Source organism: Bos taurus, chromosome 3 (genome assembly GCF_002263795.3).
Source record: "Bos taurus isolate L1 Dominette 01449 registration number 42190680 breed Hereford chromosome 3, ARS-UCD2.0, whole genome shotgun sequence".
NCBI lineage: Eukaryota > Metazoa > Chordata > Mammalia > Artiodactyla > Bovidae > Bos > Bos taurus.
Genome location: NC_037330.1, coordinates 69,938,337 through 70,182,129, shown reverse-complemented (window position 1 = coordinate 70,182,129; position 243,793 = coordinate 69,938,337). Strand labels below are relative to the sequence as shown.

At 39.3% G+C, this 243,793-nt stretch overlaps 3 protein-coding genes across 12 annotated transcripts; 1 reads left to right on the top strand and 2 right to left on the bottom strand.

Annotated features, from left to right (window-relative positions):
• Positions 1-1,198: 1,198 nt before the first annotated feature.
• ERICH3 (glutamate rich 3) lies at positions 1,199-120,903 on the bottom strand. 7 transcript variants are annotated; one of them, XM_024990109.2, is made up of 15 exons: positions 120,478-120,903; positions 89,487-89,580; positions 86,775-86,900; positions 82,185-82,256; positions 80,448-80,576; positions 75,064-75,222; positions 68,398-68,616; positions 54,700-54,880; positions 47,977-48,163; positions 38,885-39,186; positions 32,440-32,676; positions 22,002-22,445; positions 10,394-10,516; positions 4,049-6,423; positions 1,199-3,445 (listed from the first exon to the last, which is right to left on the bottom strand). In XM_024990109.2, the coding sequence occupies exons 1-14, from the start codon at positions 120,498-120,500 to the stop codon at positions 4,067-4,069; spliced, it is 4,653 nt and encodes a 1,550-aa protein (XP_024845877.1). In that variant the 5' UTR covers positions 120,501-120,903; the 3' UTR covers positions 1,199-3,445; positions 4,049-4,066. The 7 variants fall into 7 exon arrangements, with proteins under 7 accessions (XP_024845877.1, XP_059741092.1, XP_059741093.1 ...); XM_059885109.1 differs by lacking the exon at positions 120,478-120,903 and adding an exon at positions 95,368-95,466; XM_059885110.1 differs by lacking the exons at positions 80,448-80,576; positions 120,478-120,903 and adding an exon at positions 95,368-95,465.
• A 41,878-nt stretch (positions 120,904-162,781) lies between these two features.
• Positions 162,782-191,412, bottom strand: CRYZ (crystallin zeta). 4 transcript variants are annotated; one of them, XM_010803365.4, is made up of 10 exons: positions 191,349-191,412; positions 190,670-190,813; positions 186,113-186,236; positions 184,367-184,519; positions 180,629-180,792; positions 174,178-174,229; positions 168,267-168,416; positions 164,633-164,734; positions 164,438-164,533; positions 162,782-164,022 (listed from the first exon to the last, which is right to left on the bottom strand). In XM_010803365.4, the coding sequence occupies exons 3-10, from the start codon at positions 186,221-186,223 to the stop codon at positions 163,858-163,860; spliced, it is 993 nt and encodes a 330-aa protein (XP_010801667.1). In that variant the 5' UTR covers positions 186,224-186,236; positions 190,670-190,813; positions 191,349-191,412; the 3' UTR covers positions 162,782-163,857.
• A 135-nt stretch (positions 191,413-191,547) lies between these two features.
• On the top strand, positions 191,548-214,018 carry TYW3 (tRNA-yW synthesizing protein 3 homolog). Its single transcript, NM_001015620.1, is given in 6 exon segments — positions 191,548-191,759; positions 195,709-195,789; positions 198,630-198,728; positions 198,947-199,018; positions 201,741-201,874; positions 213,543-214,018. Coding segments are annotated over 6 exon segments (777 nt in total). The 5' UTR covers positions 191,548-191,585; the 3' UTR covers positions 213,760-214,018.
• Positions 214,019-243,793: the final 29,775 nt, after the last annotated feature.

Here is a 243,793-nt window from a genome sequence, read left to right as displayed (position 1 = left end):
GGGCTGATCTCCTTCAGAATGGACTGGTTGGATCTCCTTGCAGTCCAAGGGACTCTCAAGAGTCTTCTCCAACACCACAGTTCAAAAGCATCAATTCTTTGGCGCTCAGCCTTCTTCACAGTCCAACTCTCACATCCATACATGACCACAGGAAAAACCATAGCCTTGACTAGACAGACCTTTGTTGGCAAAGTAATGTCTCTGCTTTTGAATATGCTATCTAGGTTGGACATAACTTTCCTTCCAAGGAGTAAGCATCTTTAAATTCCATGGCTGCAGTCACCATCTGCAGTGATTTTGGAGCCCAAAAAAATAAAGTCTGACACTGTTTCCACTGTTTTCCCATCTATTTCCCATGAAGTGATGGGACCAGATGCCATGATCTTCGTTTTCTGAATGTTGAGCTTTAAGCCAACTTTTTCACTCTCCACTTTCACTTTCATCAAGAGGCTTTTTAGTTCCTCTTCACTTTCTGCCATTAGTATCTATTTAATATTCCTCTTCGGAGAAGGCAATGGCACCCCACTCCAGTACTCTTGCCTGGAAAATCCCATGGACGGAGGAGCCTGGTAGGCTGCAGTCCATGGGGTCGCTAGGAGTCGGACACGACTGAACGACTTCACTTTCACTTTTCACTTCTATGCATTGGAGAAGGAAATGGCAACCCACTCCAGTGTTCTTGCCTGGAGAATCCCAGGGATGGGGGAACCTCGTGGGCTGCTGTCTTTGGGGTCACACAGAGTCAGACATGACTGAAGCGACTTAGCAGCAGCAGCAGCAATATTCTTCTTCCTAGAAGGAAGTGTATGTGATTTTTTAAAAAGTCAGAGTTTGGACTGAGAAGACTTGAGACTGATTATGATTTTAGACAAGCCACTTAATTGAACTTCTTTTTGCTTATCTATGAAATAGTGATAACAATTTTCCTCTCTGACATTATTACATATATGTGAAAGACATATGTGAATGTAGAGTGAATGTAAATACATATACTCAAAAATACAGACCAATGAAAATAATTCTCTCTGCTCTACTTTGTGGAGTTTAAATTTTAAGGAAATGACAAAGAAGATTTTAGAAGTCTAGTCTTACTTATAAAGGATCATTTATGTCATATATATACATATGGTTTATTTATGCTTTTAATAATGAAACTGTTTATTTATGCTTTTAATAATGAAACTAGGGAAAAAATCAGTTCAGTTGAACACATAAATAATTTTATCAACATAGTATTTTCAGAGAAAGAATTCACTTCATTGAACTATCACAACACTGAATTTCACAGTTAAACCCACATGCAGATTGTAGGATAATTTTACAGAAAGTGTTTTGATGGAATGTGTTAAATATAAAATAATCCAATGCAATTTCCATTTAGCACATTGTACAAAATGAATTCTTCAATGGAATTAACAAGTTCATAATCTCTCCCATAAGGTGCTATGTATTCAAAGTGCTCTGTAGCAATGAGGTTGAGATCAGAGAAAAAATACTGTAGAACTCCACACAAACGCAGCTTAGCAATAAATGAAATTGGATATAATGGAGAGGAAACCTATTTTATAATGTAAGACAGTGGAGATCTATGATGTGCCATGAGTGATGTTCATCCTTAAAAGGGGGTGGGGCTGAAGGATTTCACATATATATCATTACAGTCATAATAAAAATGAGTTTAAAGTTGAGGTCATCACTTTTATAGTGACCATCATTTCCTCAAGTGAAAAGAGAGAAGACACAGAGGGTAGAAGAGACAGAAAGAGACAAAGTTCACAATACCTCTGCAATCCATTTTCCAACTGAGACTAATCTTCAATACAATCAATAGTCCGTGACAGCAGTTTTCAGACTATAGTGTACATCAGAATTACCCAGAGGGCTTGTTAAAACACCAATTGCTCTGCCCCACCCACAGAGTTTCCAATTTAATAGGTATGAGACGAAGGCAGGAATTTGTATTTGGAACAGTTCTGGGTAATGCTGATATCCTGATCAAGGCCGCATTTTGCAAACCACTGGTCCATTATATTAATACCTTTGATCACTGAATGACTCCTTTATTAAAATGAAACACACCTCTAAAGATAAAAAAAAATAAAGATAATATGCCTGATTTTTAGGGACATAGGGCAACCAGTGTGGACTGTATAATGATTAGGGAAGCAATTCTCAACTTTTTCTACATAGTAAAATCAACTGAAAAATTAAAACAACAAAACAAAAAACTAATGCCTACACCTATCTAAAACTAATTAGATCTGAATCCTTGGGGTAGGATCAAGGATTGATTCATTCATGAAAGTGCCCCATGAAAGTCTAATGTGTAGTGTAACTGGAGAATCACTGCTTTAGGACATCTTCTTTCACCTCCTTACGTAATGAAAAGATAGCCAAACATATGCACCCTTCGGGACACCGGTGTATGAACAGAGATGTCACGGGGAAATTGAAATCCCCAAGAGACACAGCTACACAACTATTTCTAGTGATACGGGGGGCAGGGGTAATTTAGAAAGCAGTCATGACCGTTGATTTGCAGTGCACTGCAGGGTTAGTTTCACAGGTTTGAAATAACAGAACCTGGGAAGGTGAGCAGCATGCTAATTTAATTCAAGTTTCTTTTCCACTGAATGATACCAACCAGTCTAGAGTCTAGAATGTTGGCATACAGGCTGATGTGCAATGTTTACCTGCTATAATGATTGTTACTCATTTTACTCGGCTAAATTATTTACTACATTAATTTAATTTGAGTGGCCCTATAAATAAGTCCCTCAAGGATAAAATGCTGCAAGCATTTACCTGTTCACCTCAGAAAGCAAGACTATAGAAACATGCAAAAAGAAAGGGCATTTTGAAATAAGATTTAGACATTAAATTACTGATCTGGCATAAATAGAAATATACTATTCTACTATGGCATAATAGACTATTTATAAGTAAATAAACATGCCATGGAACCCTTTTCTGGAAGGACTTACAGGTCTGGAACAATCTTTAGCACTGAAGGTACCTGGAAGAACATTTAGAGCTCATTTTCACAGACAAAGCCAAAGATTTTAAATCAAATGCTCATGTATGAAGCTGGGACTAATATGTGATTTTAAATAAATAGGAATTTAAAGAAACCCCAGATATCAGGACTGGGCCTTTCGGGTAATCTTTGGTAAGAGTCAAGCTTTTGAAAATGATGTTTGATTTGAATATAGACATGTTAACTGTGTAGAATTAGGTAAGAGCCTTCCAGTCCTCCATCAGAAACCAGCACTCTAGGAAGGAGCTGAGCACCTCTTCTCAAGGTGCATGAGGTGCTACAGACCAGCTGGCAGATTGGGAATCGCTCAGACAAGCACAGGGATTAAAAAAAAAAAGTCCTGGTGAGATATTCAGGTGAATCCTTCTCCTCCACTCCAAGTCTTCTGGAAGACGTCTTGAAAATATCCTGAAAGACAATAAAAAGGGTAGAACTATGAATATAATCACTCAGAATAGTAGAAACCAGGCATTAAGTACACATCATGCAAATAGTAGAAACACAAGGAAATGCTAGAAATAATTTTGGTCTTTAGTTACATCATCAGTATTTTACAGATATATTTTTTTAACAGGCTTCAAATATTTTAATATATTTTACTAATTTATGCTATATATATTTATTAAACTTCACAGAACTTCAGAAATGAAGACAGAGAGCCCATATAAAGGCAAAGTAAGCCTTTTTCCTTTTGTCCCCATGGCACACGCTCTCCTCTGTATCCATCTTCCCAGCCCTGTAAGGGAGAGGAGGAGGATCTCACTGCTTGAGAGCTGTACTTGCAAAGGCAGAGGCTGGGATTTAGAGTTGTACAGGGGGTAGAAATGCGTCCCTGTATGCCTCTGGTTTGCCTGTCCATCTCACCCAGCCCCTATCCTGATGGGCTCAGCAGCCCCTGGAACTGAAGCCTGTGTGTGCAGGCACTGATAAAGGGATGAGACAGCCCACAGGAGAAGAGACCCCAGGTGGGATATCTGTGTAATCCTACAAACAGGTTGAGCTTAAACTCACCATCAGCCATGAAGTCTCTTAGGCCTTCCCCAGACTCAAGGAAACATCCAGGTCCTCACTTCCTCTTTGCACAGAAAGCTCTTGCTTCTCTTGGATTTCCCTGCAGTTGGGCTTTTCAGAAAGTGTTTCTGCATCCTGTGGACTCTCTCTCCTGGCCTCTGACCCGCTCTCTTGGGATAATTCTAGTCTAAATTCTTCAGCTTCCCCTGACTCCTGCTCCCCATCAGGACTCCCCTTCCCTGCCTCCTCCCCCACCAACTCAGACTCAGCCCCTAGGGTTGTTTCAGCCTTCTCTGCCTCCCCAGCTGGCCCTGGCTTTGGAACCTTCCCTTCCAGGTTAAAAGGTTCCTCTGGAGCCTCAACCTCAGCCTCCAATGCCGAAATCGCAGTCATCTCCTCTGCCACTGGTACATCCTCCCCGCTCAGCACTATCCCCTCTACAGCCACCTTCTCTGCAGCTGCTCTTTCTCCTGGCATCTCATCCACTGTGTGCCAAGCTTCCTCCCCAGCAACATCTGAAAAGGAGGAGACTTTATTTGCTTCTATTTTCCCCTCAGCAGAATCGTCCTCCCTCTCTGCAACTTCTTCTGAGGCTCCTCCTCCTTGATGGGGATCTTCCACAGTCATAACCACGCCATGCACGCTCCCGTCCCCCTTAGGGGCCCCGTTCTTCGGCACTCCTGTCCCCAGCGTGCACTCTTTATCCACCTCCTCCTCTGCAATCTCATCCATCACTTCACTGAGTTTTCCTGCCATCATGGAATCTCCCTCAGGAACATCTTGGGTCAAGGCTGTGACGGCTACTCCCTCTGGCCCCTGTAAAGGCCCGTCTTTATTCCTCCCCTCCTGGTTGGTGACCACGTGTTGATCTTTGGTTGCAGACCCCTGGGCCTCACCTGCACCCCTGGGAGTCTGTGCTTTCCCTGTGGACTTGGTTTCAGGGGCTCCTGACACCCTCTCTCCTGCAGGGGTAGACTCCTCTTCCTGCTCTTCGTGGGCCACATTCTCACTAAAGAGCAGCTCTGTTGAGCCTCTGTGCTCTGTGGTTCCGGCATCTCTCAGTCTTTCCCCTCCTTCCCCTTTCCCCCAGACCGTTGTGTTTTCTAGGGAATTTTCAAATCCAGGGGCCGCTTCAAACATGTCTACCTCCTGGTCTCTCAGTGAGTCCTCTCCTTGTTGCCCTGCGTCTTCAGTCACCTCAGATGCCACCACGGCTGCTTCACCCTCGGCATCACACTCCGTTTCATTTGGGGAGGCTTGTGTCTCTTCCTCTGGTCTTTCTTCCTGCACAGGTTCCCCTGCTTTCCCTTTATGATTTTGTTCCTCTTCTGAAGTGTCTTCATCCTGAAGCACCTTTGCCCTTGTCACCTCTTCTCTCTCAGATTCAGTTTCCCCCAGAGGTGTTTTTGAACTCTCAGCTTTCCTCTTGTCTCTCGTTTCTGAGTCTAATTCCTCAGGTAACATTTCTTTCCTATCATCATCTGTATTAGACTCTGACTCCATCACCATCCCCTCCTTTTCCACCTGGTCCTTACGAAGTCCTTCCAGGCTGTCCACTGAACTCCCCATCTGAGTAGCCTCAACCTTCTCAGAAGTGGAGGAGCTCAAAGGTGTCTCCATTCCTGTGACTGCCTCTCTCTCTTTGGTCGGCTCGTCTCGCCCCAGCATTGCCTCTTCTAAACCCTCCTCTCTGTCAGATGTAGCGTCTTCCATGGGCCCCCTGTCCTCTAGGTCTGTACATGCTTCCTCTTCACTGTCCTCCATGCCCAGCTTTGCAGACCCAACTGCACTCACAGCCGCGCTCTCAGACTTTCCCTTCTCTGGCCTCACTGCCTCTCTTAGAGCCGCTGTCTCCTGAGCACACCCTGAGTTCAGAGCTGCTGCCTGGCTTGCCAGCACTGCCCTCTCTGAAGCCTGCCCACCTTCAGAAGCTGCCTGCTCCGTCTCCAGCACTGTTTGCATCAGGGCCGGTGCCTCAGCAGCCTCACCTTCATTCAGACCTCCAGAGTCTTTTGCTGCTTCTCCTTCTCTGGCACCTAACCCTTCTTTATCCTGCCTTCTATCCCCTTCTGCTTCTGCCTCTGCCTCAACTGCTCTGCCCTGAGAGAGCTCTCTTTGCTCCGTAAACTGTCCTACTAATGCCAGCTGTTCTACTTTTGGCTTCCCCTGCCCCGAGGGAACCTCATTAACCCCGGCTTTTCCCTGCCGTGCTGTATCCCCTTTTCCTTCTGTGTCAGCATTCCTGTGTTGAGGACTTTCACCTTCCTCCACGGCTTCTTTCGTCTCCAGGGTATGCTCTTCTGATGCAACTTGCTTGGATTTCTTGTTTGAGCTGAGTACAGTCCTTTCCTCCACCACCAGATTCCTATCCAGTGCTATAAAATAAGGTTAGAAATCAAGGTTACTTTAATCAAAGTGCAGGAGTAGACATTACATATAATTTTCTATATATAAGAGATATTTATGTATAATATCAAGGGGCTACTGATATTATATTTCATTTCCTCAACTCTAGGATTCCATCAGCTGTAACATGTACCATGATTTAATAATGGCTTTTCGTGATGAAAAAAGAAAAAAAAAAGAGCTATCAAATTTAATGGACACACATTGATATTAAAGGAAATTGAACATCAGAACTGTTGAAAACAAACAAACAAAAAAATCCATGCCTTAGAATAATAAAATCTCTCTCCCTCCCTCTCTTTCTTATACACACACACACACCCCATACACACATACATATATCCCACTTTCAAATGAAATATTAGGACTTGCAGAAAAAATTATGCAACAAGGAAAATAGTGAGGATTTCATTTTAGCAATCATTGTTCCCTACAGGACCATAATATGCTTGTTCTCAGCCTAGGTTTCTTGTACTCATGTGAGCATTTAGCAACAGAATCATAATACAATATGAACTGATCATTATCCCATACATTGCTCCCATTAAAGCTGCTGCTGCTGCTAAGTCACTTCAGTCGTGTCCGACTCTGTGCGACCCCATAGACGGCAGCCCACCAGACTCCCCCATCCCTGGGATTCTCCAGGCAAGAACACTGGAGTGGGTTGCCATTTCCTTCTCCAATGCATGAAAGTAAAAAGTCAAAGTGAAGTCCCTCAGTCGTATCCGACCCTCAGCGACCCCATGGACTGCAGCCATCCAGGCTCCACCGTCCATGAGATTTTCCAGGCAAGAGTACTTGAGTGGGGTACCATTGCCTTCTCTGCCCATTAAAGCTACTATATCTAAATTTAGTCATCAAATAACTTCGTAGCTCAAGGTAAGACTTTTTACTATAGATACAAATTTGTGTTGTAGGTCAAAATACCTCCCCTCTACCTTCAGAATTTGATTTGCCTTTGGCAAAAGAGGATCACAGAGCAAGACAGGACTTTGTAGTCTGGGACAATTTTCAACATAAATAACCTACTTGAAGCATTTCATAAGTTTCTCATCCATACTTTCCTGCAAATCTGGGTGTGTTAGCTATCATACTTCAATAAATATAAGTTCAGTGTGTTTCTTAAAAGGCTCCAGATAGATTTCTTATCCTTTAGCAAATATGTGCATTTCTGTTACAGTGATCCACGCAAAATAAATAAAAGCATTCCAGACCAAAGGCCAAATCATTTAAAATTTTCAACTGCAGAATAATACTTAGGGAGATTAGAGCTTCTCAAATAGTCCTCTCAATGCTTTCTATCAATCTAATCTTCTTTGTTTGTAGAGAACACTGGAATAGATTCTACAAAATAAGTTATAATGCCAGGATGCCGACTTCCAAATGGTATAAATGTATAATGTAGGCAAGTGTGTCTTCCTCATGGTTTTCTCTTGCTTGCCCTTTTGGCTAACCATCTCACCCCTACCCCATCACCAACAATCTCCCAGAAACTGAAAGCCCTGATCTTACTCACTTCATCCTTACTCTGTTACTCCATCTGGGACTGTCCTATAACTGCAGTTCCTCTCCTAACACCACACATGGCTGTCCTTTGTTCCTCCTCTTGGCCTCTTACCAGCTATTAAAACAAGCCATTATGAAGTTAGACAATAACAGCTGATATTAAATTTCCCTTTAAAAATGTATTTGGAAGGTAACTTTTGATATATTCATTCAAAGGAGTAACAGAAACTTCTCCAGGAGAAGGGATAAGCTAAACCCACTCCAGTTTTGGGGGGCTTCCCTGGTGGCTCAGTCAGTAAACAAGCCCACTTGCAATGCAGGAGACCTGGGTTGGGGAGATCCCCTGGAGGAGGGCATGGCAACCCACTCAGTATTCTTGCGTGGAGAATCCCCATGGACAGAGGAGCCCGGGGGGCTGCAGTCCTTGGGGTCGCAAAGAGTCAGACGCAACTAAGCACACAGCACAACAGAAACCTCAGGTCTATAAGTAGGGTGCTGTTAACTTTTATAGGAGGTCCTCAGCATACCACAGCAGCTATTTATTATATTAAATGTAGAGCCAAATGGGCTTCCATGGAGCCAGTTCACCTGAAAGAATATGGTTTGTTTTATTTCCTTACAGATTACTAGATTTAAAACAAAATTAAATGAAAGCCATGAGAAACAACATACCAAGTCTCTTTAATAGTATATCTATTACTATTCAAATTCCTGCATGAAAGTATACTTCAATAGTCAGTTATAAAAAACATTTAAGGAAAGTCCTCTGTTTTGCTAAGTTGACCTCTAAATTTATGGATTAATTAAAGCACATTCAGGAATACAGCAGGGTAATAAAATTGCCTAGCCACTATGTAATAATATATTGTGCCTAAATTCTCAGAGAAAAAGTGCTAGTGGCATCTAGCTGAGTTATTACACACACACACACACACACACACACACTCATAGGGCAGTCAGACATGACATTCCTGAAGCAAGGGAGAAAGCGTAATTGAAGCCCTTCTAAGAAATATCAATACAAAAACATGATGTGTTTTTGCTAGTAACCTCATGGGCTTTTGAAAAAAAAAATGAATATAAGAAACCAAGCAATATTCAAAAACAGGGGCAATTTGATTTAGTGACTGAGTATGTACTTGGGAGTCAGACAGATCTCGGCGAGAATACACACATAATTGTGTGAACTTGGGAAACATATCTCTAAGCCTTCATTCTCTTATCCATAAAGTGATAATAGCAATCCTTAACTCACAGAATCTTTGTAAGAACAAACCATAAAATGCTTGGCACAGTGCCTGGCACACAGAGAGCCCTAACAAATCTTCCTTCCATATTCCCCTCTCACTGCATACAATATGTGATATTTTCTTGCTTGAATCAGATTTAATAGACAACAACTACTCTGCCTGCATTGTTGAGGAGGTATGTTAGAACTCCTTTGGTTGAATGTCCACTATGAAAGACTTGGGTTCTTGAAGCCCAGAGTCCTTCTGCAACTCAGTCCACTCAAGTTCAGGTGTCACCTGGCCCTCTCCACGTTCCCTGGGGGAACTTGAGCTCAGGGAGCCAGCCTAAGTGCAAATCATCTGGCTGCTACTATTTGCCTTGAGTAACAAAGTCCTTTTTCTCTGAGCCAGGAATCTTGTATCTTCTAATGCATCTGTGAAACTGGCTAATTTGTCTGCTTGAAAATAGAGTAAAATCTCAAATACCTTAGAGGGCTTGATGCCCATCATTAAAAATTGGATGTGGGGGGTAATGTGACCACATGATGAACACAATGAAGCCCCCTCTCCCTCCCCCTACTTCCACACACACATACATGTATTTAAATAGGGCTATTTTTAAAAAATTATTTACTAAATACAGGGAAACCTGATTTCAAGGACACAGGCTGTGTGACTAGATATATATGTGTCATGGTCTGTTGAGTCACTCTAATAGGCACTCCTGCAGCTGGAATACTCATCATCAAAAGCCAGGTCATTTGCTGATGGCAATGAATTCTTGCCTAATTTTAAAAAATAAGGAGTTCAAATAAATCATCATGAAATGTGTCTGGGCTCTTCAAGTCTCCAATGGGTCAGTTAGGCACATCTACCTAACTGGGAGACATGCTAAGAAATAATATTGGTCTGAAAATCCCTACCAATATTTTCTGTTATTTGCAGTCCTTTTTTATTACCTGAAATCCTTTTTTAAAAAACAAACTCTAGGCACCAATGTTTTCAAAAAAAGAATGATAACTTTCATATCTGATGTCAGCTCCAAAGCTCCCCTTAATGCCGCTCAACCACCTCCTGCCATCACATTCACTGGTCAAAAAGAAAATAAAGACGGAAAGAAGGATAAGAAGATGAAAGATGGAAATGGCACTGCCTTTTGCAGAGGCTTTCTGAAGATCTTTCCTAGGTAATGATGCACCCTTACCTGCACCTGTGTCAGTCTCCAGCTTCCTTGAGAGTTCCTCTCCTTCTGTGCTGCTAACACCAGCCTTGGAGTCATAGTGGCAGTGGAGGCTAGAGTCCACAGCTTCAGCTACTACCTGTTCAACTGATTGGAGACCACATAAAATACCAAAAGGTATTAAAAACAGGTCAAGGAAACATTGTAAATGAAACAGCAGCAAGTGGGGTTAATTTAAAAGCATTCACATTAAGATTCTGTTTTTAAAATGTCAGGATTAAACAATGCTCAAGCTATGATTTCAAAATGAAAACAAATAGGAAATCATGAAGAAATCCATGCAAAGAGATACTTACATTAAAAAAAAAAAAAAAAAAGGCAACAGCCAGAAGCAGTGACAGATTTGCCAAAGGCACATGCAATGAAATGACTGTAAAGGAATTTAGTTGCCTTTTCCTTTTTAGAAACGTGTTATGGCTTTTATAATCCCAATCATCACTATTCTTTTAGATCTCTAAAACTACCAGGACTGACTATACTATAAGCATTTCGTCCGTTAGTAGATATTTCAGTGATGTGACTCCAACACTCCATGTGGACAGAACAGAAAAGATATTGCATAATTCCTATAAATTTGACAGTAAAAGCTGCTGTAGACATTTCTGTTTACCTGCACTGATTACTAGCACTGAGCTTTAGGAATGCAAAGACCTAAAGAGTTCAAGTTCCACACTAACTGTGTCACCTTGAGTAAGTTCTTTGGCCTAAGGCTCAGCCTCAACTTCAGTATACTCATCTGTCAAAAAGAGATATCTTAGTGATTATATTGGGAGCATTAAATGAAATAATACCTGTAGAACATGTTTATATTTAACTTATTAACAAGTGCCTAAGCACCTAATGGGGCTTCCTTGGAGGCTCAGTTGGTAAAGAATCTGCCTACAATGAGGGAGACCTGGGTTTGATCCCTGGGTTGGGAAGATCCCCTGGAGAAGAGCATGGCAACCCACTCCAGTATTCTTGCCTGGAGAATCCCCATGGACAGAAGAGCCTGGCGGGTTACAGTCTGTGGGGTTGCAAAGAGTCGGACATGACTGAGTGACCAAGCACAAGCACCTAATACATAATAATAGATGAAATGATGAGTATGTTTATTGCAAGTATTATCTCCCACTTTCATATAATTCTAGGCAACCTGTAATATCCGTTAAGTTTGTCTTTAGTTTCTGGCACAACCCTGTCTACATCCCTTGCTTATCATCTGATGACCTGTGTCTCTAAATCTCTGACAGCTATCATTACACCACTTCCTGGTTAACAAAAGCTCACAAAAGAATACTAGACCTAGATTATCCCTTTTATATAAAAACATAGTTTCTCCAAAATATCCTCCCTCTCTATCTTTCTCTCCCTTTCTTTCCTTGCCTCCCTTTTCTCTTACTTCCTTGCTTTCTGTCCTCTCAGAGAGGCTGATGCAGTTGATCCAAAGATTGTACTTCAAAAAAAGCAGAACTAGAATGTGATCCCTTGCTCAATATAAGGTGAGTTGCTAAGAGGCAGTTAGTTACTTACTCATCCCTCTGTGTTTGGAAACAAATAGTGAGATATCTGATTCACATGGCTTTCAGGGAAAAAATGGAATGACTTAACTACATTAAGAGAAAAAATATGGAAGACTTCTGTAAGAAGTCTTTGAGCATCAGTTTTCCTCACTCATCCAATCCACCAAATACAAAAAGGTTGTTTTTTTTTTTTTTTATAACAATATAGTTTAGAGATGACATCAACTCATGACAATTAGGTTATCATTGTTTTTTTTAAACCAAGTCAATCTTTATTTTAGTAACTTTATAACATAGTATATATAAGTTAGATATCATCTTTCCCACTACACTAATGCTGGCACTGTTTAACTAGAGAGTCTAGATAAACAGTGTTTTAGGTCTTTGTGTATAAATCTGCTTGATCCACTAAGCAACAGGTTGGCAGGACAGGAGGGTGGGGGGGAATCTGATTTGGTATCAATTACTGAAGCTCTGTTTCATCAGAGCCAACAGGACATCTAGGCTTTTCCCCAAGTAGTCCACAAGCTATAAAGAAATATGGTTTACTATAGTTACAGAATCGTTATGTTGTGTATCTGAAGTTAATATAATGTCGTGTGTCAATACTACCTTAATAAAATATTTTATATGATTTACAATAATAACTAAAATAAACAATTAGCAGCTATTGAACCAAAAGACTATTCTAAGAAGCCAAACAGTACTAGCATAATCTATAAATTACAGACTCACTCAGAATTTCCTGAAGCTTGTAGTCCTTCTCTCTCAGGACTGTAATCACCACTTGCCCACGTCAGCTAGCTTCCCCCAGGAGGGTTAGGCTTTGGAAGTTGATGAGAGCCTGTACAGTTAGGTGCTGCCTGATTCAGGTTTAGCAAAAATGGGACACTGGCCTGAGCATCAAGGATTTATTAGGTGTAAGATCAGAAAAGGCCTCACTTGGTCACTTTTTTCTCAGATGTTCTTCTGAAACTGAAACTTAAAAAGCAAGACCTCAGCCAGCGTCTAACCTTGACCATTTCCCACCTACTGTAAGGGAGGACCATGCATGCTGAGACTCCCATGTCAGCAGTGTGACACATCGCCCTGTTTCCTCTATCTATTTAGCCCTTCATCCCTCAAGGCTCTGCTCCTTCACCTTGCTATAAAGATGACCATTAAAAGCAAAGAGAACTGTCAGTTCCCATAGCATCTGCAGCAAAATGGAAGAGGCTCATACAGAGAATTTCATAGGAAAACATCTTTTCCACTCAAATGTTATAAGATATTTTGAGATATTTTTAAAATACCAAAATATTATTACATTACAGTATTAGCTTTCTACTATGAAAACAAACATTTTAAAAATAATATATGTTATTTTCCCCAAGTATGAAAAGAGTACATATTCACTACTTGAAGCTTGAAATAATAACGATAAAAAAATACAGAGACAATACAACTAAATACAACAATATCCTAGTTTCACCATTCAGAAACAACTAGTAGTCAACATTTTGGCAGGTTTCTAAGTATTTTTTTTCACTTTACTACATCTATAGATAACATTTTGTATCCCATTTTTTTCATTTAGCAAAATATTGTGACCGTTTCCATGTATCACTTAATAAGAACTATTCTTCAATAACTGCACAGAATATTCTAATAAAGTTTTACTAAAATGTGGTTGACCAATTGCCTGGTGTTAAATGTTGAATTGTTTCCATTTTTTGTGATTATAAAGCTAATTCAAATACAGATCATAATTTATTATTTCTGACTATTGCCTCAGTATAAATTCCTGGAATTGGAATGATTGGGTCAAAGAGCATGATAACTTTTAGATGCTTTTGATATATGTTTCTCTATGTTCTTCAAAAAAGGAGGTCAATTAATAATTTCACCTCTAATGATAAGGGGTCTTATGTCCCTGTACTATTGCTGACAGCTTCTCAGTTTCCACCAATTCCTTCTAAAGTTGATAATTTAGTCATTGAAAAGTGGTGGCAAGGATATGGTTTTCAACATTAGTAGGCAAGCTTTCTAAATTCATTCCCTTTCCTCTGCTTCTTTTGAAGCTAAACAAACCAGCAGTTCTGTATCAGAAGAAAGTTTTGCCAAGAATTGTTTATCTGAATTTTAAGAGCCTAAGAAGGCCATAAAAACAGAGTAAATATATATCCAGGTTTATTCCAAGTTCCCAGTCACTTTGAAAACTATGACTGTTCTTTGATCATTTTTTGTGTCACCAATCAATTATCTTCCCGGCAACTCCCCGTGACAAAATTCATAACTAACATCATCTACCTACACAGTGAAGATGTTCACATGTTACCTTTGGCATTGAAACATGGCTTACAAAAACCCAGGATTAATTACAACTCAAGACCACACCTGTTCAAAGATAACAGATTCAGAAAGCTAAGGTCTATCCTCTACACAGTGGTGAGAATAATCTTTTCAAAACTTTCCACTCATGTCATTTGTATGCTCTGATTTTTCCAGTGACTTCCTATCACAGAATAAAATCCTCCTAATGGCATAAAAGTTTTTTTCCCTCTGGCCTCATCGTCTCCCACTCTCAGCTTGTCCATTCTGCTCCTGTCACAATGACCTCCTTCCAAATTCTTCACTCAAAAACTATGCTCCCAATTTAGACTCTGCATTTGCTGGGCTCTCTGCTTCTTGTGCTTCTTCTTCAAATGACAGAGTGACTGACCCCTGCACCTCATTTCCCTCTCTGCTCAAATGTCCCCTCACAGAGAGGCCAGCCCTAAAAAATACTACCCCTTCCTCAAACCATCACTCTATCTCCTTACCTTGATTTTCTTTTCTGCTAGCACTTAGCCCATATGCTCCATTACATGTTTGTTTTTCACTTGTTGGGCATATCTCTTCCCAGAATATAAACTTCAATATAGGCAAGCACTTTGTTACGGTCACACTGAGAACAGTGTGGCATAAACAGATACCTAACAAATATTTCAGAAGGAATCTATGAAAACAAATAGCTATATGCTTTCACAATTCACTCAGAATAAAAATAAAATATAAAAACAAACAAACAAAAAACAACAAAAAAGAAATTGTATTTAGAACTGCAACTCTTAATGCATGATTTTCTTGTTCTTTCATCAAGACCATTCTATCCTGCCTCAGATCAGATCAGATCAGTCGCTCAGTCGTGTCCGACTCTTTGCGACCCCATGAATCACAGCACGCCAGGCCTCCCTGTCCATCACCAACTCCCGGAGTTCACTCAGACTCACGTCCATGATGATAAAAATTGCATTTTATTTAAATCCTACTATTTATGTTTATATTACTTGGCCAAGCACTATGACTTCTTCTGATTCAAATATGAAAGTATAAAATGCCTACTTCTATATACATTTTACATTATATAAAACTTTATTAATATTTTATTTATATTCATAATGTATAAATTATATTAACTTCACAAATTAAGGCACATAAATTATTCCACCATGAGAATACAATGTGTCAAAATGCATTAAGACAGTTTAAACTAAAAATAACAGAGAAAACTAAACACATTTAAATAACACTATGCTCTATAATACTGAATTAACTCCCAAGGACACCATCTCATTGTAGCTAGCAACTATAATCTTTTACTTTACCCACTTCACTGCATATGACTTATCTTTTCTATAAATTCACCTGATTTTTTGGTGGACTGGACAAAACCTAATTAAGTGTGACATATTATAAAATACTTAGAAGGAAGCTATCACTTTATGTTATCAACATGAAAGGTATGAAGGCATTAAATGCAGTACTTTACAAATTTATCCATTGCTATAAGTGAAAACAATTCAGATTAAGTTATATTAAGTTAGACACAACAAAACATCATTAATTGTGTGTGACTTTTTGGCACAGAGACGTTCTTAACATAATCACAATTTTTATTTGAAGTCTAGTGGAAAATGATTAATTCAGTGCTATGCAAAATGAGATAGAATCTTTTACACATTATCTCAGCCCCCATTTCATTTCAACCTAAGGTTCTAATCAGGGAGCTAAGTAAAATATTAAAATATACACATTTCAGTCTTCACTAGCTTCTGGTTTAATTTATATAAGCTATGTTTTGCAGCAGAGTCACCTAAATGACCTTCATTTCAAGCACATAACTTTGGTTCCATCCCTTTCTCCCTTAGCCACCTAACTGAAGATTTAATTAAGGAGAAGGAACCACCATAACCTCTCTGCTTGGTATCAATATAACACATGATGCATTCAAGACCTGGTTTATTTTATCTGAAATTTTCTTAGGAATGTTTACTCATATAAAGACTTTGAGAATAGCTGTCATTACCTATTATTTTAAATATTTACAAATTTATTGCATCATTTCCTGGAGTTTATTTTAAAAACATCAGTACTCAACTGTCATTAATCTACTAATCCTTAGGGGTTTTGATGCCATAATTCTTTTACATTATCCTGAGTATTTTACAAGGTCCTTGTGCTATTTTGCTTATAAATGTCTCATTTTCCACTGTCCTTTAATCTCTCTGCCTTTAGGTCTCTCTAACCCAGAAATTTTATTCCTTTGTGGAAAATAGGCCATAAAACAAATCTACCAATTCTTACACAGAAAGCAATATTTAAGAAAAGTTGCAAAGTTATAAGATACTAAGGCAATACAATGGCATAAAATGTACAGTAAATAAGAATAAAAGTACAGTTATATATGCAGATATGAAAAGATATTCAAGATATAGTGTTAAGTGAAAAACAACAACTTGTAAAACAAATGTGTTTCTATCTGCATATAAAAATGACATCTGTATATATAATATATAATATGATGCATTTAGATATGTTTATATAGAGAGAAACTTTTCTGAAATCATGCACACAAAAAAATACTTATCCACAGTTTTTGCTCAGGAAATAGAAAAAAGGCCAGGCAAGGAAAACCCTAGCTTTCATCTTATTCTCATCTATTCTGTGTTACGAAAACTTTTCAACCAATCTTTTATAAGAAAAATTTTTTTTTCAAAAACTTTAAAATGTCTATTACCTTTGATCCAGAAATTAAACTTCTTGGAAACTAGCCTAAGAAAATAATTGTTAATTTTAAATTATCTTAGGTAATAAGATATTAGGGTATGATTAACAGTAGTGAAAATAGGGAAAAACTTATGGAAATGGTAAAACTATGAAAAAAACACAGGATAGAATAATACACAGACATTAAACATATTCATGAAGATTACATAATAACATAAAAATGTTTATGGTATAAAGTTAGGAATAAAAAGCAAAATACAACATTTTATAGAATTTATGACAACATAGATTTGTAAACTCTAACTTTAGAAATAAAAAGCCTGACCAAATGTTGAAAGTGATTTTTGTGTGTGATAAATCCACAGATATTTTGAAGACCATTTTTCACAATCTCCTAAACGTTATTTTGTAAACTATTAATGAAAAATAAACACCAAAAGAGGTCTGGTACATACATACAGTTCAGTTCAGTCACTCGGTCGTATCCGACTCTTTGCGACCCCATGGACTGGAACATGCCAGGCTCCCTGTCCATCACTAACTCCTGGAGCTTGCTCAAACTCATGTCCATTGACTCGGTGATGCCATACAACCATCTAATCCTCTGTCTTACCCTTCTCCTCCAGCCTTCAATCTTTCCCAGCATGGGGGTCTTTTCCAATGACTCAGTTCTTTGCATCAGGTGGCCAAAGTATTGGAGTTTCAGCTTCAGCATCAGGATCTTCCCAATAAATACTCAGGACTGATTTCCTTTAGGATAGACTGGTTGGATCTCTTTGCAGTTCAAGGGACTCTCAAGAGTCTTCTCCAACACCACAGTTCAAAAGCATCAATTCTTCGGTGCTCAGCTTTCTTTATAGTCCAACTCTCACATCCATACATGACCACTGGAAAAACCATAGCTTTGACTAGATGGATCTTTTTTGGCAAGCAATATCTCTGCTTTTTAATATGCTGTCTAGATTTATCATAGCTTACCTTCCAAGGAGCAAGTGTCTTTTAATTTTATGGCTGCAGTCACCATCTGCACTGATTTTGGAGCCCCCCAAAATAAAGTCTCTCACTGTTTCCATTGTTTCCCCATCTGTCATGAAGTGATGGGACCGGATGCCATGATCTTCATTTTCTGAATGTTGAGTTTTAAGCCAACTTTTTACTCTCCTCTTTCACTTTCATCAAGAGGCTCTTTAGCTCTTCACTTTCTGCCATATGGGTGGTGTCATCTGCATATCTGAGGTTATTGATATTTCTCCCAGTAATCTTGATTTCACCCTGTGCTTCATCCAGCCCAGCTTTCACATGATGTACTCTGCATAGAAGTTAAATAAGCAGGGTGACAATATACAGACTTGACATACTCCTTTCCCGATTTAGAACCAGTCTGTTGTTCCATGTCCAGTTCTAACTGTCTCTTCTTGACCTGCAAACAGATTTCTCAGGAGGCAGGTCAGGTGGTCTGGTATTCCCATCTCTTGAAGAATTTTCCACAGTTTGTTGTGATCCACATAGTCAAAGGCTTTGGCGTAGTCAATAAAGCAGATGTTTTTCTGTAACTCTCTTGCTTTTTCTATGATCCATGGATATTGGCAAATTGATCTCTGGTTCCTCTGCCTTTTCTAAAACCAGCTTGAACATCTGGAACATTCACAATTCAGATACTGTCGAAGCCTGGCTTGGAGAATTTTGAGCATTACTTTACTAGCATGTGAGATGATTGCAATTGTGTGGTAGTTTGAACATTCTTTGACATTGCCTTTGTTTGGGATTGGAATGAAAACTGACCTTTTCCAGTCCTGTGGCCACTGCTGAGTTTTCCAAATTTGCTGGCATATTGAGTAGCCAGCAAATTTTGTAGCACTTTCACAGCATTATCTTTTAGGATTTGAAATAGCTCAACTGGAATTCCATCACCTCCACTAGCTTTGTTTTAGTGATGCTTCCTAAGGTCCACTTGACTTCAGACTCCAGGATGTCTGGCTCTAGGTGAGTGATCACACCATTGTGGTTATCTGGGTCATGAAGATCTTTTTTGAATAGTTCTTCTGTTCTTGCCACCTCTTCTTTATATCTTCTGCTTCTGTTAGGTTCATATAATTTCTATTGTGCCCATATTTGCATGAAATGTTCCCTTGGTATCTTTAATTTTCTTGAAGAGATCTCTAGTCTTTCCCATTCTATTGTTTTCCTCTATTTCTTTGCACTGATTCCTGAGGAAGGCTTTCTTATCTCTCCTTGCTATTCTTTGGAACTCTGCATTCAAATGGGTATATCTTTCCTTTTCTCCTTTACCTTTAGCTTCTCTTCTTTTCTCAGCTATTTGTAAGACCTCGTCAGACAAACTTTTTGCCTTTTTTGCATTTCTTTTTCTTGGGCGTGGTCTTGATCACTGCCTCCTGTAATATGTCACTAACCTCCAGCCATAGTTCTTCATACATTAGATCATAAGAAAGTCATAAACCTTGCCATCTAATGTTGAACCCATTTGAATGAAAAGATAACAAAATGTTTTAAAATTATAGATCTGATCAAGTCAAGAACACAGATTTCCCATAATAGTTGAGAAAAACAATAAACCTGTACACTTTTCATTTCACAAATCCAGAGGGAAAACCCACTTTTTTCCAAGTGACATGATTCTAGTTGAATGCTTCTATTAGTCCATGTATCACCTAATTAGAGCCCATATTATGTGCAGATTATTTTACAGAAAGCTGTCTACTTTCATAAATCCAAGTAAACAATCTAGTTTTCTGATGTGGAAATAAATGAAATAATAATGTCAATGTTGCTACTGAACTTTAACATTCTACCTTTTGGGTCAGCAGTTTGCTAAATTGTACAAATATTCTAGATTATATTCCATGTACCAGAATTGAACAATGAAATCCAAGATCAAACTTTTGAATTATTTTATTAAAGAGCTTCAAATGTATTTTAATAGGAGTCCTAACTCACATATGTTAAAATCATTTTGAAAATGTAGGGGGTCTTAATGTTATAATTCTAGGGCAGAGGTTGGCAAACTTTTTCTGTGAAGGGCCAGACAGTGAATCCTGAGGGCTTCGTGGGTCATAAAGTCTCTGTTGCAGCTACTTAACTCTGTTCTTGCAGAGCAAAAGCTGCAACTGAGAATATGTAAATAAATAAGCATGACTCTTTTCAATGAAACTTTATTTTCTGGAACTGTAATATGAATTTAATATAATTTTCATGAGTTATCATATATTCCTTTGATTTTTTTCCAATCATTTAAAAACAAAAAAAATATTATCTCACAGGCAATACAAAAAGAAAAGTGGTAGACCAGATTCAGCCTGTGGGCTGAAGTTTGTCAAACTGTTCATCAGAGTTTTTAACTTATTCTAAGCTAATATCCCTTGCTACTTCCCCATATTCAGCATGCTTTTATCCTCCTCCATCCCACCTTCAAAATCCTATCTAACCTTTAAAGTCCTCAAATATGTCCTTCATGAAAACTTTCTAAGTGTTCTTTATCAAATGGGCCTTCTCTTCCTTTGAAACTTTCATTTGTACTTTCTCTAGTTTTTATACATGACTACTGACCTTGTCCAGTTATGTATATGCCAAGCCTTCCTCTTAACATTTTGTGGATGAAACCCACTCCAGTTCAGTTCAGTTCAGTCACTCAGTCATGTCCGGCTCTTTGCAACCCCATGGACTGCAGCACGCCAGGCCTCCTTGTCCGTCACCAAGTCCCAGAGTTTACTCAAACACATGTCCATTGAGTCAATGATGCCATCCAACCATCTCATCCTCTGTCGTTCCTATTCTCTCCTGCCTTCAGTTCTGTCCCAGAATCAGGATCTTTTGAAATTAAACCGTCTCTTACACATTTCTTGTTGATCATGGTGCATGGCAGAAGGTTAATGATGATGGTTGAATGGAAAGATAACTATTTGACATCAGTTCCTGGATATGGGCCCCAGTGGTTTAATAACAGCTTTTAAGTTTCTAAAAAAATATTATAGACATTAAAAGTATTCATAAGATTTAAAACATGGACGGATTTTAGCAATATTAAAATGTGACAACAAATTTTACGTCGGAGTCAAAAAGAATGCCCACCATGTTGGTAGAGAAGATAGATGGAGAGATGGGAGAGATATAAGGCATGGGGTGCTATGTGAGAGCCAACTATCCACAGGACACAACTTAGTCCTTTAACTGTCCTCCTAGAGTTGAAAAAAGTATCAGACCTTCCACTGCCTGTGGTATCAGGGCCTGATTATCCTGGGACACGTCTTAAGACTTTCAATGTCACATTGAACTTCTTATACACCCAGGAAACCCCTGGATCAGAAAGTTACTCAGCTTCAGACAACTCAAAATGAAGTTCGGAGATTTCTACGAAATCTTTAAATTTTCATTTAACTTTAAATTCCTACTGCACAGATGCAATAGGAAATGTTCAGAAACTGGAGCCACTCTCCCTAAATTCACATTCTAGGAATGTTTCTTATTATCTGTGTGATCCTTGACATCTTACTTAACCTCTCCAAACCACAATTTTGTCATCTGTTAAAAAAAGAGACAATGACAAGAGAACCTAACTCGTGGGGATTTGGAGCATTGTGAGGATTAGGCAAGTTTCTCTGTCTAAGTACTTAGCACTATCACATAGAAATCATCTATCAGTGTTAGCTATATATACAGATGACTGCATATTTAGAAAAGAACAAATAGCATTGCTAATATTAAATAACCTCTAAGAAGCCACGCATACCCTTGCCTTCAGACATGTATTTTATTTGATTTTTGAGATAGAACTGCCATAGGAAGGAATTACAGAAAATAGGAGACAAGTTATATAAGAATTATCAAGTAATTTTTTAAATGCAGTAGAAGGAAAACAGCAAGCTGAAAATACATGTATGGTTATGTGACATAGAGAGAAATAGGAAAAAATTGAATCCTTCCGGCATTATCACAACAGTATTTCCCAAGCTTTGGCAGAATGCAGTGATCAAGATCAGGTTCCATGCACAGGGACAATGGCAGGTCAACTCAAAGGCCGTACTTACCACCTTTATCCACCCTATGGGGACCTGCCTTTTTGTCCTTCACCTTAGCAGTGCTTTCTTCCCAAAGCTTACTCTTCCTCTTTTCCTTTTCTTCCTTGGAAACATGTTCCCTGGACTTCTCAAATAAGCTCTCTGCAATCATTCCAGTTCCTTTCTCTGCTTCTTGTTCAAGAACATTCTCCAAATTTTCCTCTATCAGCAGAGGCTTGGTCTCCACATCTGTTTTTATTATTTCTTGTTCTTCAATTTCTGGAGAATCCTCAGTTGGAAGGTGGGTTTTTCCTGGCTTATCATTTTCACTCAACTCTTGAGAAGATGGACTTCTGACACTTTCATCTGGACTGTTTTCAGCGTTGGTCTCCTGGTCCCCCACTGCAGATTCATCTTCACTAGAACTAGAATATGGGTGACTTCTGGATGAGGTTGATGAAGCAGTTTTTCCATCTATGAAAAATAAAAGTGATGATATCACTGTATTTTCATAAGGGGAAATTTAATAATTATTGTGGGAATTACGTTCATAATTAATCATATTGACATTTTAAATATAGTTTAGTAGATTTGATTCCCTTTTCCCATATATTCCACATACTTATCATGATAAAGAAAAATCTATGTAATCTGTGAGTCTGTAAAAATTTTTAGTAGAAAGTCACATTTGAAAACAAATAGTGTTTATTTTTTGAGAGCCATATCATTGGAAAAAAACTATCTGTTTTGTTATAGAAGAAATGGAATAATCTTTTACTTGTTCAGCAGAAGCATTTATTTCATTATCATCTTGGGTAGCCACAGTATTCTCTGTACATAAAGTTTATATTTTTATCTATTGCAACACCCACCATACTAGTATAGTCTGGTAGCTGAGTATAGTAAAAATATCCATCGTTGTTGTTGTTCAGTCACGCAGATGTATCTGACTCTTTGTGACCCCATGGAGTGCAGCATTCCATGCTTTCCTATCCTTCACCATTTCCTGGAGTTTGCTCAGATTCATGTCCACTGAGTCAGTGATGCCATCCAACCATTTCATCCTCTGTCACCCCCTTCTCCTCCTGCCCTCAATCTTTCCCAGCATCAGTTATCTTTGTATTTGCATAATACCTAGATACTTAATAAATATTTTGAAATAATGCTCATGTGTGTGTGTGCACGCGCATGCGTGTGTGTAGAAGGAAATGTCTTTTTTCGGGTTCCCCAGAAGCAGATGCTGATGAGGATGCACAGGCAAGTGATGAAATGAGAATATGCTCCAGGAGAAGTTCTTCCAGCGTGGGGGAAGCAGGGAAGGGAAGGGAAGAAGTCAATCAAGGGAGCTATTTCAAGCAACATCTCAGCCTCAGCCCAAACTCAGGGGAAACTCTGAAGTCTAAATTATATTAAAATTTTTCCTCCCTGGAGGACTCTGGGCTCACACACTCTGCTCCAGTTAGACATGGCTACAGGCCACCCTGGGGGGACATAAACTCCTTGGCACTTTCAAGCTCTTTGTGCCTCAGGGTGAAGCCAATCCGGTAGCACAGGGCTGTCCTCTGAAGAAGACAGAGGATGCAGAGCTGGAAATGGGCACACAGAATCAATAAAAGAGATTCTAGGAGATTTATGAAGTATGCTGATGTGATGCTACAGATACCCAGTCTAGAAACTTACCACAGCCAAAAATGGTTCAGCATTTGCTACCTGCAAACACTTCAAAGTATCTCCAAGACAGTCACACACACATTGACTCTATAAGGAAGATGTGCTGCCTCAATGTCACGGCATACACTGCCATGGGCCAGAAAAATACAAACTTGCCTTTGATTTTTTTAACCAAATAGATCCACGTTATAATTGTTTTTTACAAAATACTTTTTTTTATTTTCCAAATGAAAGAGCCCACACTTACAAGCTGCTTAGCTTTCTTGTTTTCTCTTCTCTGTGTGCTCTGGACTCTTTTTGTCTGTTTCTTTCTTTTCTGCTTGGCAGCTACCCAGATGGCTATAGCAGCTGAGGCAGAGTTTAAGGGAAGAAATACCTGTCTTTACTCTTATCCTCTTTCCTCCAGCCCCAACGGCTCTCCATGACAAGATTTAGCATTTTAAGTGTAGTCATTGAGACATATCAGAGTCTCCACAAAGATTTCAGAGATGCTACCCAGCAGTAAAAAACAAACTCCAAAAAGCCTTTAAGCAACAGAACCCCTTAAGTACAATTCCATTTGTTCTTATCACTCAACTACCTTGACAGGCACCAGATGACCACTGTTTCTCAAAGGAGTCACATACTTCAGCGGCTCATTTTTTATCTCTGTTGTATAAGATCTAGATGTGCTGTTTCTCGGTAGGGAATGTACCGATCAAGGACAGACGTTCTCTATCTTATTTGTACTAGTTGAGAAACTTCAGGGACTATGATCTCCCCTCTCTTCAGTGTGTCTCACATTTGTTTTTTTTAAGAAAAGAAAAACAACTCCTGTTTGCTAGTGGTTTGATCAGTGGTTTTCATTAACTGCACAATTAGCTAGGACACAATGTTATATTGATACTTGTTATACATCCAAAAATATCCATATCTATCGTCTGAATGTTGACATGAAGATGCTCATTTTTGGCTCTGCTGCTGCTGCTGCTAAGTCATTTCAGTCGTGTCCGACTCTGTGCGACCCCACAGACGGCAGCCCACCAGGGTCCCCCGTCCCTGGGATTCTCCAGGCATGAACACTGGAGTGGGTTGCCATTTCCTTTAGCTCTGAGTGTTGTTCATATAATTTAAAAAATGAAGGCTCCTCTTTCTTTAGCAGCTTCTATTAATTATTTTATTTCAAAGGCTGAAACGAGCTATGGTTCATTTTTGAGTCAGTCCTTAAGAGAAGAAAGATCAGCAGAGTGAATGGCGAGGCTATCTGACCTCCCTTATAAACTCATTTCAGTTTTCAAATTTCTCTCCAACCTCCTTGCATAATCTTGTTTCACTCTCATTTCTTATTTTCATCTTCATACAGATGCTGGGGCGAGGCTTTGCCTACAAAAAAGCTCAAGGTGCTTTAGGGCCACGGAATGGGATTTTCAACACTAATTTTATTTATTCTCTTAGAAATAAAGTTTTTATGTAAAAATTTTTATATAAAGGAAGTTTGAGAGCAGACATGTAAATTGTAATTTTTTTCATCAGGAGGGAAAAAATTTGTCTTGGAGGCATGTTAGGAGACTTCACTGTCTCCTACCTGGAGTAGGAAATGGCAACCCACTCCAGGATTCTTACCTGGAAAATTCCATGGACAGAGGAGCCTGGTGGGCTACACAGTCCATGGGATCTCAAAGAGTCAGACACAACTGAGCAACTGAGCATGCACTGCCTCCTACCAAAATTCCATTAGTCTCTTCAACGCTCCTTTAGGTACTGATGCTAAGAATTTACCCTTGGTCTCCATGGTAGCGACCTGACTTGCACGCATTCCCTAAGTCCTCTGCCAAAACCATCATGTTTGGTGCCACAGCTCTACCTCCTAAGAAGGATCCCTAACTTGTCTCTCTCCACATTCAATCAACCCCAAATCCCTTCACTATCTTTTCTCTTCATGCAATCAAAACTACACAGTGATAATAATTTCTTCTTTTACATCACTATTTCGCACATAAGATTGAGAGAAAACACTATGTTTTTCTGTAAAACAACCCTAGGTGCTCCAATCATGACTAAGCTACTCATTACCTACGACTTTGGTTATGCTACTTCTCTAAGCCTCTGTTTTCTTGGCTGTAAATTCTACCTATTGTTCTCAATAAATAATTACAGAAATTACATGATAAAATTAATCTCACCAAATCAAATAATAATTTCTTTATGATTTTCAGTCTTCTTCCCTAATATTATACATGATAGTCAGTTCAGTTGCTCAGTCAGGTCCGACTCTTTGCAAGCCCATGAACCGGAACACACCAGGCCTCCCTGTCCATTACCCACTCCGAGAGTTTACCCAAACCCACATGCACTGAGTCGGTGATGCCATCCAGTCATCTCATCCTCTCTCATCCCCTTCTCCTCCTGCCCTCAATCTTTTCCAGCATCAGGGTGTTTTCAAATGAGTCAGCTCTTCACATCAGGTGGCCAAAGTATTGGAGTTTCAGCTTCAACATCAGTCCTTCCAATGAACACCCAGGACTGATCTCCTTTAGGATGGATTGGTTGGATCTCCTTACAGTCTAAGGGACTCTCAAGGGTCTTCTCCAACACCGCAGTTCAAAAGCATCAATTTTTAAGTGCTCAGCCTTCTTTATAGTCCAACTCTCACATCCATACATGACCACTGGAAAAACAAAAGCCTTGACTAGACCAACCTTTGTTGGCAAAGTAATGTCTCTGCCTTTTAATATGCTGTCTAGGTTGGTCATAACTTTCCTTCCAAGGAGTAAGTGTCTTTTAATTTCATAGCTGCAATCACCATCTGCAGTGATTTTGGAGCCCAAAAAATAAAGTCAGCCACTGTTTCCCCATCTATTTGCCATGAAGTCATGGGACCGGATGCCATGATCTTAGTTTTCTGAATGTTGGGCTTTTTCACTCTCCTCTTTTACTTTCATCAAGAGGCTTTTTAGTTCCTCTTCACTTTCTGCCAAAAGGGTGGTGTCATCTGTATATCTGAGGTGATTGATATTTCTCCTGGCAATCTTGACTCCAGCTTGTGCTTCTTCCAGCCCCGCATTTCTCATGATGTACTCTGCATATAAGTTAAATGAGCAGGGTGACAATATACAGCCTTGACGTACTCCTTTTCCCATTTGGAACCAGTCTGTTGTTCCATGTCCAGTTCTAACTGTTGCTTCCTGAGCTGCATACAGGTTTCTCAAGAGGCAGGTCAGGTGGTCGAGGTTTCCCACCTCTTTCAGAATTTTCCAGTTTATTGTGATCCACACAGTCAAAGGTTTTGGCATAGTCAATAAAGCAAAAATAGATGTTTTTCTTGCTTTTTTGATGATCCAGTGGATGTTGACAATTTGATCTCTGGTTCCTCTGCCTTCTCTAAAACCAGCTTGAACATCTGGAAGTTCACAGTTCATGTATTGCTGAAGCCTGGCTTGGAGAATTTTGAGCATTACTTTACTAGCGTGTGAGATGAGTGCAATTGTGTGGTACACTTTGAGCATTCTGTGGCATTGCTTTTCTTTGGGATTGGAATGAAAACTGACCTTTTCCAGTCCTGTGGCCACTGCTGAGTTTTCCAAATTTGCTGATATATTGAGTGTAGCACTTTCACATTATTATTATTTGAAATAGCTCAACTGGAATTCCATCACCTCCACTAGCTTTGTTCGTAGTGATGCTTCCTAAGGCATGATAAGTAACATTCTAATAAATCTTTCTTGTGATTTCACCCTGTACATTATATTATGAATAGTAGTCACAGTCACCATTTAATGAGTAAAATAAGACAAAACTTGATCATGATTATGCACCTACTCTACACCAAGCAATGAGGTAAGCACTTTACAAGCAATTCATTTAATCCCAAGGAATACTTATCTTCTTTTTCTTGATTTAGAAGGTAAAAACTACAGAAGTTAAATAATATCCACTGTCCATTAGCTATAAAGGAACAACTTTTGTAAAATACTGCTTTTGTAATGAGATGTTTCCCCCCGAGTTCAATCCCTGGGTGTGGAAGATTCCCTGGAGAAGGGAATGGATACCCACACAAGTATTCTCACCTAAAGAAGTCCATGGACAGAGGAGCTTGGTGGGCTACAGTCCATGGGGTTGCAAAGAGTTGGACACAAGTGAGCAACTAACACTTTCACATTTTCAATGACATGTTTGTATTTGGTGTAAGGGAGAACATATGTCCTCTCTTGATAATGAAATGAGCTCATTATCAGTGCATCAGTAAGATAAATATATACATTACTTTGTAAGGGTAAACATCTAAAATAAATTCAGATGTAGCAGGAGGAGAAGAAGCAAGCTTAAAAGTTCCTCCATATTTAACTTTAATTGGGTTTTCTAAACATTAATATGAATACTTAAAATACTGAGAATATAATCAAATCATGTATCACACTGTGCTGCTTAAGTCTTTTTCAATTTATCCATTAATGTAGTCCACCAGCCATGCATTTCACAAGATTTTATTGAGTGTCTCAATAATATCACTGCCATGTACAAGGCAGATTCAAAACTATAGAGAAGCACCTCATAGATAAGTAATTTATGGGAACTAAAAGATGATGCTGCATTTAAGTATCCATCTGAAAGCCATCCTACTTCAGTGATCCAAAAGTGAAGATAAAATGAGCAATTCTTACAGTTAAGAAAAATTAAAATGTGACTAACCATGCAAAAAAATGCAGATTTCTGACCAAAAGCTGCCTACAATCTTCCCCTAACCCTCTGTTGTCTAAGGATTACTGAAGTCCATAGAGTGTGGTTTCAGAGCATATGCAATTTCAACATAGAAGGAGCATCATTCCCTCATATCCATCTCTTCAAGCCCATAGTCAGACCCAGAAAGGAAGAGTGAGATATCTGAAGTATGTCAGGTAAAGAGAATATTTTTGTGACACTGAGATTTTTAAAGTATTTAAGGCCGACTGCTTCAATAGAGTGAAAAATAGCACAAGTGAAATATTATCTTTTTTACTAGAAAAAAATTGCTTTAATTCTTGTTCCTTTCTTTGTGTTATGGGAACAGATGCCGCCTCTCTCTCTCCCTCCGCTTCCCCCCGTTCTCTTTCTCATAAGGAGCTACTTAGTCTTTACCTCTTACTCATAGGTACTATCAGCCAAACTGTCCACAAAAGTCTGTTCTCAGCAACATGACACTTTCCCCCTCAACCTTATAACATTTATCTATGACAATGTATTTTCAAGTCGTGAATTAGCTCCCAGGGTTGTCAACACAAACGCAGAGAAAAGGAAGCTGTCATTCTTTTTAAATGAAGGGAAGTCTCACACATCATTCTCAAAGTAGGGTCTTCTCTTAGTGGGTGCTCAGTCCCTGGCACTCCATCACTTGTGAGCCGCTCAGCACAGGGTATTTATCAAGGCAGGCCGATACAATTGTTTGCTGGCAGTTTAAATGGGGCCGACTTGTCACGGGAGTGACAGCCTGGGCAATTGTTTGCCCTCTGGGAACAGGTGCAGGCAGGTTCAAATGAAACGCATCCAAACACTAACAGCAAGATTCTTAATCATGTCAATAAAAAGGATGTACCAGTGTCTAGGATGCAGTGGTCACAATATGCCTCTTAGACTTTTGAAGATGAAATGCTGTCTGGCTTTTCAATAGAGCGTACCAAGGAATCTATTATGTCATTATCATTTTTAATACACATTTCTTGTTTGCTGGATGAAATCTCTAATTCTGATACTCTGCATGCTAAAAAGAATATTTTTGAATAACACAGGGTCAGGTTATCAAAATAATGGGATGGAAAATAAAAGAGCCTGTAGGTGGAAGAAAGAAATGGTAATAAGCAATGAGATTTTTACTTCAGAATAATGGCAAAGATTAAATGTAAATCTCAGGAATGCAAAGGAGCTCTTAAAAAGGATTGTTAAAAAATGTCATTACTGAAAGAAAAATAGTTAACCAGTTTAACTTGGGGCTTTTAAATGTCCCAACATTGTGGACTAGATTCTACATGTTCTGATAGTTTTCGTTACATAACTATTTAAAATATTATGTATTCTATACCTACCTTATGCAGCTAACTCTACACAATGTTTTGAATAAAATTCTAATAATAATCACATAGTGTAAATGTAACTAGATAGCATGGCACTGACAAAAGTATTTTGGGACTCTTGGTGTTAATCAAGTAATTCTTAATATTCACAAAATATCCTTTAGGAAATTGCCTCTGTGAGAAATAACAAAAACAACACTGTCTTAGCTTTTGTAGTATAATTAATCTGTGTGTTATTAATTTGGGTGATTAATTTTAAAGGCAAAATTTAACACACATGGAACTGTAAGTGGAAAATGAATTATGGCATGATAAAGTTTCATAAAATAAAGAGCTCAGTGAAGGCTGTGGAAGTAGGAGAGTCTCATGGAAGAGGAGGGCAATGAACTGGAAATGAGCAACAGGCCAGGGAGTGGATCAATGGAAGAGAAAGGTAAATTTAGGTAAAATTAAAATTTTTCCATTTTATTTTCTTCTGTTTAAAAGCAAAACAAAATCACAAAACAGAAGTTAAAAAATAGAATAAGATGAAGAGCTCAAGATAAATGCCTCTTTAAAATATACGTTCTTAAGGAAACAAAATCCTTTTATTAGAGGCATTTGCATTAATTTTAGACAAGTAGATGTTGACTGATTTGGAGAAACGTTACATTGTTTTTCTCCAAAATCCAGGCTCTGAATTTTGCGTCTTGGCTCCACCACTTTCCAGCTGTGTGAGTTACTTAATCTCATTATTTCCAAGTTTCTTTACTTGTAAAATGGAGGCAAAAAGTACCTGCTTTTTTAAAAGTTGTTTGAGGTAAGTCAGATAATTCATGTGAAATAGTTAATATGAGCTCGGCACAAAATCGAGTCTTATAAACAATACCTATAGGATTCTTTCCTAAACATGGGATTCCAGTTATTTAACTGCAAGCAGTATTCAGTGTTAAAGCTTACCATCATTGTCAGCTATTCAATAATCACAGGTCTAAATGATTAAAGCTTTCCCTCCAAGTAAAATTCAAGTACTGCATATATCTTTGTCTGCTTGAACATTAAAAAATTATTCGATCTTGGAAGAAATTCATTTGATCCCAGGAAGGAAGTTGATAACACAGCACAAAAATAATCCTCAGATGACCATATATTGAAATAATGTACTGACTCTTGACAAAATCAATAGATGACAATTCCCTACCATCATTGAAGAGATAAAAAATTGAGTTCCTCTTTGTTTTGACTAGATTATATTTATACACAAACACATTTTCAAACTGTTTTCCCGGTTCAAGTATAGTTTCTTTAAAATAGGATTCAGGTGACATCACTTTTCCATACAATTCTTTTAACTTTTTCTATATCATATAGGAATATGAATTAAATTCAACATTTACATTCAAGATGAGAAAAGAAACATATATTAGGCATGCCTAGAAATATAAAATGTTAAGTACTGAGAAATTTAAAAGGCTTAATTTAAGACTTTACTAAAAATTTTCAGTGCCTGACTATTAATATACAGTAGCTCTTTCAACTGTAATTGAAATGGCAGCAAATCTTTTCAAATGTATTGAAAGTTAAAGTCATTCTAGTTTTTCACATTGTGTTTTTTACAATGTGTTGTCACATTGTGCTTTTCACATCGCTTCACTCTTTGCTTTGACTATCAGGAAGTTCAGGATTATTTTAACTCAAGGGTAGTCATGATCCCCTATGCAGCTCCTAGCAAAATTATCTTCTCTCTTACTCTAAATAATTTCTGTTCTTTATTTTATTGCCCTGTGTATGTCTGCATGAAATTTTAGGATAGGTTTTCTTAAATTCTTTCTTGAAGAGGACAAAGTGACAAACTATTTGTTCTTGTGATTACTTCATTACTTAATTTACTCTTATTTTGTATAATTCAAATATATCCCTTGAATTCAAACTTTTGATATTTTTATACAGGAAAAAATTTGAGAAGTGAAAAATGGAGAAAATGGACAGCAATTCAAAAACTCATCATAATGTGACCTCATTTCTCTAGTTTAAAGCAAACTGCATAGACATACACACACTTAAATATAAGAGGCTATTATTATCACTGATAAAATGCCCAGAATGTACCAGGGAAGATATATCATTTATTTACTAAGACCTACATAGCCTTGGCCAAACATTTTCAAGGGACAAAGCCAGAAATGGATTCCTTCTTTGGATATTATCTTAGTAACTTGACATGTTTTTAAAAATCTTAAAAATTCAAGATATGCCACATATAATGAGGGTTTTTTTATCTACCTGAAATATTATGTATTTTCCCTATGAAATTCAGAATCATTTTAGGCTTGAATATTGTACAGGGGAAATTTTATCAATCTTTCCATAAACTGATATACCAGCATCTTGTGTTCAAAGTAAATTAAAAAAAAATGAGCATAAATAAGGGAGAAATTTTCAACTTTCCTTTAATTGAATAGGAACCACTTTTCATTTTCCAAAGCCAAAAGAGATGGTCTATATGTGTGTGCACATAAGAGAACACTGAAAAAAAATTTTTTAATGAGGTAACTTTCTAAGTAAACAGGAGATGTGTCACTACAAGTTTTACCTGACGCCTTGCTGGAAAATCCCAGCAAATTAAAGAGAAAGGATTCCATAATGGGTATCTATGGAAGATGGGGTGACCAGCACCTTCTGGTAAGGGTACCACGTTCTAAACAGTCTTAAAGGAGGCTTATCTCATTAAATATAAGGGAAAGTAGCGACACTTGCTAAACAGCCTATGCCGCATGATAAGCTAAACAACTTGCCTTGTTTATCATCTTCCAATTCACTCTCCGAGCATCCATCACCCTCATCTTTCACATTGTCATCAGCATCTGGTGCCTTCCACAAAGAGGTTTCACTTTCCCTTTCAGGGTCTAAATGATCTTTTTCATCCTCCGAGGGTGACTTCGACATTTCATTCATTTGATCATCAGCCTGTCCTTCTTCATTAGCTTTCCCATCTTGTTTCTCTTCGTCTGCTTCAAAATCTTCTTCATATTCTGAGAAAAGAAAATCTCCACTATGAGAATGAAAATAGAATCCCTAATACTGAGCCCATTTCACTTAATGAGGACTTTGACTCCATTATCCTCTGCTCTCTGGGCCTTTCTGCACTTCTTTTTCACACAATTAGTGAACATGGAAAACTAATAGCAAATGATCAAAGATAGCAATCAGTTACATATACAAGAGCACTAAAGAAACGAAGCTCCAAATGACGAGCCTGAAACCTAATAAAAGCTCATTTACAAATGGACATCGTCATCTACAATAACCAAAATGGACAAGAGAAGGACTCGATAGAAAACAATAAATTAGAAATAAATTAAAAATGAAGAGAACAGGATTATAATAATGAAAGTTAATTTGGAGACCCAGTGAGGTCATATTTTATAGGAAGAATGTTCAAAATATTTGGATATCAAGTTAATGAATAGTGAAGTAGAAAAATTCAATTAATCAAGCCCAAAGGCCCTGAGAAGTAACACTGTGAATAGTAAATTCTTTGAGAGTACCAAATGGACATCAAAAATGCATTATGAAGGATTCTATACCTGGGCTAGAACTGAAATCATATGCATTATTCATTCCTACAATCAATAAAATAATTACATTCCAAGGATAAAAATTCTTATAAAATAGAATATGCTTGTCACAATCATGAATTTGCTTCATTCCCTACAGAAGTGTAACACATCTGCAGCAGGAAAAGGAATCTGTCACATCAGATAAACGCCATCTGTCCCTTGTGGTTATAATTTTTCACCTTTCATATTTAATTATTCCCCTTTTTCTTCCACCAAGAACTAAAAATCTTGAAGTGACAACATGCCAAGGATAGACAGCAAAAGGATTTCATGCAGAACCAATTAAGCAAATAAACAATTATCTTTAAAATAAAGATTACAGGGAAAATAAAGGTTTCCCTTTTTCTGTGTTTTAGTTATTAGATAGTCTGGTTTCTTCTCCAGTGGTGGGGGCCTCTTGGGTAATTACTTGAGAGTAGTCCACTTTGCCACAATGAGAGAAACTTAATTCAGAAATGCATGCCCTGTGCATAAGTAGAAAGCTCTTTCAATGCAGAGAAGGTACGAGGGTCATGTTAGAAGAAAAGTGAAATCAAAAACTGTAACAAAAAAGCAAACAAAGAGAACTCATGAGAATATTTTCATGAAAGAGAGTTAATACGTAAAAAGAGAAATGCAAATTATCGTAGGACAAAATTATAAAATAAGCAAGAAGATGAAAAATTTGGTTTCTATTGCATAATACAAACAGAAAGTACTAATGAAAACAAATACCTTGATTCAAATATTTCAGGCCAAGTAAGAGGATAACTCCTCACTTGGTCCAGTAAGGTTCTCTTTATTGAGAACTTCCCATGTGGAAGAGGATAAAATCGCAAGATTAAAGACGTTACAGTAATACAGCCCCTGCCTATCAATGGATATCCAATTTTTGTAGAGGAAATAAGACATAGATACACAAGAAATACTGTACTCATGTTTGAATAGTTTTTATACATGACCCTCAGTAAGTCTAGTTCTAACACTATTGGGCTTGATTGCTGTAGATTTTTATATAGGACTCTTGATTAATAATGTGAAATAATGTCAAACAAGTGGAATAGAGTCAAATTGAAGAGAGAAAAGTCATTCAGAGATTTTGGAAGACTTCCTAGGGAGTAGCTGAAGTTAGCCACAGAACATACACACATAGAGAAACACATCAGAAACAGGTATTTGCTGCTGGTCATAGGATAAGCAGAGACAGATAGTACATGAATAAATTGCTTCAATTTCATGAACTATTACAGAGTGGTGAAGTATGAGGGTTTTGGAGTCACACTGTCATGTGTCCAGGTACCAAACACAGCTGTGTGATCTCAATTTGCTGAACATCTTTAAGTTTCAGTTTCTTCATTTATGGTATGAGTGGTACCTGCCTCACAAAACTGGGGAATATTAAAAGCAACAATGCTTAAAATGTGCTCAGTATAGTGCCAAGGAAAGTAGGTACCTAACAAATATTGTTTTGTTGTTTTAGTTGCTAAGTGGTGTCTGATTCTTTTGTGACCCCATGGACTGGAGCCTGCCAGGCTCCTCTGTCCATGGGATTTCCCAGGCAAAAATGTTGGAGTGAGTTGTCATCTCCTTCTCCAGGGGATCTTGCCCACCCAGGGATCAAACCCTGGTCTCCTGCACTGTCATGTGGATTCTTTACCACTGAGCCCTCAGGGAAACCCAAATAAATATTAGAGATCAGTAGTAATTGTGATTGACTGGGGAGTGGAGGGAGTTGGTAGTAGCACAGGAGAAATCACACACAATACGTGCTATGTTGACAGCAATACACTCTAACGGTGGCACCTGATTAAAATGAGAGAAGTACAGTGTCCACAATTAGGACACAATTGCAGTCATATTATTGAAGCAGAGGAAAAATCCCTGCATCCTTTTTGGCAGGAGCTTCAGTGCTTTCTCTCAAATAGGAAATTCAAAGCTGCCCCAGCTTTGTTCTATCATCACAGTTAAATACTAGTCTTCTATTAACCAGGAGCTCTGCATTAGCATCAGAGCTCAAAACAACTCCTTCATCTATCTACTCATGTTTTTAGTATGAATGAACTAGTGGCATGCTTTCTGGATCCCTTTTCATAATTTCTTCTGTTTCTCCATTTCATCTTTATTCTCCCTGAGAATGTAATTAGGTTGTTGTTTACCATCCCCACTAATGAGGAAGCAAGTCAGTGCAAGGTCAACATCAATCCAGCCGCAACTCTGCCTGGCTGACCTCCACACAGGCTTCTTGCTGCCCTGACCATCAGTGACTGTTTTACAGAGAGCTGAAGACTTTATCAGCTTTTTCTCCTTTCTTTTAAATGGAAATGGGCATTTAAAATCCATTAGAAAGACCTTGAGAAAAGCTGTATTACAGGCATAAAGTATGCTACTCATAGCACCATTTTGGTTTAAGAAAAAAAGTACAGAAATTGAACATGGCCCAAATAAACATACCTATATGTCCTGAAATAGATGGGGGAAAAGTGGAAACAGTGACAGACTTTATTTTCTTGGGCTCCAAAATCAGTGCAGACATTGACTGCACTATGAAATTAAAAGACACTTGCTCCTTGGAAGAAAAGCTATGACAAACCTAGACAGTGTGTTAAAAAAGCAGAGACATCACCTTGCCAACAAAGGTCCATATAGTCAAAGCTATCGTTTTTCCAGTAGTCATGTACTGATGTGAGAGTTGGACCATAAAGAAGACTGAGCTCTAAAGAATTGATGCTTTTGAACTGTGGTGCTGGAGAAGACTCTTGAGAGTCCCTTGGACTGCAAGGAGATCAAGCCAGTCAATCCTAAAGGAAATCAACCCTGAATATTCATTGGAGTTGACTTACTGGGTATTAAAGGTAGCAGAGTATGCCACCACACACTATGCCACTTGGGCATAAGGATTATATTGAGCTGAAGGCAACTGAGAAGTTGTAAATAGAAGAGCTCTCAGCCCTCATCGTATTTCCCTAAAAGCAAGGCATAAATTTTTCTCTTAATTAATTAATTTTTTTAACCGTGCTGGGTCTTCCTGGCTGTGAGAGGGCTTTCCCTGGCTGCCGAGAGCGGGGGCTACTCTCTACTTGTGGTGCCCAGACTTCTCATTGCGGTAGCATCTCTTATTGTAGAGCAAGGGCTCTAGAGTACATGGCTTCAGTAGTTGGGATGCACAGGCTTAGCTGCCCCTGATAGCATTTGGGATCTTCCTGGACCAGGGATCAAACCATGTACCCTACATTGGAAAGTGGCTTCTTAACAACTGGACCACCAGGGAATCCCAGGATATAAATTTTTGAAGGTGTCTCCCCTTTCCTCTCTCCCAGGAAGGACAGAAGTTAATCATAGGAGGCAACTCTGATCCTTAACAGCCCAGAGCTGGCACCAAAGAAATCAACATAAATTTCACTGAAACTAGCCCTTATATAATGTTAAATGTTAGTTTCCACATAATATTTGCTTTCCCACAATTTGCTGTCCCTGAAAGCTCAAAGTTCTTTTCCTTTGCCTTGTCGCTTCTTGAAAAAATGTATGATTCTTCTATTAGATGCCATATAAGCCCAAGTTCTAACCACCACTTTGAGTTACTCAGCTTTGGGTGCTCCCGTCCATATGCACAACACACCTGCTAACACGCTTCTGTTTGCCCTTTTTGATCTCCTATTGGTTTTATTTACATGGACACAGCTAATGAACCTGAGATGGGTAGAGGGAAAGCCATTTTTCCTTTCCTACAGTATGAATCCTAGCTCTGCTACTTTCTCTCTGTATGTCTGAGCCTTATTTTCTTAAAATGGAGAGAGTAATAATATCTACTACATCAAAGGAAAGCTATGACAAACCTAGAGAGTGTATTAAAAAGCAGAGACATTACTTTGTAGCAAAGGTAATGTAGTCCATATAGTCAAAGGTCCATATAGTCAAAGCTTTGGTTTTTCTCATAGTCATGTACAGATATGAGAGTTAGACCATAAGGAAGTCTGAAATGTCTTAGAATTGCTTTTGAACTGTGGCACTGGAGAAGACTCTTGAGAGTCCCTTGGACAGCAAGGAGATCCAACCAGTCAAGCCTAAAGTAAATCAACCATGAATATTTATTGGAAGGACTGATGCTGAAGTTGAAGCGCCAATACTTTGGCCACCTGATGGAAAAGACCCTGATACTGGGAACGATGGAGGACAAGAGGAGACAAGAGTGACAGAAAATGAGATGGTTGGATGGCATCACTGACTCAATGGGCACAAGTTTGAGCAAATTCTGGGAGATAGTGAGGGCAGGAAAGCTTAGCATGCTGCAGTTAATGAGGTTGCAAAGAGTTGGACATGACTTAGTGACTGAACAACAGCAACAACATCAAAAGATGAGGATGTGTGTATATACATATAAGGTAAAGAGATATATATATACACACACATACATATGTGTGTGTGTTTATGTTTAAAGGGGAAAGAAGGGAGGAGAAGGAGGCAGAAGAGGAGGATTAGAAGGAAGAAGATGCAGAGGAAGGAGGAGAGGAGGGAAGGGGAGGGGAGGAGAGGGAAGGCAAGAGAAGAAAAAAATAAAAAAACAAGAAATGCAGACAGGCTCCAGGACCCCAGGCCTATATTTTCAAATGTTTTCAGTTATGGAATATTCTTTCATTGTATAATCATACAGGCTGTGCCTTCCTGATGCCAAAGTATCAATTTCATCAGAGCAAATACATCAGTTCAGTTCAGTTCAGTTTAGTTTCTCAGTCATGTCCAACTCTTTGTGACCCCATGGACTGCAGCACACCAGACCTCCCTGTCCATTGCCAGCTCCCAGAATTTACTCAAACACATGTCCATTGAGCCTGTGATGTCATCCAACCATCTCATCCTCTGTCGTCCCTTTCTCCTCCTGCCTTCAATCTCTCCCAGCATCAGGGTCTTTTCAAATAAGTCAGTTCTTCTCATCAGGTGGCCAAAGTATTAGAGTTTCAGCTTTAGCATCAGTCCTTCCAGTGAATATTCAGGACTGATTTCCTTTAGGATGGACTGGTTGGATCTCCAGTCCAAGGGACTCTCAAGAGTTTTCTCCAACACCACAGTTCAAATACATCAGATACTGAAAAAAATAGGTAAAATTCTGGTCTGTTCCTGCAGAAGTGAACAGAGCCTCTGCCCACACAGATACAAACTCTTCCCTGACTCCCCTAAAAGCACCTCCAACCTCCTGGAGTTAGGCAGCCCTCCTCTAAGACAACTTACACAGAGTGAAAGTGAAAAGTCGCTGAGTCGTGTCCAACTCTTTGCGACCCCATGGACTGTACAGTCCATGGAATTCTTTAGGCCAGAATACTGGAGTGGGTAACCTTTCCCTTCTCCAGGGGATCTTCCCACCCAGGGATAGAACACAGGTCTCCCACATTGCAGGTGGATTCTTTACCAGCAGAGCCCAACTCAACAAAGGGAGCCCAACTCAACAAGAGGAGCCCAACTCACATAGAACTCCTCACAAAACAGTGGAGGAAGGTGATCAGGGAGAGTCCTCCTTGCAACAGAGTTGCCTGAGGATCAAAACTGAGTAACAACATTTAATGGATATTTTTGCAAATTTTCATAATTACATTCTAAAGACTTCAACAAAAGAACAGCAACAACAAAAGAAAACCGTGTCATGCATTACCGTATTTAAATATGTTTTCTTGGTCATCTTCCCAGACATCTTGCCCTGGTTTTTCTTTACATTCCATTTCTTCCACAGCGGTTCTCACTTCACTGAGCCCTGCGTGTAGTTCTTGAGCTGAAACAATGGCTGAAGCTGAGGCTTTGCTCCCCTCCATCTCTCTCCTTCTTGGTATCAGGTACTCTCTATCCTTTCTCAGTTTCCCCTCACCCTTCTTCTGTCCCTCTTTTTTCTCAGCGTTCTTTTCTTTCCTGGGTTTTGGAGAAGTTGTTTTTTTGTCAAGGCCCATTGCAATAATGCACCTAGGAAAAACATTAACATAAAGAGTGATTAATCTTTATGCACAGCAGAACCGCAAAGATCTTTAAACTACTTCTCTTACCCCAGTAAGAAATGTTACAAGAAACATATTTATCATAGTGTACATAATTACAAATTAACTACTTTTTCCTTATTAATATAACAATCTTGTAAGTAAACACAAAAAAATTCTTAGTTTTACCTACAATAATAAAAAAGAAAAGGAAGCAACTTAATAACTATGAATTATAGTCTCAAACTAAGCTTTGTGCCTTAAAGTATATTTTTGGCTCTATAATAGAGTCAGGTAGAGAGATAGAAATTTAAGTCTTTAAATTAGAATTATGTGATAAATGGACATTCAGGTTTATCAGCAAAAGGAAGCTGAGATAATAGTTATCAGAAGACGTCATTCAGTCTTTGATAATGTATTATTCCAACATCACAATCAAAAAAAAGACATATATAAAGTTGAATCTAAATAATTGGCTTTTTTTTAAGAAACACAGTCAAATATTTTCACACCCTTTAAACAAATACTTCAGGAGCCTGAACGCTTATTGTAATAGAATTGTCATCATTACTTTTAGAATGGTCTTTTGAAGCCTGTGGGCTTCCCTGATGGCTCAGACAATAAAGAATCTGCCTGCAAAGCAGGAGACCTGAGTTCCAATCCCTGGGTCAGGAAGATCCTCTGGAGAAGGGAATGGTAACCCACTCCAGTATTCTTGCCTACAGAATTCCATGGACAGAGGAGCCTGGTAGGCTACAGTCCATGGGGTTGCAAAGAGACACAACTGAGCAACTAATACATAACAACTTTGAAACTTGTACCACAATCTTTTGTTGATTTTTGTTTGCAATAAGTTTTTGTGCTTTTAAAATGGCAGTGATCTCTAGAGGTCATATGGTCATTCAAATTCAAATCTGGTGAGCCAGCAGATGATATGAATGTATTAAGACATTAAAAAATATTTTTAAAAATCAGTTATAAAAAAGATAAGATCAATAAATTCTTCTATAGTTTTTTCCTGTTTCTCAAGATAATATAAAAATAGGAATTGTAATTATGATAATACACATTAATAAATATAGTGACTATGATAACAATAAAAGTATCAAGTGCTCCTTCTGTGCCAGTCTCTTCGCTAGGTACTTTGTATACATGATCTTATAGGATACATTCCCCTACAGACCAATTAAGAATTATCATCATCACTCTACAAACGAGGAAACTGAGGCTTTAAGGGTTCCATGACTTGCCCAGTTTTACCCAGCAGGTCAGTGATGAAACTGGATTTCAGCTCATGACTATTAGACTCCATCACCTCACAGTCTTCTCAGATGACTGCTTACACAGACAAATGTCACACGGCCGGGCTTACCACCAGGGCAAGTACTCACACTCTCACCAGAGACTAACACAAAGTGAGAAGTTTTTACCAAGGCCTAGAGACAATCTGTAACCCCAAACAGGTTCCTGGTAGTTACTGGTCTCCCTACTCCTCCTCTAGAACTTTGCCCAGTTATTTCTCTCCATGTCACACAACTCATGGTGAACAGAGCCAATTAGAGTGGGATTAGAATGTAGTCAAGACTTGTCAGTCCAGGAAGAATCAAAACAATATGTAAAAATCTGAAAACCGTCTCAGTGTGAATCAAAACTAATGGCAATCTCTTCAAATGAAGATCGTGCTAAATTTCAGCCATCCCTAGGCTAGCAGTAGCAAATATGAGGGCTTAGTTAATCACTTATCCTTTCACTATCTCCCCATAAAATAAGGCTAAATGGATAGGCACTCAAAGTAACTATCAGGGGCCGTGAAAAATGGGATAATGAGAACACACTTACCTCACCCATATTAGCATGATAAAGTATTTCTCAACTATAATGATGATATACTTAGCACATTGCTTTCCTTGGGATAAAGGTGTCATGAATCTTCAAAGACTATGATTACTAGCATTGCCTTCTGTTCAAGCTGTTCTTCCCTTATCAATGGCAACACCAAATCCATTGATTTGGAGCCTCTGATATGCTGTTACTTTTAGTTTATGTTGTGACTGTGTAGAGGCTTTGATGCCTCCCTACTGCCTGTGCAGACGTTTTATGGCCCATCTGCTTAAGGGAATTAGACAAACAAAGTGGGTAACATCTGTGCTCTCCTCGTCACTGACTACCTATTTGACTTCTGAGTATAATTTGAGGTGTTGATTCTGATTACTGAAGCTCAAAGCAGTATGCGTTCTACTTGGTTAGGCAATTTTTCTTCCTGTGTTTCACTTTAGCAACTGAAAATAACTACCATGCCTCTTCAAAGAGGTCCCATGATTGAGGGATGAGTACCAGTGTGGAACCTCCATACTTTGGTAATGAACACTGCTGAACTTTTCTTGTTTTCTAAGGACCTCAAAACAGGTAATTCCAAATCACTTTTTAAAAATAGAACTCCCTATTGTTTTAGTTGCCCTTCTTCTCATAATAAAAGTTCAAGGAACCAGTATGTTTTAAATGAATTAAAATGAACTTCATTTTTAACAAACTGGGAGAAGGAAAGCACATCTCTCAAAATAACTAAAGAAAGGTATTATTATGGGTGTGACAAAAGTTACAGAATATTATAAGTGATATCAGTCTCCTGAGGGATAGTTTTAACTTTTACCGGAGTTCTGCAGTGTTGGTGCTTCTGGAATAAACAAAGTCATCTCAAGTAGAGTAGAACCAAACAAGCAAGGCTGTAGCCCTCACTGGTCCATCCACGCCCCATTTAAACCAATCTGCATTGAATTGACTTTCACCTGAGCTGCAGCAGGGACACATCAAATGACACCACATGTTCTACTTGGGACATTCACAGATTTCATTTGGAGAAATTATTATGAAGCTAACAAAACGCTGGAAACCAATGTCCTATGACAACTGTGCATTTTAGTTGAGGGTCAAGAGTTATCTGGAGTAACAGGCAAATTCAGTCTTGGAGTACAAAACAAAGCAGGTCAAAGGCTAACAGAGTTTTGCTGAAAGAAAGCACTGGTCATAGCAAACACCCTCTTCCAACAACACAAGAGAAGACTATACACATGGACATCACCAGATGGTCAATACTGAAATCAGAATGATTATATTCTTTGCAGCCAAAGATGGAGAAGCTCTATACAGTCAGCAAAAACAAGACTGGGAGCTAACTGTGGCTCAGATCATGAACTCCTTATTGCCAAATTCAGACTTAAATTGAAGAAAGTGGGGAAAACCACTAGACCATTCAGGTATGACCTAAATCAAATCCCTTACAATTATACAGTGGAAGTGAGAAATAGATTCAAGGGATTAGATCTGAGAGACAGAGTGCCTGAAGAACTATGGATGGAGGTTTGTGACATTGTACAAGAGGCAGTGATCAAAACCATCCCCAAGAAAAAGAAATGCAAAAAGGCAAAATGGTTGTCTGACAAGGCCTTACAAATACCTGAGAAAAGAAGACACAAAAGGCAAAGGATAAAAGGAAAGATATACCCATTTGAATGCAGAGTTCCAAAGAATACCAAGGAGAGATAAGAAAGCCTTCCTCAGGAATCAGTGCAAAGGAATAGAGGAAAGCAATAGAATGGGAAAGCCTAGAGATCTCTTCAAGAAAATTAGAGATATTAGAGATATCAAGGGAACATTTAATGTAAATATGGGCACAATAAAGGACAGAAATCTTATGGACCTAACAGAAGCAGAAGATATAAAGTAGAGGTAGCAAGAACACACAAGAACTATGCAAAAAAGATCTTCAACCCAGATAACCATGATGGTGTGATCACTCACCTAGAGCCAGACATCTTGGAGTCTGAAGTCAAGTGGACCTTAGGAAGCATCACTATGAACAAAGTTAGTGGAGGTGACAGAGTTCCATTTGAGCTACTTCAAATCCTAAAAGATGATGCTGTGAAAGTGCTGCACTCACTATACCAGCAAATTTGGAAAACTCAGCAGTGGCCACAGGGCTGGAAAAGGTCTGTTTTCATTCCACTCCCAAAGACAATGCCAAAGAATGCTCAAACTACTGCACAATTGCACTCATCTCACACGCTAGCAAAGTAATGCTCAAAATTCTCCAAGACAGGCTTCAACAGTGTGTGAACCGTGAATGTTCCAGATGTTCAAGCTGGGTTTAGAAAAGGCAGAGGAACCAGAGATCAAATTGCCAACATCATGGAAAAAGCAAGAGAGTTCCAGAAAAACATCTATGTCTGCTTTACTGACTATGCCAAAGCCTTTGGCTGTGTAGATCACAACAAACTGTGAAAAATTCTTCAAGAGATGGGAATACTAGACCACCTGGCCTACCTCCTGAGAAATCTGTATGCAGGTCAAGGAGCAACAGTTGGAACTGGACATGGAACAACATACTTTTCCAAATCGGGAAAGGAGTACATTAAGGTTGTATACTGTCACCCTGCTTATTTAACTTATATGCAAAGTACATCATAAGAAATGCTGGGCTGGATGAAGTGCAAGCTGGAATCAGATTGCAGGAAGAAATATCAGTAACCTCGGATATGCAGATGACAACACCCCTATGGCAGAAAGCGAAGAAGAATTAAAGGGCCTCTTGATGAAAGTGAAACAGGAGAGTAAAAAAGTTGGCTTAAAACTCAACATTCAGAAAACTAAGATCATGGAATCTGGTCCCATCACTTCATGGCAAATAGATGCATCAACATGGAAACAGTGAAAGACTTTATTTTTTGGTCTCCAAAATCTGCAGATGGTGACTGCAGCCATGAAATTAAAAGACGCTTGCTCTTTGGAAGAAAAGCTATCACCAATCTAGACATATTAAAAAGCAGAGACATTTCTTCACCAACAAAGGTCATCTAGCCAAGCCGTGGTTTTTCCAGTAGTCATGTATGGATGTGCGAGTTAAAGAAAGCTGAGCACCAAAGAATTGATCCTTTTGAACTGTGGTGTTGGAGAAGACTCTTGAGAGTCCCTTGGACAGCTAGTAGATCCAACCAGTCCATCCTAAAGGAATCAGCCCTGAATAATCATTGGAAGGACTGATGCTGAAGCTGAAACTCCAATACTTTGGCCACCTGATAACGAAGAACTGACTCATTTGAAAAGACCCTGATGCTGGGAAAGATTGAAAGTGGGAGGAGAAGGGGACAAGAGAGGATGAGATGGTTGAATGGCATCACTGACACAATGGACATGAATTTGACTAGGCTCTGGGAGTTGGTGATGAACAGGGAAGCCTAACATGCTGCAGTCCACGGGATCACAGAGTCGGACACAACTGAGTGACTGAACTGACTGACTGAATACACTTTACTCTTAAATATCAAAACCATTATATTTGTTGATGTTGTTCAGTCTCTAAATTGTTTCTGACTCTTTGAGACCTGATGGACTGCAGCATGCCAGGCTCCTCTATTCTTCAGTATCTCCCAGAGTTTGCTCAGATTCATGTCCATTGAGTCATGTTTTCATTGACTCCACTGAATCATGTTTTCATCAGACTCCATTGAGTCTGATGTTTTCTAACCATTTTTTCCTCTGCATGCCCTTCTCCTTTTGCCTTCAATCTTTTCCAGCTTGAACATTTCAAAGAAAGAAGCTAGAGGAAACCAAGTAAAATCATATAAAGAATTGTACAGATACTCCTAAGAATTGAATAGGAGAGTAGATGCCATCAATCAGATTTTGGTACTGATTATTAAACCTCCATAGAAAGTGTTTAGGACCAAACATTTTAGAGCTTGGATTTATACAGCAATTCCCAGTGAGTGCTATGTGTTCACACATGCGTGATTGTATGAGAATTCATTAGCTTTCCTGCGAGTTAAACAGAAATGTGTTAAATGACTTGCCCACAAATATGGAGAATGCGTATTTGACTTGGAACAGAAAAGCAACTGCAGGCATGGCCTAAGTACACCTCAGCATTCCTACTACTTGTCCTAGACCATTCACTGTGCCACTTGTACCTCTTCTCTCACCTATAATTTCCAGATTCTTCCTCCCTTAGCCTTAACCTCAGCTGACAAATTCTTGTTTGACCAGAAAATAGAGACAATCAGCAGAGAACTTCCAGGTGGTCCAAAAACATCCACCAGTTTACATCTCTTTCTGCCCTATAGCCATCTTTCTTCTTGTTACTTCATCTAAGGCTAATACCTCCATTTGAGCCCCAGGTCCCATCTCTTCTCATCTACTCAAGCACTAAATATCTCCCTCTATATCATGCCTGATCAATGCTTTTCTTCCTCAGGTATTAATCCTATCTATCAGCTTTTAACCATATTATAATATCTCCAATCTTAAAAAATAATAAGCCCCTCTTGGGTCCCTGCATCCTCCCTCCTGGCTGCCACCCAATTTCCATCCTTCAGAGCAAAACTCTTTAATAAGAGCTGTCTATAATCTCTGGCCTCAGCTCTTCTCCAATTGTGTATTAAACCCACTCCAATCAAACGTGCATTCCTACCACTCCCTTATAGCAACTTGTGTCAAGATCACCAATAACCAACACATTACCAAACCATGCTCAATCCAGAGTCTTCACTTTGCTTCACCTAGCCACACCTTGGACCCAGTTGATCGTGCCTAATTCTTTAAACATTTTGTACATTTCCAGGACATTGCTTTCTCTAGGTTCTCTGTCTAATCATTGGCCTTCCTTCCCTAGGCTTTTTTCCTGGTTCCTCTTTATCTTCCTTCCCTTTGAATGAAAGTGACAAGAGCTCATTACTCAGACATATTCTCTTTCTGCCTTCCATTCTTAAGCAGATTTATCCCATCTTATGACTTTAAAAGCCATCCATATGTAAACCATTCTCAAATTTATATCTCCAGCCTGGACATCTCACCAGACAACAGATTAACTGATCCAACTACTTATTCAACATTTCTACTTGACTCCAACTCAATGTATCTAAAACCAAAATGCCTTCCTTCCACTCCCAAACCTACATCTTCCAGTCTTTCCTGTGTTAACTGGGCACCCTTCGAGTTGTTTAGACTAAAAACTTTTCAATCACTCTGACTCAGCTCTTTATCTCATGCCCTGCATCCAATCCATCAATAAATCCTATAAACCCTACCTTCAAAATTCATCTAGAACCTAATTTCTTATAACTCTTTCCACTATTGTCTTGCCTCTAGATTAAAGTAGTTTCCACCATTTCCCCACCCTCCCTAGTTTATTTTTTCCATAAGAGCTACTGTCAGATCATGACAGGCCATTGCTCAAAACCTACCTTAGAGGCTTCCCATCCCCCTCAGAATAAAAGTCAAAGTCTTTGCAGTGACCATAGGACTCTGCATGACTTGACCCCACTGTCTCTCTGACCTCATCTTCTATCACTGTCCAATTCCTCATTTGTGCTCTGACCACACAAGCTTACATACACCAAGCATAATCCTGTCTCACACACTTTGTCTATGCTTTTCCTCTACCTGAAAACCTATTTAAAAAGGGGAACATTTTTTCTGGTTTCTGCTTGAAAGACATCAGAGAGGCCTTTGTTATCCATCCTACATAATAGAATACTGCCTTCTGACCCTTTTACCCCTTGCCATTCCTTTTATCTCCCTTACCTTATCTTGTGTTTATGTTTATTACCATCTCATATATATTAAAAGAAGACAGAGCACCAAAGAATTGCTGCCTTCGAAGAACTGTGGTGCTGGAGAAGACACCTGAGAGCTCCTTGGACAGCAAGGAGATCAAACCAGCTGATCTTAAAGGAAATGAACCTTGAATATTCTTGAAATCAGTCCTTGAAAGGACGGATGCTGAAGCTGAAGTTCCACTATTTTGGTCACCTGATACAAACAGCTGACTCATTGGAAAAGTCCTGATTCAGGGAAAGATTGAGGGCAGAAGGAGAAGTGGGCATCAGAGGATGAGATGACTGGATGGCATCACCAATGCAATGGACATGGACTTGGGCAAACTCCAGGAGATGGTGAGGGACAGAGAGTCCTGGCACGCTGCAGTCCATGGTGTTACAGAGAGTCAGACATGACTGGATGACTGAATAACATACATTAATTGGTTGGTGTACTATTGGTATATTGGCATTGATTTATTGGTATATTACTTGCACTTCCCCAATCAGAAGACGCTCCATGGGTCAGATTCTTTGATTGGCTTACTCCCATGTTCTATCTTGGCACAGAATCAATTAATTTTCCATGAGTACTTTCAGGAGAAAGTTAAACAAAGCCTACAAGAAAATGTACTGATCTCAAATAGAATGTCCAATATGAAAACTGATAAATAGTAGTCAGAACTGACCTGTTTACATGTATTTTTTTACACCTGAGATTGAAATTAATGGCATGAAAATGATCGTTGGGCTACACAATAATGCAGGCATAACTCTAATACACATAACCTATAATATCCAATTGTATAAGCTGGATGCTTGACACATGCTCTGGAGCTCAACCCAAAATCAATTACTACAAGGAATGAGGTGGGAAAAAAGCCTCCCTCTTTCCCTTTAGAAACAGAACTTAAGCATCATGAGGAAAGGGAGGGGTAGAAAAGAAATAGAATTTGAAACACCACCAGCTTTTATCCCCACTATATAATACAACTGAAAATCTACTTTTCATCTTATAATTTTAAATACAACACACAGGATTGTGATAAACAACCTTAACCCTAGATATTTTAGGCTCATCTACATTAATATGATTCTTAACAAATTGTGCTGAGAAATACATCAGTAAAAGCATACAAAGGAGCATGTAGCAAAACCTGCCCTCTCCCAAAGGACATTTGTTTCCATACTTGTAACAAGGTGATGATCTCTCGACACACACAAACCCGAAGTAGCCTCGTTTGCCTCCAAGTCTGGAACCTTTTCGATGCTTATATTCACAGCAGGAGCTTAACCTGTTCACCTGTATCCCGTTCAGGAAAAAGGTGAGGCTGAACGGGAAACCTTGGTGCCTTTTGGAAATAAACTGAAAGGTCTCTGGAATTTAAAAAGGAAATACATTAGTGAAAGCAACTGACCTTGAACTAACGTGTTCTAAATCACATTTTTCTGGTAGATAAATACAATATTATTTTCTAGATTTCCTTTTTTTTTTTACTTGAGGACAATTTTTAATCACAAAAACACATTCTTTTACATATATATAGTATAACAAATACTCCAAGGTATTATAAAACTCTTTGACTTGTAATAAAATAATAAAACCTAAAATTATATGAACACTTAATATGGCCAGACATTACGCTTGATTACTTTGGATGTATTATTTCTAGACAACCATATGAAGTGTAGATACTACCATCATCAGTTTCTATAATGCAGAAATTTAAGTTTAGATGGATTCAGTAATTTAGCCAAGATCATACAGTAGGAGAGTCAGTGTTTGAATCCAAACATCTCTCTGGACTCCACACCTCTATGTTGCTATGCTATCTACCAATAAAGCACGTAATGAAAGGTGACTATGAGCTCAGTGATGCTTCTATATGACTATCTTTTAATTCAGTAGTGTTTTTAAATACATTTATTTTTTAGTGGTGACTCAAAACATCCTGATACATATATGGATGAGGCAGAATCATTCTATCCTTAGTCCATTCTCAGTTCTGCCTAGATTTGAGATCCTTTCTTGATCCCCTACCCACCCAAAAGTCTCACCAATAAATTAAGAACCACTGCTTGTAATTAACAGGTTTTAATCATTCCATGTCTCTATAGTGCTCTTTGAAGAAGTCTCACCCTAGACATTCCAAAACCCAATTCTCCAGGTAAGAATACCAGAGTGGGATGCCATTTCCTCCTCCAGGGGATTTTCCCAACCCAGGGATCAAACCCACATTTCTTGTGTCTCCTCCATTGGCAGGTAGATTCTTTACCATTAGAACTACCTGGAAGTCCTCTAGCAGGGAAGAACATGCCATAAGTAAACTGCAGTTTCACGGTCAGTGGAGGATGACTTGATTTGGAAAAAAAAAAAAACTAAAAAACTTTGGTCAGTGGCATTATGAGTAATAATCTACAATCTTAGAAGCAAATTAACAGGGAAGGTCAGAGGTTCTTCTAACCATGAGATTGTAGTTCTAATTAGAGGAAGCAACAGGTCAGCAGACTAGCCAGAAATTTAACAGGGAGATACAGGCAATAAGGCAGTCACAGACACATTCAATAAACTTTCCACACATCCCCAGCTAACTGGAAGCAGCATGGATTGAAGTAGGCCCAGCCTATTTACACATCCCTGTCCTACTGGGAGCTTGCACCTGTGTACAAAGGAAATATGAGAGCCTGGTGGAAAATAAAAGTTGAAACATACCTGAAAACTGTCTGAACTTTGAATGTACTCCTGAACCCACTATAGTGGGTTGAATATTGCCCTCCAAAAATTCATGAATACTCAGAACTTCAGAATGTGACCTTATTCTGAGATAGGGTCTTTGTAGATATAATCAGGGAAGGCTCAAGATGAGATTATCCAGAATTTGTTTTGTCCTAAATCCAATGACTGATGTCCTTATAAGAAGAGAAGAGGATACACACACACAGATACGCAGAGAAGAATGACACGTGAGGACAGAAGCACAGGTTGAAGTGATGGAGCTGCATGCCATAAAACACAAAGGATTTTGCTAAGGATCACCAGATGTTGGAAGAGGCAAGGAAAGATTCTCCCCTTAAGCTTTTAGAGGGAGCATGACCCTGCTAAGACCTTAATTTTAGACTTCTGGCCTCCAGAACCACAAGATGATAAATTTCTATTGTTTTAAGCCACCAAATTTAGGAGCATTTTCTATGTCAGCCCCAGGAAACTAATAAACATACAGAGAGATTCATTGGCAGAAGACAGAGGGTATATTGGCTCAAAGTGTTTACTCTGACAAATCACTGGATGATCACTAAACTATGAAAATACAGAGACAAGCCTAAGAGATTAGCCTAAAAAATATAAACAAAATTAAAAATAATCAGAGCAGAGACATTAATAGCTATATACCAATGAAAGAGGGCATGAACTTCAGATTTGTTCTAGATAAGCTACTAAACAACAACAAAACCAAGAATAACTTTTCAGAGGGAAAGTGGAATTCAGAATCCACAGCTGCTGTAATACATGATCTAAAATGTCAAGTTTTCAACAACAGCAAAAAAAAAAAACTTAAAAAGAAACTGGAGAGGGTGTGACCCATTCTCAGGAAGTGAAAGCCAACAAACCCACTCCTAGGATGTAGCTCAAGAGAAATGGTAACTGATGTTTACACAGAAATCTTGTCTTTGTAAATCATTGCAGCATGATTTATAATAGTCCCAAACTGGGAAAAGTGCAAGTGAAGTGAACTCACTCAGTCATATCTCTTTCTGACCCCATGGACTATAGCCAACCCATGGTATTTTCCAGGCAAGAATACCGGAATGTGTTGCCATTTCCTTCTCCAGAAGATCTTCCCAACCCAGGGATCGAACCCAGGTCTCCTGCATTGCAGGCAGACTCTTTACTTTCTGAGCCACCAGGGAAGCCCACCAGGGAAACAATACAAATGTCCACCAATTGGGTAAATGAATAAAATGTGGTAGATCCACAAAATAGAATATATTCAGTGCTATGAGAAGAGAGCAACTATTGATAAATGCTACAATGGATGACTCTCAAAAATACTATACCTATGGCTGATTCATGTTGATGTATGGCAGAAACCAACACAATATTGTAAAGCAATTATCCTCCAGCTTCCCAGGTGTCTCAATGGTAAAGAATCCACCAGCCAATCAAAGAGACACAGGTTTGATCCCTGGGTCAGGAAGATCCCCTGGAGAAGGAAATGGCAACCCACTCCAGTATTCTTGCTGGGAAATCCCATGGACAGAGGAGCCTGGTGGGCTACAGTCTATGGGGTTGCAAAGAGTCAGACACAACTTAGTAACTAAACAACAACAAAAAATAAATTAATTAAATTTTTAAAAATTATATATAATAAGTTTTAAAACTCCATATGCTAACTGAAAGAAGCAAGATACAAAATCCTACCTATTGTATGATTTCATTTTCAAAAGGTCCAGATAAAGCAGACCTGTAGAAACTAAAAGCAGATCAGTGCTACCCTGGGGCTGCCTATGAGAGTGAGGATTCATTGTCAAAGCGTGGGCACAAAGGAAAACAGAGATAATGACTGCACAGCCCTATAAAATTCCTAAATATCAGTGAATTGTCCACTTAACAGTGGATGAACTTTATGGAATGCAAGCTACACCTATTTTTAAATTTAAAAAAAAAATCAATATATAATAGCAAGAAAAAAAAAAAAAAACAGTTAACATAAGTCAAGGTACAATAAGATACTTCAGTTTTAGGTACAAAGAACCATGACCAATCAAGAGAGAGGGATAAAACAGAATAGAAGTCAGCTGAGAAAACTTCACAACCTTAATCTGAATCTTAAAAGATGGGTAAGATTTGAATTTAAAATACAGTTTTGATTTTAAAATTCTTTGTCCTGTTACAAAGAAAAGAGCACAGGAAAAGATCAGATAACAGTGTGTGGTGGGGATGGGAGGAGGAGGCAGGAGGACCAGAGAAGCAGCTCCTGTGCTTGTGAAGATGTAGTGAACGATGCACAAATAGTTACAACAGGATCAGGTTATGGAAATACAAGAAAATGGGGCAGAAAGGGATTATAAGAGAGCCAGAAAAAAGGTACTTTGTTCTTGATATCTACATGAACCCAGGAGGCCAATGGTAAATAAAACTGCTGTGAAGAACTGTACTCTTTACAAGTAGCAAAAATATTCTGTGACTTCACAGGTGTACATAATACACAATCAATCTATGGCCTGATGTCTAAAATCAAACTGCAAGACATCATGAATCACTATGATAATGAAAGATGCACTTGCTATGTTCCTAAATAATTAATTGTATTGTTATGCTCATTCAAAAGCAAGACAAATTAACAAATGCCACATTTTTAATGAGTTTACTGCTCCAAGCATAATGCTAAAGGCCCTTTTTCTTAAAGCACAAATCTAAAAACCTATTCACATTTCACTGAATCACACACAGCTTTGATTTGTAAAAGGGCAGATGGGCAGATTCTTTTCAGTCCAGTTAAATTGCTAAGATTGCTGAACTACAAGTCAACTTGAAGCCACCCAACTTTTTCAGGTTTGAACTTTCCTAGCAATCAAGGGCAAGCTGAGATAAAATTATTGTGTGGACAGGATTCAATTATTTAAGTCCCCATTCCATCCTATTATTTAAGATTGTCCAATGATATAACATAAAGTCAGTCCTAGGATCAATATGCACGCAAAATAACAGTCAGCTGAGTAACACTCTCCAGTAGCCTTTTGCAATCTTATCACACAGTGTATATCATCTCCCAGAAAATCCTTCAGCCGTCTTGTTCTTTTTTCAATTGTATATACATTTTCCAACAGTCAAAAAGCCATTCGATATGAATTCTGTTGAATAAAGCATGATCCAAGACCCAGGAAAATTTTCATTATGTTAATTCCAATTTGAGGCTATAGCTAATTTTAGAAATTCTAAATTAATAGTTGAAAATGACACTTTCAAAAAATAAGTGCAATCATTTATCATTAGGGGTTTCATAGCCCTCATATTATAAAAATATTTGAAACCCTTTGCTACTGAGAATAGCTAACTGGGGCCAGATAGTATTTAATACTAAACAAGGGCCCTGCACGTAGCGGCGGGGAGGGCTGGAATCAGCTCTCAACCCCGGTCAGAGCTGGGAGTGTGACCTCGGGGAGGTCGGTACCTCTGAGGCCTCTCCTTTTTCTCATCTACACAATAAAAGGAACAAATTCTCAAATGCTATGACAAAATAAAACAAAGTAAATTCTATTTCTGGCAAGTACACAAAATGGGAAAAATAATTTCTAGCATTATTTTTTAAAAGAAACTTTTTACACTTTTATAAAGAAAAATTTTTTTCATTATAAAACTATATAGTTCATTATATAATTTGATATGTATATAATTAATTATAATATATAATATTTTCCTCTAAGTTAAAACCAACATTCAAATGTTTATCCTTTCTTATGTTGGAAAGTTTTCAATATTTTATCCCTAAATATGTATAGTTTTTTTTAAGTTCTAGAACTTTTTTAAGTTAATAGTCACTGTTTTTGATTGATGAGGGAAATCAGAAAGTCAAAAGTAAAAACACCATGCTTACTTCCAACTCCTCCTTTCAATCTCTAAGTCTATATCTAGATTACCCAAATATAAATATTTCTTTTAATCAGTAAAAACTCTATCACTTTCTAAAGAGTTTCTTAAGCAAGGAAATAACAAATACAGTCCTATAAAAACACTTCCTTTTAATTGCAGTTCCACAGAACTAAATATTGACCAAAAAACACTGTGGTATAATATGTGAAATCCTATGCAGCCATGAAATTAAAAGACGCTTACTCCTTGGAAGGAAAGTTATGACCAACCTAGAGAGCATATTCAAAAGCAGAGACATTACTTTGCCAACAAAGGTCCATCTAGTCAAGACTATGGTTTTTCCAGTGGTCATGTATGGATGTGAGAGTTGGACTGTGAAGAAAGCTGAGCACCAAAGAATTGATGCTTTCAAACTGTGGTGTTGGAGAAGACTCTTGAGAGTCCCTTGGACTGCAAGGAGATCCAACCAGTCCATTCCGAAGGAGATCAGCCCTGGGATTTCTTTGGAAGGAATGATGCTAAAGCTGAAACTCCAGTACTTTGGCCACCTCATGCAAAGAGTTGACTCATTGGAAAAGACTCTGATGCTGGGAGGGATTGAGGGCAGGAGGAGAAGGGGACAACAGAGGATGAGATGGCTGGATGGCATCGCCGACGTGATGGACATGAATTTGAGGGACCTCCGAGAGTTGTTGATGGACAGGGAGGCCTGGCATGCTGCAATTCATGGGGTGGCAAAGAGTCAGACATGACCGAGTGACTGAACTGAACTGAACTGATATTGGATATAAAAATTATCTTATGCTAACAAACATGGATTTATAATCAAAGGGAAATGAAAATGTAATAAAAGCATTTAGCCAAATTTTGTACTGCATTATTTAGGTGTGGTCCATCCTGAATGTTACTGGATTTGTGATTTATCTCAGCATACTTCTAAAGAACAAATTGCCAATCTAATATTTTTCTCTTAGGATAATGTATGATATAATTCACTATGGCAAGCCAAATAGTTAACTTGTAATTTGGGGGACAGTTATTCGTGCAACATTTTAATGATCATATATCTATATCTCAAGATTAATCTGTTACTGGGTTAAATCACTCCAAATTCTTTCTTCCACAATCTGCAAGAGTAATTGCTGCTTCAGTTTCAATCATGGAGCAGTAAATCTGGATTTACTTTTAGGCAGCTGGTTTATAAGTCCCTGGATATGCATAATTTCATACAGTGATTGAAGTCATTTTGATATTATATCAACAATAGCTTATCTATAGCATCAACTGCAAGCAATTAAAAAAATTCACATTTTATGTGTACCTTTTTCAAGTAGCTTGCCTGTGTAGACACACAGGTTTTCTCCACCACAGTGCTGTTGATAAACTTTTATTTCATCCCGGAAATCTGAGTGATCATAAGCTAGGTGCACACTTTTCCCCAAATAGATCATTGTAATAGCTGCATTACTATGTAGTGGTGTTTTATGAATCCTTCTTGAATCCTAGAATAAACAAAAAGGGGGACTTATTAACTAATCTCCTTCTAATCAGAATGTGAAGACATTGTAATACAAAGAATACAAAAGGCTATTTTTAGGTACCTAGCAAAAAAAACCTTTATAACATGTCAACATATACAGTGCACAAAAAGTCAACCCCATTACAAAATAAATACTCTTAACAATTATAACATACATACACTTTGGCTTTGTATTTTTAATGTAAATTCTGGGCATCTGGACAAAGTTTGTCACCTTTTAGCTCACGTATGTGTCTTTTTTTCATGCAACAAAAACATCAATGATGTGAAGAGGAAAACTACTCTTGGTTCTTTTAGCTGGTTCCCAAATAAAAATTTAAATCAAATTAATTAAATAATATTGGTGACATAATTTTCTTCTAATCCAAATTGACGTTCACTGTGATTTAGCAATTGTTTTTATAATTGAGTGTTATCTTTTTATGTTTGTGCACTGACAAGACATCCTTCCCTGTGTTTATTCTATGTGAGAGGGAGAGGCATACATTTGATTATTCCTGCAGTCACCCTGAGGATCAGGAATAATATATGTCAGATATTTGGGATTATCCAGTTTAATAGGAGCCATTCAGTTCAATGAAAAACCAACACTATCAATATTAGCCTTAAATAGCAAACAATACATCCAACCAAAAAATATCACCTCATAAGCCTATCTGATATTCTATGGCACTGACCAATTTAAATTATGTATAAAATAAACAATAAACTCAAATGTGAGATTAAATATCCAAAGCCTTACCTCCTGGTTTATATTCTGAAGTATTTTTTCGTAGTAGTGAATAAGCACACTGTTTGCCTAACCTCTAAGAGGAAGACAGGGAAAGGGAAGTAAGAAAAGGAAGAGGAAGAAGAGGCAGTGAAATAGAATGGCTCCTTGAAAGACTTCAAGAGGTCCCAGTAAGAATATTGTAGGCTGCTAGAACTATACAGATACAAGGCATTACTTTTAATCTACTTCACTTTTCTAAAAGTCAATTTTTAGCTAAATGAAAAATGTGAAGAGACCAGCTTTCAGTGAATCCAAGGCAATGATCTGAGTTTGATTTCATTGACTTACAGATGCCTTGGAAACATGCATTTTATTGAGAATGACAAAGCTCAAAAAAAAAAAATTCTGAAGGAACTTCTATAATACTTCTATCTCTAAATCCATTTCCTTCTCCCTTGGAGTATTCTTTCTTTTTTTTCATTCACTTTTATTTCTTTGAAACAAAAACCAGAGGAGGTAAATTTGATGAAATTCTGCAAATGACAGTCTGAGATTTAAAATTTGAGTGCACTGTCTTGCCTGTGGACAGAGCTCCCAAATAGAGAGATAATCCAGGGAACTATTTCAGGGACTTCAGGAGCCATGACAGCAAATCAGCAAACTGGATAATTCTCTGCAGACTAGAAACTTCACTCTGCATCACAGTTGAAAGCATAGGTATGATGGCAGGCCCAGCTCCTAGTTGCAAAGTCATCCCATGTTTCCTCTTGCCTGAGTGACTATGGAGCTGTGACACGCACGTGTGCAGCCCAACCCACAATCACCAGCCTAAGGCAAATCCAGCTCCAAGCTCCCACTAGAGCATTTAATGATGTGGAGGATTAAATAAGAACATCCCACTTCGTTAAGCAATACTTTCTGAAGTGGCATGGATTCACAGGTAGTCCTGAGAGCTTCTAGGAGATAAGCACTACATAAATACGAGGTAATAGTGGGATTAGAGTGGAGGAAGGGCCCGCCTCATCAGTGCAAAAGGAAAACCTGGATGGAAGAATGTTTAAAAATAAAATCAAGGAAAGCTCTTCACCCTTTTCATTTACTCATATTCATATTTTTTCTGCTAAAGTATATTTCTGATAGCAACATCTCTTTTCTCTTGGGTCTGGTTGCTTCATTTCCTTTTTAAAAGATTCCCCAATCATTGCCACCAAGTAACACCTTCTGTGTTCTAATAGGAGGCCTAAGTGACAGCTCATGATTAAATACATCCACTAAGAAATGAACGATTGTTTCTTGCAGTTGACTAAAACTGCCTCTAAACTTACAATCTTCCCAGGTTATAATGAACTCAGACTGATGAAACTTTAACAAGGTTTCATGGCCCTTTCTGTGGTCCTCAAGCAAGTATCAGAAGCCTCCATGAAAATTCAGTTGCATTTCAAGAACAGGAGCAAGTCTCAAGCTTCTGTACATCTAAGGATTATCTCTCCTACTTCCTTGACCAGTTGCTTATGACTTTGCTTCTCATTTCTTTTCAGATTTCTCAAGCAAGTATAATCCGAACTGACAAAAAGCAAGCCTATTGAGTAGTGAACCAGTCAGCTACTATATATTTGTAATACTTAGCATTCAGTGGATATATTAAATTTTCACTGGCATCTCTTTATCACTGCCCAGGTATACATAACAGGTAGATTTTAAAGACTGAATAAGTGTCAAAGTTCCTGTTTTTGTTGATGTGTTGGGCAGCCCCTCCTCTCTATCTATAAGACAAGCCCTGATGAACTCTGAACATCATATCGTACCTGGACCACTGTAATTAACTTGCAGTTAGAATGCTAGAAAAAAAAGAGCATAAATTTGAGCTGTTCCAGGAAATCTGGATGTATGATTACCTTACTAATTGACCCCCACACTTTTATCCTATTGTCCTTCAAATTCTCCCTCCTCCTGGATATCAGAGTGATCTGCTGCTGCTGTTACTGCTGCTAAGTTGCTTCAGTCATGTCCGACTCTGTGCGACCCCACAGACGGCAGCCCACCAGGCTCCCCCATCCCTGGGATTCTCCAGGCAAAAACACTGGAGTGGGTTGCCATTTCCTTCTCCAATGCATGAGAGTGAAAAATGAAAGTGAAGTCAGTCAGTTGTGTCCGACTCTTCGCGACCCCATGGACTGCAGCCTACCAGGCTCCTCCGCCCATGGGATTTTCCAGGCAAGAGTACTGGAGTGGGATGCCATTGCCTTCTCCATCAGAGTGATCTACTGTCACTAAATAGATCATGTGACTCTCCTGCTTAAAGTCTTCCAATGATCCCCAATATCCATGGGATAAGGTTCAGTATTCCTCAGACAGTAAAAAAAAGTCTTATAGTCTCTAACTCCTACTATCTTTCAACTATTGCAATTTCTTGTATTACATCTAAAGGTACAGCAACTGAACTAATTGTAATGGTCCACACATGACCAACATGCTTTTAATCTCAAGGCCTATATAACTGTATGAGTCACATGGCATTGACCTGTTTCCTTGTATTCCTCTCTCTCAGTAGATAAGGACAGTATCTTACCGATCTTTATGCCCCACCCCCTATGTCTTGTCAGTGCTGACAGCTGTGCTGTGCTGTGCTTAGTTGCTCAGTCATGTCCGACTCTTTGCAACCCCATGGACTGTAGCCCACCAGGCTCCTCTATCCATGGGGATTCTCCAGGCAAATATACTGGAGGGGTCGCCATGCCCTCCCCCAGGGCATCTGCCCAACCTAGGTATCCAACCCAGGTCTCCCACATTGCAGGTGGATTCTTTACCATCTGAGCCACCAGGGAAGCCCAGGAATGCTGGAGTGAGTAGCCTATCCCTTCTCCAGGGGATCTTCCCTACCCGGGAGCCAAGCTGGGGTCTCCTGCATTGCAGGCAGATTCTTTACCAGCTGAACTACTAGGGAAGCCCACTGACACCTAGTAAAAGCCTAATAAACATTGATCTGACTGGAGACAGCCATACAACAATTAGAGATTCCACATTCTGACCTTTGCTGAGACAAAAGCAGGCTGACCCCACCCAAAATCAGAAGCTTTCTACATTTACAGGAATTCAATAGGTACTAAAGCATTAAAAGTGATTCATGGTGTCCTGTTAAACAAGACACCACCTTTGTTGATTAAGCCTGGATATTGATAAAAAGCCTGGCCATAAAGAGCGGCAGACAGTCTTCATGTTGACTCTTGATTCAGGTCTTGCGCAGTCACTAAGTCAAGCCCAACTCTGCGACCCCACGGACTGCAGCCTGCTTGGCTCCTCTGTCCAGGGGATGTCCCAGGCAAGAATATTGGAGTGGATTGCCATTTCTTTCTCCAGGGGATCTTCCCGACCCAGGGATTGAACCCATGTCTCCTGCACTGACAGGCAAATTCTTTACCACTGAGCCACCAGGGAAGCCCTATTCAAGTCTTTAGGAGAGGAAATTCTGATTTGAGCTAGAAGAGTGTTGCAATGTTCATACTCTAATGTTTCAGGAAGCCGCTGGTTGTGATGGAAACCTGTCTTCAATCTCCTCATTTAGTTCTGCTCTTTCCCTTCTCTTTCTCACTGGCTTTAACTTGTTCTCTCCTTCTCCTTCCTTTGCTTTTACTATGCATCTTCCTTGCACTTTATCCCTGCCTGTTTTTCTTATTACTGTATGACCTACATCTCATGCAAATTCCTGACCTAACCCCAAATGCCTTGGTCTTTCTGGACTTCTGGAGGAATCTGAGCTCCAGATTTTGAGGACACTAAACTGACACTGTATCCTTTACTTCCTCATCTCCCTCAACAGAATGAATTCATTAAGTCTGTTAAGACCAGAAATTATCCAGCTGGATTTTGATTTTGGTAAGAAGGCCCCCAAATCGGACCCTCTTAGTAGTGGTCTGCCCTGACTCCTAGAAGCATTTCTGGTTCTTCCTTTCTTCTAGGGTGTTGTTCCACAATGCCAGCTGCAAAGATATTTTGATTGTTGAATTGACTTTTTTAATACTGTTTTTAAGTTCTTTTTAGTTATGTAGTTACCAAACTACAGTGCTAATTTTAAGCAAAAGCATTGTTTAAAAGAAAATGTTGCCTAAAATAAATCAAGCCTGCCATGAAATATGTTGAATTACAATATATTAAAATCATGCGATGTTTTTCCTTTTTCATTCTCAAATCTTAGTCTACTGATGAGAAAAACTAAGAGTAAAAATACCAAGGTAATGCACTGGCTAGGAGAAATTTTTAAACTATTTTAAATTTTAAAAATATTACTTAAATTAAGTCAAACAAAAGAAATGCGTGATTTCCCCACAAAGCTAATATTTGTTAGGCTTTATTTGTTACTGGAGAAAAGGGATCTATACCTGAAAGGCATAATTATCATCTACAATATTTACCTAAGCTAAAAAGTATAACTAAAACTTACTCTTTGCATGGATAATAAAGCAATACCCATTTATGAACACACTGCTAATAAACATGTGACTAAATGTAAATAAAATCAAACATCTGCTCTCAACAAGCTTTATAACCTGGGAGTAGAATTAAGAATAAGGGTACATGAATATTTATGCTAAGCAGAAAATATTAAAGAACATAGGAAAAGTAAAAAAGTCCTCTTGAAGGGAAGAAGAGATGGAATCCTATTACTGTGTACAGAAATACAGTATAGATCATAAAGTCTTTGAGAAGATCAGGGAAAGATAGGTAGGGAAACACATTCTTCTTATCTGTTATGCATTCTCAGTCAATTCATAGAATATCTGGCATAAACTAATTTTTAAAAAGTATATACCTGAGATGGGGAAGTAGTAGACCAACCAGTTGAGGGTATAGAAAATAGTTCAGCTTGGCTTGGCTACGAGCAGAGAGAAAGCTGGAAAAGGGCCAAAATCAGAAGCCCTTAAATGCTAGTACACTAAGCATGCCCCTTTATTCTGATGTTTTGACATCTGGGTCCTTGCTGACTCTGGGATATAGCTCACCCAAGACTAACCAGTTCCTAGACATGGGCTTCCCTGGTGGCTCAGTTGGTAAAGAATCTGCCTGCCCAATGCAGGAGATGCAAGTGACTCTGGTTCAATACCTGAGTCAGGAAGATCCCCTAGAGAAGGAAATGGCGACCCACTCCAGTATTCTTGCCTAGGAAATCCCACGGAAAGAGGAGCATGGCAGGCTATCGTCCATGGGGTCACAAGAATTGGACACAACTTTGTGACTAAACCAATAGACATAATAAATGACTTGCCTAGGAGAACATTTATCACATATAAACCAACCAACTGAGAGCCTATATCCACCCTCCCCCAGTCTCTAACAAACTGGGCCCATATTCTGCTACCTTTACCAGGCACCAGACAACTGAGGACAGCCCAACACCGAAGCCTGCCAAAATCATTCATACCATCCTGTCCTAAACCTTCTTACCCCCCGTTGCCTGATCCTTAGAAACCACAACAGATGCTCTTTCCCACCTTTTCCTCCCACCCTCACTCCTGACAGTCCTGGTGCTTCCCTGGGTGACCCTACAAGGCCTGGTGTGATGGTTAATTTCATCTATCAACTTTGCTGAGCCACAGTGCCAGATATGTGGTCAAACAATATTCTAGATGGATGCCTGACTAAAATAAACAGGGATTTCCCTTTCTCTTGAGAACTGTAAGTGACAAACTTAAAGGCAAGAATCCTGATCTATAGGTCGCAACATAGGTGAATAATAATGTGACATTTTAAAGCAGGCAGACTACACCTCACTTTCATTAGGAAAGCAGAAGCTAGTGAAAGGTTTTAAGCAGGCAAGAAAAAAGCTGGGAGCCAGTCTACAAAGTTTAATTTTAACACCATTATATAGAATCTACTGCTACTGAGATGGACTGTGCTTACACTCCTCTCCCATTCCTGCCTTTAACTCTCTGCTTCCTGATTTTGTTTGCTAACTTCCTATCTACCTTTCAGGCATCTGTAATTGCATAGGGCTTATCTGAAGTCTGGAAGGTGGACAGGGGAACTCAGGCAAATAGGAGAAAGCCCCAGACTAGTTCAAGCCTGGAGAAACTCTTTGCCCTCTCTTTCATAAAACATATAAGAAATTAAAGCAAACTATGTTTCATTGTTTTAATTGATAAACATACTGTTTAAGTAGGTTCTTATTTGGACTTCCCTGGTGGCTCGAGTGGTAAAGAACCAGCCTGCAATGTAGAAGATATGGGTTCGATCTTTGGGGTAGGAATATCCCCTGGAGTAGGAAATGGCAACCCACTCCACTATTATTGCCTTGAGAATCCCATGGATAGAGGAGGTTGGCAGACTACAGTCCATGGGGTTGCAAAGAGTAGGACACAACTGAGGCAACTTAGAATGCATGCAATTTCTTATTTGAAAGCCTTTATTTTCACATCTATAAACACTATTCACATCTATAAACACTATATAGGACATCCACGTTTTCAGTAGGCAGCTGTGTAGAATAAAGTGATAGGCAGTCCTGAGTGGAAACACAAAAATCTGCAGATCAGTGAGGTAAAACTCAGAGTAAAATCTAACTAGTCGCAGAGATTCCATAGAAGCATTATAAGCTCTCTAGGTATTATATATTCACATTATAAAGCAACAGGGTACAGAAGCAATGTGCTGGGCTGTGAAATTTACACTATGTCATTTGGCTTCCTGGATCATGGCCTAGAGACAGAGACCAAAGAAGCCAGGGATCCTGTTCTACATATGCACAGAGGAACAGGTGATGGGCCACCAACAAGCCATATTTCTTGGGCTCTTTCTTTTACCTCTTTCTTTTAAGAGCATTTTCTTTGGGATGGTAGTCATGAAAGTATGAATTTAATGTGTAAATTAATCATGAGAGCCACCTTTCCTTAAATGAGTCTTTTCTAGATCAAATATAAAATAAATCCAAATATTTAAATGAAAATACATGATTTACCCCACTGTGCCAATTTCATTCTTAAACCCAGGACCTAGGAGCTAGTGACAAATCCCAGAGACATCTAGAAAACTACTGAAGCCATGTGAGAAGATGATCACATCTTGAATTTTGAATAGAAAGACAAGTGTCAAGGTCTAAGCCTATGGTGATGTCCAGGTTTAGGGGTGAAGATGAAAGAGATGTAGAGGAGCACGACAGTAGGTAAAAGGAGAGAGCAAAGAACCATGAAAGTAGAGTGCCACGAGGCAAGAGAGAGAAGCTTCACGGAGGCGGCAGTAATAACATAAGATACTACTATCAAAGGAAAATCATGGTAAGTAGAAAATATAAACTAAGATGGTAGAAATAATTCTAAACATACTGCAAAATAAAATAAATCAGTAATTAAACTCACTAATTAAATGGACAGATTCTCAGTTGAAATAAACAGAAAGCACACATATGCTACATAAATATATTTAAAGTCTAAAGCTTTAAAGACATTGAAGAGTGAAAGTAAAAGGAATATAAATATATATATTCATATATATATAAATAATCTTTCTGTGATTGTGGTTTTCATAGATAGGAAAAAAGTTGAAACAGTGACAGATTTTATTTTCTTGGACTCCAAAATCACTGCAGACAGTGACTGCAGCCATGAAATTAAAAGATGCTTGCTCCTTGGAAGCAAAGCTACGACAAATCCAGACAGCATATTAAAGAGCAGAGATATGACTTTGCCGACAAAGATATGCCTAGTCAAAGCTATGGTTTTTCCAGTAGTCATGTACAGATCTGAGAGTTGGACCATAAAGAAGGCTGAGTGCCAAAGAACTGATGCTTTTGAACTGTGGTGCTTGAGAAGACTCTTGAGAGTCCTTTGGACTACAAGGAGATCAAACCAGTCAATCCTAAAGGAAATAAGTCCTGAATATTCATTGGTAAGACTGATGCTAAAGCTGAAGCTCCAATACTTTGGCCACCTGATACAAGGAGCCAACTCATTGGAAAAGATCCTGATTCTGGGAAAGATTGAGTGCAGGAGGAGAAGCGGGCAACAGAGGATGAGATGGTTGGATGGCATCATTGACACAATGGACATGAGTTTGAGCAGACTCCGGGAGATAGTGAAGAACAGGGAAGCCTTGTGTATTGCAGTTCATGGGGTCTCAAAGAGTCAGACACAACTTAGCAACTGAACAACAATATATAATCTAAAGAAAATAAGGAGAAGTACTATTAGACAAATAGATTTTGAGGCCAAAAGTAATAATAAAGAGGATCTTTTTTTAATAATAAAGAATATTTTCACCAGTAAGTTAAAGTATCCTAAATCTGAGGGCATATAAGTATGAGTATTGAGGGCAAGTATTCTCAATATTTACAAGACAGAACTCAATTAACTACAGAAAGAAACAGACAAATCCACAACTACAGAGAATTAATTCTCACTAGAACTCAAGAACTAAGAGACCACATGGATAAAAAGAATAATAAGGATGTAAAATTATGAGTAACACAATTGGACATTTCTTACCTATTGGAAGAATTCTGCTCCCAACAATTAGAAAAGCACATTCTTTATAAAAACTTAGCCTATCTTAGCCCACAAAGCAAATCTCCACAAGTACCAATGGATCAAAATCATACAGAACAAGATGCTTTTTAAGAGTAGCATTCAGTGAACAAAAGGAGTTCTAGGATTTAAAATATGGCAGGAAAAGAAAAATGTCAATAACCCACAGATATAGAGAATGGGCTTGTGGTTGCGGAGGGGAAGGGGGTTGGGGAAGGAAAGGTTGAGAGCCTGGGATTAGCAGATGCAGACTATCATACACAGGACTGATAACAAGGCCCTAATGTCTAGCATGCATGTGTGCTCAGTCCTGTGCAACTCTTTGCAACCCTATGGACTATAGGCTGCCAAGCTCCTCTGTCCATGGAATTACCCAGGTAAGAATACTGGAATGGGCTGCTATTTCCTTCTCCAGAGGATCTTTCTGACCCATTGAACCCACATCTCCTGCGTCTCCTGCATTGGCAGGTGGGTTTTTTTTTTTTTTTTTCACCACTGAGCAATCTGGGAAGTCCAATATATAGCACAGGGAACAAGATGCAATATCCTGTGAAAAATCATAATGGAAAAGGATATGATAAAGGATATATAACTGAGTCACTCTGCTGTACAGTAGAAATTTAACAGAATATTCTAAATCAACTATACTTCAATAAAACTTTAAAAAAGAAAAATGTCAATAGAATGTGTGGAAGATAAAATTGAAGAAATCTCCCAGCAAGTAGAACAGAGAGGTAAAGAAGTAGAAAATATGAGAGAAAAGCTAAGAATATTAGAGCATCGGTCTAGTGGTACCAACATTCTCAAAATAAGATTTCCAAAAAGAGAGAATAGAAGTTAAAAAAAAAAAAAAAAAGACCAAGTCAGACTGAAGCCTTGTAAACTCAAGAGCTAGACACACCAAGGTCTGTCAGAGCCAGGATGCCTGCTGACAGCCGCTGTGTTCCTAACCTGAAGTAGAATGCCCAGGGGAAGCTGGCTCAGATGCTTATCTATGCTTCACTGGTCATGACCACAGGGTGGAGAAGTTGCTGCTCTCTCCTCTGTGCACAGCTACAGAAGCCCATTTGCCTGAGTATATTCTGGCTGGACATCCAGCATCTACCTCACATGAGGACTTCACTAGATGCCCTGATTCTGGTGAGCCCCATTTTTCTAAGAAAATTAAAAGACACTTGCTCCCTGGAAGAAAAGCTATGACAAACCTAGACAGCATATTAAAAAAGCAGAGACATTACTTTGTTGACAAAGGTCTATAATAGTCAATGCTATGGCTTTTCCAGTAGTCATGTATGGATGTGAGAGTTGGACTGTAAAGAAAGCTGAGTGCCAAAGAATTGATGCTTTTGAACTGCAGTGTTGGAGAAGACCCTTGAGAGTCCCTTGAACTGCAAGGAGATCAAACCAGTCAATCCTAAAGGAAATTAGTCCTGAATATTCATTGGAAGGACTGATGCTGAAGCTCTAATACTTTGGCCACCTGATGCAAAGAACTGACTCATTGGAAAAGACCCTGATGCTGGGAAAGATTGAAGGCAGGAGAAGAAGGGGATGACAAAGGATGAGATGGTTGGATGGCACCTTGGACATGAGTTTAAGCAAACTCTGGGAGTTGGTGAAGGACAGGGAAACCTGGCATGCTGAACTCCATGGGGTTGCAAAGACTTGGACACGACTGAGCGACTGAACTGAACTGATTTTTTTAGAAACACTCATGACCTGACCTCTCTTACTTCCCTGCCAGGAGCTCTTAAAACTGTAAGGAACCAAACCTAAATGGTGACCCACAGCTCTATTCAGCTTATTTTCTCCTGGAAATATTAGCCTTTCATTACGATGCTAAGTTTGAGCTTTTTTATGAAGTTTTATGCATATAAATAATAGAACGCCAAAGAAAAGCAGGGACTCAATTAACACATTTGTCAGTATACTGCTTGCTCTGAGAAGGAGTCAGGGATGTAACAAGGCAGGAAATAGGGGGCTTATCATATGACAAAAGTCTGCTACTTGTTGAGAAGTAATGGTATATACATAGATTTTTAATTGTTGTTTAACCTGAACATAAAGATTTTACATATTCTTATGGTTTATATGATATTTAAACATTTTTTAGAAAAGTAGGACTGGGTAGAGTTTATCCTAGTAATATATTTTTAACATTAGAAAATAAAATCTGCCACCAAATAAGGACAATGAAGGAGAAGGCAATGGCACCCCACTACAGTACTCTTGCCTGGAAAATCCCATGGACAGAGGAGCCTGGTAGGCTGCAGTCCATGGGGTTGCTAAGAGTCAGACACAACTGAGCAACTTGACTTTCATTTTTCACTTTCATGCATTGGAGAAGGAAATAGCAACCCACTCCAGTGTTCTTGCCTGGAGAATCCCATGGACAGAGAAGCCTGGTGGGCTGCAATCCATGGGGTCGCACAGAGTCGGACACGACTGAAGCGACATAGTAGTAGTAGTAGTAATAAGGACGATGAAGAAATTACAGTTCTTGCAAATGGAGGCCACAGCCTTTAAGACAGCATGTTTGTTGGCCTGGTGGAGACAAATGCCAGCATTCAAAGAATACATAGTAAATTTGTGGATTAGTAGATTCTAATATCATGGCTCCAAATATTCACTGCCACCTCTTTATAAGAGGATGATACCTACACTCTATGTCAGGCTTTGGTTATGGAATTCAAGTGTAAGTGACAAGTATCACTCCTGAATGGAATCTACAAAGCATTCCATGACTCTGTTTGTCCACGAGGCAAACACACCCCAGGCAGGGATGATTCATCCAGTCTGGGTCTCAGAATTGCCACTGAACACCAACTGACAATATGATAAAAAGAAGTTGCTGCTGTAATCTGAGTCATCTGGGGTTGCTTGTTAGAAGGAAGCTATAGTAAACTAGACTGCAGAGAACTCTGTAGTAGGAAAGGAGATAAGAGAAGTCCCAGGCTACAGAATATGAGTAAAGGATTTAGTTACTCTATATAAGGCGTGGGTATATAGAGAGACAGATGGATATTAGAGGAAAGAATAAACATCCAAATAGGAGAGAAGAATGACAGACAGTGCAAAGTGCCATGTAATGGGAAAAATACGCTCAAGGAACAGGGCTGGGGGAGGAAGGGGAGGGAACCTCCAGGATGAAGGATACAATGCTCTGTCAGAGACCGTTACAAAGATAGAGAATTGGTGAAAGGTAGATTGAAAGAAGGAAACCTAAGCAAGCAAGAGGAAAGTGAAAGTGAAGTCTCTCAGTCGTGTCCAACTCTTTGCAACCCCATGGACTGTAGCCCACCAGGCTCTTCAGTCCATGGGATTTTCCAGGCAAGAGTACTGGAGTGGGTTGCCATTTCCTTCTCCAGGGGATCTTCCCAACCCAGGGATCAAACCCAGGTCTCCCGCACTGCAGGCAGACGCTTTACCATCTGAGCCACCAGGGAAGCAAGAGGAAGATAGTCACAATTTTTAGAGAAGGTTATTGGTGAGGATAGCTGCTAGGAGAGAGATGTGGATGGGGGTAAATAAAGCACTTGAACTAGGCTGGTTTTGAGGAGCCAGCATGCTATCAATGTGCAGTGTTGGAACTTCACTCCCTGATTCTCCAACAGTGAAATGTTGACCCAGCCAGTTGCTAGTAACCACAAAAATTGCATATAACAGCTTATTGGCTGTGTATTTACACTATAAAGTAAGAGATTTTTGACCTTCATACTAGCCTGTATCTGTAAAAGTGTAAATGCCCTTAGAGCTACATTCTTTATCAGTATTTTGAAGAATGATTACAACAAAACAATATATTTTAAGGACATGGAAAGGAAAATATTTAGAAATATTATACGGTAATTTGCCAAAAATTATTAAAAGTGAGTTTTACTATTTTATACGGCACATTGCGGTTTTCAATATGTTACTGAATATTCACAAATTAAATGTTAAATACTTCCTGACATGACTTAATGGCAAACTGAAGGACATAAATGATTTGGAAATGGGTATAGTACAAACTAAATTTGAGTATAAGATTTACTTAATTTTTTTGTCAATTATGCTAAATTATTTAACTGTATTACTCAAATATCTGGTTTAGGATTCATTCAAGTTTACAATTACTATATTTACAAAATTATTATATTTTTTATGCAAGTCATTTGGTATCAATTTCCCTAGATTCTGTTACTGCACATCTAGAAATCTAAAAGTGCAATGTAATCGGTACTAAATTAATGAAAGAAAAGTTGATTCCATAATCACCTTAGTAAAGACAGGTTCTAAGCCATTTGGAGCAGTGGTTGGACGAAATCTTCTCCTTCTCCATGTTTCAGGTCTATTTTCTCTTGTGATTTTTCCACTGGTGGGAGGAAGTGGAGGAGGAATAGGCATAATGTAACGGTTAATGCTCGGAAATTGGTATCGATTCATTCCCTGTGAATTGTCCATGGAGTTCCTGAACTTCATCATTGCCTTCTTGCCCTATAATTAGATTTCATGACATAAGAATGATTGAAACAGATTTGGTAACCCAACATAACTCAAAATTACAGACAAGACTATGATTGACATTGCAGGCAAACACAACTGATATTAACAGGCAAACAAAGTGAAAGTGAAGTCGCTCACTCATGTCCGACTCTTTGCAACCCAATGAACCCCTGCCAGGCTCTTCCATCCATAGGATTTTCCAGGCAAGAATACTGGAATAGGTTGCTGTTTCTTTCTCCAGAGGGTCTTCCTAACCCAGGAATCAAACATGGGTATTCTGCACTGCAGGCTGACTCTTTACTCTCTGAGCCACCAGGGGAGCCCCACTTAATAGCCCTGTAGAGATATCTTCAAGAAAATTAGAGATACCAAAGATGGGCTCAATAAAGGACAGAAATGGTATGGACCTGACAGAAGCAGAAGATATTAAGAAGAGGTGGCAAGTATACACAGAAACTATACAAAAAAGATCTTCACAACCCAGATAATCACGATGGTGTGATCACTCACTAGAGCCAGACATCCTGAAATGTGAAGTCAAGTGGGCCTTAGGAAGTATCACTATGAACAAAGCTAATGGAGGTGATGGAATTCCAGTTGAGCTTTTCTAAATCCCAAAAGGTGATGTTGAGAAAGTGCTACACTCAGTATGTCAGCAAATTCGGAAAACTCAGCAGTGGCCACAGGACTGGAAAAGGTCAGTTTTCATTCCAATCCCAAAGAAAGGCAATCCCAAAGAATACTCATACTACCGCAAAATTGCACTCATCTCACACGCTAGTAAAGTAATGCTCAAAATTCTCCAAGCCAGGCTTCAACAATACGTGAACTGTGAACTTCCAGATGTTCAAGTTGGTTTTACAAAAGGCAGAGGAACCAGAGATCAAATTGCCAACATCTACTGGATCATCGAAAAAGCAAGAGAGTTCCAGAAAAACATCTATTTCTGCTTTATTGACTATGCCAAAGCCTTTGAGTGTGTGGATCACAATAAACTGTGGAAAATTCTGAAAGAGATGGGAAACAGAGACCACCTGACCTGCCTCTTGAGAAACCTGTATGCAGGTCAGGAAGCAACAGTTAGAACTGGACATGGAACAACATCTGGTTCCAAAGAGGAAAAGGAGTACGTCAAGGCTGTATAATGTCACCCTGCTTATTTAACTTATATGCAGAGTACATCATTAGAAACGCTGGGCTGGATGAAGCACAAGCTGGAATCAAGATTTCCAGGAGAAATATCAATCACCTCAGATATGCAGGTGACACCACTCTTATGGCAGAAAGTGAAGAGGAACTAAGAAGCCTCTTGATGAAAGTGAAAGAGGAGAGTGAAAAAGTTGGCTTAAAGCTCAACATTCAGAAAACTAATATCATGGCATCTGTTCCCATCACTTCATGACAAATAGATGAGGAAACAGTGGCTGACTTTATTTTTCTGGGCTCCAAAATCACTGCAGATAGTGATTGCAGCCATGAAATTAAAAGATACTTACTCCCTGGAAGGAAAGTTATGACCAACCTAGACAGCATATTAAAAAGCAGAGACATTACTTGGCCCACAAAGGTCCATCTAGTCAAGGCTATGATTTTCCCTGTAGTCATGTATAGATGTGAGAGTTGGTCTATAAAGAAAGCTGAGTGCAGAAGAATGATACTTTTTAACTGTAGTGTTGGAGAAGACTCTTGGGAGTCCGTTGGACTGCAAGGAGACCCAACCAGTCCATCCTAAAGGAGATCAGTCCTGGGTGTTCTTTGGAAGGACTGATGTTGAAACTGAAACTCCAATATTTTGGCCACCTGATGTGAAGAGCTGACTCATTTGAAAAGACCCTGATGTTGGGAAAGATTGAGGGCAGAAGGAGAAGGGGACGATAGAGGATGGTATGGTTGGATGGCATCGCTGACTCAATGGATATGGGTTTGGGTAAACTCCAGGAGCTGGTAATAGACAGGGAGGCCTGGTGTGCTCCGGTTCATGGGGTCGCAAAGAGTCAGACATGACTGAACGACCGAACTGAACTGAATCACATTTCATAACATAAGAATGCATGAAGTAGAAGTGGTAACCTAACATAATTCAAAATTACAAACTCAAAATTACAGGCATTGACATTATATGCAAACGCAACTGATATTAATAGGCAAACGTAAGACACCTCAACCTGTTGAAAAATGGCATTTTGCAGTATCCATAGCAAATCAAATTTTCATGGATTTCTAAACTTATTTAAGTATATATTTTAAACCGAACATATAATCATGGCATTTTTATAGTTCTTTGAGGATTTTACCTCAGAGATTCATTAAATCTACGAGGACCCAGTACAGTGAAACAATTTAGAATCAATAGGTTTGAAGTGTTGTACTTCAAGACAGGATTGGGTAGTCCACTCAATGATGGGATATTTGCACTTTTTCTTTTACATTGATTTCACCCATCCAGGTGTTACAACATTCCTTGATAATATGGTTTCAAGGAATCTAAAACCTTGACTCTGACCCAAAGTCTCTATTCAAGTTATTTTTACCTAGAAATTTAACTTGTAAGAACAAATTTTACCCAGTTAACTGCACAAGTACATTTATATAAGTGTGTAATAGGATATACACACACAGGTACACACACAAATATGTCTAAAAAATTTAATTGATCAGCTTGGGATTGACATGTACACACTGCAATATAAAATAAAATGTTTGTCCTTGACAAAAAGAGAAAAAAAATTTAGTTGAACTACCAAGTCCATCAGTAAAAGGATAATTAAATAAAATTTGCTTTATTATAAAAGATTCTCATCAAGCTTTAAAAAGAATATTATTAATCTATTCTTTTGGAGTCCTGACATAAAAAGCTCCATGCAGCATGGTCATACATTTCATTTAAATAATTTATATGTGGATTTTGATAAAATCAGGGATGACTGGAAGACTCTGAACACAGGGTTGCCTTTAAGGATTTGGATTATTTGTGGGAGTGGAGCATATAAATTTAGTCAACATTTAGTATCTTAATGACTAAAAAGTACCTAATGTATAATCAAAAATTTTAGTTTCACGTGTATTTGAGCCTCTGAATTTTCACATATTGATAATTTTTGTATATCTGAGGTAGTTTTCAAACTTTAGATTATCTTTAATCATTTAAATCTGTCTTATACCAATTTATTTAGTATTGTTTTAAATTTATTTTCAGCCAATTTATCTTTTATTTTGAGGTGCTTAAATTGTAAAAAGTTATTTTTAAGAAAGAGAAGTCATTCCCCAAACATTCTCATTGCTATTAAACAAAAGCAGATTAAATAAAGGCATGGGTACTTCATATTTTGATTGAAATCAACATTTTTATGAACAGAAGGTATTTAGATAGATATTCACCAAGGGGCTTAGAATTATTAGATTGCTTGATGTTGCAGGTATTATTTACGCTCTCATTTTTTTCTTACATTTTCCAATTTTTCTCTGCTGGTGTGCACTGACATTGTAATAACAAATATAAATTAAAGAAGTGAAAATAAGATAATAAAACAATAAAATCAATGAATTCAGAACTTTTTGGTCTTGGGAGGTTCTACTTTTAATTTCTAAGTAGTTATCCATCATTGGCATGCCTTATTTGGTAATGAAGTTTAGTAAATTTTTTAAAAATTAAACTTCTACTCCATACCTTTCTTTTTTTTCTAGCCCAAAGAATCTTGGACATCTCCCTATGGCAGTATAAATAACTTACCTTATTTTTAAATATTATTTAATATGCTACAACATTTTTAAACAATAAATTCTTAGGTGTCTTCCAAATGTTCACTATTGGAAATATTATAATTCTAAAGTTCCTGAATCTATTTCTCTTCACATGCATGTATGTTCCTAGGATAAATTCCAATATGCTAAAATACTTGAGCATGTTCATTTAAAATGTTGATAAATATTCCCATACTGCCTTCACAAATAGTTGTACCAATTTCTGTTCTTATCAATAGTGTATAAGAAACTCTCATTCCAAATATAATCATTTTCAGTCATGTCATTAATTTACTCAACAGCATCTCAACCAATCTGTTTTGACCAAATTGCTTTTGCCTAAATCAAAGATCCTCGCTCCTAATACTTGGAAAATTCACCTTACTTAAGTATGTCACACCTTCAAACAATTCCCCCATACATATCTTTTACTATTTAGTTGGTGCTTACTACATACTCAGCAGTCATGCAAACTATTATTCTTTAGGAATTTCTTGTCTGATTTTATATTAAGTAATTTTCATCATCAGTGCCATTGAAAGAATTACATGTCTTTCTTGGCAGTATATTTTGACTGTGTACATCACAGTATAAACTCCAAAAAGTCAGAGAACATTGTCTGCTTTGATAATTGATATATTACTAATGCCTAGAGCAGGACCCAGTCAATAGTAAATGCCCAATTAAATTCCACTGTATGAAAAATGTTAAGTTTAGCTGGTTGAAATTAACATGGAATTGATCTCAACCTTGTCAGCATGTATGAGCTACCATTTTTTAATTAATTTATTTTTTAACTGAAGGATAACTGCTTTACAGAATTTTGTTGTTTACTGTCAAACCTCAACATGAATCATAAGCTACCATTAAATGTCAATCCCTTACTCACTCACATTCCCAAACTTGGAAATGGTTAAATAAAAGGTCCTGTAAAGATTTAATTAATAAATCTACCCAGTGCCTCAGAGCAGATTTGGAAAATCACCTAAAAGAAAAATCATTTTCTAGTCAGAAGAAATTGAATATTACCTGATTGATAATGGTCACATATCTAACAGAAAGTGAGTCCGATCAAGTAGAGTTAATAGATAATAGGAATTTAGAAAAGAATATAATCACCTTGGCAAACATGGAGAGTGCCCATCTGAGTACTATCTAAGGGAGAGGAAATCCCACCCATTGGACTTTGAATATTTCCAGTCCTAAAGGCAAAGTTATCCCTGGAGGATTCAGAGGGCTTTAGCCAAAGACCTTTGAGCTTTCTGGTGCCTTTGGCAAGCCCATTCCTAAGATGAGACAGATGCATCAGGCTAAGACAGCCTGATGCCATTAACATTCCATTCTACCATATCCCCTCATTCTGGTTCCGTACTCACTAGGCAACCTTCTCATTGTTATCTGGCTTCCCATCTAGGTCTGCCTACAAGGGGAAAATGTACTGTTTCTACAAGCTTTGATTTATTTGATATCTGGTGAATTAATGGCCCCTAATTATGATTTGACTCCCTATTTTGATTTACAATAGTGATAAAAATGGGCTTGTCATGTCTTAGTTTAGTTAGCTTGAGACAATATCTCAGGACCTGACGATTCCTGGACACTAGCTTGAAATGGGAAATCTCTGGACATTTAAAGTAGAGATCAGATCCTAGAAAGTGTCAACGGAATTGGCTTATGACCCAATAACTTCTGCCCAGCTCTAAGTAGTATTCCCTAGACAAAATGCCACCACTTTTTAATTTATCCTTCTTTCCAAGAATGTACTATTAAATTAACTAAAGTAAGGTTTGTGAAAAGTGATTCACCAGCTAAAAAACATATTAGTTGGATTAAAATATTATTTATCATTTGGGGGTTATATTTATACTTTTAATGTGAAAGATAATGTATTTCAATTAATTTCTTAGTGACAAGGTCATCTGTCAGCTTTAGGTAAAAACATCTTAATTTCATATGTCTTATGTTTCCTAATAATAAATGGAACTAAATTCACCCATTTGAGCATAATTACAATTGTACTCATAACACAGGTTCTTTCTTAAGCTGGCAAATGTTTCTTCTTGGTCTTAGAAATACAAACAATAGCTTTTCTAATTACTAAATGTCCCAATTGTCCTTCCCTGTTAGAGTAACTCATGTTTGATGACTTCCCTGCCTCCTTCCTGTGCTCTGTTTAAAATAAGTGAAAATTACCTGAGACATAACCTTGAAAAAGAAGCATAGTCAAGCTTCCGAGTGTGATTAATTCAGGACTTTTTTAAGACAGACATTCTTTTCCTTCTATATCCAACCTTCTCCAGAGTCAAACTTGAAGCAATTTCATACACTGATGGTAAAGTAAGTCAGCATGCAAATGCCAACCTATTCTTGGAAATTTTCATTTTCTAGGTTTCATGCATTTTAAAATTTGGAAGCAGTCAACACTGTGTCTATTCTGTTAGAAGTCATATCTAGCCATAAAAAGATCCTCTTTGTTTTTATACTACCTTTCAAGTTTGTGAGAGATCATCTTATATTATTACAAGTCTATTCCTTACTCTTTTTCCCAATAACACAGAAATTATAGGTCTTCCAATTAAAGTAAAATATAATTAAACAGAAGTACAGAGCAAGTGTTTAATAAGTACACAATATAAATTTCATTGATCAGATTAATTGAATCTAGCATCTTAAAAACTGAGAAGAAAAAGCATTTACCCCAATGGGAAATGAAGTTTCAGTTTCCAGCAATGAGGTTTTTGATCTGGATCCCAAAGTTATCTTTGGAACAGTTCGTACTGCAGAATTACTGGGAAGAGGTTGTAATCGAAATGGAGGCTGCATATTTCCAGGAGCAGTGTATGGTCGAGGGGCTGTCTAGACAATTAGGGGAAAAAATTCCATTTAAATTAGTATCTTGACATGTTTCCAGAACCAATTAATAACTCAACAAATTGCCTAGAGTAATTAATGGTGCCTTTTTACCAAACAGATTAAACTTTAATTACGTCCTTCCATTATACATACCCTTATGACCCAATGTATTTGTTAAAACATATGGTGTGGAAGTCTTCTACATACCTAAATGCCACAATTGTAGAGTATTTTAGATAAAGATGTTCTCTGTTAGGTTCCTGTATTTTATTCATACTGTAAACTCACTGACAATGCCTAGTTAATGCTGTACATAGAATGAAAGTTTTAGTCGCTCAGTCATGTCCAACCCTTTATGACCCCATGGACTGTAGCCCACCGGGCTCTTCTGCCCATGGAATTCTCCAGGCAAGAATACTGGAGTGTGTTGCCATGCCCTTCTCCAGGGATCTTCCCAACCCAGGGATCAAACCCAGGTGTCCCACACTGCAGGCAGATTCTTTACCATTTGAGTCACCTGGGAAGCCCTTTGTTCAATTAGATGTTAAGTTGAATAATGTTCCAATTTTAAAGACCTAGGGCATATAATCAGAATGAACTCATTCCAGGTTTTAAGCCTTAAGACTAGTGCTGAAGTAAAAGCAGACAATATGATTCAAAACGAGGGAAGGCGAATGCTTACCTCTAATGCATTACCATTTATTTATTCTCTCTCTTCCTTGAACTATTAGGAAAACAAAAATGAGAACTAGTGACTGGCAACTTTGGAAAATACTACCAAAATGTAGATGTTCAGAGATGTTTTTCAAGCTAGACGGTTTCCATTTGCTCCTCTTCTCTGCCTTCTCCTTTCTGCTCTGGCTGCTGGGAGTCATTTCTTAATGGACCATATCAACTAACCTCAGGTTTCCAGTTGGATTTGGCCAGTGAAAGACACTGGCAGGAGATCAAAGACAGGAGGGAAGGAGATTGGGGTCCTAATGCTGCTGGACCCTCCTGCCAAGGTCACGATGGGCCAACTGGGTCCCTCCACCAAAGTCCACAGCTCTTCAGGAAGTCTTCTTCCAGAAACCGCCTGCTGGTTCTGGTGTCCAATACCTCCCTTTCCCCTTAGCCCTACATGATGTGGTTCCCACTGTGTTCACCCCAGCACGCTTTACATCCCCAGTTGGTTGTCCTTAACCCTGCCCACATCTTTCTAAATAGTTTCTTTATTAAACTCGTCCTAATTACCCTATTTGTGTGAGCCATCTGTTTCCTGCTGAGACCCTGACTGATGCATTTTCTAATCAAGAATGTACTGCAGAGAACACCAAAAGTGTCAGTTCAGAGCATTAGATGTGCCTGTGGGAGCACTGACAGAACATTGTAACCTTAGCCTAAAGATCAGCAATGTTTCAAAAATGGAAAAAACAAAATGTTTGGCCCAGTTGTTCTATTACAATAAAATACTGGTAAACCTGTTAAGAATAATACATGCAAATTTGGGTAAGAGGGTGTGAGAAAGATAGTATGTAAATGATTCATAAAAAAGATTTATTACATTGACTCTAGTAGTGACCACAAATATTCAACTCTGGAAAAGTGTTGTATAAATACATAAAAAATGGTGATAGGGCTGCTCCCACCACCAAAACTGGATCTTAGTACCATCTTGACAAGCATGTTATACGTTGCTAAAGCTCTGCTTTTGTTAAGTCAGCACTTACTGAATTCCAACTGTAGTCACTGTGAGGAGATGAAACAGTAATCTAATGGCAACACAAGACAATTAGTGTCAAATGAACCACACAAATACTACCAAAGAGAGAATAATAACAAAATACCTGCAAACTAACGAACATAGAACTAAAAGTTATTTGGAATAAGCCAATGAGACAAGTATTAAAAGTGAAAGTTTCACAGAAGTAGTTACATTTTATCCAAATGAATGAGCAATAAAGGATAATGTTAAATAAAAAAAAGGGATGGTGAATTTGGACATCCAAGTAAGAAGAATCAGTTGTGAACCAAACATGGGAAGGACAGCAAAAGTAATATATCCCAAGATCTGCTTTCCTTTCTTTATGTAATGTAACATTTATTAGGGAACATGTGTGCTGTGCTTAGTCGCTCGGTCGTGTCCAACTCTTTGCTACCCCATGGACTGCTATCCATGGGAATTCTCCAGGTTAAGAACACTGGAGTGGATTGCCATGCCCTCCTCCAAGGGATCTTCCCAGCCCAGGGATCAATCCCAGGTCTCCCACATTGCAGGCAAATTCTTTACTGACTGAGCCACCAAAGAAGCCCCAAAATACTGGAGTGGGTAGCCTAATCCTTCTCCAGGAGTTCTTCCCAACCTAGGAATCAAACTGGGGTCTCCTGAATTGCAGGCAGATTATTTACCAGTTGAGCTACCAAGGAAGCCCATTAGGGAACATGGCTATAACAAATAAGAACTATATTTCCCAGCATCTCTTCCAATTCTATATAGACGTATGCCTCAGTTTTGTCCAATAAGATATGAGCAGAAGTGATATATGAAACTTCCAGATCATGTTCTTAGAAAGAAAAAAAAATGTCTTCACTTTCCCCTATCCTCTTCTTTTGGGCTGAAATACCCACATGGTAATATACAGGGATGCCTGGCATGCTGCAGTCCATGGGGTCACAAAGGGTTAGACATGACTGAGCAACTGAACAACAAAAATATGCCATCGTGGCTTGAGTGGATGAAGACAACACACTAAATATGGCAGATCAGTGACACAAAAGGAGTCTGAGCTTTTTATGACTGAGAAAGTAGAGATAGCACAAGACTTGAAACTTAAGGTGGGGAGCAATCCTCACATTAAAGTCATTATTTTGGTCTCTGCACACAAACCTAGACAGGAAACAAAGTGGATTGACTAGAACAACATTTAGTTTAAAGAAATAGGATATAAGCCTCTATGAGCCAAAAGGTGCAAGGTCTTAAAACCCACAAAGAGAAATCAAACTAGATGTTTTCTGAAAAAGGGAATCAGATTATCCAAAAGAATTCTTTTGATCTCTGTGAAAGAAATATGCCTTAAGACTCACTCCTGTCTAAAAATCAAACCGAACACAGAAACACTGAATGTAGGAGTTGGAAAGCAGGTTACTATAAACTAACACATGATCTATTTGCTGCTGTGCTCTAAATGTTACTTCCCCACATTTGCATTCCCTTAGATGAATGTGGCAGTCAAATGTTTAACTGATTACATGTATCTCTAAAAAACAAATCTGTACCATTCAACTAACAGCTGTGAGCTACAAACTGTTATAGTTCACATCAGAAGCCACCTTAAATTTGCTACACTTTAAACTGTTCATAATGTATTTTCTGGGAATAAATATGGCACTGTAGCTTAACATTTTCAAAACTGTACCAGAATGTGAATTGAAATTCACTACCTGGTGATTACTCAGCATAGCTGAGCATTTCTAATTCTTCTAAGAAGATCTCTAGGGGTGAATTTTCCAAGCATGTACAAAATTACCTGAATGACTCTCCACAGTTTTAATGGCACGGTGCAGCTAAAAGCTACATGCTATTTTGAAAGTCCAGGTGCAATTAGTGATCAAGTGCAGTGACTATTCACTGTATGTTTTCCTTATTCACTCAAGAAAGTTCAAAGAGAAAAAGGGACGGCAGCATCCCCAAAGGATTATCTTCATCCCAATAGCACCTAGAGAGATCAGGAGTCAAGTTTAGAGGATATGTAAGCAAGTCAGGAAAACAAAAAAGAAGGACTTGAATTTCTGTAAAATGCAAAGTACAATTCCAAGATCACAATAGGTATCCCTTCCAGGGCAGAAGCACCGCAGGGGGTGATCAAGTGAGGGATCCTGGCTTACCAGACAGAAAGGCTGCTAAAGTGCTGGTGCAGTGTTTCCTGTAATTTTTAAATTACTTTCTCACTCCTGCCACATTAAGATCTCCTGGATGTATCATAAACTACTTATTGAGGCTGTTCAGCTGGAAAATTGAAAAGAAAGCCTTTCAAGGGTTTTTTTCTCCCTAAAACAGGTGGGAAGATAGAAAACGGAACTTGATTATTTCTTTTGTTTCACCCAGGATAAGCTTTTGGGATTCTAGTGAATCTGCCACCCAACGAAAGAATATTTATGTACATATACATTTAAATGAAGCCTGGAAATTCGGTAACAACAAAGAAAAGACAGTTGCTTTTTATAACTTGAGCTGTTCATCGGTAAATGTCAAAACATATTTACCTTTGAAAAATGTCAAAGCTTAACACTATATGTGATGAATCTACTTCAATAATCTGTGAAAGCACTGCAATACCTCTATAAATACTATGCAATCCAAAAAATGTTCATGCTAACAAGGAAATATATTAGGCCACAAAAAGCAAGAATAAAGATGTCATCAAAGCTATTTATTGAAAGCTGAAACCATCAACTGCCAGCAAATATTTTGCAAATCTCTTCCTGTATTTATATTGTTTCAAGCGACCTATTCCTTCAAGCAAATACCACCCCTAGGTTGTAAATGAATTGAACTAGAATGAAATGTAGGGGTGTGTGATTTCTTTAATAGAATTTTTGTGCATTTAATTATTTTTCTTTTAGATTATGACATATACTTCTGATAAAAGAAGCTCAGATGTAATAAGTATCTGGTTCGTGTTCTGTAGCATATTGAATTTGTGTGCATAAAAAACCTTTACAGATAAGGTAAGAGTAGAGAGAATAGCAAGAACAAGATCCAGAAGTCAGAAAATATAGAACATGTATGGAACAACCAACAGCTCAATTGTGCTGCACTACAGTCCATATGGTTGCAAAGAGTCAGACACAACTGAACTGACTTGGCACACTCGCACATAGGGTGCTAAAGGGCAATGGTGAGGAAAAATATTAAGATAGCTAAATTGATGTCATGTGGTTTGGGGTCTTAAATGTCAATTGCAAGAGTCTGGATTTCTCTATAGGCGACACAGAGCCAATGAAGGTACTTGGGCATGTAAGTAACAAATAATCTGCACTTCAAGAAAACTAATCTAGTAGTAACAAAATGGATTTGAGAGTGGTGACATTGGATGAAGGTGGGACATTCAGTAGGCACAGACTTGAATGGATATAAGACTATAAGGATGATACAACCATGTACCCCAAGAGCATTCTTGCTGAGAGTTATAAGAAATCATGAATTAATTATTGGCATGGTGCAAGTCAGCATGATTACTGTGACTCACCGGTCTTACTGGACTGGAATGCCCTTCATCGACCAGAACACTATGGCCACGGTTAGTCTTGGGGCCAACGGGGGGGCGGGGAGACAGGAGGGGTGTGTTATTTTCTATAGTCCATCTTGTGTGCTCTCCCTAGAATAAGAAAGTGATTTAACAAATCAGTGCATAACTACTCATCTAGGTTAAATTAATACCTGCCAGAGAAGAAATGTTATATGAGTAGAGAAGTTCTTTCTCGTGCTTTTCAAAAGTACTCCATCCAAGGACCATCATAATAACGAGGAGATGTTTTCACAGCTGTATTAGAGAGTTAGGTATGGTAGTGAAAGGCAAGAAACTGAGTATGCTTTACCTAAAGGAATAGCCGTGCTCATGGTAAAAGCCACAGATGCAATGTATCCTTAGTTTTAGCATAATGTTTAATTTGCTTGAAGCAGATCACTGAAGAAGCACAGTGTTCCTCACTACTCTGATCAGTAGACACTACCACAAAGTATTACATTTCTGTCTCAAAAAAAAATTAAATAATGCCATAAGCAAAAGGTTATACATGACATAAGGGGGGCCTAAAATACAAGTCTTTTGCCAAGTGCAGCTACAGGTGAAAATTGTGATGAATCAAAACCGTACAAGGAGGAAATAAAGTGCCTATCAGGAATTTCTGCCAATGTTGCAACATGCCCATGTACCTGGTTAGTGTGTCTGGCCATACAGACAAGAGTGAATACAACACTGTTTCAGAAACCATTTCCAGTTACTATTTTCTCCATCAACACTTCAGCAGATAAATTGTAGACTCTATCATTCCTTGACAGAGAACACTATTGGCAAAATTGACTTAACTACAAATCTTTCCACACCAACTTTTCTGATCCGGAGAAACTGACCTACTATCTGTTATTTAACACTTTTATAACAATAGTATGTTTTGACCAAGATAAAATAGACAGATTTGAGTCTATCAGGCAAGAGGGAAAATGACTGTTTCCTACTGCAAGTTATTCCACAGAAGCTTCACGAATATTCATCAGTTTGTGAAATGTGTCTTAAGTCCCACATTTGTAGCACTACACTGAAAATGAAGAACAACATGTGGGCTTGAATGACTCAACAAATTGAGTAAAACTGCCAATCTAAACTGAAACCTTTCAAACATGCCTAATTGAATCTCTCATCTCTTAATTTAAATTTATACATTTCCTAAGTTGACTGCAAACAAGAAATATCAAATGCAAAAGTAGAAAACAGGAATTTTTAAATGACTTCACAAAACCTCTAAATCTTATGTTTTGTTTGCTAATATAGATCTTTCCTACCATATATTTTTCAAAGGTCACATTCACATGAAAAAGCACCATTGGATAATTCTTAAAATGCTCCATTTTCGATAACATTGAGAACATCACCGTCTATTTTTATCTTCTTATGACAAACAAATCTTTTGGCCTCTATCACAAATCAATCAAGAAAATACAAAAGCAAAATTTCAAACTTGAGGACATTTTCAAGTTTTTCTTTGAATTAATTGTGCCTTATACAGTTTCTCTTGTACAGTAGCTCCTATTTTATTATGATCTTCCAAAATAACAGTGGCCAAGATTCAAGTATGGTGGAACCATTTGATGTCAGTTATGAGTTACCCCAAAATAAAGTGACTCCAAAGAGCTTCAATAATAGTACCACTGACCTTCAAAATTATGAAATAATATTATGAAGTAAAATAGTTATGGAACTCCTTACCTTAAATCTCTGAATTCGCTCCTTCCTAGCTAAGGTCTCCAGTTTCTTTTTTATTTCAAGCTGATGGTAACGCTAAATAAAGAGGAAAGAGTGAAGGAAAGCATCATATCAATTATAGTAAAGAATTTTTGAGAGGAAAATAACCCCACTAGCTAACGGTATTCTCAATTACCCCTCTTGTCACTGAGATGGAGAAGAATCATGTGCATAAGTGTGCACATGGGAATATAAATTGGTACAACTCTTTGGAAAGCCAATTCCTAATATACATTAGGCAGTTAAAAGTGCTCCTACTGATAACCCATAAATTTGACTTCTAAACCTAGGGGGAAATCTAAATAATAATTTAAAAAAATGTTTTATGCACAAAGATGCTGTCTGAAAGTTTCTTTTCCTTCAAAGCAAAAATTCAGAAGCATTATAAACCTTAAAGAGAATGGTTTAAGTTTGGGGCACATCCATATAAACGGGACAGAATGTAATTTTTAAAATAAGGTTCCAAAAGATTTGGCTTTAAAAATGGAAAATGAGTGTAATGCTGATAAAAGTACAAAGCTGAACTGCATGGAAATGCAATTTTGTTGATCGAGCTCACATCGTGTGCCTGTCCCAGTGCTGGGAGAGTGCTTCGTGAATATCATCTCTTCTTGAACAATCCCAATTGCCAAGCAGTCTCAATGGCACCCCACTCCAGTACTCTTGCCTGGAAAATCCCATGGACAGAGGAGCCTGGTAGGCTACAGTCCACGGGATTGCTAAGAGTCGGACACGACCGAACGACTTCACTTTCACTCTTCACTTTCATGCATTGGAGAAGGAAATGGCAATCCACTCCAGTGTTCTTGCCTGGAGAATCCCAGGGACAGGGGAGCCTGGTTGGGCTACTGTCTATGGGGTCGCACAGAGTCGGACACGACTGAAGCGACTTAGTAGAAGCAGCAGCTAGTTTCACAAATGAAGGAACTGAGGCAGAGGACCATGAACTTACCCCAGGTCACACATCTAGTCAGTGGTGGAAATGTAATTTGAATCCTAGTCCTGGGCTTCCCTGGTAACTCAGCTGGTAAAGAATTCACCTGCAATGCTGGAGACCTGGGTGCGATCCCCTGGAGAAGGGAAAGGCTACCCACTCCAGTATTCAGGCCTGGAGAATTCCATGGACCGTATAGTCCATGGGATTGCAAAGAGTTGGCACGACTGAGCGACTTTCACTTTCTTTCTGACATTAACTTCCTGGCTTGTCTTTTTTTTTTTTTGGAGAAACCATGTTTCTCTCACAACATGATATGGGTTTATTAATGTCTATATATGAATAGACAAAAGACAAAAAGGAAATGTGACTGTTAACAGCAGTTATCTCTGAGAGGAGAAATTATGCACAGTTCTTTTCCTTTTTTAATGCTTTCTTATGTTTTCCAAAGTTTTGGTAGTATATTAGTTATATAACTTAAAAATAAATTTCATGTAAAAATAATCTGCTTATAATTCAATTTGAAATCATTCAGACACCTTTGAGAGTGTTTGATATTCTGTCGCTTTTAAAAAATGTTTTTTAACTGCTCTTGATCCCCTCCGGCTGCCTTTAAGACCCTGCAGACTCAATCATTCCCTCTCTAAGTATCATCAATCCTCTTCTCAAAGCCTTTCTTCTCTTTCTGTTATCTCACCCACTTATCACCAAACTTCATTAGATTTACTATCAACCACTTCCACCTTCTGTTTATTCTCACCTCACTGCAGTCCCCCTCTCCCATCCTCACTCCTCTCTGTGTGTGTGTGAGAGTGCTCAGTCGCTTCAGTCCTGTCTAACTCTTTGCAACCCTGTGGCCTGTAGCCCGCCAGGCTCCTCTGTCCATGGGGTTCTCCAGGCAAGAACACTGGAGTGGGTTGCCATGCCCTCCTCCAGATCTTCCAGACCCAGGGATCAAACCAGTGTCTCCTGCATTGCAAGAGGATTCTTCACTCACTGAGCCACCCGGGAAGCCCCATTCTTTTCTACCATCTCTGAAACCACTTTTCTCCCCAGTAGTCTTCTTACAGAACCATTCTGCAGCTTGTAAGACCCTGCTGGCTTCCGGGTCAGCACTCTATCAGGTTTTCCCACCAGTTGGAGGTTCTTATCTAGTCCATGTCATTGTTCCCAATTTCCTGCAAGGCACACACCACCATGCTAGAAACCTCAGAGTGGCTCAGGTGCCTCCCTCCCTCTCCTGGTCCAGGCAGAGTCGGGCTCTCTGTTCTCTCTCCCTCTTCCAGATCCCCATGGACAGCTGCTTCTCCCTGGCACTTCCACTACTGCTGTGAGCCCACACCCTCTGGCAACAGCTTCCTAATTGACCTCCCACCTCCAATCTTTTCCAGCTCATTAATCCATCTTCCACATTTTTAGCAACATCATCTTTCTAAAGCAGCTCTGCTCATTAATTTCACTCCCCTGCTGAAAAATGTTTCATCGCCTCATCACCTACACACCTAACCTAGCTGAGAATTGAAGGCCTCAAGAAACAGGGCCCCAAACTTACTAGAGAGTGTCACTTGCTGCCACTCTTTCAGCCAACTCACAGTGCAGTCTGGCCTCAGTGAGCTTTCTTTTCCACCCACAATGTCCCCTCACACCTCTGCAACTTCACATCTGCTTTGCTTAGATCTTTTCATGTCAGGAATGCTTTGCTTAGATCTTTTCATGTCAAGTTGCATTCAGTCCTCCAGGCTCAGTTCAAATGGCAGGACCTCTGTTCAGCTTCTTCCTACTCTCACAGAGGCAAGGAATGACTTGCTTTTCGGGCTCAGTCTCTTTGTTCCTCTCGTTTAGCATGTGATCCCTTCCTACAGCATTTTTAAAAAAATTTTATCTCGCAGCTACATCATGTAACCCCATACTGGTACATGGTAAGCTTGCAGTTAACTTTTCTTGCATGAATGAATATATGAATATTAAAACAACATTAGTAAACAGTATTGGCATAAACTAAATGTGAGACAAAGGTGATAATTTAGAAATACTGAATATTTTATTTTAAATTATATTAATATATTGTGTATAATATAAAATTATATATTACACATTAACATTTATCTGAACTATTTATTTCAAACTTCAAGAATACACAAAGACTTTAATAATTGCACATTTAATAGTTATGATGTGTGCATTATATGAAACTCTAGAAAACCAAAGTTCAAGGATCAAGACTAATATAGAATTTGGTCCCTATTGATTAAGTTTGAAATTATGTATAGGTTAATTTTACACTGTACTGTTTTTTCAACATTAGTTGTAGAATTCCAACTAATAGTTTTACAAGGAAGTGAATTTGAGAGCCATAAACAATGATTCTATATAATTCATGCACATGATATAAGTCACAAAGTGACTCAGTCATGACTTAGTCACTCAGTCATGTCTGACTCTGCAACCCCACGGACTGTAGCCTGCCAGGCTCCTCTGTCCATGTAATTCTCTAGGCTATTCTTGCCTAGAGTGGGTATCCATTCCTTTCACCAGGGGATCTTCCTGACCCAGGGTTTGAACCCTGGTCTCCTACATTGCAGGCAGATTCTTTACTGCCTGAGCCACCAGAGAAGCCCATAAATCACAAAATGAATTCCTAAAAGAACAAATCATACACATCTGAAGTGAGCATAACACTTGCTCACTTTAGTAGCAGCATACTAATAAATATTTTCAGTAACACTACACCCACTCCAGTACTCTTGCCTAGGAAATCCCATGGATGAAGCAGCCTGGCAGGCTACTTCATCCATGGGGCCGCTACGAGTCAGACACGACTGAGCAACTTCACTTCACTTCACTTCACACTTAATATTGGTTTACTCTTGATTCTACAGTTGCTCGTAATTGTATGGTGCACCCACAGGTAGATGGTTTCATGAGCCAAGTTTTCTGATTTACTGCTACTTGGTCAAGCAGAGAAGTAACATGCTTTTTCACAGACATTAAAACGATGTTGATGCTTGAAACTACAAGTTCCATGGAGCAAGGCTAAAACGATTGATAAAGTTAGCTAGATATCCTTCTAAAAGTGCCATGTCAGAGTGGAAAAAAAAAGTTGCTGATGCTTGGGTTGTGAATCTATGCTGACCAATGTAGCCTAAAGTGGGAGGGACGGCAGATGTTCCAATGCCTGTTCCCTGAAATTTAGCATACGGCTGAGCTTGGGAGCCTTCAAAGAATAACAAATCTGAAATAATTCATGGCAGTTAGAATTACTGATATTTAAACAGATGTCACTTTTTTTTAGTAAATGGAAATTGAGGTACAGATGGTGAGGACTGGTATGTTGTAAAGTAACCATTATGGACTAAAAATCTACATTTGTTAAATTAAATATCACAAATTATACAACGATGTCCATGTTTTTCCCTAACTGAAGTGAAGAAATGCTTACTTTGGTGTCTTGCCTCCTTTCACTACCTAGAGAGGTATACAGTATTTCTTGTTTCATTTTCACCTTGTTTCATTCGTTTTTAACGAAATACAGGAAAAATTTCCCCTGATTCTGGGTACAGAAAGTATGAATTTTCTTACTGGAAAGTATCAGTTGTGAAGGAAATAGTTAATACTTGTACCTCCATATCAAGAACCTTATGGAAAATAGCCTGGGCTAAGCACTCCCGGATATATTTTTGGTGATCCTTCTTCATGATGTTTAGTTTGTATTCCTTTTCAGAAAGTATTCTTCCATTTCTTGTGATCTGTCAATGAATAAATAAAACATACATAGAAACACAAAGCAGAGAAATAGATGGACAGTCAGTCAATCAGAAAGAGAAATAGGCAGCATCTTTAAAGCCTACAGAGTATAGTATTATGGTTGATAAACTTTCACTTTTAATGAATGTTTCATAAGGGGAAAAAAAGCAAAAGGCAGTCTCATAAACTCATCATTGGGAAAACACATACAGGTGGTGCACTTGATGTTTAAAACAAGGTTTTCATTAGCGTAACAATTTTCCCTTGATGGAACCCAGGTGTTCTTTTCATTTCTTTTTTTGAACACATTGGGGAAGAAGGGGTGGAGTGCTACCTTGAAACAATGAATAGGAGCAGTGATCACAAGGCTGATGATCTCACAGGAAATACTTTGAAGGGCAAAACATGTAAGCTACAGAGGATCTCATCAATTTGTTTTTAAAATAATTGGTTTCATCACTTTGTTTTCACACTGCTTTTCTTCTTCTACTTTCCAGCCCAGAATGTAATTTAATTTGCTGTGATTCAGATATTTTCAGATTATACAGTACTACAGATACAAAGTATTCCAGGCAGGTTTCAAGAGACATCACTGCAAGTCCCAGGAGTGATAGTTTCTGATTTTTATTTTATTCCTTCCTATGTCCTATGGGCGTATTTGTTCTATTTTTAATATCTTCCCTAAACTGAGGATGTTATACTTCCTAGAATGTTCATCTTCTTCCTTTTCCTCTATTTAAGTACTGCTCTTCTCTTCACATCTAATTCAAGACCACATATTTCTTAACTGATAACTAGGTTTTTAGCACTGTTGTTGCAACACATTGAAGTATTGAGATCAACTAGAATTGTGCTACAAGTGATTGGTTATTGATCATCTTTTTCATGAATGCATTTTCTAATGGAAGAAAGGGGTGTAGTTATAGAAAGTGTGCTTGGAATTGTGAATAAATCAGTTACAGACCTTGAAATGTGTTGTCCATGGGATACCATATCCTGTTTATCCAATCAGGAAAAATTGTTGAGAACTTCCTGTACCGCCCCTCCCTCAGCAATTAACATTGTTATTTCTCCCCAGTTGAACTGGAAGCTCCCATAGGGCAGAAGTGCTTAAACTTGAGATGAAAATCACCTAGAAGACAAGCTGAAGACCGGTGGGCCCTCCTCCAGTTTCTGACTTAATAGATCTGGAGTGTTGTTGTTTTGTTGCTAAGTTGTGTCTGACCCTTTGTAACCCCATGGACTGTGGCCCACCAGCATCCTCTGTCCATGGGATTTCCCAGGCAAGAATACTGAAGTGGGTTGCCATTTCCTTCTCCAGGGGGTCTTCCCTGATCAAACCTGCATATCCTGCATTAGCAGGTGGATTCTTTACTATCTGAGCCATCAGGGAAGCAGATCTGGAGTGGTGCTCTAACAAGTTCCCAGATGATGCTGAACACTCCCGATTTAGGGACTGTATTTGTACAACTGCTCTAGAGAAAGGGCTGTGTCTTTGCTGTTTGAGTTGCCATGTTTATAATTGGTATTCAATAAGTGCTTGTTAATGATGTTGATAAGAAATACAAAGTCCTTCCCATTTCATAGGAAGCTCACAGACTGTTATCCAAAGAAGCAGTGTTAATAGCAACCACAGTAATTACAACAACCATTTTTTCTACATCTCTGATTGTCACAACTCTGAGTGCTGGGTATCATTATCTTCATTATCTTTCTTCAACTGAACACTTTGGAGCTGAGAAACTTAAGTGTTTTGCTGAAGATTTTGTCTTCTAAATGGCAGAGCCAGGTTTCAGCCAGGTCTATCTGATAACAAAGCCCCAGGAGACAAAAAGCAAACTCTCTGAGATCTACCCAGACAGACTGCCAAGCACATAAACAACAATTAGAAATGCGATGCATATCCTTTCAACACCATGGCAACGAGAGTTAAGGAAACTCACTGTGTTTTAAGAGAGTAAATAGCTAAAATCGTTAGTCACACTTTTTATAACCACACTCCTTACTTTGAATGGAAAACTATAGTATTTTTTAAAGGTTTTCACATTATAGACATTTAGAGAAGTGGAAATTTTCTGGAAATGATAGTTTTGGAGCTAATGAAAGACACTAATGTATCAATAAACTGTCACATGAAATGAAAGAGTTTTTAAAAATTTAGAGGAAAATTTTGAACTGTTCATATCTTCCACATCATATCCTGTGATTATTAAAAACAATATTTTTTCCTGAAGACAGTAAAGACTTCTCTATCCTAACTCCCTAATAGTTCCTGGTTTATACAATATATTCAATAAATATGTGCTGAATAAATGAGTGAATAAACAAATGAAATATGTTGTTAGAAACTTACAGGGATTTTCCTTAATAATTTATAAGTTGCCTTAGCAGCCCTCCCGACCTCTCTTCTTATCTTTTGAAAGATAGACTCAAATAGATAAATCAGAGCTTTGGAAAGGAAGTAATTATTCTAAAGTGAGGGAAGGGAAAAGATGTCATTGTTAAGCTCAAAGAGGAAACTAGGAAAGATAGGGAAATATTGGACTTAATGAAACAAGGGGGCAGGTAGAAACAAAACCAAATCTTACCAGCCCTGATCTTAAGAGATGCCGCCTTATCCTTGTATTGTTAAAATATCCAGCCAGGTGTTTATCCGTGAGACTATTATATGCAGCAAGTAATCTGGAACAGAAAAATGAAACCATTAAGGTTTTATGAAGTGTTACTTGATAACCAAGGAATTCTTGACTCTCATCCCCAAAGTGTGCATTATCTTTCATTCATCCAGCCAACCAGTCATTCATGTACGTGTTTAATAAACAGGTGTTAATCACCTATTGGGGCATCCCTCGTTGCTCAGGTGGTAAGGAATCAGCCAGCAATTTGGAAGACCTGGGTTCAATTCTTGGGTTGGGAAGATCCCCTGGAGGAGGACATGGCAGCCCACTCCAGTTGGAGAAGACTCTTGAGTCCCTAGGATAGCAAGGAGATCAAACCAGTCCATCCTAAAGGAAATCAGTCCTGAACATTCATTGGAAGGACTGATGCTGAAACTGAAGCTCCAATACTTTGGCCACCTGATGCAAAGAGCCAACTCATTAGAGAAGACCCTGATGCTGGGAAAGATTGAAGGCAGGAGGAGAAGGGGACAACAGAGGATGAGATGGTTGGATGGCATCACCAACTCAATGGACATGAGTTTGAGCAAGCTCTGGGAGATGGTGATGCACCGGGAAACCTGGTGTGCTGTAGTCCATGGGGTCACAAAAAGTCAGACACGACTGAGTGACTGAACAACAACAAGCACCTATTGTTTTCTAGGTTTGATGATAAGAACTGGGAGACAGTTTGATGCCATTTTATCCCACAGACAAGTATGGAAATCAGATGTGAACTATTAAATTGGTTGTGAAAAATCCAATAACAGAAAAATACAAAAAAAAATGGGGACACAGAGAAGGAGATCAGCAACTCCTCTTGTCAAGAAAGTCTTCTTAGAACTTCCACAGTGGTCCGGTGGTGGGGAGTCTGCCTGCCAGTGGGCCTGATCCTTGGTCCACATGGATCCACACGCCACCAGGCAACTAAGACCTTCCTTAAGAGACTTGTCTTGGGTGGTTGCAAGATGAGTATCTCTCCACACCTGCCCACCAGAATCTTAAAACCTTATATAGAGGCCTTAACTGGGTTCAGTCATGTACAGGGTCCAAGTGGTCTCAACAACACATTGCTCTCTCAAGTCTGGGGCATACATTCCATGGATGGCGAGTGGGGGGTGAGGAGCCTCTGATTACCCAGGTCCATATGCTTTCAATAACCTCATTCAATACCTCTGCTAGATTTGAAGACCAGGATGGCACAATATTTTCGTATCCTTACTGATGTTATTGATTAGATAGAGTGCCTGATGAACTATGGAATGAGGTTCGTGACATTGTACAGGAGACAGGGATCAAGACCATTCCCATAGAAAAGAAATGCAAAAAAGCAAAATGGCTGTCTGGGGAGGCCTTACAAATAGCTGTGAAAAGAAGAGAAGTGAAAAGCAAAGGAGAAAAGGAAAGATATAAACATCTGAATGCAGAGTTCCAAAGACTAGCAAGAAGAGATAAGAAAGCCTTCTTCAGCAATCAATGCAAAGAAACAGAGGAAAACAACAGAATGGGAAAGACTAGGGATCTCTTCAAGAAAATCAGAGATACCAAAGGAACATTTCATGCAAAGATGAGCTCGATAAAGGACAGAAATGGTATGGACCTAACAGAAGCAGAAGATGTTAAGAAGAGATGGCAAGAATACACAGAAGAACTGTACAAAAAAGATCTTCACGACCCAGATAATCACGACGGTGTGATCACTCACTAGAGCCAGACATCCTGGAGTGTGAAGTCAAGTGGGCCTTAGAAAGCATCACTATGAACAAAGCTAGTGGAGGTGATGGAATTTCAGTTGAGCTATTCCAAATCCTGAAAGATGATGCTGTGAAAGTGCTGCACTCAATATGCCAGCAAATTTGGAAAACTCAGCAGTGGCCACAGGACTGGAAAAGGTCAGTTTCCAATCCCAAAGAAAGGCAATGCCAAAGAATGCTCAAACTACCACACAATTGCACTCATCTCACACGCTAGTAAAGTAATGCTCAAAATTCTCCAAGCCAGGCTTCAGCAATATGTGAACCATGAATTTCCTGATGTTCAAGCTGGTTTTAGAAAAGGCAGAGGAAGCAGAGATCAAATTGCCAACATCTGCTGGATCATAGAAAAAGCAAGAGAGTTCCAGAAAAGCATCTATTTCTGCTTTATTGACTATGCCAAAGCCTTTGACTGTGTGGATCACAATAAACGGTGGAAAATTCTGAAAGAGATGGGAATACCAGACCACTTGATCTGCCTCTTGAGAAATTTGTATGCAGGTCAGGAAGCAACAGTTAGAACTGGACATGGAATAACAGACTGGTTACAAATAGGAAAAGGAGTTCGTCAAGGCTGTATATTGTCACCCTGTTTATTTAACCTATATGCAGAGTACATCATGAGAAACGCTGGACTGGAAGAAACACAAGCTGGAATCAAGATTGCCGGGAGAAATATCAATCACCTCAGATTATGCAGATGACACCACCCTTATGGCAGAAAGTGAAGAGGAACTCAAAAGCCTCTGGATGAAAGTGAAAGTGGAGAGTGAAAAAGTTAGCTTAAAGCTCAACATTCAGAAAACTAAGAGCATGGCATCCGGTCCCACCACTTCATGGGACATAGATGGGGAAACAGTGGAAACAGTGTCAGACTTTATTTTTCTGGGCTCCAAAATCACTACAGATGGTGACTGCAGCCATGAAATTAAAAGACGCTTACTCCTTGGAAGGAAAGTTATGACCAACCTAGATAGCATGTTCAAAAGCAGAGACATTACTTTGCCAACAAAGCTTCGTCTAGTCAAGGCTCTGGTTTTTCCTGTGGTCATGTACGAATGTGAGAGTTGGACTGTGAAGAAGGCTGAGCGCTGAAGAATTGATGCTTTGAACTCGGTGTTGGAGAAGACTCTTGAGAGTCCCTTGGACTGCAAGGAGATCCAACCAGTCCATTCTGAAGGAGATCAGCCCTGGGATTTCTTTGGAAGGAATGATGCTAAAGCTGAAACTCCAGTACTTTGGCCAGCTCATGCGAAGAGTGGACTCATTGGAAAAGATTCTGATGCTGGGAGGGATTTGGGGCAGGAGGAGAAAGGGACGACAGAGGATGAGATGGCTGGATGGCATCACTGACTCGATGGACGTGAGTCTGAGTGACCTCCGGGAGTTGGTGATGGACAGGGAGGCCTGGCGTGCTGCGATTCATGGGGTTGCAAAGAGTCGGACATGACTGAGCGACTGATCTGATCTGATCTGATCTGACTGATGTTATTTATTATGTATCTAAATAATGATGTGTTCAACACATGAAGATACAATTTTGTTTGTGACACATTCTTATTGGTATAAGTTTCTAACTAAAGTTCAGCAATTTAGAAATGTTAACTTCCACATATATAGCTAGACAATTTCATTAATTCCACATCCAGAACCCCAAAAAAAGAGAAATTCATAGAATTACAGTTGATTTTTAGGGTTTTTCACTTAAAAGAGAACAAATTGGTTCCCTGGTCATATGCTACACCTTGGTAGATAGTCAAAATAAGGGTATAAATCAAAGTTTGAAACTATGTTTTCTAAGTTTTAACCTATCTTTCATTAACTGTTATCTTACAAAAGCAGGTACATTATACATTATACATGTACACATATGCATGAATGTGCATACACATATATATACATACACATAAATATGACTGTGTGTATATACATAGAGAGACATAGGGAGTGAAAGAAAACACATAAGCCTAAACACAGCCCTAACATAAAGCTGTCCTAAAAAATGCATGCCCTATTACCTGCCATAAAGATTAATAATCTATATGTTTACTGAACAGCTGATCCTTAACTTAAACTTATTCTGAGACCAGAGCAGGGACACTTATTACAGAATGAAGTAAATGTCATTAGCAACAATTTTATTTAGCTATTTGCACTGCCTTAATTACATGGAGATGGTATTGGTGACCTTTTCCTATCTCTTCTCCTTAATGCCCACCTCAGGAAAGTTCCATGCTGTTGAATAGTATGGAAAGTTTAATTTCGTCCACAAAAGAGAGTGAAAAGCATTTACAAAGCTCAGAAGCCAAGGTGCCACACGAGAGTTGCAGATGCATGAACAACTGCGGAAACCATTATTTCACTGGGTTTACGTAAAAAGACAACCTGAGGGCTTCAGTAATGCACACACAAAACCGGCTCTGGGTAATGCTTTGAAATCATCTTTTAAATGAACTGTCTTGGTGTCCTATAGTTCATCAAAGGTTTCCTGTCTCCAAAAGGTCAACGTTGTATCCCTTACCCTTTCTGAATCTCAGAATACCTTTTCAGCAACTCATTTCAGAAAGGTGAGCAGGTGTCTCTCAGTCCTAACAATCATGATTCCACAGTTCACAGATTCTTAAGATAAATCATTAGACTGATATCATACATAGTCTTTTGTCTGTTTTTCAGGCTCACATTTTTAAAAATCAATAGTTTTGGAATAACTGTGAGTGCTAAAACCCTGATTAAATGCAGTAGGGTCAAAATGTTAAGATAATGTGAACCTCAACTTCCTTATTGACAGTAAAATATCCCATTCTTTTCATTTAGACTTTGAAACATTTTTAATATTTAGGTCTTAATAGGAAAGCTTAGCCAGCTTTGGCACCATCTCGTTCTAATTCTGCTCTCTCAGGCTCCTATTGAATGAGTATGTGTCTGTGAGGCCCCTCCAATCTTACTGAGAGGTGCAATAGATCTAGGCAAGTTGAAATCTTTGCACACATCCGTTTTCTCACCTTCTACTGTTTAGGAAAGACTGAGGGCCCCTGGTAGGGATGCTATGTGTAAAGCATCTCTTTCCATGACTATGAATAATAACCAGCTGGGTCCCCCTAGGCTCAGTCATTTCTTTTTCAGACAATGCCTTAATTTTTTTTTAACTGAAATTTTAGATAAATGAATTGTTTGCTAACAAGAAACTATGCTAAATTATATACAGATTTAGTAAAATGGTTGTTACGGATTGAAAGTATGTTTCCCCCCAAAATTCATAGGTTGAAGAATTCCCTGGCAGTCCAGTGGTTAGGACTCTGAGATTCCACATGCAGGGAGCATTGGTCAGGGATCTGGGATCCCACAGGCCCAGTGGTGCTGCCAAAAAAAAAAAGAAAAAAAATCACAGGTTGAAACCCTATTCCCCCATGTGATGGTATTAGGAGGGAGGGCCTTTGGGAGGTGGCTAGGTCATGAGGGTGGAGCTCTTATGAATGAGATTAACGCTGTATAAAAGAGACCCCAGAGAGCTCCCGTGTCCCTTCTACCACGTGAGGACACAGCAAAATGGCCATCCACGAACCAGGAAGCAAGTTTTCATCAGACACTAAATCAGCTAGTGCCTTGATCTTGAATTTACCAACCTTCAGAATTGTGAGAAATAAATTTCTGTGGTTTATGCTGTCATAATACCAGTTTATGGTATTCTGTACAACAGACTGAACAGAGACAGCAAATAATGCAAACATTTCCACAGTCAACATATAAATGTCACCCTCATTGTGACCATCAAGCCCCCTTCACAGGGAGAGGGTAGCAATCCCATGGCTCAGTCACAGCCATGATCTGTCTCATCCTTTCCACTGTTTCTCTTCACAGGTCTTGGTATGATTTGCAGCTTCCTTTTGCATGTATTCAATTATAAGATTTACAATTACAGCCACACTTAGATTTAGTAGAACTCTTCTGATCTTTCTGCCTTGTTCTCTCCACTCACTGCCACTGTTTCTCCTCCCCAACACACACACACACACATTGTTTCCTTGCACCCAGCACAATCCTGGACCAGATGAGGTCACCTCGCCTGGGTTGGGATTGTGCTGCATCTTGAATATTCCATTCTCTTGTAAGTTACTGTCGGCATCCATCAAAGCTGGACTTCCTGGTCACCAACATCGGCCCTGTGATCCTCTCCTGCTCCTATCCATAAGATCAACAGCTGTGTTGGTCACAGTGACCACCTGGCTACTGTGACCACATCACTCACACGCCATGCTGTTTACACAAAGGCCCATAACTAACTGGCCAAACCAACTTGTTGGCTTCTTTACATGATGGACAAGACTCTTTACCCAACCCCAGTACCCTGGGTGGGGAACGACCCACTTTCTGACTCAACGCACTGGGAAAACTGCCCCCCAGAAAACAAAGCAACTCTACGATGGTTCCTGTTTCCCCCGCTTCAGTCTGCATCTCCCCATTCCTGTGGTGCCTGAGTATTAACGAGCAGCTGCTGAGTCACAGGGAGAGCGGCCTTCCCAGCTGCAGCCTTTCAACATTTGACCCTTCAACCCTTGACTCCTGCCTCCCACCATGTAGATGATATAATAAGGGCTCTGAACTAAAAAGGTCAGTTCTTATCAATCCCTCCATCTGCCCCTTAGAGAGTCTATCCCATAGAAACCCAGACTAAAAGGAAAGTCACTATAATATGCATCACAGACCATTTACTGAGTACTGACTGTTTTCAGGGCATTCTGTACAGCCCCAGGGACCCAGAGATGGCACAGACACTGTACTCATGGAGCTCCAATGGGGGGCTATGCATGTACATAGGTGTGTGTGTTTGTGTGTGTGTGTGTGTGTGTGTGCGTGCGTGCACATGCTTGATTTCTTCCCATGTCATAGGCTAATTCTTTCACAAATAGTTACTGAGTGTCCCCATGTCAGACACCATGCCCTCAGCTGGGGAAGGAGTGTGGAATCTCTGTCCCATTGTGCAGATTATGCTTTCACATACATAGTCCCATTTGTCTGCTTCCAGGCCTCTGGAATGTGAGCAGTATCTGTTACAGCTCTTCCATCTTCCTGAAATGGAAAAGCTCCAAAACAGGATTATTGCTTAAGGTGAGTCAGTCCAAATAAAACATGATGAGAGTCAGGTATCCTGGACCACACTGATAGAGGAATCTCTTAAACCCCAATACCTACTCCCAGCATGCCAGTCCCCACAATCTCTACTTCTGTAGACAGAGGGATGTAGGGAGGGAGAGGGATGTAGTGGTGAAGACTGCAGCTTCAATCCAATCTGGTTTTACCATTACTGGGTCCACAGCTGGGAGCACATGACTTAAATTCCCCATGCCTTGATGATTCTGCCTTCCACAAAACACTCAAACAGTCACACAATTCAGTCAAGTTCTTTGCTACTTTCAACAAGGATCACCTTTCCTTCAGTTTCCGATAACATATTCCTCATTTCTGTCTGAGACTCCATCAGAATGGCCATTACCATCTGTATTTCTACCAGTGTTCTCTACTGTGATGTGTTGTGTAGGAAGGCAGATGCTTCCTCTCCTGCTCCCTTTTCTTTGAGTCCTCATGAGAATTACCTTTAAAAGCCCCTTCAGGAGAAAATATTTTCACACCATATGTATCTGATAAGGGGTTAATATCAAAATTATATAAAGAATTCATACAACTCAATAGCAAAAGCAAACAAAATAAAAAGCAAAAAAGACAGATAATCAGATTAGAAAATGGGAAAAACACCTGAATAGATATTTTTCCAAAGACTTATAAGTGGTCAACAGGAACATGAAGAGGTGCTCAGCATCATTAGCCACCAGGGAAATGCAAATCAAAAACACACTGAAATATTATCTCACACCTGTTAAAATGGTTATTATCAAAAAGACAAGAGATAACATGTTTTGCCAAGGATGTGGAGCAAAGGAAATCCGTGTGCACTATTGGTGGGAATTTAAATTGGTGCGGCCACTGTAGAAAACAGTATGGAGGCTTCTCAAAAAATTAAAAAATAGAACTCCCATATGATCCAGCATCCCATACGTGGGTACATATATAAAGGAAATAAAATCACTATCTCAAAAAGATATCTGTACCTCCATGTTCATTTGGAGCATTATTCATAATAATCAAGACATGGAAACAACTTAAGTATCCATTAATAGAAAAATGGATAAAGAAAATGTAATACATGCACACACACTTGAATATTATTCAACCATAAAAAAATGAGGAAATCCTGTCATTTATGACACAAACGGACCTTGAAGATAGTCAAGTGAAATAAGCCAGAACGTGAAAAAGAAACCCTGTATGATCTCACTTATATATGGAGTCTAAAAAATCCAAACATAGAAACACAACAGAATGGTGACTGCCAGGGACTCAGGGGTGGGAGAAATGGAAGAGACTGATTAAAGGTACACACTTCTGATTATAAGGTAAGTAAGTTCTGGGAATCTAGCACACAGCATGGTGACCTAGCAAGGTTATGCACAAAATCCTTCAAGCTAGGCTTCAGCAGTGCATTAACCAAGAAATTCCAAATGTACAAGCTGGGTTTCGAAGAGGCAGAGAAACCAGAGACCAAATTGCCAACATTTGTTGGATCATGGAGCAAGCAAGGGAGTTCCAGAAAAACATCTGCTTCATTGACTATGCTAAAGCCTCTGACTGTGTGGATCACAATAAACTGTGGAAAATTCTTAAAGAGATGGGAATATCAGATCATCTTACCTGTCTCCTGAGAAACCTGTATGTGTGCCAAGAAGAAACAGTTAGAACCAGACATGAAACAACTGGTTCAAAATTGGGAAAAGAGTATAACAATATTGTATATTGTCACCCTGCTTATTTAATTTATATGCAGAGTACATCATGCAAAATGCTGGGCTGGATGATGTGCAAGCTGGAATCAAGATTGCCAGGAGTATTTACACCACAAAAATTGGCAAACACTACAAGTCTCTTTTTTTTCTTTCTGAAAACCCAGTTTATCAGCACACCACTGACTAAATTTAAAAAAGAGTAGCAAGATATATAACATGGGATAAATAAAGTGATTAATTATATGAGCAAAAATATAGAAATATGTTTTATATACTTTTAATTCAGAAATTGATCTTTTGTATTTAATATTTGACCAAATGGCCTCATATTCCTATTCAACTTTCTCCTATCCCTAACAACAACAACAAAAAAACATAAGGACTCCAACAAATACACTGACATTTTTCAGCAGCATTTCAATCAGGAAATTTTATGCAAGATGTCTCTTTACATTGCCACAAATGGAAAGACTCAACTCATCTACCAATCTGGAAAACCTGATTACACCATTGTATGCTCAACAGAATCAAGTGAGACTTAGGTGAATGAGCACAGTTTTATTACTAAGGATGAGAAGCCTAATCAAGAAGTGCTTTGGATTTCAGAGGTCACTAAATCTGCAATTTGCAGATTTTGATGGGGTCCAAGGTGGGGGCTATATCAAATCTCTGCTGCCAAAGCAGGCTTTCAGCCAGATAAAATTTTTCCTCAACTCACATACCAAGTGCTTATACTGGGAAAGCAAGTTAAACAAACTACAGGATATTATGGCTTGATTGCCTTCACGTTACAGTTCATAGAGAATGGAGTACAGTGCACCAATCCAAACGTCTCTCTTTCTGTCCATCAGAAAAAAATTTGCAAGAATCCACTGAACTCCCACTGCATGAAGAAACTCATCACACTCAAGCCAGCCAACCAAATCAAAGATTTTGAATCACAGTGAGAGTCTTAGCAAAGAAAGTTAATAATATCTAGATGGAAACAACTTCCCCAAATGAAATATTTGAAAGCAGCACTAATAACTAGAAAAAGCTTTCTATCATTAAAACTGCAAGTTTGTTATTTAAGAGTCGGAAATTTAAGAAATATGTGACCTGACATCTTAACTCTTAAGAGGTGCAATGATTTTTCTGCAATTACTTAAAACAAATGCATCTATAACACTTCCTGCCCAAAGTAAATTTAATGAGATTTAAAAAAAGGAAAAGATTGGGAGCCAGAAGGCTTGAGGTCAAATAATAACTCTACCCCTTAAAAGATGTCTGGCCCTGGAGAATTCAATCTTCTTCCCTTTATAATTATTGTCACCATGAAGTAAAATGCTGTGACTGCTTCCTGAAGTAGATGATCTATGCTTATGGGTCTGGAAACAGATTTACCTGGAGCCCTCCCCAGGTGGTGCTAGTGGTAAAGAACCCACCTGCCAATGCAGAAGACATAAGAGACACCGGCTTGAACCCTGTGTCAGGAAGATCCTCTGGAGGAGAGTATGGCATCCCACTCCAGTATTTCTTGCCTGGAAAATCCCATGGACAGAGGAGCCTGACAGGCTATAGTCCATAGGGTTGCAAAGAGTCAGACATGACCGAAGTGACTTAGTACAGCATATTACATCAGTGGATTACAGAAATTCATATGTGCAAAGGTCTGGTCAACTCCCTCATTTTATATTCAGGAAACTGAGGTTCTAAAACTAGGCATGATTCCTTAGTATACTTAGATCCATGTCCTCACAAAGAAAATGCAGAATGTCTCAGGAGTTCCCACAAAACTGTTCCTATCCCTTTCCTACGGTCTTTGTCTTGCCTTCCACCAGAATTTCTTTCATCCATGTTTAATTACTCCATTTAGATTAACAAGATTCTTCCCTGTACACTTTTCATCTGTTGTAGTATGGAGCCAGGTCCACTGTAAATACCCATCCAAAACTGGTTGAATGAATGGTCAATCAGTTAATAGAAATCAAATATATTAGTCCAATTCATCGACGTATAACCTTTAAAAAAATCACGTGGAAGAATCATAACATTTCTTCTGCTTCAGGATAAGAACTGAAAACAGTCTACAACAAAAGAGATTGAAGAGCATGTTTTACATATTTGGACTTTTTTAAATTCAGAATGCTCAGTGTGGATGAGCACACATCGCTGACAGTGTTAGTCTTGTTGTTTGGGTTTTGTCAAATAAGTGCCTTTGTGGTGTGCTTCAAAGTTACATTAGAAGAGAAGTTCCCAGGGAGGCAAGGAAAAAAAACCTTTTGAGGAAACTTGAAGAAAGACCAGGACAGAAGAGCAATTGACATAGGGTCAATTATTTTCCAACCCTTTATAAGAAAACTCTGCCAGCTAAAATTAAACAGTGAATTTCTGCTGCCTGCCCCTTTGTAGAGGGTGATTGGACTGATATCATATAAACAATTTTGGTTACATTCTTCATTCTTTTTTATTTGCATCCAAATCTGCCATATTTCAGCAATTATGCCAAATATTGATTTACAATTTCTCTTAGTTTATTCTAATTAGGCATCCAGATGTGATCCATCAGGTTATTTTATTTATGGCCTTAATATTAATAGTGTGGTTCAGTTCAGTTCAGTCGCTCAGTCGTATCCAACTCTTTGCGACCCCACGAATCGCAGCACACCATGCCTCCCTGTCCATCACCAACTCCCGGAGTTCACCCAAACTCATGTCCATTGAGTCGGTGATGCCATCCAGCCATCTCATCCTCTGTCATCCCCTTCTCCTCCTGCCCCCAATCCCTCCCAGCATCAGGGTCTTTTCCAATGAGTCAACTCTTCACATGAGGTGGCCAAAGTATTGGAGTTTCAGCTTTAGCATCATTCCTTCCAAAGAACACCCAGGACTGATCTCCTTTAGAATGGACTGGTTGGATCTCCTTGCAGTCCAAGGGACTCTCTAGAGACTTCTTCAACACCACAGTTCAAAAGCATCAATTCTTCGGCGCTCAGCTTTCTTCACAGTCCAACTCTCACATCTATACATGATCACTGGAAAAACCATAGCCTTGACTAGACGGACCTTTGTTGGCAAAGTAATGTCTCTGCTTTTGAATATGCTATCTAGGTTGGTCATAACTTACCTTCCAAGGAGTAAGTGTCTTAATTTCATGGCTGTAGTCACCATCTGCAGTGATTTTGGAGCCCCCAAAAAATAAAGTCGGACACTGTTTCCCCATCTATTTCCCATAAAGTGATGGGAACAGATGCCATGATCTTAATTTTCTGAATGTTGAGCTTTAAGCCAACTTTTTCACTCTCCTCTTTCACTTTCATCAAGAGGCTTTTGAGTTCCTCTTCACTTTCTGCCATAAGGGTGGTGTCATCTGCATATCTGAGGTGATTGATATTTCTCCCAGAAATCTTGATTCCAGCTTGTGCTTCTTCCAGCCTAGCATTTCTCATGATGTACTCTGCATATAAGTTAAATAAGCAGGGTGACATTATATAGCCTTGACGTACTCCTTTTCCTATTTGGAACCAGTCTGTTGTTCCACGTCCAGTTCTAATTGTTGCTTCCTGACCTGCATATAGGTTTCTCAAGAGGCAGGTCAGGTGGTCCAGTGTTCCCATCTCTTTCAGAGTTTTCCACAGTTTATAGTGATCCACACAGTCAAAGGCTTTGGCATAGTCAATAAAGCAGAAATAGAGGTTTTTCTGGAACTCTCTTGCTTTTTTCATGATCCAGTGGATGTTGGCAATTTGATCTCTGGTTCCTCTGCCTTTTCTAAAACCAGCTTGAACATCTAGAAGTTCACAGTTCACGTGCTGTTTAAGCCTGGCTTGGAGAATTTTGAGCATTACTTTACTAGTGTGTGAGATGAGTGCAATTGTGTGGTAGTTTGAGCGTTCTTTGGCATTGCCTTTCTTTGGAGCTGGAATGAAAACTGACCTTTTCCAGTCCTGTGGCCACTCCTGAGTTTTCCAAATTTACTGGCATATTGAGTGCAGCACTTTCACAGCATCATCTTCCAGGATTTGAAATAGCTCAATTGGAATTCCATCACCTCCACTAGCTTTGTTCATAGTGATGCTTTCTAAGGCCCACTTGACTTCACATTCCAGGATGTCTGGCTCTAGGTCAGTGATCACACCATCGTGATTATCTTAGTCGTGAAGATCTTTTTTGTACAGTTCTTCTGTGTATTCTTGTCATCTCTTCTTAACATCTTCTGCTTCTGTTATGTCCATACCATTTCTGTCCTTATCCAGCCCATCTTTGCATGAAATGTTCCCTTGGTATCTCTAATTTTCTTGAAGAGATCTCTAGTCTTTCCCATTCTGTTGTTTTCCTCTATTTCTTTGCATTGATCGCTGAGGAAGGCTTTCTTATCTCTTCTTGCTATTCTTTGGAACTCTGCATTCAGATGCTTATATCTTTCCTTTGCTCCTTTGCTTTTCACTTCTCTTCTTTTCTCAGCTATTTATAAGGCCTCCCCAGACAGCCATTTTGCTTTTTTGCATTTCTTTTCCATGGGGATGGTCTTGATCCCTGTCTCCTGTACTATGTCACAAACCTCCGTCCACAGTTCATCAGGCACTCTATCTATCAGATCTAGTCCCTTGAATCTATTTCTCACTTCCACTGTATAATCATAAGGGATTTGATTTAGGTCATACCTGAATGGTCTAGTGGTTTTCCCCACTTTCTTCAATTTAAGTCTGAATTTGGCAATAAGGAGTTCATGATCTGAGCCACAGTCAGCTCCTGGTCTTGTTTTTGCTGACTGTATAGAGCTTCTCCATCTTTGGCTGCAAAGAATATAATCAATCTCATTTCAGTGTTGACTATCTGGTGATGTCCATGTGTAGAGTGTTCTCTACACATAGTGACTAGTAAAAACAAAGGTAGTCTCCAAACTATGCTGACTGCTGGTAAGATAGTTTTTGCAGTGTTCACAGACAAGGCAAGAGAAAAACAGGTCATGGGGAGTCAGCAGGGCTGAGACACACTAAGGTTGACTAATTGTCTATAAGAACTAACTTGAGCCACCAAGCTCCTCTCTGGAGACTTAAGAATTGTATATCTTTTAATAACAAAACAGTTCTATTCATTAATACAAGAATAATATCCAAACTAAGGGAGCGGACTAGGCTGTTTGGAGGAAAGGTGACCAACAGGAAAGTTCTAGAAACCAATAATTTTTATCACTAGTATTTATTGATCATTTCCTTTTTTGTAGTGCACAGTAAAGTCTCTATATTAGTTGTTGTTGCTTGGTCACTCTTTGTGACCCTATGGACTGTACCCTCCAGGTTCCTCTGTCCATGGGATGATCCAGGCAAGAATACTGGAGTAAGTTGCTATGTCTTCCTCCAGGGGATCTTCCAGACCCAGGGATCTAACCCACATCTCCTGTGTCTCCAGTATTGGCAGGTAAATTCTTTACCACCGAGCCATCTGGGAAGCCCACACTCTCTGTGTAACATGCACTGTATACTTTAACTCTCAAAACAATTCTGCAAAGTACTATTATCCTCCCTCTTCCTAGATGAATAAACCGATGTAGAGTAGTTTTTATAGACAATTAGCTCACAACTAGTTAAAAGGCATATTCTGAAATCAAACAAGGGGCTGTTGTGCTGTAATCACTAAACTGAACTGTGCTCAATGAGGTACAACTGCCCCACAGAGCTCAACCTGGAGAAGGAAAGGCATGTAGGGTGTCAGGTAAGTGAACAGTCATCCTGTAAAAGGTGCTAAGAAAGCAGGACTGTGACAGGTGATGAGTGAAAGTTCAGGGAGGATATATTACCTCAGTAAAAAGAAAATTGTTTAAAAATCAAAGGAAGGGCCTGTAAGATGGTGTGCCCCATGCTTCCAGGACTGGATGGTTTTGTGACAGCAGTGAAGAGTTTTAACAGGGAAACGGTACAACCAGATTACCCTAACCCTCCTTTTAACACCAAATTCCTCCTGTTGTGTCTTGAGGAGGCAGAGTGCAGTAGGTAGTTAAGAGTCTGACCTCTCTAGTCTGTTTTCCTGAGTTTGAACCTTACTAGACTAGCAATCAGAGGCAAGGGTTACAGTACAGTACAGTTCAATCCCTCAGTCGTGTCTGACTCTTTGCAACCCCATGGATTGCAGCACGCCAGGCCTCCCTGTCCATCACCCACTCCCAGAGCTTGCTCAAACTCATGTCCATCAAGTTGGTGATGCCATTCAACCATCTCATCCTCTGCCATCCCCTTCTCCTGCCTTCAATCTTCCCCAGCATCAGGGTCTTTTCTAATAAGTCAGTTCTTCACATGAGGTGGCCAAAGTATTGGAGCTTCAGCTTCAGCATCAGTCCTTCCAAAGAAATCCCAGGGCTGATCTCCTTCAGAATGGACTGGTTGGATCTCCTTGCAGTCCAAGGGACTCTCAAGAGTCTTCTCCAACACCACAGTTCAAGAGCATCAATTCTTCGGCGCTCAGCCTTCTTCACAGTCCAACTCTCACATCCATACATGACCACAGGAAAAACCAGAGCCTTGACTAGACGAACCTTTGTTGGCAAAGTAATGTCTCTGCTTTTCAATATGCTATCTAGGTTGGTCATAACTTTCCTTCTAAGGAGTAAGTGTCTTTTAATTTCATGGCTGCAGTCACCATCTATAGTGATTTTGGAGCCCAGAAAAATAAAGTCTGACACTGTTTCCACTGTTTCCCCATCTATTTCCCATGAAGTGGTGGGACCGGATGCCATGATCTTCGTTTTCTGAATGTTGAGCTTTAAGCCAACTTTTTCACTCTCCACTTTCACTTTCATCATGGTAACAAATATAGAATGAAAAATTTGAGACATTGCAAGAATTACCAAAATGTGATGCAGAGACATGTAGTAAGCAAATGCTTTTGGGGGGAAAAAAATGGTGCCAATAGACTGCACCATGAAGGGTTGCCACAAACCTTCGATTTGCAAAAAAAATGCACTATCCTTGAAATATGATAAAGTGAAACACAATAAAATGAGATATGCCTGCAATGGAAGGACAGTCTGATGTATTATAATCATAATAGCTTATCATACTTGGCATACATGATCTCATTTAATCTTCAAAGCACCCTATGTACCAGATTTTTAACCCCATTTCACAAATAAGTGAACTATGCCCACATAGGATGAGTATCCCAGGAGAACTGAAATCAAAACTGGGTCTTGAATGACAAGTCAATTGTTAAGGGAGAAAATAAATGTAAACAGGTGATGAAAAGGGCAGAAATGCTGTTCAGACTCATGTTAAGAAAGGAAAACATTATATACAAAATGTCCCAAAGAGAGAGAACACAAATCCCCAATACTCAAGTTGAAACTTGTTAAGTATTTACCATAGAATTAGTGCAATCAAAGAGAGTTGAGTTCTGCAATATTACTAAATCATCAGTTAAGTCAGTTACATATTATATTTCAATAGGCTTCAGTGGGTTGTCTTGGCTTAGAAGTCTGGTCATTGTTTATATTTGACCTTGGAATATAACTTCATATCAATGCAAAGAGCTTCTTAAAAAAATAAAATAAATAATACAAAAAAACAGCCACTAATGAGGGCAAAACCAATAAAGTTACCAAGCATGTTGGGTGGGAAAGGCTAATATAATCAACCTCTTTAAAGATTGTCTCATTCCTCTAAAATGTAACTCTTATGTGCAGTAGTGAGGTTTAAAATAGTAAGGACATCCAGTCAAAGGTTAAAGAGGTTGACTAAATCTTAAATGATCATTTTTTAAAAAGTACTTATAAAATTCACCAGTCCTTCTAGTATCTGTCAATGTTAATGTAATGATGCAGTTTTCTGAGTTTGTCCTTAGTTCTTGAATTAGATAAGAAAACTAAGTATTCTAGAGAAGTAAAAATGCTCTGGGTCAGAGTTTCCATTTTATAAAAATTCTCAGTTGTCCAGATCATGGTTTCTTTAAAAGGGTAGTTTCATTTTCAAGGTTATGAATAGGTGGGTCAGTGCTAATTTTCATTGTAAACATCCATGAATTTAAAAACAGGTTACCATTTAAAATAAATTAGTTTAACTGAACAAGAAAGTGATTTATGGACTAGAAATACATTCCTTATCTTCCCTCTCAGTTAGTTTAGTCTATTTCTACTTATTTTGAGCTGTACATTTACGTATTTTTGGTTGATGTACTTCAAGAATGAAATTTTAAGGATTTGATAATCTTATAATAATCATTTCATAATATATACATATATAAAATCATCATCATTGTTCACCTTAAAATTATACAGTGTTATTGGTCAATTATATCTCAACAGAGCTTGAAAAATTGAACTAGAGGAAAAAACAAACAGAGAAAAATACATATGCAGCATATGCTTTGCACAAAGATCAAAGTAAATACACAACAGCTGCCATTCATTGTGTCTATAACATGTGCCAACATTCCTGCAAGCGAGGTATTTATATTTACCCCATTGTTTGAAAGAGGAAAGTGAGACACAAAGGAAATTGACTTTCTTGAGTTCACATAAGGCACAACTGAGATTCAAACCTCTACCTTTCTGACTCCAAAAATGCTTATTTCCTATTTTTTAAATGAAACATTGAGTTTCTTCTTGGAATATCATTGCTTTTCATTTAGAAAAACACAAAAAAATAAGGACAATTTTCACACACTTCTAATCCTGCAGATACTTCAAACCTTTGCTTGTTTTCCCTTTGAAACATTCCAGCCTTCTGCCCACACTCCCCAGGACAATTTCTTAATGTTCTTCAGTCCCACACCCCAGCTTCCTTCTTGAGCTGCCCTGCTCCCTGTCACTTGGGATCCCTGGGACCTTGGGATCAGTTCTTCCTCCTTGCTCTTTTATTTGGCCCTGAAATCAGACTTCTTCCCTTCTGAGTCAATATCCTCACTAAGAACTGGAACCTCAAACCCCTCTCTACAGATTGTAGCCTGAGATTAGCCTCACTCACTCCTTAAACCTACTTCCAACTCTCAAAGATACCCACCAGGGTCAAAGCTCTCAGTCTCAAGTCTGATTGAGGGGGAAAGAGAGTTTTTATAAGAAAGAATTTAGCAATGATAACCTTATGTAAATTCCTATGAACTGTGGTGAAAAAGTCATTTGCTGGCAGTTAGAGACAGAGAGTCTAATTTCAAGGAGAAAAAACACTCAAACTCACTTTTTAAAAGATTTTGGAGATGAACAGAGATAAATCAGAAATTAATTTCTTACTTAGAATTGAAGGCAAAGATCTTTCAGTTAAAAAAGGAAATCCTAGTGCACACACTTGGTATCATATCCAAGGTTCTAAAACTTGAGCAAAAGAGTCTTGAAAGAGACAAAAACAAATTTGAAGTATCTCAGGTAAACCAGATTTTGCTTGGTTTTACAGCATCCTTGCCTGCTCCTAAGGGTTTGTCAACTAAATAAACAAACAATGTTGTCTTCTTTCACTTATTCAAAGTCACAACTGGCTACTCTTACCCTGGCAATGATGATTGTACTTATAATACTGATTTTAGAGAATACTTTTTACTTTTTTAAAATGTGTCCAGATATCTTTTCTCCCCTCTTTCAAAACTCTTCCCCCAAATTTAATCTCTCCAGCATACCTCGTCCAATTAATCCAAGTCTACATCTGGCTCGGAACTTGGGTATGCTTGTTCTCCTAAAGAAAGCTGGGCTTACTCACAAACGTTGCATCTAAGCTCTCAGGCACTCAGTTAGCATATTAACACTTTCTATGTGCTAGGCCCTGTGCTAAATGCTTTAAAGTATTTCATTCAATCCTCACAAAACCTACAAAGCAGACATATGTTCCACAAGGATGAAAAAAAACAAGTCAGAGACATGACAGAGAATTTACGTAGGGTCATACAGCAGCTATGTGGCAAATCTCAACTCAGACTACCCATATCCCGAGCCAGACAGCTCATTACGGAGGCTCTGCACTGGACACTGTTGACTGGCTCCTAGAAATCTTTCCCAAACCATTCTCTCTTGCCTATTGCCCACAGATGTTAGGAAAGTCAAACCTATTCTTTCCCACTGTAGTAAGTAGGCTTGTTCATTGATGCCTACGTGGCATCAATGATAATCTTGGGCAACAAGATATAAAGGAGAGTCTAATGAAAACTTCTGGAAATGTTTTCCTCCCAGATTAAAAGAAAGCCATCTTTTTCTTTACTTTCCTTTGTATTTTTAAAAATTTATTTATTTCTAATTGGAGGATAATTACTTTACAATATTGTGCAGTTTCTGTCACACATCAACAAGAGTCAGCCACAGTCAGCCCCTCCCTCTTGAAACTCCATCCCACCTCCTACCCCATTCCACCCCTCTAAGTTTTCACAGAGCACCAGTTTGAGCTCCTTGCATCATACAGCAAATTCCCACTGGCTATCTATTTTATATATGGTAATATATATGTTTCCATGCTACTCTCTCAATTCGTCCCATCCTTTCCTTCCCCTACTGTGTCCATAATCTGTTCTCTATGTCTGTATCTCCATTGCTGCCCTGCAAATAGATTCATCAGTATCATCTTTCTAGATTTCATATATACGCATTAGTATATGATATTTGTTTTCTCTTTCTGACTTACTTCACTCTGTATAATAGGCTCTAGGTTCATCCACCTCATCAGAACTGAAAAAGTCATTTTTTTCATCTGTATTTTTCCTTTCGGTTTGGAATGGTTTTATAAAGCTATTGTACATGGATCTAGGATGGTCATCTTGGTATCATAAGGAAAAGACCAAAAAAAATTTTAAATAAGGACCTTGATATGATAAAATAGAATCACCTACCTCCCAGCTACTTATGAAACAAACAGTAAGTGTTGTTACAGTTTAAGTGGAAGTGTTAGTTGCTCAGTTGTGTCCAACTCTTTGTGACCCCATGGACTGTAGCCCACCAGGCCCCTCTGTCCATGGAATTCTCCAGGCAAGAATACTGGAGTGGGTAGCCATTCCCTTCTCCAGGGGATCTTCCTGACCCAGGGATCCAACCCGGGTCTCCTGCTTTGCAGGCAGGTTCTTTACCATCTGAGCTACCAGGGAAGCCAATTTGGCTTTCTGTTACTTGCCAGTGAAAATATCCCTGTCTGATACCTACTAAATCACCCTGCTGCCCAAGGATGGCAAAATTTAAGGAAGGTCAGTGACTTTTAAATCTTTTCTTAAAAATAAAACATACTATTCTGGTCTTTTCTAGAACTCAAATGACTTTCTGGAACTAAGTGTGTGCTGAATATGATAACCATAGTAAGCACTCAGCAAATATTAATTGAATTGATGAGCAAATGTACTCTTGGAATTTACCATAAATGGTCATTAAAACAATTGACATATGTCAGCAATTCCTGAGCTAAATTCTACGGATACTGGACCAACACAAGATATAGAGAGGTGTGGTCTCTACCCTCACAGAGTTTGCAGTTTAGTTAGAAGTAGGAAGACAACTGGAACACTATGAGGGCAGTGCCCTTATGGTACTTTAAAACAGCAGAGTCTTAGAAACAGCTTTTTTAAAAAAGAGAGCTTTGATAGTATCACTTAAAAATAGGAATATTCTGCAGAAAAATGAAGAAGAAAATGACCAAAATGATTATTTATGGATGGGAGGATTTCAAGCAATTTTCATTTCCCTCTTTGAATTTTTCCACATTGAAAAATTTCAAAATATAGATAAGTATTAGAGGGAAAATAAAAAATCTATTGTGTCACTAGTACCAAGAGATTTGAGATCCTTTCTAAGTCTATTATCCGAATTTACAGCAGATTAGTTTTACTTGAATCTAAGCAACAGAAACAATATTATTGTAAATATCTTGGAGCAAGCTATGAAGAGAGAAAACTTCTTAAAATGAGAGCCACATAATATTCACAAATATGAAATATTATCATCCATGGTATATAGAGAATGCCAAATTAACTGCTACTATAAAACATTATGATTCAATTCAATTTAAAATCCTTAGCTTTTAATGCTGTTTCGTAACTACTATGTGCAATTTATATTGTCTGTTTAGTTCCCTGCTGTGTCTTCTCTTGTTTCAATATTTTGCCCTAAGAATTTTCATTAATTTATAAATGTTTATTACTATTATAAGAAAATAATAACCTTCATAGAAAAATGGATCACCAGCTTCAAATGTTCAATTTTCTATCCCAAGTAGTATCAGACACTGAGAGGTGGGGACTAATTTGATTACTAATCAGACTTAACAAAAGAGAAGCTCAACACTTACCAGTAGAGATCATTGACTTATCGCCTTAATTATTTCTCTTCACTTAGTCCTTTAATCATATTTTCTGTTTGCTTTCAATTTTATCTCCCTTTTTGAATTTCTGGCTTGCAATCTCCACTCCCTATGACCCTCATATTGTTAAATCACTTATTTTCAGTGATCCTACACGTCATAAAAACCATCTTCAGCTTTAGAAGGACCAAGTTGGGAAAAAAAAAAAGCATCAGGAATTGCAAACAGGTAGTATCATTGTGCCGCTGCTGCTGCTACTGCTGCTAAATTGCTTTAGTCGTGTCCGATTCTGTGAGACCCCACAGACAGCAGTCCACCAGGCTCCCCCGTCTCTGGGATTTTCTAGGCAAGAATACTGGAGTGGGTTGCCATTTCCTTCTCCAATGCATGAAAGTGAAAGTGAAGTCGCTCAGTCATGTCCGACTCTTAGCGACCCCCATGGACTGCAGCCCACCAGGCTCCTCGGTTCATGGGATTTTCCAGGCAAGAGTACTAGGGTTTCCATAACAAAGTGCTGCAGACTGGATGGTTTAAACAGAAATGTACTGTCTCACAGTTCTAGAGGCTGGAAGTCCAACATCAAGTTGTCAACAGGGTTGATTTTTTCTGCGGGCCACGAGGGAAGGATAAGCCCCAGCCTTTCTCTTGAGCCTACAGATGGCCATCTTCTCCCAATACCTTCTCATGGTCTTCTCTCTGTATGTACACGTCTGTGTTCTAATCTCCTCTTCTTATAGGGACCACAGTCATACTCGATTGAGGCCCACACCATTGGCCTCATTTCAGCTTAATTAACTCTTTAAAGACTTCCCTGGTGGCTCAGAGGGTAAAGCGTCTGTGTACAATGCAGGAGATCTGAGTTTGATCCCTGGGTCAGGAAGATTCCCTGGAGAAGGAAATGGCAACCCACTCCAGTACTCTTGCCTGGAAAATCCCATGGACAGAGGAGCTTGGTACAGGCTACTGTCCATGGGGTCGCAAAGAGTCGGGCACCACTGAGCGACTTCACTTTCACTTTCATTTACAAATAGAGTTATAGCTGAAGCATTGGGTGTTAGGCTTCAACATAAAAATTTGTAGGGAGGGGAAAGACAAAATTTAGCCCCAGACACAGCTATAACCAGAAAGATGATCGATTTAAGTAGGTAACATGGACTTAGACAAAGGTAACAAAGAACATGCTTCCTGGGTTCAAAGAAATGCAAGCTACTGCACTTTGACTCTGAATTATCTGTGCTGACAAACAGAAAAGATCATTGATGATCCATCAAAAGAGGAAACAGATACCTCCTGGATCCCACCACATCTGTGCAGGGAACTGGGTTGGATGACAAGAGGATAATCAAACTCTCCAAAGACAGTCCCCAGAGCATGGGGCACAAGAAGAAATGGCACCTCACGGTAATCTGCCCATAGACAAAAGAGTTTGCCTTACAAAAGGGGCAGGAGACAAGAGGAATAGTGAGAGGGGTCCCACCAGACAATGAGAAATTATTTAAAAATCCAAATCCATACACCTACACTTGAAATGTTCTTCACTTGTTAAGTACATTTCTTGTGGCTTACTATAAAAACAATTTGACAACAATTCTCAAAAAACCTTTAATCCTAATATCGACCAGAATCTCTCTAAAGCATGATTTTTCAAGCTGTGGCTACTGTACTTGTCACATCTTTTTCTCTTTTCTCTGGAAAGACATTAATCCAGAAAGGCAAGCTCCCAGGTGGATAAGTTTAATTCAAATATATTTTCTGATACAACAAGGCACAGCAATGGTCTTGTCAATGAAGGATGTGTTCCCTAACTGGGAGCCCTACAAACAGAGTGATTTGGTGCCTCTGGCTAGTGAAAGAACCAAATGGCTTCTTCTGGGCTGGAAACAAAGGTATAATGCATATTACATTTGGGTTGGGGCTTCCCTGATGGCCCAGATGGTGAAGAATTTGCCTGCAATGTAGGAGATTTGGGTTTGATCCCTGGGTCGGGAAGATCCCCTGGAGAAGAGAAGGCTACCCACTCTGGCATTCTTGCCTGGAGAATTCCATGGACAGAGGAGCCTGGTGAGCTATCATCTATGGGATCACAAAGAGTTGGACACAGCTGAGCAACTAACACATACACACACACACACACACACATATGGGTTGAATTTTTAGCCAGCACAAGATACAAATGAACTATGTAGTAAAAATTATCATTGAAATTTTAATTCATAAAGTATAATAATGGTTTTCTGTATACCATCAGTTCAGTTCAGTCGCTCAGTCGTGTCCGACTCTTTGTGACCCCATGAATCGCAGCACGCCAGGCCTCCCTGTCCATCACCAACTCCCGGAGTTCACCCAGACTCACGTCCATCGAGTCAGTGATGCCATCCAGCCATCTCATCCTCTGTCATCCCCTTCTCCTCCTGCCCCCAATCCTCCCAGCATCAGTCCTTTCCAATGCTATTCAGTAATTCTTGATATGGGTGAACCATAGGAGCTAGGGCAAAACAAGGAACTAAGAAAAAAATCAAAATGCAGTGTCCAACACTCAAATAACCTACTTTTGAGGGCACTAACCAAGTCCTGTTCAATAGCCCTTGTTGCAGTGCTGCAGTGCTTGCCCCTGAACACATCTCTCCTCCAGCAACAAAATACAAAGAAACTATATGGGATGAAAAATAACTACATGCTTGCGGCAGCTGGGTCAAATTCTGGACAAAAGATACAAAGAGACCAAAAAACCCAACTGCTGCTCTGAAGAGCCCAGAGCGACTGTGGGGTACTGCACATGCCCCTGCACACAACAGTACCTAAGGGGTGGGCAAAGTATCTAAGCCACCCCTCTGACTCAACCCCTGGATAAACCCCTACTCTCACCCCATATAAGGAACAAGCTCACCCCTAGCTCAGGGGGCAAGTAAGCAAGGGAAACTGTAAGAATACTGGACTGGGTTGCCATGCCCTCCTCCAGGAGATCTTCCCCACCCAGGAATCAAACCTGCATCTCTTATATTTCCTGCATTGGCAAGCAGGTTCTTTACCACTAGCACCACCTCAGAAGTCCACATTCATATTTATCTTATTGTAACTGAAAGCATAAATGTATGTCCTTTTTTGTAGTGTAAAAGGTTTTCCTCCAAATGCCTCAACTGATTTTCCTCTTTCCTCATCCTCTTTAAAAATATAAATCATATTCATAATGTATCGTTTGGGATTTCAAGTTTAAAGAAAAGTGACAAAAGACACTTGCAAACCAGTATGAATGCAGAAACTTAATTTTTTTTCTCTTTTTCAAAATTTTCAGTTCAGTTCAGATGCTCAGTCATGTCCGACTCTTTGCAACCCCATGAATCACAGCATGCCAGGCCTCCCTGTCCATCACCAACTCCTGGAGTTTACCCAAACTGATGTCTATTGAGTCAGTGATGCCATGCAGCCATCTCATCCTCTGTCATCCCCTTCTCCTCCTGCCCCCAATCCCTCCCAGCATCAGGGTCTTTTCCAATGAGTCAACTCTTCGCATGAGGTGGCCAAAGTACTGGAGTTTCAGCCTCAGCATCAGTCCTTCCAATGAACACCCAGGACTGATCTCCTTTAGGATGGATTGGTTGGATCTCCTTGCAGTCCAAGGGACTCTCAAGAGTCTTCTCCAACACCACAGTTCAAAAGCATCAATTCTTCAGCGTTCAGCTTCCTTCACAGTCCAACTCTCACATCCATACATGACCACTGGAAAAACCATAGCCTTGACTAGACGGACCTTTGTTGGCAAAGTAATATCTCTGCTTTTGAATATGCTATCTAGGTTGGTCATAACTTTCCTTCCAAGGAGTAAGCGTCTTTTAATTTCATGGCTGCAGTCACCATCTGCAGTGATTTTAGAACCCCAAAAGATAAAGTCTGACACTGTTTCCCCATCTATTTGCCATGAAGTGATGGGACCAGATGCCATGATCTTAGTTTTCTGAATGTTGAGCTTTAAGCCAACTTTTGCACTCTCCTCTTTCACTTTCATCAAGAGGCTTTTTATTTTCTCTTCACTTTCTGCCATAAAGGTGGTGTCATCTGCATATCTGAGGTTATGGATATTTCTCCCAGGAACCTTGATTCCAGCTTGTGCTTCCTCCAGCCCAAAGTTTCTCATGATATACTCTGCATATAAGTTAAATAAGCTGGGTCACAATATACAGCCTTGACATACTCCTTTTCCTATTTGGAACCAGTCTGTTGTTCCATGTCCAGTTCTAACTGTTGCTTTCTGACCTACATATAGGTTTCTCAAGAGGCAGGTCAGGTGGTCTGGTATTCCCATCTCTTTTAGAATTTTCCACAGTTTATAGTGATCCACACAGTCAAAGGCTTTGGCATAGTCAATAAAGCAGAAATAGATGTTTTTCTGGAACTCTCTTGCTTCTTTGATGATCCAGTGGATGTTGGCAATTTGATCTCTGGTTCCTAAGCCCACCTAATTGGACAGTTTATTTAAAATTGACAGACATTTATGGAATCATTCCAAAGAATATACGATTTTCTACTATTTGTATGGGGAACTGAGTAAGTCATAGAGGGAAAGATCCAAAGATTCCATGTGCATACTACTTCTTTTGTTTTGTACCAAAATCAGCAACTAAAGCTTAAGGATTATTTCAGTACTAAATTCTAGTTTCTGAAGTTTTCATTGAAACTGATATCTGTGGAAAGCAAAAGTCTTGAAAATACATAAACATCCCAGATCAGGATTATTCAGGTTGATTTTAGAATTGCACAATGAGTCAGTTGAACATTTAAAATGTTTTATTTTCTTGTCTCCCCAAAAATCTTTTCATAGTTATTAATAACCAAAGTAATTTGGGGGAAGTCTCTACTTCTAACAGCTTAGAGATGCCGATCTTCAATAGGGAATGAGAGAAAGAAGTGTGGATTGCTATACTGCAGCCTTCATTTGACAGCACCCTGTGTGCTAAACCAGAAGTTTGTAAACTGGGATATGTACTCCCATGGGATACCCAGAGATTTCCTAGGGGAACCCAGGCAAGGAATGTTTGAACGGAATCAATTTTTAGACCCTTAAGTTTCCTCCATATACTCTCCTAATACTGGTCTGTCTAAAAAATGCACTCCAAGCCATGTTGAGCCAGCTCCTGCCTTTCCATTTTGTAATCAACTTTCCACTTTCACAAAAGAAATGCATACGTCTCACCATATGGTGTCTTCTTAGGGTGTACTGAACTTAGAAAAACATTTGTGAGACAAAGGGACAGTTTGAAGTATTATGTAGGTGTTGACATAATAAATGGCTTTGACTGGGCAACAAATATGATTGCAAGTAGTTTCCAATGTCTGCTTCCAGGACAACTGAAGGAGGACCTAATTGAGCTGTAATTTGACAGATCATTGGAAAAAAAGGGGTAATAGATCACTATGTGATGTTTGTCATATATCTCTGAAAACTTCAAAGAACTGAGTGATGTTGTATAGCAAATAGGGCTTCCCAGGTGGTGCTAGTGGTAAAGAACCTGCCTGCCAATGCAGGAGACATAAGAGACATGGGGTTTGATCCCTGGGTCGGGAAGATTCCCTGGGGGAGGGCACGGCAACCAACTCCAGTATTCTTGCTGGAGAATCCCCATAGACCGAGGGGCTTGGTGGGCTATAGTCCACAGGGCTGCAAAGAGTCGGACACGACTGAAACAACTTAGCACGCACTCATGCAGGCATAAAACAAATAACAAATCCCTTTCCATTCCCATCTAGTTATGTGAACAGGTTTGTTAAGCAAAGGGATAAGAGATGACATCTCTTCTATAAAAAATAAGAGAACAAACTCTGTAACAAAATGATCAGAGAGGAAGCCAAGACAACTGAGCATGTTCAATTCACCTCCTTTAACCAGAAACAATTTACTCCATGAAGTCATGTTAATATTTAATGTGAGGGTAAACAGAAACTACCCAATTTGAAATCAAATATTTAATTACTTCAAGTCTGAAATTCTGTGCCACAGATAATTTTGGTGGTAGGAGTTGTGAGCAACAAAGAGACTAGAATGCTCCTACAAAGTACTACACTTGCTAGTGAGGCAAAGATACTGTAATCAGTTTCATTAACAGGCAACCCTACACATAGTTACAAATTATGTACATGTGTGATATCTTTGAAGATCTACTCCCTTAGCCACTTTCAAATTTAAAATACAGTATTATTAACTATTGTCACCATGACGTACATCACATCCACGTTTATTTATAACTGGAGGATTGTACCTTTGACCACCTTCCCCCATTTTCCAACTGCTCCCCCACCCCCGACCCCTGGCCACCACCAATCTATTCTCTGTATCTATGAGTTCATGTTGCTGTTGTTGTTGTTTTAGATTCCACATATAAGTGAGATCATTTGGTATCTGTGGTGATCATTTTGCAAAGTAGACAAATATCAAATCATTATGTTGTACACCTGCAAAGAATATAAGGTTGTATGTTAATTATATATCATTTTTTAAAAAACAGAACAAGAAATACCATGCTGGATTGATAAAAAGAAGGCAGAGACAAAATGCAATGGATATTCCATATGTAAATGAAATGTTGGTTTATAATCTTTTGGATATACATATACACTATAAACTATCTAAAAATTGATAATTTTACCCATAGCACTTTGTACTCTGCCTTTGATGAAATAGAACTGAGTGATTTGAGAGTACTAAGGATATGATCATTCTTTCTAAATCACAGTTCAGCATCTTCTGTTACTATAGAAACATATCTTCACATTAAACGGTATAAATTAGTAAGTCTAAACCAAAAAAGAAAAGTTTCAAAACCTTGGAATAATCTTTCCAAACATACATCTTCTGCATTTTTATTTTCTCATAAACTATAATGCTTCCCATTCTTCCAGTTCCTCAAAGCAAATTTACAGATGAGTGTGACTATCTCTACTCAGAGCCAAGCTTATCTTTCACACAGGGAGCCACTGCACATGGATTCAGTGATGATCCTTTGAAGGAGTCAGAAGAGCCATATCATTTTATCCTCATGCATGACTGAGGGGTATAAAATCCCCATTCCACCTCCAGGACTAGAGCACAACCCACAAACACCCACACAAACAAATAGCAACTCAGGATGAAATTGAACAAACTCGAGGGACTATCAATTGAAATTTTCCACTCTAAAACAATTTCATTAGAGATGGCATTGCCAGAAACAGTACGTTATAGTTGACTTCCCCCAAATTACAATGCAGCTCAGAAACAAAGTCTCTATTATCATCTTTGGCAGAAGTTTTTAAGACCATTTTTATTTACTCCAAACTCTATTGGAACAAAGTCAGCACCAGGCCCTTTGCAATTTTTACGTCAAGTGTTTCCTGCTGTAATTAAGGAAGCAGTGGAACTCAAAGCAAGCACCAAGAGAAAGTATCTTATTGACTGGTGGAATTTTAGGAATTTCAAATTTCTGTTTTGCTGTACAACTACATTTTATTACCACTTTAAATCTTAAAATGTAATAAATACAAATTGCTTCAGTAATGATGGAAAACTTTCTCAGCTTTAATGAAACCTTTTATTTGCTACTGGAACTTTTATTCTTTCCAAATGGTAGCATAGACAAGAAAAATAATGACTACTTATTTTGAGGGAAAACTTTAGCAATTTGAATAATTTTATTCTTGGGTGACTTTTAAGGCATTTGGAGTTTTTCTGTTTATTGTTTTCATTTATTTTTGAAGTACAAACAAAAAATATATACATATAGACACTATCACAATATTATTTTCTAATTCTATATCAAAATACTGAAAGCTATGTACCACTAACACCTGTCAGAGGTTGGTCTGATCTGATTGAGAATTTTCATGTATTTAGGGCTCCCCCACATCTCAGCTCTTGACCATGAGAGGCAGATCGTGTAAAGGTTAGTCACATAGGCTCTGCAGCTGGACTCCTTGGCTTTTTATTAGAGCCCTGACCCCCTCCTACCTGTAAAATCTCTGAAAACTTCTCAGTCCTCAGTTTTCTTATGTGTGAAAAGAAGAGTTACTAGAATCTGCCTCGTGAAGTGAGTGGGAAGATTAATGAGGTCTGTCCTGTAAAACTGTAGACTAGAGTCTGGCACATGGTAAGCACTTAATAAATATTTAGCTCTTATATGGTTTTCTTTTGTGAATCCATCCACCTCTAGACTGGATGCACTGTCAGATGATATCATTCATTCCACAAGCATCTGTTGAGCACTACTTTATATAGGAATAAGCAAAGGGGGCACAAAGATGAATGAGACACAGTGTCTACCATTTTAGTGCACGATTATTATTGCATCTTGCTATCTTTCTTGCAGAGTACCATGAAGCACACTCTTTCACTAGATCACACATTTTCCTATTTTTCCCATGTGCTTGGAACTAATCGAGCTTCAGAAAAATTTCACTTCAGCTTCTGAAATCTTAATCATGCACAATTTAGCCAGCAGCTACAGGTTTTTCCACATTGGAAAATAGATGATTAAATGGTCTAATCAGATTCTGACTTAGCCAAAAACTTGAAAAACATAGGAAGACAACCATGACTGACACATTCATTTTCCTGAATGTGGACACTACAAAAAGCAGCTGCAGAAAAATAGTGCCATTTACATCCCACTGACCCACAGCAACTAAAACTGCACAGTTCAGCATCAAACCCTTCAAGTACCTAAGTGTTAGTCGTTCAGTCGTGTCTGACTCTTTTCGACCGCATGCACTGCAGCCTGCCAGGTTCCTCTGTCCATTGATTCTTCAGTATTCTTCAGAATACTGAAATGGGTTGCCACGCCCTCATCCAGGGATCTTCCAGACGCAGGGATCAAGCCCCGGTCTCCCCCATTGCAGGCAGATTCTTTACCATCTGAGCGACCAGAGGATCCCCTCAAGTACCTAAACTGAACTCAATTTAAGATAAAATAGGAAGCTTATTTAGGCATAGTTTCATCACTTTCCAAAAAGTTCTGAAACTGACTTCCAACAGGGCACCTTATAGGCCTTTAGTTTTTTCAAACAATTTCATTTATGTCTTGCATTCAGAGAATTCATTAAAAAGCAAAATCTTTAAGTTTGACTATAAATCCTGAACCCAGCCACTAATGTGGTATTTCAGACATCACAAACTCCAAATGATCTTAAATATGTTGTCCTCTGCTAATTTGCTGCTCTTGAAAATGTGCAATAAATTCAATTAAAAAGGAAAGCATCTTCAAATTAGTTGCAAGATCAACTAGGATATTATCTGCTTACTAGATGTATCATAATAAAAAAAAAACATCTAATATGCATTACATTGTTTAATTCAAAAGGAAACTGGATATTCTCTCTTCCAATAAAAGGACCAAGATCCATTGGGGGTTGGTTTTATTTTTTTCTTTTCAACAGCCAATAATGACTGTGTTAACTTTCTAAAACAGACTGAATAATTGCCAAAATATGTCTTCCGAGGAGTCACCCTGCCCAACACAACAGGAGATCATGTGTAAACACAAAGGCACCCTTCTTGCTTCTTCCTTCTTGCCTTTCTGCATCACACCACCTCCCCTGGTCACAACTTTTTTTTTTTTTTTAAACCCCTATGATCCTTTTGAGATGGGGCAGATAAAAATCCTGAAATATGGGGTACCCTCACAGGAAACCTCCCTCAGTGCGTGGCACAACTCGTTTGAATGCAAGACGCCACAGTGAGAATTTATCTCTAAGCCTTGATTCTCCAAACGAATGCGCATGTTTTGACCTTTGCTTTTGTATTTAAACACGTATGTTCCATCAGGCAGGATCCTCTTGGTCTCAGCTAATGTCCTTGCTTAATGTATGCATTTTTCACATCCATTTTTAAATCCTTCCTGAGTGAACATTTCAAAGGGGGTAAACGTCATGGAAAGAAGTGAGGGAGGGGAGAGGGGAGATACGAAGCCTGGGATGTCTGCCATCCTCGCTGCGACCCAGAATCCGTATTCTTTTCCTCCTCTCCCCAGCCCCCTCTCCCCGCTCGCCCCTTCCCTCAGCAGCAGAAGGAACGGGCGGAGGGGCCGCTGGCTGCAGCCGCCACCTGCCGCGGCGTGGAAAAGCTCCAGTTGTCACTTACCCAGCAGGGTGAGAATGGCTCATTTTTGCAGGATCCCTTTTGGACCCGCGGCGGGCACGGAGGGTGGGTTCGGGGGACCTGTGCACGCCGGGGCCGCTACAGTCGCCTTTGCCGGGTGGTTCCGCACTGCGGTCGCCAGTGCGCGGGGCACTGGGGCTGGGCCGCCGCCCCTGGGCGCCCGGGCTGCACGCAGCCTCCCAGGGCCTCACCCGCCCGCGGTATCCACCTCCTCCGGTTGCTAAGGCGGGAAGGAAGGCAAGCGGGGAGGATTTAGAGAAGCCCAAGCGCTGCTGGAGCCGAGCCCAGGGAAGCTGGAAGTGAAGCCCAGCTTCCAGCGCTTTTACTGGGCCCAGATGTGAGAGGATACCCAGGCCCCTGCGCTGTAGCTCTAGGGCTGTCGTTCCCTAGGCACCTGCGATCTGAACACACACACCCACTATGCGGGCAGGTTCCCTAGGCACCTGCGACATGAAAACACACACATACACACACACACACACACACGCCCTGCTTATGCTGGTGTGCTTTCTGCTAGGCCCTGGGAAGGGAGGGTTAGTTCAAGCTGTGGCTTTTGATTTTGTTTCTCCAACTGCCAGAGATTGCTGTTCCTGGATTTCCTCCTTGGAAAACCCCCAACCTTGCTCCTAACTGAGGTCACTACTTCTGGCAGACAGGGCTGAGGGTTCTGATATTCAGAAAGGGGGAAAGATGCTGTTCCTCACTGAAGCATGCTGGCTCCTGGAACTTGTATTTGAATCTAGTAGGGAAAATGCAAGGCTTAGTCAGAGAAGCCTGGGTTTATTCAAGGGGGCCTTGGTGTGGAGGAAGTTGAAAGCCTAGGATTCAGATGAGCTATTCCTAGTCCTGTTTTTGCTTTGTCAGGTTCTATACTGGGTAATCTGACCTCCGGCCTCAGGTTTGCCTTGTATAAGTCAGGGTTGGACACATTCAAGGTGACTGAGTTCTCCATGGATCTCAGTTCTAGCTCAGCCACACTTACCAGCATGAAAAGCATCATCTCATTAATGGCATTCTGCTTTCCCACGCGTCCTAAAGGCCCACCAAGAACGTCAGAGTCCAGTCTGCTTCACATGACATTCAAGCCCCTTTATCATCTATCCCTAGCATCCTTTGTCAACCTCATTCTCCACTTTCTCCGCCTCTGCTACCCTAAACTCTAGCAAGACCAAATTTTCACTTTCCCTCTCATGGGAACATGCTTCTACCCTGACAACTTGACAAACTTCTATTCATCCTTCAACTCTTACCTCAAATCTTGTCTTCTTTGACATCTCCAGGTGAGTTTATGACTCCTGCCTCTGGGGTCCCACTCTGCCTGGACATATCTGTTTCACACTTACTTACTGATCTGTGGCTGCCTTTCCTACTTGAACCTGAGCTTCTCTATTTCATGGTGTATATCTACATGTATATCTATTATTTTTCAGTAGTCTCAGAGGCAAACAGCAGTGTAACAATTGTTTGGAGTATAAATGAAGGCAAAAAGAAAAATCTCTTCAAAATGGTTTCATTTTTACTGCTGCTGCTGCTACTGCCACTAAGTCGCTTCAGTCGTGTCCAACTCTGTGTGACCCCATAGACAGCAGCCCACCAGGCTCTGCCATCCCTGGGATTCTCCAGGCAAGAACACTGGAGTGGGTTGCCATTTCCTTCTCATTTTTACTGAGTACTTACTAAATGCTCTCCTTGGTCTTTTATTGAGCACTTACTAACTGTTCATTATCTCACTTAATCCTTACCTCTATTCTCTAAAGTTGGTTTTTTTCCTTCATTTCATAAGACACAGAGAAGTTATTTTTTTTGCCTGAAGTGTATAATAGCTTCTAAGTGGGAAAACCAGGATTCAAATACAACTGTGATTCCAAAACCTGGGTTTTTAACAATTACAGATTCCTTTCTCCATAACTCCTGTGCATTGCTGCAGAAGTCAAATTTTCTATACTATCAGAGTTTTCTGACCTGAAAGACCAAGAGTCATCTCTGTAGAGACAAAATAGCATTCTAGCTCAATAGCTTAGGTCCTGAGACAGAGGACTCCAAGCTGCTTTGGGGAGCAGATGGCTAGAGCAACTAGAGAGAGGCCAAGGTTGTCAAAGAAGAAATATGTGATTTGAAGTGGCATTTTATGTTTAAACGAGGAAGCCTTATAGATATATACCTAATCACTGCACAGCCATAAATGGCACTTGAACCCACCCTTCCCCCATAAGCTTACTCCTATTGATTGTCGTTTCCCTTGGATGATGTCCTTAAAGTTCACTGTAAGAAGATTTCACCTGGATAAAAACTGGGAGGGAGAGAGAAGGACTATAGAGAGACTTCATCATTTTCCTAAGTGCTACCAACCCCTAAGGATGGTGTAAATAAAATAATATTATGTAAGTACTAGTTGTTACATATTAATTCATTTGTGTAAATAGAAAATGGTATTCTCTCACTGGTGGAATGAGAAAGAAAATTAAAATCCACTATTTAGATACTCAGGGTTTGTAGGAAAGACTATCTGGCACGCAGCAGACAGTGAGGTACCCTGAGCAGCATGTAATAATTCATAAATGGGGTTTGAGTTCACTACCCCCGCAAGCTGCACAATTTCACATCCCTGATGAAAACTGCAAGGAAGCTACTAATTTTCACTTCAGAAAATGCTCACTGTGAGAATGCATTGGGAATTTAGCCAGAAGGAATTTTTATGTTAATTTCTAGTATGGAGATGGGAAAAAGGAAAAGAGAAAAAAAAAAAAAAACAGTAAATTAAACTGTTTCAGAGACCAAATAGTCACTAGAGTCATTTTCATTTTCTCACAGGGAAACAAGTCCCCATATGTCCCTGGTAGTATCATAAATACAAAGAGATTTCTGTTTTGTACAAAGACCTGTGGAATTGTGCTTTGTGGACAAGAGGTTGATAGAAGCAGGAGAGAAGAAACACAAGAACTACTCCTAGAATGATGACTGGATCTCTGCTTTGGTTGAATACTAGCTGAACCTGGAAATCACAGATCTAAACCATCAGCGACCATCTCCTAGGTCAGGGGTGGGAAATCCATGGCTCAAGGGTCAAATCTTTGCTGCTGCCTGGTTTTTTACATTCCACAAGTGTAGAATGGTTGCTACATTTGTAAATTGTTTGAAAAAGTCAAAAGAAAAATAATGTCATAGGATACATGAACATTACATGAAATTCACATTTCAGTATCCATAAGTAAAGTTTTGGAACAGAGACACACATTTGTTTATAAATCACCTATGGCTGCTTCGGTGTTACAAAGGCAGAATTGAGTAATTGTCACAATGACCTTATGGCTCACAAAGACTAGAATATTTACTATCTAGTCCTTTACAGAAAGAGTTAGTCCACCCCTGGCTTAGATTGTCACTGTAGTCCAAGAGGTAATTTACCCTCCTGGACTTTGAGAACATATACCATATCTTTTATCTTTTATCCTCAGTACCTACCACAGTGATTCTCACAAAGTATACTCAACAAGCAAATGAAGGAAAGCATAAACAGATGAGCAATAAGTTTTCCCAAGGGTTTATTTTCTCCCACAGGTAAAGATCAACTCATCAGGACTTTCTCCTCAGATGTAGCAGACGTGCATGACGATCTGATATGACCTTCTTTTAACAGCACTATATATAACTCCACTTTATTTTCTTGGGCTCCAGAATCACTTAAGATAGTGACTACAGCCATGAAATTAAAAGACACTTGCTTCTTGGAAGAAAAGCTATGACCAACCTAGACAGCATATTAAAAAGCAGAGACATTAATTTGCTGACAAAGGTCCGTATAGGCAAAACGATGGTTTTTCCAGTAGTCATGTATGGATGTGAGAGTTGGACCATAAAGAAACCTGAGCACCAAAGAATTGATGCTTTTGAACTGTGGTGTTGGAGAAGACTCTTGAGAGTCCCTTGGACAGCAAAGGACTGTCCAAGTCCCTTGCTTTTAGTGCATAAATCTGAATCCTGGGAGCAAATATTATGCTTGAAATGTATGAGTGTGATTAGCTTCCTACTTAATAATACATATTTTATTTTTAAAAATCAACATATTTTATGCAATATACACACAGAACCATGCAAAAAACTGTGTGTGGTTTTGTGCACAGTCACATCCCAAAGGGTGTCAATCCTAAAGGGAATCAGTCCTGAATATTCATTGGAAGGACTGATGCTGAAGCTGAAGCTCCAATACTTTGGCCACCTGATGTGAAGAATTGACTCACTGGAAAACATCCTGATGCTGAGAAAGATAGAAGGTCAGAGGAGAAGGGAATGACAGAGGATAAGATGGTTGGATGATATCACCAACTCGATGGACATGAGTTTGAACAAGCTCTAGGAGTTGGTGATGGACAGGGATGCCTGGTGTGCTGCAATCCACAGGGTCGCAAAGAGTTGGACATGACTGAGTGACTGAACTGAACTGATAAGACTTCAGTGAGACTTCCCTGGTAGCTCAGTGGTAAAGAACCCGCCTGCCAATGCAAGAGATGCAGGAGACATGGGTTCAACCCCTGGGTTGGGAAGGTCCTCTGGGGGAGGAAAAGACAACAGCCCGCTTCAGTATTCTTGCCTGGGAAATGCCATGGACAGGAGCCCAGAAGGCCACAGTCCATGAAGTCACAATGGAGGGTCACATGACTGAGCATAAAACTCCAGTAGAAAGTAGTGTAAGCATTTCATCAGGGCACAAGTGTAGATGGTTATGTTTATAAGAGAGCTTCCTAATACCTTGTATCCTCCAACATTAGCTTGGGTCCTTCAGAACTTCAGCATTGAGAAGTTGGAAAATAAAGAACAAATGTACACGGATTTAATTTCAAACCTGAATTGTTTTCCAGCTTTCCCTAATAATCTTCCCTAATTAGCTTAATTCCAGTGAGTCATTTGGTGAAGCATGGTATTGGATATTATATAGGAAGGGCTTGGCAGGCATATACAATGGATACAGAGACAAACTCAAGCAGACAGTCCTAATTTAGAGTTCTGAGCAACCGGGATAGGTGAGGTGTCTCCAAACCCTTCTACCCCTATTTCTGAGCTAGAAAGAATCTACAGACAGATTGGAATGGACATTCAATAAACTTATTTAGTGGCCATGGGAAATCAATAGCATTTACTGTACCTGAGGCCTCACAGACAAACAGAGTGACTGTCTGCCCTGAAGCTGAAGTATATCGGCTACATAGACACGCAGATGAAGAATGACAAAGTAAGTGCAAAGCGCAGTGATAGAAGTACGGATATGGTGCAATACAGGGGTGCCTTTTGACTAATGGCCTCATCCTACCCCATCACCATCATTTCCTGTCAGGTACTCACTCATTGTGATGATGAACACCAGTTCTCACTAATCACATTCTTATTTCAACTAGCCTTAATACCCTGATTATTCCTCACCATCTCCCAGGGATTCTATGCCAGGAGAAGGGGAAGACTGGCTACGTTGGAAGAGAAACGTAGAAGCTGTTGGGAAGGCATAACCATAAGAAATCTGAGAGTAAAGGATATTTGTGTTTTAATTACCATTATAATTCTGATATATGCATTTCCCACCCCATCCCAAAATTTCTCTAGGCAGATCAAGGAAGGACTCACAGAGGAGGCAGTGTTTAAGATGAGCCTAAAAAGATGTGTAGGAGTTGGCCAGGAAGATGGGGCTTTGGTGGGAAGAGGGTGTCTTCCCCAAGCCAGGACCTCCCCATTTAAGCCTCTCAAGCTGACAGTGGCCTCAGCCAGTCTGTAGAACCTATCCTGATTTCTACAGCCCAAACATTAATGGAGGTTGTGATTTGGAAGAGAAAAAAGGAAGAGGAGGAGAAGAAAAGGTAGGAGATGATGGTTTTATCAAGAAAATGGGAACTGAACAGAGCTCAGTCACGTTAAGCCACTGCTTTGGGGCCGCCCCCTCTTCTAAGGCTTTTTCTGCACTGCTCATGCTACATAGGCATATACTGTGTTTTGCATGCATGTCTCCTCCAACCCCAAGCTAAGTTTCTGCTCTCCACACCAGGCCAATCAAATTGCCATGAATTTAGGAAGCCCTTAATAAATATTTGTTAAGTAAGTGGTGTAAAGGGTATAATCCATGTTGTCCTAGACACTCCATTTGGAAGAGAGGATGTGAAGCAGGTGATAAGAGTCATAATAATTATTTCCCTGGCTATGGCTCTAACCATGTAGAAGTGAATTTGTTAGATGTTAACAAGCTCACCTTGTCTGTGATTATCCACCATTAGCCAAAAACTGCTTTCTAAGTCATAGGCATTGAATCTGGGGAGAGGAAATGAGCAGAGATCTCACAATGTCTGGATGCAATGGAAGACTTTCTTCCAATAGGTTTGCTTATTTGGTCCAGTGTTTCCTAAGCAGCTACAGATGGCTGACACTACTGTTTTCCATGAAAAATAGCATATCTGGAGTCCACAGAACCCCGGTCTGGCTCCTCTTGACCTAACAGCAGAGAATATCCATTGACTTTACTGTGGACCAGACGCTATGTTAGGTGCTTCACTCCTTGAGTTCTCACAACTGTAAGGTGGGTGTTATTTTTCTTTCTATTTTATAGATAAAGAAACTAAGATTCAGGTAAGTTAAATACCACCTACTGAAAGGCACAACTGGGATTCAGATTCCATTTTCTGTGATCCTAGAACCCCCAATTTTAAACGCTTTGCTCTCTTCTCTCCCACCTTAAAGAGGTAAGGAATACAGCCACACATGGGGAAGGTAATTGCTGTAAGTTCACTGACTGCAAGAAACTTGTCCTCGATTATACCAACTATTCCCCTAGCTTTCCCCATGCATCATGTCTCAATAATATGCTGGTGAAAAGAAACCGACAAGCAGGAATTTCATTTATTACCGCACATCTGTTTTCTGAGAGAGTAAATAGAATGGTCCACATCCTCTAGCCCTTAAAAGAAACGATCTCTAAAATGTTTTACAGCTTCATTTGATTTAAATGGCACTGGACTTGGCTCTTCCATGGGAGCAAACTGCACTGAACTTTAAGCATTCCAGCATCAGAAAAACTGCTGACTGAATTTTCTTTTCTCTAGCCAGAAGAAAGGGGGGAATGTATATATAGTACTCTACAATGAAATTGATTGCATAAACAAAAAGACTGCATTTCTTAAACTCAGGTTAAAAGTAGATTCATGGTGTTAAAGAGAAGACTAAGATTGTTCATATAGGAGGTGGATGATAGTGAAACTTGTGAAACAAACCATCTGAACTGTGGTATGTATTTTTAAATAAAAGCATAGCTTTACTGGGGGGCTTCCCAGGTGGCACAATGGTAAAGAACCTGCCTGCCTGCAGGAGACACAGGAGATGGGGGTTTGATCCCTGGGTTGGGAGAATCCCCTGGAGGAGGAAATGGCAACCCACTCCAGTATTCTTGCTTGGAAAATCCCATGGACAGAGGAGCCTGGTTGGCTACAGTCCATGGGGTCACAAAGAGCTGGACATGAGCATGCATGCGTGCATAGCTTTATTACCTACAAATTCATATTATAATTCAAGCTAGATTAAGGTCTTAATCCCAAAATTAAGGTAATACTTGATAAGGTCCTTGAGAAACAAATACTGACTAAAGATATTTTTTGCTAATTAACATGTTAGTTACATGTAAATAAGTACCCCTAGAGGAGTTTGAGTATGCTTTCCCTAAGAACTGCTCAGTTAACACTTTCTTCCTAAGAGCTGCTGCTAAGTCGCTTCAGTGGTATCCAACTCTGTGCAACCCCATGGACTGCAGCCTACCAGGCTCCTCCGGGCAAGAACACTGGAGTGGGTTGCCATTTCCTTCTCCAATGCATGAAAGTGGAAAGTGAAAGTGAAGTCGCTCAGTTGTGTCTGACTCTTAGCGACGCCATGGACTCCAGCCTACCAGGCTCCTCCATCCATGGGATTTTCCAGGCAACAGTACTGGAGTGGGGTGCCATTGCCTTCCTAAGAGCACGAAGGTTAAAAAAAAAAAATAGTATTGTCATTGTTAGAGTGACCACAGATTCTGAATTAATGAGACTTTCCTATCCTGATCAAAGAAATGGACCTGTGGACCAAGCAGCAAAGAACATACAAAGGGGAAAATACCATTCTGGAATGGAAGTTGAAGACTGAAATTATCCACCTGTCAGCTAGGTGAAGGAAAACGCAGAACAAGTGAAAATAAATCAATAGGTGGGCAGATTAAAACAGCAAAACCTTGAGTTCCTGAGCTCTACAGATGTATTTGGAAAGAAAAAATCTGGTGATTCTGTGAAATATGGATTATGTAACACAGCCCCCATAGCTGACCCAAAGTCAGAATTGTGGGGGTTCTCCCTTGCTCTAAGTTTTTTTTTCTTTTTTTTGAAATGAGTTTTTCTCTCATTTAATAAAGACCATTTCAGATTCCACAATTCCGTAGAGGAGGAGGCACCGCGACCACAGGGCTTATTGTCTGCATCTGTGCAGGGTTGTCACCATAGGGAGCTTTTGTCCCTGAGCTAAATGGTCAGCCCAGGTGGGGACACAGGAGAAGGGCTCTGAGGAGCCAGAGTTCCACATCACTGGACACGGGAGCAGGAAATTTCGTGGCCTCATTCCTCCGATATGTTCTATAGGCTCACACGGTAACCAAGACTATTTCCCCGCTGTAAGCCAAAGGGGAAAAAAAGAAGCTGTTAACATTAAGGTGTGCTGTGGTATGTAGATGCTTTTGGCAAGCAGGGGAACTATAGCTTTAGCGACTTAAAAGGTACTAAGTGGCAAAGAAAGAGGCAAAGTCTTAAATGGAAGGTACTTAGTTTCAATTATCCACAATCACAAAAAAGTGAAATACATAAATCCCCTTCACTTTGCTTGGTATCACGTCTTTGCACTTAGACTTAAGTGGTTATGTATATGTGACATTTAGATTGTGAGAATTTTCTTCAGATATACCAATGAGGCCATGTTATAAAGAACAGGTTTAAGAAAAGTAAGAGTTTCTAGCTCCCCTGTTTCATCCAGATTTAAATCAGAGACTGGGGTTTGAACTGGAATGCTGTCACCATGTGAGGTGACACCCATCTGCTTCTTGTCCGTTTCAGATGGGGCTCGCACATCTCTGTCACCTTGACATTAGGCACGGCCATAATTCTTGTTCTAGCTGAGGAAATACAAGTGAAAGATGACGTGTGTCACTTTGAGGTAGAATCATTTGAGGGCTCTGCAGGATTCTCCATCTTTTATCCCCTGTTGTTGTTGTTGTTTTTGAGTCTCTCAGATGTGTCTGACTCTTTTGTGATCCCATGGACGGTAGACTGCCAGGCTCCTCTGTCCATGGGATTCTCCAGGCAGGAATACTGGACTGGGTTGCCATTTCCTTCTCCAGGGAATCTTCCCAACCCAGAGATCAAACCCCCATCTCCTGCAATAGTGGGTGGATTCTTTACCACTGAGCCACAGGGAAATCCCCTTTTACCCACTGGCCCCAGCAATCAGCGACATTCCTTAGCCTATTGTTCAAGTAAGGAGAGCATGAAACGGAGTCTCCTGCAAACTCGACATGAACACAAAAAAGGAACAAACTTTCACTTTTTGAAGCCACTGAAATATGGGGGTTATTGGCTATCACAGTTTGCTGACCTAATACAGCCGTAGAGTGGCTATGAAAGCTACTGACAGGCTCCATCCCTCAATTTTCTTATCAGAAAACAAGGGCCTGGTATATGGTGAGCTTTCAAAGAATGGTAGCTTGTTCATCCCCATAATAAGAGCCACTCTTTAATAACAACTTGTATTCTGCCAGTTGATGTCTTCCCTTTCCATGCATCATCTCTCATCCTCACACCAATCTCATAGGGGAGGTGTTATTGATCTTTCTATAGATGATGAAACCAAGGTGCAAAGAAGTATACTAGCTTTATAAAAGTCTATCAGTAAGCTTATAAGTAATAGGAACCAGATCTTTCTGAGCCAGAGCTCTTACTTTTCCCACCATGCCTCCTCCCCTCAAAATAGCTCACCTCTACATAAATGAGATATTAGTAATTAAGCCTCTTGACCAACGAAGGATTAGTCTCCAAAATTTACAAATAGCTCATGCAGCTCAATACCATAAAAACAAACAGCCCAATCAGAAAATGGGCAGAAGAACCCAATAGACATTTCTCCAAAGAAAACATATAGATGGCCAAGAGGCACATGGAAAGATGTTCAATGTTGTCTTAGAGAAATAAAAATCGAAACTACAATGAGATATCGCCTCATACCAGTCAGAATGGCCATCCTCAAAAGAATCTACAAATAATAAATGCTGGAGAGGGTGTGGAGAAGAGGGAACCCTCCTACAGTGTTGGTGGGAATGTAAATTGGTACAGCCACTATGAAGGACAGTTGGAGGCTCCTTAAAAAACTAAAAACAGAGCTGCCATATGATCCAGCAATGCCACTCCTAGGCATATATCTGGAGAAAAACTTGGTTCAAAAGGATACATGTACCCCAGTGTTCACTGCAGCACTGTTTACAATAACCAAGACATGGAGACAACCAAATGTCCATCAACAGAGGAACAGATAAAGAAGATGTGGTATGTATATACAATGGAATATTACTTAGCCATTAAAAGAGTGAAATAATGCCATTTGCTGCAACATGGATGGATCTAGAGATTATCATACTAAACGAGGGTAAGTCAGACAGAGAAAGACAAATTATCATATGATATTACTTATATGTGGAATCTAAAAAAATGATACAAATGAAGATATTTAAAAAACAGAAGCAGATTCACAGACTTAGAAAATGAACTAATGGTTACCAGGGGAAAGAGTGAGGGGGAGGGATAGATTGGGAGTTTGGTATTGACAGGCACACACTGTTATGTTTAAAATAGATAACCAACAAGGACTAATTGTATAGCACAGGGAACTCTGCTCAATATTCTGTGATAACCTAAATGGGAAAAGAATTTGAAAAGGAATTTTTTAAATGATAAGCATCTTATTAAAAAACAAATGAAAATAGAATAAGTTATTTAAAGCTTTAAATCATCATCTTTTACATACATGACATCTTTCTCATTAAAACTTGGTTTTAATGATTCTAGCTAAAGCCATAACCAGCAATTCCTAATCTGAGGTTGCCAATTGCTAAAGGTTTATTAAAGTAATAATGTGGGTTTTCAAGCTATTTTCAAGATTTCCACAAGTCTAGAAGAAAATAATATAGCTTTGGCAGGTGACATGGCTAAGCTAAATTAAAAATATCACCATTTTATTTTCTATTTTCTCAAAAATTATGGATCATCTCACTGTGGCACATTTAGATTTCTCAAAGGAAGCAATATTTGTTATCATTCTTGAATAAAAATGTAGTCTTTTTCAGAACATGAGATTTATGATGATTAAAAAAATAATATACAAGGAGCTCTTGGTTATAAAAAGGTGGTCAAACTCTATTTTGGCTTCCCAGATGGTGCTAGGGTTAAAGAACCCACCTGCCAATGCAGGAGACATAAGAGAAATGGGTTTGATCCCTGGGTTGGGAAGACCCCTGGAGAAAGGCATGGCAACCCACTCCAGTCATTATTCTTGCCTGGAGAATTCCATGAACAGAGGAACCTGGCGGGTTCTGGACTATAGAGTCACAAAGAGTTAGTCAGTTAGAGTAAGTCACAAAGAGTTAGTAACTTAAGCGGCTTAGCAAACACTTTCATATCCCAAATCTCAAATTTTGACTCAAACAAGTCTAAATTTACTTTTCTCCATCTTTTTGCATATTAGCTCCTAATAACCCAGGTTGCCCGCTAGAGTCCAGAGAGGCATTGAGAAGCTGCACAGCAGGAGACATAGATGCCAGCATAGGAGGATGGCAAATACTGCAGTGTTAGTAGAGAGATCAGCAGGGGAGGGAATTCAGAGGAATCCATAAGGGGAGCAACTCCTCTGTAGTTAATTCAATAAAAGGAAGAGCTGATGGGTTGAAATGAAAGGGACAGAATAAAAGTAACCTGTCACTTTTGGGGATATGCTCATGACACCTAGAATTAGGGAGAGGATACATCTCAGAGGAATTTACAAGAGATATTTGTAGGAAATGTGAATCAGATGTGAATCAGAGATGATCAAATGGCATTCTGTAGCCATCCCTCCCCCCATCTCCCTCTGCTGGAAACCTGCTACTCACTTTCAGACTTATTAATTAGAGGTGGTCCTGGCATCCCCAGAGCAAGCACAGTAAAATGTGTTTCAAATGGACCTTTTGTTCAGGTTTCAGGAGGACAGTTTTAGCCTCATCATCAAAGCAAATAAGCAACTCAGCTATAGTTGCAGTAGCAGTACAGTAATGACAATTAAGGAAAAAGAATCACTGAATATGTGTTGAGTGCCAAGTTCTGTGCTAAACACTTTAAATGTCATGCTTCATCTTATATTCAAACACTGGTATTTCCCCCTATTAACAGAGAAAGGTGCTGAGAAGCAGGGAATTGAAGTAATTTGCTCAAGTCACAGGCTTGTAAGTGGTGACACTTTCTTAACAATGGCACTCAGCCCTTGTGTTACACTGTCCCCTGCAGGGTGACTCAGTTCAGTTCAGTTGCTCAGTCGTGTCTGACTCTTTGCGATCCCATGAATCACAGCATGCCAGGCCTCCCTGTCCATCACCAACTCCTGGAGCTCACTCAAACTCATGTCCATCGAGTCAGTGATGCCATCCAGCCATCTCATCCTCTGTTGTCCCCTTCTCCTCCTGCCCCCAGTCCGTCCTTGCATCAGGGTCTTTTCCAATGAGTCAACTCTTTGCATGAGGTGGCCAAAGTACTGGAGTTTCAGCTTCAGCATTAGTCCTTCCAATGAACACCCAGGACTGATCTCCTTTAGAATGGACTGGTTGGATCTCCTTGCAGTCCAAGGGACTCTCAAGAGTCTTCTCCAACACCACAGTTCAAAAGCATCAATTCTTCAGCACTCGGCTTTCTTCACAGTCCAACTCTCACATCCATACATGACCACTGGAAAAACCACAGCCTTGACTAGACTATGGGTGACTGGGGATGAACAAATCCACCAATGAAGGGTGTCATCAAAAAGGCAGAAGGGAACTGGTATTTATCAAACTCTTAAAATGTGCTAACCACCCTCACATACTAGCCTGTTAAACTCTCACAATTCTAGGCCAGGGGAAGGAGAGGAGGAGAACACTGAAGCTCAGGGAGATTCATGGATTGGTCAACCAGATAGACAAGGTAAGACACAAACCAAGGCAATCTAAATCCACATTTGATGCTGCTGCCTCTGTAGCAAGTTGATTCTGATTTGACCTCAAAAAAAATTATTTTTCCACGTAAAATATCATGATACATGACCCAATTGCAGTTTATATGAGAAATACCTAGATATTTGCTTGGAAACTCAATACAAAGTCATTTTGTTACATGGCAATTAAAAACATCAATGTAATACTGGTTTACATTTCAGATGGACAAGTTCTTCTGTATTATGCATTGATCTGGTCACATCTAGACCCTGTGCCCACATGATAGGGTCCTGTCTCTAGGTGCTTATGACACTGCATTCTCCAGATTCAGAGGCAAGGCCCAACCAAGCTCTCTGAGTTTTATTCTGAAATCCCTCTTCATTTGATTCAAGGTAAGGGAAAAGCATTTCCCTCTCATCCATGGTACATAGTTGTGGAATCAGGGAGAAAGCAACATGTGTATAGCTTTTTCCAATGAAATATTTACCACCAGCTTCTGCCTTCTGGCAATGAATTGTCTTCCTTCTTAAACCCTGGTAGTGAGTGAGTGATGGGTTAATGCACATCCTCTAAGTGTGATCAGCACTTCTAAGAAGTGTCTGGGACAGCCATGTAGGGTCACGAAGGTTGTGCACAGCAAGTACAGTCCCAAAGTGTGCTGTTCACAGACCATGATGTGAATGGTGCCCCCTGCAGTTGGGCAACTGGCAACCTTACTGGCACCTATTATTTTATTCTCCATCTAGGGGACCTCTGCTGAAATTAAGATACAAAAAGACCGTTTCACTTATTTCTGGGTATTACATTCAATAATCCAAAATAAAATAGTTGCATTAAAAAGGCAATAACAAGTATAAATTTATCAAAATGGTGAGTACTCTGGAAAGCATCTCATTGACAAATCCACTGAAATAACTGGTGATGTCTAAATTAAACATGACTTGTAAAGTATCAGTGTCAGTAAATATCTGAAAGGATTTCATGCAAAAGAGAGAAAAGCCTGAGAAGTTTCATGGACGATAACTAAGGAAAGAATCTATACGATAATTTTTGGTTAAGTAAAAGAAAGAACCTTCCAGAACCAAACAACAATTATAAATCCTATTGCAATGACTCTATAGGTGAGAACACATGTTATATCCATGTTATAGAGGATGTGTCCAAAAAAGCAGTAGGCAGTGTTTGATGATAAAGAGGTCATTATCTCTTCAAATAATGAAAGAGAAGAATCAGAAATGTTCTTGAGAAGATCCTCACAGAGAATTATATTGACCTAAATGGATCATTAGGCTTCTCCTAGGAAATTTTCACTTGATGAATGCATGATAATGGCAATCCCCTGTGATCCTCCAGCCCTGAAAGAAGGAAAGCCCATCACCTTCACCAACCCTTATATGCGGCAATTTAGAAGTTTCTCTTGGGTATCTAGAGGGGGTGAGGAGAGTGGGATGAATTGGGAGAGCAGTATTGACATATATCAGTTCAGTTCAGTTCAGTTGCTCAGTCATGTCCGACTCTTTGTAACCCCATGGACACCAGGCCTCCCTGTCCATCACCAACTCCCAGAGCTTGCTCAAACTCATGTCCACCAAATCAGTGATGCCATCCAACCATCTCATCCTCTGTCGTCCCCTTCTCCCCCTGCCCTCAATCTTTCCCAGCATCAGGGTCTTTTCCAATGAGTCAGTTCTTCTCATCAGGTGGCCAAAGTATTGGAGAGCTTCAGCTTCAGCTTCAGCATCAGTCCTTCTAATGAATATTCAGGACTGATTTCCTTTAGGATGGACTGGTTGGATCTCCTTGCAGTCCAAGGGACTCTCAAGAGTCTTCTCCAGTACCACAGTTCAAAAGCATCAGTTTTTCAACACTCAACTTTTTATGGTTCAACTCTCACATCCATACATGACTACTGGAAAAACCATAGCTTTGACTAGATGGACCTTTATCAGCAAAGTAATGTTTCTTCTTTTTAATCTGCTGTCTAGGTTGGTCATAGTTTTTCTTCCAAGGAGCAAGCATCTTTTAATTTCATGGCTGCAGTCACCATCTGCAGTGATTTTGGAGCCCAAGAAAATAAAGTCTTTCTCTGTTTCCATTGTTTTCCCATTTATTTGCCACAAAGTCATGGGACCAGATGCCATGATCTTAGTTTTCTGAATGTTGAGTATTAAGCCAGCTTTTTCACTCTCCTCTTTCACTTTCATCAAGAGGTTCCTTAGCTCCTCTTCGTTTTCTGCCATAAGGGTGGTGTCATCTACATAGCTGAGTTATTGATATTTCTCCCTGCAATCTTGATTTCAGCCTGTGCTTCATCCAGCATGGCATTCCACATGATACACTCTGCATATAAGTTAAATAAACACGGTGACAATATACAGCCTTGACATAATCTTTTCCCCATTTTAAACCAGTCCATTGTGCCATGTCCAGTTTTGCCTGTTGCTTCTCGACCTACATACAGATTTCTCAGGAGGCAGGTAAGGTGGTCTGGTATTCCCATCTCTTTAAGAATTTTCCACAGTTTGTTATCAACATATCAAAGGCAGAAGTAGATATTTTTTCTGAAATTCTCCTGCTTTTTCTATGACATATATAAACTGCCATATGTAAAATAGCTAGCTAGTGGGAAGCTGCTACAGAGCACAGGGAGCTCAGCTGTGCACTCTGTGATGACCTAAAGAGGTAGGATGACTTGGAAGGGAGTTCTAAGAGGGAGGGGATATATGTATACCTATAGCTGATTCAGTTCACTGTACTGCAGAAACTAACACAACATTTTAAAACAATTATATTCCAATTTAAAAAGTTTCTGTCAGGGCTTTTATAACTAAGCAAACAGCCACAGAGAGTACACGGTTTAGTGAAGCAGCTATATGTTTTCTTTTCTGAAAGATCCAAGAATCACAATTCGAAAAGGGAGTGGGAATAGAAATAAGAAACCCAACACTTCTTTGTATGTTAATGAGTTCTACTGACTCCACTGTGTCCAATCTAGGATGATTTTCTTCCTCCTTCCACCAGAAGTCAAAAACCCCAAAGAGAAAGAGAAAGTAAGACACTACGGAGCAACAGGCCTGTAGCAGATGTGGTCACATGGCCTGCCTAAAACTGGGCTCTGGAGCTCAGTTGTTTGTTACTTTCTAGAAATGCCTTGTAGAAATGCCACATCTTGTTTTTCCAAAGAAGCTAAAATGCCAGATGTTTTTGGTGAAATTTTCTGATTTTTAGAACATTATGCAAGCCAAACAAAAATTATCTGTGGTTAGAATTCTGCCCACTGACTTTCAGTTTATGACAGCAGATGAGGAGTTGACTGTCTCTGGAAAGGAAGGCTTGTCCTTCAGAGAAGGGTGGGCGGGAGGTCTGGGCAGGCAGTTACATTTCCACGTGAGCCAGCAGAATTCTGCAGGGAGGCGGAAGATAAAGCGAAGTGTGACTGGCTGTATCCGTGGGCAGATCTAAGGAAAGATCTCTCAGGGTGACTCCCCGACGTGACGCTGCACTGCAGGGTTCGATATTCTGCCCTGCACTGCCCTGCTGGAGCTTCTGGGCATTCCTCTCTCCCCTCAAGATCAAATCTGGGGAGACTGCTGGACCCTCAGGCAGTTCCAGCCTCTGTACTTGAGGACTACATTTTCCCCAAAGGGTACATGAAAATTCTCCAGGCCAAGTTTGACTCTGAGAAAGATGTTCTTAGGAAGAAACAGAGATCTTAGGGAGTTCAGCAAAGATAGAAACTGGGATGACCACCAAGAGATCTTCAAGACTGTTTTAATTCCTTGGATGTTTTTTCCTCAGACTAGGGGAAAAGTCACATTTACTGTGTAATTTTAAGTGTCTTTCCCTGACTAAGGTATAATGCTTTAGTTCATAGCACATCTGACTACAGCCCTGTTTTTAAATGTAAGGTCTTACAGCTTATTCATATGAATTTTAGTTTTGATAAAAGTTTGGTTAAACAACAAAGCATGAGAAACACCACCACCAACAAAAAAAAGTGACAGGTGTAGAATAATTCTGTTTCACTCTATAGGGGAATGTGTTTAAGAAGGATAAATGGAGAAAGAACAAAATTTGAGATACGGTTGGATTGTAAAGGTAATGGAGCTCATATACAGAGATTATAATAAGCCTCAGAGAGGCAGTCCTCAATTTTCCAGACTGAGAAGAAACATGGTAACTCCAGGGCTTATACATTGTTTTTCACTTCTTAGTGAAGCTCAACACACTCAGCTATTCAGAGAAATCCATCAGCGTGGAGAGGCAGCCACATGATAAAACGGCCAGCCAAGTCAGGCCAGATGGCGTCCAGCCTGAACCGCCCCTGCACAAAAATGGGTGTCAGACAAGGTCGTCAATAGGCCCTAAGCTATCTAGCTTCCCTGCGCAAGGATGCTCAATCATGCAACAAAAATCATGAACATCTGGGTAGAACGTGCAGCTGCGCCTCCCCAGAGCTCTCTGGTCTCATCAGATGGCTGGCCTCCACTAATGTCTTTAGGGCAGGCCAGCCCTGAATGACTGAGTGCTAATGACTATGAACTGCAGGGTCATACACCTGAGGTTGTATATCTGATTGTCAATCATTTCTCAAATTTGGCACCACTGCACAGGCTGACAATTAGCCTGAATAAAACTAAGGTGATGTTTTTAGTTGCCCCAGGCAAATCGGGCAAGCAACCAAAAATTACCATCGATGGCGTGGAGTTAAAAGTCATATTCAATTCCCACTGCCTATGTAGTCTCCTTGCTATATAGTAACAGGTCCTCTCCTCTGCTTTTCTGTGGTTCTTTGAACAGTCACCAGTAGCGGAGCTCATTATTGGAACAAGGAGTAACAACGCATTTTAATAAATCCAGCTTACTTGGGGGAACTTGACAGACAGGATTTGTGGTGATAAAGAATCTGATTACAGATAAAAACCAAAGTGCAAGACTGCCCTGCTGTCCAATCTCCTTTGTGCATGTAAAATTTAGTTCATTACTGTTACCTCCTGGAATAACATTAATTCCACTCTGCAAAAAACATCAAATGGCAGCAATGGTAACCTTGTCAAGGAATAGAGCTACTTATCAGCAATTGACATAATATTTGACCTGCCTTTTTAGGAACTGGCAATAGTTTCAGTTCAACAGTCATGGATATAATGAAGTTTTGCAGAAGTGCACAAGAAAATCTATGGAGTTATAATCCATTGCATAGACTGCTAATATTCTAACAGTGTTTGTGAAATACTGATCCAAACTTCTATAATTTTTTAAGGAAGAAAAGTTTAATTTCCTGCACTATTTGGTTTCTTTTGGCAGAAAATAACTCAAATGTAAAAGCTGAAGACAAATAAAAGGAGAGAATATTAGAATCGAATTGAGGACACAAATTGCTGTAGAAGGTTTGCTTTCTGCTGAAAGGGTTTTGCTTTCAGTTGAATTAAATCTTGAACTTTCCTTTCTCTCTTTTACTATTGTAATTTTTGCTTCTTCTTTTTCACCAAGCCCATATGAAGTAAGTTAGAATAATAATATTCTTGATACCAATGCATACAAAAGTGTGTACTTTCAAGAAAGCAAATTTGCCTGTCCAAATCCACTTATTCTGGAATGGAAAAGACAAACTACTAAACAACTTAAAATCATATGTATGTATTGAAACCAACAAACTAAGAAATATGGGTCTCCAACATTGAAAGATATAGAAACTGATCTTTATTTAGTAAATGTTTGTTGAGAGCACATTCAGGGGCAAGGTTATTCCTGTTGTCTCTCAAGGTGTCATCTTCCAAAACTGGTTTTCTCCTATAATAGAAGAGAGCTTCCAACTGAAGAAAAAAGTCTTATCTATCTACCGCTTCAGGTGTAAAAGGTATCTGCAATCTTGATCTGATGACAAATTCCTTTATATCTTTTTCCTTCAAAAGGAAGCTTCGAGCAGGAACTTATTGGCAAATACACCCAGGGCTTCCTTTACAGCACCAGGTCTAACTCCCACTGCCACAAGACTACCAATTCTGACAAAGCTCATCCTGCATAAAAATCCCTCAATGTTGAGACTGGTAGTAATATCTATAATTTCCGTATGTGAGAGATGTGTACAATAAGTCCCCTCCAACAAAACCAACTTTCGAACTTTCAAAGATACAAATATGCACAGAGAAAGGATGTAGATAGACAAAGAGAAAGAAGAAGTAACTGATGAACTGAAGAGATTCACGATGCAGGAAATGGCAAGGGGATTTTCTTTATTTGAGGAGGCACTGTTAAGTTTTTCAGGCACAGGGCCTGAACGTAGAACCCTGCACGAAGATCCAGTGCTACCATGTCATCTATGATGAGAAAAAAAGGGCTACTACTCAGACACCACTGAACCATTTTTTCAAGAGGGTAAATAGAATTGAGTCTAGCATCAGAAACAGAATCTGTACCATTAACATGGGGGTGAGTGAAACTGTGGCTTGCCCTCTGTCTCCTTTGCTGATGATCCTTCAGCTCTACCATCTCCTACCTCCTCTATCTCCTCCAGTCTGTAACTCTTCTTGCATGGTCACTCAATACCAGCCCCTGTATGCCAGCTGTTGTGCTTCTCAAGGCATTATTTTTATGTATTATTTGTGTGAAAATTATTATAATCTTGTTACAGTAATGTATAGCTGATTGTGTTACTTGGGTACCTAGGCAACCTTGTTGGACTTACAAACATGTTCTTGGAATGGAACTTGTTCATATGTAGGGACTTAACTGCACTGAAACACAGAGATGACCAGGAGTGAGTGTAGGGAATTGTGAATGCAGTTCAATGACTAGGTGAGTCTTGCCTACTGGAAGAAATCAAAGGTATTTTTATGGCAAGTGCTCCCCAGCACTTACCTGCAACAGGGTAAATGCTGAATAAATGTTAATTTCACGTTTCTCCTCCAATACTACTTTATGTTGCTATAGCATTTTAAAGAACATGAAGCGTATTTATATGCATTTTCTTATTTGACCATTACAACACAGTTTGGATATCAGCTTTATTTTACGTTTCAAAATACAGACAATCTGAGAGGACAGATCTATATGGCCTGAGGTCACCCAGTTAGTCTTAGAATTCATAACCCTGATCTTCAGATTCCAAGACTCAGTCTCTCCTCTACTGTTCCAAGCTGCAAGTATTTAGTAATGTGTATCTGGCCATTTTCTATCTTATTTTAAAAATTCTTTTCACTGTATGTCTTCACACTTCGAAGGATCATTTATCATCTCCTTTGTTTTCTTTTCTGCTTGTTTCTCTGTTTCCCTGATTCTTAGGTTGTGCAAGTATTAGACGTATAATATTCATAAGTGCATGATTAAAGGTTCTTTATGCAGGATCTTGAGTTCCTCAAAGCTAATGATACCCTACAAACAAAGCACATTTTATTCTGGGCTTTGTTTTTCCTTCGAGCCCTTTTGCTCAGATACTAAACACAATTTGCTTTTTGCTTGTGAGATGGAAAGAAACAGTTGTGTGGCTACAGCTATTATCATGCCGTTACCATTCTGAGGTGTTGATTTTGTGCTTCACATTTTTCCTGTGTTCTTAACTTGATGTCCCATCTTGAATTTTTATTTCACTCTAATCATCTTTTAAATTTGAAGTCTTCTTTTTTACTTTGGCAATTTCAGTTGGAACACTAGGTTTGGAAAAAATGTTCACAGAAAAACTGAAGGTTAAATCAGTTTTATTCTGTAAACAGTGCCTAAATTATCATCTCCTTCCCATAACAACCCAATTAATATGTGAGAGCGGAACAGAAAAGCCAAAACGTGCTCTAAAAAGATAGAGCTAGTGCGACACCTACTGGTGAAGAACAAACTGCACTTTGTCATCAGTAACAAAATGGACTTCAGTCAACGGTCCTCCCAGAGAGATTTTATTTCAACAGACCTATATTGTGCGACTGCCTGGTAGGTCTCAGGCTCTGTGACATGCACTTGAACTACTGATAGGAGAGAGATGACCCTTCCATTCAGTAATCTAGCCATGTACTGGGGAAGAAATGTCCATCTACACACCTATCTTTAGGGAGATGACAAGTATGTCAGTACTGTATTTGGGTTGGGGACACGCAAGATGTTACAGGGGTCACAGAAACAATTTACTCTCATGGATCAGGAGGGATCCACAGAGGTGGTGATGTTGAAGCCCTGAAGGATGAGTAAGTTTAAGGCAACTTTTAACTGGGGTCAGTGTAGAATCCCAGAGCTGATCTGAAAATCACGCTACTTTGGGTGTGACCTTGGGTGACTTTTCTAAGAGAAATAAGGGAGTGGAGGGTTGATTGCATTTTTTAAAAATCTAACGCAAGGTGGGGAAGTTTTTTATAATATTTTGGGTTTTTTTTTTCTATTCACATTTTCTTTTAGCCTTGAATTCTTACTAAATTTCCTCCTGATTTTAAAATCTTGCTTCTAACCTGAGAATTTGCTATCTCAGTACTTAATGCTACACTAATTTTTCCAGAGTTCAAGGTACTTTAACACCAAAACATGGTCAACAACTTGCAGCCATTCAAGCACAGTAATGAGTAGGGTGTACTGAGGGAAAGGAGCTGCAGGTTGGAAATCAGAAGTTATTTTGGTTCACTTGGAACACAGAGAGTGGGCAGAGAGATGAGCCTGGAGAAATGGAGAGGCCCCAACCCCAGGGGGCTTTGAAAGCTCAACTCAGGAGTGTGGGTTGATGGTTTAGGCTTCAGGCACCACTGGAAGATGTACACATGACAGTGATAAAATCAGATTTTCTAATTAGAAAAATTACCCTCATTGCAGTGTGGAGGGAAGCAGGAAGACTGGTGAAGGCTAGGCAGGTAAGGTTCAAAGCTGTTTAAGAGCTCAAGAGACAGGAGAGCCTGAACTGGGGCAGGAAATATGGGGATGGGCAGAGAAGAAAGTGCTTTAGGAAGGAGCATCAGCCAATATTAGAGTGTGTCTGGATGTGGACTCTGAGAAAGAAGGATTTTTAAAGACACTTTATGCTTGCTTATATGGCTAGAAAAAAAAAGAGGACATTTCTTTTCCTTAAACAAAGAATGTAAAGCAGATCTTTTTCTTTGTATCTAACATTAGGAAAGAGTTAAAATATTTCTCATCAGGTAAGAGCATAATTGTTCCACAAGCCAAGCATGCAGTTTTACAAACTAAATTTGGAAATTTTCAAAAAGTATTGATCTCACCTGAAAACATTTAATGAATGCAATTGGGAAACAAGGGCCCAGAACTGGCAATTTGTATCAACAGTGCCTTAGTACTACCATAAAAACCACACCCACGATCTCTGGGAAATTTGGATCACCATAATATCTTCCAAAAAAGTTTTAAAATTTTTCAATGAACAGCTATGATTATAAATTGAGACATCAGATATAATGTGAAAGAGACCATGGTTTCCCTTGCTGTCAAAGTAATTCTAAAGAATACATTTTGTCCATTGAGTATCAGAGTAGAGCATGCACTTATTGATACATTTATTTATTCTACAAATATTTGTTGAGTGTTTGGATGAATGAGCTGCCGAGAAAAATACAAGTTTGAAATATAAATCTCTAACCTTCCATGAATGGATAGTTCATTTATTTTTCAAAATTTCTGTATGTACATTCTACCTACACCTATATGTATGCATACATGCACACATGTATGTGTGTATGTACATATTTATCATATATATCCATTAAACAATAGTTTTAAAACTATAAAGTATGAGGAAATATTCTAGAAATAAACAATAAAAATATCTTCTTTAGTAAACCTATTTGACCTGTGACAGTTGAAGAGTGAGAAGAGATTATTTAATGCAGGTCTTATTTATATAAAAACATAATTTTACAGCTTTAAAGCACACATTACACTTTTAACCATCTGTATCATACTACCTAACAACAACTTGGTGTTGTTGTTCAGCTGCTAATTTCGTGTACGACTGTTTGCAACCCCATGGACTATAGCCCCCAGGCTTCTCTGTCCATGAGATTCTCCAGGCAAGAATACTGGAGTGGGTTACCATGTCCTCCTCCAGGGGATCTTCCTGACCTAAGAGTCAAACTAGTATCTTCTGCATTGTCAGGAAGATTCTTTACCACTGAACCACCAGAGAAGCCCAATATAATATTCCTCCTTCAATTGGGTTCATTAAATACAGCTTATAGAAACTTTAAAAAGAAAAAGTCAGGTGACTATTAAAGTTATGATTATGATTTATATATATATATATAGTTATATATAGTTACACACACTTCTTTGGGTACTACGTAGAGAAGATATGCATTTTGAAAACTGTTTCATTTAATACTTTACATGGTTCCAGAAGAATAATCATTACACACAGTATTCTCTTCAAAACAAAGTATTTATGAAGTATATTAAAAGCAGCACAAAGGAGAATAAAAACAACATAAAGTGAGTAAGGTTGTTACAACCATCACCTGGGAACATGTATCCTATAGTAGCTAAATAGGCAAACTGAATTATTTTTATCTGTAAAATTATTTGATCAAGAAATAAATATTATGTTTATTATAAGGTCTGTTTTTGAATCATCTGCTTGATATCTGCAACATGTATTTCAGATGCTAAATTAAATGTCATCAGGTAGCATTTATCCATGGTTTGGAATTTTACATTGTTCTGAGATACAAGAATTGAAAAAAGACAAACTCTAACTTTCTTATAAAAAAAAACAACAACAAAACAGCTTTGGCTACATTACCTGGATTTGTTTATCAGAATGTTTACCACATCCTGACCTATAAAGCAATGAGCCTTTATGAGGGTCAAATAAGTAAGCAATGCTGCTAAGTGTGCAAGGTGTTTGGGCCCTCCATCAGGCCTGGGAGGGAATAATTGTCCATAACCAGCTTTCTCATAGTTTTGACATGCTTTACATGTAGACAAGTGAACTCAAACTAAGGGATAAACTGATTTCTCTTTTGGTATTAAGAAATGAAAGATAACAGTTTATATCTATTGAAATCTTTGGATGTACATAACCATCATAGGCAAGATGACTTTAAGCTTTGATTCATATAGCCATACACATTTCATTCTTGGTTTTACGGAGATGTTTAGTCAGTTTTCAGTAAGATCACATGAGTACATTTCCCCAGGATTGAGCCATGCAATCTGTTTTGTGGTAAAATGCATAAACTGTTGAGTGAATGAATGACATCAGTTCAATGAGTGAGTGGACCTAGATTGTAATATTTCATCTAACACAAAATTACACCAACCACCATAGTCTCTCACTGGATCATGGTGATGGCCTCTCTTTGTATATTCTCCACATAGCAGCCAGAGTGGTCTTGTTGAAACAGTTCAGATCGTGTATTTCCTTGACGTCTTCCTGTGGTAGATAGTCTATTGGGGCCCCTTCTAGCCTGCTTTCCTGTATGCGAACGCCAGAAAGACAAATTTCATGATAAGTTCCCCCAACTACAGACACCCAAGCCACATTTGGAAGACAGGTTCATCAGATTTGGCAGACGAGTTAATCATCTTCCTGCCGTTGGGCCATTGCCCTGATAAGCAGCACCTTAGAGACCTCAGGATTTTCCGCATCTGTGCTCTCATAGCCAGTCACTCACTCTTTGGGTGGTGAGAACCAGATGTCATATTGCTGGTGGTTTTTTAGCCCTGGATTGTAGCTAACTCCCCATCTTCTTTATAGGAGCAGAGACAGCAATGCCACTTGGAAGGTGCTTTAAAGACTTGTTCTAGGAGTCTTTCCAGGAGGTCCAGCCTAGACCCCCATCCCTCTCTCCCTTCTAGTGATGTTCAAGCACTTATTCTCTATATAAACCACTTCCTGCTTCACAAAGTGCTTTTATTTCTGTATCGAAACACTAATTGGTACACTTCTGACTGAGATTAAAAATCTAAATATTTTCACTGATCTCTGATTCCATGGTAATCTCCTTGTTACTGTGCGGATGTCACCTTCTATTACTCTCCCTCTTCCTCATTCCACCTTGGTCACAGCTTCCCGATCTTGTTGAGATACACCACATGCTCCTTCCTCAGGGCTTTGCACTTGTTATTCGCGTTGCCTTGAATACTCTACGTCCAGGTATTTTATCTGCATGCCTGACTCCATTACTTCTTCTAGATCTCTTGTTCAAAGATCACCTTCGTGGGTGGCATCCTTAATCACACTACATAAAATAGCAATGGCTCCCAACACTCTCCTGCCCCTCACTCTGCTTGATTTTTCTCTATAGCTCTTATCATCACTCAACATTACGTGTACTTAGCTGTCTACTTGCTTATCACTGCCTCTTTCCACTAAAGTGCATATGCTATGAAAACAGACACTGTCACTGACCTATAACCTGCCTAGAGAACAATGCCTGTCTGAGAGCAGGTGCTTAACAAATAATCATTAAGTGAATGGTGTGTGCTAAAGTAGTTGTGAAAGTCTTTAGTCAAATGGGAGAGCTAGAGATTTTCACAATTTACCAACCAGTTACTATGTGGCAAGTACTATTCTCTACCTTACATGAGACAAAAGACCATCACCTGTCCCTGGACAAATGGTAGTGGGGGTCAGACAAGTCAAAGATAATTGTAGTCAATTATACATCAATAAAACTGGGAAGAATAGATAATTGTAATTTATTCACTCATCCAACATATATTTATTGAGCACCTACTAGAAGAGAGAGAAAATTTTCACAAGCTTTCTATGTGCCAACCATTGTGAAAAGGCACAATAAAATTTATCTAATATATTTCACAGCAACCCAATATGGTAAGTAATTGTGGTCCCTGATTTACAACCAAGAAATCTAAGGCTACCTGAGGCCCAAGGTTGCCCTATTAGTGAAAGATAAAGATTAGACCCTAGTTCTGTCTGACTCGATACTATTATTCTGCTTAAAGGGACTTGGAAAAAAGCCATCTGTTATGAGATCAGAAGAGCTTTCTGAGTAGAACACTGACTCCAAAAGTAATATGCTGAAATTAGGCAAAGATTGGAGGGTAGGGCAAGCCAGGCTGATTGAATGGCATATGTGAAATATTGTGATAGTCTACTTTGCCTGAAGAAAGAAACACAGGTTTTCTGGGTTTCTGTTTTCATTGATAAAGTATGCTAAATTTTGGCCTTCTGAATTACAAAACACACACACCACTATAAACAATGGCAAAATCAATTTAATATATGATATAAATCAATCATGCAATACAAATAATCAGCATGAAAGAATTACATATAAAAATGAGATTGAGGAAGATCTAGAATTCCAGAGTCTAACAAAAGAGATATGATTGCCTATAAACAACATTTTCCATTTATAGCATATAATTAAATAACTTACGTGACAATTAAATTACATGCCAATTAAATAGAATTGCAAGCTTTAATAAAACAAGTTAAAAACAAGTGGAAGTTATTACTGAAGCACATCAGTTGCTTTTTTTTCTGCTAAGTTGAATTGACATTCTAAAAATTAATACTGACCTACATTATGCACTTTCTGTATTTAGAATATAAGTTTAAGAACAGGCTACTAAACATTTTCAAGGTAAAAATTAAATGAGGTTAAGAGGATTAGATGCTTATTTCATCCAGAAAATAATAATAAAGGGAAATAAATGTTTTGAGGGATGGATTGGTTTTACTTTTATTTTTTGAAGAATTTCATTTTTTTTTCTGTTGACCATCCAAAGTAAGGTTTTCTTTGAAGCAAGATAACAAGAGCTAAGCTTTGATAGCACATAAGGTCAACTTTTTCATACTTGATCCAAATGTCAATTTTGTAATTTATAGTTAATGTACAAACCTGTATACATACCTCTGTGTTTTCTTCTGCGACACAATTTAAACTTCAAATTAAATATGATATACATTGTGTGTGTGTGTGTGTGTATTAGTTGAGACAGAAATTTTACAGGTAGGAAAACCTAACCCACCTTTATCCTCCTTCATTCTTCAAACATTTGAGTGCCTGCTCTTGGCTAGCACTCTGCTAGGTCTTATTCCTCACCTCAAGAAGCTTAAGTTCTAGTGCAAGAAAGTTAAAGGGAAAGATGAAAACATTCAGTCCTCCTGATCCAAAACTGCTAATCATACTAAACGTCAGTGATTCCATCTTCTTTCCAATTGTGTTTTTTAAATTTATAGAAATTCACGCCCACAAATGGTTTGAGTGACATCTGATGAATAGCTGCTCCCACATTCTACCTACCTTCCAGAAGGAAAAATGTCTTGTTCATCTTCTAAATACATGCACACAGGAATACATGCAAATCATCATAAAATTAAATGATGAGTTTCCAATTTTGTCTGGAGAAAAGGTTATAAATGGGAAATAAATGACATGGACAGGAGCAAGGGCAGGAAGAGTCTGAGTTTGAAGGGCAAGTCAGAGGGGAAGGCTGAGCAGCATATGCTACACGCAATTGGATAAACTTAAATGTAGATGAAGCAAAGTAGTGAAAATAAGGCTGGAAGTTGAAGATTGATTATAGGTTTGATCCAGGGTTAGGTTTCCTTGAGTGGCTTTTGTACGAACGTGGCTCAAGGCAGTTGAGGGTTTCTAATGACCACCCTAGGCTTGATGGAATGGGAGGTTAAGGCCAATGGACTGAGGAGAAATGAGGGGTCAAATGAATGAAGGGACTAAGTGAAGATGAAGAGCAGGAATCATTAAAAGAAGAAAAAGGATTTTAAACTACCTCTGCTCTGGAAGTTGATTTCTCCCCTCTAATCACTTTAGAAAGGAGCATTAAATTGTCCTGGTCCTCACCCTGGGGGCTGGAAGTGAGGTAAATGAGGTCACAGCCATAGTAATAACACAGATTCTATTATTTCAGTGAGTCCAGTCATGGGCTCAGGGCACCCAGCTCCCTGAAAAATCTTCCCCAAGTATTTCTGTCTAGACAGAGTCTACTTTTCAGGAACCTGAGTGCTGTTGCTTCTGTACTGCATAACCCAGTCCCCCAGTCAGCCTCTGAATACCCCTACCCTGGGGAAAATTGGGTAGAGTGCTTGGACCACCTGGTTGCAAATTCCCTATCTTTGGTGAAATCAAAGTGTTCTGAATGTTTACTTTTAAAATGCATTTTGAGTATATTTTCATGCAGAAATGAAGGTATATTCCACAAATTAGTCCATACTGAATATTTACTCACTTATTCAAGAAATACTTGGTAAGTTCCTTCCGTGTGTGAGGTACAGAGAATTCAGGAAATGAAAGACAGAGTCCCTACACTCAAGACATTTACACTACTGTAGTTATGGAAGCAGGCAAGTAAGTAGTAGATTGCAATAGCGGATGTGCTTATTTGCTTCTATGTTTGTGGGGGCTGTGTGTGTGTGTGTGTGTGTGAGTGTGTGTTTAGACCTATCTTCTTCCAAAACAGAATTTAACAGTCTAGGCAGGGTGGCAACTGTTCACATTTACTCTAGGAGTACAGAAAAGGTGCCCGACTCTGACTAGATAGAGGTGGTCAGGGAAGACTTTGTCCAGGAGGTTATCATATTGCAAGGCTTGAAATTTCATGTGCTGCCTTGACCTCTTTCAGTCTCACAGGGTCCCAAAAGCTTAGCCATTGCATTCCTCTACTCTTGCCAGATATGCCTTCACCTGGCAGGAAAGCCTCCCCACCCAGCTAGTTCCTCTGTAAGTCAGACTGGCTACAACTATCCTGTCCTCAGTTTAATGAGTTTTCCCTGGAAGCCAGCCTGTGAAACTCTTCAAACAAACAAATCACACCCCAACAGGAACCACAGCATCCTCTACCCCCTTGTTACTACAAAGCCTGCCTCTCACACTCCTTCTGGTTCATTCTGCCTCTGAATACATCCCCCTTGTGACCCCAGATGGCATTCAGTCCCTCTTCCCTGGACTGTGAGTACATGTGACTAGTATCACTTTCCAATTTCATCCAACCTGTGTTGGGTGTTGCGAGTTTGGCCGTCTCACACTGTTTAGGGCAAGAGATTGATAGCTTATGGTGAATGGTGTAGAATTCGTGACCTCCAAAGAAGATTTAGCTTCCGGATTAGGGACCAGGCTTGATCACTCAAGAGCTTTTGTGTAGCAGAGTTTTACTGAAGTGAAAAAAGGGACAGAGAAAGCTTCTGACACAGACATCAGAAGGGGGATGGAGAGCGCCCCTCTCGCTGGTGTTAGCAAGGGAGTGATATATGTATTTTAGTTAGTTATTACAATAAATCAAAAGAATGTCTCAAGGTTGTAAAGATCTTACTAGACCCACTCCCGTAATTTACATTTTAAGATAACAGGATTAGCCAGAAGGTTTTCTGGAAGGAGAAACTGTCCTCAAGCAGGACACATTGTTGTTATATAATCTGGGGCTCTCAAGGAGGAGATAGAGGTCTGGAATTCTCAAAGAGGAGGAAAGGACAAATGCCTTTTTTTCCCTCTACATTCGTTAGTCTTAGTCACGTAAAATATTTTTTTATGATTACATGACAAACAACTCAGTTTAAACTCTGAGAAGGGTGTCAGAGCAGAGAGATGAGTATGGTGTATTGTCTAAAGGAACAATGTGTTGATTAAGACCCCATGTAGTGAAGGCTGAAGCTGCAAAGGCAGGGCCCTTTGTGCAAAGCTGTGGAGCTCATGGTTCTTCCTAAAATGCATTAAGCTATTTTAATCAGACATTAAACAGAGAACATTCTGGCAGTGTGTAGCCAATGGATTTAAAGTAGGACAAGAGTAACAGTCGAGCAGCCAGTGAGAACACCAGGATAGAATTCCAAGCAGGAAGTACCAAGGGTTCCATCCAAGGCATGGGCAGTGAGTCAGATTCTATAGGTACAAAGAGAATAGAATCCATTCAACTTGGTGACCAACTGGATGCAGGACTGGGGACATAGGAAAGGGAAGAAGAGAGAATGATTGCTGGACTTGGGTCAGCAGGTTCAAAATTATATTCATGCACTGAGATAGGAAATACAAGAAGAGGAACAGGTTTGTGACTGGGAAGAATTCAGTTCTTGACATACTGATTTGGAGAGGTTCACGAAACATCCAAGTGCTTTCCAGTGGGGAAGTCCATATGGGCCTTAGAGAAGGTTGGAGATAAAAGTTGGAGAGTCATTAGCTCAAAGGTGATACCAATGCCTGGGTTCAGGATAAGGGAATGCATAGAGAAAAAGGAGTGCCAGTCAAGGGCAACATATACAGGAAAGAGTCAAACACAGTGAAGCACATTCACAGTTAAGAGGTGAATGGAAGAAGCAGTGTTTGTAAGAAAACTGAGAAGGGTCCAAGGGTACCAGGAAAATGATGTTCTGGAAGACCAGATGGGAAAGAAATTGAGGTGTTTGTATTTTAAAAGAGATAATGAAGGTACAAATTGAGGGGCTAACTGATAGACCAAAGTTCATGAAGAGGCCAGAGCAATGGGATTCAGAGAAAAGACAGAAATTATTCTTAATAAGGGATGTTATCACTTCCAGTGAAGCAGGAGATAAAGACAAAACAAAAAAAGAAGTTAAGTCGCTCAGTCATGTCCAACTTTTTGCGACCCCATGGACTGTAGCCCACCAGGCTCCTCCGTCCATTCTCCAGGCAAGAATACTGGAGTGGGTTGCCATTTCCTTCTCCAGGGGATCTTCCCGGCCCAGGGATCGAACCCAGGTCTCCCGCATTGCAGGCAGACGCTTTAACCTGAGCCACCAGGGAAGCAGGCTGCACATAAATTTGTAAGTGTGAATAGGGTTAGTGTTTTCTTCAATTAGAAAAAAATTTCAGATAAATTGCCTACCATTGGGTGGAATAACACTCTGGAAAACAGTATTCTTCATTTGGTTAACCAGCAGGCTGATGATAAAAAGGCAAAGAATTCCAGCATCTTAAAAGTTTTCATTTATGTGGAAATGTAGTTTGATAGACATAAAAGGAACAGAATCTGAGATGCACTTAGAAGTTAGTAATAGATCTATAAACAAGAATATGTGAAACCAGCTAATAAACTCAGAACCTACTCCAGGATGAAAGAAACTGCAAGACATGTAAAAACTCAAATTACATGGATAAACTGTGAAATAGAATTACAGTGTTAATTCCTAAGAAAATAATAGCTCACCGAATAATGCAAGGGTACAATTTTGTTAAAACACATTTGTCACACCTACTAAAACTGCTTTGATTAGAAGTGAGGCTTTCAGTTGGATTTCAAATGTGATGCTGCAATCAAAATAAACATCCAAAACAAATTGATGAACCCAAGTTCATCTTGGGTTTTATATTAACCATAAGTGAAGTCTGAGAGTTCATTACTGGGAATGTAAACACAAAGTTTCCTCAAGATCAGGTAGTTCTTATCACCAAAAGAATCTTTTTTAAAAGAAAATGGAATATTTTCAGAGGACAATATATTATTTCAAAAAACAAGAATAAAATAAATAAATCATTATGATCCACTTAGGACAAATTTAATACAAATACACTATAATTTTCTATGGAGCATGTCATAAGGATAAATCATAAATTATCAACACAGGTAGGAACTAATTCTGAATGTGCAGCCATACAGTTATAGAAGAGTCAAAATAAATATATGACTCTGAGATGTAATAAGTTGTTTATTTTGATATTAAACTCCTTAGATCTTTATTTTAGAAAATACTTCTCTTAAATAGAATTTAGCTACTGATTTGTCAGAAATAACATTTTGTTAAAAAATACTTGAAAATGTCAGAAAAATAAACATGTTGGGGAAAAATAGTTATAACCCCATCACTAAGATAAAACATTTTAAAAAATAACTACCAGATATCTCTTGCAATGGTCTTCCTGATGATTCAGCAGTAAAGAATCTGCCTGCAGTCAGGAGATGTGGGTTCGATCCCTGGGTCAGAAACATCCCCTGCAGGAAGAAATGGCAACCCATTCCAGTATTCTTGCCTGGAAAATCCTATTAACAGAGGAGCCTGGCAGTCTATGGTCCATAGGGTTGCAGAGAGTCAGACATGACTGAGCACGCACCCATCACTTGCAATGCTTTAAGTAAACACAGATAACAATATAGAAGTGGAATTATAATATGCATCTTCTCTATCCTTTAAACTTAATATTCTTAATACTATGTCTTGAACACTACTAATCCATATCTGTTATTGAAGTTCTTTTTTCACTTCTCCTAATTTGCTCTTTGTTTTATAATCTAAGCTTTTGAATAATAGTAGGAAGAAATTTTCACCTCTAAAGATTGTAAAAATAGTCTATCACATTTCTGTTTTATATAATTTCATTTATCACATTTTAAACGTTCTAACCATCTAAAAGTCTTTTGATACTATATGTGAAGTCAGATTGTAGTCGTTTTTCTCCAAATGGGTACCCAGTTCTCTAAGTAACTTTTCCCCTCTGAAAAGCTATTTTTATCACCTGCGAAAGTGAGAAACATTTCTAGACTGTTCCACTGCTCTATTGCTATTCTTGGATTAATATGTCTCTACTTTAGTAACTCTAATTTCATGTCTTGTGAGACTTTTTCTCTTTCGTTCTGAAGGTTTCTGCTTAGTTGCCCGCTTTTTTTTTTCTTCCCATAGACACACACACACACACAAACGCACACACAAAGAACTTCATAAACATTTTTTCAGGTTCCTCAGTTCAGTTCAGTCGCTCAGTCGTGCCCGACTCTCTGCGACCCCATGAATCACAGCACGCCATGAATCATGGAGCAGGCCAGGCCTCCCTGTCCATCACCAACTCCCGGAGCTCACTCAGACTCATGCCCATCGAGTCAGTGATGCCATCCAGCCATCTCATCCTCTGTCGTCCCCTTCTCCTCCTGCCCCCAATCCCTCCCAGCATCAGAGTCTTTTCCAATGAGTCAACTCTTCACATGAGGTGGCCAAAGTACTGGAGTTTCAGCTTTAGCATCATTCCTTCCAAAGAAATCCCAGGGCTGATCTCCTTCAGAATGGACTGGTTGGATCTCCTTGCAGTCCAAGGGACTCTCAAGAGTCTTCTCCAACACCACAGTTCAAAAGCATCAATTCTTCGGCGCTCAGCCTTCTTCACAGTCCAACTCTCACATCCACACATGACCACAGGAAAAACCATAGCCTTGACTAGACGAACCTTTGTTGGCAAAGTAATGTCTCTGCTTTTCAATATGCTATCTAGGTTGGTCATAACTTTCCTTCCAAGGAGTAAGCATCTTTTAATTTCATGGCTGCAGTCACCATCTGCAGTGATTTTGGAGCCCAAAACAATAAAGTCTGACAGTGTTTCCACTGTTTCCCCATCTATTTCCCATGAAGTGATGGGAGCAGATGCCATGATCTTTGTTTTCTGAATGTTGAGCTTTAAGCTAACTTTTTCACTCTCCTCTTTCACTTTCATCAAGAGGCTTTTGAGTTCCTCTTCACTTTCTGCCGTAAGGGTGGTGTCATCTGCATATCTGAGGTTATTGATATTTCTCCCGGCAATCTTGATTCCAGCTTGTGTTTCTTCCAGTCCAGCGTTTCTCATGATGTACTCTGCATATAAGTTAAATAAGCAGGGTGACAATATACAGCCTTGACGTACTCCTTTTCCTATTTGGAACCAGCCTGTTGATCCATGTCGAGTTCTAACTGTTGCTTCCTGACCTGCATACAGGTCTGCCTCTCAAGAGGCAGATCAGGTGGTCTGGTATTCCCAACTCTTTCAGAATTTTCCACAGTTTATTGTGATCCACACAGTCAAAGGCTTTGGCATAGTCAATAAAGCAGAAATACATGCTTTTCTGGAACTCTCTTGCTTTTTCTATGATCCAGCGGATGTTGGCAATTTGATCTCTCGTTCCTCTGCCTTTTCTAAAACCAGCTTGAACATCAGGAAGTTCACGGTTCACATATTGCTGAAGCCTGGCTTGGAGAATTTTGAGCATTACTTTACTAGCATGTGAGATAAGTGCAATTGTGCAGTAGTTTGAGCATTTTTTGGCATTGCCTTTCTTTGGGATTGGAATGAAAACTGACCTTTTCCAGTCCTGTGGCCACTGCTGAGTTTTCCAAATTTGCTGACATATTGAGTGCAGCACTTTCACAGCATCATCTTTCAGGATTTGAAAGAGCTCAACTGGAATTCCATCACCTCCTTTAGCTTTGTTCGTAGTGATGCTTTCTAAGGCCCACTTGACTTCACATTCCAGGATGTCTGGCTCTAGGTCAGTGATCACATCATCGTGATTATCTGGGTCGTGAAGATCTTTTTTGTACAGTTCTTCTGTGTATTCTTGCCATCTCTTCTTAATATCTTCTGCTTCTGTTAGGTCCATACCATTTCTGTCCTTCATCGAGCCCATCTTTGCACGAAATGTTCCCTTGGTATCTCTAATTTTCTTGAAGAGATCTCTAGTCTTTCCCATTCTGTTGTTTTCCTCTATTTCTTTGCATTGATCGCTGAAGGCTTTCTTATCTCTTCTTGCTATTTTTTGGAACTCTGCATTCAGATGCTTATATCTTTCCTTTGCTCCTTTGCTTTTCGCTTCTCTTCTTTTCACAGCTATTTGTAAGGCCTCCCCAGACAGCCATTTTGCTTTTTTGCATTTCTTTTCCACGGGGATGTTCTTGATCCCTGTCTCCTGTACAATGTCACGAACCTCATTCCATAGTTCATCAGGCACTCTATCTATCAGATTTAGGCCCTTAAATCTATTTCTCACTTCTACTGTATAATCATAAGGGATTTGATTTAGGTCATACCTGTATGGTCTAGTGGTTTTTCCCTACTTTCTTCAATTTAAGTCTGAATTTGGCAATAAGGAGTTCATGATCTGAGCCACAGTCAGCTCCTGGTCTTGTTTTTGCTGACTGTATAGAGCTTCTACATCTTTGGCTGCAAAGAATATAATCAATCTGATTTCAGTTCCTAAAAAGTCCTATTGAGATTTTAGTATGAATTACTTTGTAGAGTATGAGGGGAAGGAAAATCTTTACATAAATCTGACCTAGAAATCTTTGAGTGTTCTTCTATGTTTCCCAGGAAAGTTTTATAGTTGTTTTTTAAGATCCTATATGCTTCTTTTAGATTTGGTTAGTTATATTTCACTGTCTTTGGATTAGTAATGGTTGTACTGCCATTGTGAATAAAGTCTTTTCCCATTATATTTTCTAACTGATCAACTGACTTTTATTAATTTATAGATATTAATTTTGTATATTTCTTATGCAATTAACTACTTTCTGAACTCATTAATAGTTTTTCTGTTTGTTCTCTTGCATTGTCCAGGTTTTAAATAACAGAACTGTAAATAGTGATTCTTCTGCACACTCTCTTCAAGTATCTGATTACATAAAGTTTTAAAAATTTAAATGATATGCTTATTACTCATACTTTCCATTGATTTTGCATGGAGAAAATATATACTATCAGTGAATAAACTTAGCTCTTTTGGTTGGCTCAGTAAAGATTTCCTTAATTACTATTTTCCCCCCCTGGGTTCTTTGGAGGGAGCACACTTGTAATTCAAAGGATGCATTTAGGACTTCCCTAGTGGTACAGTGGATAAGGATCTACCTGCCAACGAAGAAGGCATGGGTTTGATCCTAGTCTGGAAAGATTCCCCATGCCACGGAGCAACTAAGCCCATACACCACAAGATGCAGGGCCCATGCACTGCAAATGCTAAAGCCTGTGCATCTAGAACCTGTGCTCCACAATAAGAGAAGCCACCACAAGGAGAAGCCTGTGCACTGCCACTAGAGAAAGCCCACGCAAGGCAAGAAGACTTGGCGCAGCCAAAAACATAGGTTGGGTTTGTATTTGTTTTTTGTTGGCTCTTACTTGTTTTCTCATCGCTTTTCTTTACATTTTTGAAGAGGGATAAAATTTACCCATATGATCAATGAAGTTTACTGTAGTCAGTAATGCTGACTCGTACCTCCTATGGGAATTTGTATTTAGGTTTCCTTTTATTTTTTGGTGTCTTTCAGGATGCTCCATCTTCATTCCTCCTTTTTCTCAACTTATTTTTTATGGTTAATAAAAATGAAAGGATGATTATTTAGACATTTTCTGCAGGACTGAAAAAAGTCAGCTTTCATTGCAATCCCAAAGAAAGGCAATGCCAAAGAACGCTCAAACCACTGCACAATTGCACTCATCTCACACACTACTAAAGTAATGCTCAAAATCCTCCAATCCTCACAGGCTTCAGCAATACGTGAACTGTGAAATTCCAGATGTTCAAGCTGGTTTTAGAAAAGGCAGAGGAACCAGAGATCAAATTGCCAACATCCACTGGATCATGGAACAAGCAAGAGAGTTCCAGAAAAACCTCTATTTCTGCTTTATTAACTATGCCAAAACCTTTGACTGTGTCGATCACAATAAACTGTGGAAAATTCTGAAGGAGATTGGAATACAAGACCACCTGACCTGCCTCTTGAAAAACCTGTATGCAGGTCAGGAAGCAACAGTTAGAACTGGACATGGAACAACAGACTGGTTCCAAATAGGAAAAGGAATATGTCAAGGCTGTATATTGCCACCCTGCTTATTTATCTTATATGCAGAGTACATCATGAGAAACGCTGGACTGGAAGAAGCACAAGCTGGAATCAAGACTGCTGGGAGAATTATCAATAACCTCAGATATGCAGATAACTCCACCCTTATGGCAGAAAGTGAAGAAGAACTGAAAAGCCTCTTGATGAAAGTGAAAGAGGAGAGTGAAAAAGTTGGCTTAAAGCTCAACATTCAGAAAACTAAGATCATGCATCCAGTCCCATCACTTCATGGCAAATAGATGGAGAAACAGTAGAAACAGTGGCTGACTTTATTTTTTTGGGTTCTGAAATCACTGCAGATGGTGATTGCAGCCATGAAATTAAAAGACGCTTATTCCTGGGAAGAAAAGTTATGACCAACCTAGACAGCATATTCAGAAGCAGAGACATTACTTTGTCCACAAAGGTCTGTCTAGTCAAGGCTATGGTTTTGCTAGTAGTCATCTATGGATGTGAGTTGGACTATAAAGGCTGAGCGCTGAAGAATTGATGCTTCTGAAGTGTGGTGTTGGAGAAGACTCTTGAGAGTCCCTTGGACTGCAAGGAGATCCAACCAGTCCATCCTAAAGGAGATCAGCCCTGGGTGTTCATTGGAAGGACTAATGTTGAAGATGAAACTCCAATACTTTGGCCACCTGATGCGAAGAGCTGACTCATATGAAAAGACCCTGATGCTGGGATATATTGAGGGCAGGGAAGAAGGGGATGACAGAGGATGAGATAGTTGGATGGCAACACCGACTCAATGGACATGGGTTTGGGTGGACTCCAGGAGTTGGTGATAGACAGGGAGGCCTGGTGTGCTACGGTTCATGGGTTGCAGAGTTGGACACGACTGAGCAACTGAACTGAACTGAACTGAACCACAGGACAGAGTGCTAATAAGTACTTTGTAGATATTATCTTCGGAGAAGGCAATGGCATCCCACTCCAGTACTCTCACATGGAAAATCCGATGGATGGAGGAGCCTGGTAGGCTGCAGTCCACGGGGTCTCTAAGAGTCGAACATGACTGAGCGACTTCACTTTGACTTTTCACTTTCATGCATTGGAGAAGGAAATGGCAACCCACTCCAGTATTCTTGCCTGGAGAATCCCAGGGATGGGGGAGCCTGGTGGGCTGCCATCTATGGGGTTGCACAGAGTCGGACACGACTGAAGCAACTTAGCAGCAGACATTATCTTGTTTAACTTGTACAAACTCTCTGAGGTAGATGTTACTACCATATTACATGTAAGGAAAACGAGACTTCAGATCACTTGGTAACTTGCCCAGGACTCTACAACTAGTCAATAGTAGAGCCAGGATTTAAAGCCAGGTCTTCTGCCTCCATAACCCACGCTCTTAACCCTACCAGAGGGCTTCATGTACCCTGGCTCTCCTCCCTGCTCATGAGGGAGCTGTTCTTCTCAGATCTATACCTGGAGTGAGGTGGCCTCTTAACTACTTGCTCAAGTAAGACATGAATGTCTTCTGCTCTGTCACCTACAAACTGGCACTTGCCATCTACCTCTACAAGGATCAAATTATGAGCTGCTGCAGCTGCTGTCTTTCAACACCCCCTGGGGTGAAAGTTCACGTGAAGATCAGCAATGAGGAACTTTGTACTCTTGGAAAACCTGGCAGAACAGGTTTCAGATAATTAGATATTTTCAGAAGATTTTATGAGCCCAATTCTTGCATCTCTTTGTATCTAGAAAAGCATTAAAGTCCTTCATGGTGACGTCTGCTCATCGTGATTAGCAGTGACCTTCACAAGACTAGCAGCAATATGCTGCAAAACCTATGTGCTTGATTGCATGTAATTCCCCTTCACCAAAATCACGTATATACTCACCATCTCCTCTACCTCTTTGGAGCAGTTTCTCAGAGCTATTTGAGACACTGTCTCCTGGGCTATAGTCCTCATTCTGCCCCTAAAACTTAACTTTAACTCGCATGTTTTATTTGTGCCTTTTCCTCCAATTGACAGCTCTTAGTCTGGCTTTTCTAAAGTCAAAGACAAATGTCTGTTACGTGACTGCTGTGTAGTCTCCAGCATTTGCTACAATCTGAGTCTGCCACTCTCCACCCATTTACAAGGCTTTCTCTGGAGTGACTGTATATCCAAGAGTACGAAGTCGCCCTTCCCTTGAACCTGAAGTTGTACCAAAAATTTAATCCTGTAGTCTATAAAAAGGAGATGAGGAATGCTGAGGCCTGGGCATATGTCTCTAGCTGGCTCAGATACTTTCTGTGTAATAAGGTTTGATACTCTAGGTGGCCTGCATTAGAGGTAGTGACTGAGTGGAGGCTTTTTCTTTTTACCTACTCTGCAGGTAATTTGGGTCAATATGTCAAATGACTGACACTGGAGTTAGTATATATTCCCAATGGACTTTGGCACAGGGTTTCCTCTTTAGTTATTAGTACTGTTGTCTCTTTGTGGATACCTTTACATGAAGCTGGGAAAAGATAAAATCAAGACTGCTAATCGGTGGCCACATTTACTTGCGTGCATTTGTGCTCAGTCACTCAGTCATGCCCAACTCTTCTGTGACCCCATAGACTGTAGCCTGCCAAGCCCCTCTGTCCATGGAATTTTCCAGGCAAGGATACTGGAGTGGGTTGCCATTCCTTTCTCAAGGGGGTCTTCCCAACCCAAGGGCTGGACCCATGTCTCCTGCACGGGCAGGTGCATTGTTTCCTATTGAGCCACCTGGAAAGCCCATCGCCACATTTAACACACGTTTAATGAGCATCTGTATCAGGCAATCAGTTGGGATCAGTGTTAGACTCCCTCTTAAAGAACATACATGGACTGTCCCCATCAACACCTATCGATCATTGACACGGTCCAAAGTGGATTTAGATTTCTTTCTATGATACATTTCCTAGACTCCTTCCTTGGCTGGAGGAAGCTCCCATAATACAAGCTATTCCTAAGCCCCATGGATTAGCAAAATTGTCCTCTGACAGTTTTAAATGACATTTAAAAAAAAATCACTGGACCAAAGGAAAAGGTAGCATTGGAAAAAGAACTAAGGATTGAGCTGAGCTGTTTTCCTGTATGTGAGACATGGTTGAAGAGGCTGAAAGAGCCAGGTCAAAGTGACCTGCTGTTCTTGAGTTATCTTGTGCAGAAAAAAAGCTTTTACGCTGTGAATTGTGGAGGCCCCTTGGCACACATAGGATTTCTTGCCTCTGTAAAGCTGAGCTAAGGACATTATAAAATGCTACCTGATTTTTCTTCCCTTTTCTGAAGCATACAAGTTATTTTGTACTTCTCTAGCCAAAGCTACTTTGGATAGCAGGAGCGAACAAATGCATTGAAATATTAAGTGTGTAGCTGGCAACCTCAAGCTACCCTAGGTGTCCCTCATTTTTGTCCCTAGGTCACCTTTTGTGATGGTCAGTTTTCTGTCAATGTGTCATGTTTCAAGTAGATTGTTTTACGTAGATTGCCCTCCATGATGCAGGTAGGCCTCATGCACTCAGTTGAAAGCCATAGGAACAAAAATTGAGGTTTCCCAGAGAAATAATTCTGCCTTAGTACTGCAATACAGAAACTCATCAGGCCCCATAATTGTATGAGAAAATTCCTTAAAATAAATCTATCTATCTATCTATCTATATATATACACACACACATTTTACTCCATGTGTTTTACTCAGCTCTCATCTCTACTCCATTCTAAGCTCAAGAATGTGGACTATGTCTTATATACCTTTGTATCCTCAAATCCCAGCACAGTGCCTTCTAAACTCAATGTATTCAATATTTTGAAATAATAGAATAATCCCTTCATAAAGGACTTGAATCAGAAGGTAAGTGACAACTGAGGCAAAGATGATTAACAGGGTCAGAACTAACAATTTTGGGCAAAATGAGGCCGGAAACCAGGCAGCCCAACACATGTTGTAGCCAGGGTTACAAGCCAGGAATGCCAAAGGCCTGGAAACTAAATGAGTTTAATTTCAGCCCACCAACATAATGTCAGCTCAGGTTTATCCTACTAATCATGTGACCACTGGCATGACAGTTCACCTTCTTAGGCTCAGGGTGGCTGATCTGTTTGATCTTTTAACCACATATTATATGATTCTAAGCAAATACTATTCTAAGGTCAAAGCAAATGGACAGAAATTCAGATGGTTAAAACATGAAATAATGCTTGTTGATTCTACAAGTTATTCTCTACTTTGTATCAGGGACAGCACTGGTGACTGGGATAGTAGCCCTGGGACTACAAGCAGCAATAGTGCTGTGAAAACAGTTTGCTGAAAACTCAGACAAGGACAGAACTAGAATGACAAGGAGATGTGTACAGGAAATATGTCCAAAGCTGCTGCTAAGTCGCTTCAGTCGTGTCTGACTCTGTGAGACCCCATAGACGACAACCCATCAGGCTCCCCTGTCCCTGGGATTCTCCAGGCAAGAGCACTGGAGTGGGTTGCCATTTCCTTCTCCAGTGCATGAAAGTGAAAAGTGAAAGTGAAGTCGCTCAGTCGTGTCCAACTCCTAGCGACCTCATGGACTGCAGCCTACCAGGCTCTTCCGTCCACGGGATTTTCCAGGCAAGAGTACTGGAGTGGGGTGCCACTGCCTTCTCTGATGCTATATAATCACAAATATGGTAGTTAATGCATAAAATTTGGCTAGTTTTTTCTTTTAAATAAACTGAACTGTATTAATGAATTGTGCAGTGTTAAGTTAGCAGTATGCTTTAGCTTATTCAATAGATGAGGCAAATGTGAAAACAGATTAAGCTGACTTTTACAAAATAATTATTCCTTTATCTTTTTGAATGGGAATAAATCTTCCATTTTGAAATGTATATAAAATGCTAGTCTCTAGATTCTTAACATTGCTTTTTAAACAACTTTTTAAAATGTTTACTCTACAAGACTAACCTGTAAAAGAAATAACAAATAAACTTGGAAAATACAAATAGTAAAAACACTTCCACATGGCATATGAGCCAGAAGCCAATGACGGCCCTGAATTATAAAAGTTAGCAGTGCTTTCTGTTCACTATGAAAGCAGGATTCCCTGTTCAAACTAGCAGTTGTTATTCAACAGAACAAATCAGGTCAAGAGAATCAACCATACAACAACAGACAGGAGGCTGTGTTCATATGAAGAAAAACAAGAACAAAAATAACAATCAAACCTCATTTCCTGAGACATAATGTTAATGGCTTCCCTAGTGGCTCAGTTGGTAAAGAATCCACCAGCAATGCAGAATGCAGGAGACCTGGGTTCGATTCCTGGTCAGGATGATCCCCTGAAGAAGTAAATGGCAACCCACTCCAATAATAATGCCTAGGAAATCCCATGGAGAGGATCCTGGTGGGCTAAGTCCATGGGTTTGCAAAGAGCTGGACATGACCGAGCGACTAACATATACATTATTGATGGCAAGATTCCCAGGTAATTATCCTTTTATTTAGTTTAGATAAAGACTTCCAACACAGAACACTGCTAGGAAGTAACCTTAGTTTGGTGCTATGTAAAACTGATATAAGGCAAGTACTACATGTAAAATAAACTAGAAAACCACCATTTTTAATTGCTTCTAGAATTTATTGCAATTACCATGTTATAATAACAAAAGCAGATCATTCTTAATGCATCTAATTTGATTATTAATTTAAATAACAATATATGATCCCAATCACACAAAGAGATAATTCTAAATTTACTTTGAAGTTGAATCAATCAATACATATCTATTTGGAACCTATGCACCCAGTATCATTATAGCAGAAAGAAAGCTGCTGTTCTCACAGAATATGTGGCTCATTAACCTAGTGAATATCATAAAATATTGGGAATATTGGGAAAATAACAAATTTCTCTGGAAACTTTTTATCTTGCCTTTCTGAGAAACTTGTAGATCTAGATGAGTTAGTTTGGGAAAGGGGTCTCATTTACTCCAGAGAATCATCAGAGTCCAATATAGTTCTGGGCTAATCAGAGATTAAAGAACCTTTTATAAGGAGAAATAGGCTTGGAAATGGAGAAGGCAATGGCACCCCACTCCAGTACTCTTGCCTGGAAAATCCCATGGATGAAGGAGCCTGGTAGGCTGTAGCCCATGGAGTCACTAAGAGATGGACACGGCTGAGCGACTTCCCTTTCACTTTTCACTTTCATGCATTGGAGAAGGAAATGGCAACCCACTCCAGTGTTCTTGCCTGGAGAATCCCAGGGACAGTGGAGCCTGGTGGGCTTCCATCTGTGGGGTCGCACAGAGTCGGACACGACTGAAGCGACTTAGCAGCAGCAGCAGGCTTGGAAATCAAGCAGTCCTATTTTGAATTAGTATGTTTTAGTCAAAGGTATGGGATTAATGATTAGTATCGGTTAGGAATTTCTGTAATGTCCTCCAATGCCAAGTGACCACTAACATCCTATTTCCTATTACAGTGATTCCTTGATGAGAAGTAGAAGGCATAAAGAAAGTTGCCAGCTATAAAATAAACAGTACTCCAATGCTTATGATCACTAAAGACAAACCTTTTTTTTTAAATGTTAAGGAACTCACTGAATCAAATGAATGCTAAGTAGAGCAAACAGTGTACATAAAACTGAGATATGAAACCTCTAATTACACAGGAAATCAATGGAAGGACTGATCAGTTTAAGAGAAGAATCATTTTTCCAGTAGCCCCACTGCTATGAATGATATTTTCATGAGCTTGGGTAGCCTTCTCCAGTAAATACTGGGGACCGATTACCGGTCTCAACCAACCAATTTCCATTCCGGCTTGAAGGGCTGCTGCAAACTGCTGAAATTCCTCCTGAGGGAAAGAAAACATCTTTTTCAGTAGAGGAACACATGACAATTTTCAGAAGCATTAACATTTTTCAGAGTCTAAGAAAGCAGTAAGAGTTTTCTCGTAAATGTGTGGCTTTTGTCAACTTGTCCAGAACTACAAAAAAGTAGTTTCCTATAGGTTAAACAACACTGCAATTTGTCTGTGGCGGTCTCAGTTTACAAAATACTTATTGTTGTGGAGTAATTAGTAATTACCAACAGTATCTCCTCTCTCCTTCGTAAGTGCCCTGGCTTGGAAAATAAATTATATTGTAACCCTAGTTACCTTCCAGGGATTAATCCTTAACCCACTTAGATAACTAACCTTAACATCGACTTAAATTTTCAGTCTGCCTGACTAGGCAAATTACAGCAATGTATCAGAATCACTTTTCTACCTTGGTGGATGAAAACAGAGTAACTCCTTTTATGCTAGATTCCTTTGTCATGGTGTCCCGTGGGTTTATTTCAATAGTGCCTCTGCTGCCAACAACCTAGTATGGAAAACAACATGTCTACAGTTAAAGATTACTGCAAAATAGTGTTAAATTACGAAAAAACTGCAAAGTGATTAAAAAAAATGAAATACTTACTATTACTCGTCCTCCGTGTGACAAAAGATTCAAATCATTACTAAGATTTACGTTAGCTAACATTTCAATAATCACATCAACTCCTTTTTCACCAACAGATTTCTATATAATATAAAAGAATGCAGAGTAGATTAGAAAAAAAAAAGATTATCATAGTGCCATATATTACAGAAATATATTTCAAATGACACAAAATGCTATATTTTAAAGAGTAATAATGCCAATTCTAAGATAATTTAATTATACAGTGATGCTGTAATTCCAACGTACCAGCCACATCTAAAATGACAGATTTGTATTAAATAAATTACTATAATGAAATAAAATTTGTCCGAAATTTTCATGTGTTTCGACTCAACTTGACTATAAAGTACTTCTTCCTTAGGTGAAAATGTTCTGTCTTCAAAATATATTTTAATAGAGGAAGAAGCAACAAATCAAAAATCAAAAACTGCATTGGTGCTCCCATTTTTATTAAAAAACAGACAACAAAAGAAAAAAAATACTGACTTTTTGGTATTGCAGTATTCTGTGTGTGTGTGCATTTAGTTGTGTTCTCGGTGGTCTACAATCAGCTTGGCACACTACTCCTTTTCTTTTGGGCTTTCTGATGTCAATTCCCAACATCTAAAACCGGCCCTTAAATAAGCTAAGCTATACATTTTCATTTTAAGAAAAAAATGAACACCTATGCCCAGCACTGTGTGAGGTATTATGAATGTCAAGATGGACATAGAGAACCCAAAATAGAGGAAAATGGAAAACACTACAATTAAAGGTGTGATGTGATGGGCTAAGTACTGCATTGAAAGTGAAAGTGAAGTCGTGTTTGACTCTTTTCGACCCCATGGACTGTAGCCTACCAGGTTCCTCCGTCCATGGGATTTTCCAGGCAAGAGTACTGGAGTGGGGTGCCATTGCCTTCTCCAGGGGATCTTCCCAACCCAGGGGTCCAACCCGAGTCTCCTGTACTGCAGAGACGCTTTACCACCTGAGCCACCAGGGAAACAAACCATAGGTTTTAGAGGGAAAGTTACAATTCTGATCACCTGTAAAGGTCAAAGGTAATTCCACAGGGATGACAACCTGGCCCTGAGGGATAAGTAGGAGTTCTTAAGAAGAACAGAAGGAATAAGGGGCAAGGAGAAGCTAGACAGGTGGCAGTCAGTCTGGACCAAAGAAACAGAAGAGCAAAGATGTAGGGATGGAGAGTAAAAGCTGGAACTGGAAAGTGGCCCAGCAGAGCTGGAGTATGCATTTGTGAAGGAGATGGGGGCGGGGGTGGGAGCGGAGAGGTAGGAGATAAGAGACTACACATTGGTTCAGACCACAAAAATACATCAAATGCCACATTAAAAGATTTGGACTTTGTGGACACAGATGTTCATTAGTTAATTCTTGTGCCAGGCACTGTTTTAGGCACTGGAAGTACAGCAAGGAACAAGAAAACAGAAATTCCTATTCTTCTGGAGCTCTCGTTTATTTCTGAGGATGTTTTTCTTTTTCTTTCTTTGAAACAGAGAACCAAATAACTCTGGAGACAGCAGAGGAGACAGAAGGGGGCATTAGCTCAGCTGTGAGTAAGAGTCAAGACTGGAAAAGATGAGGACTAAATGAAGTTACAACAGTGAAGGGGAAAGAAACAGAGACATATATGAAAGGCATGTCAGAGATGAAGCTGATAGATACCGTGACCAATTTGATGTGCAGGAGGGAGAAAGGTGATTAAACAACAGGAACAGGAAATGAAATGTGGGTGTCTATCCTGAGGGACCAGATGAATGGCCATGTCAAGCAGGCTGATGGTGTGAAGGAATGAAACAGGCCAGAGACAGTGCTGGAAACCAGCAGCCTAAGGACGTGTATGAGATGGATCAGGATGAAGGTGCAGCACCAGAGAAAGTGAGAGACCAAGAGGAAAGACCTATGGAAGACCAAGTGAAATGAAGAGGAGGGAGACTAAAAGTGAAGTTAGAGAAGTGAGAAGAGAGCCAGCTTCCAGGAGGTGTGGTCAGGGTCAAGTTCAATGAGAACTGAGCCAAGAGCAGCTGACTGGTGAGGGGATTATCAGTGCCCCTGACACGCCCCGTAAGTAGCTGGTGTGTGCATGCGGGCTAAGTCACTTCAGTAGTGTTCGACTCTTTGCGACCCCATGGTCTGTAGCCCACCAGGCTCCTCCATCCATGGAATTCTCCAGGCAAGAATATTGGGATGGGTTGCACTTCTTGAGGGTATCTTCCCGACCCAGGGATCGAACCTTGCATCTCTCACATCTCCTACACTGTCAGGCATGTTCTTTACCACTAGGGCCACCTGGAAAGCCCTGGGGTGGAAGCAAAATTGCAGTGGGAGGTAAGGAAGTAAAAGCAGTTTAAGTACTCCCTACTTTTTCAAGAAATGTGTGGTAAAGGAGGGAAGGGGAGGAGAAAAGGTTAAGAGAATGTTTTTGGAGAAAGAGAGACTTAAGCAGAAGGAAACAGTATAAGAGATAGAAGCTATAAGGTCTTGTGGTCTTAGAATTATATTGCAAAACAAAAACCTATTCTTAAAATAACTGGCCAATTTTCATCTTTGATAATGATATCAGGAGTGCATGCTCAACCAATTTTGTATTCCTCAACATATACAAAGGACAGCCTTTATTCAGTTTTTTGGCAAGATGATTTAGAGGTAATAAACAAACTCACACTCATTTTCCCCTCTTTTGTAATGACCTTGTTTACACTGTCATCAGTACCTGGGATATCCTAATTCTTTCTCAACATGAGCAAGTAGTTTAAGGTCAGCAAAGTAATCAGTGTTTAGTAAATTGTTACTATGGCAAAGATGGAGAACTCCAGAACCTGCTTGAATTCCACTGCAACAATGGAATAGATGTAACAGCAACTAAATTCTGCCTCACTATTTTTGATGAGGTAGTGGTTTCTCCTCCAAAAACATCCAATAAACAAAGAAACTTAATTCCCTAGGCCAGACAGATCCAGTTTGTAATCCATGGATAATTCAACTTTCTATGGAAAATTTACACCAATAGAAGTTATATTAAGAATACCTTTTTGATGCCAGAGGTGGGGCAAGGGGTGCGGGATGGGTGAAATGGATAAAGGTGGGATCAAAAGGCACAAATTTCCAGTTGTAAAATAAATAAATCATGAGGATGTAATGGACAGTGACTACAGTTAGGAATACTGTTATTACATGTTTGAAAGTTGCTAAGAGAATAGATCTTAAAAGTTCTCATCACAAGAAACAAAATTTTATAACTATGTATGGGGACAGATGTTAACTAAATTTACTGTGGTGATCATTTCACAATATATAAAAATACATGTTTAAAAAATGCCTTACAGCTGCAAATACAAAGCTGTGGCTTTACTTAAAATGTGATTTGCATTAAAGAGTACTGATTTTTATAACTATAAGCCTCTAGAGAGGCTATATTTTATTTAGTAAAAATAAACAAGACAGAAATGATAGTGAAGGTTTGAAAAGTAGACATCTCTACTTTTAAATTAATTAAAGCTTTAAAACACATAGGCAAAACAAACAACTTTAAGAGGGTAGTTGATAAAAAAAAATTACAAAAGAACATGAAACAAAATGTTAGTTTTATAAAATTATAGAACAATTTTACCTTAATTTTATCAATATAGTCAGCTTCTTTGTGATTAAACACTTTGTGGGCTCCATTTTCCAAAACAATCTTTTGTCCTTCCTCAGTACTAGCTGTGCCCAAAACCTTTAAGCCGTAAGCTCTTGCAATTTGGCATGCTGCTATTCCAACCTTAAAAAACAAAATACAGCCCAGGAGTTTTAGGAACTTTGCATCTCTGCAAACATTTATTAAATACATACAATTAAAATAAGGTTCTTCTAGGTTCTAGAGTATTGCTAATAAATGTTAAGGGTCTAAACAAAGAAATAAGAAACACTGTGCAAAACACTTAGCATCTGCTTTGTGCAGAAGATATAGGGTTTAAAGATGGTTCAAAATATGCTCAGTGACTTCATACTTTAACAGTACACATAAAATACTACATAACAACAGTAAGTCATCTATCACTTACGTGGAAGAGATAGGTATGTACATGGGCAAATCTATATTCATGAATATGATAAATATTTATTATTTACTACGTGCAAGACATATGATAGACGGAGTGCCTGAAAAACTATGGATGGAGGTTCGTGACATTTTACAGGAGGCAGCGATCAAGATCATCCCCAAGAAAAAGAAATTCAAAAATGCAAAATGGTTGTCTGAGGAGGCCTTACAAATAATTGTGAAAAGAAGAGAAGTGAAAGGCAAAGGAGAAAAGGAAAGATATACCTTTTTGAAGGCAGAGTTCCAAAGAATAGCAAGCAGAGATAAGAAAGTCTTCCTCAGAGATCAATGCAAAGAAATAGAGGAAAACAACAGAATGGGAAAGACTAGAGATCTCTTCAAGAAAATTAATGATACCAAGGGAATATTTCATGCAAAGATGGGCACAATAAACAACAGAAATGGTATGGACCTAACAGAAGCAGAAGATATTAAGAGGTGATAAGAATACACAGAAGAACCATACAAAAAGGATCTTCATGATCCAGATAACCATGATGGCGTGATCACTCACCTAGAGCCAGACATCCTGGAATGTGAAGTCAAGTGGGCCTTAGGAAGCATCACTACAAAGCTAATGGAGGTGATGGAATTCAGTTGAGCTATTTCAAATCCTAAAAGATGATGCTGTGAAAGTGCTGCACTCCATATGCTAGCAAATTTGGAAAACTCAGCAGTGGCCACAGGACTGGAAAAGGTCAGTTTTCAATCCAATCCTTAAGAAAGGCAATGCCAAAGAATGTTCAAACTATTGCACAACTGCACTCATCTCACATGCTAGCAAAGTAATGCTCAAAATTCTCCAAGCCAGGCTTCAACAACCAAGAACTTCCACATGTTCAAGCTGGATTTAGAAGGCAGAGGAACCAGAGATCAAATTGCCAACATCTGTTGGATCATCAAAAAAGCAAGAGAATACCAGAAAAATATCTGCTTTATTGATTACACCAAAGCCTTTATTGTGTAGATCACAACAAACTGTGGAAAATTCTTAAAGAGATGGGAATACCAGACCACCTGACCTGCCTCTTGAGAAATCTGTATGCAGGTCAAGAAGCAACAGTTAGAATTGGACACGGAACAACAGACCAGTTCCAAATAGGGAAAGGAGTATGTCAAGGCTGTATATTGTCACCCTGCTTATTTAACTTATCTGCAGAGTACATCATGTGAAATGCCAGGCTGGATGAAGCACAAATTGGAATCAAGATTGCCAGAAGAAATATCAATAACCTCAGATACGCAGATGATACCACCCTTATGGCAGAAAGCAAAGAACTACAGGGCCTCTTGATGAAAGTGAAAGAGGAGGGTGAAAAAGTTGGCTTAAAACTCAACATTCAGAAAACTAAGTTCACGGCATCTGGTCCCATCACTTCATGGCAAATAGATGAGGAAACAATGCAAACAGTTACAGACTTTATCTTTTTGGGTTCTAAAATTACTGCAGATGGTGACTGAAGCCATGAAATTAAAAGATACTTGCTCCTTTAAGAAAACCTATGACCAACCTAGACAGCATATTAAAAAGCAGAGACATTACTTTGCCAACAAAGGTCCATCTAGTCAAAGCTATGGTTTCTCAGTAGTCATGTATGAATGCAAGAGTTGGACCATAAAGAAAGCTGAGCACCGATGAATGATGCTTTTGAACTGTGGTGTTGGAGAAAACTCTTGAGAGTCCCTTGGACTGCAAGAAGATCAGAGTAGTCAATCCTAAAGGAAATCAGTCCTGAATATTCATTGGAAGGACTGATGCTGAAACTGAAGCTCCAATACTTTGGCCACCTGATGTGAAGAACTGACTCATTAGAAAAGACCCTGATGCTGGGAAAGATTGAAGGCAGGAGGAAAAGGGAATGACAGAGGATGAGATTGTTGGATGGCATCACAGACTCAATGGACATGAGTTTGAGTAAACTCTGGAGTTGGTGATTGACAGGGAAGTCTGGCATGCTGTAGTCCATGGGGTCGCAGAGTCGGATGCAAGTGAATTGACTGAACTGACGTGCAAGATGTGGTTCTTCACACATGAATGTATGTTCTTAGGAAGGGGGAGATAATAAACACGTGAAGAAATAAACAAATAAATTCAGAGAATGAAAAATACTTGAAAAAAATAGCATATTGGGTTATAAAGAGATAGAGAACCAGGCCAATTAGGTCATCAGGAAAGGCATTCTGAAGAGACCTGAATGGAGAGAGGGACAAGCACCATCTGGGACAGGTCTGGGACGACTGCTGGAGGATGCTATAGGCTGAATGGTCACGGCTATCCTGCTGAAGTGCGAATGAACTTGGGGCATTCAAACATCAGAAAGACGGTCAAGAGGCTTAAGGGCAGGACATGTGGAAGGGAGCAAAAGATGAGGCCAGAGAGGTACAGAAAGGCCAAGGCACACAAGGCCTTGAAGGTAAAGACTTTGGATTATATTTAAGAGCCATGCAGAACTACTGGAGAGTTTAAGCAGGAGAGGGATATGATCTGAATTGGGCTTTTAATAGAACATTCTAATTATATGGGTGGCAAAAAGAAGGTAGGGGGACATGGGAGCAGGAAGATAAGGACTTCATCAAAGACTGGAGGTGGGAGGTGAGGAATAGAGAAAAATCAAGAATGTCTCCTCGGTCTCAGGCCAGAATAACTGGGTAGATTGACTTGGATGAGGAAGATGAGAAAGGATCAAGTTTGTGACAGCATCAAGAATTCACTTTGAACACACTGGATTCACCCAACTATAGATGCTCAATCATTAGTTGAATATGATAATGGACTTGAAAAGAGTTCAGAATTGGACACATACATTTGAGAATCATCAGTTTATAGATAGTACTTAAAGCCACAGGATTGCATGAGATCACTAGAGCACTAGATAAATGTGCTAAGCATAAAGGAGAAATACAACTATTTTAGGAATATAGATAAAAGCAATCATTTAAATTCTAATACTAGGAAACATGTTTGACCCCATGCCAAATGAACGGTACAGATAAGGGTCAGCCCATACATTTAGAATCAGCTTTCCCACGCTTGGCACTATTGGCCCAGGTAATTCTTTGCTGTGGGGACTATGCTGTGCAATGAAGGGTGCTTAGAAGGAGCATGCCCAGTTTCTGTCCACTGGATGCCAGATCCTTTCATCCAGTTGTGACAACCAAAAATGTCCCCAGACGCCACCAAATGTCCCCAAGTGGGAGAAGAGATGGTATGAAATTACCCCTTATTGAAAACCACTGATTTAAAGGAAGATACAGTCATTATGGACTGGGCAAGATAGAAGAGAATTGAGATGAAAAAGATGATGGAAACTAATTAAAATTGTAACAGAATCACAAACTCCCAAGCCTGAAATAAGACCTTAAAGACTGTATGGCATATGGGAGTGAGGAGCCTGAACCCCGCTGGGTTATGATGAGGATTTGTTTGATTTAACCAAAACAAACACAGGGAACTCACTCTGAGTGTGAGAGACATTCAGTTCCACGAAATACCAATACACCATGGGGTTAGCATGGTTGATTTTTGCTACTTTAATTTTTCAATTAAAAAAAAGGGGGGCCTCTAATAAAACCACAATTTAACCTAAGAGATAATGTAAATATTATCTCCTTATGATCTAACTACTTCAAAGGGGCACTCAAGAGCTATTTTAAAGAGTTGCTTATTCTATTCTTGTCAACAATTATACTAACAATATTTTCAATAGATTATATACTATTATGTGTCAACTATTTTTTCTTCTATTTATTTTGCTAACAATAAAACAGAGCACTCCCCACCAACATATCAGGATGTTGGCTGTGTTCACAAATTCTACACAGTTTTAAATACACAACATAATCCCAAAGGAATGTGATTTAAATGAGGACAGAAAGTACAAATAGAAGCAAGACAAAACTCAGCACTGTTTCCCCCTGATGGGCAGAGAGGATCAGAAGCGCTTCACACACCAGGTCGCCAGCCTATCCCTGCCAGCCAAGGATTTAACAAACTCAGCCAGCATGGAGAACAGTCTGGATTTGGCTTTAAAAAAAAAATCATGATGAAGCGACCTGGCTTTTTACAAGAGGGTAAAGGGAATAAAAAGAGATTTTCTATAAACTCGTCTCTCCCCTTCCTACTGAAATCTCTCTTTTTGACACAGATCACAAGGTTAGCTCTGTGAAAGCCAAGGCAATTTAAATAAATGCATGTTGGACAGATTCTGTCCTTATTTAGCATTAAATTTATTTATTTAGGGCTAAATTTAATTTAACCCCCAAACTGCCTCTTCAGTGAGGCTAAACAACGGGAGTTTTTGACAAGGGTATGTGTCATATTTTCTCAAGCCCCAGAAAGACAATCTTGGTGTTTTTTTAAGTAAACAGTCTGTGAAATCCTTGAGTTGATCTATTGGAAGTACATAGGAAGCTGGGCTTGAAACCTCATGATACATCCACGGAAAGTAACAATTATACAGAGGTTTGAATTCTCTGTACTACCTGTCCACTTTTAGAGGTAAATGCATTTTCAGGATGCCCCTCATTATGCCGGAAACAATCTGCCATTAATAGGTTACTTCTTTCCATCTCCTCTCTGGAATACAGTGTCCTGAAAAGGTTAATCTGCTTCCTCATACATCCAGCCCCAGGCCCTGTATTTTAAAAAAGCGAAATCGTGTCTCCAAAATTTCTAAAGCCTCTACATGCAGGATAGAGGTCATGTGGATTTCTTGTTAAATTCCAACCTCAGAGCTCTAACTTTCCTCTAAGCTCCTCAGAGGCAGATTGACAGCCAGTTTCTTGAAGAGGTTTCTGACAGCTCTGTGTTGGGTGATTTCACTGCAGGGCTGGTTTGATAAGTTCTGAGCATTCCCCAACGCCCACCCCCTCACACACACCCATTAGCATTTTAAGTTGTGGGTTGTGGTGTGAAGGACACAGCTGTATACTATGCACCCTGCGAATGTCATCAAAGCGCAGCAGGCGAGCAGGAAGGGAGCTGGAAAGGATGAAGAACTCACAGTGTGGCTTTGCAGTGCTGTCTGGGGCAACAGAGGTAAAGCTTTAATGAGCCTTTATCCAAGGGGATGTGGAATTTATATTAACCTTAAAGGACTGTTTAAAATTCTAAATAAATATTCTTATAACATTCACTTCTTGAAAAGAAAAACAAAGCCCGTTTATCTTGGTCCATACCCAACACAGGTGGAAAACCGAATGCATGCATTTCTGATCGGGTAATCTGTTGAATTTATTAACCAAGAAATGCTAAACGAATATGATGGGGAATCACCTTCAGAAGACAGAATCTAAAGTCTCACTACAAAAAGAAAAAAGTCATCACCCTTGACTATATTTATAAATTTGGTTTTTAAAAGCAACTTAAAGAAATATAATGTGAAACCCACAAACATAACCTCTAAAAAAAAAGCAAAAAACTTAAAGAAGAAATACTTACTCCTCCACTAGCTCCATGAACCAGAACACTTTCTCCAGGTTTCACACAGGCACTGAAAAAGAAAGCACAGGTTCATCGCCTTACTTTGGAGCTAATTAAGCTCAGTATTTGTCATAATTCTTAAGAAAATTCTACCTTCATTTCAACCAACAGTTACCCAAAGAGGAAACTCATCCTGATAGACAACCTGAGATATTCTCCACGCTCCCCAGACTCAAACAATGGTTCTTTAGAGCCACAGATAAAAGAAAACATTCAATTCATTTATTCATTCAACAAATGTCTACTGGGAGTCAACCATGTGCCAGATATTGTTGGGGCGCCAGGATCATAATCGTGCTACCTGCTAAGAGGCTTTGTGGATGTGCCAAGGGAAATTGCTTCACCCAGAAGAACTGGAGTCTCCCATTCATTCCCATAGAAAGTGTCTCAAAAACGGTCATTACAGCTCAGTCTTTATTTCATGGTTCAGACTCACACCTGAGTAAATGCAGCAGCTACTGTCTTCCTTCTCCATGACTTTCAAAACCTGGCTCCAAGCCCTTGTTTCAGAAACCAATGCTGAGTCAGCAATGGGAAGAGAGTAAGAAATATAACAAGTCCTGTCACACAGGTTCCCCTACCACCCCCTAAAATGCCCAGAGCCTCTGGTAGAATGACATATTCTTTTGACCTCTGGTTCACCCACTCCTTTTCTATTACACTGAAAGCAAAAACATGCAGCAAGACACAGTGATGCTTTATTATTTCACATGGACAAATGCTGATGTCACAGGCCAGCAACAGCTGTGTGGTCCAGATCTGACTCTCAGTGAGGATCCCTTGTTTACCAGGACAGTAGGGGGTGGTCACCCTGTAGAGTGGAGAAGGAATGGAAACCCACTCCAATAGTTTCACCTGGAAAATCCCATGGACAGAGGAACCTGGTGGGCTATACAATCCATGGGGTCGCAAAGGGTCTGATACAACTTAGCAACTAAATCACACCACCCTGTACAGATATTCTGTTCAATCTGAGAGTGAGAACACAGTCACCCAGAGTCCTGCTCAAGGCCGTGTGCCAACAGCTGACAAATGGCAGCTGTGAGTCAGTAAATGAAGTTTCTCCAACATGCTCGCTTGGGGATGGGGGGTTGAGCACAGTGAGTTAAACTGAGGGTTTGGAGTGATAAACTGAGACAGCTATTCCAAAACACTTTGACATTTTAAAAAGTAAAATACAAATTTAAGGGAATAGGATTACTAATATTATACTCTGGGTCATGAAATACTTTCAATGATTTTTTTCCAAATCTTATAAACAAGTCTCCACACACTAAGTACATTGTCCTAAACCCCTGGGCCTGCAGCAGGTGGAGAAAAAGCAGGCAAACTGTCTACTGGGTCTCCATGGCTACCATCCTTCTAGCCTTGTGGAGTCACTGTGATGGTGAAGTTTAAGTGTCAGCTTGGCTGGGCCATGGTGCTAGATATGGGTCAAACATTCTGGATATTTCTGTGTAGGTGCTATTTTGGATGAGATTAATGTTTAAGTCAGGAGACTTTGAATAAAGCAGATTATCTTCCATAGTGTGGGTTGGCCTGGCCACTTGAAGGTCTTAACAAAACAAAGACAGACTTCTCCTAGAGCAAGAAGAAATTCTGACAGAAGACTGTCTCTAGACTTGAACAGCTACTCTTCTCAGGCTCTCCAGCCTGCTGGTCTTTCTACTGATTTTAGACTCAGCAGGACTCCATCCATCAATATACACATTCTGTTGGTTCTGCTTCTCTGGAGAACACTAATAGTCCTCCGCCCCTGGGGCCTGTAGCAGGGCTGGAGCATGTGGCCTGGCTTTCGGTGCTGCTGTGTTACCCCCTCCTAGGACCTGGCTCATAGGTTTCCTTGTTGTTCAGTCTCTAAGTCATGTCCAACTCTTTGTGACCCTATTGTCTGCGATGTGCCAGGCTTCCCTGTCCTTCACTATCTCCTGGAGTTTGCTCACACTCACATCCATTGAGTCAGTGATGATATCCAACTATCTCGTCCTCTGTTATCCCCTTCTCCTCCTGTCCTCAATCTTTCTCAGCATCAGGGTCTTTTCCAATGAGTTAGCTCTTTGCATGAGGTGGCCAAAGTACTGGAGCTTCCGATAGGTTTCTTCTTCCACCCTAAATCCAGCCCCAACCTGAGAGATTTCAGCATTTATGGGAAGAAAACTCACAATTCCTGAATTCTCCTCTATTTCTACCACTCTTCCCACACCTAGTAGTTATCCCTAACCATTCTACCTGAGGAATATCAGAAACTAATAACCAGTATTGATCTCCTGTTCCGATTCGGTAACCCCATATTCCCTCAAAACCTTTTCTTTGGCTTCACAGAGCTTGCTGTCTGCTCCTTTTCTGCCCTCTTGCTGCTCCTGCCGCACTCCCATCAGCCTGGATGCCACGGGACATTACCCCAACTTCTTTCTTTCTCTCCAGTGTTCCCATTTCCTTTGTACTCTTCAATTTGCCACTAATATTCCAGCCCTGGATTAATACTATGGGCTACTTTCCCTGGATAATGTATCCAAATGGCTAAATACCCTAAGAAAAAAAATCACATGACTATGCATTTTGGTACCACTACAGTTCTGATTCTCAAAAGGTCACTTTGCTTCCTATTTAGTTATGAAAATGAAGCAATCACATATGAGTTCCTTCAATGCCTCACCTCCCTGCCCACAAACTTTCCATTAAGTATACCAACGCTGAAAGGTTGCTATTGAACCACAAAAGACGCTGGGATTCTTGGGAATTCAATCTGGGGCTAGAGGCGAGACTTGATTGCTCAGAACTTTTGTGTAATAAAGTTTTATTAAAGTATAAAAGAGATGGAGAAAGCTTCTGACACAGACATTAGAAGGGGGCAGAAAGAGTGCCCCCTCGCTAGTGTTAGCAATGGAATTATATACTTTTTAATTAGTTATTACAATGAATCAAAAGAATGTCTGGAGGTTGTAAAGATCTTACTAGACCCACTCCCTTAATTTACATTTTAAGATAACAGGATTAGCCAGAAGGTTTTTTCCAGAAACTGTCCTCAAGCAGGACACACTGTTGTTATATAACCCTTAGTACAGAGTTTAAACTGAGTTGTTGTGTAATCATCAGTTCAAAGCTTAAAGATAAACATGACTTATGTGACTAAGACCAAGGAATGTAGAGGGAAAAAAAATTTGTCCTTTCCTCCTCCTTGAGAATTCCAGACCCCTCTCTCCTTGGAGACCCCGGGACTTCTTATCAACCGGCCCTAGGAATTGACTCTCTCACTGCCTCTTCCAGGTTCAACAGGTGAGTTCTCCTTTTGATCAGAAGCCAATCTCTCTACCTCTGTGCTAAGTTCAATCCTTGCCCAGCATAGGATCTTGTTACATCTGCTATTTTGCCCTCTTCTCCAAGCCTCCCATCTGTCTATTTCTGCTACATCCTTTCTTAGCTATAAAAATAACCAAGTCCTGTCCATCTTAAAAAAAAAAAAAACCCTTTGTTCCCACACTTTCTTCAAGTAGTTTTCCTATCTCTTTCTGCCTGTCTCTCTGCTTTTTAAGAGTAGTCTCTATTCAAGAATCGATTTCCTTTTCCTTTCTCAACCCATTCATTCAAGCTTTGCTCCATCACTGTACTGAAAATGATCTGACAAAAGCCACCACTGATCTCCTATCACTAAGCCTGGCTGTTATTTTATCCTCAAACAGTCCTCACTGCTGCACTGACAGCTAGTTTCCCTCCTTGGTAGCAACATCAACTACCACCCCTAACAACATCCACACTAACTGAGCACTTGTTCTGTACTATTCGCGTACTAACAGCTTTATATATGCAGGTCAGGAAGCAACAGTTAGAACTAGACGTGGAACAACAGACTGGTTCGTCAAGGCTGTATACTGTCACCCTGCTTATTTAACTTCTATGGAGAGTACATCATGATAAACACTGGGCTGGAGGAAGCACAAGATGGAATCAAGATTGCTGGGAGAAATATCAGTAATCTCAGATATGCAGATGACACCACACTTATGGCAGAAAGTGAAGAGGAACTAAAAAGCCTCTTGATGAAAGTGAAAGAGCAGAGTGAAAAAGTTGGCTTAAAGCTCAACATTCAGAAAACTAAGATCATGGCATCCGGTCCCATCACTTCATGGGAAATAGATGGGGAAACAGTGGAAACAGTGTCAGACTATTTTTTTGGGCACCAAAAATCACTGCAGATGGTGATTGCAGCCATGAAATTAAAAGATGCTTACTCCTTGGAAGGAAAGCTATGACCAACCTGGATAGCATATTCAAAAGCAGAGACATTACTTTGCCAACAAAGGTCCATCTAGTCAAGGCTATAGTTTTTCCAGTGGTCATGTATGAATGTGAGAGTTGGACTGTGAAGAAAGCTGAGCGCCAAAGAATTGATGCTTTTGAACTGTGGTGTTGGAGAAGACTCTTGAGAGTCCCTTGGACTGCGAGGAGATCCAACCAGTCTATCCTAAAGTAGATCAGTCCTGGGTGTTCATTGGAAGGAATGACGCTAAAAGCTGAAACTCCAAAACTTTGGCCACCTCACATGAACAGTTGACTCATTGGAAAAGACCCTAATGCTGGGAAAGATTGGGGGCAGGAGGAGAAGGGGACGACAGAGGATGAGATGGCTGGATGGCATCACCAATTTGATGGACATGGGTTTGGGTAGACTCTCAGAGTTGGTGATGGACAGGGAGGCCTGGCGTGCTGCGATTCATGGGGTCACAAAGGCTCAGACACGACTGAATGACTGAACTGAACAGCTTTATAAGCATTACCTCATCTAATTCCACCACACCCCAAGGTGCTTGCTATTATTATCTGTATTTTTCAAGTCAATAAACTACAGTTGAGACAGGAAAGCAACTTGACTAGTAGTAGGTGGAGACAGTACTAAAACTGAGGCCTTCCTGGCTTCCACACCTACAAGCTTAACGGATGTTTAACAGACTCAGTGACCTCTAGACTCTCTTGGCCTTGGGTTACACGCCCTTTGCCTCTCTCAGGACTGTCCCCTACCTCTGATCACATTCTAAATGTTAATGCTCAGTACAGTTTCAGTCTCTCTCCACTGTTGTTCTCACTCCCTGAGGAATTTCATTTCGTCAGCTCTTACCACATGCTGACAGCCCCAAATTTAAAGCTCCAGCCTTTGAGTTTCAGACTCTTTCATCTGACAGGCTGCTGGACTTCTCCATGATGATGTCTGTCTCAGTTTTATGTCCAAAACTGAACTCAGTTTCCTTTTGAAACTTTTCCCTCCTTCTCTTTGTCAAGTCAAACATTACCCGTTATAAAGCTGTAAGTATTCTTAAGCTCTTTCGCGCCCTCATTTTCCACATGCAAATAGTTACCAAATATTTCTGATTTTACTCCCTAAATAGTTATCCTTTCCTCTCCACCTCTACCATGAGCCTTGCTCTGGCCCTTAAGTATTAATAATGTTCAGAGGGTACTTCTGTAAGCTTCTCGCATGTCTTTCTCCACTCCTGTCATAAAATCCATCCTTCCCATAGCAGATGGGTGATCCTAATAAAACACAGATATGACAATATCATTCTCCCAAATAAAACACTACATGACCCCTAAGTCCTTACAGAACAATATGTGAGCACTATAATCTAGCTTTTTACAATCTGAGGTGCACCTATTTGATAATGACAGCTAACATTTACTGAGAGATTACTATGTTCCAACTTTATTCTTCGCCACTTTTTGCCTTGAAATCTTCTAACAAAAGCAAACTGCTATAGCTCTTCTCCCCAGATACCCCAATGTTTGCTCCCCACACCAGCTCTTCCCATTCTCTAGAATACCCTCCCTATTCCCAGCTACCCTTCCCCAGGATAACGCTCTCTGATGCTTTTCAAATACCTAGGGAATTTGATTAAGATATAGATCCTCAGGTATCAGCCATGGAAACTGACCAGGGGGACTAGGGTAGAGCCACTGTACTTTAAAGTTGCAGCAAGTAGTTTCTGGAGCTGGATAACGAGGTTTTTGAACCATGGCTTTAAAATAATCCAAGACTTATGCCTTGCCAGGAAGCCTGACCTCATTGCCACAGGCATGTCCCTTGTGATCCCGTAAATCCCTATGCACATCTCTACCACTGTCCTTTCCACATTATACATCAGTATTATTACTCTTATGTCTCTCTCTCTTACTAGACTATGAGCATCTTGAAGACAAAGATGGGGTTTTGCAGTTCTTGTCTTTTTCTTCAGTGATTAGAACAATCTACCAAATTAGCAGAGTTTCTGCTCCATAAACCTTAACAGTAACTTAATGGGAAACAAAAATGACCAATGGGTAGACGGGTGGTAGGAAGCATAAATTATATATTACCTTCCTCCAATTAATATCGCCCTCCTCTGGTGCTGGTTATAAAGCTGACAGAGTGTGTTATTACCTGTGGAGCAGAGCTCGATAAGCAGTAAAGTATGGGATGCCGATGGCAGCTCCTTGTTTAAAGTCCAGCTTTTCTGGCAGTGTGTAAACAGTGTGATCGGCTGCCAGAGCATACTCAGCATAGCCCCCAGAGATGGTCCTGGTAGTGAAAACTCTGTCACCTTTCTGCGGAAAGCAATAAATTAATAAATGCTTCAGGGATTAAAAAGGTTGTCAACATGGGTGCAACCCTTTAGAATGCAACACTTATAACAAGAAATAAAATGAGTATTTATATATTGTTGTCTACATCCTAAGGTCTCATAAAAACAACTTCAAAATATGGAACATTTTTCAATGTTTTATTATGGAAACTAGGAAGAAGAAAAATCAAGGGAAATAGGAAAAATAAGAAAAGAGAGAATGTCCAGAATGGTCTAAAGATTATGATGATAACTTACCTTTATTGACAGCTTGCTGTGCAAGGCACAGCATTAAGTGTCTAATGAGTGTTCTCTAATTTGATCTTCACAACAGTCTATGAGGAAAACTTTCATTGCCTCCCTTTAGATAATCCCACTTCAAAGATGAGGAAATGGAGGCATAAATAAGTTCAGTAATTTGCTCAGATCAAGCAGTTAATAAATGGTAGTTAACATACATGTTTTTTATACAAAACACTGGGGAGAAGAAACAAATACAATGTAAGGTTTCTTCCAAACTGTTCCAAATCCTTTCTGTAGGTTTGTTCCCGCATTCCCCTCATTTTTTATGCATGGACCAAAAGGCAGGCAACTCTGCCTGGATCCCAACAACAAAGATGAGCCAGGAAAAGTGTCTTGACCTATTGCAGCACCAGAAACATATAACAAACTCTCCATAAATGCCTGCTGGGTCCTCACTACTGGAAGGCAGATGTGTAACTGAGGGTGAGGACAGGCACCATGCAAGCACTACAAGCTGGCTCCATGTGGCCTGTACACCAAGGAAATTAGACTGCTCAGTACAAGCACCTTTTCTAAATCTTGTTTCTTCAATTAAAGAAAAACAAGTAAATAGTCCTTGGAATAAGCAAAACATTAAAGCAATAACTCTCAATACACTTAAATTTGCCCTATAATACAACACTATAGGGTGAGATAGAGACAGAAAAGGTTCCAAGGGCACCCAGGAGTCAAAGACAAGTATCACTGCTTAACAGTGTTGCCTGCAAATGGTCAAGTATGACTAACATCAGATTAATCCTGTTTTTACAGCTTAAAAACACACTGCATTGATTTGAATATAATCCCAACCTGTTTAAGAATTCACTATGAAAAGCAGTACTTTTAGTTCTGTGATGGATATTAATAGCAAGACATTCTCCCTAATCTCAAGCTTCTTAAACTCCAGGAAGAGGGAAGAAAAGGAGAGAGAGAATTTTAAAGCAAGGCAAATCTGATGAGCCATCAAAGATTTGTACGAGAAAAAGAAAGAAACCTTTATGCAGGTCAGGAACCAACGGTTAGAACTGGACATGGAACAACAGACTGCTTCCAAATAGGAAAAGGAGTATGTCAAGGCTGTATATTGTCACCCTGCTTATTTAACTTCTATGCAGAGTACATCATGAGAAACGCTGGGCTGGAAGAAGCACAAGCTGGAATCAAGACTGCCAGGAGAAATATCAATCACCTCAGATATGCAGATGACACCACCCTTATGGCAGAAAGTGAAGAGTAAAAGTGAAAGTGGAGAGTGGAAAAGTTGGCTTAAAGCTCAACATTCAGAAAACTAAGATCATGGCATCTGGTCCCATTGCTTCATGGGAAATAGATGGGGAAACAGTGGAAACAGTGTCGGACTTTATTTTGGGGGGCTCCAAAATCACTGCAGATGGGGACTGCAGCCATGAAATTAAAAGACGCTTGCTCCTTGAAGGAAAAGTTATAACCAACCTAGATAGCATACTGAAAAGCAGATACATTACTTTGCCAACAAAAGTCCATCTAGTCAAGGCTATGGTTTTTCCAGTGGTCATGTATGGATGTGAGAGTTGGACTGTGAAGAAAGCTGAGCGCCAAAGAATTGATGCTTTTGAACTGTGGTGTTGGAGAACTCTTGAGTCCCTTGGACCGCAAGGAGATCCAACCAGTCCATTCTAAAGGAGATCAGCCCTGGGTGTTCTTTGGAAGGAATGATGCTAAAGCTGAAACTCCAGTACTTTGGCCACCTCCTGTGAAGAGCTGACTCATTGGAAAAGACTCTGATGCTGGGAGGGATTGGGGGCAGGAGGAGAAGGGGACGACAAAGGATGAGATGGCTGGATGGCATCACAGACTCGATGGACGTGAGTTTGAGTGAATTCCAGGAGTTGGTGATGGACAGGGAGGCCTGGCGTGCTGTGATTCATGGGGTTGCAAAGAGTCGGACACGACTGAGTGACTGAAATGAACTGAAAAGGTTCCTAGAGTTTGCTGATGTGGGCCCTGCAACACAACTTTCTGTGATGATATAAATGCTCTCCATCTGCACTGTCCAACAGTGGCCACTGGACACTTGGCTCTATTAAGCAGCTGAAGAATAGAATTTTTAATTTTAATTGAATTTGAATTTCAAACAGCCACATATGGCTAGTGGCCACCGTATTTGGAAAGAATAGGTCCAGCTTCTAAGCTAAAGATATCACACTTGATAATGGAAACTGAGGGAGCATATGAGCCCATCATGAAGAAGGAAGAGAATACAAAAGGCCGAGTCTACGTAGGATCAGTGGGCACTGGGCAACACCAAGAAGTGAGGAACATCCAGAGAAAAAGAAGATTGAAAAAGGATGCTCAGAGAGGAATGGGAGGTGGGGGTAGGGAGGAGACCTGGAGAATATAATGTCACAGAAGCTGAAGAAGAAGGTTTTTTTTTTGTAAGAAAAAGTAAGTGGCTGAGAGTGTCAAATGTCCCAGAGAAGTCAAGACAGATAATAACATAAAAGGACCCATTAGCTTCAGCAATATAGAGGCCATTAGTGACATTAGTAAACATCGTCTCAGTGGAGCGGTGGGGGCAGGAGCAGGACTGCTGAGGCAGCGGAGTAGAAAGCAAAAGGAATTTTCCTGGCTTCCTGGGCCAGACCCTGTTCATCTTCGCTCAGTTCAATTTTGGTAAATGTGCTGCCACAGTTGAGCAGGTCAAGGAATGATGAGGACAGATGCTAGAACATGAATATGCTATCTAGGTTTTTTATATCTTTTTGTACATAAATAACAAAAGCTCTGATCATAAATCATAATATCTACATTGACTCAGCCACCTTGGTCTGAATCATAGCTCTAAAAATGTATAGTTGACCTTGCATTTGTTCATCTTTTACTTATTATTCAAAAGAATTAGCCTTCCCTTTATTTTGTAGAACTAAATTTTATAGAAGGAAAAAAAAAGAAAAAACTTTGTTGGCTGAGTATTATCAGGAGTTAGGAAACAGTATAATTTCCTTGCTTATTATATTCTTTCCTTAAGTATTTCTATTAAATCAAAGGATCACAGTTCAATTCTATGGGGATGTGGAGACACAGCAATTACCCAACACTTATTTCCAACAATGCAAACAAGCAAGGTCCCTGGATAAAAGGTAATTTCTTTTTTGACTAGAGGAGTCCCCCAAGTGGTAGAAATTGTGTAATAGAGCCTTTTAAAGACTTAAATACAGACACATTTTAAAGCTATGTCAAAATGTTAAAAAATATACATATTAAGCTAAAATAGAAATAATTTAAAATGTTAATACCTTGAAAGCAGATACACTCTCTCCAACAGCTTCTATTATCCCAGCCACATCGAAGCCAGGAGTATAAGGTAGAAGTGGTTTTATATTGTGAGTGCCAGAGCGAATGTATGTGTCCACTGGGTTTACACCACACGCTTGGACTTTGATGAGAACCTGCAATGACAATGTACTTCAGTTCATACAGAGCAGTTAGGCATTCATTCAGCATTTTCATAGGACTGGAGTGGAGTGATCATGGGAGCTACAATAATAGAGGAGAACCCTGCCTTCAATGAGCTCACATTCCAGTTTTAGAAATCACCATATAAATAAAAAGGTAAGACAGAATGGTCTACATGCTATACTAAAAACATCTGGGGAAAATAGTGGTGGAGATATCTGAGGGGATGTGTGCAGAGACTCTATCAAACCTATTTTCTCCTCCTGGACAGCAAGGTAGGAAGAATATTCCTTCCTGGTTTCTTCAGAGTTATAAGCAGTCAAATGGAATGTAAACATAAGTGACGAAAGCTACTTTCGGGACTGACCCACAGAGTCCTTCCTAGGCAATGTACATAGTGTTTCCACCCTTTCTTAGTGACCTCAGAAGACAGGTGTTGAAGGTGGCAGAGCCACACAAGGGAAGAAGCACAGGTCCCTAATCACTTTGGAAAGAACTCGATCCACTGACATTTTAGAATTGTGGAATTTAGTGAATGAGAACCACTGAGATTTTTTTTTTTTAAACTTGTTATTTTATATTGGGGTATAGTCAATTAACAATGTTGTGATAGTTTCAGGTGAACAGCAAAGGGATTCAGTCATACGTATACACGTATCCATTCTTCCCTCAACTCCCCTCCCATCCAGGCTGCCAACCATTGAAATTTTGAGGCTACATCTATTATAGAAGCTCATCTGACCTTAATACAGAATGATTACTTCTGCTATCAAAGTAAGGAGAGGCCTTATGAAGGAAGTGGTATTTGATCTAGATCTTAAAGTATTAGTAGATATCTTTCAGAATGGAAGAAGTATATTTCAGGTTAAAGGAACAGTATGTGCAAAGACAGAAGGAATGAAAGGACCTCTTGGGGAAACCAGACAAAGCTTGTATTGTCACAGCAGTCTACTGAGAAGAAATGATAAGAAATAAATCTTTGCCAAATCATAACCAAACTGTAAAAACTCTCATAAGGCTTGCTAAGGAAGTTAGACATGGGAGTGATGGTAGGTGCAGTAATAAAAATATACAATTTTTATTGAAAAAGTATATTGTTAAAGTCACTGGAAATTATTAAAATCTATATTTAAAATCTCTTGTATGTGAAAAAGCATGTATGCAGAAGAAAATTATTCTCCCCATGCATAAAACAAAGATCATGAAAGACTGTAATTGAATAATCATGACTCCATTCAGAAAAATCCAATTACTTCACTACACAGATGATTTTCAACTTCATTCTTTTTATACATTTACTTCACTAGTTAGAATTATATGTTCTCTTTGTCGGAGCTTAAGGTGTAAACAGAAGTGAAGGTAGCTCAGCCGTATCTGACTCTTTGTGACCTTGTGGACTGTAGCCCACCAGACTCCTCTGTTCATGGGATTATCCAGGTAAGAATACTGGAGTGTTTTGCCATTCCCTTTTCCAGGGTCCGTCTTAAAGCAATGTCTTTATAAATCATTCTTTCGAACAATAACTTCATGTGCTAGAGACATACACTCAGTATAATTATTGCCTGTTTATAAGTAATGATTTCCACCTGATGGTCTTTCGGAATTGGTACAGCAACATCCGACTGGAGTTTCAGCACTTCTGGTCCACCAAATTCAAAAACTCTAATAGCTCTCATCAACTTCTGTCCAGTTGCCATGGTGATCTAGATACTAAGAAAAAAAAAACAACATATTGTCATATTGTATCTAGGCTATCACTGTGTTTTCCCCCCTGGAGGGGGAAGATCAAACAATTTTTCAAACAACAATTTAAATCATGAGCTTACCACTGATCTCATTTCATGTTTAAGGACCTTTCATCTTACAAATCCTTCAGCTACAAAGCAAAATGCTTCATATTATTTCCTGTAGGGATTCAGTGCTTTCAACAAGGGAATCAAACATACAAACAAAAACATCTGGATAGACGATGCATGATACAATTATCTTAGGTTTCGTTTTGTGTAAGCTTGGGCTATAACATCTTGGAAATTCTAGGAGCTAATGTAAGTTTTCTTAACATTAGATAAACAGATCTTCTTTTGTTAGATGATATTTCAGATATAGAGAGAAATGTAAAACATACAATAAACATTTACCTGCTACCCAGCTTTAACAAACCTTACCACTGTAAAAACCTAAAACGTTGTATTATAGATATAACTGAAGCCGCCTCTAACCGTCCCCAAACCCATTTCTGTTCCACAATTCTAGGAGGTAACTATTCCCATAAACTCAGAGCTCATACTTCTCAGGCAGGATGTAATTCCACTGCAACATGTATTTGCACTGTTAAACAGTATGTGTTATTGTTATTATTTTGCATGTTTTCAAACTTTATAAATAAAGTTTATAATCATAGTGGATCATATTGTACTGAATTCTGAAACTTGCTTTTTCCTCTCGGTATTAAGTTTTTGAGATTTATCCATGCTGAAACATTTAGTTTTATGAAGTTCATTCATTTTAACAAAGAAGAATAAACAGCTAAAAACTGCTTTGAGTGTAATCCTCTGTAAATCATAAATGTAATTTATAGTTACCCTTTCTCTTCTACCACTGTAAATACTGAAATGAAAACTCGAAGTTAAAATAAGCTTAGAAAGGTAAAGAACATATATATAGACAGAGAATTGGGTAACTGGAAATCTTACATCTATAGAGATGTAATGAAAGGGCTTTGTCTGACCTCCATAATTTTGCTTGTCTGCTATGACAATTTCTCGAAATTAACCACACCAAATATTGCTAAACTTGCCACCACCAGGAACATCTTTGATAACTTCTGGAGTAATCATATTCACCAACCACGAGCAGCTGAAACATCAAAAAGAGCTGCAGAAACTAAGAGTTGAGATGAAAGAATTCAGACTTCACTGTACTGAAGCCCAACACAGGACTCCTTGGAACAAGCTCATGCTAACTATAAAATGCCCTTCCATGTGTGGGGGGAATCAAAGCACTTTAATGGTGTTATTAATGGAAAGTTCTTGATATAATTAACCAAAAGTTGTGCCATTTTAAAACTCTTTATTCAAAATGATTTAATACAGTACCTAGTATAGAAGAGAAAATAAACTCTCCATTGCTAAAAGGCTGTTTAGCAATGAAATAGCCTAAAGGGCAGTATTCTTACTAAAAAAGGGGGTGGGGTCAGGAGCAGGTGTAAGCCTCACCCACTGCACAGCAGCTGACCAGTCCTAGGGTAAGAAGCCCGTGCAGGAACTAGGACAGCGGAACAGGCAGCTCATGCTGAACCTACCCCGCAGTTTCACTCCTGCCTTTCTGTTTGGATCTTCACTCAAGCTGAGTATTTCTTAAGACTTGAAAGCGAAAATATATATAAAGAAAATAAAACAGAAAAAGAAAAGGGTGTACAGACCAGAGTTTTCTACTCTGAAAATAAGAACATAGCTCTTTTTTTCTCCTTTTCGTCCTCAGCATGGTGTTGTGAAAAGAGTGCGGGCTTTGGAATCTGACAGCTCTCAGTATGAATCCCAGATCTATCATTTACTAGCCATGTGGCCTTGGGCAAGGCAGTCACTTTTTTTGAGCTTCTTCATCTGAAAACTGAGTTCTGCTCAGGGTTACCATGCAAGAGCCAGGGTAGGTATGAAGCACAGAACCCAGCAAATATTTACTTCTATACATAGTGATATCATGATTCCTTTCCCCCTCAGCTTCTCCTTTCCAATTTCGTATTCATTAAGATATTTTTGGTTCTATAATCCTATAGTCATCTTTGATTTAACAATATTTATGGGACTATTGTAAAATCAAGTCCTTAACCTCAAAAAGTTCACAGTCCAGAGAACTATTCAAACAAAGCACTAATACCAAACATTGGTTGTTATTCATTCAACATGCATTTTTGAACATTAACTATAAGGGAGGCACTGTGCCACACACAGAGAGCACAGAGGGCAAGGATAACAAGCCCCAGACTCCCCACTCTGCCCTCATCTCCCTTCAATGCCTGTGCGCATGCATCACACACACACACACACACCATGTTAAGAGGTATAGCTCTCTTTCCACTTTCAATATCTACTTACTTCCTCCCTATTTCTTTCTTTCAAGCTCTCACATCTATCTTCTCACCAATGGACATCACTAGTACCCTCAAAGAACTGCAGCAATAATAAAAGCAAAATTACCCTGAAATAGGATCTGTCAAAAATATCTAGCACATACATTTTTTTCCTGGCATCTGGACATTTGCTAAGTTGGAAGAAAAGAACAAAGGAAGAGACTCACCCTTAATCCTGGATTTCGAAGACCCCACCTCCAGCCCGGTCTTGCTCAGTACTACCCCTTAACCTGTGGAGCTCATAAGGAAACAGGGCATGGCCTTGACAGCTCTAACTTCTACTCTGCTTCTGGTGGTCTTATTTCCTGCTGAGCCCTTGCCACTGTAATTGCTCAGGCTCCCATCTGCATTCATTGCCTTTGAACCCCCTCGACTACCTACAGGATCATTCGCTTCATAATATAGGTGCTAAGCTAAAAAACTGTTAAAATACTAATTATTATTCTTAAACCCTTGCAATACCTGATTTCTTCTAAACAGCATATCTTTCACATCCATTAACAGAATTTTCACAGAAGCAAGCTACTAAAACCACCATTTAATTGTATGCAGAACTGGAAATAAAATCACCATCCTTCTTACAGATGAGGAAACATCTAAGGGGTTGAGATTCACCAGGGTCACACTTGAAGCCGAGCTGAAACCCAACACCTTAAATGTTATTGGGCATTTTTTCCCCCTAACTGTAAAATCCTTTTCATCTCACCCTTTGAAATATTGGCAGAGAGGACCTTTAATTTCTTAGAGATAGAATTTATAATGATGACAGTGAGACAGACTGAGGTAGAGATATGAAATTCAGCTAACTTGGAGGTAGCATTACATATTTTATGATTAAGACACCTGCTTTGAGTCTGAAATTTTTCAAATGCCCATAAGTTAAGGGATCTACTAGAGATACACAGAATGTGATTCTTTCAGGAAAACTATAATAATAATAATAATAAATAATAATAAGTTTCCTATCTATAAAATGGGGCCAATGCTCCGTTGTGAAGATGAACTGCAGCATCACATGGGGAGTGCTTCAGAGCACGCCTGACAGGCTGTAAACTCTATTATTCACAGTAAATCACTTAGTCAGCATCGGGCTCATCACACTGCTTGTGTTTTTTAATTAAAATGTACTTTAGCAGGTTTTTCTGCTATATTTATCAAATATAAACTTTCAATCAGAGCACCTTGGTTTATTGTTCAGTTTTACTTATTAACCTATGAAATGTTGCCAACCATATTTTGCAAATAGAGGAAATACAGAATTTAAAATTCTTCCTTCAACACTGATCTTTTTCAAGCTATGCTTGAATCCATTGGGTTTAAATGAAAATTAAAGGGATAGGGAAAAAGTTGGAAATATATTCTCACATAGAATGAACAGATCGATTCACAAAGACAAAGCAAAGATATATTATTTTTTTAAAAATTCGTACTTTTCAAGAATTTCTAACAAGGAAAAAAAAAACTTGGAAAGAGAATCAAACATTATAAATGTGCTACGGTTGATCAAGAATGACTCATAATATCATTTATTCTTAAGCCAGAAAAAAATTTTTTTAATTAAAAGCAGCCAAAGAAAAGTCTCTTCTTAGCTGAATGACCTTGTCAGGATACTACTTCATGGGCCTGGCTCTTAGTACCCACTTCTGATTAGGAGGGAAGGAGGAGTTGATCAGATAGTTATTCTAACCCCCTGCAGGTGTCTGGGAAGAAAAGATTGGGTGGAACTACTGGTCAGGCTCTTCCTGCCCTGGGGCAGCAGAGCTCCGTGGGATTTACTACTGCTGACCAGACACTCACAGAGTGTCCCAAAGGTTTCAGTGGGAATCACACAGCCATTTTCCACTAATGCTGTGCTATGCTCAGTCCTGTCCGACTCTTGGGGACGCCATGGGCTGTAGCCCACCAGGCTACTCTGTCCATGGAATTTTCCAGGCAAGAATACTGGAGTCGGTTGCTATTATTTCCTCCTGTATGGGAATCTTCCCAAGTGAGGAATCAAAACTGCCTCTCTTACCTGTCCTATGTTGGCAGGCGGATTCTTTAGCACTGTGCCACGTGGGAAGCCATTTCCACTAGTTGCTGACAATCAGTCCAAACTTTAGCCCTTCAGTGGTTGAATCATTAATACACCTTCCTCGGTCACTGAGATAAGTCTCCTCTAGAAACGTGTAAATACCCAACGACGTGCTAACAGGGAATTTTGTTTTTTGAAGAGTCTTCTAGATGAGGGTCATGGCGGGGTAGAAGGGGTCTACACAATTCTCTCCAAGATGTCATCAAAGCAGGAGGAAAGACCGGAGAGAAGGAGCCCTAGGAAACACGAACCCGAGTGGCCGCGGGTCACAGCAGCCGCGAGAGGCCGCAGGAATCCAGAGCCCAGGCCAAGGGGAAAACTAGTGGGGGGCAGGCAGGCAGAGGCTGCGGGGTGGGCGCCCCGCTGTGGGACCCGAAACGCGGACCCTGCCAGTAAGCAAAACCGGGCTCTCAGGACCAGTAAGTCAAACTTCCCTGGTGACCAACGGGTGATCAACTAGCAGCCCCCGGTGCGGAGTAACTTTGGCCACAAACTCATCTCCGTCCTCCGGGAGGACGGGGCGCAGGAAAGGAACGCAGCCAAAATCCAACTCGGTTCCTTTTGGACGAGCGCTGGGGAAATCCTAATCCTGAACTGAGGGACTTTTAAAACCACTTACCCGGTTCTAGAGTGGAAAATCAAAATTTGCGAGCGTCCCCCGAGATTGCACGGGAAAAGCGGGCGGGCCCGACCGGCCCCGGCCGACCACAGCAGTTTCAGGCTCCGCCCCGCCCCGCCCCAGGGGCGGGTCCCAGGAAGGAGTTTGGACCTTCCCGGGCACCATTGACGTCAATATGGCTGCCTCCAGGGAAAACAAGGCTAACGTGAAAAGTCCAGACTCTAACTCTTTCGTCGCATGGATCTTAGCGCAGAGTTCAAGAGGTGGAAGGCGCAGTGTCTGAGCAAAGCGGACCTCAGCCGGAAGGGCAGTGTGGACGAGGACGTGTTAGAGATTGTGCAGCTCCTAAATGGGCAAGAACAGTTTTTCACCACCAGTTCCTGCGCTGGCCGAATCATCCTCCTAGACCGGGTGAGGACCCTTTGTGCCCTTCCAGCCCTGCCCTGTAGTGTGCACGACGGGAACTCCTACACCCGCCCGATGTAACACCCCAGCCCAGCTTGCCTAATTTGTTCTCTGATCGGTGATCTCGGTCTCGTTAAACTGACAGCGTTACTTAAACCGATGTGTCTAAAATTTTAATGTGTTTATTAATTACTTGGGAGAACTTTTAAAATACATATTCTGATTCTATACGTCAAGGCTAGGGCATAATCTGCATTTCTTACAAGCCCCCAAATGATGCTGAAACTACTAGCCTGGGAATGATGTTGAGTTGCAAGGGTTAGAGACTTTTTTTTTGTAAACACTAAGGGAATTTTAATTTTTTCAATACTAAGGAGATTTAAAGATTTTTAGTCTGGCGAGGCGGCTCCCTTCTGGTCGACCGCTCTAACAAACCATTGTTAACCAGTTGATTGCTGCTCGCTATGGTTAAGGAGTTCACTGCCTCCTAGTGGCCCACTCCATTATTACAACTCTGGTAATTTTTAGGAAGCCACGAGGGAAGCCCTTGTGTCTCAGATGATAGAGAATCCGCTTGCAGTGCGGGAGGCCTGGGTTCGATCCCTGGGTTGGGAAGATCCCCTAGCGAAGGGAAAGGCTACCCACTCCAGTATTCTGGCCTGGAGAATTCCATGGACTCTATAGTCCGCGGGGTCACAAAGAGTTGGACACAACTTTAAAACTTTAGCACCCTGCCTGGCATATTAAGTGCACTATAAAAGTTAGCTGTGTGTTCACTTTAACATTAAGATTGAATTCAGAGCTTGCAAGACACCATGCTTGTAAACTCATTCTTTAGATCTCTCACTGACAGGTCATGTGAATGTCTCCCAAGTTAGCAGGGTCTATTCATTCTTATTTGCTTCCATTGCTTGGCTTGCTTTCTCTCTCTTCCCTCATTTCTCCTGCCCTGTCTTATCTGAATTTACGCAGTGATTTCCTGACAGGTCACTGAACTACCAGTCTCCCTACTCCAAACCAAGTTACACGCTGGTAACAGATTCCCCTTTATAAAGCACAGTTTGTGTGTGTCACTCATCTCTGCTGAAATACTTTGTGCTTTGTTGTGTTTAGTCACTCAGTCGTGTCCAACTCTTTGCAACCTCATGAACTGTAGCCCGGCCAGGCTTCTCTGTCCGTGGGGATCCTCCAGGCAAGAATACTGGAGTAGGTTGCCATGCCCTCCTCCAGGGGATCTTCCCAACCCAGGGATGGAACCCAGGTCTCCCGCATTGCAGGTGGATTCTTTACCGTCAGAGCCACCAGGGATCTTCAGCTGTTTTTCCCCTCTGACTCTTCATCTTAAGCTGGTCACTGAAACTGAACTATTCTCTTTTTCCTCTTACATTTATCTGCCTTTGTTCATCTTTATTTTTCCTGAAATGTTTACCTCCATCTTTGCATATCTGAGACATACCTCCCCAAACTCCCCTTTCCTACCTGAGCACACACACACACGTCCACTTGGAAGCAATGACTACTTCTTCTGAACTACCTTTAGGACTTTTTCCTGAACATCTTTTCATTATATGTGTTACCTTATACCTTGTTTCACTTTGCCTTATTTCTGGAAGAATTTGGATCAACTTACAAGTAGGCATTACAAGAAGGAAAATAAAAAGTGAGAAAATCTGGATAAAAGGAGTGTAGATAAGACAAAGTAGAAATGGCATTAGTCCTGAAAATATATCACTAGACTGTTAATTTGCTAGAGGTGGGTCACACATTTGGTTGTAAGATTTAGGGCAGCCAGCATTAGATCAGAAACATCAGTCCCTGACTGAGGTCATTCAGTGAAAACAGATCAGTTATTTGGAGAAGCACAACGCTTCTCCATTCCAAAGCCAGATGGCAAAGTCTCCTGTGTTCCTAATGTATAAAAGTCACCTTGTGGAAGTATGGTGATTGATTTATTTTCATGAAACACAGCATGACTATATTTTAATACACAACCAAAATATAAAACATCATAGTAAATTGACAGTAAAATATGGTATTTCATTTTCATTGCCTGACAAATGGTTAACCTTAGTCATAAATGAGCTCTTGGAAACCAGTAACAAAGACATTGATAAACCAAGATGAATAAAACAAAAAGAAGAAGAAGAAGAAAATGAAATAACACGAGTGACTAGTAAGGATTAAGCATAAGAAGATGACTGAATTGAACAGTAGCAAACAAAAAGCAATTTCTTTACAATACCATATTTGGATCTAACCTGGGCCTCCTGCATTGCAGGTGAATTCTTTACTGTCTGAGCCACCAGGGAAGCCCAATATTAACATTTGTACAGTTTTAGGAAACATACCCACATAAACACTGGGGGCCAAGATTGATGAAATCCCCTCTGTATAGTAGGGGGAAAATCTATTATAGTTTAGACTCAAAACAATAAATTTTGGATATTTTTAGTCCTAGCAGTTCCAATTTGTTGGAATTATTTCAATAAGTTAGTTGGAAAAATTTACAGTTTATATATAAACCATGTTTACTGCATAGAAAGTGCATGTGGTTTCCTGTATCCTTTCTCAGCTGTCCTTGAGGATAGGATCTGTTTATATTTATTGTTGTTGTTCAGTCGCTCAGTCAAGTCAGACTCTGCGACCCCGTGGACTGCAGTAAGCCAGGCTTCCCTGTCCTTCACCGTCTCCCAGAGCTTGCTGAAACTCACATCCATTGAGTCAGTAATGCTATCTTACCATCTCATCCTCTGCTGCCCTCTTCTCTTTTTGCCCTCAGTGTTTCCCAGCATCAGGGTCTTTTGTAATGAGTCAGTTCTAAACATTAGGTGGCCACAGTATTGGAGCTTCAGTTTCAGCATCAGTCCTTCCAATGAATATTTAGGACTGACTGCCTTTAGGATTGACTGGTTTGATATCCTTGCTGTTCAAGGGATTCTCAAGAGTGTTCTCCAAAACCACAGCTAGAAAGCATAGTTCTTTGGCACTCAGCCTTCTTTATGGTCCAACTCTCATGTCCATACATGACTACTGGAAAAATCATAGCTTTGACTATGCAGACCTTTGTTGGCAAAATAATGTCTCTGCTTTTTAATATGCTGTCTAGGTTTGTCATAGCTTTTCTTCTGTTTATATACAAAGTACCTAATAGAACTTGACAAATAAACATTTTTACAGTTAATAAGCAAAGAATACTGGTAAAATATTTGCCTTCTTGAAATTCTGAACTTTCAGTCTTAGCTCTTTGGTGCTCTTTGGTGCTACATATGAAGTCTAATCCAGAGGTCACAAATTTATGCCTATAGTGACTAGGGACATAGAAAGGTATGAACAGATCAGGCATCAGTAAAAACTGGTAGGTCCTGTGTGGGACTGAAACAGTGCTTTCTTACAAAAGGAATTTTAAAAAATGTTTTTAATGTTCTGCTAATCATATAAAACAGCTAGAGTACAACTTAGGGGCTACTAGTGTACAACCCCTTGTAATAATACCTTTTCTCCTAACAAAAACAAGACCATATTTCAGGAAATGTTAAGTATTTTTATCTTAATAAACAAATTACTTTCTTTCTATCTCAAATAATTTCATTTCATTTTTGTTTTATGTTTAATTTTGCCCAAAAGCCTATTCAATTGTTCTTAGTGATTCCTAATTCTTAGGAGAAAGCCTAAAATGGGCTTCCCTGATGGCTCAGATGGAAAAGAATCCTCCTGCAGTGTGGGAGACCTGGGTTGGATCTCTGGGTTGGGAAGATCTCCTGGAGAAGGGCATGGCAACCTACTCTAGTATTCTTGCCTGGAGAATCCCCACGGACAGAGAAGCCTGGGGTCGCCTAAGAGTTGGACACGACTGAGTGACTAAGAACAGCACAAGCACGAAATATGCTACACATTGTACTTCTTATTTTCTAAATATTATGTGACTAACTTAAATTATGTTATTTTTTCATTTTAGAGTGTAAATGGTTCTGAGGTTCAGAAACAAAACTGTTGCTGGCTCCTGGTTACACACAAAGCCTGTGTGAAAGATGATGTGGTAAGTTTTTATATGTAAATTTAGAAATAAACTTTAATTCACAGTCACTTTAAATATATATGAAAAGAATAGAAAATTCAATTTATGTGCACAATTTTAATGACTGCAGATTACAAGGCCTAAAGAGCACTCATTACAATGGCTATTTTTTAGTTGTGGGAGACTGCTGTCTATGCTGGATTATTTAGTTCACTAAATTAAAATGTTTAGGTGCATTCATATAAATTCATATTAGTCAGGCGTTTTACATTACCGGCTCAGGCGCTTAAATGTTGTCTTCAGAGTACTCACTCAGTCTCCTCTGGGTACTGGTTCTCTCTGTATGTTTGCATTTCTCTTCTGCTGCAGATAATCTTTGTGATGGGAAAGATAGCTGCCAGCAACCCCAGCAGAAAAAGGTTCACTTTTAAGATCCATGCATTATTTCCAAAGGATTCTGAGTCATCCTGCCTGGTGAGGTGTTCTCCGCCAAGATGAGTTATCTTTGCCAGTAGAATAGAATGCTCTCCTTGATCAGACCCAGGCACTCATTGTCTGATATTATATAGTGGGAGCCATGAGCGACAGGGTCACAACTGACAGTCGCACCAGAATCAAATGATGTGAAGGAGGGAGAACGGTGCAGGTAGGTTAGGCAGACAGAAGTAACAACTGCCTTGTCCATATTCTGTTGTTGTTCAGTCATCAAGTCATGTGCGACTCTTTGTGACCCCGTGGACTGCAACACACCAGGCTTCCCTGTCCTTCACCATCTCCCAGAGCTTGCTGAAACTCATGTCCATTGAGTCGGTGATGCCATCCAACCATCTGTCGTCCCCTTCTCCTGCCTTCAATCTTTCTAGCATCAGGGTCTTTTCCATGAGTCAGTTCCTCCCATCAGGTGGCCAAAGTATTGGAGTTTCAGCTTCAGCATCAGTTCTTCCAATGAGTATTCAAAACTGATTTCCTTTAGGATTGACTGGTATGATCTCCTTACAGTCCAAGAGACTCTCAAGAGTCTTCTCCAACACCACAGTTCAAAATCATCAATTCTTTGGAGCTCAGTTTTCTTTATTGTCCAGTTCTTACATCCATATATGACTATTGGAAAAAGCATAGCTTTGACTAGACAGACCTTTGTAGGCAAAGTAATGTCTCTGCTTTCTAATATGCTGTCTAGGTTGGTCATAACTTTTCTTCCAGGGAGCAAGCGTCTTTTAATTTCATGGCTACATTCATTGTTCACAGTGATTTTAGAGCCCAAGAAAATAAAGTCTTTCACTATTTCTCTTGTTCCCCATCTATATGCCCTGAAGTGATGGGACCAGATGCCATGATCTTTGTTTTTTGAATGTTGCGTTTTAAGCCAGCTTTTTCACTCTCCTCTTCCACCTTCATCAAGAGGCTTTTTAGTTCCTCTTCACTTTCTGCCATAAGGGTGGTGTATCATCTGTATATCTGAGATTGTTGATATTTCTCCCAGCAATCTTGAGTCCAGCTTGTGATTCATCCAGCCCAGCATTTCACATGATCTACTCTGCCTATAAGTTAAATAAACATGGTGACAATATACAGCCTTGACATACTCCTTTCCCAATTTTGAACCAGTCTGTTGTTCCATGTTCAGTTCTGACTGTTGCTTCTTGACCTGCATGCAGATTTCTTAGGAGGCAGGTTAGGTGATCTGGTATTCCCATCTCTAACAATTTTCCACAGTTTGTTGTGATCCACACAGTCAAAGGGTTTAGCATAGTTAATGAGGCAGAAATAGATGTTTTTCTGGAATTCCCTTGCATTTTCTGTGATCCAGTAGATGTTGGCAATTTGATCTCTGGTTCCTCTGCCTTTTCTAAATCCAGCTTGAACATCTGGAAGTTCTCGGTTCACATAATAGATTCTAGCTGAAGCATAATAATACATGTGTCTCAATCTTCAATCTAACAACAAAGCATTTAGACAGATCTAGTACGGTCTTTCAGAGAAGGCAATGGCAACCCACTCCAGTACTCTTGCCTGGAAAATCCCATGGACGGAAGAGCCTGGTAGGCTGCGGTCCATGGGGTCTCGAAGAGTCAGGTACGACTGAGCAACTTCACTTTCACTTTTTACTTTCATGCATTGGAGAAGGAAATGGCAACCCACTCCAATGTTCTTGCTTGGAGAATCCCAGGGACAGGGGAGCCTAGTGGGCTGCCGTCTATGGGGTTGCACAGAGTCGGACACGACTGAAGTGACTTAGCAGCAGCAGCAGCAGCAGCAGTACAGTCTTTCAGAGAAGGCAATGGCAACCCACTCCAGTACTCTTGCCTGGAAAATCCCATGGACGGAGGAGCCTGGTAGGCTGCAGTCCTTGGGATCGCTAAGAGTCGGGCATGACTGAGCGACTTCACTTTCACTTTTCACTTTCATGCATTGGAGGAGGAAATGGCAACCCACTCCAGTGTTCTTGTCTGGAGAATCCCAGGGAGGGGGAGCCTGGTGGGCTGCCGTCTATGGGGTCGCACAGAGTCGGACACGACTGAAGTGACTTAGCAGCAGCAGCAGCAGCAGTACAGTCTTTACATTCCATATTCCTTTATTAAAAATATAAAGTAAATAGTTTACTTGTTTGAGGTATGGTTTGAAAGAATGCCACAGATAGTTTATGAGAGGATTAGAAATCAAGTCTCTTAAAAGAATAAGCAGATGAATGAGTTTTGGAGAAAGAGATCCAAGAAAGCAGAGTGAAAAGTTACTGTGGAAGAACGATGCAGAATGAGTGTGAAAGTTCCTTGGAAATATTGAAGGAACATAGGATAAAGGGTCACCAAGGAATAGGATCATGTATTTGTGTCTAATCCTAATATTTTCCGTATATTTAGATTGTGGCCCTGCAGAAAGCGAAGGGCGATGCCATTTTGAAATTCGAGCCACTTGTTCTTCACGTGCAGTGTCGACAGTTGCAGGATGCACAGATTCTGGTAAAATTTTGTGATTATACTTGAATTTATAGGTATATGAGTAGATTTAGTTTGGAACTTTAACTCTTCTACCACAATTAATGCAATGCTCGTTTAATCAACTAATGTTTTATCTAATTATAGATTTGAGGTTATATTATGTTTCAGCAGTTTGTAGAGCTAAAGTGTTTATCTGGTTAGCCAGATGATCAGAATTTAACAAATTTATTTTCTTACAGCATTCAGTGGCAATAGATTCTGGCTTCAGGAACTCCGGCATAACTGTGGGAAAGAGAGGAAAGACTATGCTGGTAAGGTACCTTTTGGTAAAAAGCAATTCTTTGATCATGAAGTAATCCAGATTATCAAATAACCTTCTACTCAAATCGTCCTGCCATTCCCTGCTCAGAAATCTTCAGTGACTGTTCTGTACAGGGCAAAGTCCAGAGTTCTTAGCTTTACACCTGAGGCCTTATAATATTCCCCTCCACTTACTTTTCTGCTTCCTTGGTGCCTCAGATGGTAAAGAATCCGCCTGAAATGAAGACCTGGTTTTGATCCCTGGGTTGGGAAGATCCTCTGGAGAAAGAAATGGCAACCCACTCCAGTATTCTTGGCTGGAGAATCCCATGGGCAGAGGAGCCTGATGGGCAACAGTCCATGGCGTCGCAAAAGAGTCAGACACGACTGAGCGATTAACACATACACCACTTATTTTTAACCTGATTCTCTTTGGCCTCCACATTCTGAATAGTCACGGCCCAATTTAATGAGCACCATGATGTATTGCAAAGAATCACAGATGGGCCCTAAAGTCCTCTACAGGGATCCATCAGGGACTGAACTTTTTCAGCTGTGTCAGGGATCTATCAAATTGCTGCCCTAGGGCCACATCCAGCCCACGGGAGACTAGTTCCAGTACCCCTGTTTGATGAATTGCTGTCTAAGGTTGCTTTTGTGCTACAATGGCAGACATCATATGGCCTGCAAAGTTGAACATATTTACTATCTATCCTTTTACAGAAAAAGTCTGCCATCCCCTGGACTAGAGGATCTTTAAACTTCCTTGCAAGTCCCACAGCCTTTCTGAGTCCTTTCCTGGCCAAGCCAGCCCCTAGTGACTTTTGCCCTCTCCTGCAGTAGCTACTGTTCGTGTTTACTGTTTGGCAATGTGCACATTGTTTGCTTTTGTAGTGTTTCCGATTGTCTTCCATTCTAGCTCCCAAGACTTCCCAATTTTCTATCTATTTTTAACAAATAACCTGCTTTCCAAAAAGAGGTGGCTTACGAAAGAAGACATCTGTATAGCATGAGGAAACAGAAAAGCAAAGTTCATGGTACTGATTTGAGTCCACATCTCCCTCCCCACTATGTACATCTGGTGGCCCGAGCAAAAACAGAACCACTCTTCCACCTTTCTCTCCTTTGTCTTCTATATTAAGTTAGTGACAGATCTGTCACATCTACCTCTAAGTCCTCACTCCGGACTGCACCTCTCCCAGCCCTCTTCCACTGCCCCTACTCAAGCCCTCTTCATCTCTCACCTCTGTCTTTACAGCAGTCTCCTGCCTGGTCCTCGTCCTCCCCATCTTTTCCTTCAGTCCCTCTAGCCAGTAGTGTCAGAATGCCCGTTTTAAAGAAGTCAAGGTCACCTGGTATTTTCTCTGACTTTCAAGACCTTATATACTTAAACTATTTTGCATCTACCTTATCTATGCTCATGTTCCACTAGCATGCTTCCACGCCAGCCAGATAAAATGCTGTTGGTCATTTCCCGAATGTATTATGCTTTTCGTGTCCTGTTACTATAGAAAAGTTCTTTCTCTGGCTGAATGCTCCCCTTCTCCCATTTTTACATCTGGTGAAATTATATGTATGCTTTAAAATCCCATAAAACCACCACCTGTCTCAGTCAGTTGCTCCTCTTCTACTGAATACGTTTCCTTAGTATTTTGTGTGTGTGTGTGTGTGGCACATGCGTGCGTGCACACGCACATTTATGTGTTTCTTCTTAGTACCGTGTTGGATTGTGATTCTTTGTTCACTTGGTTTTTTGTTCAGACGTGTTAGCTGTCTTTTAGATGGGGACCATGTGTATTCATCGGAGAAGGCAATGGCGCCCCACTCCAGTACTCTTGCCTGGAAAATCCCATGGACAGAGGAGCCTGGTGGGCTGCAGTCCATGGGGTCTCGAAGAGTCGGACACGACTGAGCGACTTCCCTTTCACTTTTCACTTTCCTGCATTGGAGAAGGAAATGGCAACCTACTCCAGTGTTCTTGCCTGGAGAATCCCAGGGACGGTGGAGCCTGGGGGGCTTCTGTCTATGGGGTCGCACAGAGTTGGACACGACTGAAGTGACTTAGCAGCAGTAGTAGCAGCATGTGTATTCATCCTATATCTTCATACCTTCTGTGGGGCCTGGATAATTGCAGACATTCAGTAAAGGCTTGTTGAATGAATTTTTCTGCCTCATAAGAGTTTCTGTTGTTTCTGAACCTATATCCAGTGTTTGGGTTTACTGGGAACATGCTGACTGTTTCCTCAATGGGGTTACTAAGACTGGCAACCCTAAAGCATCAAGAAAGCAGCCACTTTGTGTGATGGAACAGGCCTGCTTTATCTTGTAACCACCCTGCAGAAGCAGTGCTAAGAGGCCCTTCAGCATCCAAGCCATTTTGATTTTTCCTTAAAACTTCTGTTGAGGTTTCATTTATTTTATTTAAATAGTGTATTAAAACTTCCTTAGATTTAGTGAGATTGATACTATTAAGTTTATTGGGCTCTTTGATAATATCTGCTTCTCTGAAAGACAATGTATAAAACGATTTTCTTTGCAAATGACTTTATATGATGGGAAAATCTATTTACTCTCCTTTGATTCAACTGTATTTGACTAAATTGTATCAAAGTGCAAACCTAAGTGCTGTAATGGAGCTAAACTATATATAAACACAGCCCTGAGTTGACTGTTCTTTAGTTATCTTCAGCATCTCTAGTACATAAGTCATCCAATCTAAATTGTTCCTTGTAGGCTGTCCGGAGCACACATGGCTTAGAAGTTCCTTTAAGCCATCAAGGAAAACTGATGGTGACAGAGGAATATATCAACTTCCTGTTAAAGATAGCAAACCAAAAAATGGAAGAAAACAAGAAGAGAATTGAAAGGTATGTTAATGATATATTTCCATGTTAGTCTTATATACCTAGGTCTTCTTTGAAAATATTAATACACATCATCTCCAGTTTATACTCCCAGCTGCTTTTATATTTGTAGCCTTATCATGAATAATAAAGATAATGAAAATAATTGATGAGAGTAGGCCAGTGGTAAGGAACCTGCCTGCCAGTGCAGGAGACATAAGAGATGCGGGTTCCATCCCTGGCTTGGGAAGATGCCTCGAGAAGGAAGTGGCAACCCACTCCAGTATTCTTGCCTGGGAAACCCCACGGACAGAGGAACCTCGTGGGGTAATGGCCACAGGGTTGCCCAGAGTCGGACACAACTGAAGAGACTCAGCACATAGTACACATAAAGGCCAAACTGCAGTGGGTACTTCATGGGGCACAAAGCGGAGGAAGCTCCGGCAGGAGAGTGGGACATGCAGCTGCCAGCACCAGGCATTAAGGAGAAACAGTCACTCAGGTGAGAGCGAAGCAGCCACAGGGACATAACTGATCCAGCCGAAGGCAGCCAGGGACATGGTACACTCTGCCCCCGGGATGGGACCTACTGAAGATTACTTAAAATCTCCTTTTGAGGAGAACAGCCTGGTTAATTTTAATCTGATAAATATTTTATACCTCTGGCTAGATCAGAACTCAGCTCTTGTCATGAATTAGATTTGAATTGGCATAATTGTCCCAGTCAGAAGGATTATGGCTGTCCGTGCACATCTTTATATTTCCCTTGTTTCTGCTTGATTAATTTTACATTACTCTTTCTCAACTTTTTCCTCAGAATAGAATTTTTGATATAAAGAAGTGACAATTATGCTGCTTTTTATATACGAAGATAAATGCCACTAACCTACCATCAGTAAAATGTGTATTTCTGAGTTATTGAAGAAATCATCTCATTGTCATTTATTATTTCCTTTTTGCTTTCTCCCCACCCCTTTGGTCCAGAGAAGGCAATGGCACCCCACTCCAGTACTCTTGCCTGGAAAATCCCATGGACAGAGGAGCCTGGCAGGCTGCAGTCCATGGGGTCACTAAGAGTTGGACACGACTGAGCGACTTCACTTTCACTTTTCACTTTCATGCATTGGAGGAGGAAATGGCAACCCACTCAGTGTTCTTGCCTGGAGAATCCCAGGGACGGGGGAGCCTGGTGGGCTGCCGTCTATGGGGTCGCAGTCGGACACGACTGAAGAGACTTAGCAGCAGCAGCAGCAGCACTCGTTTGGTCACCTCACAACCAGTCAATCACTGCCGAAATCACTCCTGACTCATTCTTCTCTCCCCACCCTTCCTGCCACATTCTTCATTCAGGACTACTGATCTAAGAGTAGAATGTTTCCAGGGTGTCTCTCTGCTTAGCCATTCTCCGTATTACCATCAGAATCCTGTCTGTAAAATGAAAAGGAATCCTCTTGCTTAACTCGTCTGCTTAACATTCTTTAATACCTTAACATTCTTTAATACCTAGAGTTTTTTACGAAACAGCTAAAGCCAGAAGCCACTCTGGCTGCAGAGTGGCATGATGGAAAGAGGTAGAATTGGGTTCCAGAGGCAGAACCGAGTTCAAATCCTACACCCACCACAACTTAACTCTCTTGGCTTCAGTTTTCTTGTATCTGTCTTAACAATTTTAGCATATTTTAGACAGCATATATCGAATGACAGGCCCCATCTGTGTCATGTCATGATTCTTAGGATAGCCTTTCTCCTTCTTCACTGACTCATACAGAGAATAAACCTATAATTACATCAGTATCACCATCCAGGCTTTTTCAGCCAGAGCTCCTTATTTGAACCATAAAATTAACAAAATTATGCAAGTGACTATTTCTCAGTTCTCCCAGCAATGCCATATAAATTATATCAGCCAAGATACATTGGAGATAAGTTAATTAATTCATGACATATTGTGGCTGTCTGTGGGCATTAAAAGTGATTTCAAGAAAGTAACTGAAGGTACCCAGCCATTCCACCAGGCTGCTGCTATTGCTGCTAAGTCACCTCAGTCATGTCCGACTCTGTGCGACCCCATAGACGGCAGCCCACCAGGCTCCACTGTCCCTGGGATTCTCCAGGCAAGAACACTGGAGTGGGTTGCCATTTCCTTCTCCAATGCATGAAAGTGAAAAGTGAAAGTGAAGTCGCTCAGTTGTGTCCGACTCTTAGCGACCCCATGGACTATAGCCTACCAGGCTCCTCCGTCCATGGGATTTTCCAGGCGAGAGTACTGGAGTGGGTTGCCATTGCCTTCTCCATTCCACCAGGCTACAGAGTTTGAACTGTACATAGGTATTTATTGGTGGTTTTTCAGTTGCTAAGTCGTGTCTACCTCTTTGCAACCCCATGGACTGCAGTGTGCCAGGCTGCAGTATTTATTGGTACCATTCCAAAAGTTGGCTACATTTGTTAGTATTCTAACTGTGAGACTGTTGGTGAAAAAGTAGGAGGTAGGAAATCAGTTTCTCTGTTTTCTTACTTGAATTTCAACAAGATTATAAATATAGCCCAGGATCAACTAACTATACACCTGGTGAAGTTAATTGAGCCACGTTCACCAACTATAAAATCAAATTATGCTTTAAATCCATTGACTCAAAAATATGTTTTGAGATTATAGTGTGCATGCTGCTATCAAGAGAGTCATGCTCATCATATAAAATCAGTGAAAAATTAAAGAAGGGTAAAAAGTGTCTTAACATACTGATTAGAAGATTACATGTGAATTCAGAAAGAGTGAACAAATTAGGGAGCTCCTTGGGGAACAGCTGTATATTCAACCAAATGCAGAAAAAGAGCTACTCTTCTGATGTGGAAAAGAGAAAAATTAAACACTGGAGGTGATGAGTTCTGCAATCAGATGTTGAGTATAAAATTGGTTTGTCATGGGACCAAAGTTTCACAATTCAAACAGCTGTAATAAGAGAAGTTTTAAAAGTCAGAATCCTAATGAGTAGCATTCTAGCAACAAGAAATATTCTTGAAATGTGATAATCAAAAGTTAAAATATTATTTTAATAGCAAGAGGTCTCTTTCATAAAAAACGGTTCCCAAGCCCACTTCTTCATGGGAAGAGTAAGATAATCTCATCTATAATGATTTCCAGGTGAAACATGGGAATTTTGGAGGTTTATTTACCAATTACAAGAGGAGGTCTTGTAGCTGTTAATAAGAGATCAAGACTGACTTAGATTGGATGAAATTAGCCATGTTCCTCTTCTCACCACCTGTGTAATAAGAAAATAAATGTTAAATAAAATGTAGAATAAAAAGTCCAAGTATATTGGCATATAATATTGATAAAAATTAAGCAAATTAGAGCAAAAAAGTAAATATTTCTAATGGTTGGTTTTTTGGTTTTTACTTTTTTATGGTAAAATATACATAACATAAAATTCACAATTTTAGCCATTATACAGTTCACTGGCATCCTTTCCTCAACGTCCTTGCCAACACTTGTCTTTTGTTTTGTTTTGATAAGTGCCATCCTGGCAGGTGTGAGGTGATATCTCATTATGATTTTGATTTGCATTTCCTTGATGATTAATGACATTGAGCATTTTTCTTACACCTGTTGGTAAGCATTTGTGTGACATCACTTTGCTACTTTCCTTCCGGTGCTTTTTCTTAGCTTCCTTCTGGGTTTCTCTTGTTATTCTACCTATTGGTTAAATACTATTGTTCTCTAAGATTCCTCCCATGGCCCATTGCTTTAGCTTCCCCAGACACTGGTTGCTAAGACGCTTCAGTCATGTCCGACTCTGTGAGACCCTATGGACTGCAGCACTCCAGGCCCCTCTGTCCATAGGGATTCTCCAGGCAAGAGTACTAGAAGTGGATGCCCTTCTCCAGGGGAATCTTCCCAACTCAGGGATTGAACCCACATCTCTTATGCCTCCTGCATTGGCAGGAGGGTTCTTTACCATTACCGGCACCTGCGGTAGATCTTCCAAATATCTCCCAAGTTCTGGGCCCATATATCTAGTAACCTATTGAACATATCTAACCAAATATCCCAGCAGCCTTTCCTTAATATCTTATCTTAGTCTCAACCTTTTTTAACAATTTCCTTGGTTCAGAGTCTTAACATTTACAAACATTATTACTGTTATGCCTCAGTGCAAAGAGAAATGTGAACCATATTGAATTACACTTATTTAATTGCATGTATGTCTTTTTTCCCCACCTCAAGATGGTCACCTTTTAAATAGGACTAACTCCCCCCACACACAGATACCAACCAAACACATGTCCATACATACCCACACTTTAAATATCTCTTATCCTAAAACTTTATAGAGTAGAAACCCAATAACTTTATTGAATTAATCATAAATAATAAAGGAACTTAAAAGTCAATACATTATATTGAGCTCCCCAAAGGCAAGTACAGTTTCTTATCATTTTCTGAGTGTCTGGTAGGAAAACAGTGGTTAATAAATGCTTGCTGAATTTATTTGACAGACTTGTTCTAACAGTAGTGCTACTTAAAAAAAAATAGTGCTACTTTTATGGCTTCACAGACTTAAGGTCATTATTCTGGAAGACATGTAAGATGGCTTACTGATGGGGCTACCAGAATAGACCTGCTACACAGTCTGGGTAAGAAGTAACAGGACTCTAAGTAGCAAGGTGAATGGGAATGATCCTGCAGAGCATAATCCTAACGTGGCAGCAGATAGAAATGAGGGTAGAGGAGGAGGAGGAGTCAAGTCTTACTTTTTTTAATGGAAATAAAGCTGGTAAATAAATAACTCACACAATTCTCTATATACTTATGGTCAGAGAAGTAAGTAATATAAAGGGAAAACATACATTTTCTGGTAGTTTCTCCTTGGATGTCCTCTCCCCTCAGTTTTTCCTCTCATAATTCCTCTCTGTGCCAGAAGAGGGAGGAATTCACCTCACCAGCTCCCATTCATCCTTGCGATTCAGCCCAGGCTTTGGGTTTTTTTTCCCCAAGGAGGATTTCTTGATCTTTCTTGGAGCTGAGTGCCCCATGTTCTCCTGTTTTATCTTAGCTTTTTCGTGGCACATTGAATGTATCTTTACAGCTCTGCCGCTCCCATCAAACCCTGAGCTCCCTGAGGGCTCAGGCCATCTCTTACTTGTTTTTAGCACCTGGCACAGGTTCTGTCACATACATTTTTTAATAAAATGCTAGAGTTTAAAATCAGTTAAAAATCCAAATACATAATATATGAGAATAGTCTTCTTTTGTTATTTGTGAATAATAGAAGCCTAAAAGGGTGTGAGGGCTTCCCCAGTGGCTCAGGGTTACAAGAATCCACCTGAAACACAGCAGATGCGAGTTCAGTCCCTGGGTTGGGAAGATCCCCTGGCAACCCACTCCAGTACTCTTGCCTGGAGAAGCAGTCCATAGCATTACAGAGTCAGACACAACTGAAGCAACTTTACACACATGCACGCATGCAAAAGGACATGAAGTTGTGCTTAAGATTTCATTAATTGTATGTTCCTATTTAAGAAGTCAGAAATACCAGCTTTTTATTGCCCATGGTCCCCTAACTGATCTGAAGAACAAAAATTCGTTTTCCCAGAGCTGGTCTGAAAAGTTCTGTCATGAAGAGAACTATATACAAGTTGCTCTGTGTCATGATAATCTTGACTACAGAGGTGGAAAAACGGAAGACAACTTGCTTTTCTTTGGAGAGGAGCAGAAAAAGAGTTGCCTGAGCATGTATTTCTTTTTATTCTCCCAGCTCTTTTTGTTGCCTTTGAAAGTTGAGAAAAATATACTTTGAGAATCTGGCTTTGGAATGCTGTGTAAAGGGTCATAGCATGAGAAGAAAACATGTAATTGAGAAACAAATTTCTGACTTATTGAGTAAGATAGTTTCCCAAAGGACATTTTAAAAGTTCCCTTAACAAAGAAAAAAAAGTAGTTGAAATTGTATTCTTGGCTCTCAACACGGAAAAGGTCTTTGTTCCTTTTTACCACTTTTTTCTTTGGTCCCCCAAGGATTATAGCTTTGAATTCTTAGGTTGTTTAATGGAAGATTAGAAGTAACACACCCATTCCTCTTTAATTACCTTTTTAGTGTGGTCAACAAGGTATTTTACACAGCTGTTAATTCGCTGTGCTCATAAAAGAGGAATTTAATCTTATCTTTAATTTTCTAGGAATACAGTAGAATCCAGAGAAAAGACCTGGTTACCTAAGTTTAAAGAGCAGGGTTGGGGAGAGACTGATAGAAGAGAATGTTGAACATCATGAATAGCCTCTTATGATCAGATAAGGGTGATTCATACCGTTTTGTAGCATGCTTAGATTTGTTTTAGATAAAGCAAGTCATTCTACTGAGGCATTTTTAAAAACTATGCTATATAGGCAGTGTGGAAAATGAGAAGAAAACCAATCATTGAAGTCACCCAGGATAATGGCAAGACCTGGAGACAAAGATCAGGCCAAGTGTAGAAGTTTTCATGAGTGTAAAGGACTGAACAGAATATTGGTAGATAATCTGAGGGGTTGATAAAGGAGTTTAGTCTGGAAAAGTATTGGTAAGGCAGGTGAATTCTTACCTTATCGTTCACCTCTCTGGTGGGCAGGATACTGAAAGAGTAAGCATTCTCCACTTGACAGGAATGCAGGCAGTGGTGTGTTTGTGGGGAACCAGGTTTCAGTTAAGCAAGGATATAAGGAATACATTAAATGAAAAGGTTGTGACCATGTTATGGGATCTAAAATAAATATCAGTTTAAAATTTTCAAAACCTTTTGCTCTAATTCTTAAAGTACTGTTTTCTCTTTCACTGTACCTCCCTCTTTGAGATTGATTTATTCATTCTAGAAATACCATTTAGCCCTAGTTATCTGCCAAGAATGGTGATAAATATCAAGATGTATAGTGGTGATTACATAAGTTCTTAAAATATGGATAGGAAATGTGGTAATCATGTTAGGTATATCTTAGCATTGTGTGAAGTATTTGGGAAGAGGCAATTAGCTTGGTTTTCTAAGGGCAGTTTTAGAGCTTTTGCAAGTGGAACTTAGCCTGTTTATTGAATTAAAATAAAGAACATAATTGGCTCAGATAGCAATCTATCCTGTAGATGTCAAAAACTTCCTGTCATAATCTCCCATTATAATAGGATATAAGAGCATGATGGAAAAGGGAATGGCAAACCACTTCAGTATTCTTGCCTTGAGAAGCCCATGAACAGTATGAAAGGGCAAGAAGATATGACACTGAAAGATGAACTCCCCAGGTAGGTACCCAGTATGCTACTGAAGAAGAGTGGAGAAATAACTCCAGAAAGAAAGAAGAGATGGAGCAAAAGCGAAAACAATGCCCAGTTATGGATGGGACTGGTGGTGAAATTAAGTCCAATGCTGTAAAGAACAATACTGCATAGGAATGTGGAATGTTAGGTCCGTGAATCAAGGTACATTGAAAGTGGTCGAACAGGAGAAGGCAAGGGTGAACGTCGACATTTTAGGAATCAGTGAACTAAATGGACTAGAATGGGCAAATTTAATTCAGATGACCGTTATATCTACTACTGTGGGCAAAAATCCCTTAGAAGAAATGGAATAGCCATCATAGTCAACAAGAGTCCAAAATGCAGTACTTGGATGCAATCTCAAAAAGGACATAATGATCTCTGTTTGGTTCCAAGGCAAACCGTTCAATATCACAGTAATTGAAGTCTATGCCCCAACCACTAAGGCCAAAGAAGCTAAAGTTGAATGGTTCTATGATGACCTACAAGACCTTCTAGAACTAACACCAAAAAAACATGTCCTTTTCATCATAGGGGACTGGAATGCAAAAGTACGAAGTCAAGAGATAACCTGGAGTAACACGCAAGCTTGGCCTTGGAATACAAAATGAAGGAGGACAAAGACTAACAGAGTTTTGCCAAGAGAACACTGATCATAGCAAACACCCTCTTCCAACAACACAATAGACAACTCTACACATGGACATCACCGGATGGTCAATACCAAAATCAGATTGATTTTATTTTTTGTAGCCAAAGATGGAGAAGCTCTATACAGTCAGCAAAAACAAGACCAAGAGCTAACTGTGGCTCAGATCATGAACTCCTTATTGCAAAATTTAGATTTAAATTGAAGAAAGTAGGGAAAACCACTAGACCATTCAGGTATGACCTGAATCAAATCCCTTATGATTATACAGTGAAAGTGAGAAATAGATTTAAGGGACTAGATCTGACAGAGTGCCTGATAAACTATGGACAGAGGTTCATGATATTGTACAGGAGGCAATGATCAAGATCATCTCAGAGAAAAAGAAATGCAACAAGGCAAAATGGTTGTCTGATGAGGCCTTACAAATAGCTGAGAAAAGAAGAGAAGCAAAAGGCAAAGGAGAAAAGGAAAGATATACCCATCTGAATGCAGAGTTCCAAAGAATAGCAAGGAGAGATAAGAAAGCCTTCCTCAGTCATCAGTGCAAAGAAATAGAGGAAAACAATAGAATGAGAAAGAATAGAGATCTCTCCAAGAAAATTAATGATATCAAGGGAATATTTCATGCAAAGATGGGTACAATAAAGGACAGAAATGGTATAGACTTAACAGAAGCGGAAGATACTAAGAAGAGGTGGCAAGAATACACAGAAGAGCTATACAAAAAATATCTTCATGACCCAGATAACCACGATGGTATGATCACTCACCTAGAGCCAGACATCCTGGAGTCTGAAGTCAAGAGAGCCTTTGGAAGCATCACTACGAACAAAGCTAGTGGAGGTGATGCAATTCCAATGGACCTGTTTCAAGTCCTAAAAGATAATGCTATTAAAGTGCTGCACTCAGTATGCCAGCAAATTTGGAAAACTCAGCAGTGGCCACAGGACTGGAAAAGGTCAGTTTTTATTCCAATCCCAAAGAAAGGCAGTGCCAAAGAATGCTCAAAATACCTCACAATTACATTCATCTCACACGCTAGCAAACTACCGCTCAAAATTCTCTAAGCAATTCTTTAATAGGACATGATCTGAGAACTTCCATATCTTCAAGCTGGATTTAGAAAAGGCAGAGGAACCAGAGATCAAATTGCCAACATCTGTCGGATCATCGAAAAAGCAAGAGAGTTTCAGAAAATCATCTACTTCTGCTTTGTTGACTACCTCAGAACCTTTGGCTGTGTGGATCACAATAAACTGTGAAAAATTCTTCAAGAGATGAGAATACTAGGCCACCTGACCTGCCTCCTGAGAAATCTGTATGCAGGTCAATAAGCAACAGTTAGAACTGGACATGGAACAATGGACTGGATCCAAATTGGGAAAGGATCAAGGCTGTAGATTGTCACCCTGTTTATTTAACTCATGTGCAGAGTATATCATGTGAAATGCCGGGTTTGATGAAGCACAAGCTGGAATCAAGCTTGCCTGGAGAAATATCAATGACTTCAGATATGCAAATGACACCACCGTTTTGGCAGAAAGCAAAGAGTAACTAAAGAATCTTGATGAAAGTGAAAGAGGAGGGTGAAAAACCCAGCTTGAAACTCAACATTCAAGAAACTAAGATCATGGCATTTGGTCCTATCACTTCATGGCAAATAGTTGGGGAAACAATGTAAACAATAACAGATTTTATTTTCTTGGCCTCCAAAATCACTGCAGATGGTGACTGCAACCATGAAATTAAAAGATGCTTACTCCTTGGCAGAAAAGCTATGACCAACCTAGACAGCATGTTAAAAAGCAGAGACATTACCTTGTTGACAAAGGTCCTTATAGTCAAAGCTATGGTTTTTCCAGTAGTCATGTATGGATGTGACAGTTGGACCATAAAGAAAGCTGAGCACCGTAAAATTGATGCCTTTGAACTGTGTTGGAAAAGACTTGAGAGTCCTTTGGACTGCAAGGAGATCCAACCAGTCCATCCTAAAGGAAATCAGTTCTGAATATTCATTGGAAGGACTGATGCTGAAGCTGAAACGCCAATACATTGGCTACCAGATGTGAAGGACTGACTCATTGGAAAGGACCCTGATGCTGGGAAAGACTGAAGGTAGAAGGAGAAGGAGATGACAGAGTATGAGATGGTTGGAAGGCATCACTGACTCGATGGACATGAGTTTGAGCAAGCTCTGGGAGTTGGTAATAGACAGGCAAGCCTGGTGTGCTGCAGTCTGTGGAGTCCCCAAGAGTCGGACACAACTGAGCGGAACTGTTAAAAGCATGATAAGATCTCAACAATGGCAGAAGTGTTCTCAACTTTTAGATCATTTTATTTGGGACCTAGGATAACACCTCGGATGTTTACCATTTTTGTTCAGTTGTTATTTATTCACTTATTGGGCATATTTTTAACCAGGTGTGGCTGCACTGTACTCCATGCTAAGAATATAACAGAACAGATGACAAGATAAATGGAGTCCTTGGTGTCATGGAGTTTATATTCTGTAAGAATAGTCACATTTGAGAACTTAATCAGTGCCAGGGTCTGTGCTAGGTACTTACATATATAACCAACCCTCTGACAACCGTGCTAGGTACAGGATAACAGCTAGTTTTGTAAATGAGGAATTCAAGATTCAATGAGGTTGAAATTAGCAACCTCAGCTTTCCCAGTGGAGCACTGATGTGAAGCACACGGAGCAAACCAAGCCACTTGCTGCTTTCCGGTGTCTGCCAAAAATGAACACAAACCCTCCACTGGAAAAATGAGTAAAGGAGAAGAATAATTTACAGTAAAAAATTCAAATAACAATAAACAAAAAATGTTCACTTTCAAAGAAATAAAAACTTAAATGAGAGACCCTTATCACCTATCAAAGTCAAGCGGTTTTTGATGTAATATTCACTGTATGAATGAAGTGGTCTCAAGTTCTGCTGTTAGGAGCATATTTTTTTTGAATACCCATTCTAGAAAACAGTATTTATCAAGAGCCTTAAATATTTATACCTTTTAACCATGTAATTACTTTCAAAGTATCTATCCTAAATAGCTAAAAACTCAGATCATATTATTTCCAAAATGTTTATAACATTGTTTATATTGGGCAAACTTGAAAATAAAGGACAGTCTAAGTGACATGATGTTATACTACCATTTAAAAGTATTATTTTGTAATTCATTTAGTGATGTGGAAAGTGTTTTCAATAAATATTAAATTTGAGAAAACAAAGTAAAACTTTGTAATATCACAATTGTATAAAAGACAGGTGTATGTATACATGGACAGATGTATTAATTCAGAATACACTCATAAACTGGAAAAAATAAAAATATTGAGAATGGTTATTTTTAGGTAATTATGTGGAGGTCATTCTGTAACTTCATATACTTTCCAAATTCTCTAAAATTGACTTCTGTTACAGTTATGATTTTTTTTTTTAAGAAAAATATTTCTGTTCTTTTTTTTACCTTTGTTTGACTCCTACATCTGGAATAGAAATTAGGTAGGATAGAGGTTGTCAAGAGGTGATTCCAATCCAGTTTTCAAGACTGTTCTTAAAGAACTGAAAATGCATTTCTTTTCATAAATAAGCAATCATAAAAACAAGAAGCACATTATTTCTGTGATTTATTTCATATCTTAAGGTTAACATGAGATACCAGATTTATGTAATTTTATGTTTGAGGTATATTTCAGTCATTTTTTTGAGAACACACAGATACATAACAGAAGTGTTTTATTTCTTTACAGGTTTTACCACTGCCTACAACATGCTTTGGAAAAAGAAACTGTTTCTACAACTTCACAACCTAAAGAAAAAGTTAATACATCATATATTCGTAAAAAAAAAAGGAACCCAGGAAAAGCACGTGGCAAACGTGTTAATGAAGAACATGATAAAGAACTTGAAAATAATGACCATGATGATCCAGGAATCAGTGATACTATCTTCCCTGAAGATTACTGAGATTTGGTTCCAAAATGTCTTGGTAGAATGATGTTTCTAATAGATATTATAAAGCTGCTCTTAATAAGAGTTTGTTGAGTGTATCAGACTTTCAGAAAAGCAAGATTTAACTTTTCTCTATATTTTAGGGAAACTCTTAACTTTTCTCTATATTTTAGGGAAACTCTTAACTTTTAAAAACAACTGTGTATAATATTTACTCATATACTATCTTTTTAAATCACATAGTCATTGCAAAAATAAAATTATGATTTTTTTTAATGCCTCTAAGTTTCGGTGTCTACTTCAAAACAGAACTATAATACCATTCCAAGGGAACCTTAACATTAGGAATATTTGAGTAAAAATCATAACATTTTTCTTAGTTTTCACTTTGAAATCAACAGCTTTCAAGGGGATCACTTTGCTGCTTATTTTCCTGGAGTCCAAGGACAGGATTTTTCCTTTCTTTAGACTCTGTGAATAAAACAACTGATATCTTTTTTTGTTCAGGACAAAATACTTATACCTTCTTTCCCCATTATTTCTCATAAACCAGAGCTTGCCACTGGCACAGCCTCTGTGGAACAGGTGGGCATAGCTTTTCACTATCCTCAGTCAGAAATGATAACTTAAGACACAGAAATTTCAATAAACAAATGTGCTGTGAAAAACCTCAAAGAATCAGAAGCCTTGGTTTGAGTTCTGACTGCGACAGAGAAGTTGGAGGTCCTTGAGCAAATCAATTTCCAAGGGCTTCCATTTCCTCTTCTGCTTAATAGTAATTCTAATCCCTTCCATATTTATACCAAAGGAGTGCTGACATCTAAGTTAAATAAAAATGTGAAAGCATTTAATAGACAATTTTGCATATATATTACTATTTTGCTATTTATTTTCACTATAAGTTGAAGACATTTCACAATGTATTTTCAGAATATCAAATTATAAAAAATATATATTTAAAAAGAAATTACTAGTTAGCCATAGAGCTAATAAATTGAAAGACAAAAACACCAGAACATCAAATAAAAATTGTATGAGGTAGTCAACACTGAGTTGTGGTTTTGGCATTTCCTAATATTTCAATAATTTATCTAAGTCTTCATATAAATTATTTTTAGATTTGCATCACAGATGCTTTCCTTCTGACAAATACCATTTTATACTCTCATTTTAAAAGTTGATCAACTTGATAACTATCTGCTATCATCTAAAATTTATCAGGAATGGGATCCAGGAAGCTCCAAAGTTTCTGTTGAGATTTTTCTTTATTCCTCTTTTCTATTTTTAAAAAAATTATTATTCTTTCTTAATTTTTACTGAAGTATAGTTGATTTACAATGTTGTGTTAATTTCTATATTCATCCTAAATGTAACGGTTTGCCTCTGTTAATCCTGAACTCCCAGTCCTTCCTTCCCCCGCTCCTCTCCCCCTTGGCAACCACAAGTCTGAATCTCTATGAGACTATTTCCGTTTCATAGTTCATTCATGTCGTGATCTAGATTCTGCATATAAGTGATATCACACGGCATTTGTCTTTTTTACTTCACTTAGAGTGAAAATCTCTAGGTCCATCCCTGTTGCTGCAAATGGTATTTCATTCATTATGGCTGAGTAATACTCCATCGTCTATATGTACCAAACCGAATCTGTGTCCATTTGTCTGTCAATGGACACTTAAGTTGTCTCCATGTCTTGGCTATTGTAAATAGTGCTGTTATGAACATAGGGGTGCCTGTATCTTTTCAAATTACAGTTTTGTCTGGATATATGCCCAGGTTTACTCCTTTTTTTCTGTCACAGCTCTGAACTCTCTCTTTGGCCTTTAAAGTAAGAACTAATATTTCCTTTAGTCATTTAGAGTCCTCCATCTCCTTGCCATCCTGTAGCACTTGGCCTGTTAACACTCTTCTCCCTGAATTTGCCCTTTCATCAGCATCCTGAATGCCTTCTTCTCAATCATTTCCCTATTTATAATCTTTCTCAGTTCTTTTTCTCTCCAAACTTTTAACATTTTCCAACATTTCTTGCACCTTAGAATCATGTTTAGAATGTTGAAAAACACAAAAGACCTGAGAAAGTCCAGGGATAAGCACATTTTTTTTTAAAGCTCCCAAGTTGTTCTCTAGTTGGAAACCAAAGGATAATGACATTGTGGGTGTGTGCGTGCTAAGTCGCTTCAGTCGTGTCTGACTCTCTGACACCATAGACTGTAGCCTGCCAGACTCCTCTGTTCATGGGATTCTCCATACAAGAATTCTGGAGTAAGTTGCCATGCCCTCCTCCAGGGGATCTTCCCGACTCAGGGATCAAACTCGCATCTCTTTATGTCTCTTGCATTGGGAGGCAGGTTCTTTACCACTAGCGCCACCTGGGAAGCACTGTAGGCATTCCCAAGTCTCTGTCTTTGGCCTTCGTCTTGTATTCCTGTCTACACCCTAGCTAAACTCGTCCATCCCAGGAGCCTTACCTTCTGAGACAATGACTCCTGCCTCTCCTGGCCTGGTCTGTCTCCTACACTCTGAATAACTGCTGGGCCTCTCCAGTACAGCTATTACTTTTCAGAAGTTTTCTCTTGTTTGACTATTTCCTGGTTCTTTGGCTAGAGAAAGCAGACTTTTGTTGTGTTTTTTTGTTTGTTTGTGCCCATCTGCATTTCCAGGTTGCTGGCATTTCTAGAGCCCAGTCTGGGATATGTGAGGTCAAGCGAAAAGCTAGGGAACTCATGACTGTGTTGTTCTTGAGGTTCCCAAATCCCTAGCTGGTCTACCTTTCCCTTGTCACTTTTCAGAGTCTTCTTATGTTTGTTTTATATGTAGTGTCCAGAGTTTTTATTTTTTGGCCATGCTGTGTGGCTTGTGGGATCTTAGTTCCCTGACCAGGAATTGAACCTGGGGCCCTGCAGTGAAATTGCTGAGTCCTAATTGCTGGACATCCAGGGAATTCCCTGTGCAGAGTTTTTAGCTGCATTTAATGGAAGGAGTCGGAAAAAGTGTATCTACTTCATCTTTGAGAATTAGAAGTCTAGTGTATTTTTATAATTAATGATACCACACCGTGGGGTATTCTTGAGGATAGGTTTGGAACCCATCCAGATAGCCACAGCTCCCTCGACTTAGTATTGCCCCTTGCCTCCCAGTTTGTATGCTTTGCTGCTCTTGCTTTAGGCTGCTGCAGCCTCTTCATTCTAAAGTAGAGGGAAAAAATGCCTGGAAGTCTGCTTCCTGTCCTTTACCCTCCACCCCCACCACATACATACTCCCTGTCTCACAGCCAATAATGACAAGTGCAGAGCTTCAAAAGACAATTCTGTTGCCCAGAAATGGGATAAACTTGGATGTGCAATTGCCATTTAAGCTTCCCATCAGGCTGAGGTTTGGACTTCACCTGAACCCTATCATATTTTTCCCACTCCCTTCCCCATTTCTCCTGGGAGCTCCTGCTTAATAAATCACTTGCACCAGAATGGTGTCTTCTGCAAGAACCTGACCTAAGACAGATATTGGGAGTATTTTGGCTATATTTTAGAAAGTGATGGCATACATTTACTATAAAGAGCTGATGTTTTAATGTGTTAGAAATTATATCCTTGGTAGTGATTTTAAACTTATACATAAAATGCAAATAAATTTTTTATATTAGGTACAGAGTTATAAAAATTTTGGGGGGTAAATATCTAGCCAACAATATTTGAGGATCACAGCTATAATACATACTCTTATAAGAACTTAGAGTGAAGTAAGTCTTAGAGTGAAGTAATAAGACAAAGGGAAATACAATATCATGATATTGCTTATGTGTGGAATCTTAAAAAAGGCTACAAATTAACTTATCTACAAAACAGAAACAGAATTACAGATGTAAAAAATAAACTTATGGTTATTGGTAGGTAAGGAGAGGAGCGATAAATTGAAGACTGGGATTGACACATACATACTACTATATAGAGAATATATGACTAATAAGGACCTATTGTGTAGCACAGGGAACTCTACTCAATATTCTGTAATGGCCTATATGGGAAAAGAATCTAAAAAAGTAGATATGTATAGATACATGTATATCTCTATATTATATATATATATATGTGTGTGTGTGTGTGTGTGTGTGTATATATATATAAGAGAGAGAAGTCGCTCAGTTGTGTCCAACTCTTTGCAACCCCATGGACTGTAGCCTACCAGGCTCCTCGGTCCATGGGATTTTCCAGGCATGAATACTGGAGTGGGTTGCCATTTCCTTCTCCAATATATATGTATGGATATATGTATAAATTCACTTTGCTGTACACCTGAAACAAACACAAGATTATAAATCAGTTATACTCAAATAAAAATTTAAATGAAAATATTAAAAAAAAAAAGAACTTAGAGACAAGAATAATGGATTCTAGGCAAGGAAATACTACAAGTCCAATTCAAGGGGATACCATTTTGTTTAGGTCTTAAAGGCCAAGAAACAAGTTCACTTGACAGAAAAAATCCAAGAAAAATTCCTGTTGTCAGAAGGAATGTGTGTATAATTGAGGCACCAAAGAACACGATGTATTCAGTGATGGTAAATATTTCATTAAAGCTGAGATACAACATGTGGTATGAAATGAGTCAAACTGGTTGAAAAGCAAATGTGAAGGGCCTTGTGGCCTAGCATGGAGGTAGACCAGTGTTTCCAATATATTAATTAGTTAAGTCACTGTCCTTTTCCTTAGGTCTAAAACAGCTGCCAGGAGGAACGGCCACATGGACAGCTGTGTAAGTTGAACTCTGTATAAACTCCGGGAGGAAGAGGCATTCCCTGTATTTGACAATGTGAATGGCACTCCTTGAAGCTGTGCAGTACACATTCTTATATACTAACACATACAGCAGTCTTGCCAGGAGGGAATATGGGGAGAAAAAACGTATGGCCTCAGAATATCTGGAACATTTCTTCTAATTTAATGAGTAGAATATGGAAATACTTGTCAGGCAGGTAGATGGAAAGAGAAGAGAAACAAATTTTTACAAATAATTCCTATACACAGGAATTGTAGGAAAAGGCTGTGTGTATGGAGAACAGCAGCCTGGGGTGGAATGACTATGTGTTCTCTTGTTCAAAAATCTCTCTAAAGGGCTTGTAATCCATTGACTTTCCTTTACTTATTCAACCTGCCCCCTGAGGGAACTATGTATTCTAAAGATTTGATAAACAACAGGATCCTACCGTACTGCAGAGGGAGCTATATTCAATATCCTGGCACAAACCATAATGGAAAAGAATGTATATATGTGTATAACTGAGTCACTTTACCATACAGCAGAAATTAACACAACATTGTCAATCAACTATATTCAACAAAAAAATAAAGATTCAGTAAACAGTATATGCATAAGACTCTGGAAGAGAGTCCTCAATTGCCGCCTAACTGCTTTATCTAAGGAAACAGAATTACCCTGGACCTTTTAGATTGGTAGAGAAGAGAGACTGGGTGCTGCCCTGGGCCCGAGAAGACACCGAATCCCACTCCCTCCTTGCCATGCCGTGGTAAGTCACTTCAGTCACATCCAACTCTTAGCGACCCTAAGGACTGTAGCCCACCAGGTTCCTCTGTCCATGGGATTCTCCAGGCAAGAATACTGGAGTGGGTTGCCATGCCCTCCTCCAGAGGATCTTTCCAACCCAGGGATTGAACCCACAGCTCTTATGTCTCCTGCACTGGCAGGTGGGTTCTTTACCACTAGTGCCACAGGGAAACCCCACTCACTCCTTAGCATCCTCTCTTATTGCAAAAGAATTTTAATACCTACACATGCTTATGTTCAATGTCCTGGATATTTATGTATTTGTTTTTTGCTAGGTATTTATTTCTCAGTCCTTTTTCTTTTTGCCTCTAAAATGGTTCAATTTAAACTTTAATTTTAACCCATTGCATATGTTACTGTTTATTTATTTAAATATGCTTTATTTTTTTAGAGTAGTTTTAGGTTAACAGAAAAATTAAGAAAAAGGAAAGAGAGAGCTCATATATATCTGTCCACTTCCCCCTTCCCTGGCACAGTTTCCCACTTAAGTTATTGTGTTGCTTTAGTTACAATTGAGGAGCCAATTTTTAAACAGAATTATTAACTAAAGTCTGGATTTCATGCTGCTCCTCATCTCTAGTCTCTCCTTATGAAACTGCTGTTGGTCATATACATTGGACCTACTTTATCTATTTTCCATCTCTCTCACCCTTTTCATCTACCTCCTCTCCCACCCCATCTGTTTATGTGCTTCATTCTGTGTCATGTATTCAGGTTATCTTTCAGTAAATTAATTCCTTCTAATTTACAGTCTAGCTTGCCCCACTAAGTTTTATATTGTAAAGACTATGTTTTTTAATTTATTTGTATTTATATTTTTATTATTTCTGGGATGTTCTCTTTGGTTCATTTTCCAAAAAAGCAGCAGATTATTTAAATACTCTAGGAATTTCTTTCTCTTCCTATATACATTTTTTCAGATATTTCTGTCAAAACTTTTTGCACAGCTGACTATCATAGAAATGGCCTACTTTCTCTAGCTATTCCAAGGATAACTGAAAAGAGTCTTTCCTCCAAATATGTCATTCAAGAGGAAAAGTGAAATCTTTGCCAGTGACCAAATTGTTTACTTGCCATTCATACATGTATGCAAAAACTGCACAATGGTTTTATTATTTATTTACTTGGAAAACATCGAGTGCCTACATAAAGACAAAACAAAGTCCCTCTCCTCGCAGGGTTTTCCTCCCAGTAACACTATTAAAGACTTTGTGTTATGGTCACTGTTGTGTGGTTGCTAGGTTCTTCTGTGCTCTTTAAATTCTACGTATCAATCAAGGCCCAGCTCAAGTGTTGCCTCTTCTGAGAAGCTTTCTAGATAGCCCATACCAGAATTAACTCCTTCCATCTCTGTTTTGCCATAGCTATACTACTCTGTAATGCTGTACATTACATAGCACTTTGTTTTCCTCTCTTTAATAACACATATCAAAGAACAACTTTTCCTTACTTACCTTTAAAATAATTTTTTTATTGGAGAATAGTTGATTTACAATGTTGTGTTAGTTTCAGGTGTATAGCAAAGTGAATCAGTTATAAATATATCCCACTCTTCTTTATGTTCTTTTCCCATGTAGGTCCTCACAGAGTATTGAGTAGAGCTCTCTGTGCTATACAGTAGGTCTTTGCATGTGTGCGTGCTAAGTCGCTTCAGTCATGTCCGACTCTCTGGACGCTATGGACTGTAGCCCTCCAGGCTCCTCTGTCCATGAGATTCTCCAGGCAAGAACAGTGGAGTGGGTTGCCATGCCCTCCTCCAGGGGATCTTCCGGACCCAGGGTCCTTACTGGTTACCTAGTTCATATATGTCAATCCGAATCTCCCAATTTATCCTTCTTACTCCTTTCCCCCTGGCTACCATAGTTTGATTTCTACATCTGTGACTTCATTTCTCTTTTGTAAATAGGTTTATTTGTACCATTTTTTTTTTAGATTCCATATATAAGCGATATCACGTGACATTTGTCTTTCTGTGTCTGACCTACTTCACTCAGTATGACAGTCACTAGATCCATCTATGTTTATGCAAATGGAATCATTTTTTTCCATAAAAAGGCTAATATTTCATTGTATATAGTTACCATATCTTCTAAAAAAAGGAGAGGGGGGAAGCTTGATATGTATTAATCTCACACATACATATCCACCACCATCACCCTACTGCTTGAAGGAGAAAGTTATATTTCCCTTATTTTTGTATCTCCAATGCCTTGCCCATTGTTCAGTTCAGTTCAGTCGTTCAGTTGTGTCTGACTTTTTGTGACACTATGGACTGAAGTACGCCAGGCTTCCCTGTTTATCACCAACTCCCAGAGCTTGCTCAAACTCATGTCCATCAAGTCGGTGATGCCATCCAACCATCTCATCCTCTGTCATTCCCTTCTCCTCCTGGCTTCAGTCTTTCCCAGCATTAGGGTCTTTTCCAATGAGTCACTTCTTCACATCAGGAGCCAAAGTATTGGAGCTTCAGCTTCAGCATCAGTCCTTCCAGTGAATATTCAGGACTGGTTTCCTTTAGGATTGACTGGTTGCATCTCCTTGCAGTCCAAGGGATTCTCAAGAGTCTTCTCCAACACCATAGTTCAAAAGCATCAATTCTTCGGTGCTCAGCTTTCTTTATGGTCCAACTCACATTCAGACATGACCACTGGAAAAACCATAGCTTTGACAAGGTGGACCTTTGTCAGAAATGTAAGGTCTCACCAATACAGTATACTAACGCATATATATGGAATTTAGAAAGATGGTAACAATAACCCTGTGTACGAGACAGCAAAAGAGACAATGATGTACAGATCAGTCTTATGGACTCTGTGGGAGAGGGAGAGGGTGGGGAGATTTGGGAGAATGGCATTGAAACATGTATAATATCATGTATGAAATGAGTCGCCAGTCCAGGTTCGATGCACGATACTGGATGCTTGGGGCTGGTGCACTGGGACGACCCAGAGGGAGGGTACGGGGAGGGAGGAGGGAGGAGGGTTCAGGATGGGGAACACATGTATACCTGTGGTGGATTCATTTCGATATTTGGCAAAACTAATACAATATTGTAAAGTTTAAAAATAAAATAAAATTAAAAAAAAGAAAAGAAATGTAAGGTCTCTGCTTTTTAATATGCTGTCTAGGTTGGTCATAGTTTTTCTTCCAAGAAGCAAGCATCTTTTAATTTCACAGCTGCAATCACTATCTGCAGTGATTTTGGAACCCAAGAAAATAAACTCTTTCACTGTTTCTGTTGTTTCCCCCTCTATTTGCCATGAAGTGATGGGACCGGATGCCATGATCGTAGTTTCTTGAATGTTGAGTTTTAAGCCAGCTTTTTCACTCTCCTCTTTCACTTTCATCAAGTGGCTCTTTGCTTTCTGCCATAGTGGTGGTGTCATCTGCGTATCTGAAGTTACTGGTATTTCCCCTGGGAATCTTGATTCCAGCTTGTGCTTCATCCAGCCTGGCATTTCACATGATGTACTCTGCATATAAGTTAAATAAGCAAGGTGACAATATACAGCCTTGATAAAACATGGTCCACTGGAGAAGGGAATGGCAAACCACTTCAGTATTCTTGTATTGTGAACCCCATGAACAGTATGAAAAGGCAAAAAGATATGACACTGAAAAATGAACTCCCCAGATCAGTAGGTGCCCAGTATGCTATTGGAGAAGAGTGGAGAAATAGCTCCAGAAAGAATGACAAGGCTGAGCCAAAGTGAAAACAATACCCAGTTGTGGATGTGACTGGTGATGGAAGTAAAATCCAGTGCTGTAAAGAACAATATTGCATAGGAACCTGGAATGTTAGGTCCATGAATCACGGTAAATTGGAAGTGGTCAAACAGGAGATGGCAAGAGTGAACATGGACATTTTAGGAGTCAGTTAACTAAAATGGACCAGAATGGGTGAATTTAATTCAGATGACCATTATATCTACTACTGTGGGTAAGAATCCCTTAAAAGAAATGGAGAATCCCTCATGGTCAACAAAAGAGTACAAAATGTAGTACTTGAGTGGAATCTCAAAAACGATGGAATGACCTCTGTTCGTTTCCAAGGCAAACCATTCAATATCACAGTAATCGAAGTCTATGCCCCAAACACTAATGCCCATTGTTGGTTTCTAACAAATATGTTCCCAATTGTTTTAATATAGTTTGGTTCCTTTAATTGATGTATAATTGACATATTACATTAGTTTCAAGTGTATAACATGATGGTTATATATTTATATATGTTGTGAAATGATAACAATAAGTCTAGTTAACATGCATCACCATATATAGTTACAAAGTTTTTGTTGTTGTTGTGATAACTTTTAAGATTTACTGTCCTAGCAACTTTCTTTCTTTTTAAAAATGCATTTCTTTTTGGCTATGCAGGGTCTTTGTTGCTGCACAGGCTTTTCTCTAGTTACAGCAAGCTGGGGCTACTCTCCAGTTCTCATTGTGGTGACTACTCATTGCAGAGCACAGGCTCAGTGGTTGTGGCACATGGGCTTAGCTGCTCCGTGGTATGTGGGATCTTCCCAGATCAGGGATCGAACCATTGTCTCCTGCATTGGCAGGTGGATTCTTTACCACTGAGCCACCAGGGAAGTCCCAGCAACTTTCAAATATGCACTACAGTATTGTTAACTATAGTCACCATAGTGTGTATTACATCCCATGACTTATTTCTTTTATAATTGGAAGTTTGTATCCTCTAATCTCCTTCACCTATTTCCTCCACCCCTCCCTTACCTCCTGCCTCTAGCAACCACCATCTGTTTTCTGTACCTATAAGCTTGATTTGAGGGATTTTGTTTTTGCTTTTAGATTTCTCCTATGAGTGAAAGTGAAAGTTGCCCAGTTGTGTCTGATTCTTTGCAATCCCATAGACTGTAGCCCGCCAGGCTCCTCTGTCCATGGAATTCTCAAGGCCAGAATACTGGAGTGAGTATCCATTCCTTTCTCCAGGGGACCTGGCCAACCCAGGAATCAAACCCAGGTCTCCCACATTCCAGAAGGATTCTTTATCATCTGAGCCACCAGGGAAGCTCATGTATAAGTGAGCTCATACAATATTTGTCTTTCTCTGACTTATTTCACTTAGCATAATGTCCTGAAATTCCATCAACATTGTTGCAAATGGCAAGATTTTGTTCTTCTTTATGGCTGAGTAATATTCCTGTGTGTGTGTGTGTGTGTGTGACATTCTCAGTCAAAGAGATCTGATTTCCTGGCATTTAGAAATTACATTCTGAACCCTACATGTGTTCATCACAGGAAGTTGCTATTTTTTTAAATAATTATGAAATGACTCATCAGTGTATAATAATCACTAAGTGATCATTATTCAAAGGTTGGATCTAGCAGTTTACCCCATCCGTGAGATGTGTTGACAGAAATGACATCTAAAACTGTCTGCTAAGTTCATTTCTCTGTGATGTAGCAGCAGGAATGTTCACATTAATATGTGGAAATGCTGTCTCATTATATTCATTTAATGAATTCCTTTGTTCTTTGGCTTTTCATGATTTAATATATACCCCTACCTATTTTGAGGAATATGGTAAGATTTAAATAAGCGGTTCCTCACTCCTTGGAGAAAAGCACTATGCAGAGATGGAGAAATTTTAACTAACTTCATTTTACTTAACAATTGCCAATAATTTATTCAAGCCTCCTGTTAATCTTGCAGCTAATTTGTACTGATGCTTGGAAATGAGGCAAGAGCAAATTAGTAAGTCACATGAAGTAGCCAGTGTTCCCACAGCAACAGGCATATTGTCAAATTGAAGTTTAATCCATTAGTTCTGTAAAGGAGAGGGTAAAGGGAAAAAGAAACAGAAGGCTCAAGCTCACGGTCTAGATGTTTCACAAGCCGCCACCAGGTGGCAGAGTACCACACACAGTGGAGCTAAGCAGAGCAGTTGGAGCATCATTTAAAACTGAAGTGGGAAGTGTGAGTTTTGCTCTGCTTTATTTGCTTTATAAAACCAATCGAGAATATTTTGGTGTTTTTGTTTTTAAGAAACAATGCTACTAAGAAAAATAACTCTGCCATTTACTCTTCTAAAAAATAAAATCACATAATGTCAAATGATATTTTTACTATATGGTATTTTAAGAACAGAAGATAAATATCCAGAGGGTTTCCCTGGCAGTTCAGATGGTAAAGAATCTGTCTGCCAATGCAGGAGACCTGGGTTATATCCCTGGGTTGGGAAGATTCCCTGGAGAAGGAAATAGCAACCCACCCTAGTATTCTTGGCTGGGGAATCCCATGGACAGAGGGGCTTGGAGGGCTATAGTCCATAGGATTGCAAAAGAGTCGGACAGGATTTAGCGATAACAACAACAAATATCCATAAGCTTTCACCTTTGTTGTTCCAGTATGCTATTACAAGTATATTATGTCTAAGCAAAAAATGAAAGAAATACTGGGAACAAGCTATATTTCAAATTTTTATCTGCTTGAATCTAAAATCTATATAGAATTGTAAGATCATCTTCATGTCTTTAAATATTTTTCACGCAAATAAGTAATGTATATGTATAAAGAAAATGCTTTCCAAGTGGATCAGATGGTAAAAAATATGGCTGCAATGCAGGAGACCTGGGTTTGATCCCCAGGTCAGAAAGATCCCCTGCAGAAGGAAACAGCTACCCACTCCAGTATTCCTGCCTGGGAAATCCCATAATAAACTTTTTTTTTTAACAAATTCAAAAGATAAATCTATATATTTATATATGTATAAGCTCCAAAGAAAACTGCTGTCTCTCTGTGTATCTGTATTCTATATACAGGTATCCTAGAAAAAAAGGTGGGTAATTATAATGAAATTCAGCAGGATTATAGATTTCCATGTCAAATTTTTTTCTTTTGTGTTTTTAATATTACTATTCCTCATGAAATCCTGTTTATTCTTTATATTAAATATAATGTTCAATACTTGGGCAACAAGTAGTTGCCAAATTTACCCACTCCAGTATTCTTGCCTAGGAAATCCCATGGACAGAGGAGCCTGGTGGGCTACATTCCATGGGATTGCAAAAGAGTTGGACACAACTTAGCAACTAAATAGCAGCATCAGTTACCAAATATAAATATCTGCATTCAATCACCAAGTCTATAAATAATCCATTGCTGTTGATTTAAAACAATCATTCTAAGATTGATGTTCACTGATTCCTGATGACAACATATTCTAGATTTTTTTCAGGCACTGACAGAGTTTTTTGATCTCTTGATTTTGAGGGATTTAAGTGACACTGAATTTTCTTCCTGAATGTACAGGTAAAATGTAAAAAGTACACTTTCAATTTAGAGCATAGTGCTGAGGATTCCAAAATTCAGCTGAGTATTTAGGAGCTCAGTTGTGGGTGGTGTGGTTGTGAAACCCAGTATGAAAGCGTATCCTTATAAAGTTCACCAAATGCTGACAAATCTTCAGTGATTTGTTTCCTTCTCACTATTTTATGCTAGATGTAGTCGTGATATCACCTGGTTTGTCCTTATAATCTCTAATTTACACTTTGCATTTGAAAAACAAAGGAGCGTTTTTCTTCAATATTACATTTGTATTTTCACTTACAAACTTCTGGAGGTACTTGGCATGTTTCCTCGGCGAACTTACGTTTTTGCTTTCTTGCCTGAATCTCCTTTTTGGATCCGAAACTTAACCGTTTCCCCAGATTTCTCTATACTGCACTCTAAGCAAGTCAGACCTCTCAACAGGAAAATACTCTTTGTGGGGAAATTCTTTCACTCAAGAAACGAAGCACAATTTCCCTAAAGGAGTTACTTTTCATCAACCATTTCTATAGTCACTATGTTTTTCTGTCTTTCCATGTTTTTTAAATTGGAAATCTACATAAGATGCTTTAACTCTTGGTTGATCAGTCACGGGACTGCTGCGCTGTTGACACTGAGCGGTCTAAATATAGAAATGAGCGTATAGCTTGCATCAGTTCCAGTATCATGCCTTGTTTCTATGGAAAATACACGATTCAATTTAATTACATAATCTGCTGTTCTCTAAGACAAGGCTTCCAACAGGGCCAAACAATTCTGAAGCGGGTTCCTCTTTTTTTTTTTTTAAGAGAGCTAATCAGAAGGGATTTGTGATATTGAAATCACTAAGAGGTAATTATGAATGATTTTGTGCAATTCAGAAATGAAAAATTCCTCCCCAAAGCCCCAAATCTTCGCGTCTATTTTGTTTTAAAATAATAGAAGTTTGTTGCTTCACTTACCTTTTATGCCAGTGTTGTGCATGGATTTCTCAAATGCTGAAAATGAAAATATATTCCTACAAAGAAAAATGAATAAAGAATGATGAATGGATCCAAAGTGACAATAAGAAATGATACCTAATATACTTCTGGAAGCAGAAATTTCCACAGTGATGAAAGATAAGAGAATTTATTCCATGAAAATAAAATTAATAATGCCAGTCAACACAGATCTTTTTCATTGTTTCTTTACAACCAGAGAAGAAAAACATTTTCCAGAAAACTTTACAGTCTGTTGACATGAACATCAATTTTTGCTATTAAAGTAGAAACTAGTAATTACATTTTTAAAAATGATGCTCTGGTAATTATGTATTTTAAGTATGAATCTTGATGTTTAATTAGGTCATATGACTGTAATATCAGCTTGCATTAGCAGCAGATTATCAAATCCTGGCAATTCAACCCACAAAGACAAGAAGAAAAGGCTGCTATAATTGTGAGATTTAAATAGAATAAGCCATAATGCAGTACAATATTCTTTAAATATTTTACTGTTTACTGATGTTATTGAGTAATGAAGTTTATCATTATGGCATATTCTTCTTAGATAATTATTCCAGCAGCAATAAGCACATAGGAAGAAGCATGGTGTTTTCAGGAAATCTCTCAAATTAAGCTCAGAACAAAATTCAGAACATATATTTGAAAGTGGTCTTGTGTATTTTTAACATGCAAAATGTGTGTAATATTAACTTATTCTGAAATTAATGACATTGTGCTTGTTTAGGTAAGTAATTTTGATTTTTTAATTTTTATCATAAATCTGTATTTTACTAGTTCTTTTACTTTCTAATGTTCATTGATAAATTATGCAGTGCAAACCAAATCTCCTATTTCAACATAAGTATCTATCATTTACAGTCAATAGGTTTTAAAAAGTTTAAATATATGTCTATGTTTTGTATTTCATTTCATTTTGCATTTACTTATTTATCACGAGTGCAGGATTTTTGTCAATTTTTGTTTTAATCCCTCCTTGCTTCTCTAAATCAGGCTGGACTTTACTAGCTTTATTTATTTGCCACAAACATAGGAAAGTCATAATAGAGTTTAACTATTCATTATTGAATCAATGCAACCCTCTTTCAGTACTGTTTTTCTAAGGTAAAGAAATCTCTTTACAAAGTGTGTGTCGCACTTTTTTGCTACCTTGTGGGAACTTTATTCCTTAATATTATATTTTCCCCCTAAATTTGCTCTTTAAGATATAAAAATTAACTGTTAAATGGCTATAAGATTCATTCATGTAGGTTTAATGATACAAATGTGTTTAAATACTTAAAAATTATAAAGTTTCGTTATAATGCCTAATGATTTACACAGCTAAAATAGCTTGAGTACTTTCCCATTTAGTCCATATAAGCTAGGATTTCCTCTACAGAGGTAACTGTACCACTCAAGAAGCCTGCCTTGAAATTGTTCTACACACTCTCCTTGACAATGCTACAAGAATTTTTATTAAAAACTTCTTTATTTTTTTCTCTTCATAGCTACATCTGCTATAACAAGTATAAACATATATTTTGTAGTGAGAAAAATGTCCCTTCTGAATGACAAAAATCTAATGTTCCTTGGGTGGATCTGAGGATTAGATATTCCTATACTTAATATGCAAAAGAAAAGAGATTGCCTTTATAGTATGCTTTATGTCTTTGTTTTGGCTAAAGCAGCTTATTGTATTACAGTGATAAGATGTATGTGCTATCATTACTGTATATATAAATAAGATTGGCGCTTATAATTTACCCTAAGGAATCTATTTCCTAGCACTAGGGGTCATTTTGGAGAAGGAAATGGCAACCCACTCCAGTGTTCTTGCCTGGAGAATCCCAGGGACAGAGGAGCCTGGTGGGCTGCTGTCTATGGGGTCGCACAGAGTCAGACATGACTGCAGCGATTTAGTAGCAGCAGCAGGGGTCATTTTAGCTTGTAATATTCTAAGATGATTAGTTTTAATAAAATAGGTTAGGAATATGACGTTTCCTAAAAAACTGCTGTCCTTGAAAAACATTTTCCTGGGCTCAGATCCCTAATTTTTCCCCTCGTTGGACTGTGAGTGGATTTTGTTACTTTATCTAACTTTAGAACTGTAAAACAAAAATATGGTTTGAGCTTCTTATCTAAAGTTCTTTTTTGCTAATTCTACTAAAATGTTTTGGCTACTTTTGAAAGCATGATGTTTCATTTCATGGTTTTGCCTGTGATCACTGCTTCATATCGTGTCAGCTTTGGGGCTTGCTTGGCCTTTTTCTTCAAGCTTTTACATTCTGACACTCCTGAGCCACAGTAAAAGTCTTATTGATTTTTTGCTAATCTTCAAACTGTTTTCAAGTGTAGCAAATGTATTCATTAGAATGAAGATTTCCTTTCCAAAACAAAATGAATGCCTTTCACTACAATATCTCAGATTTCCTACTCTTAAAAGTTTTAAAATTTCAAGCTCTGTTTTAAAGTACTTTGTTTTCCCACTCTGGGACTTAATGATATCAATCCCTTATTTCTTTTAGAAAATTCATTTTAAGGCCGTGGTGCTGGGTGTGAGAGATGATATAAAAAATTTTTTTTCAGAGTAGCATTATGTATTTTAGAATGTGATACAGATTATGTAATATGAATTATGATCCTGTTTATATTGAATGGAGTGGGTAATTGCAAGCTATAAATCATTTTGGGGTATCCAAAAATTTTAGCCTTCTTACTCTAGTTATACACATAAATAAAGATAGTTGTATTTGTTTTTCTAAAGCTAATTTTTAAGATCTGCTTAAAATCTATTGTTCTTCAGAAAACATAGTATATTATGTTTAACATTTTCCATTTAAAATCAAAGTATTTCCTTTGATTCAAAAACTAGATATATTTTTTTATACCCAGTATTTGCCAGACATATGGAAAATACCAAAAGGAAGTTATTTTTTTCTACTGAAATGAATAAATAAGTTTAAAATGCTTATGTTTACATTGACTCAAACAGTAGGGAGTTCCACTTTTTCTAACTTAAAATTAAAATGATGACCTGATTTTCCAGGCATGTCAATTGCCTTTTGTACAGCTGCAAAGGCCTGTATTGTGCCCACAGAATTCTTCTGCTGGTTGCCTACCACCTGGAAAGAGAAATGAAAGAACAATAGTGTGTTTTGGTTCTGCTACTAATTGTCTATTCTGTCTTGGATAACTGGTCTTAATTTGGGGAATAAAAGAGAAAGAAGTATATTTTCAATTGATGGTATTTGAATCATCTTATGTCATAGGAACAAAAGGGTTCTAACCTACAATGAAGTTTTGCTACAAAGATAATGGAACATGAAGAAACATGCAGAAACAATATTATTGCTCACATGATAGGCTTAAAGTTGCATGTTGATGTTAAGCATATCCTGTTACAAAAATCACTGGTGTTTGTACTATATGAGGCAAACATGCCATATTTTACTAAAAACAGATAATTTAGAGCCACTTTGAAGAATGATATTGAAAGAATAAGATATAATGCAAAAGGTGTATTGGTGGGAGTAAGGATATTCAAGTCTCAATTTAATCTGTCACTTAGTAGCCCATGACTTTAGGAAGTTACTGCCTTTTCGCAGCCTTTGTCTCCTTATTTGCATAATAATTAGGCCGAATAGGGTGAACTCCACTATCTTTTTGCCATTGTGATTATATATATAATTCCTCTGTCCCATACTCTTATAGGCTAATTTTCTTTCTCAGAATGCAGCATGGTCCAAATCTCTTTCATATAATATTACATGAAATATGTATGCTTAGCTGCTTTCTGAAGAAAATGTGTGTCTTGCTTGGTAGAAAATAATTACATTAGTCTCCTAAATAGTACCTATGTAAAAGGTATCACATATTTATGAATGTAAAAGGTTAATGAAATGATTGCTACATATATATCCATTCTAATGTACAAATTCAAAAATAAAAGTGTAGAAGGTGACCATATATCACTATATTTCCATGAGCAATAACTTATCTGAGCCAAATCCATCAACACTGCAACACTCAATGAAAAAGCCTATGGAGTATTTAACAGTGTTTTTTTTTTTTTTTTTATGAAATCAAATTCTCCAAAAGGTCAAAATCCTTTCTAAAACAAAGATACTCGAGGACACTCACTCAAACTTATTTTAGAGTATTGTAGATAAATGTATACAAAAGAATTGACAACTCCTCTTCTTCCCTTTTTCTTTGAAGACCTATAACTTTGACCATATTGAAACATGTGACATGGCATAAGATATCACCATTAAAAAAATATTTCCAATATATATTAGTTGCTATTCTAGCATGGCAGCAATGGGATTTGATGTCACGTAAATGGTAGCCCACAAGAGAAACACATTACAAAAGCAACTCCTTTCCACCCTCCTCCCCTCCCCCTGAAATAATAACAATTTGCTAAATTGTTGGGAAGTTGTTATAATTCTTTTTCCAAATTATTACTCGCCCTTTAGATTAGAAATGAGGCCAGGGTTAGCAATCAGCTATAAATGGTAGGATTTTTCAAGTAAGAAGCACTTGTCTGATTGTGAAGTGGAGGCCATTACTGCCTTGATTGGGCCTTTTTTTTTTTTTTTAGCTTGCTTGATTTGTGGTTGAGAGTGCGTATTCACTCCTGTACTGTGAGCAATCAGAGCCTCCCCTCTCTCATTTTTGCTCAGTGATTTAGGGTCCACTACTTTGGCACAGCTGCCACCTTTTAGCCTCCATCATGCAGAATATCTCCTTTAAAAAAAAAAAAAGAGTGGGGGATGGGAGCAGGTAACTCATGTACATTTGGCTTCTTAATGTGCCTATTTTACATTTTCAGAGAGAACTTTTCACTCAAAATAACAACAATGTTGGAACTTGGATTTCTACACCTAATAAATAAGTTTGGACAGAGACTTGAAACTTGTGAGAGCACATTTTCCATTTCTTTCTTTATCCCACTGGGGTGGGGGGATGGGGGAAATAGGTATGGGGTACGATGCTGATACTCAGGCATCTGAAGACATGTGTGGCTTGTGTACTAGCATACTCTTTGTTCTCTGGGGAAATGATACAGAAGCAAGGGTTTTTTTCTTTGCTTTGGGGCATGGGGGAGCATTTCATAACTTTTTCACCAGACTTAAGGTCTATAGGAAGAAAGTATTAACAAGTCTGAAAAGTGGAGTCCTATTGTCAGGTTTAAAAATTATTTAATACCTCTTCTAATTTAACACAGTCTATTCCTGCTGTTGACAGTGAAGGATTATTTTTGCTAGGAGTTAAAAAGTTCAGCACATCTCATTCCTTGGAACTCATTAGAAGAAACGAGTTTCAAAATTAGAATTAGCTGATTATCGTGGGCAACTTCCTGGATCTTGTCAATCACAGGCAAATAATAATGCATGTGAACATCCTAGTTCTGCTCCTGTTTCTCCAAACCAAAATGCCCAGAAAACGTCCATGAAATAAATACCATACTTTTATCTTTCTAAATACACTTAGTTGGGATCATAACAAACCTGTAAGATAAAGTGAGGCTCCCAAAAGTAAGAATACCGTCTGGTAAGTAGTAGTCTCCCTTAGGATCTGGATCAGAACTCATAAGAAATCTTTCTTTTTCCTCCAGTTCTATTGAAATATAATTTATCAGTCATAAAACTTATACATTTTAATATTCAATTAAATGAATTTTAGTATATTTATAGGTGTACAACTATCACTACCATCTAATTTTGGAATATTTCCACAATCCTGAAAAGGAACGCACCCACTAACAATCACTCTCATTCCTACTCCCAGCCTAATGCGACCAGTTATCATCTACTTTTCTGTCTCTATGTTGGCCTTTTATTGAACATTTCATTTAAATGAAATAATACATGTTCTTTTATGTTAAGCTTTTTCACTGAGCTGTTTCTGAGATTTGGCAGTTCACCCATGCTGTAGCATGCTGTCCCTTTTTACTGATGAATAGCATTCTACTATATAGATATACTGTATCGTGTCTACTCATTCATTCAAAGACAGCCATTCTGGTTTAGACTTTTGGGAGACTTTTTATTGGCACTGGTGTACAAGTCTGTGTATGGATATATATTTTCAAATTGTATGGCTAGATACATAGGAAAGTAAAAGGGAAAGTCACTCAGTTGTGTCTGACTCTCTGTGACCTCATCGATTATACAGTCCATGGGATTCTCCAGGCCAGAATACTGGAGTGGGTAGCCTTTCCCTTCTCCAGGTGATCTTCCCAACCCAGGGATCGAACCCAGGTCTCCCACATTCTTTATCAGCTGAGCCACAAGGGAAGATACATAGGAGTAGAATTAAAAAACTAAGATCATGGCACCTGGTCCCATCACTTCTTGGCAAATAGATGGGGAAACAAAGGAAACAGTGACAGACTTTATTTTCTTGGGTTTCAAAATCACTGCAGATGGTGTCTGCAGCCAAGAAATTAAAAGACACTTGCTCCTTAAAAGAAAAGCTATGACAAACAGAGAGAGCATATTAAAAAGCAGAGACATGACCAACAAAGGTCCATCTAATCAAAGCTATGGTTTTCTATGTAGTCATGTATGGATGTGAGAGTTGGACCATAAAGAAAGCTGAACGCCGAAGAATTGATGCGTTTGAACTGTGGTGTTAGAGAAGTCTCTTGAGAGTCCCTTGGACAGCAAGGAGATCAAATCAGTCAATCCTAAAGGAAATCAGTCTTGAATGTTCATTGGCAGGACTGATGCTGTAGTTGAAACTTCAATACTTTGGCCACCTGATGCAAAAAACTGATTCATTGGAAAAGACCCTGATGCTGGGAAAGATTGAAGACAGGAGGAGAAGGTTGGATGAGATGGTTGGATGGCATCACTGACTCGATGGACACGAGTTTGAGTAAGCTCTGGGAGTTTGTGATGGACAGGGAAGACTGGTGTCCTGCAGTCCATGGGGTCGTAAAGTGTTGGACGTGACTGAGCAACTGAACTGAAATGAACTGAAGTGGACTGAGTCACTCAGTCATGTCTGACTCTTTGTAACCACATGGACTATAGCCCACCAGGCTCCTCTGTCCATAGAATTCTCCAGGCAAGAACTGCCGAATCATATGGTAAATCTATGATTAATGTAATAAACTGCCAAACTGTTATGCAGAATGGCTTCATCATTTTCCATTTTCCATCAGCAATGTATGCATTCTAATTCTTGCCAACACACATTACTGACCACCTTTTTTTTATTATTATAGTAATTCCAGTGGGTGAAAAGGGGATCTCATTGTAGTTTTGACTTATATGTCCCCAATGACTAATGATGATGACAATCTTTTCTTGTGCATATCAGATGTTTGTACATTTCTGAGGAGAAATGTCTACTCAAACCCTTTGCCCATTTAAAAAAAAAATTGAGCTGTTTTCTAATTATTGACGTGTATGACTTAATATACTCTTGATGCAAGTCCCTTATTGGGTATATGATATATGAATACTTTCTCCCAATCTGTGGGCTGACTTTTCACTTTTCTGATAGTGTTTTTGAAGCACAAAAGTGTTTAATTTTGAGCAAATCTCTTTTGAACTCTTAATGGAGTACAATATTCCATCAGCTCTGAAATGTAATTGTTTAAAGAGAGAGAAAGAGATGTAAAATGTTAAACATAAAATCAATAATTATACTTGGGTAGTGAAAGAAGAAAAGAAGAAATAGTTTTACTAATCCATTTCCTTTAAAATAATATAAAAGCTTTCACTAGAAGGATAAGTATTTTTGCTTTTTTAAAAAATTCTTTATTGCTAACTTTGTGGGGGTCATTTGAATTTTTTCTTAACTGGGGTAACAGAAATGCAAAATTCACCCTTGCCCAGGTCAGAAGTGGTCATGAAGAAAGTTCACATATAAATGAACCTGATGCCACAATCTCTCCTCTTTGTGCTTCTACTTTTGAGTAACAACAAATGACTGAAGAAAAATCAGGGTACAAGAAGATTATTTTCAGGCAGGAGATGTTGAACTTTGCCCTCCCAGGCCCACACCATTACCTTATTTTTGAAATGCCTTCTTCTCAGGTACACCCACATAAGAGATTAGTAGCAGCATCAACTTTACAACCACTGTTGAATACCAAGTAGTCCAGGCAAATTTGGTAGAGAAGTGGATAAACTGTTAGCAAACAATGCGTCTGTTTAGAAACTCCTTGTGGGGAGAAAAAAGAAAGAAAGAAACCTACCTGTGAGTCAGACCTAGAAACTGTTTATAACACCCCACAGATCAGCTCAGAATAGGGCTTCCCTGATGGCTCAGACAGTTAAAAAAAAAAAAATCTGCCTGCAATGTGGGAGACCTAGGTTTTATCCCTTGGTTGGGAAAATCCCCTGGAAAAGGGAATGGCAACCCACTCTAGTATTCTTGCCTGGAGAATTCCATGGACAGAGGCTACAGTCCATGGGGTTGCAAAGAGTCAGACACAACTGAGCGACTAACACACAGCTCAGAGTAGGGCAGGTGCACGTACCTTGCTTTTAGCAGGAAAAATAGCAAACAACTCAGTACTTTCCAGGACCTACAATTTAAAAGTGCACCTCACTCACTTCCTATATTTGGGCTTCCCTGGTGGCTTAGATGGTAAAGAATCTGCCTAAAATGCAGGAGACCCAGGTTTGATCCCTGGGTGGGAAAGAGCCTCTGGAAAAGGAAATTGCAACCCACTCCACTATTCTTGCCTGAAGAATTCCATGGACAGAGGAGCCTCGTGGGCTACACTCCGTGAGGTCTCAAAGAATCAGACATGACAGCAACTGTCACTCACTCAACAAAGGATCTTTTAGAAATTAAGTAATCAACTGTTGATAGGTTTATTTTGCAAGTTCAGATTTTCACCTGGCATTTGCTGTGTGTCAGTTTTCATTCCAACCCCAAAGAAAGGCAATGCCAAAGGATGCTCAAACTACCGCACAATTGCCTCATCTCACACGCTAGTAAAATAATGCTCAAAGTTCTCCAAGCCAGGCTTTAGCAATATGTGAACCATGAACTTCCTGATGTTCAAGCTGGTTTTAGAAAAGGCAGAGGAACCAGAGATCAAATTGCCAACATCCGCTGGATCATGGAAAAAGCAAGAGAGTTCCAGAAAAACATCTATTTCTTCTTTATTGACTATGCCAAAGCCTTTGACTGTGTGGATCACAATAAACTGTGGAAAATTCTGAGAGATGGGAATACCAGACCACCTGACCTGCCTCTTGAGAAATTTGTATGCAGGTCAGGAAGCAACAGTTAGAACTGGACATGGAACAACAGACTGGTTCCAAATAGGAAAAGGAGTTCGTCAAGGCTGTATATTGTCACCCTATTTATTTAACTTATATGCAGAGTACATCATGAGAAACGCTGGACTGGAAGAAATACAAGCTGGAATCAAGATTGCCGGGAGAAATATCAATCACCTCAGATATGCAGATGACACCACCCTTACGGCAGAAAGTGAAGAGGAACTAAAAAGCTTCTTGATGAAAGTGAAAATGGAGAGGGAAAAAGTTGGCTTAAAGCTCAACATTCAGAAAACAAAGATCATGGCATCGGGTCCCCTCACTTCATGGGAAATAGATGGGGAAACAGTGGAAACACTGTCAGACTTAATTTTTCTGGGCTCCAAAATCACTACAGATGGTGACTGCAGCCATGAAATTAAAAGACGCTTACTCCTTGGAAGGAAATTTATGACCACCCTAGATAGCATATTGAAAAGCAGAGACATTACTTTGCCAACAAAGGTCCGTCTAGTCAAGGCTGTGGTTTTTCCTGTGGTCATGTATGGATGTGAGAGTTGGATTGTGAAGAAGGCTGAGCACCGAAGAATTGATGCTTTTGAACTGTGGTGTTGGAGAAGACTCTTGAGAGTCCCTTGGACTGCAAGGAGATCCAACCAGTCCATTCTGAAGGAGATCAGCCCTGGGATTTCTTTGGAAGGAATGATGCTAAAACTGAAACTCCAGTACTTTGGCTACCTCATGTGAAGAGTGGACTCATTGGAAAAGACTCTGATGCTGGGAGGGATCGGGGGCAGGAGGAGAAGGGGACAACAGAGGATGAGATGGCTGAATGGCATCACTGACTCGATGGACGTGAGTCTGAGTGAACTCCGGGAGTTGGTGATGGACAGGGAGGCCTGGCGTGCTGCGGTTCATGGGGTCACAAAGAGTCGGACACAACTGAGCAACTGATCTGATCTGATGAACATATTATATCCATCGTGCAGTCTGGTTGCCCTGGGTGCCTCTCACTTCTTCCCCACCTTTGTACCATCATGGATTTAGCCACCAGTACACACACACAAAGCACATACAGTTGCATAAAATGTTGAGAAGTACTCTTATTTGACTTTATCGTAAACTCCAGAGTGTTTTTTAACCAAAACTCTGGATATAACTAAGAATTCAGTAACTACCATTGTTACATTTTATCTTATAGATATAAATGTTGTTGCAAAAATTGTGTTAAAAATGACAATTGTTATGTGTTCTAAACGTTTCTGTTAAGTTAGTTGCACAAAAGTAAGAAGAAGTCATCCTTGTTATTAAATTTATACTCAACATAGTACTATGTGTCACCTGGATTTCTTTTTTTTAAAAATGACTTCTTAAAAATGGCTTTCCATTCAGACTCAGACTATCACTGAGTCTAAAAAAATCCATTTTTGACAAAGTGGTATATTTGTTCAAATTAATACACTGAAACCTGAACTGAAGGATGTTGAAATTATAACTATTGATTGCAATCTATCTAGTTGATTATGCAGTGCTAATAAGCAATTAATTAAAATAGAAAGGTATATTAAATATAGTCAAGCTTCACTGGAAATAAAAACAAGTGAGTTGAGAACAAGAAATTGTCTAATAAATGCTAGGTAACTACAGTGTTTTTTAGTAGCCTTTATTTTTTTTTATTTTATTTTTAAACTTTATATAATTGTATTAGTTTTGCCAAATATCAAAATGAATCCGCCACAGGTATACATGTGTTCCTCATCCTGAACCCTCCTTTTATAAAATAAAAATAGAAAAGACATAGTCTCACACAATAAACTGTGCTCTGGAGAGAAGAGAAGAGAAGAGAAGGAAAGGGAAGGGAAGAGAAGAGAAAGACTATATTGATTTTTCCTAGGGACAAATGTAACTTTTAGTAGAATAGCATCTGTTGTTTGGATTAGTAAGATTTATTCTAAAACAAGATGAATATTCTTTGATCTCTTACATGAATGCATTATGTCAACTGAGCAACTTTCTATACAAGAAGGAAATAATCCACTTCTCCCCATCATTAAAATTCCAGAAGAAGGGAAATAGATGTTATCATTCATCAAAACCCAAGTTCAAGCAGGCCTCAGCAGCTTATTTTATAGGTGGAGTAACATGAACAGTAGTCATGCAGGCTTCATTGATTTTTGCTCCCACATGCTCTGTAAGACCTCAGACTCTAGAAAATTCTCAGTCCCTGTTCCTGAGAGTTCTCAGAAGATATGTATTTATGAATAAACTGAATGTGTGATCTTGAGATATTTGCTGTTTTACTGTTCCCATGGAGTGTTAGCACATTTATTGACCTTCACTGCTGCTTCTATGAGGTACCAAAGTGTATACCAAGCTTCACTATCCCTCCTCCTCCTCCTTTTCCTCCCCCACCTTTTTAATTTATAGTCCTCTCTCCATGGAGATAGGTATGGATCTAACTGCCAAGAACTAACACACTTAGTACTCAGATTTGCTTCTCTATCTTATAAAGTCTGAATCTATTTTATATAGTTTCCATGTCTGTACTTAAGTTTATCATCTCTTTTTTAAAAAATTTATATTTATTTATTTTAATTGGAGGCTAATTACTTCACAATATTGTATTGGTTCTGCCACACATCAACATGAATCTGCCACGGGCGTACATATGTTCCCCATCCTGAACCCCCCTCCCACCTCCCTCCACGTACCATCCCTCTGGGTCATCCCAGTGCACCAGCCCCAAGCATCCTGTATCGAACCTGGACTGGTGATTCGTTTCTTATATAATATTATACATGTTTCAATGCCATTCCTCCATCATCCCACCCTCTCCCTCTCCCACAGAGTCCAAAAGACTATTCTATACATCTGTGTCTCTTTTGCTGTCTCATATACAGGGTTATCATTATCATCTTTCTAAATTCCATATATATGCATTATTATACTGTGTTGGTGTTTTTCTTTCTGGCTTACTTCACTCTGTATAATAGGCTCCAGTTTCATCTACCTCATTAGAACTGATTCAAATGTATTCTTTTTAATGGCTGAGTAATACTCCATTGTGTATATGTACCACAGCTTTCTTATCCATTCATCTGCTGATGGACATCTAGGTTGCTTCCATGTCCTGGCTATTATAAACAGTGCTGCAATGAACATTGGGATACACAAGTCTCTTTCAATTCTGGTCTCCTTGGTGTGTATGCCCAGCAGTGGGATTATCATCTCTTCATACAGGTTTTTAACCTTTTCTATTAGATCCTCTCATATTTTGTATTACTGTTATTTAAAGTTGTAGTCTGACAAGTCTAACAACTAGGTCTTCTCTGAGCCTGTTTCTATTGACTGCTTCCTCTCCAGCACACTTGCTTGCTTCTATGTGTATTTTGTAATATCTTATTGTATTCTAGATATTTTTAAATGAAATAAAATAAATAATATTTACCTCCAGAAGAGAGCACACATCTGTTTTCCTGCCAGGCTACTTCTGTGGTCTTTTTACAGCATTAGTTTAATTCAATTCTTGACTAATTTTAAGTGTTTTGAGGATAAGATTGAGATTTTTTTCCCCATCAGTAGCAGTTAGGCCCTGATGAGATTCCTGAGATCTCTTTATGCTTTACAGAAATACCTCCAGCATTCTGAACTGTGAGATATCTCTCTCTGCCATTCACCATCCTGGTTCAAATGAGTCTGATCTCTTGTCTGGATATTTTATAATAATCTCCTAATCTATCTCTCTGCCTATCTATCTACCTGTCTCTCTATCTATCCATTATCTATTTACCTATTCATCACCTATCTATCGGAGAAGGCAATGGCACCCCACTTTAGTACTCTTGCCTGGAAAATCCCATGGGCGGAGGAGCCTGGTAGGATGTAGTCCATGGGGTCGTGAAGAGTCGGACACGACTGAGCAACTTCACTTTCACTTTTCACTTTCACTGGAGAAGGAAATGGCAACCCACTCCAGTGTTCTTGCCTGGAGAATCCCAGGGATGCGGGAGCCTGGTGGGCTGCCGTCTATGGGGTCGCACAGAGTCAGACATGACTGAAGTGACTTAGCAGCAGCAGCAGCAGCAACAGCAGCAGCAGCACCTATCTATCAATCAATCATATTTTTTGAATCCAGGGGTCCTTTTTATTCTTTAAATGTCTTGTCCCTTTTTATAGAATTCTGTAAATGTAATACTTGGAAAATATAATGGATATTTTCTATTTGTCCTTACACTTCCATTTTCTCATGTTACCTGTAGAGACAGACCTCAAATTAACTAGGTTTACACCCTATAAATCCTTTCCCTTTGAGTGTAGGTAAAATGTTGACTTGCTTCTGATTAAGAGAATATGGCAAAGGGGATGGGCTGACACTTCCATAAGTAGGTAGGTAATATGGTAAAGGTAGCAAGATGTCATTCCTATGGTTACTTTATCACATGCATATACATGTGTAAAGAGAGACTGGCAAAATGAAGCTTACATGTATAATATATGTGTGTGTGTGTTCAGTCACTTCAGTCGTGTCCAACTCTCTGTGCCTCTATGGTCATCTTGCTAGTATGCACTAGGAATACTCTCCTCCTGGCCTTAAACACAACAAGGAACTGCAGGTGGCCTCTTGGACCTGAGGGCGGCCACCAGACTACAACCAGAAAAAAAGCCAGACTCCTCATCATATAGCTGCTAAGAAATTCTTCCAACAGACCTGAAAGTACTTAGAAGTGAATTCTTCCTCAGTCAAGCCTCCACACCAAGAGTCTTTACTGCAACCTACAGAGATTCTGAGGCAGAGAATGAAGCTAAGTCAAGCACGGATAACTGATCCACAGGTACTGTGAGATAATAAACATATGTTGTTTTAAAACTAAAGCCACTAAGTTTTGGTAATTCATTCCACAATAGAAAACTAAAGAAGCTTTACAGAACTGCCTTAGTGGTTGAGAGGCTGGACTCTGGGAACAATTGCCTGGACTCAAAATTCAGTCTTGCCACTCTTTTGAACAAGTTACATAATCATGTATGAAATAGGGATAATAATGGTACTCAGTGAATAATTGTGAATATTAAATTAATTAATATATATAAAGCACTAGAATAGTGCCTAGCATATAACAAGAGCTATATGTTTGCTATTATGGTAGTTCTAATAATGAAAGCTAGTAAATATGAATAAATAATATAAACTAACATAATATAAAATAATAAAATGAAAGAATATAAATATAGACAGTTATGATATACAGTATAATTTTTAAATAGTATATTGCTATCATTATGTCAATCAGAATAGACTAGGTTATGCTGCAAAAATAAGAAACCTCAAAATTTCAGTGACTTTAAGCACAAATGTTTATTTCTTGCTTACATTTAATGTCCACTGCTGACAGTTCTCTGTTTATTATGTTCTCATAGACCGAGGGTGATAGAGGAGCTGCCAGCTTGAATGTTGCCTGTCACTGTGTCAGTGAAAAAAATTTTGGAGAGTTTCACTTTAGTAATTAAATGCTGCAGCCTGGAAGTGACACATCCCATTTCTGCTACAACCCATTGGCTCCATGCAAGTATAAGGGAACCAAAGCCATAGAATCTTATCATATACTCATAAGTGGAAATAGAAATGTTTGCCAAAAAGAATGCTACACTTTTTATTTTTAGTATTAGTGTTTGACTCTTCAGTCTATTGGAGAAAGAAATGACAACCCACTCCAGTGTTCTTGCCTGGAGAATTCCATGGACAGGGGAGCCTGGTGGGTTGCAGTCCATGGGGCCACAAAGAGTAAGACACGACTGAGTAACACTAACAGTTCAGTCTATGGACATGTTTTAATAAAAATAAAAACTAAATTAAAGAAAGAAAATAAGGTGCCATCTAGATTCAAAATGGGTTAATCATAATTATTGTCTGAAGTTGTTTCAGAAATTAGGACTCCTCTAAATCTCATTCAGATGTAAGTTTTTGTGAAGTAAATCACTGATTTTTCAATATACTGTAGATACACCTAGAAACCTTTGCCTCTTAGTACCTCAGGTATTTTATTGAATAGATGCTTTCTCTTTATAATGTAAATGTTGCAATTCTATTTGTTCTGCTATAATGCAAAAAGCATAACTTTTTATTTTTTCAAGAGAGAAGCTACAAACAGAAACTACAAGGACCATCATGCGGAAAAGCCTCGTTGCCTCCTGCTGGGCCCCTATACTGTATGCTGCTGCTAAGTCGCTTCAGTCATGTCCGACTCTGTGCGACCCCATAGACGGAAGCCCACCAGGCTCCCCTGTTCCCGGGATTCTTCAGGCAAGAATCAGTCATGTCTGACTCTTAGCGACCTCATGGACTGCAGCCTACCAGGCTCCTCTGTCCATGGGATTTTCCAGGCAAGAGTAGTCACACTCTATATCTAGAGCTTGACAACTGCTCCTCTTCTAGCTCCAAGAAACCAGGCCTATAAACAAGGGTTATCCTAGGCTTAAAGAAAGCCTCAGAGATGAGGAGCTGACCAAAGTGAGCATAACTCTTTGTTTGTAGTTTTGTTGTCTTCTGAGACTAACAATGGACCTTCACAATTGCTCTGATTTTTTTTGTGGGGGGGCGTGTTGGGGGAGCTATCCTGGAGGAGGGCATGGCAACCCACTCCAGTGTTCTTGCCTGGAGAATTCCATGAACAGAGGAGCCTGGCAGGCTCAGTCTAAAGGGTTGCAGAGTTGGACATGACTGACATGACTTAGGACGCACGCACGGGGAGCTACATCCCTACATCACATGAGAATTTCAGACTAAATAACTTTTAAAACATAATGCATATAAATAGATGGTCTACAGGTGGTAAATGATTTCCTAAACCTGACTAAATAAGAATACATTTAAATACTTCTAAATAAAATGAATATGTTTGGCAACACAGAAAAAGACAAATCACAATTGAAAAGTTTTTTGTTTTCTAATAATAATGAAAACAGAAACAATGTCAATATAA

Bases quoted from the DNA above. Each gene is read 5' to 3' on its own strand.
- ERICH3 (XM_059885109.1), bottom strand. From the start codon at position 95,432: ATGCCGACAGTAACTTACAAGAGAATGGAATATTCAAGATGCAGCACA. The intron at 68,617-75,063 runs GTAAATGCTTTT...ATCTAATTATAG, and splicing joins AAACTTCATTTCCCATTGGG to GGCAAGAAGGCAATGATGAA. The intron at 39,187-47,976 runs GTATGGAAACAA...TGTTTTTCCTAG, and splicing joins AGATCATCACCTTGTTACAA to GTGCATTATTGCAATGGGCC.
- CRYZ (XM_010803365.4), bottom strand. From the start codon at position 186,223: ATGGCAACTGGACAGAAGTTGATGAGAGCTATTAGAGTTTTTGAATTT. The intron at 168,417-174,177 runs GTAAGTATTTCT...TTGTTTTTTAAG, and splicing joins TTCATGGAGCTAGTGGAGGA to GTTGGAATAGCAGCATGCCA. The intron at 164,735-168,266 runs GTAAAATTGTTC...TATATTATATAG, and splicing joins ACTATATTGATAAAATTAAG to AAATCTGTTGGTGAAAAAGG.